General features: G+C 35.4%; 14 protein-coding genes, 2 long non-coding RNA genes and 1 pseudogene across 78 annotated transcripts; 9 read left to right on the top strand and 8 right to left on the bottom strand.

The window, feature by feature from the left end:
* Nucleotides 1-3,349: 3,349 nt before the first annotated feature.
* On the top strand, nt 3,350-4,971 carry LOC112324286 (rust resistance kinase Lr10-like). The gene is made up of 2 exons (XM_052447681.1): nt 3,350-4,509; nt 4,967-4,971. Exons 1-2 carry the CDS (start codon nt 3,477-3,479, stop codon nt 4,969-4,971), a joined length of 1,038 nt encoding a protein of 345 aa, XP_052303641.1. The 5' UTR covers nt 3,350-3,476.
* A 1,832-nt stretch (nt 4,972-6,803) lies between these two features.
* Nucleotides 6,804-8,469, top strand: LOC7481799 (protein EXORDIUM-like 7). The gene has a single exon (XM_002321781.4). The coding sequence runs from the start codon at nt 6,998-7,000 to the stop codon at nt 8,006-8,008; it is 1,011 nt and encodes a 336-aa protein (XP_002321817.2). The 5' UTR covers nt 6,804-6,997; the 3' UTR covers nt 8,009-8,469.
* Nucleotides 8,470-8,637: 168 nt separating this feature from the next.
* Nucleotides 8,638-13,244, bottom strand: LOC18105955 (uncharacterized protein At4g19900). The gene is made up of 5 exons (XM_024586670.2): nt 11,671-13,244; nt 11,446-11,595; nt 10,966-11,100; nt 10,154-10,348; nt 8,638-9,124 (listed from the first exon to the last, which is right to left on the bottom strand). The coding sequence occupies exons 1-5, from the start codon at nt 13,116-13,118 to the stop codon at nt 8,938-8,940; spliced, it is 2,115 nt and encodes a 704-aa protein (XP_024442438.2). The 5' UTR covers nt 13,119-13,244; the 3' UTR covers nt 8,638-8,937.
* A 3,196-nt stretch (nt 13,245-16,440) lies between these two features.
* LOC7476722 (uncharacterized) lies at nt 16,441-21,590 on the bottom strand. 4 transcript variants are annotated; one of them, XM_024586212.2, is made up of 6 exons: nt 21,427-21,590; nt 21,281-21,320; nt 20,672-20,713; nt 20,231-20,530; nt 20,022-20,138; nt 16,441-19,931 (listed from the first exon to the last, which is right to left on the bottom strand). In XM_024586212.2, the coding sequence occupies exons 4-6, from the start codon at nt 20,510-20,512 to the stop codon at nt 16,893-16,895; spliced, it is 3,438 nt and encodes a 1,145-aa protein (XP_024441980.2). In that variant the 5' UTR covers nt 20,513-20,530; nt 20,672-20,713; nt 21,281-21,320; nt 21,427-21,590; the 3' UTR covers nt 16,441-16,892. The 4 variants fall into 4 exon arrangements, with proteins under 4 accessions (XP_024441980.2, XP_002322378.4, XP_052303355.1 ...); XM_002322342.4 differs by lacking the exon at nt 21,281-21,320; XM_052447395.1 differs by lacking the exon at nt 21,281-21,320 and having other exon boundaries at nt 20,231-20,713.
* Nucleotides 21,591-25,615: 4,025 nt separating this feature from the next.
* Nucleotides 25,616-30,362, top strand: LOC7476723 (proteasome subunit alpha type-2-A). Its single transcript, XM_002321782.4, has 10 exons — nt 25,616-25,856; nt 25,969-26,033; nt 26,742-26,788; nt 27,233-27,308; nt 27,709-27,776; nt 27,989-28,058; nt 28,550-28,635; nt 29,066-29,128; nt 29,659-29,724; nt 30,057-30,362. The coding sequence occupies exons 1-10, from the start codon at nt 25,739-25,741 to the stop codon at nt 30,103-30,105; spliced, it is 708 nt and encodes a 235-aa protein (XP_002321818.1). The 5' UTR covers nt 25,616-25,738; the 3' UTR covers nt 30,106-30,362.
* A 2,736-nt stretch (nt 30,363-33,098) lies between these two features.
* LOC7481801 (glycine cleavage system H protein 2, mitochondrial) lies at nt 33,099-35,996 on the top strand. Its single transcript, XM_002321783.4, has 3 exons — nt 33,099-33,356; nt 34,773-35,032; nt 35,547-35,996. The coding sequence occupies exons 1-3, from the start codon at nt 33,278-33,280 to the stop codon at nt 35,673-35,675; spliced, it is 468 nt and encodes a 155-aa protein (XP_002321819.1). The 5' UTR covers nt 33,099-33,277; the 3' UTR covers nt 35,676-35,996.
* Nucleotides 35,997-37,796: 1,800 nt separating this feature from the next.
* LOC7481802 (patatin-like protein 7) lies at nt 37,797-39,825 on the bottom strand. The gene is made up of 3 exons (XM_002322344.4): nt 38,770-39,825; nt 38,615-38,677; nt 37,797-38,413 (listed from the first exon to the last, which is right to left on the bottom strand). The coding sequence occupies exons 1-3, from the start codon at nt 39,715-39,717 to the stop codon at nt 38,108-38,110; spliced, it is 1,317 nt and encodes a 438-aa protein (XP_002322380.4). The 5' UTR covers nt 39,718-39,825; the 3' UTR covers nt 37,797-38,107.
* Nucleotides 39,826-50,967: 11,142 nt separating this feature from the next.
* On the top strand, nt 50,968-109,445 carry LOC18105953 (chaperonin 60 subunit alpha 2, chloroplastic). Of its 21 annotated transcripts, XR_008057473.1 has the most exons (11): nt 50,968-51,127; nt 51,243-51,417; nt 51,688-51,809; nt 51,910-52,117; nt 52,203-52,348; nt 52,694-53,000; nt 53,527-53,777; nt 54,054-54,254; nt 54,650-54,853; nt 72,688-72,805; nt 73,134-73,316. XR_008057473.1 is itself a non-coding variant. In XM_052447545.1 (10 exons), exons 1-10 carry the CDS (start codon nt 51,068-51,070, stop codon nt 108,886-108,888), a joined length of 1,758 nt encoding a protein of 585 aa, XP_052303505.1. In that variant the 5' UTR covers nt 50,968-51,067; the 3' UTR covers nt 108,889-109,445. The 21 variants fall into 21 exon arrangements, 15 of the variants coding, with proteins under 15 accessions (XP_052303505.1, XP_052303510.1, XP_052303509.1 ...); XR_008057470.1 differs by lacking the exons at nt 72,688-72,805; nt 73,134-73,316 and adding an exon at nt 109,047-109,445 and having other exon boundaries at nt 54,650-55,095; XR_008057469.1 differs by lacking the exon at nt 72,688-72,805 and having other exon boundaries at nt 54,650-55,095; nt 72,914-73,316.
* On the bottom strand, nt 58,509-190,887 carry LOC18110403 (MDIS1-interacting receptor like kinase 2). 40 transcript variants are annotated; one of them, XM_052447537.1, is made up of 5 exons: nt 189,749-190,883; nt 152,166-152,270; nt 123,430-124,002; nt 59,128-60,114; nt 58,509-59,007 (listed from the first exon to the last, which is right to left on the bottom strand). In XM_052447537.1, the coding sequence occupies exons 1-5, from the start codon at nt 190,641-190,643 to the stop codon at nt 58,619-58,621; spliced, it is 2,949 nt and encodes a 982-aa protein (XP_052303497.1). In that variant the 5' UTR covers nt 190,644-190,883; the 3' UTR covers nt 58,509-58,618. The 40 variants fall into 40 exon arrangements, with proteins under 40 accessions (XP_052303497.1, XP_052303496.1, XP_052303498.1 ...); XM_052447536.1 differs by having other exon boundaries at nt 59,128-60,424; nt 123,740-124,002; nt 189,749-190,882; XM_052447538.1 differs by lacking the exon at nt 123,430-124,002 and adding an exon at nt 135,719-135,937 and having other exon boundaries at nt 151,812-152,270; nt 189,749-190,873.
* LOC18110404 (chaperonin 60 subunit alpha 2, chloroplastic-like) lies at nt 104,906-109,445 on the top strand (annotated as a pseudogene).
* Nucleotides 160,264-195,972, top strand: LOC127904365 (uncharacterized). Its single transcript, XR_008057474.1, has 2 exons — nt 160,264-160,496; nt 195,840-195,972. It is a non-coding gene; the product is annotated as an uncharacterized LOC127904365 (long non-coding RNA).
* LOC7476731 (protein NAP1) lies at nt 195,356-212,295 on the bottom strand. Its single transcript, XM_052447505.1, has 24 exons — nt 212,121-212,295; nt 211,139-211,595; nt 210,974-211,048; nt 207,942-208,022; nt 207,619-207,699; nt 207,402-207,484; nt 206,013-206,097; nt 205,224-205,349; nt 205,009-205,116; nt 203,961-204,005; nt 203,739-203,881; nt 202,975-203,107; nt 202,521-202,631; nt 202,343-202,421; nt 201,479-201,672; nt 200,714-200,859; nt 199,875-199,956; nt 199,570-199,680; nt 199,193-199,318; nt 198,966-199,105; nt 198,784-198,880; nt 196,968-197,959; nt 196,314-196,529; nt 195,356-196,021 (listed from the first exon to the last, which is right to left on the bottom strand). Exons 2-24 carry the CDS (start codon nt 211,556-211,558, stop codon nt 195,607-195,609), a joined length of 4,089 nt encoding a protein of 1,362 aa, XP_052303465.1. The 5' UTR covers nt 211,559-211,595; nt 212,121-212,295; the 3' UTR covers nt 195,356-195,606.
* A 1,929-nt stretch (nt 212,296-214,224) lies between these two features.
* LOC127904402 (uncharacterized) lies at nt 214,225-216,575 on the bottom strand. Its single transcript, XR_008057541.1, has 3 exons — nt 216,489-216,575; nt 214,556-214,637; nt 214,225-214,458 (listed from the first exon to the last, which is right to left on the bottom strand). It is a non-coding gene; the product is annotated as an uncharacterized LOC127904402 (long non-coding RNA).
* Nucleotides 216,576-217,231: 656 nt separating this feature from the next.
* LOC7476734 (14 kDa zinc-binding protein) lies at nt 217,232-220,478 on the top strand. Its single transcript, XM_052447392.1, has 6 exons — nt 217,232-217,725; nt 217,810-217,914; nt 218,723-218,809; nt 219,347-219,494; nt 219,962-220,079; nt 220,170-220,478. Exons 1-6 carry the CDS (start codon nt 217,694-217,696, stop codon nt 220,235-220,237), a joined length of 558 nt encoding a protein of 185 aa, XP_052303352.1. The 5' UTR covers nt 217,232-217,693; the 3' UTR covers nt 220,238-220,478.
* A 2,132-nt stretch (nt 220,479-222,610) lies between these two features.
* Nucleotides 222,611-226,224, bottom strand: LOC7481804 (probable arabinosyltransferase ARAD1). Its single transcript, XM_002322355.4, has 3 exons — nt 225,235-226,224; nt 224,223-224,588; nt 222,611-223,255 (listed from the first exon to the last, which is right to left on the bottom strand). Exons 1-3 carry the CDS (start codon nt 226,114-226,116, stop codon nt 223,067-223,069), a joined length of 1,437 nt encoding a protein of 478 aa, XP_002322391.4. The 5' UTR covers nt 226,117-226,224; the 3' UTR covers nt 222,611-223,066.
* A 1,977-nt stretch (nt 226,225-228,201) lies between these two features.
* LOC7476735 (protein ACCELERATED CELL DEATH 6) lies at nt 228,202-231,451 on the bottom strand. The gene is made up of 7 exons (XM_024586284.2): nt 230,813-231,451; nt 230,221-230,700; nt 229,991-230,140; nt 229,745-229,822; nt 229,458-229,505; nt 228,938-229,380; nt 228,202-228,845 (listed from the first exon to the last, which is right to left on the bottom strand). The coding sequence occupies exons 1-7, from the start codon at nt 231,354-231,356 to the stop codon at nt 228,231-228,233; spliced, it is 2,358 nt and encodes a 785-aa protein (XP_024442052.2). The 5' UTR covers nt 231,357-231,451; the 3' UTR covers nt 228,202-228,230.
* A 3,496-nt stretch (nt 231,452-234,947) lies between these two features.
* Nucleotides 234,948-236,171, top strand: LOC7476736 (membrane steroid-binding protein 2). Its single transcript, XM_002321785.4, has 2 exons — nt 234,948-235,452; nt 235,712-236,171. The coding sequence occupies exons 1-2, from the start codon at nt 235,109-235,111 to the stop codon at nt 235,959-235,961; spliced, it is 594 nt and encodes a 197-aa protein (XP_002321821.4). The 5' UTR covers nt 234,948-235,108; the 3' UTR covers nt 235,962-236,171.
* The last annotated feature ends 3,651 nt before the right edge of the window (nt 236,172-239,822 follow it).

Consider the following 239,822-nt stretch of genomic DNA (forward strand, 5'->3'; position numbering starts at 1 on the left):
ACTCGGGATCTGTGTCATGAATGTCTGGTAACTAAATAAATAAAAGTGAATATTAACAAACTGAACTAAACAAAAAAAATTAATTAAAAAGAAAAACAAATCTGGGTTAACTCGTCAAACCATGTTAATCTGTTAAACCTAGTATTTGTATCATGAAAGTCTGATAACTAAAAAAAAATTAACATTAACAAACTAAATTAAAAAAATATTTATGAAAATAATAATAATAAAAAATTGACGGGTCAACCCGGAATTAACTGGGTTTACCCGTGAAACCAGGTTAACCCGTGAAACTCGAGATATGTGTCATGAAAGTCTAATAACTAAATAGAAAGAAATTTAACATTAACAAACTAAATTAAACGAAAAAAATTAATTAAAAAAAATAAAGAAAAAAGCAAAAAAAAATCCCAAAAAGCATAAAAAAAAACAGCTAAAAAAACTTAGATAACCTTAAAAAAAAAAACACCTAAGGAAGGAGTCAGTGTTTTAAAAAACCTCTAAGAAGAAAAAAAACTAAATAGAAAGAAATTTAACATCAACAAACTAAACTAAACGAAACAAAAAAAATAATTAAAAAGAAAAAAAAAGCAAAAAATAAAATAAAATTCATGTTAACTCGTCAAACCAAGTTAACCCGTTAAACCCGGGATCTGTGTCATGAATGTCTGGTAACTAAATAAAAAAAAGTGAATATTACCAAACTGAACTAAACAAAAAAAATTAATTAAAAAGAAAAAAAAATCCGGGTTAACTCGTCAAACCATGTTAATCTGTTAAACCCAGTATTTGTGTCATGAAAGTCTGATAACTAAAAAACAAATTAACATTAACAAACTAAATTAAAAAAATATTTATGAAAATAATAATAATAAAAAATTGACGGGTCAACCCGGAATTAACTGGGTTCACCCGTGAAACCAGGTTAACCCGTGAAACTCGAGATATGTGTCATGAAAGTCTAATAACTAAATAGAAAGAAATTTAACATTAACAAACTAAACTAAACAAAAAAAATTAATTAAAAAAAAAAAGCAAAAACAAATCCCAAAAAGCATAAAAAAAACAGCTAAAAAAACTTAAAAAACCTTAAAAAAAAAAAAAAAAAAGCCTAAGGAAGGAGTCAGTGTTTTACTGTGGACTGCACAGTGCAGTCCACAGTTAAACACTGACTCCTTTTAATTATAGTTTAATTAGTCTTGGCTTTTTTGCTTTCCTTCAAAGCCGAACTATTTGTTTTTACAAGACATGATTATTAGGTATTAAAATGAGGTTATTAAATGACATAAAAAAATTGACCATGACATATGCAACAATGCTAATTAGGATTAAGTTAACAAAAGTTAACGAATGTTTAATTATTATTGTTATTATTAATAATATTATTATTTTTATTTTTATCATTATTTTCATAATTAACATTATTATGATTGTTATTGTTGCTGGTAGCCCTTTTTTACCCCCCCCACAACAAAAAGAAGAAAATACAAAAAAATATCATAATACAGAGGACAGTTTGAGAGGAGGAGAGAACGAGATTTGGGGGGACAAATGAACGGACAGAAATCAAAAGGAGAGAAAAAGAATAGAGAAACAGAGAAGAAAAGGAGAGAGAAAGAAACAGGGGAAAACAGAGAGAGAAAGGAAGAAAGGAAAGGGAAGGGGAAACGAAAGAGAAAGGAAAACACAGAGGGGAGCAAGAAAGGAAAGAAAAGGAAACGCAGAAGAAGAACGAGAAAACAGAGGAAAAGAGAAGAAAAAACAGTCTCTCTCCCTTTGTCACTAACAGTAGTACCACCACCGCCACAACGCCACCGCGAGTCACCGTCAACATCAGCAACCACGCCGCTCCAACTCCAGGTAAGCTCAGCTCCTTCCCCTCCTCCGTTCCATCTTCTCACATGTTCCCCTTCCCTGTTTCATTTGCATGCAGAACGTGAGGAATTCACGTTCTGCTGCAAATGAATTATAATTAGCTGGTTACTGTGCTCAGCATAGTAACCAGTTAATGGTTTCCCTGGCTGGACTTTCCAGCCCAGTCCATGCGGCTGGGCTGGGTCCAGCCTTATATAAAGGAGGTTTTTCCGTATGGGCCGGTCTCAGACCATTTTATTTCGGCCTTCACTCTCTGAGTCTTCGCCGTGCCAGGAAGACAGGAAGGACCATATGTCTTTTGATCGTAAGCTTTCTGTAAGCGTTGATCATGACCGAGTGCGTTTCTCCTTACTGTAATTGTTTTGTTTTGCCTTGGAAACTTCAATAGTGAAGGCTCCTTACATTTTGTTTTCCTTTTTTTCTTCTCTATTTTGGATCGTCTGCGTCGCATTTAGAATGGGCTCATGATGTCCGTTGACGAGCTTGACTTATTACTAAGTGGAAGCCATGAATTAGAGGTCTTCCGCTTCTTTTGTGGAACTCTTCATGTAATTTCCTAATGCTTTATCTGTGGGACAGTGACCATGCAATAATTCGAAGACTTTAATTTGTGGCCATTGATTTCCTTTCATATTGATCAAAGATGGTAGTCGTAGTCTGTATATATATCCTATAAACCTCTTCAGCAAAGTTTAACAAACACAATAGTTAATTTCCCTGAAGTTTTTCTCTCTCAATTAATGTTCGGAGGAATATTAAGGCACCTCTTTGGTGGTGCGTATGCAGCCCTTCTTTTGCTAGTGATCCTATCCACCCACCATGGTTGCAGTGCTAGAAAGAACAACAGTTACTGCGCTCCTTCTTCTTGCGGCAATATCCATAATATTAGCTACCCTTTTCGATTAAATACCGATCCCGAAAGCTGCGGCAGCAAAAATTATGAACTTGTTTGTGAAAACAACGTACGTCCAACTTTATACTTGAGCATGGTAAAATATTATGTTCAGGCAATCCATTACAGTGACTTCACAATTCGACTTGTGGAAGCTGGTGTTCAGCAGGATGATTGCTTCTCCATCCCTCGTCATTCTATTATGCCAAAAGGTATTTATTAGAGCTTTGAGAGGGAGTCGGTTTTTAAAATTGAAGAAATAAAATGCAGTTAAACAAATTTAGAAGTTAAAATATTCATATTAAGGACTTTTACTGATGAAAAAAAGTATAAACGCTAATGGATAAAATAAAAAATTTAAAGAAAAACATGGGCCAAATTAGGTGCATGCTCACACACATATACACACCCTAAAATAAATGAAATACAGAAGGTTTTTTTTATAATAAGAATTTGTTTGTTTGAGAAAAATATGCATTCATGGATACACTGTTAAATTGGAAAGGACTCTATAACATAATGAAAGTCACATTTCTATTCAGATAAAAAAAAAAAGTGAAAATCTAATAACAAAAAAATTGTTTGTTTACATCATTGATTGTTCTTGTAATGTGTTTATGCAGTGACATATCATATACTGTTATTTTTGTGCGGGCTTCCATGTTTTATAATCTTGCTGGTTTATAAATGGCGAAGAAGACATTTATCCATGTATGACAACATTGAAAAGTTCTTGCAAAGTCATGATAATGATCTTATGCCAGTAAGATACTCTTACTCGGATATTAAAAAGATAACCAATGGTTTTAAAGATAAGTTGGGTGAAGGAGGTTTTGGCTTAGTGTACAAGGGAAAGCTTCGTAGTGGCGGTTTTGCAGCGGTAAAAATTTTGAGCAAGTCAAAAGCCAATGGACAAGATTTTATCAACGAAGTTGCCACCATTGGAAGAATTTACCATGTCAATGTCGTGCGACTCATAGGCTTCACTGTCGAGGGTTCGAAGCGTGCTCTTATATACGAGTTCATGCCCAATGGGTCTCTTGATAAGTACATTGTTTCTCGACAAGGAAGCATCTCATTGAGCAATGAGAAAATGTACGAGATTTCTCTTGGGGTGGCTCGTGGAATTGAATATCTACATCAAGGTTGTGATATGCAAATTTTGCATTTTGATATCAAGCCTCACAATATTCTTCTTGACGAAAAATTTATTCCAAAACTTTCAGATTTTAGACTAGCAAAATTATACCCGACAGATAATAGTATTGTGCCCCTTACTGCGGCTAGAGGAACGATAGGATATATGGCTCCTGAATTATTTTACAAAAACATTGGAAGCGTTTCTCACAAATCTGATGTTTATAGTTTTGGGATGCTATTAATGGAAATGATTGGAAGAAGGAAGAACTTGAATGCATTGGCAGATCATTCAAGTCAAATTTACTTCCCTTCTTGGATATATGACCAAGTTAGTGAAGGAAAGGATGTTGAACTAGGAGATCATGCCACGGAGCAGGGAAAAGAAACAACAAAGAAGATGATTATAGTGGCATTATGGTGCATACAATTGAGGCCAAATGATCGTCCGTCAATGCATGATGTTGTGAAGATGCTTGAATCAGATGCTGAATCTCTACAAATGCCTCCTAAGCCTTTTTTAACTCCACATCATATGCCAAAAGATGATGATACGGCCAATCCAATAAAGTTATCTGATCCACCCAGTGATTGTATCGACTCCTGCATTTTAAAAAAATATAATTATACTCGATTTTTATTTGAATTTTTCATTTATCAAAATTAATCTCTTCCTCTCTCCATTTTTTATAGAAGAAAAAGGTGCAAATTCTCTAGGTTGGTTTGGTGATTAAAGATGTTCTATTCTTCATATTTTTTTTTAATTTAAACTTGGAGGTAGAAGAATGTCTTAAATTATAAATTCTTTTTAATTTAAATTTTTTTTATGCGACAGGATTAATTAAATGGAAGGTGAGGCTCTACTGTGATTTTTTATTACTTAGTATTTTTCACTTCTCCTTGTGTCGATTTTATTTTTAAATTGAACTCTAAAAAGTAATTACTAAAATCTCATTAATTACTCCTCGTGTATTATAATTTTTTTTTCTTAAATTACAAGATGGATATTGACTAATAAATCTAAGGACTGAAGTGAAATGTGTACAAATTGACTTTTGATAGTGTGATCATATCCACTGTAAGAAAAGCACTTTGCCATGAGTCATAACTATTGCAGTTGAAACAATCAATTAGCAAAATAGACGCCTGATTTCCTGGTGATCATTAATTGCTCCGAAAAGTATCATATTTATAAAATTTAATCTAGAACTTATCTTGATTGGGTTTTATTGGAAACCATTTTTTTATTTATCTAAACAATTTTATTTTAGTTTTAATTTTTTTTAAATCATAACCCAGATCGACCGTTAACCTATGAATCAACCCATTTAATTTATAATATATGTTTTCAACCGGTCATTCTTGAATCAAGTTTTATAGCTAAACAACTATATATTAATAGAAAAACTCATTCCAAGGAGATGACCCGGAGGACAACGATTTGGTGAGGTAAGAAATTTATCAAGGAATCAATTTGCTCCTGCCATTAAGGGCAAAAGGTTGAAAATGCTTCAGCCATCACATGCACCTTCCAGCTTTGCATGATTACAAGAAACTTTTATATATCAGAGCCAACCACTACGATTAATTGTTGCATTCCCCTCTTCTTCTTCTTTTTAACTTATACCATGTTTTTTTTTTAATAAGCTTGGCATACCAAGAACGAAATCTCTACTTGTTCAATCCTTAATCAAATTATTCATTTGATATATAAGATTGATGCATTAACTAGAAACGTTTTTTAATCTTGATTGATGACTGCGTACCCAGCTCATTACTTGCCATCCAAACAAAGCCGGATGGATAAAGAGGGTATTTAGAAGTGTTGTAACGGTTGTTTTTTAAGGTGTTTTTTATTAGAAAATACATCAAAATAATATTTTTTTTATTTAAAAATTATTTTTAATATCAGCACATTAAAATAATTTAAAAATAAAAAAATTTACTTTAAAATAAAAAAAATTAAAATTTATCCAACCCATTTAAAAAGCGATGCCAAACGAGCAAAGACAAGCAAAGACAAGGTCAAGATATCTGTTCCTTCGTTAACGGGTTGTCTGGACGAGGGCTTGCCTGTTTACTTACCATTATTGCAAGTCACATATTCTCTCTTCTTCCACACGTTGCTACTTGACCTATCTTCCAAGGAAATTTTATATAACAATATGCTTATGTAATTATGTTTATGATGAATCTTTTGTGCATGAATTAACATGGATAGTCAAAGATCTTGAAAGAGAAGAATTGTAATCCAAAAGGGAGAAAAATGATGAAAAGGTATCACATGCTTGCTTTTACTGCAGGGAACAACCATCATTTACTTTCACACTTTATTATGATTTCTTTATTTTACTGCCTTTATGCTACAATCCAAGTCAATACTTGGGATCACAACCCAATTGATGCCAAATTGAGTAGATTTGTGGAGGTTTTTTTTTTTATCCAAATGTATTCTAACTCAATTATCAGGAATTAGACCTCTAAAGCTCAATTATCAGGAATCATGGAGCCAATAACGGCAGCAACCTCATCATTCATGTTCTTGATGGTAGAATTATTCTTCTAAAAATATATAAAAATAATAGTTCCTTTAATAACAAGGAAATAAAACAATATTTCATGGGATCAATCTAAGGGTTTGAACTGGGGAGGGGTGGCAGTCAGAAAGAGAAAGATGGAAAAGAACTAGAAAGTAAATTGAACTCTAAGTGATAACTATGCTATGGCAATTAAGAAATGATTCTCTGCCATTACTTCCTTGGGGAAGGAACAAAATACATTATTAAGTCTGTTAACCTAACACTTTTATCTATTATAGCAAAGGAATAAAGGGAAAGAAACAAAAGGAGAAATGTAGTTAGTCATCATCAAAAAGTAGACAAATGGTGAAGGGGAATTATGTACACATGCAAGCCACTGTCCACCACAAGGAAATAATAAGAAATGAAGAATCTCACCAAGTCACCTACCGCTCTTCCTCCTCCTCAATAGACCTTCTGATCTTTTATATAAGAACTTTCTTCAACTGTCAAAACCCACAAAACTAGAGATTAGAGAGCTTCTTTTTTCTTTTTTCTTTTTTCAAAGAACAGAATGCATAAGAAGCTTTGGCAATGGCATGTTCTCTTTCTTTCTCTGTTTTGTTCGTCTTCTTTGGCCTCTTCACGGAGCCAAGATAACCTATTCAACCAAGCCAAGAACTATGAGGGCTCCTCTGATTTAGTAGACCTTCAGTACCACATGGGACCTGTTCTGGCTGGACCTGTCAACTTGTACATTATCTGGTATGGTCGATGGAACCGAAACCACCAAGCTACTATTAGAGATTTCATCTATTCCCTCTCTTATTCATCTCCTTACCCTTCTGTTTCTGATTGGTGGAGGACAGTCCGTCTTTATACAGACCAAACAGGATCGAATGTCACTGGAAACATTGTCCTGTCAGGGGAGTTCTATGACTATAGATACTCTCATGGTCGTTATCTAAGTCGTTTGGCGATGCAATCCATCATCAAATCTGCAGTCACTGCCCATCCAAGAGCTTTACCTCTCAATCCTCACAATGGTCTCTACTTAGTGCTGACTTCTGGTGATGTTCAAGTTCAAGATTTCTGTAGAGCAGTTTGTGGTTTTCACTACTTCACATTTCCGACCATAGTTGGTGTCACTGTGCCTTATGCCTGGGTTGGTTATAGCGGAACTCAATGTCCTGGTATGTGTGCTTATCCATTTGCATGGCCTAAGTATTCAGGGAAGCCACCGCCAAGCACTAACGGAGGCAACAACATAATGAGAGCCCCAAACGGGGATCCTGGTGTAGACGGAATGATCAGTGTGCTTGCTCATGAGTTAGCAGAAGTGTCAAGTAATCCATTTATCAATGCATGGTATGCAGGAGATGACCCTACCTCGCCAACCGAGATAGCAGATTTATGCCTGGGCGTGTATGGGACTGGTGGGGGTGGAGGTTTTGTGGGGAAAGTGAATAAAGATTCTTGGGGAGATGGGTACAATGTGAACGGAGTGAAAGGGAGGAGGTTCCTGGTGCAATGGGTATGGAACCCTGTGAAAAGGAGATGCTTTGGGCCCAATGCCATTGATTAGAAGTGTGCTAAATGTCCATGATTTCCAATAATTTCCAGCTCTTCCCCTTGCTTTTGACATCTGGAAAGGCAGGATAAGGCTTTGAGTGCAGAGCATGCACGGGAATCTGACGAGCAAGCAGGCAAGGTAGGCCTGCTTTGATGATAGATATCCGCTTACCAGAGACACGATACTTCGCTTGTTGGATGCATAGCTACGAAACATATCACTATTTTAACTTTTTAAGGCATTGTTTGGAAAACCTAAAGTTTAAATGAGGCATAACACGTTTTTTTTTCTTTTTGCCTTTAGAATGTTGACCTCGTTTAAAGGCATCATCTAATTATCAAAAGGTCAATCTGCCTCTCAAACAAGTCTGTAATTGTAATGCCTTCTCCACTCATTTGTAATTGTCTTCCTACAAGATCGAGTGATCCCTGGTTGATTTTCAGTGTAATAAAGGGCTCAAATCATGGATTCAATCTGCTTACCAATCAACAACAAAATCTAGTAGAAGCTATCCACTAACTAAATCTATGGAAGGTGCAACCAAAATGTTCTTCATCTCAATTAGGTCACCACTGGAAACAAAACAATTTGATGATATAATAGTATATGTAGCCTGGATCCAACACAGAGCGAGCATCATCAAGAAGCAAGCTAACTAGTAGTTTTATTATGACAGCAAAATTGTGACAAATTGTGTAAATAATACAGAAGATAAAAAATGAATTTCAATGACATACTTCAAACTATCATTTACAAAACTGTGTCTATACTGCAAACATGAATAGGATCATTTCTTGAACCTCAAATCTCTATGATGGCTAAATGCTGGATATCTTTCTCAGCGGTGACAACAATTTGATATGCTATGATAAATCAAAATGCTTTTGTAGTTCATCACTTCATCCTAATCAACAAAGTTGGGGAAAATTGACATGTACAATTCACAATACGTCAAAGCAACGGATACAGGAGTGATCAATAAGCCGAGAGACGAGACTTCCTGGCTCTGGAGTGAGAGTAGATGTCAAGCTATTCCAAAAATGAAATGTCAATGACTCACTGAGAATCTTTTCAAAGAGAGCATCTTGGTGAGCTTTTTCATTCTCATTTGCCGGTGTGGTGAAGTAGCTGTTTGCATTTAGAATTAATTAAGGCACAAATGAGGTAAAGAATTTTTTTATGTGACAGATCTGTTGAAGATTTTGGCTCTTAAAAGGCTAAAATATAAGATATCACGTATATATAAAGCCATCATAAACCAGACAAATAAAGGGTATATGCAAATTGCATTTGCCAAAAAAAAGAGAGAGAGAAAAAAAAAAGGCAGTGCAGGTGAGGAAAAACTTCTCTCGTCAAACTGTAAAATGAACATTGAGAATGCAGCAGACAGAGTACATTTTGGGAGGATGTATTCACTAGGAATTATCTTAAATTTTCAGCCGAAATATTTTCTGCAATATAAGACAAGAATTTCAGCACCAATTTCTCAAACCCCAAACACAAACTTATCCTTATCCACCTGAATTCCAAACCAAAAACCTTCGTTTAAGTTGTCTCAAAGACAAGGCTGAAACACACCAAGTTTTTTTTATCATAATCTGGCTAGACAAATTTGTTCTACTTAAAGCCTCAATTTATCTTGGCGAGAACACATAGTTGCCAGTGGTTGGAGAGAAACATTTGAAAGTTAAACAGCAAGAAACCCTTTGGTTTTGATCTTTCCCTTCCTTTTTTGGGGGAGGGGTGTACTGTTATTACAACTCAACTTTGTTTAAAGCAAAATATAAAGCAGAACATGGGGAACGATCGATCACATAAGATGGGACAAGGTGTTTTAATTTAAATGTAACAGCAAGTCAGCTCACAGACCTGTAACATAGGTTTCTGAACTTTACAGTCATTACATTTTGCAGATTCAACTTCAAGAGTCACTTTTAAGTTTTTCTTTTAGTTTTCCAATATGTATACACGAAGTTGTGGGGCAAAGGGAGTTGGAACCAGAACCCTATGTTTTCCGCAATGCATTCCAATGAACTCATAAAAAGCAACATTTTGAGCAGCTTACTAGTGCACGTGTGATTGCCAAAAAAAAAGCTTATCTGAATGCTAAAAAACGAGTAAGCATGTAAAGAAATGAACTCAAAATTTGGAGAATACCTTGTAATATTCTGTGAACTAATGGGGAAGAAAATGTATGAGGGTTGCACTTTCAACTCCTTTTGATCAATGGACTTATTCTCCTTACTCAAAAAATTTCTTGCGACTCTAGTCAAAAGATCAGCTCCATTCCATCTTAAACGGTTATCATCATACGTCATATAGAACTCATTCAAACACTTGGTTATAAATGGACTGCATGAAGAGAAGTAAATCAGTTCCAGAAGGGAGGTAAATGATATAAAGAAAAGAGAACAAAAAAAAAATTAACGCTGCTGCATTGCTACTTTGTTATGGTTAATGAAACTATAACCAAGACATGCTAACAGTTGGAAATGTTAATGAACCCATTGTAATAGAAAAATCATAGCAAACTGATAATGACACATTCTTATAGTAAGAGGATTTTTTTGGGGGTGTTGGGGGGGGGGGGGGGGATTGGAAAAACTAGGAAAGCCAGCATTGCAGAAAGAATACTGAGAAGAGGACAAATTTGCACCTCAATTTGCTCAAATATATTAAAAAATCCTGATTAGCATATGAAGAATGAGTTTAGCAATTCATGGGAAAGGGAAGCAGATAACAGACAAAAAAACTCAGCAGTTAAATGACATGGGAAAAGGAGGGATTTAGAGAGATAAATGAGAGAGGGAGGAAGAGAGAACTTGGAAGCTAAACCATTCATCTATAAAAGATAATACCCATGAATTTAATGGATTAAATCCAAATAATTTTTTAAGTCCAAACCTAACCCGAAAAAATTTCAACAATAGATATGATTTCTGCCAGTAAAACACAAGAGCCACTAGTACCTGTGCTTTCTAAATGCCATCACAGCCCCATTCAAAGAACTTCCAGCTCGTGGATTCTCCAGGCCAACAGTATTATTAAGTGAAGACAATGAATTCAAAACTATGACATCAGAATCAAGATAGATACCACCATATCTGCACAACCCAACAAAAATACATCACAAAAAAGTTGATTCTATACATAATAACAGTAAGAAATGGTGTGATTCAATCACTACATTACATTGTAGAACCGTCATCTGGAATATAAAATAAAAATACTTCTCAACTCGAGTGAAGAGGATATTAACTAAGGATATTAACTAATACGTGGTTTCCAGGTCAAGAGCCAGCATCAAAATTACAACATTTTGAGATTTAGCACTTGAAGACATAAGCTACTTATTTTCAACGTCTCAAAGTAGTGTCCTGAATGAGATTCACACAGGAACCAGCAAGCTGTTGCATCATTCCAAGGTATTTTTCTAGAAGCGAGCTTACTTGTAGAGAGCAGCAAGGCGGACCAGTTCACTATAATGAGTTGGATAAAACTTTGTCTTTCGCCACTGAAACCAAACTGAAGTGAAAATATGGGTGGGTGTATCCTTCAGCAATTCGTCGAGATTTGGCATGGCAACAGCAACCTTGTAACTATATAGAAAATAGTTGCATTGATTAGATTACAAATCAATGACTGAATTCAACAAGGCCTAATTAAGAGCTTACCCATCTTTCACAAAGCTGTCCTTGAAAAAATCCAGATCAATTGTCTCAGAGAAAATGACAACGCATGCATCTCTATGGTGGGAGAGCAGACTCTCAAGTCCCCTTTGGTGTCTAACACTGTGCATCCATGGTGGCGAATTCCACACCATGAATACCCTCATACCACACTTTCCATTCCTAAAAAATGAAGCCATGAAATCTGAAAATGACAAATGAGGATGCAAACCAGGAAAGTAACCCCATCTTTTCCCATCCGCAAGTATATGACTCGACTCCTCAGGCTTCCTCTGCTGATCCTTGGACCTCTTAGTCTTCATTCCAATCATCTGCCTTGTTTCACCACCAACACCACTACTCTTATCCACTACATTTTCATTTGCACTCAAATTCTTATCTCCCTGATAATCTTTAACTCCCTCCACGTTCGATACATCACTCAAGCTCTTACCTTTCATCAAATTTCTCCCATCATCCCCATTTAACCCATTACTCAATTTCTTATCTTTCATCAAATTTCTTTCATGATCCTCATGCAATACAATCCCATTTCCTTTAAAACTCACATCCTTACCAATATTACCATCACCATCCTTCAAAACTTTTCCATTATCCTCATTCAATACTCTCTTAACCTCACCTCTCTTCCCTCCAACTTCCGCATTGTGGATCATCTCCAAACCACTCAAACTCCTCTTCCCACCAAAAGGGTTCCTCTTAAACTCACTCAAAATCATCTTCTGCATAACCTTATCACCCCTAGTTAACCCAGTAACACCAACCCCATCAGGGTCTTGCAACAAAGGATTAGTCAACGGATTCAAAACTTCCAAATTCGACTTAAACATTTTATCCCTTCTCAAGAAATCACTCTTTTTATCAAACCAATCACCCCAGCCTTCTCTTAAAGGTGACACCTTTTTACCTATTTTCAACAGCAATGCATCTTCAATACTCTTAACTTCACTCAATTTCCTCTTAATTTCCTCATCGACAACTATATCATCACTGCCAAAAGCGGTCTTACTTTTATAATCCTCTACATTCAATCCTAGACTAAAACCATTGGAATTATAATCAGAAAAATCATAATCTTCTATCGATTTCTTATTCAAATACCTTCTAATTGAACCGGTTACATGATCCATGTAATACCCAGAAGATGAAATCGTGGGCCTTTTCGTGTCTTCTTCTTCGGTGTCGTTTTGGTCTTCATTGCTGTCGTTCTGGTGATATCCTTCTTCTTCTTTAATGGTGTCTTGTTCATCGATCTTGTCAATTGCTATTGAGAATTCGTCAGCTTGGGTCTTGAATGAGGAAGGAACCGTGTTCTGTTGGGGAGAGGAAGAGAGGCGAGTGTAGAGGAGAGAGACTGAGAAGAGGAGGAGGAGAGCGGAGATAACAGCGCATATTTGCGGACTGTAACGGGGACGGCGGCGGTTGCGGAGCATTTTTGGGCTGATGCCGTTGAAAGGTGACGGAGGTTAGAGGAGGGAGGAGGTTGATGTCGATGGAGGAGGTTGATGTCGATGGAGAAGGAGGGGAAGTGGAGGGCGGGGATAATAGGCTCATGGGCCGAGTAACGGTTAAAAAAATGAAAAGTATTAGACAGTGAAGTGCTTTTACTAACTTATAATGGGCCATGGGCCATGGGCCATAAGTTTATTTAATCGCAATTGAGACTAAGTTTTTTCATTTTTTTCCGAGTATTAGATTGAATGATAATATAAAGAGTATAGACTATTTTTTTATGATCATATATATGATGAAGAAAAAAAATACCCTAAGCATCTAAAAAAATAATGAAGATTCGCCCTTTTTTTTCTAATTTAGTCCCTTATTTCTTTTCCTTTTTTATTTTAATTTGGTTTTTTTTATTATCTTCAAATTTTTTTAATAGTCATTCGGATTGTCTTCGAATGAGTTAAGTTAACCGGGTCACGTTAAGGTAATTCTCATATAATTTAATTTAAAATCAGAGTTGAGCACATAGGTGAGTCGAGAGATTTTTTTTCTATCAATTTCATTTTTTTTCAATTTTATTCTTAATTTTTTTTTATTAATCGATCAGGTTACTTTAAATCATCCAAATCGATTAAATTCTGTTAGGGCAACACCCATACGATTTAATTTAAATGTGGATTATGCAATAAATTTGATCAAATAAATTTTTATGTCAATCTCATTATTTTTTCTCAATTTTATCTTTAATTTTTTTTTTTTATCATCCGAAATATCTTTAAACTGATCAAGTTGACTAGATCATGTTAAAGCAACTCTTAAAATAATTTAATTTTAAACTCAAATAAGGAGTCTAATTGATCTATTTGATTGAATTTAATAAAAATATTAAATAGTTTTTTACGATCTAGATATTTTTTTTTATGAAGTTTTAATTTAATTTTTTTTATCTAGCTTGTATCGCATTTATACATAAATTTATAAATTTAGGTGAGATTTTGAATTTTCTTTCTCACAACAATTTGACAGAATTATTATAGTAATAAAGTATTTTCTCATTTAGACATTTTAAATTAGCACAATTATTAAACCCCCGTCTAACTATATGGATTAACCGATGCATTGTCTGACCCACTTCTTAGACAAGTCCAAGTGTAAAAAATATTGAACTCATAGTGAACTCAATTGAAACAAATAAAAATCAAGTTGATGTTTTTAAGAAAATTAAAATAATATTTTTTTAATTTTTTAAAAATAAAAATAATATTAATTTAATTGACCTAATTTAACTAAATTAGCTTGCTCAACACTATCATCAGGCATAATTACTACACAAATTAGGATGACTAGCAAAGGAAAGTTGTTTTTCTTATTTTTTTCTCTTTTGAATTTCTTGATTATTTTTCCTCCCTGATGAACTTCTAACTTAAGTGATGGCGTTCTCTTGATATTATTAAAGAGATCGCGAATTCAATTCCTAACAAGTCTATAAGCACTAGACTAAGCACCCCCTCCGCCTCCAACAATAATATCTAACCACTAATTTAAAGTAAATACATCAAGCATGGATCAAATAATATAAAAAAAGAAATTAAAAGAGAAAAGGGTGCAAAGTAGTGTTCTTACTGGTATTAGACTCATTTTACTTTATAATGAATATAATAGTAAAAAATAATTTTGCCTCTTGGCCAGCATGATGGGAGTAATAGGTCCTTTTAGTTTTCTATGAACAACACAAGCACTAAAATATCATTAGAGAAGAAAAAAAAAAAAAAAAAAAAAAAACCATGTTTGGTTCTTAGTGGCAGTTTCGGGTTTTTATTTTTGAATGTATAGTTAAATTACTTAAATGCTTTTAAAGTAAAAAAAATAAATTTGATCAAGGATTATTTTTGTCTTTTCAAGTTGATTTTTTTGTTAGTTATTGTTTTGTTAAAGGGCATTATGGTTTTTTAACCAATATTCAATAATATTAAATTTTAAAAAGTAGATGGATTATGCATTGTATGTACCAAGGTGTATGTGATATCTCTTGGTGGTTAAACCTATTCTTTTGCCGTGTTGTTGGATATGTTGCCGCATTATATTCCTCATGGTAAAATTTATGGTGTAGGTTATGGTTGGGTGATTTTTTGTTGGCAAGCTTTTTTTTCTTTTTTCTTTTTCCTCTCCTTCTTGAAATTGGTCTTCTTTGTTGTTTATGTTTCTACTTTGATCCTTTTATTTTTAATTTCTTATTTTTTTTTCTTGATATTTTTGTAAATGTTTTATTGTTTTTCAATTTAGTTCTTAAATTTCAATTTGTTATATATATTTTTTTTTTCAATTTGATCATTATTCTTTTGATTTCTATTTTTTTCCTAGGTCTTTTATAAAAACATTATTGATTTTTAATTTTAGCCTTCAATCCAAGTTTATGATGTGTTATTTTTTAAAAATTTGGTCCGTATTATTTTAGTTTTTTTTCTTGTTGTTGGAGTTATTTTTCTTTTTCAATTTAACCCTACAATCTAAAAATTATAATTGCCTTCTAATTTATTTTTTATTTTGATTTTCATCATCATTCTTTTAATTATTATTTTTTTAGATCATCTTGTATAGTTATATTTTTTTCAGCATTTAATTTGTTAGGGATTATGTTTCATCATTTTTCATGTATGATACTTCCAACTTAATAACATGGATCACAAGTTTGAAAAGTTAACACGAGTTAATATTTTTTTTTACTTATTTTCTTCTTAATTTCATCGTTCAACATTATTATTATTTTTTTAAGAAAAACTAACTTTGTGATTTTCTTAAAAAAAAAAATCAATTGGGTTGTCTCAATCTCATGGCATAAATTATAGATTTTACAGATTAATTTAAGTTGACTCATCTCTTATTACCTAAGTTACAATACAAGACTATCGCACTACTTATCGAGTTAATTTTTTTATTTATTTATATCCAATTTTATACTTTTATAGATTTTTTTAAGATATCATGTTCTTTTTCTATAAAAAAATATTATGTATTTATTATCATTATTTATTTTTTATCATCTAATTAAAATAAAATCAACTTATTATATTATAAAAAAAATTAACTTATTAAACTCAATAGGTGTTATAATTCAAATTATTGATTTTTCTTATTTCTTTAAAATGCACTTGATAAACATTATTTGAAAAAAAAAAACAAAAAACAGAGTCGCCACGTAACAAGGGATCATGCCTAGTTCATTCTAAACATTCCCTGCAAATCAAATGAAAAACAAATATAGCAAAATATCAATAAACTGCCGAGATCATAAACCTATTGTAACAAAGGCAAAGGCAAAGGCAAAGGCCACATTCCATTTAATTGACAACAGCTCAAAATCATATTCAAGAAACAAATTCGTTCGACCAAAAGAGAGCTAAAAGCTGAATTCAAGAACAAGTTCTATCCACCTAAACAAGTTCAAAACAAAAGATGGTGATATTCACTTGGGAAACCGATCCAATTCAGCCTGGAAAGCAAACGCGAAGGCAAGCAAAATGCTGGTCAAAAGCACCATGCCAGAATATATGGTTATACGAAGTCTTGCTTGGTATTACTGCCTTCTGATTTCAGGAAATTTTACTCACAGCACGTAATGGAGACTAAACCCTCGTCATGCATTTAAGATGGTTCACTGCATTGGATGTTCTTGTCGTTAGCTTCACCTCATTAACCAAAAACAAAAAGCACTTAAGGCAATGTTAAGCTCTTCTTGCTTGAGATCTGTGATTGCCCCAAGGTTAATGGCTGAGACTTTCACGATTTCCATCTCCACTATCTTCTCGCTCAACAACCACTATACAGTCTTTGCCTGCGGCTGCTGCTATCACCTCTCCATGTTTGTCATATTCTTCGCATAATTCTGGAGACTCTTTCATATTGGAGTAACTGACAGTTTCAATAGATGCTTTGCACTGTTCCCCAACAGATTGCAAAAATAGCTTCTGTTTACTCTCTTCAACATTTCCACCTTCTTTGAATGCCTTTTCCGATCCACAGTTATAATCCATTCCGCTGCCCACCGTAATATCTATGGCCCTCTCACCAGTTGTTGGGCAAGATCTATTCTCAACTTCAGCATTTTTTGGTAACTTTTCATTACCTCCATTGTGACAAGATCTATTCTCGGCTTTATCATTATCAGATAAATTTCCATTACCTCCATCATGATCAAGTCCACACTTGACAATCCCATCAATCTCAGAATTCATCAAAGTCAAGCTATTTTCTGTATTACTCTTGTATTCACCAGAAACCAGACCAACATGCTGTAATGCTTCTTTGCTGTCTCCATTAGCATTGCTGGGGGTCACCACACAATTTGCCACGTTCTCGTTTCCTTCACGATCTGAACGGCCTTGAAAACCTATATTCTTGTCTTCAAGGCCAACATGAAATGTCACATCTGGTAACTCAACATTTTGAGTCATCCTACTTGCATCATCCTGACTTCCGACAATAACATTGCCAGATGATCCATTACCACTGAATTTTGGCCTGATCAACTTTCTTCTTTTATGCTGCTGGCCTGATAAGCCAGTGTTTTCTGTACTCCCAGTAATGGCATCGCTTTCAATCTTCTGCACTTTTCTACGACGCTGGAAATCTACAAAAGGTATCACTTCAGGCATTTGGAGACCATCCCCCTTGCCGGCTGAAATATCATCCATGATAATCTCCTTTGAGACCTTTGGCAAGTGATCTGTTAATAACTGGGAATTCACGGTCATCTGTTTCTTATTCTTGAGATTTGTAACCTCATCATGCCTTTTCACCTGCTGCTTAATTTTTTTTTCCTTCACCCATTGGTCGTGACTCTGGTGCAATATGGTCATGACTTCATCAATTGATGAATCAATATCATGTTCATCTTGTTTGCATACTTCTGAAGGCAAAGCTAAGCGGGAAAAGACACTTTTTCTCTCCTGATGATCAGAGTATATTCTCTGAGAGTTTTCATGTGTATCTAGATTTATCAAACCATTTTCATGGCGTTTCAATCTAGGAACACAAGCAGCAAATGCTTCATTGTTTTCATGCTGTGACATTTGATGATCACATTCCTCTTGTGAAGAGACAGGATACCTAACATCAGACACAAAGGAGGAAGACCTGTTAAGGCTACAGGAACAAGAGGAAGTGTCCTCCCTTGTCCTTTCAATCCCAGAGGAGTTTCTTTGCACATTTTCAGGATAAGCAGCACCAGGGAAAAGCATGCTGGTTCTGTTTGCATGGTCATGATGGCCAGGATATGAAAATGGACTGTCACTGGATAACATAGAATTAAGGTTTTGGCATTTGCTTGTACTTTTAGGCTCTATATATGATGGAAATGATTCATTTACAAATGAAGGGAAGATGTTGTGAGGGGGGCATTGAGGAACTGAATTACAGAGCTCAAATGATGATGGGCTCCTATTGTGCCCAGGATTTTCATTCATAGACGAGTTACTAGCCACATGACCAGGATAATCAACACCTGGGAAAAGCATGCCAGACCTGTTCAGGTGCTCAAGTTGGCTGGCATTGGACAACAGAATGTAGTCGGACAAAGAGGCATTGATGTTTAGGCGACTGCTTGTACCTTCAGGCTCCACATGGGGAGGAAATGATTGATCAAATGAAGGAAAGACACTGCTGTGAGATGCTGGGAATTCAGGTACTGAATTAGAAAGGCCACGGGATGACGAGCACCTATTGCCAAGCCTGGGGACATCTGGGTCATAAGGAATATTGCATGCACCAACTCCATCTCCATAAGATGTTGAATATAAAGCATTTGACCTAGGCAATCTATCAACATCCAATGCTGAAAAAGAAAGCTCAGAATTATGTGGCTCCATCAAGTGACGTGCTGTAGGAGATTGTCGAAATTGATCCTTAATTGCTTCCAAGATGGGCCGTCTATAATATTGAGAGTTTTGCAGCTCCACCAAATTTTCTTCTGCGATGGTCTTGCTAAAACAATGAGGTGGATTAGACTGAAACATACCAGTATGCTCAGTTGAGGGTTGCTGAAAACCATTGTCCTCCATCATCTCCTGTCCTAGCCCATAACTTATCGCAAAGTTGACATAATCGGAACTTCTTCTGCTTGTACGAAAAGAATGCCCATGATGATTAGTTAAAGCATCCGTCCTAGATTCATTCCCTAACATACTGCTTGTCACAGCCCGGGCATCCTCAGCCAAGCCTGGATTAGACTGAAACATACCGGTATGCTCAGTTGAGGGCTGCTGAAAACCATTGTCCTCCATCAGTTCCTGTCCTAGCCCATAACTTGTCGCAAAGTTGACATAATCGGAACTTCTTATGCTTGTAGGAAAAGAATGCCCACGATGATTAGTTAAAACATCCGTCCTAGACTCAATATCCACATCATGGTCATTCCCTACCATATTGCTTGTCAAAACCCGGGCATCCCCAGCGAAGCCTCCAACTTCACTCAGAGAGGCCACAAACTGCTCCTTTGAGATAAGCGCTCTGTTAGTTTTATGTTCATTTCTGAAAGGAGGACTTGTGTACCTATCATACTCTCTTCTGTGCTTGTTGATAGAGTCCCCAAAGTACTCAGTGGAGATGGTAGAGCCAAAAGGAGCATCTGCATCTCGCTCATCTTTCTTGCTATCAATCATTACGAAGCTGCCATCATCAGTGGCAGTTCTAGCTTCTTTTGCAGAGCACTCAACTGATCTTACAACCTTGCTTCGGGTAAATTGCCTCTCAAGTGTCCTATCTTTTATCTTTCGTTTACTGAACGATAAAAGAAGATTTTGAACCTGCACAATTTGTGAAGAACAGTCATTAGTTAAAACACCAATTAGAAATTTTCAATCTGTTCAGATTAGACATCGTTAGCGAAGAAAGACCTGTCTTTCAGACAACCCGAAGTTGAACTTGTATGGTGAAAAATAATTTTCTCTGATTGCATCACGAAATTCATTTTCAGAGAGTGGTTCACACTGCCACATTTGGATGAATTTTACCTAGGAACAACACATCAATATAAAAAATCATAATATACATTTTTCCCTCCAACAAAAAGACAAATAAAATGAGCAATAAAGAGGCATAATACCTGCGCAGGGAATTGTTTTCCAGATGAACTGTAAGCGTGGGGTACAATGTTCATTGCGCCATCAGAGCAAGCTTGAAATACACCATGAAGTTCTCTCCTCTCAAATTCAAACAGAAACAAAACCATTCCAGCTTTAACCTGTTTCACAAAGTCAGCCTGTCCTGACGGAAGGCCTAATAATTTCCTTCTAAAACATTCTTTCCTTGTAGCCCTGTTTGACATAAAGATTGCACCAAACTCGGGAAATTTTCCAGGAACATTATTAGGCTCATAAAACTCCATTGGAGCCCTTGATGTTATCTGTCAATTCAGCGATAATACCACAATATAGATACTACATCAGGAGGCACAAAGAGCAGCAATGGAAGTGGAAAAACAAATTTCTGCTATTTCAAAAGAGTTAGTATCCTCGTATGAATAAGGATAGAGCTCCAACTATACCAGTTAAAAGTAACGAGAACAAGGAGACAGCACCCAGAGAAACTGAGATAGACAGAGAAAAAATGAATGAAAAGTTCTGCACGCGCAACATTGGAAACATACATAACAAGCAACTCAAATATATCAGCAAGAATGATGTTTTATCCCTTGATAAATGCACAAGAACTACAGCAAATTATAAGCACACAAAAGAGAGAGAAAAATCTTAATGCCTTACGTTATCCCTTGATAAATGTACAAGAATTTCAGCAAATTACAAGCACAGCATTGACAAGAAAATTAACGCCAAAACAAGCTTAAATTCCCTTTCATTCATAATGAAAATAGAGTTACTTTCAATGTAATTAAAAGAAATAATAGAAACAACCAAACAGTAACAAAAACACCAAACGACAGATAACAAGCAAAACAATCGAGTATCAAATCAGAAAATTAAGACCTGCGCCGCTAGCCAAACAACAGAGAAATAAAGCTACTACATTCTTTAAAAATTAATTAAAAAAACTTAAAAAAGCAGCAAATTAGTTAACATAAAAAAATAAAAATAAATAATAAATAAAAACTACAATCGATGATATTATAATGAGAGAGAGAAAAAATCGAGAAAACCTGACGAAAAGGATTTTTCGTTACTTTGTTAAGTTTTTGGCTTCAAAAACGAAAACGAAAAAAAAAATTCTAAATTCTAAATGGATTGGCGTAATCGTTATCATAAAGCACGAGAGAGAGAGAGAGAAGAAAAATAATTATTATACCAAAAGGAGTTGCAGAGAGGATAGGGAAGGCCGTTTGGTTTGGTTTGGGGAAGGTTGAGGATCCTGTCAGTCAGTGAGACTATCAATCACAGAGAGAGATTGAAGGAGTAGTAGTAATCTGCTTTAAGAGGTAACCACCGCCTCTCCTCTCGTTTTTGTATGAAGGAAGGTGGCGGTTTTTCAATATGGAACGTGTGGATTTAATGTGCGATTTGTCTACTTGCCTTTTCGGCGCGTGATTTTCTCTCGTTTGGTTGGGGACTCGATATTCAAATCAAAGTTATTTTAAAACGATATTATTTTAAGATTATTTTAAAACGATATTGATTTGGTTAAGATTACATTGGCAGAGGTTGCAGGCAAGGAAATAAGAAAATTGAAAAAAAATACCCTCCACATTCTTTATCGCCCAAAAAAAAAAAAAACTGTGTTTGTTCCTGCGGTTTAGTTATATTTTTAAAAAAAATTAATTTTTTTTTATTTTAAATTATTTTTTTATTTTTAAATTATTTTGAGGTATTAATATCAAAAATAAATTTTAAAAAATAAAAATATTATTATGTCATAATCCAATTTTGGATCTCTAAAAATTATTTGCATATTTTTTTAATTCAAAAATCCAGAAAAAATAAAATTTAAAATCCAGAAATATTTTCGGGACACGAAGAAATAAACTTTCGAGCTGCAAAAAACCAAAACACTAGAAGAATAGCTGGATTGAGAGATTTCAACAAGATAAGATGAATAAAGAAAGAAAATTGAGGATTGAGATCCAAACATGACCAAAATTGAAAGAATTAATTAAGTTTAAGGATTCAATTAAACTTCAAACAAGTTTAATTGACTTATTTAAAAACTTAATGGAAACAAAAATAAAGTTTGAAAGTCAATCGAGCAAAAATTAAGAGAATTAATTAAGTTTAAGGATGTAATTAAACTTTGAATGAGTTTTTGTGGATTCAATTAAGGACTTAATTGAAAAAAATCAAGTTTGGAGGCGTAATTTGGATCAATTCGAAAAATTTTTAGAAGATTAAAGACACAATTGAAACTTTAAATTTTAAAATGCTAAATTGATGCAATCAGGGGCTTAATTGAAAGAAGCTTGAAGTATGACATTTAATTGAGAACCACATTGCGGAGGTTTGAAACCAAGAATCACTTTGTAAAAAACATTAAAATTTAAGGATTCAATTGAAGAAGGCTAAAAGTGGAGTTGCAAGGAACACAAAAGATTAGAGTTGATTAAGGTTCATTTGCAAAGTTTCAAAGGTACATGGATCAAATTGAAAGAGACTATAATTTCATTATTTATTGTCTTCTTCCCACTAAATAAAAGAAAAAAAAGATGCCCAAGTGTCACTTTCATACCTTTGATTATTTCCTGTCTCTCTATTAAACAAGACAAACTTCACACCCCATGTACTTTTCACTTATAATTTACTCTAAGCTAAAACCCTAGCTGTATTGCACCAAAAGCCAAAACTATAGCCCTTGTTAGGATAAATCCAGCCAACAACAACCATCATTCAAGTCAATAGTAGCTATCAAAGTTGGACAGTGACATGATCTTTCAAACTTGAAACTTCAACGGAGCAGAGCTCCCTCTACAAGCATTTGTTTTCTACTATGTAAGTGGCAAATTGAAGAGGGAACATATTAATTTCAAACTTGATAGGATTTTTTCCTAGAAGCAGTTGCAAAAATACATAGCAATAGAAGAAAAGGATAGACCTGGATTAAAAAATAAGAAAAAGACTGAAACTTTAATAGAGCAGAGTTCCCTTTACTAACATTCATATTTTGATTTTTAAATGTGGAATCGAAAAGGGAACATATTAGTTTGAGACCTGATACATTTTTTCCCTAGAAACAGCCACAATAATACATAGAAGTCGAAGGAAAAGACATGTAGATTGAAAAACAAGAAGAAGACTTAAACTTCAATGGAGCAAAACTCTCTCTAAAATCATTCATTTTCTGCTTTGCAAGTGGGGAATCAATGAGGGAATAGATTAGTTTTAGAATTGATAAGATTTTTCCCAAGAAGCAATCGCAACAATACACATAAGTAGAAGGAAAAAATAGATCTGGACTGAAAAACAGGAAGAAGATTGAAACTTCAATGGAGTAGAGCTCTCTCTACAAGTGTCTGTTTATTGCATCGTCAATGAGAAATTGAAAAGGAGGTAGAGGAGTTTCAGATCCACCAAGTGCTCCTCCTCTAACAGCTACAACATATGATTCCACATGCCAGAGTGATAGTGCCACACGGTTTCACGAATTGCCAGGATTACCTTGGTTGATTCCTAACCCCCAAACCTTTTTTTGATAAATTGTTAGTTTTTGGACCAAAATATTAATTGAGAGTATGGTTTTGAGATTGTCCGATATATATATATATATATATATATATATATATATATATATATATATATATATATATATGATTGAGTTGTTAAGACAAGAATTATCAATTTGTTTTGTTTTATTTTATCATGGACAAGCCTCAAAAATAAAAAAAAATTATATTTGCATAAATAATAAAAAATTACATGGCATGATTTAGTATATTTAAATACAAAAATTTAAGAAAAATAGTTTTGTTGATATCTTTTCATGCATTTTTGGATTTAATAATTAATTTATTAAAGCATACATTTCAAAAACACCAAAAAATTATTTTGTTTCTTTTAATATATGGGATTATAAACTTATATGTAATATATATTTCCAATATTGAAACAATTTTTTTTATTTTTATGATGTGACTCTAGAATGGCTAGGCACTAATAGTTAGAAAATACAACAGTATTTTAGTTTGTATCAGACAAATAAACAATGTAATTTATCTTAAGTAAGATGTATTAGGGGTGTTATGTCCTCCCTATACACGACCAACCATCTTATACATACTTTTAAACTAGTTAGGATTTCTAATTATCATAATATTAGGCGTCGACTTCATCCTTTTTTTATTGATAAATGACAAGAATTCCTTGTCCATTCCACCTATCACCACAAGAATCCTGGTCAGGAAGGATGTTTACTACAATGTCATACATGTGCAATAATTTTAATATATTTTTAAATAAAAAATATTTTTAAAAAATAACCTTTATCGTAATTTTAAACATTACCAAAATAAAATAAAAAAAAACAAAAAAACTGTCTTCTTTATCTCTTCCAAAACCCACGACCACAGGCCCAAAAAATACCACAAATTCTCCACCACCAACTTCGGTGTTCCTCTGTCTCCAAATCAGCCATGCTTCCTTCCTTTCCACCACCATCTTGCTGCCTCTCCACTTAGCAGTAGCAGCCCTTCATTCAACCCAAAAATAGCTCCATACCTCTCATTGTTTTTCCAACTGCTCAGCTCTCCCTAACAAAACCTTGCAACAGCCACACAAACCATCACAAAACAGCCCCAAAGCTGCCCCGAAACAGCCCCAAATCGCCATCCACTGCAGCGCCTCACTCCTTCATTTTTCACCCTCCAAACCAGACCAATCTCAGCCATTAAAATACCATCCAAACAACCACTTTCCATACCAGAAAAATCCATGGCAACCACCCCTTCATTCCAGTAAAAAAACCCAGGAAAAAGAGAGAAGAACGAGTGAGAAAGGGAAGAAAAACCGAGAACCGAAATCCAATTTCGTGAATGAATGTCCAAAGTTGACCTTTTGCCATCTATACGGGTCCAACAATCGTTTTCAAATTCAATTTAGACAAAATCTTCTACAATTAGCTCCAATTTCGACGAACTAGTTTGCCTTTTCTTTTATGGAACTAACATTTTCTTTAATAAAATTCCTCGACTATTATCAAAAAAGGAAAAAAAAGGATTAACATCATGATTTTATAAAAACTCCAACTTCGACTAATTCTTCAATAATTATGGATTAATGTTAGGATTTTTATAACAAAAAAATTCGACTTCAACAAAATCTCCTACAATTATAGATTAATGTCACTTTTTTATATATAAAAAATACATCATGGATGAAATCTTATATTTCTAGGTATTAAGAGCAAAATCTTTGTTAAACTTGCACTAGAATTACCTAATCACCTGACAAGTTCTAATTAATTCGAAGCCCAATATAAACAGGCCCATGCTCACACCAGTTCACAAGCCCTGGTCCGATAAAAGAAGTCAGAGAAAAGCCCAGGTAGAGAAAAAAAAACCTTCTTCTCCACCAAGAAAAGCAAAATAAAACCCCAAGCAAATCTCTCTCGCACAAGCACACTCGCATTCCCAGTTTTTCCTCTCTGCGTTTTAGTATATTTATTCAATCAATCAACCATGGGTGATAGCCAGTACTCCTTTTCTCTCACTACTTTCAGTCCTACAGGAAAGCTAGTACAGATCGAGCACGCATTGACTGCCGTTGGATCAGGCCAAACTTCTCTCGGAATCAAAGGTTGTTGCAATTCATTTTTTTTCCTTTTCTTGTTGGTTTCGAAGATACTATGTTGTTATTGGGTTCTTAGATACGATGTTGTTGATCGGTTTTTTTTTTTTTTGTGTTGTAGCTGCAAACGGTGTTGTTATTGCAACTGAGAAGAAATTGCCTTCTATTTTAGTCGATGAATCATCTGTAAGTAAATTAAATATGATTTTTTAATCTCTATTATATTCTTTAGTTAAACCCTTTAATTTTTTTCCCTTTTTAATTGTGTTTTCTATATGAAATTTCCGGGTTTGCAGTTTGATCTTTTAGCTGTAACATAAATTTAGAGACTTGGGTATGTGGCATTTTATTTGAAGTGGCTGATGATGGTTTAGGAAGAGTAACAAGTAGTAACATAAGTTTAGTTCTTGCCAATAAGGCGTTGATGTGGCAGTAAATGGGTATATATTTTGACTTTTAGTAGTAATATAAGTTTATTGACATGGGTTGGTTGCAATTTGTTAAAATTCGGTGTAAATTTGAAAAATTTTGATGATTTTTTGGTCAAAAGAAACATGGGTTCTTGACAATGTGGTCTTGGTCTACTGGTTAACGACTCAAAGATTGAGACTTTGGATGCTGGAGTGTGTAGATTTGAATCCTCTGTAATCCCTTGGTCTACTAGTTAAAGATTGAGACTTTGGATTCTGGAGTGTGTAGATTTGAATCCTCTTTAATCCCTCATCATATGGAAAGGTGACCTTGGCTGTTTTAAATCATGCTGTTTTGCAATTAATTGATTGTGGTGTAGATGGTTTGATTTTGGAGCCACCTGATTGGTCTATTATGCTAATCGTTAAGATGGTTCATAACTTGAGTTGGTTATTGATGGTATTCAATTGTTTGTTATTTCAGGTTCAGAAAATACAGAATCTGACACCTAATATTGGAGTTGTCTACAGGTTTGTTTCTGCCTGCTTGTTGGTAACTAGGAAGGTTCATGTTTTTTCTGCAGTTGTTTTAGCGCTGTGATCAGTATGAAATTTGACCCAGAGAGATAGATTGAGATAGAAGCATGCCTACTCATTACCTGAACTTCAGTAGAACTCCTTGTAGTTCAATGTTCTTTATTGGTATGGTTATGGACTTGGCTTTGGCATGTAGCTCACGTACCCACCAATAGCTGTTTCAACGGGAAAAAATAGCTGGGCATATTGTAGCTCTTTAGGAAAAGAAAAATATAGCATGCCTTTGCCCTTGGATCTGTAGATTAGACATCTTGGCTATTTGGTTGCTCAATGAGTCACTTCTTACTAGCTCATGCAACTTATAAGCCTATGTCAAAGGGGGTTGCTTTGTTGTATTTTTGTCTTTACTGTCTCTGAATCACCTGTATTTTGTTGTAGTGGAATGGGTCCTGACTTTCGAGTTTTAGTTCGGAAAAGTAGGAAGCAGGCAGAACAATATCATAGATTGTACAAGGTACTGTTCTTCAATATTTTCTTCATTGTTTTACTTAATGTTTTTTTCTTCAATTTTGTTTTAATGTTACCGATAGCGTGGCTAAATTTCCATGGCTTATCTTATTATGAATGGTATATCTGCATCCTTTTGTTGCCTTTAAACATACATAAATAATTCGTCAAATGCTTGACAATAAGGTCTAGAGAATTTATCTAGAAAGAAGTTATTGGGGTTGTCTAAATCAGAGGACTTAATTAGTTGTCTTATTTCCCTGTAATGCAATTTTAACCCCAAGCCCAGCTGAATTAATTTATCAAATCCAGGGGTTAAGTATCAGATTACTATTTTATATCTATTTTTTTGTCATCTGTTCTTGTTAATCATGATGTTTGTAACTTGTGAATTGTTCTGATTGTAGGAACCAATTCCTGTCACACAACTTGTGAGGGAAACTGCCGCTGTCATGCAAGAGTTTACTCAATCTGGGTACTGGCATCTTTTATACAGTTGAAATGTTTCAGTGGTTTTAGTTGATTTCTTATGTAATTTAGATCTGAATTTCAATTTCCAAATTTCAAAACCTTAGCCCTTATTTTAATAACCCAACAATTCTCATCCTATGTTCCTGCATCAGCATATCAACTCTTCACCCTGTTTCTTGAAGTTTGAAACTACTATTCCTTTGTTTTTCCTCGCAGAGGTGTAAGGCCTTTTGGAGTATCTTTGCTAGTTGCTGGTTTTGATGACAAAGGTCCACAGCTGTACCAGGTATCTGTGTTTCCTCGTAATAATGTTGGAAGTCATTAACTATTTTTTGTTTATACTGGATTATCTGCTGCAGAGTACATGGTAGCCCAGTATTCTAGAAGTTGTATGCCTCTGCAACTATTATACACCCTTCTGCATTGCATAGTTCTTTTGATTTGGTTGTAAAACCACTTGCTCCAGGCAAATAGCCATGTTTATGAGGAAATCTGTAGCTTGTGAAATAGTAATTTTTCATATTGCATTCCTTGAAAAGTTACTTCGATGCTTTTCTCATCGGCTGGTTAGCAGATATGAAAATTGTTATGGCCAGGGTGGTTGATAACTTTTCAACTCCTTGTTTTTCTTGGTTGAGATTTGGATGCATTATTACTCGCTTGTGTTGCCTTTCTGAACATATGTTCACCTCAGGATATACAAGTTAATTTTATGTTACTCTAGCACTCAAATCATAATTATTGTGAAGATGTGATATTTTGTATTTGTTTGGCTAGGTTGATCCCTCAGGTTCCTACTTCTCATGGAAAGCCTCAGCAATGGGAAAAAATGTTTCAAATGCAAAAACATTTCTTGAGAAGAGGTATTTATTTGTTTTTGGTAGCACAAAATGCTTCAATTCTGCAAATACTTCCAAGCATCTTTACGGGTTTTCCTAGCTACAACAATGCATTTCCATCTCCACCCCTAACAACTGCCAAGCATATGCTTCATTCAAAGTTTTAGCTATTTCAATTTTCAACTGCCAGTTTACTTTGTCCTACTTCCCTGTTTCTTTCATCTTATTTATTGTGCTTCATCTTTCTCATCCAAGAAGAATTGGATTTTATTTCGGAAACAAAAAAAAACAGAAAAATAGATGAAGAAGATTGAAATGACAATTTTGCCAATACATCTGTCTTCTTGCTTTTGTTTCATTGGACATGTGCTTGGTAATATTGTGGTTTTACGTCTGCACATCTTCATTTGATTTGAACAATTTCATTCGCCCTAACTTAAAATGTGCTTTGTAGATACACTGATGATATGGAGCTTGATGATGCTGTACACACTGCTATCTTGACACTGAAAGAGGGGTATACTACTTTAAATTTCCTCCACCTTTTTTATTTTTGAATTTATGTGGTGGTGTTGAGGGATGTACGAAGTTTGATATATAGAAAGGAGAAGAAGATTTTTCAGTGGGTTTAACATACCTGCGACATGCATGTCATCATTTTCACCTAGTTGATTACATAATTGAGTGATATACATATAAATTTAGCCATTGAGGTATTGCTATTTTCTGCCACGCATGCTTAAAGTGTTGTAGGTAAAATGAATTCTGGGTAACACCATTCTAGCTGGGGCCTTCAGCCAACTTAAATTGGCTCTCAACACTTTAGTTAGTAGTTCAAGAGATCTAATGACGTGAAATGCTGTTTAAGTGAAAATGAAATGAAGCCGCTTGACCCAGTGTCAATTATAAGTGTATTTACAGGTGCTTACAGGTTCTTTTCTTTCTTCTAGGTTGATTTTAACAAGTTGTTAATTTGTTGAGTCTTGCTTCTATAATCAGAGTGATGGTGGATTAGTCAGCATAACAAGTTTATTTTTGTGTTTGCAGATTTGAAGGACAGATCTCTGGGAAAAATATTGAAATTGGGATAATTGGTGCTGACAAGCAATTCAGGCATGCTCTTTCGTAACCCATTTCCTTTTTAAGCTTTGTGATGGTGTCATGTAATTTTGACTTTAGGATGAGTTCCCTAAGTAAATTGCTCAAAGATGATTTCCATAAGTAAATTGCAGTTTAACACTGTTAAGTACTAGTTAAAAACTGATATCTATAACTTTTTGGATCTACACCAATAAGTCATATATGGCCTTCCACTTCTCGTTTCAGTTTTGAAGTTTAGTTTTGATTTTCACTCACGCATTCTCTAGTTTCTGTCTTCCTTGTAGAAAAAAGTTATATGTGATAGAACCATGGCGTTCTTACCTCTTGTGCTTTCTTTACTGCAGGGTACTAACTCCAGCTGAAATTGATGATTATCTGGCTGAAGTGGAATAGAGACATCGTATTATTTGGCTGAAGTGGAGTGCTTTCCTGTATGACACCAATCGAGATACTCATGTCACTTTCTTTTGGAATCTGCTTGACTCAGTTGCTTTTAGCTTAAGTTTCTATTAATTCCAAATTTGTAGAACTGTGATTTGGAAATGTTATAAGACTTCTCTCCAATCTTAGATGCTTCCAAAGTCGCGCAACGATGTGATTTCCTTTATGATACGTTTGACAGAAAGGCTGGAAATTGGTCTTTTCAATGATACTCATCTCACTCCAATGCTTGAGCTGATTATTTAATTCCAACTGAGAACTCTGTGGAGGGAAAGAGCGGTGGCAGCCATGGATCAATCCATGAAAATGCAAAGAGCTACTTAAAAAAAATAATAATTCGGTGGTCCTTGTTCCGCTTGCAACAGTTTTTCAGTTTACATCACACCTATATCTTTAATATATCTTTCATTTGATGTGATGCAAGATGTTTTTAATTAAAAATATATTAAAATACATTTTTTTATATAATTTTTAACACCAGCCAGCTTTCAAACAAAATTTGTACTGGAATTTTCGGTAAATTATATTAATATTAACACTAATAATTAGCATATTGTGTTTAGACAAAATAATCTCAGTGTTATTTAAACTTGAGTATCCTTCTCTACCCACAGTCAGGGGGCACCACGAGGTGACGGAAACCTAATTTTTTAGTAGCTGAGATATTTTGAGGTTCACTTGTCCCTTCAGTAAACAGAAAAGGAACAGAAGCTATTCTTCACTCATGTAGTACATTATCCCAGAAAACAATCTTCCATGTCCTCTTGCTTTCCTTTGCATGCTGGATGCTCAAGGATACTCAACTGTAGATACTCCTTTTATGCGTTCATGGAAGTCTAATCCTTCCTCTCTTAATTCTTATGCAATGCCATTGCTCATACTGCTCATGTTGCCTTGCTAATTTCTGTATATATTAACTTCAGTTGTGGTTGTTCTTTCTTTTCTTTTCCCGGCCGCAACTTGCCACTTGATAGCATTCCAAGACTGCAGTTCGATTTGGACTCATTTGCTAGTATATAAGAAAACGATTCCAAAACCATTCTCTGTTCGGTCTAAATCTGCTTGTAAGCTGTGTTCAACACTACTCGAAGCAATTTTTGCTTTGAAGTTGTGTTCAACACTACTCCAGAACGATTCTACTAATGCCGACAAAGCAATCCTGCCCAAGCTGGATTTTTAATCGACGTTGTTGGCAGCGAAATAAAATCTGTCTGCCGGAAGCTTGATAGAGTTTGAAGTGGATTTGCTTTGTCAACCTTTTCAAGACTGCCCAAGATCAGAGCCACATTCACCATAACCTCAACAAAACTCAATGGAACAACGAATGCTAAAAAACAGAGACATGATTCGCAAGGATCTCCAACACAATGGGAGACGATTTTTCAAGCGCCCTTGACTGAGGGCTCGATTGATAAGCTACAGCTCGCAATTTACCTGTTACGACCAACACAACAAAAGGTCGAATCGGAGGTGCGGAAAAAGCAACAACTCCGTTCTTGCAATTTTAGAGGTGCATTGAAAATCTCTTGCATAACAAGAATCTCAGGCATGGCAGTTCGGAAAGGCTCTACAAATGCCGACAAAGCTATCTTGTCCAAGCTCGATTTTTAACCGTCGTTGTTGGCAACAAAATAATATCTCGCTGGAAACTGGATGGAGTTTGAGGATTGCTCTGCCAGTTTTCCTAAAACTGTTCTGACTTGCACAGCTCAAGGTTGGATGCGTGTCCAATAGATCTTCGATATCACTCGACGATGGCCGGAATGGAGACATGATTGACAAGGACAGTGATGACCAATTTCGCATTTGCCTTTAAGTCAGGACTTGCTCGATCGACCGGGTAGAATTTGCAAAAAGAAGATATGGTCTCATTTAAAAAGAAAAATAATATAAATTATATTTTAAAATTTATTTAATAGGTTAAATTATTAAATTAAATTAGGTTTTTTTAATATGATATTAAAACCTTACTAACTAAACATTTATAAATTTAAAAAATTAAACATAAATTAATATAAATTTGTATAATTTCCAAATTTAAAAAGTTTTTACTTAAAAAATATATTAAAACATGATATAAATCATGCTTCATCTAATAATATTTTCTATATTAATTACTAAGTGTGTTTATTTTTTTAAATAAATCTTAATTTATACATGAAATAGCTCTATAATACTCATAACCATAAACCATAGTAAAGTTAAATGAAAATGAAGAAGTTTACACTTTAAAATTATTTAGTAATTTTGTTTTTTGAAAAATAGTTATTTTTAATTAATTTTATTATTTTATTATGTATTATTATGTGTTTTTAGTTTTTTTTGTTCGAAAAGAAAAATTTTCCTAGTTTATTTTTTTTATTTAGTAGTGTTTTTTAAATGAATAAAAATGAAATATTTTTAAATATTTCTTTCATAGTATTTCTAATCTTTAAAGATTCTAATTTATAATAAACTGCCCTCATGTGAGGGCTGCCAGTCACTCGCAACTCGCAAGTGGCAACAACAAGGATAGTCGGCACTCACCAACTTTCTGAAACGGGTTGGTGACACAGTGACCCACCACCATATCCTCTCTTTTATTTTTAAGTAGGCCAAATAGCATATTGGTCCTCCAACCATTATAAAATCCCTAACTCGGTCACAAACAAAGATATATTTCCAGTCAGATCCATATTCTATCAAACATTACCCAATTTACCTTAATTGTTTTTTTTTTTAAAATGGAATTTTCAAATAAAAATAGACCCTTTTTTTCACGATCTAAAAGCAAGATCTTAACTAGAGGATTAATTGGGTAATATCTAATAGATGGGATATCTAACTAAATTTCTTATTGACGGGTACCTAATTGAAAACTGGGTCAGAGTTTGAGGATAGACATGTTCTTTGCACTTTTATGTATTCCCTCTTTCTTTCTTGGGTGAAACATTTTTGGATCGTTGCTATTTTGTCCCACTGTTTTTTTACCAACAATTAATATAAAAATAAAAAACCCTCACCAGCCCCCAGTACATAAAAACTCACATGGCTTTAGTACGAGAAAAGGGAAACTAGAGAGAGTGGTGTGTTTTGAAAGAGAAGCAGAGTTTGTCTTAGATTCATCACCTTTTCTATTATTATTATGGCTTCAAGATTGTTATGGGCTTCAAGGGCTGCTTCTTACCTCAGGATCTCTGTTTCTCATAGAGGGTTTGCTTCTGGTAAATGATACTACTACCATATTGGTTTCATGATTTCTTGATCTGTTCTTTAATTTTTTTTGATGATGTATTTGATCATGAGAGAGTAATGATTGCTGATGTAGATATGGATCTTATGTATGCGCTTTGCTGGAATGCTTGATCTTCGATTGTTTTTTGGCTAAAGAATTGATTTTGGCATCTGGGGTGTGCTTGGATTTGGTGTTGGTCTGAATATATTATTAAAGGTTGGATTTTTTCTTGAGTGAAGAGATTAGATGGACTAGTCAAGGAAGGGATTGAGACATTGATTCTGATCTTTCTGATTTTTTCTTGAGTGAAGAGATTAGATGGACTAGTCAAGGAAGGGATTGAGACATTGATTCTGATCTTTCTGTTTGTATTATGCTTACCATTGAGTTAGATTGATGACCGTGCTGCAAAGCATGGATACTATTTTTGTTCATTGATTTAGTTTCTTGTGTTAAAGAGACATGAAATCAAAGCTGTTGTCTGATAATAATGACAGTTATCTATATAGTAAAAAATGGAAAAAACGGGGCTTTTTTGTTTTTCTGTTTTCGGAATTTTGAAAACTGAAAATCTGTTTTCTTTTTAAAGCTTGTAAGTATGATGGTGACGGTGAGGATGGAAAATGACATGGAGGTTTGTGAAGTAAAATTGTTACACAGTTTGGTTGTGGTATTCTAATGCAGCTGTGATGGCAATTCTTGTCTTTGACTCTTCGTTAGTGGCAGCACTCTTTACTTTCATTCTATTTCTGAGACAAATATTTCTTTTTTATTTTGATTGGGATTTATGGATGCTGAAGAGGCAGTGTTTTGCAAACTTAGCTTAGGATCTCTTGCACACAATCAAGATCAAATATTGAGGAAATAGGATTTAGTAATTCTACCAATTTTAAATTTTGTTACAATAAAATCCAAAATAACTGGAACGGCAATTCCATCCAGTTGATCTTATATGATCCATCTCCTTGAGTTAGAGCTTCCTGATTATACATGGACATCAATAATTGACATCATTTACGACATGGATAAGGGAAGACAGGGATTTTTGGAAATTATTATCCAAATTGTTTACCGAGATTCCCTGAATTAGGCGATGCCTCTACTCTGGAACCATTCATTTCAAGATTTGTGTCGGAACTCATAGGACCTGTGATTTTCTGCTGACTATAATTGGTTTCTCTCATGTCATATGTCTATTGTAAAATCATATGATCCTAGAACTTTCATAACTGCACCACAAAATGTTCTAAATTGATCTAGCATTCAGTTTCCATTTAGACTTGTTTTTCTAGAGACAGTGCTGCTTTGAACTGTTTCTCACTTTGTAGGGTTTTCGAGGTTCATTGTTGGATCTCCTACACCTTAAGCTTCCTGACATATTCGTTTTCTCAAAATTCACCTGCAGTTATAAAGGACTTGAAGTATGCTGAAAGTCATGAATGGGTGAAGGTTGATGGTAATACTGCTACTGTTGGTATAACGGATCATGCTCAGGATCATTTAGGTGATGTAGTGTATGTTGAATTACCAGAAGTGGGTGCTGCTGTAAATCAGGGTTCTGGATTTGGTGCAGTTGAAAGTGTCAAGGCTACCAGTGATGTTTATTCTCCTGTTTCGGGAAATGTGGTTGAAGTTAATGAAGAACTGAGCAGCTCTCCTGGTTTGGTTAGTCTGCTTACATGGTGTCATAGTCTTTTTCTTGAGATTTCTTTATGAATCAAAATTTATGGTCGGATGTTTTTCATTTGTAGTTTGTTCCTCTAGATAACTGAAACTTCATATCTTTGTAATTCTTTTCAACCGATTACAAATCTTGGATTGCATAGGATCAGGTTTCTTAATTTATTAATGGAAATGGACTTGCTAAATAAAACAGCTCTCTCAAGCCATTTATTTAGTTTTCTAAAATCTCCTTAAAACTGAATGTTAAGCACCACATCTTCCTTAACAAGTGAATTTCATTTTTATTCCTTTACTCTTCCCTGAAACACGATGCAATATTGCTGCTGTATTTATCTATTGGTAACCAGAATTAGTCAGATAATCGTTGATAAACATGTCCTTTAAATACAAAACCTCAGAACAATGTGTAATTAAATAGAACTGTTCAAAAGCTGGAACCAAGCTTAAGGAAGTGCTTTGATTTTCTCTTTCTGCATTTTCTTCTACCATTTTGCAGGTCAATTCAAGCCCCTACGAAAAGGGATGGATTATGAAGGTTGAAATTAAAGATGCCAGTGAACTAGAGACCTTGAAGAACTCAGATGACTATGCTAAGTTCTGTGAAGAAGAAGATGCAAAGCATTGAGTCGACTGTTGCCGAAGTAGAACTGGAGGCACTTCTTACAATGGATATTTCCTCTTATTGCTTAACCGGATGATGCCTCATGAAGGAGCTAAAAGTTGCACATTTCTATCTTGAGATATTCTTTTTCCAACGTGTTTTCTGATTTTTCTTTTTTCGTGAGTGACAAAATTGGTAGAAACTACTCCTCAATAGCACAAATAATCACTCCAGGTTTTCGTCCATGACGTGGCCTGTTAGGTAGTTGGAAACTTTTCTGATTAAGTTTTGAATTATTTGATAAATCCTGCTTGCTTAAAAGTTCCGCAGTTAAAATTTTCGCAATTATTTTCGTGGATCAAATTTAAGTATTCCATAGTGATTATTGCATGGAGGGAAAAAGGAAATGAGGAAGTGCATGTTTTTTGAATCATTAAGGAAAAATTTATGTATCCTGTAAGATTTCCCTCGTGCTGTTGATAAACGTTGCTGCATGTTCTGTAATGGTTTATCATGTTGATATGGGCGCAGCATGATGGATATGGATAGTGAATTGGATCTGCTCACTGCTGAAACCAGCAGATGGTAGGTTGTCTCAGTCAGAATCGCGGTTTCCTTTTACATCCTGTTTTCCCAAGAGGTGGTGGATTATCTCACAAGATTCTTTGTGCCAAGAGTTTTAAGAACATTTATCAATCCTTGTTCAAAATATTCTGTTTGCTTTGGAGGTTTATTGAGCTTTTGGACTGTACAATGGGGGTGCTCATTTCTTATTCTTTAAAGTTCACGAACTCGATCACTTTGTTATCTGCACGTTAGGCATTTGATCCTGCAATTTATTTTATCTTATTTTTCATTAATTTTTTATTTGAGAGACTGGCTAGGCTTTGATCCACATGACGAGGACTGTTTTGTTTTTTCTTGGAAAATTCGTGGTATGATCCAGTAGTATGATCCACTCAAAGATCAAAGGATTTTTCCAAGTTGGATTTAACATTATGGATTTCCCCCCATGATTTATGTTTTTGTTTCATGTCCGACCAGTATGATCCAATCAAAGATCAAAGGTAGACAGGGCTATCTACATTAAGACGAGGAATTCATGAGAATTTTTCTAAACTAAAAAGTGGACAAATCAAAACAGCTGGAAAACGAAAGAAAATATAGATGGTTACGAAGATCTGAGGGTGGCCATGGGATCTGAGAACAGCATAGGAAATGATGTCTGATAGAAATATCCTGTCTATGGTCCCAGATCAGGTTGGTATGGTGGGTTCCTTCATTGATAGAAGCTACCGATCTTATGGACCACACCGGAAAGCTTGCTGGAGGCAGGTAAATCAAACAAAGCCATTTCACACTTTAATTTGAGCTATTTTTGCTTTTCAGTCTCTCAAAGCACAACCAGTTTTTTTATTTAACCATAAAGCTCCTCATATTCCATTATCTTAAGAATGTGTAGAACACTTGTTAAGAATCATTCAAAAAGCATTTGGAATCAATACTGTAATTAAATTCAATTAATAAATAAGTTGAATTCACTTATTTAAAAATTATATAATTCAATTTTTTTTTATATTACCTGTCACTTTCATTTCATTCTTTCAAAGATCTCTAAAAAAAAATAATAAATAACTATTTTGAGGAAATTAGTTTTAACATTAATTTATTTTTTTTAGTGTAGTAAATCATAAAGGTTTATCTTTGATTTATTTTTGTATAATTTTTAGAGATTGAACTCTATTTAAAATTCCATTATTGACACTCAAAATGTTTTCAAACCTAAAATTTTATTAAAATCTCTTGATTGAATTAAATTCAAAGGATTTCAAACATGCTGTAAATGATTTAAATCAATATTCACTTTCTTTATTATCGACATTTAAAAATATTACCATATAAAATAAAACTTACTCTATAATCTATATGTACCATTTATTTATTTTTATCAAAATAATTGAATTCTATTCTTTTTAGCATACATATCTTTTTTTTTATTGTTGTTCTTCTTACTTTGAAAATGTGATAGAAAGGTGAAAAAATCACCATAGAAGAAGAACAAATGTGGGCCTCAACAAAGAAAGCAGTCATAATTTGCTAATTAGCAAAATCTCAATATACTAAAAAATGAAATCACACCAGGACTTACAAGATCATATAACAATTAAATCCAAGAAGTGATTTAAATCCATCAAAAGGTACATAAAATTGGCAAGCTAACAACTCTAATCGCATTCATCCTTGTGATTTCGCAAGGAAGAATCTCACAATTCCATAATATACACAAAACCCTCTAAATTATAGTATAAAATCTATACTTGCTAAAAAAAATAATTTGCAATTGCACTCAGCAACTCAGCTAAGCTCAGTCTCGGATGTCTTCAATCATCACGAGGAGCAGAGAAAACATTTAATTTTTTTTCTCAAGCTAAAATCTAATTTAATTGGCCAACTAATTAATATGAAGATGATGTTGAAAGAGATGTGGCTGATGATGTTCTTGGCGAGGGTGAATTTTGCTTCAACACCACAGGTGGTAAAATGCTTGTTTTTCTCCTCTCTTGCTCCTTTATTAACTCTCCAGAAAATGTCTCCAATTTGTCGTAGTTTGTGCTCTCGACTATCTTCTTCCCTTCAAATAACACAGACTCCACATTTTTCTGTGCCAACATCTCTGCTGTCATAGCCAATAAATCTGCCTTCTTGTTGGATTTCTTTGATTTTTCCACAATTCCATGCCTTCTGGCTATAATGCCATTTGCCTGGAGAAAAAAAAAACAATATTTAATAATTTTACTACAATGCTCTGTTTAACTATTTTATCGTTGATGTTCATATCTTGACCGAGTTTTACTAAGTTAATTAAATTTATTAGATAAAAAGTGCTAGTAAAATTAAATTTCATTTTTAATTTTAGAGATTTGGTGTTGTTTTACTTTTAATAAATTGGTAGAATCTAATACCTGAATACGAACATAATTGCAGGCCCGACAGGGACCAAACGCCATGGAAACAGCTTGATCAACCTAATTAAAAGAGACAAAATCAATTAGCTTACCTACCCCCTCAAAAAAAAAAGTCTCAAGAAATAAATAAAAAGTAAAAAATAATTTAGTACCGTATCAGATGCTCCTTCTCCGGCAATCCTGACAAATCTTGCCGGTGTAGAACTCTGATTCTGAACACCGAAATCTGACTCTCCATTTCCAAGTGACACCACCAAAAGATTCTCCACCCCATTACAGAGTGGAAACTCTTGCTTATTGTTCAGCACATGAGTGATTGCTGCAGCTGTGGGATTATTCATTGCGATCCCACCATCAATAGCCACAATTTTAGTCCTCTTGTCGACCGATCGCATGTCCACGGCCCCAACCATTGCTGGATCAGCCGAGGTTGCGAGGCAGACATCGCTCATTTTAAAATCATAGCCATCCATTTCCAATGCATCAGCACGAGAAAATAAGAATGGGGCATGTGTTGAAAGATCGTAACAAGTTATCAGAGCAGATTTGATGGTATCTTTCAAAGTTAGTTCTCCGAAAGTTTTTGCGAAAACTTTCTCGGCTTTTGCAGAACCCAATATTTTGCCTAAAAAACCTTGTGCTCTGTTCATCTTTTTATTGATTCTCACAAGAAAATTCAGAGCTTCTTCAGCTGTAAACATAGGACGACCATTTTTGCCACGAGTAAAAAGCAAGGCAGCTAAAATACCTCCAGAACCAGAGCCAGCAACAACATCGAAGTAATCAGAAATAGAGGCATTAGGATTGCCTGATTTTCGACGAAGGCAGGACTCAAGATGTGTCAAGGACTTAGCAGCAAGAATGCCATCAGTGGCACCTCCTCCATCAATGGAGAGGATCCTGACCTTACCACCATTAAACTGTTTGGTGGGCTTAAGTTGTTCTTGAATTGAAACCTGGTGAGTGTCTTTGGAGAGCTTAGGATCATCATATCCACCAAAAAGAAACTTGTTTTCCAGGATGGAAAAGATTTCATAAGTGAGTTTGTCTACATCAAAAGAAGAGTCATCGAGCATGGTAGATGTGTGTACTTCTGCCATTGGATTGAACTTCTTGATGGTCTTTTTGTTGGTTTTGGTGATGTTGAGGTTTGACTGATAAGCTTTTTGAAAGAGAAAAGGAGTGAAAGTGGTGATGGAGGTGAAGAGGATCATAAGGAGTGTTTATATAGTGAGGACCTGAACTTCTGATGTAGCCATCGAGGAACCATCCTGTCTAGGCGATTAATCGGCACGTCGAGTACCTTGAGTTTTGTAGATTTATTTATTTATTTGTATTTTTTTTAGATTCTTGATCTTAATTTTGTCCTTTACTTTTGTTTATTTATTTTGATTTTGAATGGGGTAGATGGTTTTTGGAGTGGAGTGATTAATAAAAAAGAGAGAAAAAGTTGTATTAATTTATTTTAAATTGGAGTAGTGAATGTAGATTCCTTTTCATCATTTAAGGTAGAAGAAAAGGTATTGTGCATTCTTTTTGTGTGCATAAATAATAGTAAGACTAAAGGAGGATGCTAATTAATTTAATAAAATTTTGTTAGAACTTAGGAGATGGTCAATTTTATCACTTGATAGTGATGGTTGAATTTTCTCAATGAACAATTTAATAAAATATTTCTCCTAATTCTTTAAGGATGTGAAACTTAATTTTTATTATCCTATATGTGACATATTATGAAGATAAAAGCAATTTGTATTATTAAAAATTGGATACTTTAACTCTTAAATTCTAGATTTTTTTTATTAAAAGTATTAATTTTTGGATTAATTCTACATATTGAAATTAAATTCAGTATGGTATGAGAATTCGATGGCTAAAAAGATTTATTGGCTAAAAGATGCCTATTTGAAGTAAAATCAAGCAATTATAGTTACAAATTGTAATGTAATGTTTAATTATTTAAAAAAATATTTTATTTTTGATATGATATTTGATTTTATTTTCTCCATAATTGTGATATTGTTTAGTACTTGCATCAATCCAAAATATATTTTCTTGATTTATTTGCTCAACATACCTATGAAAAGTTTAAAATATTCATGAGTTTAATATTTATATTAAAGATAATATTGTTATCTTGACCATCTTAAAAAATACCCTTAATAGATCAAAGCTATTTAAGCCATTAACAACTAACAATTAACAAAGCGGAACTCCTCCAATCCCTAGATATTAGAATAACTCAAAATATATTTGTTGTTACCCTTATGATCAATTTGCTATTTTTAAGTTTCAACATCTCAAAGGACTGCAAAAAAAGCATCCATAGCCGTTTGTGAAGGTATTTGAGACTGTAGACAAGGGCGGAGGCTGTGGGCTCTAGTTCAGGCTAAGATTTTATTAATATTTGACTAATTTTATGTAAAAAAATTTATAATTCTCGATTGAGTTATCAAAAAATTCTAAACATTTACGTAGAGCCTTCTAATATGATGTTTTAGCTTGGTTTAAAATTTTATAATTTTTGAAGAAATTCAGAAATTTGATAAAAAAATCACAATTTGGCCAGTTTTACGTTATTGAGAGTAATTTTCAATCCGACCATCAGATTGAGCTGAAATTTTACGAGGGATCTTAAAATTTATTGAATAAAATCTGGTTAAAATTTTAGGATGAACAGAGTTTGGTAGTGCTAGCAAAAAAAAAAAGACCATCAAATAAAAACAAAACGACTTATTAAGTGTAAAATGGTTATTTGCTATTAAAAAATAAAACAAATTAATTCTTCCTTCCTTTTATATGTTGCCTGACTGGGCAGAAGCATAATAGAAAAGAAAAGAAAAGAAAAGGCGAGAGAGAAAGAGAGAAAAATAAGGAAAAAACATAAAAAAAATCCAAGGACAAAAAATAAGAAAAGTGAAAGAATAATCTTATAAACTTACAAAGTCCAACTTATAAAACACTAACCTAAGGAAGAATCAAGTGAAGAAAGGAGGAATTGAGAGAGGGAAAAAAATTAATTACTTTGTTTTTCAGTTGATATAAGATTGTTATTTTATCCCGGTTGAGGGGTTGTTACAATATCGATTCGAATTCGATTATAGATGAATTATATTCCACAAAACATCGAAGGATATAACTTTAATAGTAAGTTTATTTTTACTTTCACTTTAATTTTATATACTTTCAAATTTATTTTTTAATATTTTGGATAGTGTATTTGAATTAAAACTTTACTGTCAACTTTAAAAATTCATGTACATAAATTAATAAATTTATCTTAAAAAACATTTATATATTTATTTAATAGTCAAGGTAGGAAAAATTCCTGTCTCCGCCTTGACTGTAGAGACTTTGCCTAACGCTCATTGTTCCTGCATCCAAGTGCAAAACTGAGCTCTGATGATAATTGAAAGAGAGTGATATTGAAGGAAGAAAAAGCAAGGAACGTCATGCATGGCCACCTTGGAACAACAAATCCAACCACAAAGAATAGAATATGCAGTGGCCAGAAAATAAAAAAAGAAAGAAACACTTGCGAGCAGTGAACTATGGAGGATAAAGATGACATGAATAAAGAACAATAGGAGCAAAGATAAACATGAAGGGCAAAAGCGCAGGCAGCCGAGAAGGCAACGCTGATTCTATCTTGAAGCAAAAGTGAAGCAACAAATAGCGCAAATGACAGAAAACAAATGCATAGATGGGACGAGTGAGCAATGTGGTGGATTGCTGCATGCTGAAAGCAAAGGAGAAGAACAATGGAAATTGTTTTGTATAAATCAGTATAATTTGATATTTGCATGTAGCTAATGAGAAAATCATTCACGAATGGAAGGCCCCACACAAATAGGGCTATCGCAGAAACGAAACAGACCCTGGCATGCGCAATGACAGTTCACAGAGCCTGAAACCAAAAAATGAAGGCAAAAACAGAAAATCATTAGCATATGAGCAATCATGCTCCCATACAACCCATTATGGAAATCAATATAATTCACTTTATTTTAGGAACGGGTTTATTTTGTTGAATATAAACCAAGGAATTTGTACGTAGTAAATTGTTCCAAGGATATATATTGGATTAAATAAATAAATGAGGCATTAAGATCAACAAAAAGCTTATGTTATAGTGATGGAATGCTTGATATTATTGTTTTTAAAGGTTAAGATGAGAGTCTCAAAATCGATATCAAATATTGGATTATTTTCAAAGAATAATGTTGAAATTTCATATAAAGGGGGCCGGCAACATTGTAAGCTTGAAACTTAAAAAAAAAAGTGAGAGTGCATTTAACAAAAATGAGTGTGGAAATAGCAGTATCCTTATCCAGAACAAAAAACATCAATAATTATATTTATAAAAATTCACTAAAATTTATCAAATTATTAATAAAACAAAGTTCTATAAAACTATTATGAAAGATTGGTATAACTTAATAATTTCGATCCTCCCCCAAAAATAAAAACAAAATTAATTAAATCAAATTCAACATACCAAACAAACAATAAAGAGATCTTTCTAATCTTGAGAGTTGTAGCTCAACTAGTCAGTTCTTGAGTTTGTTTTAAGAGGTTACTAGTTCGAGTCTCACAAATCTTAGAGCTACTGAAGAAACTTCAGAACCCATAAAATTAATCGAGATATATACAAACTTATCCGAACATCCATATTAAACTATAAAAAATAAAAAAATCTTTCTCTTGATTGACTTGATACCAACATAAAAGTTGTGTACCTGTGATAGTAAGCGAGAAAATCCGAGTAGGGCCTCAGAAGATGTGGTGGTTGTTTGTACCAAGGACTCGAAACCCTTTCTTCAATTCTCAAAAAATATTTCTTGAGAGGGACACCATTACAACCGACAATTGTTGCCAAATATCTTCTTATTTATGACTCTCTTTTTTACTACTACTTCTATTAGTACTTCATTTTGATTGTTAAAGGAATTTTCAAAATTAATGGTTTTGGTAATTCGAGCTTAATTCTTTCTTAATCCAGTCTTAAATAAAGTTATATACATGCTCGGATTTTATGTCAGCGAAAATTAATGCTTGTAATCTCTTTTAGAAAACAAATTTAAAGTAGTAACGAGAGAAGAGTAAACTCATTCATAAGTTATAATTAATCTATTTATGTTTGAGTAAATGATATTTTAATTATTCTTGTACTTCTATGATTTTGTAAGTTTGTTTTTTAATTTCTTGTTTTGAAAATCACAAGTTAATCGTGTAATCAAAGTTGATTGTGCAATCTTTTTTAAACATCAAAATTTTCTTTCATATAAAAGTTTGGTTAGAAATGGAGCTAAATTACAAATGAAAGTTTTATAAACTCTAAAATTATAATTAAATGGTGAAAAAAACTTTAGATTTGATAAATTCTAAACGTTTTAATTATTCTAAAAAATAACATACAATATCGTTAAAAAATAAAAGAACTGACCTCGTTTTTTTTTTATGATCATTGAGAATATATTGAAAAAGCTATTAAACTAATAGTCAAAATAACATACATGGACAAGAAAAAAAAAATTGATCTATTACAACATAAAACAAAAAAACTACCTAAATTTTTTTATTACACCTAAAATTACCTTTAGAACTGACCTCGTTTAATTATTGAATTCTAAATTAAATAAGATTCTAAATCATAATTAAAAAAGAGATTTAAAATAACAATGAAAATAAAGAAAAGCTCAAAAGAAGAACTTTCTAACCTAATTTGAATATGAAAACAATTCCATTTGGTTTTAACTTACTGATCCATTGAGGAAAAAAGATTTTATTTCCTCTTCTGTAGATTAATCACAGATGTGATTCATGAAAAGGTCAACTGCTTACAGTACTTTTTTCCTCTTCGGTAGTGAGAACAAGATATTATGCCATTAGTCACAGCTGAGTGCCATAAATGTTGCTATCTTTTTTTCAGATTTTTGGACATATAGACATCACATATTTAATGTAGCCTAGTTTCGATGTTATCAAACACAGTTGTCCGTTGCTCCGTACCAAATAGACACATGTGCCAACTTGTTCTCGTGTGACAGAAGCAGACTTTGGATATATCAATCTCATTGTACAACTTTTTTTAACCTGTTTTTTTTATTAAAAAATTGATTTTTTTATTTTTGTTTATAGTTTTGATGTGCTTATATCAAAAATAATTGTAATAAAAAATATTATTTTAATATATATTTTTAAAAAAAATATTTTGAAAAGAAACGGTTATCACATTTCTAAATATTTTTGACATTGATGAATTGCAAATTAGCTTTTACTATTCGAACTTGAAAAAAATTATAAACTTAATATTTCAAAATAATTTTTTATTTCTTGACATTAACACATCAAAAGCATTAACAAGGACTAAATTAATTTAATATTTTTTTAAGTGAAATATATTTTTAAAATGCATCAAAATACAAAAACTACTACACCTTCAGACACTACACATGACATAGCCTAAATGATGATATTTCACGGAGGAAAGTTCAAGCACACGTGATGATGAAGCTAAAGAAGGCAGTCAGTGAGTCCATTTGTTTTTGAATTTGAATTCAATTCTTTGTTTTCCTCTTTAATTTGTTCAGAAGCTGATAACAACTTTGCAAGTAAAAGAATGAAAGTGTGACTGAAACTTTTCCAGATCCCTTTAGAAGCATGAGTTTTTTGAGGTCCCCGGCCGGCCCTGAGAAGCATGCATGACATTTTGTCGTCGTCCAAAATTTATGTTAGAACAGTGCAGGTCACTTTTGTATAATCCAGTAGTAATCGAGTAGAGAAGACGTAAAGTTACTTGTTGAAATGTGAATGTAGCTATCAACTAACTTAGAATGTTGAATGCCTTTTTCTTGAAATTTTCTAGCTGTTTTCCTAAAGCAAATTGGCTGTTTTTTTCTTCACTTAACATGATTGAGGGAATACTTTTACCTTCACTCAAACTTCCACCACTCTCGTGCATGATTAGAAATCACTAATCATTTTAGATAGAAGAGGTTCTATTTAAGTGTAGATTAGTTGACCATGAGGAGATGATCCTATCATCTTTGTTGGGATTGAACAAGAAGTTAAAGAGATTAATTATGTATCTTTATAGAAAATGTTGTTGATTTCCTTTTGAGTATAGATGTTTTATAGGGTTCTGTCTTGATGATGAGATTGAGGAGCTGTGGGAAAAAAATTAGCTCGATAACAAAATGCGAGACTGACTGTTCACTAATTATTCATGTGGAGATTTTATCGTCTTTATTGGTATTCAACATCAAGGATAAAGATGTTTTCTTGTTTTCAAATGTCCTCTTGCTATAGAAGTTCTAGGTACTACTAAATTTCATGGGATGGAGGAGCTCTGAAAAAATATATATTTAATGTGCTTACAAGATTTGAGACTGATTTTTCATGATTTTAAGATATGTTAGATTAAATGTAAGTTTATTGCATGATTTAATATAAAATAAGTTTTGATATGTGAAAAATATGGTATATACTATAAAATAATTTTTATGTATCTAAGTTTAATCAAGTCAACCAAATTAGAGTCGGTGACTTATCAAATTATTTAAATTTAATTAATATGATTTTCAGTGTAGTTCAAAAACAATTTAGAATTGAGTTAGATTTAAAGTCATGATCAGGTTTTCGAATTAGACCGAGCTTGATAAATATGATGTATTTTATCTCAAAATTCTATTGTATCAATATCACTCCATTGAAAGAAATCATAACCGGATAACCAGCTTTTTCAATTTATTATATTTTTCCGCATAAAAATTAATGAGGAAAAAAACCTGCTGAAAGCCCGAAGGAACATACTGAGTGATTGCAACAAAATTTGTTTCTTTGTATCACTGCTTTGTCATACGATGATGTTAGAAATCACTAAAGCCCTCATGCTAACAAACACTACAAAAACATTATTATTGATCATAAGCTAAGAGATAATTAATGGAAGCAAGTCAAACTTAAAATAAACAATCAACCCTCTCAACCTCCTGTAATCTAAAATGATGCAGTGGTTGCACTCTCATTCTCCAGTGATGTGAAATAGTGTCAAATCCTTACTTTATAATTGAAGCCCACAATTCATGGCTAGCTAGCTGGTCCTCCCATGGCGATCAAATCATCCCTTGTTTATTACATATTCTAGCTAGCTAGCTATTTACATTTTCAATTATATCTCCTCCCGCACGAGCTTCTCTCCTTTTGGGTCCCAAAATTATATATTCTCTTGTCAACAAGATTATAGCAAGTCGCCGATTTAAGGAGCAAAACAAAACTCTCACTTTCCTTGCCATTTCCTCGTAGATCACCGACGCCAATGTTCATGTTCCAAGATTTAACAGCCCCCAAAAAAATATTGCTCAGACGAATCATCAGCTGATATTTGTCGCCAGAGAGTGTTGGGCCAAGTAGGGACACCGCCAAAAGTAAGTGGCAGGTGAAGAAAGGAAGATTAACAGGAACATATATATTAGAATCATTGTTATTAAACTCCTCTTGCTCAGCAGGTCGACTTCGAAGAATCCGGTGTAACTTTTATTTTTATGGTCTTAAATGCACATCAATCAACATCAACTTAAGATTCATAAAAAAAAAAAAAAATTATTTTTTAAAAAAACAATATATTTTTTTATTTTCTTAACAATAAAATTAAGTAGGATTAACGCACTAGCCTGGGACTTGGGCCTTATACTAGCTAGGTTAATATCTTGTTATTTTCGGACCATGTTCAATGGTTATTATTAAAAAAAGTACAAAGAAACTTGGAATTAGAGAGACATTGATAGTGCTGTGGGGATCAATAAAACAACAAGCTCATAGTTTATGATGATTAATGTTAATGACGTGTTTGATTATTTATTAATCGTGATTTACGGTTTGACATTCTCTTGGTGTTTTTTCACCATCCGACAACAGAATGGTTTTATAATTATGTGTTTAGGGCTTTAATCATTAAGTTAGTTAAATATGTTTTGTGTGTTGTGTTTTTAAACGGAGCATGGTATGATTTTAATAGTTGAAATTAAATTAATTGGTTTGGTAGATGTGTCACTTTCGGATAAAGGAGAATAATCTCAAAGCTAAGTTTCTATTTGTTAATTTGGAGTGTGTCCCACCAACATAATTACTACAATTTCTTCCCTCTCTTTTAGAACACGTAATCGCAAGACTGATGTCTCAAATAAGATATTGGGTAAAAATTCTTGTTCTTTAGAATTAAATTTATTTCTAATCAGGTTTTAATTGAATTAATTATATCTAATTTAATGCATTTAAGAGAAATTTCTTTTTTTTATAGGATTTATATTAGATAACCAAGTTTAAGACAAACCATCTACATATTATTTGTATTTGATATTGTGGTGTATGATGTGTTTTTTTAAAAAATATTTCATTTTAAAATACATTACAATAATGTTTTTTTATTTTTTTTATTTTATATATGCACCAGCACATTATCAAAATATACTAAAAAAATAAATTTAATATTTTTTCAAATGAAACATATATATTTTTAAAATACACTAAAAAAAACAAAAGTTATTATATTCTCTAACACTCACTTCATCTTTTTTTTTATATATAAAGAATTTTAATTCAAGATAATTACGACACAAAACTAAACTTGCTTACATCTAAATTCTAAACTGTCCAAATTCGATTGGGTTTTCAATCATGCTTGCTTGATTGATTGAAATGTTTTCATACGATATTTTCTTAAGTTTGAATCCAAATTAATTAATAAAACTCAACAAGTAATTAAACAAGATAATCTCATCTGAATCAGTATTTATTTGTGTTGATCTACACTATATGCCCTTTCTACAACCACTATAATTCTTTTAAGAAAAACAATTGGAGCATGTCCACATTGTATGTATGGTGGTTTAGGGCTAACACATATAAATTATTTTGTTAATGTATAAAGAAGAGAGCAACACGTGTGGGAAATGGACAGGAAATCAGAACGAAACTACAAAGACAAGAATGGTGCTTTAGACAAGGTCAACATGGAGCTGAGAGGCCAACCATGGAGGACCAACACCCGGAAACAGTGTAATATACTAGCATGTATGGTTTGAAGCTTCTAGCCGGCAGGGCTACAAGATGATCTGTGATGATTGTATTAATTTGCCGTCTGATTCTTCCGTTTGGTGCATGGAATTTGTACATTCTTGCATTAATCTATAGCTTATGTAATTATATTTGCTGGATTTGGACACATTCTGTACATGCTGGTGAACAGGAACACATGAGCCACTAACGTTTGAGTACCAAATATACATAGTTAATAATGCTATTTTTTATATATATAAATTATCCATCCGTTTTTAGATTTAATTATTAATAGAATGAACCTAATTTCTTAATATATTATTAATCGATAAACTAATTCCAAATAAACACATATTTATTAAATTCAAAAATCAATCGAGAGCGAGTTAGTATATTAACTTGATTTGGCTTCAAAAATTACTTTTTAAAAAAAAAATCAAAATAATATTATTTTAAAGTTTTTACTTTTTAAAAAAAAGTTAACAGGATTTTGACGGTTTATGTTAAATTTATATATATATATATATATATATATATATATATATATATATATATATATATATATATATAAAATCTAGACTTGCTAGGTTTTGGGCCGAAGAACATGCTATTGCAAAGTCTGAGAGAAGCAAAGGGTTCCGTTTTGGAGGCCTAGTTTTGAAAATGGCTAAGCTTCTCGGCCTAAGATTTCCTTTTTTTCCAAGTGGGCCTTCCCTGTCTTGGCTTTACCTTTGTGAAATTCCAAGTGGGTCTAAGTTATGGCACTCACCATCAGATTTGTGAGTGCCATATAGGAATACTAAAAATTCATGAAATTCCAAATTTAATGTAAATAGCTTTTAATTGCATCAATTGTTTTAAATTAAATCTAAAATAGATTTTTTTATGAATACATCTAAATTCTAATGGATGGATTTCTTAAAATTAAATCCAGAAAGTAGTTTATCTTGGATTTCAAAACTAGTTGGAAAATATTATAACAGGAAAGAATAAGAAAAATCAATTCACCTAAAAAAATTGATTATATATAACATTAAATTCAGCTAAAAATAAGAAACTCGAGCTCAAGTTTTTTTTGGATATATTATTATTTGAAAAACTAATTTGGAATAAATATAATATTTATGTAAACATTTAAGAGCTTGAACTTATTAAATTTCATTCAAAGAAGTTAACTTATTTTTTTAAAAGGATATAGATTTGATTTTAAAAATATTTTTGAAATACAAAAAATAAATAGATTGTACCTTTTCTTTTGTAAGAGCAAGCCTTAACTTAAAAATTCTAAAACTTCCTCTCGAATAGAATCCCAAAAAATCACTCACTATAAGAATTGTGAGTGCCATGGATAGTAAAATTTCATGACACTCCAAGTCTAATGTAAATGCTTTTAATTGCATCGTTTGAAAATTTACCCTAGAGTTATCATTTTAGCTTGAAAATTAAAATAAAAAAAGTTTTTTTCATGAGTTCTAAAGTTATATTTGTTAGTGGGCTATATAGTAATTTTATTTAAAATCTTGATTTGTTTTAAATTTAATTTAAAATAGAGTTTTTATTTGAATGCCCAAACTTCTAAAAACTAAAAGTTTGAGTATTTGGATGAGGATGTAATACTACTGGATATATTATATGAATAATATAATATATGCTTTTATGATAAAAACATGTTCAGATTCAAGATCATGTCTGATCACGTCAAACTAAATTAGTATTTTAAAATTGAAATAACAAAAGATTTAACTGTTGAATCAAATTCAGATTTTCTCAGATGATTTTATAAGAAGTTTTTATAAAAAATGTTATTTTATCGCTCATTGGTTATTATATCTTTTAAAATTAGGTTTAAAGTTACTTTTCGAGTCAATTTTGTTATTTTTCTATTATTTCTTTGAATTTATTATTATTATTTTTAATTTTGTATTAATTTTCTTAATGTTTTGTACTATAGATTATTTTCTCTATAATATTATTTTCTAAAAATATTATTAATCTCTTGAGAACACAACTACTACTTAAATTTTAAAAAATAAAATTACAAATTTGAATTCACATGTACTATCCTTTATATTCATTAAAATTTATGTGTTTTTTATATTATTGCTGTAGTATTAACTTCCACATGCATGAATACATCTATTTGAATATTGACGGATTTCTTAAAATTAATTTCAGAAAGCATTTTGTATTGGCTTTTAAAATTTGTTAGAAAATTTTATAACACGAAAGAAAAAACGTTAGATATATATAAACGACTAGTAGTCTGAAGGGTCGCCGTGACATGTCTCCTAAATCCACATGTCCGAACAGAGCCGGTCGGCCCGATGCGCTCTAAAGCCCCTCTAAATTCTCAAAGCCAACACCGTGCCCAATCAACAAACGAGCAGAAAAATGTCCTTCTCCTTCTCTATCTCCGAACCTCTTGCCTTCCCTCAACAACCCCTATTCTCTGTAAGTATCTCGCTCTCACCATCTATCTCTATGTCTGTATTTGTGTCTGTGTTCGTGGACATGTGGGTGTCTGAGTGTTTTGATTTTGATCCGTAAACATGGAATATTGTTGCAGAGTCTTGGTGGGAACAAAAGGGCAAGTGGGATATGGAGAAACCATCAAGTAGTGAATAAATTAGTGGTAAGAGCAGGTCCAAAGAAGATATCTTTTGGTAAAGATTGTAGAGAAGCCTTGCAGGCAGGAATTGATAAGCTTGCTGATGCTGTTTCTCTCACTTTAGGGCCTCAAGGTAAACTGAGTTCTGCTTCTTTTCCATGTTTTGTATGGATTTTTTTCTTTGTTTTTTAAATTTTGGTTCTTCAAGCTTAAGTTTTACAAGACGACACATTTGTAATTGTTGTTGTTCAAATAATAAAACTACTACTTAAATAATTCCTTGTGCAACCATAAGAGGGACTAATTCTGAGAGAAAAAGATCATTTTTGTTTTATTGTATAGTAAATTGTCAGTCTTTATTGATGGTGACGGTGTTAAGTCAGTAAGATGTGAAACTATGCAGGTCGTAATGTTGTTCTTTCGGATTCAAAGACGCTAAAAGTAGTAAATGATGGTGTTACAATAGCTCGTGCAATAGAGCTTCCGGATTCAATGGAGAATATTGGAGCAATTTTAATCCAAGAGGTCATTCATGGTTGCTACATTATCCTCTCCTTAATATTTTGTTGATGTGTTATTTGATGCTGATCGATTATAAATGTGATATTGAAGTGACTTATTGCAGGTTGCTAGTAAAATGAATGATATGGCTGGAGATGGCACTACTACTGCTATTATTTTGGCTCGTGAAATGATCAAAACAGGGATGTTGGCAGTCACTTTTGGGGCTAACCCTGTTTTTGTAAAGAAAGGAATGGATATGGCTGTCAAAGAGTTGGTCAAAGTGTTGAAGAAGAATAGTTTTCCAGTAAAAGGGAAGGATGATATAAAAGGTCTCTATGCCATCTTTATTTAAACTTTGTTCAAAACCATCATTTTGACTTGGAAACTACAATCTAGAATTTCTTCTCCTTGCAGCGGTCGCTTCAATTTCTGCTGGAAATGATGAATTTGTTGGGAACCTAATTGCTGAAACTATAGAGAAGATTGGCTCTGATGGAGTTATCTCTCTTGAATCATCTTCAACCTCTGATACATTTGTGATAATAGAAGAAGGAATGAAGGTGATTAAGCTGCTAGTTCTCAATATGGTTTGAAAAATCCTGTCAGATAAATCACTGGAAAATTGGCATTACATCAAAGTTTATGTTAGAAGTTTATGATTTTATGTTATATCATTAGTCATAGTCTGAATGGTTAAACCATTCATTAACTGTAAATATTTAGGTTGGTTGAGCTTCTGCTCTTTGTACTTTCCAGGTGAACTATTTTGTTTTTTCAGTAACAGGGTAGCAATACTTGTGTAAACACTCTGCCTCCTATGAGTGGATAAATTTTTCAACTTTTTCTCTGTTTATGAAGAATGTATGTTTTCATTTCCAGTTAAGTTTGGTGTTCTTTCTCTGCAGTTTGACAAGGGTTATATGTCACCCCAATTCATCACAAACCAGGAAAAATCTTTGGTGGAGTTTGACAAGGCCAAAGTCCTTGTAACGGATCAGAAGATTGCAAATGTCCAAGAAATAGTTCCTGTGTTGGAGAAGACTACCCAACTCAGTGTCCCATTGTTAATCATTGCTGAGGATATCTCAAAGCCAGTTTTGGAAACACTAGTGTTGAACAAAATGAAAGGTTTGCTCAATGTTGCTGTTGTCAAATGCCCTGGATTTGGAGATCGAAAGAAAGCATTGTTGCAAGACATTGCTCTTATGACAGGTGAACTTGCATCTTTCTTTCCAACTTAAATTGGTTATTCTAAGTTGTGCTATATTGAAATATATTGACATATCAGTTAATGAATTATTTATCTTCCCCGTGAGTTGGGTTCGTGTTACATATGCGAGCCTTCCTATGTGTGCACTGGATGTTCTTATATGTTTGTGTATGACCCTTGCAGGAGCATAAACTTTTGAGTATATCATGTTAATTAAGATATCCTTTGATAATTACCTAGGTCTCAAATATAAGAATCGTTACTCTCCTCAATTATGAGAACTATTACTCTTTTTCATGCACTAGAAACAATAAATGTTTTACTTGGATGCTTTGTTAAGATTGTAAAATCCTTTGATGATTACCGAGGCCTCAATTAAAAAAATTATAAATACTTTTTATGCACTACAAATAATAAATTCTTTACTTGGATGCTTGCGCAAGATTGTATTCTGTTCTCATATGACTATCATAGGAAGGTCATTGCATCTGATATGCTGTGTAATTCATGCCATACCAAAACCATCAGGTGCTGATTTTCTCTCTGGTGATTTTGGGCTGACACTCGGAAGTGTAACCTCGGATCAACTTGGCATTGCACGAAAAGTTACCATAACAAGTAATTCAACAACCATAGTTGCTGACTCAGCTACCAAAGCTGAAATTCAGGCAAGAATTCTTCAGATAAAAAAGGACCTCGCTGAAACAGATAATGCTGCTCTTTCAAGAAAGCTCTCAGAGAGAATTGCTAAATTATCTGGTGGTGTGGCTGTAATCAAGGTTTGTGATCAAGCTCTCAGAAAGAATTGCTAAACTTGTATACAATATATTTCGGAAAAATAGATGGGCATCTTGACAAATCTGGCTATAAGTGTGAAGAATTACTGCTAAGGACATGGGCTCCTTGAGTGGCGTTAGCTCAGTAGCAGAGATGAATTTTCTGCCCTGTTTTCCTTAAGAAATACTAAGACAAACGACAGGACTCTAATATTTTGTTTGGTGGTGTTTTATTTTAAAGTTATCTTTAGATTTAACTTGTTTAGCATGCAAATTTAGGTAGGAGCACACACGGAGACAGAACTTGAAGATAGGAAACTCAGAATTGAAGATGCAAAGAATGCTACATTTGCTGCCATGGATGAAGGGATAGTACCTGGTGGTGGTGCAACATATGTACATCTCTCGGAGCAGATCTCCTCAATAAAAAATTCCATGAAAGATGAAAATGAGAAGATTGGTGCTGATATTGTTGCAAAGGTCTGTTCTCGGTTCCTTTCTTTTTTCAAAAGTTATTTTCTTCACACTTTCGCCTCACTAGGATTTGATCTAAGGTGATTTTCTTTTCTTTTGTGAGATGTGCCTTTTATGCTCATTTCTTTATTTGGATTGGTGAATGTTGCGTCTCAAATAGAAATAAGCAGCGTTTGTGAATGAGTTACCATGCAGCGTTTGTGCTAAAGCAGATTATTTCACAAGACTTGTAAAACGGACCAAGGTTCCTTTCATAGTTAGTGATAAAGTTGGACATCCTTATGAAATGGTTATAAATGCAGGGCGTAGCATGGAGAAACCCTACAAGTAGTGGTTTCTAAATGACTATAAAGGGAAATTTCTTCTCCCACGTAGTAACACATACCAATGATGCATTACAGGCACTTCTTGCACCTGCAAAAACAATTGCAACTAATGCAGGGGTTGATGGAGCAGTTGTGGTGGAGAATATTCGATCTTGTGACTGGAGAACCGGTTACAATGCAATGACTGGTAGATATGAAGATCTTCTCAATGCAGGGGTGGTAGATCCTTGTAGAGTTTCTAGGTGTGCACTTCAAAGTGCTGTCTCAATTGCTGGGATAGTTCTAACAACTCAAGCTGTGCTGGTTGAAAAAATAAAGAAGCCCAAGCCCGCTGTCCCTTATGTTCCTGGAATTACACCTTGAGAAAAATGGAAAAGAGCTGTTAAAATTGTAGAAAGAAGCTGAAGAAATTTTATTGCTCTGATGACTCTCATCAACAGTTTTGAGTTGGCTGGTCAGAATGAAACTTGAAGGTGAAGCAAGTCTCTTCAACAAGCCTTTACAACTTCTGGGATCACCAGGTGGATCATGCTTGAGACCTCAAAAGCATCAAATGCCATAATGAAAGACTTTGCATTTGTCTGGAAATGCTTGGTTCTCCCTGCTGATACATCGACGACTATTCCCCTAAATTTTGTGTTTGGTCTCTGTTATATTTGATTTTCCTGCTGGTTTCCTGTCAAGAAACTCACTAGTATTCCAGTAACTCAGCAAGTAGCCATATTGGAAGAGTAATCCCCATATCCAGATGCCCTCTTTAAAATCTTCAACTGAAGTTAGTCACTGACACAATTCAAGCAGAAAATCACCTTTATTTTATCAATTATATTTTCCCCTGACTGCTATATGATTCATCTGTCAATTTTATTTGAACGAGGTTTTGGTCTTTTGCCATGAAATTTAATTGATTTTTGTATGCTATTGGATGATTGCCTTGTAGTGTTATAAAACATGTTCTGCTGTTTGAGAAGCAGCCTGCTCCATCTTTTGTGAGTTTTCAAATGTTCGATTTTTCAACATATTTTCTTTTTGTTTTGAATTAGAAGCGCACGCGTACATGGAAATGGACTTAGCCCCGGTGCTCGAAAACTAATGAAATATTTCAGTTTGGGCATGTGCTTATGTGGCTGCGTTGAAGTGCAGGAGTAAATCTCATGTAGATTATTATCAATGATGTCAAGAGTATAGAGAACAGATTTCCCTTCTCAATCCCTACTCTAAATATGAAAATCATTTTCTTCTTCTTGCTTACTTTCTCTCCTTTCTCGACATCCATGTCATTACCATCCCCCTTTCTCCTCAGTCGTACCCAATGCACCTTCTAATATAAGCTCATGAATACCATATGAACGCTCTTCCTTTTGACACACTTCCCATCATTCTTACTTTCATTTCTTTTCTCATCTTCCTCTTCCTCTGCCTCCTTTTCCTCATTCCGTTTAACTATTTCAAAGTTCCCCTCCCAATCAGTCTTTGCTTGAAAAATCAGCAACGCATTGAATCCACTAACTTTAAGTGGAAATTAGAGGCTGCAACCCTGTCCACTTCCTGGGAATCTCCGCAACACCATTTAGTGCTCCCATCACGTTCTCCAATATCTCCTCTCTCGCCATCCAAATCACCCCGACCTTAACCACACCACCTGGATTCATATCAAGTATCATTGCTTTTCAGACATTATGAATTTTGATCCTTCCAATTCCTATGTTTCAAATCAACTGCCACAACGTTCCTATTCGTCTTGACAAATGCTTTCTACGGAAACAGCCTTTTTATCCACAACAGACGCATCATAAGTGTCTCATAACTTCTGCTTTGCTTCAAGTAGTCCATTATTAGACTTCATTTTTTGAATCGCAAGCACTTCACTGGGATGTTTTCAGCTGTTATATTCAATTAGGGTTCTGTTGGAGTTTGCAAAGGGTTTTGGATGTTCTTTGTTTTGGAGTTTCATGATCTTGGAAAGATACTAATGGATTTTTGCAGGGAAGCACGGATCGTCAACGAGGATGTTCTAGTGTTGTTGTAGATTTTTATCCAAGACTTGTATCATTTGATGATGTCATGTGAATTGCTAGAAATATATAAAGTGTATGGCTAGCCCAATAATAAAAGTTTCGTAAGGGAACTGAAGCAGCCTACCATAAGACAAGATCTATTAGATTTTTTGAAGCCCAGAGGAAAGATACAGAGACGCTCTGTTTTTGTTTGGTAAATAAAGACTTTTTCTGGCTGTAGGTTTGGTCTTGTCTCAATTCAGGAAATCTCACTTATAATTCAGCATAATCGCGTAAACCCTTGAAAACTGTTGAAAATTACAAAATGTTTTGATGCCAAGGCCCGTTGGCCTTCCAGGTACAAAATTAACCTGAACCTTGAGAGAAAATTATGCCTACAATTCTACAACAGAGTTTTTGAACAGAAGCAACATTCCTTATCACAGGGCTGGGAAGAATAGGGGGACGATCCATTCAAGAGTTAAGACCTTGCAGTTTTGAATTTTTAATACGAGGTTTTTTAGATTCAAATCCTGGAAAAGTTCGAGGGGGTAGAGATTTGAGATTAGAGGATGGCTATCTCCTATTTTTAATACGAGGTTTTTGCAACTCTAAATTGTGTTAGGTATTACTTATTTGTTTCTTTCTAAGAGGGAAGCTGAGACAGTGTCAAATGTGCATGGGATGCACGCTTCGGCAGGCTGGCCAAAATAGGCCCTGAGGGTGCTGGCAGCCATGCCAACAGGGGCAGAAATCGGCAGCGCAGATTGTTGACGAACATTGGCTTGACGATGGACTGTCCAGGCCACGCAGGAAAACTCGTCAGGGGGATAGGCTGACGAGAACTGGGGCTGTCGAGGAATTCGGTAGCGAAGACATTGGCAGCCTGCACGCAGATGCGAATTCGGCAGCGCAGGAATTGGCAGCCTGCACGTAGATGCGAATTCGGCAGTGCGCAGCAGCTTGTGCAAGTCAGGGGCTTGACTTGGCACGATGTAAAACTTGGACGAAAGACTGTCCAAGGCATGTGAATGACTCACCAGATGACGCAGCAAGAGCTGGCAATTGGGGCTGCCAAGTGGGCATGCAGAACGTGGGTAGTGGCAGTTATGGATATCCAAGATCATGGGATCATGGGGGCTGAACATGGGGGCTGACCAGGGGTTACTCTCAACCCACTAAAGATCATGGGGGATCATGGGAGGAAAACCTCCCACTACTTGGTAGATAATGGGGCCACTATGTTCATGGGTGAACATGGGTGAGATAGTGTCCCACTACTTCCTTGAAAGTAGGAATGGGGGTTGTGCCTTGTAAATGCTTGTCTATAAATACTTGTTGTAGCTTTTGGTTGAGGGGGCGGCATGTATGGGCATGCAGCAGCATGCGTTGGGAATGTTCAGCATGTAGGGGCATGCAAGAACATGTAGAGCACTAGTTAGAGGTAGCTTGGTGTAGCATGCAATCTTTGTGCATAGCACACATACGGAATTGTGTATAGTTTCCTTTGTTAACGAGATCAATAAAGGTTGGGAAAGAGTTCCTATAAAGCTTGTTGTGCACTTTGATTCTTATTCTTGCTTGTGTATTCCGCTTGCTTAGTTACTAGGCAAACATGAGTGAGATTGGCGAGGGAAGGCTGAGTCTAGCGAGGGACTAGGCTGCTGCACGGGTCTATTCGCGGAGCGAAAAATTACCCCGTGACAGAAGCCCTCTTTAGACCCGGAGGAATAAATATGGAATTTCAACGTGACAAATGACGTTATTTGATCTTTCAGGACGAGTTTGGTTTGATTGTGGAAATTTTGTTCATCATTATTGTACGGTCTTTGTGTTGGATTTGGATTGTTTATTACTCTCCAAAAAAAAATATGTAGTAGGAAGGCAATTGATACAAATGAAGGGAATAAATTACATGATTCATGACATTCACCAAGTTCATCTAAAATGATGCTTTGGACGGAATATCTAACATAGACTTGATTATTGAATATTACATTTTGCCAAACAAGTTGCTTTTCACAAACGCTCAATATACTGTAAAAATTCAGCCAATAACATTTCTGTGAACCATTATATCTTCCAATTCCATCGTGGAGAATAGCTTTGGCAATGGAGGCCATCGAGTTGTAAGCTCTGTAGAAACCTGTCGCATTGTTGGCCGATAGTGAGGATCGGTCTGCAAGCAAGCAAACGCCAGTTTTGCAACATGTGCCACACCGTCCGCAAGCTCGTTTTCAGGAGGTGGGAGGCGCTGGTCTAAGACATCCTTCAAGACTGTATTGTGACCAATTGGTGATGATGAGGAGGTGGAGGCAGATAATATCAGAGATGAGATGAAATCGCCAGGATGCTTTCCCATCATTACTTCCAATGTTAATACTCCAAAGCTATACACATCACATTTTTCATCCACTTTCATTGTGTATGCCAACTCTGCAAAAGCGGTTGGTCATGCTATATTTTGCCAAAATAATTTACTGCACCTATTTTGTTTTCAAGTGATTTTGTAAACTAACCTACTGTAGAAGGTGATATTGAAACTTAACTACATACCTGGAGCTGTGTACCCAAAGGTGCCAGCAAATGATGTCCAATTGGACGAGTCAGGCATTAAGAGCCTGGCTGTGCCGAAGTCAGAGACACGAGCCTCATATTCTGAATCCAAAAGAACATTGTTGCTGGAAATGTCTCTATGAATAATCGGAGGGGAGCAGTCATGGTGCATGTAGGATAAAGCATTGGCTACGCCTTTGATAAGATTCATCCTTTTATCCCAATCCATCTTTCCTGCTTGTTCCTCGTCGTTCAGTACCTTTCTTAAACTTCCCCTTTCCACAAATTCATATACCAAAAATGAGTGTTTGGCATGCGAGCAGAAACCATACAGCTTCACAATATTTCGATGCCGTATACCCATTAAGACATCAATCTCGCTTCTAAAAGCTTTCAAGCTGCTCATCTCAACTTCTGGTGTTTGGTGGAATTTCTTCACGGCAAGGACTTGTTCTGATGGAAGTACAGCTTTGTATACAACTCCATACCCTCCAGTACCAATGCAATATTTGGAGTCGAATTCCTCAGTAGCCTCAATGATGTCCTCGTAGCGCAGATCCCCACCAGGGCACCATCTCGCGGTAACATCTCTTTGTGGTGTTTCCACTAACCTTTTCTTTCTTCTGCTTTGGAAAAAGATAAGAAAACCTACAATCAGGCCCAACAAACTACCCAGCAGAGAAAATACTGTCAAAAAGACAACTTTGGGGCCCTTCTTGTGCACAGTTTTGTTTTTCACGAGATCAGAACAAGCCTCCAAACCAGTTGCATTGCCACACAGGTTGGTGTTGTTGCAAATTGCTTCAAATGGTGCCTCGCGAAAGGCTTTGATGTCAGGAATGGGACCCTCTAGCTTGTTATAGGATACATCCACTTTAGTGAGGGCTTGCAGTCTACTAAAACTGGTTGGAATTAGACCAGACAGCATATTATGGGAGAGGTTTAATACCTCTAGCTGCTGCATCTGTCCAAGCTCCGGTGCTATACCTCCCATGAGGGAATTCCAACTGAGATCAAGACTTTGAAGAGACTGTAAATACCCCATCTCAGCAGGAATACTCCCTGCGAATCTATTCTTGCTCATATTCAATAATATCAGTTTTGAGCACTTGCCAAGCTGTTTAAGAATTGTTGCACTAAAATTGTTCGCGGCCAGGCCAAGCCTTTGGAGATCAGATAGCGATGCGACATCGAAAGGAATATCACCTGAAAGTCTGTTATCGTTGAGTGCAAGTTCAATCAACTTCAAATTTCCCAATTCCTTTGGAATTCTCCCAACTAGTTGATTTGACGAGAGGTCAAGAGCTTGTAGATGAGCTGCCTTTCCAAGCGCAGCTGGTATTTCTCCAGATATTTTGTTTCCAGAAATTCTGAAGGCTGTCAGATTGTTAAACTGCTCCCAATTCAATGAAAGTTCACCATGCAATTCATTATCACTCAAATCCATGTAGTTCAAATGAGGATGTGTGCCAAAAGCTTCAGATATGTTTCCGCTAAGTTGGTTTCTCTCAAGTCTGAGTCTCAACAAGCTGCTGCAGTTTCTCAAGCTTTTCGGGATAGGTCCCGTGAAATAATTTTCAGATGCAGAAAAATATAAAAGTGATCCACCAAGGCACACATCTCGTGGTAGATTACCAGACAATCTATTAGAAAATATTTGTAACGCAAACAAATGTGTAAGGTTGTTCATTTCTGGAGGAATGGGACCAGAAAGATTGTTATTCCCAACGATAAATGCAGATAATCTTTTTAAATTGCCTAGAGATGCAGGTATTGTACCAGTTAGATTATTAAATGCCAAATTTAAAATAGTGAGAGAACTGGTCAGGTTTTCAATAAAAATAATGGAACCAAAAAGATTATTATTCCAAAGTTTAAGTACAGATAAGTTTTTTAAATTTTCTAAAGATGTTGGTATTGTACCAATTAGATTATTAGAGGACAAATTTAAACTAGTGAGAGATACCAAATTTCCAACTTCTGGTGGAATGTTGCAAGAAATGTTATTGAAAGACAAGTCAAGGATGTTGAGGTTAGAAAGGTTACCTATATGTGAAGGTACATAACCATAAAGGGAGTTGTAGCTAAGGGTAAGCTCAATCAAGTTAGGAAAGGAAGAGAATCTGAGACTATTAAGCGTACCTCTCAAACTAGAATTGGACAGACTTATGTTGGTGACACTACCAGACTGGTCGCAACTGATTCCGAACCAGTTGCAAGGGCTGTCTCCAGCCCAAGAAGACAGGAGAGACTGGCTTTGGTTGTCAAGACTGACTTTCCATTCCAGAAGAGCTTCCGCTTCCTTCCTTCCATTTGCTACTTCAGCAGCTCCAGTACTAGCCGAGTAAGCAAAAGAAGCAAAGAAGGAAGCATAAGCAAGCAAGGAAAAAACCAAAAAAGGTGTGGAAAAGAGAAAGATGTGGGAAGCCATGGCCTTGGTGGTTTAATTTCTTAAAAAGGATGTATAAAATGATTTGCCCTGCACACGTATATATATGGAAAAGAAATGATAGATTATAAATTCATGAGTAAGATTGAAAGAAAGGTGCAGCTGGACAGGGTAACAACATTCAATCTTGACCGGAAATAAAGTCTTTTGATTTTTAATTTTGATTTATTTATCAAATTTTAATTTGTTTTTAATTTTATTTTTGGATCCTGATTTTTTTTAAAAAAAATTTGATCTTTGATCTCTTAAAATTTTTTTGTTTTGGATTTTTTTGTTAATTTGATTTTTTTTTTAATTTTACCCCTTAATTAAATTAAATTGAATAATAACTTCCCACAAAGTTCATTTTGAAAAATGAAGTTCATTATTTTATTCAGTTTCCTTCCATTCAAATTATCCATATCTCATGATTTAGACAGTTCAGCTTTATTCTTCAAAATTTAGTTCTTTTTAAAATTAAGTCTTTTTTTTTTCTATTAGATTATTTTGTTTACAGGTTTTGAAATCTCAACCCAATAGCTTAAGCTATTAAGTAAGGTCTTAAGATATAATTTATATTATTCTCTAACACACTTCCTTAAGTAAAAGCCCTTTGGACTTGAAACTTGCACAGGCCCACAACACCTTGTGCCTATTTTTTATTAAATAAATGGGGATAGTGAGATTCGAACTCGTGACCGCTTGGTCATCAAGACTCTGATATCATATCAAAGAACCATCTCAACCTAATATCTTAAACTGTTAGATAAGATTCCAAAATATAATTTATATTATTTTCTAACACCTCACTTAAATTTAAAAGTTAATTTGTTTTAATTCACATTTAGATTTCTGGGGCCATTGTTATTTTTTATGTTATAAAAAAGTCAGTTCACCATGTGAAGAAACTCGCGCCACCTATCGAGGAAGATAGATCAATTAAAGGTGGAGGGCTGGAGGCAGAGGAAGCCACCCAGCCAGTCAGCATCTTCGTTAGAAATGAATTAAATTGCCGAAGGACATATTTGGGTAGGCATGTAAGGTAAGTAAGATATTGAGAAGTAATCCTGAAAAATCAGAGTATTCATGACTTCAAATGAAAAAACCCGGGGAGACTAGCAGGAAATTTCTTTAGACCGATCAGTAATTTATTTTATTTCCTGAAATTTTATTCTTTAATATAAACCACTCATTCTAAAAATCTATGACGTGAGACCCTGGTGTTGTGTGTTGGTATTTGGTTCTGTATACCCTAATAAAAAAAATAATTTAGGCCTCATTAGCTGGTTTTAAAAGTGATTTTATTGAAAATTAAATTATAAAAAAATAGTTTCTATTATTTGGCTAATATCATAAAAAAATATAAAATTTTTTTATCATGCATAAATGTTAAATTTTAATGTCATACCAATACATTATATTTAAAAAAGAAGCTTTACTTTTTTTGAATTAAGTTCCCTGACAATGATTTTCCCTGCATACATTTATACAAGGGACTCACAAGGTGGAAACTTCCTTGAGCAGGATTTTGTTTTGTCTATGATGTGAAATCCGAACTTTACAATTAATAAAAAATATTTTAAATTAAAAACAACAACTACCACAACACTAACTACACTAAACTGTATGGTTTCTTTTAGCATCATGACTAGAAATTTTATACAAAGCAAGAAAATAGAATATTTCAGCAAAATGTCTAACCTTTTATTCTATTTATTTAAGTGTCTAAAATTTATTTGACTTTATTTTTGCAAATCTTGTACTATTAAAAATCCTATGAAAAATTTTATATGCTTATAATATTTCATGTGTTGATATTTTCTTTTCTTCGTATATTCAACCTTTAGTCGTTCAACCTCAAAGCATCACCATCTTCACTAGCCAAGGAATCCGATCACACCAGCCCGAAACCAACTGCCCCTTTCAATGGATTGGCTTGTTTGATGCTCATGTTGAATCTGGCTTTAAATATGAAAAGAACAGCTCATCATCTAACAAAATATATCTTTCTAAATCGTAGCTTTTTGTAAGAATATCTATTTTAATTTTAAAAGAACCATATAAAAATAGATTTTTAAAATTCACTTACATATATCTAATAATTATATTTTTTCCAAGAAAAAAAAACAAGGCATTCTTGTTTCGAATAAGAAACAAGAATTTATTATTTAATAGATTTTTCCGTTTTAATATCTTAGAAGAGCTTCTGCTTGTTTCCTTCCATTTGCTACTTCAGCTCCAGTAGCTGAGTAAGCAAAAGAAGTAAAGAAGGAAGCATAAGCAAGTAAGGAAATAAACAACAAAGGTATGGATGCGAGCATAAGCAAGTAAAGAAAGATTTATTTATTATTATTAGGCTTTTCTAGTTTTCATGTCTCAAGAAATATAGTTTTCTTCTCTCATGTTATGATGTTTTTATTTTTGAAGGTTTTGACTAATTACAAATATAGTTATTTTTCATTTAAAGATTTATTTATTTTATTTATTATTATTTTCTAGTTTTCATGTCTCAAAAAAAAAAATAGTTTTCTTCTCTCATGTTATGACTATTATTATTGGATGGTCAAAAAGAAGCTTTACTTTTTTTCAATTAAGTTCCCTGCATACATTTATACATGCCTTTGGAGTCACAAGGTGGAAACTTTCCTTGAGCCGGAAAGGAATTTGTTTGTCTTGGTCAATAGACAGTTGCGTCTGAAGAGGTGTAGAATACTTTGGTCTTCCATTCATGATTGGAACTACATTCATGTGAAATCTCAAAAGCTTAGAACGTTAAGTCAACCAATGGATGTTTTTCACGAATTCTGAAATCTACAGCTTTCTCGTGTTTCACATTTTCGGACGCGGCTTCATTCGTATTCACATGTAATTACCATAATTGTGAGACCCATGTTTTGTCCCATCAGATCCAAGGCAAAAATTTAGCACAAATCCAACCTAATTAATCTAGGTATTTAAAGAAAAGGTTGTCGGAACATTGTTGTCTCTCTTTTCTCTTTTTCTTCTCTTACCGTGACTATCCTATCAAAATATCAAAGGATTCAGCTATCTTTAAACTTAAGCTTATTTTATAAAGGGTCGAAGAAATAAGTAAGTATTACGTCGACCTTACCTATTGTTTTTTTTTTTTGTTGTTTTTCATTGGGGATTTGATAGTTGATGGATTAAAAAAATATTTTAGGGATTCAAAATGTTTAATATATTGTTTTGATATATGAATGATTTAAGAGTTTTTAGTTGATTTTTTAGGGTGTTAGTTGGACTAAAACGAACTGGGTTGATATCTGGATTATGGATTTATTAAAGAACAAAATATTTGTTATTTTTGGGTTATGTAAATTTTTTACTAGTAGGTCGGGATTCTAGAAATCTCCATCAACTAGTCACCCGGTTCAATTGTTGATACCAGCTAACCAAGTAGTCTAAACTCGTCAACCGGTTGGTTTGTATAGTGGTTGACCCGTTGGTCAATTCGATTGACCCGTTGACCCGACAATAGAGTTTTATCCGGTGAGTTAGGTTCGATTAGTTTGAGTTATGTTCAAATTCGATCAAGTGAAACAGTTCGGTGTTATATTTAACTCTTGTATTAAGATAATTAAATTATATTATGAAATTAATTTTGTTATTAATATTGCTAATAACTCTAATTAAATGATGAGTTCGTACATAAATTTAGATTCATATAAATATAAAACCCTGAAAAAACCAACCCTATTTATACATTAGTTATGAATCCAAAAATCAGTTAGCGATCAATCAAGATGAAATATTCAATTCTATCCTAGAAGGAGTACTTGTAGACTAATTTAAATTGCAATTCTAGAAGGGAAATGAAGTATTTGTCACAATTATTAGAATACTTGTGTTGGGGTTTCAGCTACGGACCTATTCTGACAACTTTTTTTTTAATAAAATATGAGAGATATATTATTTTGCACCATTATGTGCTTAATAAAATTATTATATTCCATGATTAAAAAAAAAAATACGAGACTCTGCATTGAGTGATCATCCTTCAACCATTTTTATAATATTTTCTTGTTTTTTCTCCTAGTTATTCATTGCTTGTGTTAAGCAACAAATCTAACTCTATCTCTCCCTTAATTACCCTTTGTGCAGGAATTCATTTGTCTTGGTCATGATCGAAAATTTCTTAAGAAGATAGACAGTTGCGTCTTAATTGGATGTCTTCCATTCTTGATTGGATGTTTCCCATGAAATTTCAAAAGTGGAACAACATTAATTCACGTGGTTAATGTTTTTGCTATATAGACAGTTGCGTCTGAAAAGAGGTGTAGAATACTATGGTCTTCCATTCATGATTGGATATCTTTGGGTTTCAGCATTGGTGATGTTTCCCATGAAATTCATGTCGTTTGCTGGTGGTTAGAAAGGAGATTAGGAGCATTCGATCTTGGCACTTCTTTGAACTGATTTTATTTTGTTTGTAGAAATTCATCTCTCTCTATTAACTAGCCTCTGTTTAACATGATCCGTGGAAAATAGTCGTAATTCTAAAATTATTTTTTATAATTGACGTTCATGCAAAGTCAGGCCACCAGAGAAGATCAAGGACTGAGTACTGGACTCATCTATTAATTGACTCCTTTAGTGATAACATTTTCATTGACTTTACTTTGACTCAAGATGGAATAATTGTTTGCGTGATAGCAGGAGCATGCATGTGTAGACTAATTTAAATGAAGTATTTATCACGATTATTAGAATATTTATGTTGGAATTAGATAGAATGTGAATATCTGTTCACTTTATCTCTAAGGTCAGAGAGTAAATCATATATATATATTGTTTCTAGAAAACGGTTTTTAAAATTAAAGAACCATATAAAAATAGATTTTTAAAATTAACTTACATATATCTAATAATTATATTTTTTTAAGAGATAAATATTCCAATAAACAAGCCGTTTTTCTAATAATGCAATTCATTTGGACCCTTTACATCCACTATTTTTCTTATTCAAAGATCAACCCCTTGTCTCATGGAGGTTTTTTCCGTTCTTGTTTCGAATAAGGCGTTCAGAGCCGCATTTTAAACCCTGCCTTGTTTTTTTCCAAAGAACAAGGCGTTCTTGTTCGAATAAGAAACATGAATTTATTATCTAATAAATTTTTCCCTTTTTAATACTCTTATGGAGGTTTCAGAGGAATCCTGAACAAGGCGTTCTTGAATTTATTATCTCATGGAGGATTTTTTTTTTTTTTTTTAACTAGGGGTACGAGTGTTACTCTTGCATAAAAGTTTGTACCGTGTGGTAAGTTTCTTTTGGACAGGTACAAGTAAGAAGATTGAATATTCAGCTGCGTCCTAAGAGGGGTTGAACAGTACTACAGTTTGCTATTTTTTATTTATTTATTTTTTGTAATAATCGAATTTTATTAAAAAGAAACTAGAGCCAAAATTGGAGGCTAAATAGCGAAAAGGAATACAAGGAGAAAGAAACTGAAAATACAGGAAGGGATACAAGAAAGAAATACCCAAACAAGCCTTATGAGCCTATGAATATAACTCTATGAGGAAGACCATAAAGGGATTCCCTCCAGAAAGACCTCTAAACAAATCAAATCCTATGTATAATTAAGAAGTTTTTATCAATTAAATTCAATCATAAAGCGAGGCGATGAAGAACGATGTATCCCAATCACAAATCTTTTTCTAACCATCCAAATTTCCCATACTATGCCAAAGGCTTAATAGCATTATTATTGCATTGCATTGCTCTGAAATTTCCCTTTAACAAGTGAAAACCATGTAAGTAATAATAGTTCATCCATACTTTTTTAATATTTCATGATTAAAAAAAATGCGAGACTCTGCATTGGGTGATCATCCTTCAAGCATTTTTATATTATTTTCTTGTTTTTTCTCCTAGCTATTCATTTCTTGTGTTAAATAACAAATCCAACTCTCTCTCTCTCCCCCTTAATTACCCTAATTATTTTAGGTTCTATCTATGATGTGAAATCCGAACTTTACGATTAATTAATAATAGCTAGCTTGTACCCCACCATTCCATGACTCCTGATTATTAAGAGATGAAGACTATTTGTATAATGACAATCATTGACTTGATGTTAATGGTGTGTTTATTTTTATTTTTTAAATTTTTTTTTTAAATTTTTTTTTTTATTTTTTTTTTGTGTTTTTAGATCGATTTGATGTATTAACATAAAAAATAAAATTTAAAATATAAAAAAATATTATTTTAATATATTTCAAAATAAAAAACACTTTGAACAATAATTATTACCACAATCACTACAACATTTAATATTTTTTCCGGCGGAATTTTTCCGTCGATGTGAAATTACTATTCCGTCTATGAAAATTTTACCAACTAATTTATCAATGGGATCCGTCCGTCGAAATAATATTTGTCGATAGTTTCATTATCTGTCGCTAATTTCTAATGGTAAAAAAAAACTGATAGTTTTACAGACAGTAAATGCGAGCTCTTTTTTTTTTTTTTTTTTGCTTCATTTCATCGTAATTCCCTCAGAAAAATTGTTATATAACAAAAAAGAAAAATTGGAATGACAATATTTACATGGTTAGCCTTCAGACGATAGCCATGGATGAAAACTTGTAGAAAGAAAATTAGGAGCATTGGCCACCAGTACTGAGCTGTAGATATTCAAGTCAATCACAAGTCATCCCACTAGAAGACTTTAGGATAGGGCCAATAATTTAAAACAATAAAGGTGCAATTACGAGAGAAAAAAAATGCAAAAGTGCGAAACCATGGCTAATAATTTATTCGGTATGATTGAAGTTTTCTATTTTTTTTATAGTAATAACCTTTTAATTAAAACAAAACTTTGATAAATAAAATTTAAACATTTTATGTGTCTCCCACTAGAATAATCCAACAAACTTACAGCTCAGAGCGTGATTTGTGACTATTAGTCTGGCTGCCATTCTACAGCCATGGGCGAAACAATCAGGCAGAAAATAGACTGCTCTGGCGCCCTTTTCTTCTTCTTTTTATTTTATTATTATTTCTTTCTTCTTCTTCTTCTTCTTTTACATTAGGGCAATTTTCTTAGAATCTCTGACAATTATGTTTCCGGAACAGTTTGTAGGATATGAACCTAACCCCACAAATAGAGGTGACTGTCAAATAACATCCATATGCTTTGCGTAAGGATCATTCAGTAAAGATGCAATACTTTTCATCGGTTTTCCTTTGGGTGTATATTCATTTCCATCTTGTATAGGAGATCTCTAACTGATAAATTGGTGTGTAGGTATTTTCAATACTCAACTTGTCAAGTGACTTGTTGAAGATTTTACTTGAGGTTTTTCTGTTAGTTTATCTGCTAAACAGTCTTCAAATATTACTGAAGGGAGTGAATCATCACATCTACCATGGAAAAAGATGCATGGTTAGTTATAACAAGGAGCCCGTATGGAAAAGAGTAACGCATCTGCAATTGAAAGAGATTCCTGTCTGTAGATTTCAACAACATTCAATTTGCACAAAATAATTTGGATTTTCCATGTGAACAAGGTAACCTCCTGAATACAGTACAGCAGACAATGAAATTGAGATGCTGTATGGAGAAAAGAGGGAACCTATGCCCATAGGCTTCATAAGAACCTCAGAATCATGATTGTCCATACTATTTTCCCATTGTTTCCTGTGAAAAGAGGGAACCTATGTCCATAGGCTTCATTTTTTACTCAGATCTTGTTTCCTGTGAAAAGAGGGAACCTATGCCCATAGGCTTCATTTTTTACTCAGATCATGAAACAGTCATCTAACATTAACTATTGGTCTAGCACATGGTTCAAAGTCTCAAAGGAAAACCAGACAACATTAAGTGGTATAATGTGCCTAACTCCCATACCATGGTAGAGCATTTGCCATTTAGCTCAAAGTTTAAGCTTCTCGGTACAAGGCCACTTCATAAAGCCACACCAAACACAAGCACAATCAAAGTGGATTTTCTATGCTACCACAACAAACTTCACTCTCGCAAACTGGTGCCTCTGTGAGTCATGTAGTACTCTGCCAGGCAAAACGTTGTGGTATGAATTTCTAGTAAGACTAATTGTTGTTTAATTTAAGTTTTTTGAAACATTGCTCAACGGCACATCAGTAATTTTCCATATTACATTAAATTTTTTCCAAGTAATTTCAATAAAATAAATAAGCTTTTCATCTTGACTTTCTGGGCAGTGGTTTGATTCTGAGGGAGATCAATTCTCCAACAAATAATTCAGTCAGTTTTTAACTTTTATACAGATATAATGTTGATAATTATAGTTTATATGGTGTTAGATAATTGTATCACTCAAATCATAGTATAAATCTCAAACTAGAGGGGTTAGACTATGTGGATCGGCTTCGTGAAGTCAGTCCAGTAATGGGCTAACTTTTCAGCAACCTAGCAGGAGCACTAGTTATAAGGCGAGCAAGAGTCGGGGAATACCTGGACCAATTGTATGCAGCATTTCCTTCTGACAGTAAGCCTTCCTTTCCAGTAGAGACAGTAGCTTTCTCCAAGTGTCTTATGTTTATAGATGACCTAGCCGATGTGACAATCATCAATATTGACAACCAATCCTTGCGAGACTCCTGCTTAGAAAAGACATACCATGATATTGTTATTGGTGCTCTTATGAAGAAGCCAATTCTGGAAAACAATGGTAGAAGAAAATGGCAACAACAGAAAAAATTGTTCAAGGAATTCACAGAACCCATGATAAGAAGGAAACATACTTACAAGCCAAGCATAAATGCAAGAGTAATGATTTGTAAAATGAATATGTAACGAATAGAAACATAAAATAAACAGCCATAAAGTTTACTAAATTACCACTGCTGCCATTGTTTCCATTCTTTATAAATTTGTTAAAAGTTTTTCCTTAAACATAGCATTACTCTGAATGCAATACCGCTGACTTCACCATGGTTTCTTTCAAGTCAGAGCTAAGAGGACCAACAGAGATTATCATTCTGTTGGATTACCTTCTTTCAACTGTCCCAATCATATATGTCTTTTAAATACAAATGAGAAATCCTTGTGTGATGGAGAAATTTCTTGACATTATAGCGATAAGCACTTGAAAAATCACAAGTGCATAAAATCTTATCATACTCAGTGATACTAATTTAATGCATTTAAGAGAAATTTCTTTTTCATAGGATTTGAGTTAGATAAATGAAATATATTTTTAAAATAGATTAAAAAAACAAAAGTTACTATATTCTCGAACACCCATTCCGTCCTAATTTTTTTCCTTTTTATAATGGATTAAATTGAGATATTGACACAAAAACAAAACTTGCTTACATCTAAACTGTCCAAAATGCATCGTGTTTTCAATTATATTTGATTGATTGAAATGTTATCTCACAATATTTATAATTTTTTTAAGTCTGAATCCAAATTAATTAATAAAATTCAACAAGTAAACAAGATAATCTCATTATTTATGTTGATCTACATGGTGTGCCTTTTCTCCAACCGCTATAATTCTTTTGGAAAAAGAATTGGAGTATGTCGACATTGGATGTATGGTGGTTTAGGGCTAACACATAGAAATTGTTTTGTTAATATATATAAAGAGAAGAGCAACACGTGTGGGAAATGGACAGAAAATCAAAAGGAAACTACAAAGACAAGAATGGTGCTTTAGAGAAGGTTAACATTGAGCTGAGAGGCCATCCGTGGAGGACGAAGACCTGTGATGATTGTATTTGCCGTCTGATTCTTCTGTTTCGTGCATGGAATGTGTACATTCTTGCATTAATCTATCGCTTATGTAATTATATTTTTTGGGTTTTGCTGGTTTTAAACACGTTCTGTACATGCTCAAGACGGAAAAATAAAAAAAACTATTGGTGAACAGGAACACATGAACTACTCTGGTTAACGTTTGGGTACAAAATAAACATAGTTAATAATGCTATTTTTTATATAAAAAATCCATCTGTTTTTAGATTTAATTATTAATAGAATGAAACTAATTTATTAATATATTATTAATGATAAACTAATTTCAATTAAACACATTTTTACGGAGTCACATTAATTTAATTGTTTTTTATTTTCTTATAAAATCTAGACTTGCTAGGTTATGGGCCGAGGAGCATGCTATGGCAATGTCTGAAAGAAGCAAAGGGTTCCGTTTTAAAGGCTCCTTGAGTGGCATTAGCTCAGTAGCAGGGATGAATTTTCTGCCCTGTTTTCCTTAAGAAATACAAAGACAAACGACAGGACTCTAATATTTTGTTTGGTGGTTTTTTATTTTGAAGTTATCTTTAAATTTAACTTGTTTAGCATGCAAATTTAGGTAGGAGCACACACGGAGACAGAACTGGAAGATAGGAAACTCAGAATTGAAGATGCAAAGAATGCTACATTTGCTGCCATGGATGAAGGGATAGTACCTGGTGGTGGTGCAACAAATGTACATCTCTCGGAGCAGATCTCCTCAATAAAAAATTCCATGAAAGATGAAGATGAGAAGATTGGTGCTGATATTGTTGCAAAGGTCAGTTCTCGGTTCCTTTCTTTTTTCAAAAGTTATTTTCTTCACACTTTCGCCTCACTAGGATTTGATCTAAGGTGATTTTCTTTTCTTTTGTGAGATGTCCCTTTTATGCTCATTTCTTTATTTGGATTGGTGAATTTTGCGTCTCAAATAGAAATAAGCAGCGTTTGTGAATGAGTTACCATGCACAAGTGCTATATGGGCTGGTGCTAAAGCAGATTATTGCACAAGACTTGTAAAACGGACCAAGGTTCCTTTCATAATTAGTGATAAAGTTGGACATCCTTGTGAAATGGTTATAAATGCAGGGCGTAGTGGTTTCTAAATGACTATAATGGGAAATTTCTTCTCCGATTTAGTAACACATACCAATGATGCATTACAGGCACTTCTTGCACCTGCAAAAACAATTGCAACTAATGCAGGGGTTGATGGAGCAGTTGTGGTGGATAATATTCGATCTTGTGACTGGAGAACTGGTTACAATGCAATGACTGGTAGATATGAAGATCTTCTCAATGCAGGGGTGGTAGATCCTTGTAGAGTTTCTAGGTGTGCACTTCAAAGTGCTGTCTCAATTGCTGGGATAGTTCTAACAACTCAAGCTGTGCTGGTTGAAAAAATAAAGAAGCCCAAGCCCGCTGTCCCTTGTGTTCCTGGAATTACACCTTGAGAAAAATGGAAAAGAGCTGATAAAATTGTAGAAAGAAGCTGAAGAAATTTTATTGCTCTGATGGCTCACATCAACAGTTTTGAGTTGGCTGGTCAGAATGCAACTTGAAGGTGAAGCAAGTCTCTTCAACAAGCCTTTACAACTTCTGGGATCACCAGGTGGATCATGCTTGAGACCACAAAAGCATCAAATGCCATAATGAAAGACTTTGCATTTGTCTGGAAATGCTTGGTTCTCCCTGCTGAAACATCGACGACTTCTCCCCTAAATTTTGTGTTTGGTCTCTGTTATATTTGATTTTCTGGCTGGTTTCCTGTCAAGAAACTCACTACTATTCCAGTAACTCAGCAAGTAGCCATATAGGAAGAGTAATCCCCATATCCAGATGCCCTCTTTAAAATCTTCAACTGAAGTTAGTCACTGACACAATTCAAGCAGAAAATCACCTTTATTTTATCAATTATATTTTCCCTTGACTGCTATATGATTCATCTGTCAATTTTATTTGAACGAGGTTTTGGTCTTTTGCCATGAAATTTAATTGATTTTTGTATGCTATTGGATGATTGCCTTGTAGTGTTATAAAACATGTTCTGCTGTTTGAGAAGCAGCCTGCTCCATCTTTTGTGAGTTTTCAAATGTTTGATTTTTCAACATATTTTCTTTTTGTTTTGAATGAGAAGCGCACACGTACATCCTCTATCATTTTCATGGAAATGGACTTAGCCCCGGTGCTCGAAAACTAAATGAAATATTTCAGTTTGGGCATGTGCTTATGTGGCTGCGTTGAAGTGCAGGAGTAAATCTCATGTAGATTATTATCAATGATGTCAAGAGTATAGAGAACAGATTTCCCTTCTCAATCCCTACTCTAAATATGAAAATCATTTTCTTCTTCTTGCTTACTTTCTCTCCTTTCTCGACATCCATGTCATTACCATCCCCCTTTCTCCTCAGTCGTACCCAATGCACCTTCTAATATAAGCTCATGAATATTACTAGTACTCATGAACGCTCTTCCTTTTGACACACTTCCCATCTTTCTTACTTTCATCTCTTTTCTCATCTTCCTCTTCCTCTTCCTTTTGACACAATTCCGTTTAACGATTTCAAAGTTCCCCTCCCAATCAGTCTTTGCTTGAAAAATCAGCTACGCATTGAATCCACTAACTTTAAGTGGAAATTAGAGGCTGCAACCCTGTCCACTTCCTGGGAATCTCCACAACCTTGAAAAATCAGCAACGCATTTAGTGCTCCCATCACATTCTCCAATATCTCCCCTCTCGCCATCCAAATCACCCTGACCTTAACCACACCACCTGGATTCATATCAAGTATCATTGCTTTTCAGACATTCTGAATTTTGATCCTTCCAATTCCTATGTTTCAAATCAACTGCCACAACGTTCCTATTCGTCTTGAAAAATGCTTTCTACGGAAACAGCCTTTTTATCCACAACAGACGCATCATAAGTGTCTCATAACTTCTGCTTTGCTTCAAGTAGTCCATTATTAGACTTCATTTTTTGAATCGCAAGCACTTCACTGGGATGTTTTCAGCTGTTATATTCAATTAGGGTTCTGTTGGAGTTTGCAAAGGGTTTTGGATGTTCTTTGTTTTGGAGTTTCATGATCTTGGAAAGATACTAATGGATTTTTGCAGGGAAGCACGGATCGTCAACGAGGATGTTCTAGTGTTGTTGTAGATTCTTATCCAAGACTTGTATCATTTGATGATGTAATGTGAATTGCTAGAAATATATAAAGTGTATGGCTAGCCCAATAATAAAAGTTTCGTAAGGGAACTGAAGCAGCCTACCATAAGACAAGATCTATTAGATTTTTTGAAGCCCAGAGGAAAGATACAGAGACGCTCTGTTTTTGTTTGGTAAATAAAGACTTTTTCTGGCTGTAGGTTTGGTCTTGTCTCAATTCAGGAAATCTCACTTATAATTCAGCATAATCGCGTAAACCCTTGAAAACTGTTGAAAATTACAAAATGTTTTGATGCCAAGGCCCGTTGGTCTTCCAGGTACAAAATTAACCTGAACCTTGAGAGAAAATTATGCCTACAATTCTACAACAGAGTTTTTGAACAGAAGCAGCATTCCTTATCACAGGGCTGGGAAGAATAGGGGGACGATCCATTCAAGAGTTAAGACCTTGCAGTTTTGAATTTTTAATACGAGGTTTTTTAGATTCAAATCCTGGAAAAGTTCGAGGGGGTAGAGATTTGAGATTAGAGGATGGCTATCTCCTATTTTTAATACGAGGTTTTTGCAACTCTAAATTGTGTTAGGTATTACTTATTTGTTTCTTTCTAAGAGGGAAGCTGTAACAGTGTCAAATGTGCATGGGATGCACGCTTCGGCAGGCTGGCCAAAACAGGCCCTAAGGGTGCTGGTAGCCATGCCAACAGGGGCAGAAATCAGCAGCGCAGATTTATGCGGCTGTAGGTTCGTCCAAGGAAAATCGGCAGCGCAGATTGTTGACGAACATTGACTTGACGATGGACTGTCCAGGCCACGCAGGAAAACTCGTCAGGGGGATAGGCTGACGAGAACTGGGGCTGTCGAGGAATTCGGCAGCGAAGACAGTGGCAGCCTGCACGCAGATGCGAATTCGGCAGCGCGCAGCAGCTTGTGCAAGTCAGGGGCTTGACTTGGCACGATGTAAAACTTGGACGAAGGACTGTCCAAGGCATGTGAATGACTCACCAGATGACGCAGCAAGAGCTGGCAGTTGGGGCTGCCAAATGGGCATGCAGAACGTGGGTAGTGGCAGTTATGGATATCCAAGATCATGGGATCATGGGGGCTGAACATGGGGGCTGACCAGGGGTTACTCTCAACCCACTAAAGATCATGGGGGATCATGGGGGGAAAACCTCCCACTACTTGGTAGATAATGGGGCCACTATGTTCATGGGTGAACATGGGTGAGATAGTGTCCCACTAATTCCTTAAAAGTAGGAATGGGGGGTGTGCCTTGTAAATGCTTGTCTATAAATACTTGTTGTAGCTTTTGGTTGAGGGGGCGGCATGTATGGGCATGCAGCAGCATGCGTTGGGAATGTTCATCATGTAGGGCATGCAAGAACATGTAGAGCACTAGTTAGAGGTAGCTTGGTGTAGCATGCAATCTTTGTGCATAGCACACATACGGAATTGTGTATAGTTTCCTTTGTTAATGAGATCAATAAAGGTTGGGAAAGAGTTCTTATAAAGCTTGTTGTGCACTTTGATTCTTATTCTTGCTTGTGTATTCCGCTTGCTTAGTTACTAGGCAAACACGAGTGGGATTGACGAGGGAAGGGTGAGTCTAGCGAGGGACTAGGCTGCCGCACGGGTCTATTCGCGGAGCGAAAAATTACCCCGTGACAGAAGCCCTCTTTAGACCCGGAGGAATAAATATGGAATTTCAACGTGACAAATGACGTTATTTGATCTTTCAGGACGAGTTTGGTTTGATTGTGGAAATTTCATTATTGTACGGTCTTTGTGTTGGATTTGGATTGTTTATTACTCTCCAAAAAAAATATGTAGTAGGAAGGCAATTGATACAAATGAAGGCAATAAATTACATGATTCATGACATTCACCAAGTTCATCTAAAATGATGCTTTGGACGGAATATCTAACATAGACTTGATTATTGAATATTACATTTTGCCAAACAAGTTGCTCTTCACAAACGCCCAAGTATACTGTAAAAATTCAGCCAATAACATTTCTGTGAACCATTATATCTTCCAATTCCATCGTGGAGAATAGCTTTGGCAATGGAGGCCATCGAGTTGTAAGCTCTGTAGAAACCTGTCGCATTGTTGGCTGATAGTGAGGATCGGTCTGCAAGCAAGCAAACGCCAGTTTTGCAACATGTGCCACACCGTCCGCAAGCTCGTTTTCAGGAGGTGGGAGGCGCTGGTCTAAGACATCCTTCAAGACTGTATTGTGACCAATGGGTGATGATGAGGAGGTGGAGGCAGATACCATCAGAGATGAGATGAAATCGCCAGGATGCTTTCCCATCATTACTTCCAATGTTAATACTCCAAAGCTATACACATCACACTGCTCATCCACTTTCATTGTGTATGCCAACTCTGCAAAAGCGGTTGGTCATGCTATATTTTGCCAAAATAATTTACTGCACCTATTTTGTTTTCAAGTGATTTTGTAAACTAACATACTGTAGAAGGTGATATTGAAACTTAACTACATACCTGGAGCTGTGTACCCAAAGGTGCCAGCAAATGATGTCCAATTGGACGAGTCAGGCATTAAGAGCCTGGCTGTGCCGAAGTCAGAGACATGAGCCTCATATTCTGAATCCAAAAGAACATTGTTGCTGGAAATGTCTCTATGAATAATCGGAGGGGAGCAGTCATGGTGCATGTAGGATAAAGCATTGGCTACGCCTTTGATAAGATTCATCCTTTTATCCCAATCCATCTTTCCTGCTTGTTCCTCGTCGTTCAGTACCTTTCTTAAACTTCCCCTTTCAACAAATTCATAGACCAAAAATGAGTGTTTGGCATGCGAGCAGAAACCATACAGCTTCACAATATTTCGATGCCGTATACCCATTAAGACATCAATCTCGCTTCTAAAAGCTTTCAAGCTGCTCATCTCAACTTCTGGTGTTTGGTGGAATTTCTTCACGGCAAGGACTTGTTCTGATGGAAGTACAGCTTTGTATACAACTCCATACCCTCCAGTACCAATGCAATATTTGGATTCGAATTCCTCAGTAGCCTCAATGATGTCCTCGTAGCGCAGATCCCCACCAGGGCACCATCTCGCGGTAACATCTCTTTGTGGTGTTTCCACTAACCTTTTCTTTCTTCTGCTTTGGAAAAAGATAAGAAAACCTACAATCAGGCCCAACAAACTACCCAGCAGAGAAAATACTGTCAAAAAGACAACTTTGGGGCCCTTCTTGTGCACAGTTTTGTTTTTCACGAGATCAGAACAAGCCTCCAAACCAGTTGCATTGCCACACAGGTTGGTGTTGTTGCAAATTGCTTCAAATGGTGCCTCGCGAAAGGCTTTGATGTCAGGAATGGGACCCTCTAGCTTGTTATAGGATACATCCACTTTAGTGAGGGCTTGCAGTCTACTAAAACTGGTTGGAATTAGACCAGACAGCATATTATGGGAGAGGTTTAATACCTCTAGCTGCTGCATCTGTCCAAGCTCCGGTGCTATACCTCCCATGAGGGAATTCCAACTGAGATCAAGACTTTGAAGAGACTGTAAATACCCCATCTCAGCAGGAATACTCCCTGCGAATCTATTCTTGCTCATATTCAATAATATCAGTTTTGAGCACTTGCCAAGCTGTTTAAGAATTGTTGCACTAAAATTGTTCGCGGCCAGGCCAAGCCTTTGGAGATCAGATAGCGATGCGACATCGAAAGGAATATCACCTGAAAGTCTGTTATCGTTGAGTGCAAGTTCAATCAACTTCAAATTTCCCAATTCCTTTGGAATTCTCCCAACTAGTTGATTTGACGAGAGGTCAAGAGCTTGTAGATGAGCTGCCTTTCCAAGCGCAGCTGGTATTTCTCCAGATATTTTGTTTCCAGAAATTCTGAAGGCTGTCAGATTGTTAAACTGCTCCCAATTCAATGAAAGTTCACCATGCAATTCATTATCACTCAAATCCATGTAGTTCAAATGAGGATGTGTGCCAAAAGCTTCAGATATGTTTCCGCTAAGTTGGTTTCTCTCAAGTCTGAGTCTCAACAAGCTGCTGCAGTTTCTCAAGCTTTTCGGGATAGGTCCCGTGAAATAATTTTCAGATGCAGAAAAATATAAAAGTGATCCACCAAGGCACACATCTCGTGGTAGATTACCAGACAATCTATTAGAAAATATTTGTAACGCAAACAAATGTGTAAGGTTGTTCATTTCTGGAGGAATGGGACCAGAAAGATTGTTATTCCCAACGATAAATGCAGATAATCTTTTTAAATTGCCTAGAGATGCAGGTATTGTACCAGTTAGATTATTAAATGCTAAATTTAAAATAGTGAGAGAACTGGTCAGGTTTTCAATAAAAATAATGGAACCAAAAAGATTATTATTCCAAAGTTTAAGTACAGATAAGTTTTTTAAATTTTCTAAAGATGTTGGTATTGTACCACTTAGATTATTAGAGGACAAATTTAAACTAGTGAGAGATACCAAATTTCCAACTTCTGGTGGAATGTTGCAAGAAATGTTATTGAAAGACAAGTCAAGGATGTTGAGGTTAGAAAGGTTACCTATATGTGAAGGTACATAACCATAAAGGGAGTTGTAGCTAAGGGTAAGCTCAATCAAGTTAGGAAAGGAAGAGAATCTGAGACTATTAAGCGTACCTCTCAAACTAGAATTGGACAGACTTATGTTGGTGACACTACCAGACTGGTCGCAACTGATTCCGAACCAGTTGCAAGGGCTGTCTCCAGCCCAAGAAGACAGGAGAGACTGGCTTTGGTTGTCAAGACTGACTTTCCATTCCAGAAGAGCTTCCGCTTCCTTCCTTCCATTTGCTGCTTCAGCAGCTCCAGTACTAGCCGAGTAAGCAAAAGAAGCAAAGAAGGAAGCATAAGCAAGTAAGGAAAAAACCATAAAAGGTGTGGAAAAGAGAAAGATGTGGGAAGCCATGGCCTTGGTGGTTTAATTTCTTAAAAAGGATGTATAAAATGATTTGCCCTGCACACGTATATATATGGAAAAGAAATGATAGATTATAAATTCATGAGTAAGATTGAAAGAAAGGTGCAGCTGGACAGGGTAACAACATTCAATCTTGACCGGAAATAAAGTCTTTTGATTTTTAATTTTGATTTATTTATCAAATTTTAATTTGTTTTTAATTTTATTTTTGGATCCTGATTTTTTTAAAAAAAATTTGATCTTTGATCTCTTAAAATTTTTTTGTTTTGGATTTTTTTGTTAATTTTATTTTTTTTAATTTTACCCCTTAATTAAATTAAATTGAATAATAACTTCCTACAAAGTTCATTTAGAAAAATGAAGTTTATTATTTTATCCTTCAAAATTTAGTTCTTTTTAAAATTAAGTCTTTTTTTTTTCTATTAGATTATTTTGTTTACAGGTTTTAAAATCTCAACCCAATAGCTTAAGCTATTAAGTAAGGTCTTAAGATATGATTTATATTATTCTCTAACACACTTCCTGAAGTAAAAGCCTTTTGGACTTGAAACTTGCACAAGTCCACAACACCTTGTGCCTATTTTTTATTAAATAAATGAGGATGGTGAGATTCGAACTCGTGACCGCTTGAGAGTCACAATGATTTTCCCTGCATACATTTATACAAGGGACTCACAAGGTGGAAACTTCCTTGAGCAGGATTTTGTTTTGTCTATGATGTGAAATCCGAACTTTACAATTAATAATAGCTACCTTGTACCTTCCATGACTCCTGATTATTATTAAGAGATGAAGACTATTTGTATACTCCCAATCCTTGACTTGCATGTTAACAGTGTTTTTGAAAAAAAATAAAATAATTTTTTTTATTTTTAAATCATTGATATTAAAAATAAATTTAAAAAATAAAAAATTATTTCTAAATATTTTAAAATAAAAAATATTTTAAATTAAAAACAACAACTGCTACAACACTGACTACACTAAACTTTATGGTTTCTTTTAGCATCATGACTAGAAATTTTATACAAAGCAAGAAAATAGAATATTTCAGCAAAATGTCTAACCTTTTATTCTATTTATTTAAGTGTCTAAAATTTATTTGACTTTATTTTTGCAAATCTTGTACTATTAAAAATCCTATGAAAAATTTTATATGCTTATAATATTTCATGTGTTGATATTTTCTTTTCTTCGTATATTCAACCTTTAGTCGTTCAACCTCAAAGCATCACCATCTTCACTAGCCAAGGAATCCGATCACACCAGCCCGAAACCAACTGCCCCTTTCAATGGATTGGCTTGTTTGATGCTCATGTTGAATCGATCTGGCTTTAAATATGAAAAGAACAGCTCGTCATTTAACAAAATATATCTTTCTAAATCGTAGCTTTTTGTAAAAATATCTATTTTAATTATAATAGAACCATATAAAAATAGATTTTTAAAATTAACTTACATATATCTAATAATTATATTTTTTTAAGAGATAAATATTCCAATAAACAAGCCGTTTTACATCCACTATTTTTCTTATTCAAAGATCAACCCCTTGTCCCTTGTCTCATGGAGGTTTTAATTTTCCGTTCTTGTTTCGAATAAGGCGTTCCAGAGGCGCAATTTAAACCCTGCCTTGGTTTTTTCCAAAGAACAAGGCGTTCTTGTTCGAATAAGAAACTAATTTATTATCTAATAAATTTTTCCCTTTTTAATACTCTTATGGACGTTGATGGCTTGTCTCTTGGTAAGCCAGGCCCCTCTGGAATAGGTGGTGTACTGCGAAATCATCATGGACATCTTCTCGGTGTGTTCTCTGTTCCAGTTGGTATTTTAGACTCCAATATTGCTGAGTTAAGGGCTATTGTCAAAGCCATTGAACTTTCAGCATCTAATTGTCTCTTCCACCATCAACATCTCATCATAGAATCTGACTCTGTCAATGCTATTAGCTGGATGAATAAGCCTCACAGCCATCCCTGGAAGCATCATAATCTGTTCTCCTCTGTTAATAGGCTGAAAGTATATTTTGGTTCAATCACCTTCTCCCATATCTTTCGTGAAAGTAATTGCATGGCAGACTGCATGGCTAAACAAGGAGTGCAGAGATCAAGTGAATTTGTTGCCTGGCTTTGACTCCACCTTTTTTCTGTGGCCTTGCTCTTGTGTCTTCTCCCACTATGTCTTTGAGTTATTTTCGTTTTTGTTTTGTAGAGGAATGTTTATCTTTGAGCTCATTCGGATGGCTATTCTAAGTTTTTCTTTGCTTTTGTTTTTCTTATACTGCGCTTTATTCTATTTATGGCTTTTTGTCATAGTAAGATATTGTGTAGTTTCTGTACTACTCCCGCCAGGCTTTGGCGTTTAAATAATATACACATCTTTCAAAAAAAAAAATGGAGGTTTCAGAGGAATCCTGAACAAGGCGTTCTTGAATTTATTATCTCATGGAGGATTTTTGTTTTTGTTTTTGTTTTTTGTTTACTAGGGGTATGAGTGTTACTCTTGCATAAAAGTCTGTACCGTGTGGTAAGTTTCTTTTGGACAGGTACATGTAAGAAGATTGAATATTCAGCTGCGTCCTAAGAGGGGTTGAACAGTACTACAGTTTGCTATTTTTTATTTATTTATTTTTTGTAATAATCGAATTTTATTAAAAAGAAACTAGAGCCAAAATTGGAGGCTAAATAGCAAAAAGGAATACAAGGAGAAAGAAACTGAAAATACAGGAAGGGATACAGGAAAGAAATACCCAAACAAGCCTTATGAGCCTATGAATATAACTCTATGAGGAATTACCATAGAGGGATTCCCTCCGGATCTCTAAACAAATCAAATCCTATGTATAATTAAGAAGTTTTTATCAATTAAATTCAATCAGAAAGCGAGGCGATGAAGAATGAGCTCGAACGATGTATCCCAATCACAAATCTTTTTCTAACCATCCAAATTTCCCATACTATGCCAAAGGCTTAATAGCATTATTATTGCATTGCATTGCTCTGAAATTTCCCTTTAACAAGTGAAAACCATGTAAGTAATAATAGTTCATCCACAGTTCATGAAAAGATGATCCACAGTTTCTATAGCTTCATCACTAAAAGGTTACATAGACATACCAAGACAGAACAAACACCAGTTCTTTCTTGCTTCCACCGCTTAGAATCCGTAACATTTTGTTTCAAATGAGTACCTTTAATTTGGTCTAGAAGGCAATGCAGTTGGCCCATCTCTGTATGCCTCAAACCTCTCTTCCAAAATAATTTCCAATGCCAACCTTCATTAAAATAATCACCGGCCATATCTGAAATCATAGCTTGTGGTGATGTAGATAAGGCAAACAATCGCGGATATTGAAGCTTTAGAGGTCCATGATCTAGCCATGAATCTATCAAAAAATGCGTCCTCATTCCGTTTCCAACTGAAAAATGACAACAATTTTTCAATCATGCTGAAATGTCACCTTCATCATGTATAATGGAATATATACCAGACCATATACCTGGAAGAGAGTACTGAGAAAAATAAAGGAGACCATTTTCAAAACTAGTCTAATACTTCCTGTTAATAACATCATGCCATCCTCTATCGTGTTGGTCACTCAGCCTCCATAACCATTTGAAAAGAAGAGCTTTGTTTTTTCCCTCAATGGAACCCACTCCTAGACGGCCTCTTTTCTTATCTCGTACTACAACGTGCCAGGATACCTTGCTAATCTTTCTGGCCTCAATAAACCCACACCATAAAAATCTTCTCCGAATTGAGGTAATGGCTATAATCACCCCTATAGGCATTAGGAATATGGAGAAGTAGTAAAGATTGAGAGAATTCAACACCCTTTTCAACGAACATATACGCCCTGCTATACTTAAAAGCTTGCCTTTCCAATTTCCTAACCTTGATATGATCCGAGAGATAATTGGTTTCTAGGTTGATAACCTTTTTGGGGTTTGCACCAGTGGAAGGCCTATTCCTATTCCTCTACTGTAACCCGATGTGCAAGCTCTTTGAAACGATACTGACAATCCTTCCACTGCTATATCAAATTTTAACCAGAATCAACCTTAAACTTTGATATTTCTCTAATTAACCCCTTGATTTCATTAATTAAACTAATTCTAAGTTCAAATAAATCCCCAAACTTATCAATTCTTCAATTGAGCTCTTGATTTGATTAATTAAACTAATGCAAAGTTTAATTAAGTCCCTAAACTTCCAATTTATATCATCTTAACTCAAATTTCAATTTATTCTTTTTTCATTTCACTTTTTTCATCATCATTTTTATTATTTTTATATAAAGTAAGAAAATTTTAAAAAAAATTAAGATAAAATCAAAAATTCAAAAATTAAGTTATAACAACCACAGATATCATGATTCCAGGTTCGAAATTTATGTGCCAACAAACTCAATTTCTTAACCAGTGCGAAACTTCATCAAGCAGGTCATTATCCAAAGCAGGAGGTACAACGAACGCCAGCACCAAGTCCTTCAATCAAATGTGCGCCTGTGACAAATAAGAAAGCAATGCATCCATTCAGGATGTGATCAAATCACGAGAACTTTGCAGGTTTCAGACAGGCTTACATGATTCGATCAAAATTGATTGATTAACATTATTTGTGATAATAGAAGAAGGAATGAAGGTGACTAAGCTGATTCTAGTTCTCAATATGGTTTGAAAAATCGTGTCAGATAAATCACTGGAAAATTGGCATTACATCAAAGTTTATGTTAGAAGTTTATGATTTTATGTTATATCATTAGTCATAGTCTGAATGGTTAAACCATTCATTATCTGTAAATATTTAGGTTGGTTGAGCTTCTGCTCTTTGTACTTTCCAGGTTAACTATTTTGTTTTTTCAGTGACAGGGTAGCAATACTTGTGTAAACACTCTGCCTCCTATGTGTGGATAAATTTTTCAACTTTTTCTTTGTTTATGAAGTATGTATATTTTCATTTCCAGTGAAGTTTGGTGTTCTTTCTCTGCAGTTTGACAAGGGTTATATGTCGCCCCAATTCATCACAAACCAGGAAAAATCTTTGGTGGAGTTTGACAAGGCCAAAGTCCTAGTAACGGATCAGAAGATTGCAAATGTCCAAGAAATAGTTCCTGTGTTGGAGAAGACTACCCAACTCAGTGTCCCATTGTTAATCATTGCTGAGGATATCTCAAAGCTGGTTTTGGAAACACTAGTGGTGAACAAAATGAAAGGTTTGCTCAATGTTGCTGTTGTCAAATGCCCTGGATTTGGAGATCGAAAGAAAGCATTGTTGCAAGACATTGCTCTTATGACAGGTGAACTTGCATCTTTCTTTCCAACTTAAATTGGTTATTGTAAGTTGTGCTATATTGAAATATATTGACATATCAGTTAATGAATTATTTATCTTCCTCGTGAGTTGGGTTCGTGTTAGATATGTGAGCCTTCCTATGTGTGCACTGGCTGTTCTTATATGTTTGTGTATGACCCTTGCAGGTGCATAAACTTTTGAGTATATCATGTTAATTAAGATATCCTTTGATAATTACCTAGGTCTCATTTATAAGAATCGTTACTCTCCTCAATTATAAGAACTATTACTCTCTTTCATGCACTAGAAACAATAAATGTTTTACTTGGATGCTTTGTTAAGAATGTAAAATCCTTTGATGATTACCCAGGCCTCAATAAAAAAAATTATAACTACTTTTTACGCACTACAAATAATAAATTCTTTACTTGGATGCTTGCGCAAGATTGTATTCTGTTCTCATATTACTATCATAGGAAGGTCATTGCATCTGATATGCTGTGTAATTCATGCCATACCAAAACCATCAGGTGCTGATTTTCTCTCTGGTGATTTTGGGCTGACACTCGGAAGTGTAACCTCGGATCAACTTGGCATTGCACGAAAAGTTACCATAACAAGTAATTCAACAACCATAGTTGCTGACTCAGCTACCAAAGCTGAAATTCAGGCAAGAATTCTTCAGATAACAAAGGACCTCGCTGAAACAGATAATGCTGCCCTTTCAAGAAAGCTCTCAGAGAGAATTGCTAAATTATCTGGTGGTGTGGCTGTAATCAAGGTTTGTGATCAAGCGCTCAGAAAGAATTGCTAAACTTGTATACAATATATTTCGGAAAAATAGATGGGCATCTTGACAAATCTGGCTATAAGTGTGAAGAATTACTGCTAAGGACATAGGCTCCTTGAGTGGCATTAGCTCAGTAGCAGGGATGAATTTTCTGCCCTGTTTTCCTTAAGAAATACTAAGACAAACGACAGGACTCTAATATTTTGTTTGGTGGTGTTTTATTTTAAAGTTATCTTTAGATTTAACTTGTTTAGCATGCAAATTTTGGTAGGAGCACACACGGAGACAGAACTTGAAGATAGGAAACTCAGAATTGAAGATGCAAAGAATGCTACATTTGCTGCCATGGATGAAGGGATAGTACCTGGTGGTGGTGCAACATATGTACATCTCTCGGAGCAGATCTCCTCAATAAAAAATTCCATGAAAGATGAAATTGAGAAGATTGGTGCTGATATTGTTGCAAAGGTCTGTTCTCGGTTCCTTTCTTTTTTCAAAAGTTATTTTCTTCACACTTTCGCCTCACTAGGATTTGATCTAAGGTTATTTTCTTTTCTTTAGTGAGATGTGCCTTTTATGCTTATTTCTTTATTTGGATTGGTGAATTTTGCGTCTCAAATAGAAATAAGCAGCGTTTGTGAATGAGTTACGATGCACAAGTTGTAATGTTGTGAATATAAAGAGTTAGGAAAATACAACAAAGCCCTTGGTGGCTTAAAGAGTGGGCATAATTAAATGAGGGGTATTGTAGTAATTGTATAAAGAGATGATATATATAAATAGAAGGAAAAAAAAAAAAACAAAAGAAGAGATCTGAATATTTGAGAAAGCAAACGGTGAGAGAGAAGGGAGAAGGGAGAAAGAAGAAGAAGAAGAGAAAAGAGGGAAATTAAAAAGGAAATAGAAAGGAGTTGGAGAAAATAAGTAAAAAGGTAAGATTATGTATAAATATATGTTAATTAAGCTTTAATTTCGATTTTGATAAATGTTAGGGTTTTGAAAATTTGTGTTTTGGGTTTAATTGATGAATTAATTAGAATGTTATAGAGTTAATTGTTGTGGGTATTTGATTATTTGGATGATTTTGAGAGATTGAATTGAAAGATGATGATTTTGAGTTATGAATTGTGTAAATGGTGAATGTTGAGTTAGAAATTTGGCAAGAACAGTAGGTTTCTGTTAAAAATTCTGGGTTGGAGGTTGAAGATGACAAAATTTCGGTTTGGTCCCTCAATTTTGGAAAATTACAGTTTAGTCCCCAAACTTTGGAAAATTTGCAGATTGGTCCCTGCAGCCTATTCCGAGATTCTGAACAGAATAACATATGAATTATGGACAGAATTACTGTATAGATAAGAGAATTTAACACTTTCAATTTGGTCCTCCAATTTGACAAAAATTACAATTTGACCCTAAAAATTTGGTAAAATTCCAGAATGGTCCTTGGAGTATAATGAGATGATCTGGACAGAAATGAGGACTAATTATGGTCAGAATTTCAGTATATTCATGGATTTATGATAAATTTCAGTTTGGTCCTCCAATTACACAAAAGTTGCAATTTGACCCTTAAAAATAGGATAAATTACAGATTAGTCCCTAGCTGTAATACTAGCTTTTTCAGATTGGTTTGATGAATAATTGAGGGTTATTTAGTGAATTATTACCAATTTTATTAGTTGTTTTATTATGGATTAGATTTCGGGAAAACCATTAAATTTTGGGTTTTTAGGAAAAATAATTAGTTAGTTCAAAAACATATAGGGTTATGGAATGCACCCTTAGATAAGTGTATTAAATGGGTTATATATTCCTTTGAGTTATTCTTGAATATGCCTTCTTTGTATTCAGATAATCCTGATATTCTACTGGCGGGACGTCAGTAGGATTTTCTTCAGTATTTGCTTTTGACTTCTGTTTGCTTTCGAGTCAGGTGAGTGGATAATTTTCCATATGCATGAGAAATATTATAAATATTTGATTTGTTAATATGAATTGGATCATGCTTCTTGATAATATATATGTTGATTATTATCCTTGTTATGATAAGCATGATCAATTGTTGAATCCGAATTATTGATATGAACCAGTATATATATTCTGAATTGACTTCTGAATTGATAGCTCCTCATTTGATTGATGTCATGAGTTGAGCCTTGAGATATGAATATGTCTGTTTGATTATGATTATGAACTTATGGTATGTCAGTCAGAATACCCATGCTAACAGGGTAGTGTTAGTCTTTGTGCACATCGTATCTGAACCCTAGTTGGTCGGGGGAGTCACCAACCTGTGTGGACTGATCATCCCACAGTACGGAGCCTCATGCTCATTGCATTTTGATTTTCTGACGAGTTTTACCATATGATCTTCTTGTTATGGCCAATTTGAGAACACTTCCATAAGAACCTATAGCCATACTTGTATATATATTTCTCATTGTTGTATTACCTCGTGTGTGTGTATTGAACGTTATCTACTCACTGAGTTGTTGAACTCACCATCTCATTATTTACCTTTTCAGGCTTATAGCTTGATAGCAGGTCATTTTGTTGAACCTTCCGAACCTGCTTTTTGGTAGTAATTTGTACCTTCCTTTTATGTCAAGTTAGTGCTCCAAAACTATGAATTATATTAACTCTTGTATTAAGACAATTCAATTATATTATGAAGTTGATTTTGTTATTAATGCTGCGTTGAACTCTGATTGAGTTAAGATAAGTTTGTGTGTAAGTTTGGGTTCGCATAGGTATGGAACCTTGGAGGGGAACCTTGCCTATGTGCCGGTCATGGATCCGGGATTTGGGTCATGACACAAGTGCTATAGGGCTGGTGCTAAAGCAGATTATTGCACAAGACTTGTAAAACGGACCAAGGTTCCTTTCATAATTAGTGATAAAGTTGGACATCCTTGTGAAATGGTTATAAATGCAGGGCGTAGCATGGAGAAACCGTACAAGTAGTGGTTTCTAAATGACTATAAAGGGAAATTTCTTCTCCCATGTAGTAACACATACCAATGATGCATTACAGGCACTTCTTGCACCTGCAAAAACAATTGCAACTAATGCAGGGGTTGATGGAGCAGTTGTGGTGGAGAATATTCGATCTTGTGACTGGAGAACTGGTTACAATGCAATGACTGGTAGATATGAAGATCTTCTCAATGCAGGGGTGGTAGATCCTTGTAGAGTTTCTAGGTGTGCACTTCACAGTGCTGTCTCAATTGCTGGGATAGTTCTAACAACTCAAGCTGTGCTGGTTGAAAAAATAAAGAAGCCCAAGCCCGCTGTCCCTTGTGTTCCTGGAATTACACCTTGAGAAAAATGGAAAAGAGCTGTTAAAATTGTAGAAAGAAGCTGAAGAAATTTTATTGCTCTGATGGCTCACATCAACAGTTTTGAGTTGGCTGGTCAGAATGAAACTTGAAGGTGAAGCAAATCTCTCAACAAGCCTTTACAAGTTCTGGGATCACCAGGTGGATCATGGTTGAGACCACAAAAGCAGTAAATGCCATAATGAAAGACGTTGCATTTGTCTGGAAATGCTTGGTTCTCCCTGCTGATACATCGACGACTATTCCCCTAAATTTTTGTGTTTGGTCTCTGTTATATTTGATTTTCTGGCTGGTTTCCTGTCAAGAAACTCATTACTATTCCAGTAACTCAGCAAGTAGCCATATAGGAAGAGTAATCCCCATATCCAGACGCCCTCTTTAAAATCTTCAACTGAAGTTAGTCACTGACACAATTTAAGCAGAAAATCACCTTTATTTTATGAATTATATTTTTCCTTGACTACTATATGATTCATCTGTCAATTTTATTTGAACGAGGTTCTGGTCTATTGTCATCAAATTTAATTGATTTTTGTTTGCTATTTGATGATTGCCTTGGTGTTATAAAACATGTTCTGCTGTTTGATGTCAAGAGTAGAGGGAACAGATTTCCCAGTCCACTTCCTGGGAAGATTCTCCACAACGCCATTTAGTGCTCCCATCACATTCTCCACTATCTCCCCTCTCGCCATCCAAATCACCCCGACCTTAACCACACCACCTGGATTCATATCAAGTATCATTGCTTTTCAGACATTCTGAATTTTGATCCTTCCAATTCCTATGTTTCAAATCAACTGCCACAACGTTCCTATTCGTCTTGAAATATGCTTTCTACGGAAACAGCCTTTTTATCCACATCAGACGCATCATAAGTGTCTCATAACTTCTGCTTTGCTTCAAGTAGTCCATTATTAGACTTCATTTTTTGAATCGCAAGCACTTCACTGGGATGTTTTCAGCTGTTATATTCAATTAGGGTTCTGTTGGAGTTTGCAAAGGGTTTTGGATGTTCTTTGTTTTGGAGTTTCATGATCTTGGAAAGATACTAATGGATTTTTGCAGGGAAGCACGGATCGTCAACGAGGATGTTCTAGTGTTGTTGTAGATTCTTATCCAAGACTTGTATCATTTGATGATGTCATGTGAATTGCTAGAAATATATAAAGTGTATGGCTAGCCCAATAATAAAAGTTTCGTAAGGGAACTGAAGCAGCCTACCATAAGACAAGATCTATTAGATTTTTTGAAGCCCAGAGAAAAGATACAGAGACGCTCTGTTTTTGTTTGGTAAATAAAGACTTTTTCTGGCTGTAGGTTTGGTCTTGTCTCAATTCAGGAAATCCCACTTATAATTCAGCATAATCGCGTAAACCCTTGAAAACTGTTGAAAATTACAAAGTGTTTTGATGCCAAGGCCCGTTGGCCTTCCAGGTACAAAATTAACCTGAACCTTGAGAGAAAATTATGCCTACAATTCTACAACAGAGTTTTTGAACAGAAGCAGCATTCCTTATCACAGGGCTGGGAAGAATAGGGGGACGATCCATTCAAGAGTTAAGACCTTGCAGTTTTGAATTTTTAATACGAGGTTTTTTAGATTCAAATCCTGGAAACGTTCGAGGGGGTAGAGATTTGAGATTAGAGGATGGCTATCTCCTATTTTTAATACGAAGTTTTTGCAACGTGTGATTTAAAGATTTGTGTTAGGTATTCCTTATTTGTTTCTTTCTAAGAGGGAAGCCCTCTTTAGACCCAGAGGAACGACGTTATTTGATCTTTCAGGACGAGTTTGGTTTGATTGTGGAAATTTTGTTCATCATTATTGTACGGTCTTGTGTTGGATTTGGATTGTTTATTACTCTCCAAAAAAAATATGTAGTAGGAAGGCAATTGATACAAATGCAGGCAATAAATTACACGATTCATGACATTCACTAAGTTCATCTAAAATGATGCTTTGGACGGAATATCTAACATAGACTTGATTATTGAATATTACATTTTGCCAAACAAGTTGCTTTTCACAAACGCCCAAGTATACTGTAAAAATTCAGCCAATATCATTTCTGTGAACCATTATATCTTCCAATTCCATCGTGGAGAATAGCTTTGGCAATGGAGGCCATCGAGTTGTAAGCTCTGTAGAAACCTGTCGCATTGTTGGCCGATAGTGAGGATCGGTCTGCAAGCAAGCAAACGCCAGTTTTGCAACATGTGCCACACCGTCCGCAAGCTCGTTTTCAGGAGGTGGGAGGCGCTGGTCTAAGACATCCTTCAAGACTGTATTGTGACCAATTGGTGATGATGAGGAGGTGGAGGCAGATAACATCAGAGATGAGATGAAATCGCCAGGATGCTTTCCCATCATTACTTCCAATGTTAATACTCCAAAGCTATACACATCACACTTCTCATCCACTTTCATTGTGTATGCCAACTCTGCAAAAGCGGTTGGTCATGCTATATTTTGCCAAAATAATTTACTGCACCTATTTTGTTTTCAAGTGATTTTGTAAACTAACATACTGTAGAAGGTGATATTGAAACTTAACTACATACCTGGAGCTGTGTACCCAAAGGTGCCAGCAAATGATGTCCAATTGGACGAGTCAGGCATTAAGAGCCTGGCTGTGCCGAAGTCAGAGACATGAGCCTCATATTCTGAATCCAAAAGAACATTGTTGCTGGAAATGTCTCTATGAATAATCGGAGGGGAGCAGTCATGGTGCATGTAGGATAAAGCATTGGCTACGCCTTTGATAAGATTCATCCTTTTATCCCAATCCATCTTTGCTGATTGTTCCTCCTCGTTCAGTACCTTTCTTAAACTTCCCCTTTCCACAAATTCATATACCAAAAATGAGTGTTTGGCATGGGAGCAGAAACCATACAGCTTCACAATATTTCGATGCCGTATACCCATTAAGACATCAATCTCGCTTCTAAAAGCTTTCAAGCTGCTCATCTCAACTTCTGGTGTTTGGTGGAATTTCTTCACGGCAAGGACTTGTTCTGATGGAAGCACAGCTTTGTATACAACTCCATACCCTCCAGTACCAATGCAATATTTGGAGTCGAATTCCTCAGTAGCCTCAATGATGTCCTCGTAGCGCAGATCCCCACCAGGGCACCATCTCGCGGTAACATCTCTTTGTGGTGTTTCCACTAACCTTTTCTTTCTTCTGCTTTGGAAAAAGATAAGAAAACCTACAATCAGGCCCAACAAACTACCCAGCAGAGAAAATACTGTCAAAAAGACAACTTTGGGGCCCTTCTTGTGCACAGTTTTGTTTTTCATGAGAGCAGAACAAGCCTCCAAACCAGTTGCATTGCCACACAGGTTGGTGTTGTTGCGAATTGCTTCAAATGGTGCCTCGCGAAAGGCTTTGATGTCAGAAATGGGACCCTCTAGCTTGTTATAGGATACATCCACTTTAGTGAGGCCTTGCAGTCTACTAAAACTGGCTGGAATGAGACCAGACAGCATATTATGGGAGAGGTTCAGAAACTCTAGCTGCTGCAGCTGTCCAAGCTCCGGTGCTATACCTCCCATGAGGGAATTCCAACTGAGATCAAGATTTTGAAGAGACTGTAAAGACCCCATCTCAGCAGGAATAATCCCTGTGAATCTATTCTTGCTCATATTCAAGAATACCAGTTTTGAGCACTTGCCAAGCTGCGTAAGAATTGAGGCACTAAAATTGTTCGCGGCCAGGCCAAGCCTTTCCAGATCAGATAGCGATGCCACATCGAAAGGAATATCACCTGAAAGCTTGTTATCGTTTAGTGCAAGTTCAATCAACTTCAAATTTCGCAATTCTTTGGGAATTCTCCCAACTAGTTGATTTGACGACAGGTCAAGAGCTTGTAGATGAGTTGCCTTTCCAAGAGCTGCGGGTATCTCTCCAGAAATCTTGTTTCCAGAAATCTTGAAGGCTGCCAGATTGTTAAACTGCTCCCATTTCAATGAAAGTTCACCATGCAATTCATTATCACTCAAACCCATGTAGTACAGATGGGGATGTGTGCCAAAAGCTTCAGATATGTTTCCGCTAAGTTGGTTTCTCTCAAGTCTGAGTCTCAACAAGCTGCTGCAATTTCTCAAGCTTTTTGGGATAGGTCCAGTGAAATAATTTTCAGACGCAGAAAAATATGAAAGTAATCCACCAAGGCACACATCTCGTGGTAGATTACCAGACAATCTATTAGAATATATTTCTAACGAATACAAATGTGTAAGATTGTTCATTTCTGGAGGAATCGGACCAAAAAGACTGTTATCTTGGAAGTAAAGTTGAGATAAGCTTCTTAAATTGCCTAGAGATGCAGGTATTGTACCAGTTAAATTATTAAATGACAAATCTAAAATAGTGAGAGATCTCGTCAGGTTTTGGATAAAAATAATGGGACCAAAAAAATTGTTATGTTGAAGGTCAAGTTGATATAAGCTTCTTAAATTTTCTAAAGATGCTGGTATTGTACCAGTTAATTTATTGAATGATAAATCTAAATTGGTGAGAGATCTCGTTATGTTTTCAATAAAAGTAATGGAACCAGAAAGATTATTATTACAAAGGTTAAGTTTAGATAAGCTTTTTAAATTTTGTAAAGATGCTGGTATTGTACCAGTTAGTTTATTAAATGACAAAACTAAAATGGTGAGAGATCTCGTCAGGTTTCCAATAAAAGTAATGGAACCAAAAAGATTATTATTCCAAAGGTAAAGTTTAGATAAGTTTTTTAAATTTTCTAAAGATGCTGGTATTGTACCCGTTAGTTTATTAGATGACAAAGCTAAAATTGTGAGAGATACTAAATTTCCAATTTCTGGTGGAATGTTGCCAGAAATGCTATTGAAAGCCAAGTTAAGGATGGAGAGGTTAGAAAGGTTACCTATATGTGAAGGAACATAACCATAAAGGGAGTTGTTGGGAAGGTTAAGCACAGTCAAGTTAGGAAAGGAAGAGAATCTGAGTCTATTAAGCGTACCTCTCAAACTAGAATCGGGCAGACTTATGTTGATGACACTACCAGACTGGTCGCAACTGATTCCGAACCAGTTGCAAGGGCTGTCTCCAGCCCATGAAGACAGGAGAGACTGGCTTTGGTTGTCAAGACTGACTTTCCATTCTAGAAGAGCTTCCGCTTCCGTCCTTCCATTTGCTACTTCAGCAGCTCCAGTACTAGCCGAGTAAGCAAAAGAAGCAAAGAAGGAAGCACAAGCAAGAAAGGAAAAAACCAAAAAAGGTGTGGAAAAGAGGGAGATGTGGGAAGCCATGGCCTTGGTGGTTTACTTTCTTAATTATGGAGGATGTGTAAAATGATGAGCCCTGCATAAGTATATATATGCAGGAATTCATTTGTCTTGGTCATGATCGAAGATTTCTTAATTGGACGTCTGCGTCTTCCATTCTTGATTGGATGTTTCCCATGAAATTTCAAGTGTGGAAAAACATTCCTTCTTCCTTTCTTTGGTCACTTATCAATCAAATGAATCCACTAATTTTTTTTATAGAAACAATTAGCGCAAACAATAAAGGTGGGTGGAATGACATTTACATTGGCCACCAGTGAGCCGTAGATATTCAAGTCAATCACAACTCATCCCACTAGAAGACTTTGGGATAGGGCCAATAATTTAAAACAATAAAGGTGCAATTACAAGAGAAAAAATGCAGAAGTGCAAAACCATGGCTAATAATTTATTCTGTATTATTGACGTTTTCTATTTTTATAGTAATAACCTTTTAATAAAAACAAAACTTTCATAAATAAAAATTAAACATTTTATATATGTCTCCCACTAGATCAAATGGAGGGATAGAACTCAGACAAATGCATCCAATAAACATTTGGAAAGCTATTTACACATTTGGCCTCAGGTCCAAGCACAGTGACATTATATAATGCATCCATTATAGAGGCTGAATACATTTTCTTTGATATTTTGCCATTGTTGACGAGAGTTGACGTTTTGGTCTCCTTGGCTTGGAATTCAAGCACAGTGACATTAATTTTCTTTGATTTTTCAGATTTGGAATTTGCATTCTTCCATTACTGTGCTTTATATTTCTAAATGGCATACCATAAAAGTAAGGTTGTGTATAAGGAATATATAATATAACCTTGAATTGTAAATTTAAATCATAAAATTGTAAGGAAAATATTTTAATTAATTATATATTAACAATTTCAGTAAAGTAGTAATTAATAATATAACACAATTAAAATAAAAATAAAATAAACAATAAAAAAGTTCAAACACTTTATTTTTTTTTCACATTGATTCCTCTATTTTTTGAACAAATTGACTGACTTACTTCATCATTTACAAAAAAAAACGAGTCACTTCAAATTTTGATAGGTCATTTAACATTAATTACTCTAAGAGTCAAGCATGCCAATTTACAACTTTTATTCTATATATTTGACAACTAAAACAAAGGAATCTGCCTATTGATATGTTAACAGTTTTTTTATTTTACGAAAATAAAATCCACAGATAACTCGTATCGTTAAAAAAATTATAATAATTATAGTCAATGTTGCGGGGGGCGCGACGTCGTCTGGCGACGGCGGAGGCTCGTGCCATGCCTCCTGATGAGGGGTGTTGTGTGTTGGGAAGGGTTTTTGGATTTAATCATAAAATTATGATTAATGTTTAGGAGTCGCCACCTAGTATTATGGTCACTAGGAACCTATGCTCTGCGAGAGTCTGGGTAAGGGACTGGTTGTGCAAGGAGAAGACGCATCACCCCCAGTGCACCTTACCTAAGGTAAGCTGCATTGTTGTTTGATTGTTTTTCTAAGTTGGGTTTCTATTCGTTGGTCTTTTCTAAGGCTCAAGGCAGATTTCTCTTCATGAGAGAGTCTCTACCTTATCGGGTTAAATCCTAACCGTTCTAAAGTCTGAATTTTAGCATCACATTTTTACACTTATATCTTTAATACTTGAAGGTGTACTTTATCATGTAATTTTACACCCCACAAATATTAAAGTCTACAACCTAAAAAAAAAGATTGGAAAAAGATTTTTGACATGTTGGCCAAATCCTAATGGATAATCATAAACTGGTTACGATATCCATTTTTTGATTTTTTTAAACATGAAAAAGATGCAATTTTTGTTTTTTTTGTTTATGAAAAATATGCTTGAAATTTTTTAGAATTTGGTCGTATGCAACAAAATATATATTTTTTTATCTTTTTAAAAAAAGAGCTTCTTTTTTTTTATAAATTTTTTTGAAGAAAACCGGGTATTTTAATACCGGATTTGGATTTTACAGTGTAAATATACAACCCGATATTATGGAAAATTGGTAGAAAAATATTTGAGAAAATCACAACTTTTTTGAAAGTATTTTTGAAATTTTTTTTTTATTTTTATATGTATTAATTAATTAAATATTATTTAAATAGGTGGGCTGGGCCAAACACAGACCCAAAAACAGGTGGGCTGGCATGGGCTCAAAAAGGTTGGGCCGAACTCGGCCCAACATGTTGCTTTTTATTTTGGGGACGGGCTGGACCCGGCCCAGCCAACTGGGCTGGGCTAGAACAGGTCCAGCCCAAAGCAACTTAGTCACTGGCAGCCCAGTGACTAAGTTGCACGAAACAGTGCAACGTGAATTATAATTCACGTTGCACTGTTCATGTGCAGCGATAACAGACAGAGAAGGGAGGGAGAAGAAGAAAGGAGGAGGGAGGCTTACCTGGCGTTGAGGGAGCTGGCGTCCTGACCGGTGGTGCACGGTGTGGCTGCGATGGTGAGGCTGGTGGCTGGCTCTGGTCACCGCTGGAAGAGGAAGAAAACAGAGGCCTGCGAAGGAGAAGGGAAGCTCACGGTTGGAGCTGTCGGAGTGGTTGAGGAGAGAGCTGCTACCCTAGCTGTCTTTGGGAAGGAAAAGAGCTTCTGGGCAAGGTGGTGGCCGCTGCTTCTGCCGCTGCTGCCGAGGTCACAGTGGCAGAGAAGGAAATTTTTACAGAGGAGAGAGAGAGAGAGAAGTGGTGCAACCACCACGTGAGATGGTTTGATGGCTACTGGAGGTGGGGATGATGGAGAGGAGACGGGTGATGAAGATGGCGGTGGCTGAAAGCCACAGTGGAGAGAGAAGAGAAGAGGTCGGTTGCAGGAAAAATGGGCAGTGAAGGCTGGTTTTCGGCCAACTTTGAGTTCGATTTTCTTCTCCCTTAGAACGTGAAATCTGCTCCTATTTATAGGGGTGGAAGAGGGTAATCTTGTCTTCACAGGGGAATAAATTACAGCCCTTGATTCGATTGAGAAGGATCCCAACCGTTGGCTCAAAGTCAATTTGCAGCTGCAGGCTGCCTGAGGTGGCCTCTTTGGAGTGGTGCCACGTCCGTTTATGTGCCAGTGAGCTGGTGATGACCATACCCAGACGTAGAGGGATGTCTGGTGATCAGTTTCGTGCACGGTTTGGTAAATATGGTGGACGTTAAGTGCATTAAATGCACCTGCAAAGGAGGTGACCGGACCAGATTTTCCGGAAAAATAAGGAAGATAATGAATAGTGACTAGACAACGCGTCGTCTGGTCCCCTTTTTTTTTTAAGGAAAACGGTGCCGTTTTGGCCTGAATTAGGGATTTTAACAGATTTTCAATTTAGTTCTCCAGCTTTCAATTTCTTGCAATTGAACCCCTAATTGTCCCTAAACTTTTGATTTAATGCAATTAAGTCCCTGATGAACTTCAATTGGAACCCCAAAGTTACGCGCCTATTGCAATATGGTCCTTGGTCTCGGATCTTGTCAATTTAACCCCTAATTGACCATTAAACTTTCAATTTCTTCAATTTGGTCCCCGGTTTTTGTCAATTAGGCCCCTATAATCCGGCACCTTTTGCAAATTGGTCCCTGGCTGCGAATTTCTTCAATTTAACCCCTAATTGACCCTAAAACTTTAATTTTCTTGCAATTTGGCCCCTAATTTCAATCAAATAACTTGGTAAAAATTAAATTTGGTCTCTTAAAATTCCAATCTTCTCAATTAAGTCCAAATTAGGCTCCTAAACTTAATATTTCACCAATTAAGCCCTCAAATTAATTTGACCTACTTAAAGTATAATTAAGTCCTTGCACTTAATTAAATCCTTCAATTGGACCTAAATTAATTCTTAAACATAATTAAAATTTAATTTGGCCCATGATTAAATCAAATTGGCCTATTAAAAATTTAATTATGTCATTGGACTTAATTTTTATGCAAATTCGTCCAATAACCATTTAATTTGACCTTGAATTTGCATTTTTTTCTTCACTTTTGGGCATAATGAGGTACAATTAGGCCTTGAATTTCCTCCAAAAATTGCAGCTTGATTTCCCGGCCTACTTTCTCCACGTTGCCAGCTTTTATTTTATTTTTTTATTTTTATTTTGAAATAAATAAATAGATAAATAAAATAAATAAATAAATAATTAATTTTTTGGGGAATAACTCAAAATTGGGTTATGACAGTCAAAATCAAACCCTTGATTATCAGATTGTATAAATTTTGTAAGATATAAATTTGGAACAATGAAAATACTAAGATACAAATTACCAGATAACATAATTTTATACGTCTTTCAAACTCGTAAAATCGGTTCGAGTTTATAAATTTGATCGAGTTTAAATGAGTTTCATATATTTTAAATGAATTTAATCAATTTTACTAATGTTTAAATTATAGTTTAATTTTACATATTAGATATATATTAATTGTATAATTTTACGAGAGTCACATCATGATTTTAACAACCATTAATTTTTTTGCTAACAAAATTAATGGTTGTTAAAATCATGAAAGGCAAAGAAACAGCTCTTAAAGAAAAAAAGCAAATCAAGGACGTCATAAATGATAATAGGCAGATGAAGTCAAGATAAGGTTCTGTTGGCAAAAGAAAAGGCAAAGCAAAGCAGAACAATCCAACAAACTTACAGTTACAGCTCAGCGAGTGATTTGTGACTATTAGTCTGGCTGCTATTCTACAGTCATGGGTGAAACAATCAGGCAGAAAATAGACTGCTCTGGCGACCTTTTCTTCTTCTTTTTATTTTCTTCTTCTTTCTTTCTTCTTCTTCTTCTTTTTTTACTTTAGAGCAATTTTATTAATTTCAGACTAAGGTTCTGTTGGCAAAAGAGAAGGCAAAGCAAAGCAGAACAATCCAACAATCTTCATTCTTCTTCTTCTTCTTCTTCTTCTTCTTCTTCTTTTACATTAGGGCAATTTTCTTAGAATCTCTGACAATTATGCTCAAAATAAAAAGGAAATAAAAAAAAGAAAATGAAATAGGAGAGACGTCAATGTATTGGCCAATGACATTCTGCTGAACATCATATGATAATTATTCTGCAAAATTAATATGTTTCATATATATTCAGCTTTGCATAAGGATCAGTGAGTAAAGATGCAATACTTTTCATCGATTTTCCTTTGGGTGTATATTCATCTCCATCTTGTATAGGAGATCTGTTACTGATAAATTGGTGTGTAGGTATTTTCAACACTCAACTTGTCAAGGACTTGTTGAAGATTTTACTTGAGGTTTTTCTGTTAGTATATCTGCTAAACAGTCTTCAAATATTACTGAAGGGAGTGAATCATCACATCTTTCAATCCTGCCATGGAAAATGGCTTTGACAATGGAAGCCATTGAATTATGAAGCCATTATGTTAAATAATATTCGTCACCAATATATCTTAATAGATTTACTTGACATCTACCTCCAGAGTCGTGTCACAAGACGTGATGAAGATAAATTCAACATAGCTAAAAAAGCTGTATTTTTTTAGAAATAAAATATATTATGATACCTTTTTATCCTTAATTTAAATCATTGAATTTTTTTATACATTTATTCTTTTTTTTTGTTTTATTGAATAAATAATGTCAAAATATATTAATAAAAAATAAGAAATTATATTGTAGATTTATTTATAAATAATTTTATCTCCATATAACTAAATAGAAAAATCTAAAATGCAAAATTATATATATTCATATATGCATTTGTCTTTCAACTTCGTGATTTACTATTTAGCTATCGTTATTAGCTTTTTATAATATTTTTCAGTAAGTTTATTTGTTTTTCCTCGTAGTTTCCTGCACACTTAATTTCAAAGACAAACCTCAAATTTATCATTCTAGAATACTCTCGATTATGCATTTAAAATACATTTTGTATAAATTATATAATTAAAGAATTTTTATTTTTCAATTGTACCATTCAATTTAATATATAATTAACGAAAAAGTTAAGTATTTGGGTGCTCCTCACATAATCTTCACCAGAGAAGGAAATTAAAAGGGAATTTTTCTTCAATGTCTTAACAAGACAAGTCACAAGCTTCACATGAGATCAAAATATAAAATTCCAAGTCTTTTAAATAGTATTCATAATTATTCGTTCACATGTCATTCTGTCATAAGTATTAAGAGATAAGACACATATCGAGACTATTTGATCTAGAATAACCAATAATAAGGAATTGTGCTAGGACTAAGATGGACTTGATCAGGACAGGAGATACGGAAGACAAAAAGAAGAAGACAAAACTAGGGTTAAGTGAGAAAATCTCTATACCATGATAAATTTAAAAAACCTCGAGTAAAAAAAGACATGGTTAAGAACACATATAGGCTCCTTATCTTTCAGAACTGAAAACAAGTTGGTCAACCTTTGCATCGCAGCTTCCAACCTACCATCAACACAAACTCAAGAATCAAGACATGTTGTATCATTGCAGATTATCCATGAAAAGCAGCACAAGTTAAATTCCACACATTTTTATAGCACTATTATTTTCAGGGTAGCTCTCATGGCCAGGCAAAGGAAAGCCAACTGCTCCCCCTCCCTTGGTAGATTTTGATGTAGGAATTGAAACTCTGGATGTGTCATTCAAATAAAAAGCAGCCTGCTCTGGAAGAAGCTGAAATTTCCAAAACATTAGCTTTCTAATATTGCTACTCAAACATTTCCTTATCTGCTACAGTATATCACAGTTCAAAGTAAAAACCTGAGCCTCTAAGGCACCAAATCCTCCTTCAGAATCAAGAATATTGATTAATCCCTCCAATCCTCCAATGATAGATTTAATAAGAGACTCAACATATAGGACTGCATCTCGCCCAATTTTCGTTACCTATTTACAGAAAAGTACAAAGTAAATTTCATGACATTTCCATTACATGATATGCAAGATGGAAAGCACAGTTGGGGTGGATCAACGCAATGTGCAAACTGTTCAACCATGCCCTTAACGAGTATGGATCAACGCAATGTGCAGCAGATTAAATAAAATAAAATCCAAGTCTTCCCATTTCAATTTCTCTTAGCAAAAAATCATCAATTATAGCCCCTCTCCCCAACTGAAATAGCAAGTTGATGGATCACCTCTTCTGGAACAATTGGAGAAGCACACTCTGGAAAGCTACTAGCAACACCAAGCCATGCACAGCAATGCTGAGGACGTCCTTCTGGTCCAAACATGGTGTTCCGAAAGACCTACCATGGAAAAAGATGCATGGTTAGTTATAACAAGGAGCCCGTTAAGGAAAAGAGTAACCCCAAGCAAAATAATTGTGGAAACGAAAAGCAACAGAGAATGCTGCCTAGAAAGTCCAACAATACCCAATTGAGTATTTTGAAGAGCCCAGCCTTCATGACTTGAAATTATAAACTAAATAAGCCAGGAACTCACTACTGTAAGGTGCTGATGGTAAAAATACAGCTTTTTTAGAGTTCCATGCTTTGATAATTGCGACTCTAATTCATCAACGCATCTGCAATTGAAAGAGATTCCTGTCTGTAGATTTCAACACCATTCAATTTGAACAAAATGATTTGGATTTTCCATGTGAACAAGGTAACCTCCTGAATACAGTACAGCAGACAATGAAATTGAGATGCTGTATGGAGAAAAGAGGGAACCTATGCCCATAGGCTTCATAGCAACCTCAGAATCATGATTGTCCATACTATTTTCCCATTGTTTCCTGTGAAAAGAGGGAACCTATGCCCATAGGCTTCATTTTTTACTCAGATCATGAAACAGTCATCTAACATTAACTATTGGTCTAGCACATGGTTCAAAGTCTCAAAGGAAAACCAGACAACATTAAGTGGTATAATGTGCCTAACTCCCATACCATGGTAGAGCATTTGCCATTTAGCTCAAAGTTTAAGCTTCTCGGTACACGGCCACTTCATAAAGGCACACCAAACACAAGCACAATCAAAGTGGATTTTCTATGCTACCACAACAAACTTCACTCTCGCAAACTGGTGCCTCTGTGAGTCATGGAGTACTCTGCCAGGCAAAACGTTGTGGTATGAATTTCTAGTAAGACTAATTGTTGTTTAATTTAAGTTTTTTGAAACATTGCTCAACGGCACATCAGTACTTTTCCATATTACATTAAATTTTTTCCAAGTAATTTCAATAAAATAAATAAGCTTTTCATCTTGACTTTCTGGGCAGTGGTTTGATTCTGAGTGAGATCAATTCACCAACAAATAATTCAGTCAGTTTTTAACTTTTATACAGATATAATGTTGATAATTATAGTTTATATGGTGTTAGATAATTGTATCACTCAAATCATAGTGTCAATCTCAAACTAGAGGGGTTAGACTATGTGGATCGGCTTCGTGAAGTCAGTCCAGTAATGGGCTAACTTTTCAGCAACCTACCAGTACCACTAGTTGTAAGGCGAGCAAGAGTCGGGGAATTCCTGGACCAATTGTATGCAGCATTTCCTTCTGACAGTAAGCCTTCCTTTCCAGTAGAGACAGTAGCTTTCTCCAAGTGTCTTATGTTTATAGATGACATAGCCTATGTGACAATCATCAATATTGACAACCAATCCTTGCGAAACTCCTGCTTAGAAAAGACATACCATGATATTGTTATTGGTGCTCTTATGAAGAAGCCAATTCTGGAAAACAATGGTAGAAAAAAATGGCATCAACAGAAAAAATTGTTCAAGGAATTCACAGAACCCATGATAAGAAGGAAACATACTTACAAGCCAAGCATAAATGCAAGAGTAATGATTTGTAAAATGAATATGTAACGAATAGAAACATAAAATAAGCAGCCATAAAGTTTACTAAATTACCACTACTGCCATTGTTTCCATTCTTTATACATTTGTTAAAAGTTTTTCCTTAAACATAGCATTACTCTGAATGCAATACCTCTGACTTCACCATGGTTTCTTTCAAGTCAGAGCTAAGAGGACCAACAGAGATTATCATTCTGTTGGATTACCTTCTTTCAACTGTCCCAATCATATATGTCTTTTAAATACAAATGAGAAATCCTTGTGTGATGGTGAAATTTCTTGACATTATAGCGATAAGCACTTGAAAAATCACAAGTGCATAAAATCTTATCATACTCAGTGATACTAATTTAATGCATTTAAGAGAAATTTCTTTTTCATAGGATTTGAGTTACATAATCAATTTTAAGAGTAATCATCTAAGTTTGTGTTTGATATTATGATGATATTTTTTTAAAAAATTATTTAAAAATACATTACAATAATATTTTTTCCTGATTTTTTTATTTTGTACACTAGCATATTAAAATTATCAAAAAACACTAAAAAAAACATAAATTTAATATTTTTTCAAATGAAATATATTTTTAAAATAAACTAAAAAAACAAAAATTACTATATTCCCGACACAAAAACAAGACTTGCTTACATCTAAACTGTACAAATTCTATCGTGTTTTCAATTATATTTGATTGATTGAAATGTTATCTCACAATATTTATAATTTTTTTAAGTTTGAATCCAAATTAATTAATAAAATTCAACAAGTAAACAAGATAATCTCATCTGAATCTATTTATTTGTGTTGATCTACATGATATGTCTTTTCTCCAACCGCTATAATTCTTTTGGAAAAAGAATTGGAGTATGTCGACATTATATGTATGGTGGTTTAGGGCTAACACATAGAAATTGTTTTGTTAATATATATAAAGAGAAGAGCAACACGTGTGGGAAATGGACAGAAAATCAAAAAGAAACTACAAAGACAAGAATGGTGCTTTAGACAAGGTTAACATTGAGCTGAGAGGCCAACCGTGGAGGACGAAGACCTGTGATGATTGTATTTGTCGTCCGATTCTTCTGTTTCGTGCATGGAATTTGTACATTCTTGCATTAATCTATCTCTTATGTAATTATATTTGTTGGGTTTTGCTGGTTTTGAACACGTTCTGTACATACTCAAGACGGAAAAAAAAAACAAACTATTAGTGAACAGGAACACATGAACTACTCTGTCTGGTTAACGTTTGGGTACAAAATAAACATAGTTAATAATGCTATTTTTTATATAAAAAATCCATCTGTTTTTAGATTTAATTATTAATAGAATGAAACTAATTTCTTAATATATTATTAATGATAAACTACTTTCAATTAAACACATTTTTACGTAGTCACATTAATTTAATTGTTTTTTATTTTCTTATAAAATCTAGACTTGCTAGGTTATGGGCGGAGGAGCATGCTATGGCAATGTATGAAAGAAGCAAAGGGTTCCGTTTTAGAGGTCTAGTTTTGAAAATGGCTCAGCTCCTCAGCCTAAAATTTCCTTATATGAATACTAAAAATTCATGAAATTTCAAATTTAATGTAAATAGCTTTTAATTGAAATTTATTTGATAGGGGTTATCATTTTAGCTTGAAAATTTAAATTTTAAAGAACTTTTGTTGGGAGTTATGAAAGTTATATTTTTTTAATGAATTCGTGATTTGTTTTAAATTAAATCTAAAATAGATTTTTTTTTTTTGTGAATACATCTATGGATGGATTTATTAAAATTAAATCCAGAAATTAGTTTATCTTGGATTTCATAACAAGTTGGAAACTATTATAACAGGAAAGAATAAGAAAAAAGAATTCAACTAAAAACATTAATTATATATGAAAAGAAGCTCGAGCTCAAGTTTTTTGGATATATTATTATTTGAAAATATAATTTGGAATAAATATAATATTTAGGAGACACCGTGACATGTCTCCTAAATCCACATGTCCGAACAGAGCCGGTCGTCCCGATGCGCTCTAAAGCCCCTCTAGATTCTCAAAGCCAACACCGTGGCCAATCAACAAACGAGCAGAAAAATGTCCTTCTCCTTCTCTATCTCCAAACCTCTTGCCTTCCCTCAACAACCCCTATTCTCTGTAAGTATCTCGCTCTCACCATCTATCTCTATGTCTGTATTTGTGTCTGTGTTCGTGGACATGTCGGTGTCTGAGTGTTTTGATTTTGATGCGTAAACATGGAATATTGTTGCAGAGTCTTGGTGGGAACAAAAGGGCAAGTGGGATATGGAGAAACCATCAAGTAGTGAATAAATTAGTGGCAAGAGCAGGTCCAAAGAAGATATCTTTTGGTAAAGATTGTAGAGAAGCCTTGCAGGCAGGAATTGATAAGCTTGCTGATGCTGTTTCTCTCACTTTAGGACCTAACGGTAAACTGAGTTCTTGCTTCTTTTCCATGTTTTGTATGGATATTTTTCTTTGTTTTTTAAATTTTGGTCCTTCAAGCTTAAGTTTTACAAGACGGCACCTTTGTAATTGTTGTTGTTCAAATAATAAAACCACTACTTAAATAATTCCTTGTGCAACCATAAGAGGGTCTAATTCTGAGAGAAAAAGATCATTTTTGTTTTATTGTATATTAAATTGTCGGTCTTTATTGATGGTGACGGTGTTAAGTCAGTAAGATGTGAAACTATGCAGGGCGTAATGTTGTTCTTTCGGATTCAAAGACGCTAAAAGTAGTAAATGATGGTGTTACAATAGCTCGTGCTATAGAGCTTCCGGATTCAATGGAGAATATTGGAGCAATTTTAATCCAAGAGGTCATTCATGGTTGCTACATTATCCTCTCCTTAATATTTTGTTGATGTGTTATTTGATGTTGATCGATGATAAATGTGATATTGAAGTGACTTATTGCAGGTTGCTAGTAAAATGAATGATATGGCTGGAGATGGCACTACTACTGCTATTATTTTGGCTCGTGAAATGATCAAAACAGGGATGGTGGCAGTCAGTTTTGGGGCTAACCCTGTTTTTGTATAGAAAGGAATGGATATGGCTGTCAAAGAGTTGGTCAAAGTGTTGAAGAAGAATAGTTTTCCAGTAAAAGGGAAGGATGATATAAAAGGTCTCTATGTCATCTTTATTTAAACTTTGTTCAAAACCATCATTTTGACTTGGAAACTACAATCTAGAGTTTCTTCTCCTTGCAGTGGTCGCTTCAATTTCTGCTGGAAATGATGAATTTGTCGGGAACCTAATTGCTGAAACTATAGAGAAGATTGGCTCTGATGGAGTAATCTCTCTTGAATCATCTTCAACCTCTGATACATTTGTGATAATAGAAGAAGGAATGAAGGTGACTAAGCTGATTCTAGTTCTCAATATGGTTTGAAAAATCGTGTCAGATAAATCACTGGAAAATTGGCATTACATCAAAGTTTATGTTAGAAGTTTATGATTTTATGTTATATCATTAGTCATAGTCTGAATGGTTAAACCATTCATTATCTGTAAATATTTAGGTTGGTTGAGCTTCTGCTCTTTGTACTTTCCAGGTTAACTATTTTGTTTTTTCAGTGACAGGGTAGCAATACTTGTGTAAACACTCTGCCTCCTATGTGTGGATAAATTTTTCAACTTTTTCTCTGTTTATGAAGTATGTATATTTTCATTTCCAGTGAAGTTTGGTGTTCTTTCTCTGCAGTTTGACAAGGGTTATATGTCGCCCCAATTCATCACAAACCAGGAAAAATCTTTGGTGGAGTTTGACAAGGCCAAAGTCCTAGTAACGGATCAGAAGATTGCAAATGTCCAAGAAATAGTTCCTGTGTTGGAGAAGACTACCCAACTCAGTGTCCCACTGTTAATCATTGCTGAGGATATCTCAAAGCCGGTTTTGGAAACACTAGTGGTGAACAAAATGAAAGGTTTGCTCAATGTTGCTGCTGTCAAATGCCCTGGATTTGGAGATCGAAAGAAAGCATTGTTGCAAGACATTGCTCTTATGACAGGTGAACTTGCATCTTTCTTTCCAAATTAAATTGGTTATTCTAAGTTGTGCTATATTGAAATATATTGACATTTCAGTTAATGAATTATTTATCTTCCTCGTGAGTTGGGTTCGTGTTAGATATGCGAGCCTTCCTATGTGTGCACTGGCTGTTCTTATATGTTTGTGTATGACCCTTGCAGGTGCATAAACTTTTGAGTATATTATGTTAATTAAGATATCCTTTGATAATTACCTAGGTCTCAATTATAAGAATCGTTACTCTCCTCAATTATAAGAACTATTAATCTCTTTCATGCACTAGAAACAATAAATGTTTTACTTGGATGCTTTGTTAAGATTGTAAAATCCTTTGAGGATTACCGAGGCCTCAATTAAAAAAATTATAACTACTTTTTATGCACTACAAATAATAAATTCTTTACTTGGATGCTTGCACAAGATTGTATTCTGTTCTCATATGACTATCATAGGAAGGTCATTGCATCTGATATGCTGTGTAATTCATGCCATACCAAAACCATCAGGTGCTGATTTTCTCTCTGGTGATTTTGGGCTGACACTTGGAAGTGTAACCTCGGATCAACTTGGCATTGCACGAAAAGTTACCATAACAAGTAATTCAACAACCATAGTTGCTGACTCAGCTACCAAAGCTGAAATTCAGGCAAGAATCCTTCAGATAAAAAAGGACCTCGCTGAAACAGATAATGCTGCCCTTTCAAGAAAGCTCTCAGAGAGAATTGCTAAATTATCTGGTGGTGTGGCTGTAATCAAGGTTTGTGATCAAGCTCTCAGAAAGAATTGCTAAACTTGTATACAATATATTTCGGAAAAATAGATGGGCATCTTGACAAATCTGGCTATAAGTGTGAAGAATTACTACTGATGACATAGGCTCCTTGAGTGGCATTAGCTCAGTAGCAGGGATGAATTTTCTGCCCTGTTTTCCTTAAGAAATACAAAGACAAACGACAGGACTCTAATATTTTGTTTGGTGGTGTTTTATTTTAAAGTTATCTTTAGATTTAACTTGTTTAGCATGCAAATTTAGGTAGGAGCACACACGGAGACAGAACTTGAAGATAGGAAACTCAGAATTGAAGATGCAAAGAATGCTACATTTGCTGCCATGGATGAAGGGATAGTACCTGGTGGTGGTGCAACATATGTACATCTCTCGGAGCAGATCTCCTCAATAAAAAATTCCATGAAAGATGAAAATGAGAAGATTGGTGCTGATATTGTTGCAAAGGTCGGTTCTCGGTTCCTTTCTTTTTTCAAAAGTTATTTTCTTCACAATTTCGCCTTACTAGGATTTGATCTAAGGTGATTTTCTTTTCTTTTGTGAGATGTGCCTTTTATGCTTATTTCTTTATTTGGATTGGTGAATTTTGCGTCTCAAATAGAAATAAGCAGCGTTTGTGAATGAGTTACTATGCACAAGTGCTATAGGGCTGGTGCTAAAGCAGATTATTGCACAAGACTTGTAAAACGGACCAAGGTTCCTTTCATAATTAATGATAAAGTTGGACATCCTTGTGAAATGGTTATAAATGCAGGGCGTAGCATGGAGAAACCCTACAAGTAGTGGTTTCCAAATGACTATAAAGGGAAATTTCTTCTCCCATGTAGTAACACATACCAATGATGCATTACAGGCACTTCTTGCACCTGCAAAAACAATTGCAACTAATGCAGGGGTTGATGGAGCAGTTGTGGTGGAGAATATTCGATCTTGTGACTGGAGAACTGGTTACAATGCAATGACTGGTAGATATGAAGATCTTCTCAATGCAGGGGTGGTAGATCCTTGTAGAGTTTCTAGGTGTGCACTTCAAAGTGCTGTCTCAATTGCTGGGATAATTCTAACAACTCAAGCTGTGCTGGTTGAAAAAATAAAGAAGCCCAAGCCCGCTGTCCCTTATGTTCCTGGAATTACACCTTGAGAAAAATGGAAAAGAGCTGTTAAAATTGTAGAAAGAAGCTGAAGAAATTTTATTGCTCTGATGGCTCACATCAACAGTTTTGAGTTGGCTGGTCAGAATGAAACTTGAAGGTGAAGCAAGTCTCTTCAACAAGCCTTTACAAGTTCTGGGATCACCAGATGGATCATGCTTGAGACCACAAAAGCATCAAATGCCATAATGAAAGACTTTGCATTTGTCTGGAAATGCTTGGTTCTCCCTGCTGATACATGGACGACTATTCCCCTAAATTTTTGTGTTTGGTCTCTGTTATATTTGATTTTCTGGCTGGTTTCCTGTCAAGAAACTCACTACCATTCCAGTAACTCGGCAACTAGCCATATAGGAAGAGTAATCCCCATACCCAGACGCCCTCTTTAAAATCTTCAACTGAAGTTAGTCACTGACACAATTTAAGCAGAAAATCACCTTTATTTTATGAATTGTATTTTTCCTTGACTACTATATGATTCATCTGTAAATTTTTTTGAACGAGGTTCTGGTCTATTGCCATCAAATTTAATTGATTTTGTTTGCTATTTGATGATTGCCTTGGTGTTATAAAACATGTTCTGCTGTTTGATGACAAGAGTAGAGGGAACAGATTTCCCAGTCCACTTCCTGGGAAGATTCTCCACAACGCCATTTATTGCTCTCATCACATTCTCCAATATCTCCTCTCTCGTCATCCAAATCACCCTGACCTTAACCACACCACCTGGATTCATATCAAGTATCATTGCTTTTCAGACATTCTGAATTTTGATACTTCCAATTCCTATGTTTCAAATCAACTGCCAGTGTTCCTATTCGTCTTGAAAATTTCTTTCTACGGAAACAGCCTTTTTGTCCACAAAAGACGCATCATAAGTGTCTCATAACTTCTGCTTTGCTTCAAGTAGTCCATTACTAGACTTCAGTTTCTGAATCCCAAGCACTTCACTGGGATGTTTTCAGCTGTTATATTCAATTAGGGTTTGATAAAATGAGTTTCACTCTACGAATTTTATTCATAATATTTGTATACTGATTTCAAGTTGATTAATTCATGAATACATCTGCCTTTATATAGCAGTAAGCAGTAGAAACTATTCCTTGACTTCTACGGAAAGACCCCTGTAATTGCGGTTTGTTACAAACAAATTCCTAACTGATATAACCATATTCTGCATGAGTAACAGTAAGGTGAAATTAACATAATGTTAACACCCCCTCTCAAATTGGTGCATAGATATCATTCATGCCCAATTTGTCAAGACTGGTATGAAAAACTTGGCTGGATACTGCCTTCATCAGCACATCTGCAAGCTGATCTTGCGATCGAATATGAGGAGCTTCGATAATTTTTGCTTCCAATTTTTCCTTGATAAAATGTCTATCAACTTCAACATGCTTAGTTCTATCATGTTGGACAGGGTTATGAGCAATGTCGCATGCTGCCTTGCTATCACAATACAATCTCATAGGACTTGTCTGCTCAACCTGTAATTCCTGCATCAAATTTTTTATCCATAATAATTCACATATCGCTTTGGCCATTCCCCTGTATTCAGCTTCGGCTGAGGATCTAGCTACTACTTCTTGTTTCTTACTTCGCCAGGTGACCAAGTTTCCACCCACAAATGTGAAATATCCCGATGTAGATCTTCGATCCTGTATTGACCCTGCCCAATCAGCATCGGTATATCCATCAATCTTCAAGTTGTCCCCCTTTTTAAATAGAATTCCTTTACCTGGAGATGATTTCAAGTAGCGCAAGATACGAGTGACAGCTTTCATATGTTCTTCACTAAGGGAGTGCATAAACTGACTGATTACACTTAAAGCATAAGCTAAATCAGGTCTGGTATGTGCAAGATACATTAATCTTCCCACTAGTCTCTGATAACGTTCTTTATTAGTGTGGATTTGTTGTGGATGTATACTCAGTTTCAGGTTTTCTTCTATAGGAGTGCTGACAGGACTACAAGCTGTCATACCTGTTTCTTTTAACAAATCTAGGGCATACTTTCGTTGAGACAAAAAAATTCCTTCTTTCGATCTTGATACTTCAATACCAAGAAAGTATTTTAAGTGACCTAGAGATTTCATTTCAAATTCCTGGGCAAGACGATTCTGTAATGCTTTCTGCTCTCCAGGATTATTTCCGGTTACTATCATATCATCCACGTATACGATTAGAGCTGTGACTTCTCCCCCTTTTGTTTTCAGGAATAACGTATGGTCTGAGTTGCTTTGCTTGTATCCAATGGATTTCATGAAATTAGTGAACCTCCCAAACCATGCTCTTGGAGATTGCTTTAACCCGTATAGGGATTTCTTTAACCTGCATACCTTTGTGCTTCCTTTGATTTCCATAATACATCCAGGAGGTAATTCCATATATACTTCTTCTTGGAGATCCCCATGTAAAAATGCGTTTTTTACGTCAAGTTGATATAGGGGCCAGTCAAGGTTCACGGCCAGGGATAGTAGGATACGAACAGTATTTATCTTGGCCACTGGTGCAAATGTTTCCATATAATCAATCCCATAAGTTTGAGTGTACCCTTTGGCGACAAGCCTTGCTTTAAACCTTTCAAAGGTGCCATTCGCTTTGTGTTTAATGGTAAACACCCACCGGCATCCAACCGGTACCTTTCCTGCAGGAAGTTCAACCACTTCCCATGTACAATTTTTTTGAAGGGATCTCATTTCTTCATTCATGGCCTCTTTCCATCTTGAATCTGTTATGGCTTCCTGCACACTGTTAGGAATAGATATAGCAGATATTTGATTCATAAAAGTTTCATTTTCCTTTGATAATCTATGGTAGGACACAAAATTACTCATAGGATAATGAGGTTTAGAGGTGAGAAGTGGTTCATACGCAATTTTGGGTTTTCCTCTTGTGGTTCTGTGGGGTAGAATCTTGAGTTGAGTTTCAGAACTTACTTGAGGTTCAGTTACAGATTCAAACTCAGGACATAATTGAAGTGGGGAAGCTGGCAACTGAGGTACCTGAGTTTCTTGTTGCAGTACCTCTATTTGGTTTTCTTCACTGCCAGTGGTTTGTTGTGGTTCTGCTTCTATATATTCTTCACTATTTCCATCTTGCATGGTATGTGAAGATGTATCACTAGAATGCTTATCTCTTGTAACATATAGGTCATCATAACATGTCTGCCAGTTACCCTTATTGTGCTCCTGACTTGAGGATTCAGGGGCAGAGTAATACATTATATTTTCATGGAATACAACATCAAGCGTGACGTAGAGTTTCTGAGTTGGTGGATGATAGCAGCGATAACCTTTCTGATGCTGGGCATAACCAACAAATATGCACTTGAGTGCTCGTGGTTCCAGCTTATTCCTTAATGGTTTGTGAAGGTGAACAAAAACTGTACATCCAAAAACTCTTAGTTGCAAATGTGACACAGCAGGAGAACATATTGTTTTATGAAGAACACTCAATGGAGTCTGAAATCCTAATGTGCTTGAGGGTATCCGGTTAATAAGATATGTTGCCGCTGTGATAGCTTCACCCCAATATTTAGTTGACATATGAGCTTCAAATAAAGAGGCTCGAACAACTTCAAGAAGCTGGCGGTTCTTACGTTCCGCAACCCCATTTTGTTGAGGGGTGTAAGGGCAAGTGGTTTGGTGAACAATTCCATGATTAATCAGATATTGTTTCAACTCCTGATTAATGAATTCTCCACCATTGTCGCTACGGAGAACCTGTATTGCAGAACTATATTGTGTGGCTACCATGTTATGAAATTGTTTGAATAATGAACTTACTTCACTTTTGCATTTCATTAGGCAAATCCATGTCATACGTGTGTGATCATCAATAAAGGAAATAAACCATCGTTTACCATTAAGAGAGCAGGTATTTGCTGGACCCCATACATCTGAATGTACAACCATAAACGGTGCTGGGCTTTTATTCATGCTGTTTTGAAATGGAACCCGATGGCTTTTAGCCAATTCACACACATCACATTTAAACTCTGTGTCAGGTAGCTGCACAAAGAGTTTCGGCATTAATTTCTTCAAATATCCAAAGGATGAGTGACCTAAACGTTTATGCCATAACCAAATTTCAGAGTTTGCAGCAGATTCAGAGTTTGCAGTAGATTTATTCATGGAGAATGCTTGAGCTAACTGGTGACAACTTGCTGGTGTTAAATCCAGATAATAGAGCTTTCCCCTTCTAGTACCATAACCAATTGTTTTCCGAGTTTGAATATCCTTGAAAACACAAAGGTTAGGCCAAAAAATAACAATGCATTGCAGAGCAAGAGTTATTTGAGCAACTGAAAGTAAATTATAATTAAGAGTTGGAACAACTAATACGGAGTCAAGACTTATATTTTCAGTAAGGATGACAGAACCTTCTCCATTAACAGACGATGAGGTACCATTTGCTGAGGATATAATATATTGTTCTGATGGTTTAAAAGATTGAAGCCACAATTTGTCAAAGGTCATATGGTCAGTAGCTCCGGAATCAATTATCCATTCATTTTTACTGCTAAGAGTGGAGGTATGAAAGACTTTACCAGATTCTTCCTTTGTGAGTGTTGAAGGAAGTTGATGTTCTGCCACAGATTCTTCCTTAGTCGTGAGACTGGTCATTGTTTTGATTGAAGGATGTTCTGCCACTGCAACTAAAGCATGAGTATTTGGTTTTGAGTTTCGTTTACGAGGTGCTTTAGCAGGATCCCACCATTCTGGATACCCAATTAGTTCATAGCATTTCATCTTTGTATGTCCAGTCTCACCACAGTGTGTGCAAACATATTCTGATTTTGCCTTTCCAATTTCATAGCTACTGTTCTGGGTTTCTGATGTCCGAATTTTTTCAATGGTAGGGCCATTTGATCGGTATATTCTTGGCTTACCTCGTCGTGCCATCATTGCAGATGATTCAGCATGACCAGCTCCAGTTTCATTGTTTAAAGTAGCTCTGCGAACAGCATCACGGCGTACATAAGCATGAGCTTCTTCAAGATCCAGTATCGGATCTTTTCTAAGAATTTCCCCTTGGATTTGTTCAAATTCTGCATCCAATCCATTTAAGAAAATATATACCCGTAATCTTTCAACAGATCTTCTGTAAGTAATAACATCATCCAGGTCTTTCATTTCAGTTCTATCGCGATGATCCAGTTCTTGGAAGATTTCCATAAGATCACAATAATATGTTGACAGTGGTCGTCCCATTTGTTTTGTGGAAAAGGCTTTCTGGTTAAGTGAAAAAAGTTGTGATTCGTCAGATCCATCGTAGAAGGCTTTAGACAAGGCATTCCAAATTTCTCGTGCAGTGCGTAGTCGGATGTATCTTTTCATGATGTCTGGTGACATAGACGTTAGCAACCATCCTTTAACTTTTTGATTTTCTGCATACCATCTTGAATAACCAGCATCAGTATCTTGTGGTGGTTGTGTTTTGCCCATAATATATTCAAGCTTTTCTCTTCCTGCAATCTGCATTTCCATGATCTGAGACCATACATCGTAATTAGTTTCAGTGAGAATAACATTGGTTGTGAATCCAGAGTTTTCAGTTTGTACATGGATAATGGGTGTCGATTCTGTTGTTTTATCATTCATCATGAAAAATCAAGAATGATAGAAAAGAAAGTGATCTCAGGATGCAAGAAAAGGAAATATTCAAGAATAGATTTCAAGATCAGAATGCAGAAAATATTGAAGAACAGATTGCAAGATTTAGAGTGCAGAAGAACAGGTGAATGATTGTATAGGCAAACGTTTATTTTGTTTTCCTTTTTTTTTTCTTTAGAAGAGAGAAAGGTGATAAGGATACAAGATTTGACAGAGATAATGCAGGATTTACGAATAGAAGAGAGAACAGGTGCTGATTGGATGGTGAAGGAAACTGAGAAAGATACACAAACAGAGAAAGAGACGATACAGGTACAGGAAAGCTTTATCAAGAAGGAGATTTCAGGGGAAAGATATATCAGAAGTGCATTTCCATGCTCTGATACCATGATAAAATGAGTTTCACTCTACGAATTTTATTCATAATATTTGTATACTGATTTCAAGTTAATTAATTCATGAATACATCTGCCTTTATATAGCAGTAAGCAGTAGAAACTATTCCTTGACTTCTACGGAAAGACCCCTGTAATTGCGGTTTGTTACAAACAAATTCCTAACTGATATAACCATATTCTGCATGAGTAACAGTAAGGTGAAATTAACATAATGTTAACAGGGTTCTGTTGGAGTTTGCTTGAGGGCTAAGGTAAGGTTTACGAAAACATCTTTCTTTAGTTGTTGCAAAGGGTTTTGGATGTTCTTTGTTTTGGAGTTTCTTGATCCTAGAAGGATACTAATGGATTTTGTCAGAGAAGCAGGGATAGTCAACAAGGATGTTCTAGTGTGTTGTAGATTCTTATCGAGGACTTGTATCATTTGATGATGTCATGTGTGTTAATTATTGGAGACAAGCAAGCCCCACCATGTGCAAGTGGGATTACCTAATCTCCCACTTAGCACATGGTGGAGGACTCCCCCTCACTCCCATTAATTGTATATTAATGTACCCCTCCTGTGATGTGTTTGTGTGCGTATGAAGAACACAGAGAGCAGCGTGAGAAACACAGAGAGAAGAGAGAACAGAGAAGAATAGAGAGAGCTTGAGAGAGTAGAGTTGAGTTGAGAGAGTTTTATCTCCTCCTCCTTTGTTTGTATTGTTTGTAAGCTTCATTAATACAAACCAGTAGCTCCGTGGAGTAGGCAAGTTGCCGAACCACGTAAATTGTGTGTGTTTGAGTTCTGGAAATAGCCCAACAACTGGTATCAGAGCTTGTTCTTGACAAAGAGGGTGTTTGATCCAAACTCAAAAATCAAAGTTCTCCAAACGTGTTTTTGAACATACCATCGTGTAGAGGACAACCGGCCGAATCCACTGTTGAAACTCCGGCGAATAACCGACGTCCTGCATGCCAGCACGCGCCCACACGCTCCTACGTCCAGACTGCCCACGCGCACCAACGCGCCGTACGCGCGCCACGCTCCATCTTCGCCCGGCTTCTGCAAAAACGGGTCGGGCTGACCCGCCACGTCAGCACATCCGCACGGTCAGCGACCATGTCACCTACCACGTCACCTGACACGTCACCTGACACGTCACCTGACACGTCATCAGACTGAGTTTTGTTCCGATGTGTCGCAGAAGCTGATATTCTGACACGTGGCTACATCATCACCGTTGAGGGGTTTTGATCCAGTACGACGCAGGATCCAATCAGTTGACACGTGGTTAAATCAAGACCACTCTTAAGTATTGATCCAGTGCGACTCAGGCCATAATCTGCTGACACGTGGCTTCATCAGAACCGCTACTGAGGTTTTGATCCGGTGCGACGCAGGCGGTACTCTGGCTGACACGCGGCTGCATCTGCACCGTCCGTTAATCCAAAACTTTGATTGCTAAAATCTGAGCCATCCGAAGTCCGATTGGGGTGATCTCAGTGTCATTACCAAGGTTTTCGGCTGTTCCGGACACATCTGTAAGGTCAGATTTGGGAAATTCGAATCGGAGAAGTAGTAAAAATGGCAGATGAAATAAAAGCAGCTGGAATTGAAAAATTTGACGGGACAGATTTTGGATACTGGAAAATGCAAATTGAGGATTATCTATATGGGAAGAAACTTCATCTTCCCTTGTTGGGGAGTAAACCAGAAAATATGCAAGAAGAAGATTGGTTACTTCTTGATAGACAAGTTCTGGGCATTGTCCGGTTATCCTTATCAAGAAGAGTTGCTCACAATGTTACGAAAGAAAGATCCACTGCAAGATTGATGGAAGCCTTGTCTGGGATGTATGAGAAGCCATCAACAAATAATAAAGTGCACCTGATGAAAAAGTTGTTCAACTTGAAGATGGTCGAAAACACTTCTGTGACACAACACCTCAACAACTTTAATACCATCACAAATCAATTATCATCTGTTGAGATTGAGTTTGATGATGAGATTCGTGCACTCATCTTGCTAGCTTCACTTCCAAGCAGTTGGGAAGGCATGAGGACAGCCGTGAGCAATTCAGCTGGAAAATCCAAACTGAAGTATGATGACATTCGAGACTTGATTTTGGCTGAAGAAGTGCGAAGGAAAGACTCGGGTGAAAGTTCAAGCTCAGGATCAGCTCTCAACATCAACACTCGAGGGAGGAGACATGATAGAGGCTTTATCCAGAGGCAGATCAAAATCAAGATATAGAAGTAAAAGCAAGTTTGGACCCAGAAAGCAGGTTGAATGTTGGAATTGTGGCAAACCCGGTCATTTCATGAGGAATTGCACAAAACCGAAAAAACCTGAAGCTGACTCTGCAAACGCTACCACAGATGAGGTACATGATGCTTTGATTCTTGCTGTACAAAGTCCAATTGATGATTGGATTCTTGATTCTGGTGCTTCATTTCACTGTACACCTAACCATGACATGATGCTAAACTATGTTGCTGGAGATTATGGTGTGGTCTATCTGGCCGATGGACAACCAATGGCTGTTGTGGGTGTAGGAGATGTACAAATCAAGACAATGAATGGATCTACATGGAACTTGCAGAATGTCAGGCATGTTCCTGGATTAATGAAGAAGTTGATCTCTGTTGGACAACTTGACGATAGTGGTCATGAAATACGTTTTGCTGGAGGTATGTGGAAAGTATCAAAGGGTGCAATGGTTTTTAGCTCGTGGAAAGAAAACCGGCACCCTGTATATGACCACAAGAGTTGCAGACACCATTGCCACTACAGAAGCAGAAAATCAGGCACAACTATGGCACTGTAGACTTGGCCATATGAGTCAAAAGGGGATGAAGATACTTCAGTCGAAGGGAAAGCTGGCAGAATTAAAAAATGTCGATCTAGACATTTGTGAAAGCTGTGTTCTTGGAAAACAGAAGAAGCTCAGTTTCTTGAAGGTTGGCAGGACCTTAAGACCAAGAAAGCTAGAGCTGGTACACACAGATTTATGGGGACCGTCTCCAGTAGCATCTCTTGGAGGTTCTCGGTATTACGTGACTTTCATTGATGATTTCAGCAGGAAGGTATGGGTTTACTTTCTGAAAAATAAATCTGATGTGTTTGAAACATTCAAGAAATGGAAGGCTATGGTTGAGACTGAATCAGGTCTAAAGTTGAAATGCTTAAGATCTGATAATGGAGGAGAATACATTGATGGAGGTTTCAAGGAGTATTGTGCTGTCAATGGTATCAGAATGGAAAAGACCGTTCCAGGCACACCGCAACAGAATGGCGTTGCTGAACGGATGAACAGGACCATCAATGAACGAGCTAGAAGCATGAGGTTGCATTCAGGGTTACCTCAAACATTCTGGGCCGACGCAGTTCATACCGCGGTTTACTTGATCAACCGTGGACCATCAGTTCCTTTGGAGTTCAGACTGCCCGAGGAAGTATGGAGAGGAAAAGAGGTACAACTCTCTCATTTAAAGGTCTTTGGGTGTGTTTCCTATGTTCATATAGATTCTGATGCTCGCAACAAGTTGGATGCCAAATCCAAGAAATGTTTCTTCATCGGCTATGGAGATGAAGAATTTGGATTTCGGTTCTGGGATGATCAGAACAGAAAGATTATCAGAAGCAGGAACGTGATCTTCAATGAGAAAGTTTTGTACAAAGACAGATCAAGTGCAGAAACAGATATGACTGATTCAGATACAAGTCCACAAAGATCTGAATTCATAAGATTAGAAGGCCTTCCCGATGTTACTGAGCAGAACAACAATCAAGAGCCTTTACAAGAAGACTCAAGCATATCTGTACCCGCTACTACACAAGAAGAAGCGGAGCAAATTGAACCAGCTGTTCGCAGGTCTTCGAGGACGATAAAGCCCCCGCAACGGTTCACACTTTTACTAAATTACATTTTGTTGACAGATGGTGGTGAACCGCTAACTTATGAAGAATCCTTACAAGATGGAAACTCAAGCAAGTGGGAGTTAGCCATGAAGGATGAGATGAGTTCGTTGCTGAAGAACAAGACTTGGGAGCTAACCACACTGCCTGAAGGAAAGAAGGCTTTACAAAACAAGTGGGTTTACAGAGTGAAGACTGAGCATGACGGAAGTAAACGGTTCAAGGCAAGACTTGTTGTCAAAGGGTTTCAACAAAAAAAAGGCATTGACTACTCTGAGATATTTTCTCCAGTTGTGAAGCTCACAACAATCAGAGTTGTTCTGGGGATAGTAGCTGCAGAAAATTTACATCTTGAACAGTTAGATGTAAAAACAGCATTCCTTCATGGTGACTTGGAGGAAGATATTTACATGCAACAGCCAGAGGGGTTTGCAATGCAAGGAAAGGAGAATCAAGTCTGCAAGCTACAGAAAAGCCTATACGGTTTGAAGCAAGCTCCAAGACAGTGGTACAAGAAGTTTGACAACTTCATGTGCAGTTCCGGGTATACAAGATGCCAAGCTGATCATTGTTGCTATGTCAAACATTTTGACAACTCCTACATCATTCTACTATTATATGTAGATGATATGTTGATTGCAGGATCCAGCATTGAGGAGATTGATAAGCTGAAACAGCAGTTGTCAAAACAGTTTGAAATGAAGGATCTGGGAGCTGCTAAACAAATACTTGGCATGAGAATCTTCAGAGATAAAGACAAAGGCGTACTAAAGCTTTCACAAACAGAGTATGTCAAGAAGGTTCTCAGCAGGTTTAGTATGGATAATACTAAACCAGTAAGTACACCACTGGGGAATCATTTCAAGCTCAGCAAAGATCAGTCACCAAAAACTGAGCAAGAATGTGGATACATGGATAAGATTCCATACGCCTCAGCTATCGGCTCTTTGATGTATGCTATGGTCTGTACCAGACCAGACATTGCCCATGCAGTGGGAGTTGTAAGCCGATATATGAGCAATCCTGGAAAGCAGCATTGGGAGGCGGTCAAATGGATCATGAGGTACTTAAAAGGTTCCTCGGAAACTTGTCTCAGTTTCACAGCTGGTGGTTTGAAACTTGAAGGTTTTGTAGATGCTGATCTAGCAGGAGATGTTGATAGCAGAAAGAGCACTACAGGATATGTTTATACTCTAGGAGGTACTGCTGTTTCCTGGAGTTCTACCTTGCAAAAGATCGTTGCTCTTTCAACAACAGAAGCTGAATATGTTGCAGTCTCAGAATCTGCAAAAGAGATAGTATGGTTGCAGAGTTTCCTGAAGGAATTGGGCAAGTTGAATGGAAAAGGTAATTTGTATAGCGACAGTCAGAGTGCAATCTTCCTTGCCAAGAATCCAGCATTTCACTCCAGGACGAAGCATATTCAGATCAAATATCACTTCATCCGACAACTGCTGGATGACGAGCAACTAATGCTAGAAAAGGTCTGTGGAAGCAAGAATCCAGCTGACATGTTAACCAAAGGAGTTACACTTGATAAACTGAAGTTGTGCAAAACTTCAGTTGGCCTTCAAGGATAAAAGATAATTTCATTGTTTGTCTCCAAGTGGGAGATTGTTAATTATTGGAGACAAGCAAGCCCCACCATGTGCAAGTGGGATTACCTAATCTCCCACTTAGCACATGGTGGAGGACTCCCCCTCACTCCCATTAATTGTATATTAATGTACCCCTCCTGTGATGTGTTTGTGTGCGTATGAAGAACACAGAGAGCAGCGTGAGAAACACAGAGAGAAGAGAGAACAGAGAAGAATAGAGAGAGCTTGAGAGAGTAGAGTTGAGTTGAGAGAGTTTTATCTCCTCCTCCTTTGTTTGTATTGTTTGTAAGCTTCATTAATACAAACCAGTAGCTCCGTGGAGTAGGCAAGTTGCCGAACCACGTAAATTGTGTGTGTTTGAGTTCTGGAAATAGCCCAACAATGTGAATTGCTAGAAATATGTAAAGTGTATGGCTAATCCAATAATGAAAGTTTGGTAAGGAACTGAAGCAGGCTACCATAAGGCAAGATATATTAGATTTTTTGAAGCCCTGAGGGAAAGATACAGAGACGCTCTGTTTTTGTTTGATAAACATAGACTTTTTTTGGCTGTAGGTTTGGTCGTCTCAATTCAGGAAATCCCATTTATAATTCAGCATAATCGCGTAAACCCTTGAAAACTGTTGAAAATTACAAAATGTTTTGATGCCAAGGCTGTTGGCCTTCCAGGTACAAAATTAACCTGAACCTTGAGAGAAAATTATGCCTACAATTCTACAAGAGAGTTTTTGAACAGAAGCAGCATTCCTTATCACAGGGCTGGGAAGTACACCACGGATAGGGGGGCGATCCATTCAAGAGTTAAGACCTTGTAGTTTTGAATTTTTAATACGAGGTTTTTTAGATTCAAATCCTGGAAAAGGTCGAGGGGGTAGAGATTTGAGATTAGAGGATGGCTATCTCCTATTATATGGATTAAATCTCATTGAAACTCTAGCATATTTATTACACAAACCAAGTTAGCCTGAAAAATAATAAGATAAAAGTGTGGAAAATATTTGTTTTTATTAAAATTATGTGTGGGTACACCGTAAATTCTTTACAAAATAATACTTGAAGACTTGAATCTTCATGAGTAAGAGATTTGGTGCTTTGCAAGAACATGTAGGTGAAGACCTGACATGTTTTTGCAACGTGTGATTTAAAGATTTGTGTTAGGTATTACTTATTTGCAAAATAAATATGGAATTTCAACGTGACAAAGGACGTTATTTGATTTTCCAGCACGGGTTTGGTTTGATTGTGGAAATTTTGTTCATCAATATTGTACGGTCTTTGTGTTGGCATTTGGTTTGTTTATTACTCTCCAAAAAAAATATGTAGTAGGAAGGCAATTGATACAAATGAAGGCAATAAATTACATGATTCTTTGGACGGAATATCTAACACAGACAATAACACCTCTTGAAGGGAGGGGGACGCTATTGCTACCTGAGCCACGAGTTTATTGGCGATGACTTGATTATTGAATATTACATTTTGTCAAACAAGTTGTTTTTCACAAGACGCCCAAGTACACTATAAAAATTCAGCCAATAACATTTTTGTGAACCAGTATATCTTCCAATTCCATCGTGGAGAATAGCTTTGGCAATAGAGGCCAACGAGTTGTAAGCTCTTTAGAAACTTGTCGCATTGTTGGCCGATAATGGGGATCGGTCTGCAAGCAAGCAAACGCCAGTTTTGCAACATGTGCCACACCGTCCGCAAGTTCGTTTTCAGGAGGTGGGAGGCGCTGGTCTAAGACATCCTTCAAGATTGTATTGTGACCGCTTGGTGATGATGAGGAGGTGGAAGCAGATAACATCAGAGATGAGATGAAATCGCCAGGATGCTTTCCCATCATTACTTCCAATGTTACTACTCCAAAGCTATACACATCACATTTTTCATCCACTTTCATTGTGTATGCCAACTCTGCAAAAGAGGCTGGTCATGCTATATTTTGCCAAAATAATTTACTGCACCTATTTTGTTTTCAAGTGATTTTGTAAACTAACCTACTGTATACTGAAACTTAACTACATACCTGGAGCTGTGTACCCAAAGGTGCCAGCAAATGATGTCCAATTGGATGAGTCAGGCATTAAGAGCCTGGCTGTGCCGAAGTCAGAGACATGAGCCTCATATTCTGAATCCAAAAGAACATTGTTGCTGGAAATGTCTCTATGAATAATCGGAGGAGAGCAGTCATGGTGCATGTAGGATAAAGCATTTGCTACGCCTTTGATAAGATTCATCCTTTTATCCCAATCCATCTTTACTGCTTGTTCCTCGTCGTTCAGTACCTTTCTTAAACTTCCCCTTTCCACAAATTCATATACCAAAAATGAGTGTTTGGCATGCGAGCAGAAACCATACAGCTTCACAATATTTCGATGCCGTATACCCATTAAGACATCAATCTCGCTTCTAAAAGCTTTCAAGCTGCTCATCTCAACTTCTGGTGTTTGGTGAAACTTCTTCACGGCAAGGACTTGTTCTGATGGAAGTACAGCTTTGTATACAGCTCCATACCCTCCAGTACCAATGCAATATTTGGAGTCGAATTCCTCAGTAGCCTCAATGATGTCCTCGTAGCGCAGTTCCCCATCAGGGCACCATCTCGCGGGAACATCTTTTTGTGGTGTTTCCACTAACCTTTTCTTTCTTCTGCTTTGGGAAAAGATAATAAAACCTACAATCAGGCCCAACAAACTACCCAGCAGAGAAAATACAGTAAAAAAGACAACTTTGGGGCCCTTCTTGTGCTCAGTTTTGTTTTTCATGAGAGCTGAACAAGCCTCCAAACCAGTAGCATTGCCACACAGGTTGGTGTTGTTGCTAATTGCTTCAAATGGTGCCTCGTGAAAGGCTTTGATGTCAGGAATGGGACCCTCTAACTTGTTATAGGATACATCCACTTTAGTGAGGCCTTGCAGTCTACTAAAACTGGTTGGAATGAGACCAGACAGCATATTATGGGAGAGGTTCAGAAACTCTAGCCGCTGCAGCTGTCCAAGCTCCGGTGCTATACCTCCCATCAGGGAATTCCAACTGAGATCAAGACTTTCAAGAGACTGTAAAGACCCCATCTCAGCTGGAATACTCCCTGAGAATCTATTCTTGCTCATATTCAAGAATATCAGTTTTGAGCAGTTGCCAAGCTGTTTAAGAATTGTTTCCCTAAAATTGTTCGCGGCCAGGCCAAGCCTTTCGAGATCAGATAGCGATGCGACATCGAAAGGAATATCACCTGAAAGCTTGTTATCGTTGAGTGCAAGTTCAATGAACTTTAAATTTCCCAATTCCTTTGGAATTCTCCCAACTATTTGATTTGACGAGAGGTCAAGAGCTTGTAGATGAGTTGCCTTTCCAAGAGCTGCTGGTATTTCTCCAGAAATCTTGTTTCCAGAAATCTTGAAGGTTGTCAGATTGTTAAACTGCTCCCATTTCAATGAAAGTTCACCATGCAATTCATTATCACTTAAATCCATGTAGTACAAATGAGGATGTGTGCCAAAAGCTTCAGATATGTTTCCACTAAGTTGGTTTCTCTCAAGTCTGAGTCTCAACAAGCTGCTGCAATTTCTCAAGCTTTTTGGGATAGGTCCCGTGATATAATTATAATCTGCAGCAAAATATGAAAGTAATCCACCAAGGCACACATCTCGTGGAAGATTACCAGACAATCTATTAGAATATATTTGTAACGAATACAAATGTGTAAGATTGTTCATTTCTGGAGGAATAGGACCAAAAAGATTGTTATTCCCAAGGCTAAGTACAGATAAGCTTCTTAAATTGCCTAGAGATGCTGGTATTGTACCAGTTAGATTATTAAATGACAACACAAGGGTATTCAGGTTTCCTAAGTTTCCTAAAGATGCTGGTATTGTACCATTTAGATGATTAGATGACAAAGCTAAAGTAGTCAGGTTTCCTAAGTTTCCTAAAGATGCTGGTATTGCACCAGTTAGATAATTAGATGACAAAAGTAAACTGGTGAGAGATTTCATGTTTCCTATGGAAGCAGGGATTGGACCTTCAAAATTATTTCCGAGCAACTGAAGGGCAGATAGATGTTCAAGCATTCCTACTTCCCTAGGTATGAAACCAGAGAGTTCGTTGCCGTAAAGGTAAAGGAAAGACAAGTTGCTTAAGTTTCCTATGGACGTAGGAAGACCACCACTAAGGTTGTTATTTGACAAATCAAGCAAATAAAGAGATACCAATTTTCCAACCTCTGGTGGTATGTTGCCAGAAATGCTATTTAAAGACAAGTCAAGTCTGATAAGGTTACCTATATGTGGAGGAATGGACCCATAGAGCGAGTTGTTGTGAAGGATAAGATAAATCAAGTTAGGAAAGGAAGGGAATCTGAGACTATTTAGGGTACCTCTCAAACTAGAATTAGGCAGGCTTATGTTGGTAACACTACCAGACTTGTCGCAACTGATTCCGACCCAGTTGCAAGGGCTGTCTCCAGCCCATGAAGACAGGAGAGATTGGCTTCGGTTGTCAAGACTGACTTTCCATTCTAGAAGAGCTTCCGCTTCCTTCCTTCCATTTGCTACTTCAGCTCCGACAGCCGAGTAAGCAAAAGAAGTAAAGAGGGAAGCGTAAGCAAGTAAGGAAAAAAACAACAAAGGTATGGATAAGAGCAAGATTTGGGAAGCCATGGCCTTGGTGGTTTACTTTCTTAAGGAGGATGTATAAAATGATTAGCCCTGCATGGGTATATATATGCAGGAATTCATTTGTCTTGGTCATGATCGAAGATTTCTTAAGAAGATAGACAGCTGCGTCTTAATTGGACGTCTTCCATTCTTGATTGGATATCTTCGGGTTTCAGCTATGGACCTACGGTGATGTTTCCCATGAAATTTCAAGTGTGGAACAACATTCACGTGGTTAATGCTTTTGTTATATCAATCAAATGAATCCACTTTGAAAAGTTTCTGCAAAAGTGCAAGTCATCCCACTCGAAGACTTCAGGATAGGGCCAATAATTTAAAACAATAAAGGTGCAATTAGGGGGCCATGCAAAAGTGCAAAACCATGGCTAATACTTTATTCGGTATTATTAAAGTTTTCTATTTTTTTTATAGTAATAACCTTTTAATAAAAACAAAACTTTCATAAATAAAAATTTAAACATTTTATGTGTCTCCACATAGTTATGATGTTTTTATTTTTGAAGGTTCTGACTAATTACAAATATAGTTATTTTTCATTTAAAGATTTATTTATTTTATTTATTATTATTTTCTAGTTTTCATGTCTCAAAAAAAAAAATAGTTTTCTTCTCATGTTATGACTATTATTATTGGATGGTCAAAAAGAAGCTTTACTTTTTTTCAATTAAGTTCCCTGCATACATTTATACATGCCTTTGGAGTCACAAGGTGGAAACTTTCCTTGAGCCGGAAAGGAATTTGTTTGTCTTGGTCAATAGACAGTTGCGTCTGAAGAGGTGTAGAATACTTTGGTCTTCCATTCATGATTGCATGTCTTTGGGTTTGAGCTGTGGTGACGTTTCCCATGAAATTCATGTCGTTTGCTGATGGTTAGAAAGGAGATTAGGAGCGTTATTAATTGGCACTTCTTCGAACTGATTTTAATTTGTTTGTAGAATTCATCTCTCTCTATTAACTAGCCTCTGTTTAACATGATCCGCGAAAAATAGTCGTAATCCTAAAATTATTTTTTATAATTGACTTGTATGCAAAGTCAGGCCACCACAGAAGATTAGGGACTGACTAGACTCGTCTATGATTCAAAGAGTTGGGAAAAAGCGGCATCATCGGATTCTAACAGGAAATAAATTAGAAGTGTGTACTTTAGAAGTTGACTTTTTATTAAATTAAAACTCGACTCCTTTAGTGATAACGTTTTGATTGAAGCCATAAAATTGTTTCTAACTAACAATATTTATAACTTTACTTTGACTCAAAAGTTCAAAAAAATAAATTAAATCAATTTATAAATTCCATGCCAAAAAGAATTATAATCTTTGTGTTGGGATTTGCCATGAGTAATTTTGCAACGGGTTACAAACACAGGATTATTGTATAAATTTTCATTTTTATTTCCTGAATATTTTGTGTTACGATGAACATTAATTAATCAAGATGGAATATTTAATTGCGTGATAGATGAAGTATTAATTTGTCATAATTATTAGAATATTTATGTTGGGGTTTCAGCTATGGATCCATTAATTCTCGGATGATTTTTTTATATATGAAATACAAGAGATATATTATTTTGCACCATTATGTGCTTATATAATAAGATTACTATATTCCATGATTAAAAAAAATACGAAACTCTGCATTGGGTGATCATCCTTCAAGGATTTTTTTTATATATTTTTTTCTTGTTTTTTCTCGTAGATCGATATTCATTTCTTGTGTTAAACAACAAATCTAACTCTCTCTCTCTCTCTCCCTAACTACCCTAATTATTTTAGGTTTTATCTATGATGTGAAATCCGAACTTTACAATTAATAATAGCTAGGTTGTACCCCATCATTCCATGACTCCTGATTATTAGGAGATGAAGACTATTTGTGTACTGTCGGTCCTTGACTTGGATGTGAATAGCGTGTTTATTTTTCTTCATGTTTTTGAAAAAAATATTTTTTCCAAGAAAAAAAAACAAGGCATTCTTGTTTCGAATAAGAAACAAGAATTTATTATTTAATAGATTTTTCCGTTTTAATATCTTAGAAGAGCTTCTGCTTGTTTCCTTCCATTTGCTACTTCAGCTCCAGTAGCTGAGTAAGCAAAAGAAGTAAAGAAGGAAGCATAAGCAAGTAAAGAAATAAACAACAAAGGTATGGATGAGAGCATAAGCAAGTAAAGAAAGATTTATTTATTTTATTTATTATTATTAGGCTTTTCTAGTTTTCATCTCTCAAGAAAAATAGTTTTCTTCTCATGTTATGACTATATATTATTATTGGATGGTCAAAAAGAAGCTTTACTTTTTTTCAATTAAGTTCCCTAACAATGATTTTCCCTGCATACATTTATACATGGGAGCCACAAGGTGGAAACTTCCATTCATGGTTATTGCAGGAATTTGTTTGTCTTGGTCATGATCGAGAATTTCTTATGTGGGCACGTAAAAAGAAGATAGACAGTTGCGTCTGAAGAGGTGTAGAATACTTTGGTCTTCCATTCATGATTGGAACTACATTCATGTGAAATCTCAAAAGCTTAGAACGTTAAGTCAACCAACGGATGTTTTTCACGAATTCTGAAATCTACAGCTTTCTCGTGTTTCACATTTTCGGACGCGGCTTCATTCGTATTCACATGTAATTACCATAATTCTGAGACCCATGTTTTGTCCCATCACATCCAAGGCAAATATTTAGCACAAATCCAACCTAATTAATCTAGGTATTTAAAGAAAAGGTTGTCGGAACATTGTTGTCTCTCTTTTCTCTTTTTCTTATCTCACCGTGACTATCCTATCAAAATATCAAAGGATTCAGCTATCTTTAAACTTAAGCTTATTTTATAAAGGGTTGATGAAATAAGTAAGTTTTACGACGACCTTACCTGTTGTTTTTTATTGGGAATTTGATAATTGATGGATTAAAAAAATGTTTTAGGGTTCTAAAATGTTTAATATATTAATTTGATATACGAATGATTTAAGAGTTTTTAATTAATATTTTAGGGTGTTAGTTGGACTAAAATGAACTGGGTTGATATCTGAATTATGAGTTTATTAAAGAACAAAATGGTTGTTATTTTTGGGTTATGTAGATTTTTTACTAGCAGGTCGGGATTCTAGAAATCTCCATCAACTAGTCATCCGGTTCAATTGTTGATACTAGCTAACTAAATGGTCTAAATTGGCTGACTGGTTGGTTTGCATAGTAGTTGACTAGTTGGTCAATTCAGTTGACCCGTTGACCCGACAATAGAGTTTTATCAGGTGAATTGGGTTCGATTAGTTTAGGTTATGTTCAAATTCCATCAGGTGAAATAATTCGGCGTTATATTTAACTTTTGTATTAAGACAATCAAATTATATTATAAAATTAATTTTATATTAGTATTGTGAATAATTCTAATTGAATTATTTAAAAGATAAGTTCGTATTTAAATTTGGATTCATATAAATATAAAACCTTAAAAAAACCACCCTTATTTATGTGTTGATCATTAATCAAAAATCAGTTCGCGATAGATCAACATGAAATATTCAATCGTATCCTAGAAAGAGTACGTGTAGACTAATTTAAATTGCAATTCTAGAAGGGAAATGAAGTATTTGTCACAATTATTAGAATACTTGTGTTGGGGTTAATTTCAGCTACGGACCCATTTTAACAATTTTTTTTTTTAATAAAATATGAGAGATACATTATTTTGCACCATTATGTGCTTAATAAAATTATTATATTCCATGATTAAAAAAAATACGAGACTCTGCATTGGGTGATCATCCTTCAACCATTTTTATAATATTTTCTTGTTTTTTCTCCTAGTTATTCATTGCTTGTGTTAAACAACAAATCTAACTCTCTCTCTCCCTTAATTACCCTAATTATTTCAGGTTCTATCTATGATGTGAAATCCGAACTTTACAATTAACAATAGCTAGCTTGTACCCCACCATTCCATGACTCCTGATTAGTAAGAGATGAAGACTATTTGTATAATGCCAATCATTGACTTGGATGTTAAGAGCCTTTTTGGAAAAAAAAATATTAAATTTTATTTTTTATATTTTTAAATGATTTTGATGTATTGATATTAAAAATAATTTTTTTTTAAAAATATTTTAATGTATTTCTAAACAAAAAAATAATTTTAAAAACAATTACTATCACAATATCTAACTGGCTCTAAATCTCGTGAGGTTTTTTTTTAGCCTCGTAACTATAAATTTTGTTAATATTTGCTTTTGTACAGGTACAAAGAAGATGGAATATTGTAGAAAATTCTTTAACCTTTTATTCTATTTATTTAAGTGTTTAAAATTTGATTTTATTTTATTTTATTGAGGATTGAGATTGAAAAATATTCAAGTGATCAAGATGCATTGACATGTGGAGAAAATGAATCCCATAAATAAATTAAAAAAAATCAATATTTATTTATAAAAAATAGCTACCAAGAATAATAATAATAGTAAAAAAAAGTAAACTAATCATACCAAAGTTTTGTTGATCCCATGACTTTATTTTTGCAAATCTTGTACTATTAAAAATCCTATGAAAAATTTTATGGTGCTTGATAAAATTTTATATGCATGTAAAATTTTATGTGTTGATATTTCCTTTTCTTTGTATAATCTTGAGACTTCAAGGTGCTTGATAAAATCTTATATTAATTGAATTAGAGACTAATTTGATTAAGATTTAAATTTGTACTATAAAAATTTCAAAAAAATCCTTTTAAAATTTTTGATTTTCTCGCGTATTTTTCTATCATTTTTGCTTAATATTGGTTTGTAGTTTTATATTATAAAGTTACAAATCCGGTATTAAAATATCCAGTTTTCTCTGAAATATTAAAAAAATTATGTATAAAAAAATATTTTATTTTCATACATTCGATTAAAGGCTTTCAAGCTTACAAGAAATTTTCATATCATATTTTCATACAAAAAAAAAATATATATATATTAGCATGCATTTTGAGTTTTAATAACCAGTTTATTAAAGTTAAGAAAATTAAACTAATATTTAAAAATATTTAAAAATCATTTTATTTTTTAATATCTAAGATTACAAATGTATATGCAATATATATTTTTAATATTAAATAAAAGTTAGTTTATATATATATATATATATATATATATATATATATATATATATATATTTCTAGCATCGTGGCTCAAGAGAAAAACATGTCATTGTGACGTAACTCATCGGATAAGTTGCGGATGATGCCTTTCTAAAAATCCACCTCTTGCTAGAGGTAAGAAAAATCAACTTACAAGATACAGACCCCAAAAAAAAAGAAAAAAAAGAAGAAGAAGAAGCCATTATCTTACACGCGCCTAAGATGACGAGCAGTTGCGCAACTTATCAGATGAGTAACGTGACAATGACATGTTTTCCTCTGGGGCCACTCAGCCAAAATGCTAGAAATATAAATAGAAATAATAATAATAATAATAAAAAGTCCAACTAACTCATTGGTTCACATCCAATCATTTTTTACCTTCGTATTCCAATTCCAAAAACAAAATAATTTGCATCAAAATATTTTATACACAAAAGTTGATTAGATTTTTAAAAGAAAGACAGTTGTCCCAAAATAAAATAAAAATAAAAATAAAAACACAATTAAGGATTAAATAAGACAAATAATGAATTCTTTTTTTTTTTTTGATTATCGTGGGTGTCCGGGCCAGCTTGCGCGCACCTCGACTAATCCCACGGGCCCTGAAGTTAACGACCATGTAAGCCTCCAGTGGCCATCATATGAGCGACCACAGGGTTCGAACCTGAGACCTAAGAGGAAGCAAACCCCTTAGTTCCAAGCTCTTACCACTAGGCCACCACCTAGATGGTTGACAAATAATGAATTCTTAAAAAGCCAGGAATGGGCAGAGCAGTGACAAAAGGTTAGGGATAATTTTGAGGAACAATGAGGATTCTAACAAAGGAATTAAATTAGAAGTGTGTTTGGTAATAATTCGCTCAAATCAATTTGTTTTGATGATGAAAGTATTATAATAAGTTAGTATAATTTAGAAGTTGACTTTTTATTAAATTAAAACTCGACTCCTTCAGTAATAGCTAGCGTTTTGATTGAAGCCAAAAGAATTATAATCTTTGTGCTGGGATTTGCCATGAGTAATTTTGTAACAGGTTACAAATACAGGATTATTGTATAAATTTTCATTTTTATTTCCTGAATATTTTGTGTGACAACCAACATGAATCAAGATGGAATTTTCAGTTGGATATGCTCATGTTGAATCTGGCTTTCAATTTGGAAAGAACAGCTCATCATTTAACAAAATTTTAATTTCGTTTCGTTATAAAACTGAACTAGCTGCACAGACTCCCACTATGGCACAAGCAAAATCTAAAGAAGAATGAACACCAAAGATAGCAATCCACTGTCCCCCATATTCTATGGAGTTAACTCTGAAGTTGTTATCATTCCGTAAGACTAAAACACCACCGGATTTCCCAACAGCATCTATAGAAGTCCATCTAATATATATTCTGTTTATTCCAACGAAAGTACTTGACAAATTTATCTGTGCTGGCTGCCCGCTTAATCTCAAGCAGTAAACAAACATCTATCTCATGGTGAATAAGCACCTTTTAAATAGCTTGACGTTTAGCTATTTTCATGTTAAACAGTTTCAAATTCCTTGTTCACAGTTTCCCAGATCGATTCAGCAAAAACATTCAGTTCCTGTATGTCACCCAGACCCAATCTTACCCCATCATTCAACATATTCTGAACCTCTTCATCTCTCTCCATAGTATATGCACCCTGCGGCTGTTTCTGCTTAGTAAATCTGGAATTCCCCTGTTTAATACCTGATTCCATTGATTCTGAAGAGCTATCTTCCAGGTGCTCCACTGTTTCTTGAATGCTGCCGCTTTGGGATTGAAGTTTAACTTTTCTTCTATTCCTTCCAAGTACCATGTGGTGAGTAGGATTTGTCTGATCAATTGATGCCCCTGTTATGTCAAAATTTTGTGCTTCACAATTCTTTTCCAATGCATTACACGCTGTTACCAATGGAAGGGCTGTCTGCTGACGTGAGAAGACCATATTTGATTTCTGGGAACAACAACTCCACTGGTAGATCCAAAATCCATGCTGCACAATTTTTTTCCCATACATCACACTCTGAACTGATGCTATTGACGTCAATGGAGAAATTGTCTGATAGCATGTGAAGGTCATCTTTGATTTCTGGGAACATAAATTCAACTTGTAGATGCAGTAGATGAGGTTTTGAGGTCTGGTGGTCGTTACACATCATCTCAAATTCTGGATAATACAGCGGGTCTATCTCCTGTATTTTGAACATATAATCTCTATCCTCCAAACATAAACAGATATCTTCATTAATGTGCTTTGTGTGCTGAGTTCCAATAAGGAATTTCAAAGTGTTTAAAGTACTAACGTGCAGACTAAGTTTATCAAAACCAATTGGCCATAATAGGCAGATCGGTGACAGTGACCCAGGCAAGTTCTGGAAACTTTACTAGTCTGTCTACAGGACCTTCATAGGCAAGTCTGTCATGGAAAATGGAAGTAAACATTTGTCATTGTTATTATAAGAAAACTTGTCTTTGGGTTTCGGGCTCAGTTTACCCTTTTGTCGGTTCATTTTGATCAATCAAATCAATTTAGCTAGCTCGTAATGTAAGATTAGGTAACAGTGGCCAGGGGAAGAGTTCCTCCGAGCTACCATTTCTTTAATATAAAAATTATGATATTGTGTGCTGGTATCTGGTTTGTATATCATAATAAAAAGTTTTAAATTTATTGTAAAATAATTATTCAATTTAAAAATTTAAACTCTAACGTCAATTTAAACAACCATTCAACCTAAAAATACCCCGTAAACTACATGTAAAAGCAGAAACAAATAAATAAATAAATTATCTCTCGAATTAAATCAATTAATATCAAGATACTTCAAATTGTCAAAACATTATGATATTATAGAAGTTAAATTATGTATTATTTGCACCCTTATTAATTTTAAGAAAATATTTTTTTAATAAATTTAAGTGATAAAATAGTATTTTTTTTCAAAAATAAATAATAAATAATAATTTAAATTCAATATATACCGAGAAAATAGATACAGTATTTTTTTATTACTTTTTTATTTTAGTTTTATAATAAACAATTTTAATCAATAAAAATTTTTAAGCACCGGTTATCAAGTTGAAAAGCTATTAAAATTTATAAAATTTGTGTTAGGTATTTTTAATGAGTGTAAAAGTTATTACTGTTTCTGTTTAAAAATAATAAAGATAATATAAATAAATAGTTATAATAAATATTAAAATATTTTAAAAAATATGATATATAATTAAATTATTAAATAATTTATTGTACATGAATAGTAGATAATTAAATTTTGTTTTGCCACCTGCTTGCAAAAAGAATCTGATTAGCAGGGACTAGTTTCTTAGGTAATGTTGCTATGGTTTCGTTGTCTTTTTCAGTCAACAAGAGTGCATATAAATAGTTACGTAATTTCCCTTTGAATAGTTACATAACAGAAGGTATATTCAATTGCTTATAGCTGGAAGTGTAGTTTGCCGTTCTTGAAGTGAAGTTTCTTTTGGAAAAAAAACAATATATAAAAAAAAACTTTGTCAATAATTTAAGAAAATAGAAAGCAGTGGCCACTTCTTTTAGGACAAGTTTGTTTTAATTGTGGAAATTAAAGGGAGTGGTTTTTATTATATCATCAAGATTTTTAGTTGTATTATTGCTGATTTGGCAATATTGAAAGAAGCTTATTATCATTACCAATTAAAAAATAAAATCAAGAGCTTATTATAATTCATTTTCGTTTATTGGAAAACAAAAAAAGGAGAAAATATGTTGATTTCTTCCATTGTTGCTAAAGAAAACAAAAAAATGTGAAATATTTCACCTGGCGAATTTACGCTCGAAATGGGAAAACTCTGTTTCTTGTTTCTGCATTTAATATACACAAGCAGTAGGCGAAAAAATAGACGAAATGTAAGACTTTGGACTGAATATCTAAGACAGACAATAACACCTCTTGAGAGGAGTGGGACTCTATTACCACCTGATCTCCTGGCTTCTTGACAGGAAAGTAGAAAGTAAAATTCAACCATTAACATTTCTGTGAACCAGTTCATCTTCCAATTCTATCGTGGAGAATAGCTTTGGCAATGGTGGCCAACGAGTTGTAAGCTCTGTAGAAACTTGTCGCATTGTTGGCCGATGATGGGGATCGGTCTGCAAGCAAGCAAACGCTAGTTTTGCAACAAGTGCCACACCGTCCGCAAGTTCGTTTTCAGGAGGTGGGAGGCGCTGGTCTAAAACATCATTCAAGAGTGTATTGCAACCGGTTGGTGATGATGAGGAGGTGGAAGCAGAAAACATCAGAGATGAGATGAAATCGCCAGGATGCTTTCCCATCATTACTTCCAATGTTAATACTCCAAAGCTAAACACATCACATTTTTCATGCACTTTCATTGTGTAAGCCAACTCTGCAAAAGAGGCTGGTCATGCTATATTTTGCCAAAATAATTTTGTGCACCTATTTTGTTTTCAAGTAATTTTGTAAACTAACCTACTGTAGAAGGTGATATTGAAACTTAACTACATACCTGGAGCTGTGTACCCAAAGGTGCCAGCAAATGATGTCCAATTGGATGAGTCAGGCATTAAGAGCCTGGCTGTGCCGAAGTCAGAGACATGAGCCTCATATTCTGAATCCAAAAGAACATTGTTGCTGGAAATGTCTCTATGAATAATCGGAGGAGAGCAGTCATGGTGCATGTAGGATAAAGCATTGGCTACGCCTTCGATAAGATTCATCCTTTTATCCCAATCCATATTTGCTGCTTGTTCCTCGTCGTTCAATACCTTTCTTAAACTTCCCCTTTCCACAAATTCATATACCAAAAATGAGTGTTTGGCATGCGAGCAGAAACCATACAGGTTCACAATATTTCGATGCCGTATACCCATTAAGACATCAATCTCGCTTCTAAAAGCTTTCAAGATGGTCATCTCAACTTCTGGTGTTTGGTGGAATTTCTTCACGGCAAGGACTTGTTCTGATGGAAGTACAGCTTTGTAAACAGCTCCATACCCTCCTGTACCAATGCAATATTTGGAGTTGAATTCCTCAGTAGCCTCAATGATGTCCTCGTAGAGCAGTTCCCCATCAGGGCACCATCTCGCGGCAACATCTCTCTGTGGTGTTTCCATTAACCTTTTCTTTCTTCTGCTTTGGGAAAAGATAAGAAATCCTACAATCAGGCCCAACAAACTACCCAGCAGAGAAAATATAGTCAAAAAGACAACTTTGGGGCCCTTCTTGTGCACAGTTTTGTTTTTCATGAGAACAGAACAAGCCTCCAAACCAGTAGCATTGCCACACAGGTTGGTGTTGTTGCTAATTGCTTCAAATGGTGCTTCGCGAAAGGCTTTGATGTCAGGAATGGGACCCTCTAACTTGTTATAGGATACATCCACTTTAGTGAGGCTTTGCAGTCTACTAAAACTGGTTGGAATGAGACCAGACAGCATATTATGGGAGAGGTTCAGAAACTCTAGCCGCTGCAGCTGTCCAAGCTCCGGTGCTATACCTCCCACGAGGGAATTCCAACTGAGATCAAGACTTTGAAGAGACTGTAAAGACCCCATCTCAGCAGGAATATTCCCTGTGAATCTATTCTTGCTCATATTCAAGAATATCAGTTTTGAGCAGTTGCCAAGCTGTTTAAGAATTGTTGCACTAAAATTGTTCGCTGCCAGGCCAAGCCTTTCGAGATCAGATAGCGATGCGACATCGAAAGGAATATCACCTGAAAGTTTGTTATCGTTGAGTGCAAGTTCAATTAACTTCAAATTTCCCAATTCTTTTGGAATTCTCCCAACTAGTTGATTTGACGAGAGGTCAAGAACTTGTAGATGAGTTGCCTTTCCAAGAGCAGCTGGTATTATTCCAGAGATTTTGTTTCCAGAAATTTTGAAGACTGTCAGATTGTTAAACTGATCCCATTTCCATGAAAGTTCACCATGCAATAAATTATCACTCAAACCCATGTAGTACAAATAGGGATGTGTGCCAAAAGCTTCAGATATGTTTCCACTAAGCTGGTTTCTCTCAAGTCTGAGTCTCAACAAGCTGCTGCAATTTCTCAAGCTTTTTGGGATAGGTCCCGTGAAATAATTGTCCAACGCACTAAAATATGAAAGTAATCCACCAAGGCACACATCTCGTGGTAGATTACCAGACAATCTATTAGAATATATTTGTAACGAATATAAATGGGTAAGATTGTTCATTTCTGGAGGAATGGGACCAAAAAGACTGTTATTCGCAAGGAGAAGTTGAGATAAGATTATTAAATTTCCTAAAGATGCTGGTATTGTACCATTTAGATTATTATATGACAAATCTAAAGAAGTGAGAGATCCTGTGAGGTTTCCAAAAGACGCAGGTATTTTACCAGTGAGAAAATTTTGTTTTAGTTGAAGGAAATTGAGAGATTTCATATTTCCTATGGAAGTAGGGATTGGACCTTCAAAATTATTATCGGACAACTGAAGGGTTAATAGGTCTTCAAGCATTCCTACTTCTCTAGGTAAGAAACCAGAGAGTTTGTTTTCGTAAAGGTAAAGAAAAGACAAGTTGCTTAAGTTTCCTATGGACGTAGGAAGAACACCACTAAGGTTGTTATTCGACAAATCAAGCAAATCAAGAGATCTCAATTTTCCAACTTCTTGTGGTATGCCACCAGAAAGTTGATTTCCATTGAGATAAAGATCAGTTAAGTGGCTCAAATTGCTTATAGACGCAGGGACTAATCCTCCGAGATCATTTTCATGCCAAATTATTTGAGAAAGTGAACTCAACATTCCTATTTCATTAGGGATGGAGCCACCGATATGGTTTTCAGACAGGGTAAACACTCTAATGCTTTTCATTGTGCTTATTTCTGATGGAATGTTGCCAGAAATGCTATTGAAAGACAAGTCAAGGATGGAGAGGTTAGAAAGGTTACCTATATGTGAAGGAACGGACCCATAGAGGGAGTTGTTGCGAAGGATAAGCACAATCAAGTTAGGAAAGGAAGAGAATCTGAGAGTATTAAGCCTGCCTCTCAAACTAGAATTAGGCAGGCTTATGTTGGTAACACTACCAGACTTGTCGCAACTGATTCCGACCCAGTTGCAAGGGCTGTCTCCAGCCCATGAAGACAGGAGAGACTGGCTTCGGTTGTCAAGACTGACTTTCCATTTTAGAAGAGCTTCTGCTTCCTTCCTTCCATTTGCTATTTCAGCTCCGGCAGCCGAGTAAGCAAAAGAAGTAAAGAAGGAAGCATAAGCAAGTAAGGAAAAAAACAAGGAAGGTATGGATAAGAGCAAGATTTGGGAAGCCATGGCCTTGGTGGTTTACTTTCTTAAGGAGGATGTATAAAATGATTAGCCCTGCATACGTATATAATGGGAGCCATAAGGTTGGAATACCCTTTGTGCAGGAATTCATTTGTCTTGGTCATGATCGAAAATTTCTTAAGAAGATAGACAGTGGCGTCTTAATTGGATGTCTTCCATTCTTTTTTTTTATTATTATTATTATTATTATTAATGTTGGTGTTCGGGTCGGCTTGCGTGTAATTTGATTAATTTTATAAATTCTAAAGTTAATAATTATTTAAATCTCTAGTAATTTTTAAAAAATTTAAACTCGTAATTATTAAAAAATAAATTTTAAATCTGATAAGTTAAATTAACCTAAATTATCCAATTAAATGTTTTCCATTCTTGATTGGATGTCTTCGGGTGTCAGCTATGGACCTACGGTGATGTCTTCCATTGACGTGGTTAATGTTTTTGTTTTATCCTTCTTCCTTTCTTCGGTCTCTTATCAATCAAATGAATCCACTTTGAAAAGTTTCTTTGGAAGATTTCTTTATTTTGTTATTTATTTTGTTAATTTTTTGTATAGAAACAATTAGCGCAAACAATATTGGAATGACAATATTTACATGGTTAGCCTTCAGACGATAGCCATGGATGAAAACTTGTAGAAAGAAAATTAGGAGCATTTACAATTAGATATTCAAGTTAATCACAAGTCATCCCACTCGAACACTTTGGGATAGGGCCAATAATTTAAACCAATAAAGGTACAATTACGAGAGAAAAAAATGCAAAAGTGCAAAACCATGGCTAATAATTTATTCGGTATTATTAAAGTTTTCTATTTTTTTTTGTAGTAATAACCTTTTAATAAATACATGTTGGGAAAACTAGGACAACTAACCGGATCAATTCAGCGGAATACAATTCACAATTCGCAAGTCCCAATCCTTTTTCCCTCTTTGTGCAGTAAAAACAGAATCAAACAATGAACAAATATAATGCAACAATCACACAAATCAACACCAAGATTTTTTACGTGGAAAACCCGATGCGGGAAAAACCACGGGACCGAAGTCCACCTAAAAACTTCCACTATCACAAATAATGGGTTCACAATTGTTCTTCCTCAGATTCAACTAAGGGCTACAACATATATATCATCAAGAACAACTTATTCTCGGATTCCAACAAGATTAAAGAGAGTAATGTTAGAGAAAAGCTCACAACACTGACAACCTCGTTTTCTGTCAAAACGACCAGCTTCCACACCAACAATCTTCAATCCAACCGTTCAGAATGAAGAGTAACGTGTCTAGAAGCTGCTGTCCAAATCTCAGCCCGATTCAACGGTGAACGAACTGGAAATCGAAGAAAGAAGACAGACTGCTCTGCTGCCTCCTCTTCTTTCTTTCTCTCGGTTTTTCTCTGCTCTCTTGTTCAAATTTTGCTACTGCCTCTACAGTGACAGTTTCATTTTAAATCAAAGAGGCTGCCAGCTGCCTCCTTAATTAATGTGGTGGTCCCCCCATCACATGGTGCGGGACCACACAACAATACAAAACTTTCATAAATAAAATCTAAACATTTTATGTGTCTCCAGATAGTTATGTTGTTTTTATTTTTGAAGGTTTTGACTAATAACAAATATAATTAATTTTCATTTAAAGATTTATTTATTTTATTTATTATTATTAGGCTTTTCTAGTTTTCATGTCTCAAAAAAATAGTTTTTCTATTTTATTTTTCTATTCAATATTATTAGACTTTTTAGTTTTTTTTAATTTTTGTTTTTTATTCGGTATTATTAAAGTTTTCTAATTTTTCTTTTATATATATAAAGGTTTGTAATAATATTTTATTAAAATATACGTTGATAAATAAAAATTAAACATTTTATATATCTCCCACTAGATCAAATGTTGGGATAGAACTCAGACAAGTGCATCCAATAAACATTTGGCCTCAGGTCCAAGCACAGTGACATTATATAATGCATCCATTATAGAGGCTGAATACATTTTCTTTGATATTTTGCCATTGTTGACGAGAGTTGACGTTTTGGTCTCCTTGGCTTGGAATTCAAGCACAGTGACATTAATTTTCTTTGATTTTTCAGATTTGGAATTTGCTTTCTTCCATTATTGTGCTTTATATTTCTAAATGGCATACACAAAAGTAAGGTTGTGATGAAGGTTGTAAAAAATATTTTTTTAACACGATATAAAATATATAATATAAATTCAAATTATAAATTCAAATCGTAAAATTAAAAGTAAAATATTTTAACTGATTATATATTAATAATTTCAGTTAAGTATTAATTAACAATATAACACAATTAAAATGAAAATAAAATAAATAATAAAAAAGTCTAAACACTTTATTTTTTTTCACATTGATTGCTTTATTTTTTGGACAAATCGACTCACTCACTTCGTCATTTACAAAAAAAAACGAGTCATTTCAAATTTTGATAAGTTATTTAACATTAATTACTTCAAGAGTCAAGCATGCTAATTTACAACTTTTATTTTATATATTTGACAACTAAAACAAAGAAATATATCTATTGATATATTAGTAGTTTACATAAAGAACAGTTAAAAATAAAGAGGTATTTAATTTCATTTTATAAAAATAAAATCCGCAAATAACTTATATCATTAAAAAAAATTATAATAATTATAGTCAAAATTAAACTCTTGATTATCAGATTGTATAAGTTTTGTAAGATATAAATTTGGACAATAAAAATGCTAAGATGCAAATTACTAAATTGTATAATTTTATGTTTCTTTTAAACTTGTAAAATCGATCAAGTTTACCGATTTTAAAAAGATTAAATGAGTTTAACTAATTTTATTGATTTTCAAATTTTAATCTGATTTTACAAATTAAATATAGGTTGATGAGTTTGATCTATTTTAAATGAGTTTTATCAATTTTACTAATGTTTAAATTTTAATTTAATTTTACATATTAGATATATATTAATTGTATAATTTTACAAGAGTCGCATCATGATTTTAACAACCATTAATTTTGTTAGCAAAAGAAAAGGCCAAGAAATAGCTCTTAAAGAAAAAAAGCAAATCAAGGACGTCATAAATGATAATAGGCAGATGAAGTCAAGATAAGGTTCTGTTGGCAAAAGAAAAGGCAAAGCAAAGCAGAACAATCCAACAAACTTACAGCTCAGAGAGTGATTTGTGACTATTAGTCTGGCTGCCATTCTACAGTCATGGGCGAAACAATCAGGCAGAAAATAGACTACTCTGGCAATTTTCTTAGAATCTCTGACAATTATGTTTCCGGAACAGTTTGTAGGATGTGAACCTAACCCCACAAATTGAGGTGACTATCAAATAACATTCATATGCTCAAAATAAATAAATAAATAAAAGAAATAGGAGAGATGTCAATATATTGGCCAATGACATGCTGCTGAACATCATATGATAATTATTCTGCAAAATTAATATGTTTCATATATATTCAGCTTTGCGTAAGGGTCAGTGAGTAACGATGCAATACTTTTCATCGATTTTCCTTTGTGTGTATATTCATTTCCATCTTGTATAGGAGATCTGTAACTGATAAATTGGTGTGTAGGTACTTTCAACACTCAACTTGTCAGTGACTTGTTGAAGATTTTACTTGAGGTTTTTCTGTTAGTATATCTGCTAAACAGTCTTCAAATATTACTGAAGGGAGTGAATCATCACATCTTTCAATTCTGCCATGGAAAATGGCTTTGACAATGGAAGCCATTGAATTATGAAGCCATTATGTTAAATAATATTCGTTACAATATATCTTAATAGATTTACTGGACATCTACCTCCAGAGTCGTGTCACGAGAAGTGATGAAGATAAATTCAACATAGCTAAAAAAGCTGTATTTTTAATTAGAAATAAAATATACCAAATGGTAAATTTAAGGTTTGTCCTAATTTCAAATTTGACACCTCTGCTTATTAGAACCACAAACTTTTGGTCCCTACCATATCTCATACGAATCTAATCCTTTTTTTTCTTCAGAAAATGATGGCATAGAAATTGATGCAGCAAGTGACAATTATCAAATATCTTACCATTGCTATATATTTTGCTAGGGTACCACTTGAGCTGTAAGCTCAGGCGTAGCATGGACTTGTAATTAGGGTTACCTGGATTATGACATCAAGTGAAAATAGTGGGGCTACTGTGGTGGCCATGGATCTGATTCACCTAATAAAATTCTATCTGCATGTGTATCATAAATGGCACAAGTGGAGGAGTGCTGATTCTACAGGCTGAGCAACCATATTCACAACATCTTGCTCTCGCAAAGGGCATTAATTTATATGATTAGGTGCAGCGCGACGAGGAACATAAGAACAAATAATTATGACATTTATAGGATGCAAAACTTGTCTGATTGACGAGGAGCTGATAATTTATCAACACTCCTGACCCTGCCATTTTCACCGTTTTCTACTTGTACATTAAAGGCCCGGATCTTGAGACTGCAAACCGTGGTAGTGGACTACGACCTGTGCTCCCAGAAGTTGAGCCTTCGACAAGTTTAACTTTTCTGCTTGAACTATAATCCAAAGGCCCAGAGCGGGGAACATTTCGATGTTTATTATCCGTGCTGCGAAGGCTTCCACTATCCATATCGTAAAAATGGTTCACTGCAGGAGATGTGTGAGACAGTGATACAGCAGGTGAATGGCGGGGTGAGACACTTAGTAGTGCCAGAGGCATGGATGGAGAATTTGAGTAGTACTGGCTATAAATTGAACGGAGAATTGCGTACGGAACATAGGCTTCGAGGGAGCTTCTTGGAAGATACGGTGAGATCTCACAAAGTTGGTCCAAGAAAATCAGCTTTGCTACAAGATTAGATCTGCACAGAAAGGGGAGATGAGATTGAGATGCATGAAATGATGAGAAAGGAAACAAAGGTCATAAAGATAATCAAATAGACTATTCAGATCAACATTCCTTTCTCAGTATTTGAGCTGAAAGAATTATTGATGGAGCCACCCTAGAGATTTAACACGAGTTTTTAAGGAATGATGCTTGTGGTTTAAAATAATTACCATGAGATTTTATGCAAACAAAAATCGATGAAAATATGCAACTTGTGTGCATGTCGAGTATTTATGTGAGGGGCATGACAGGCATTGCACGTTTACCTATTGGCTTCACTCCAAGAATCTAGCACAATACCAGTTGCAAATTTGACAAAAAGCTGCATTGCAGACTTTATACTTGCTTCAGCAGACAAACGGCTATGTATTTCAGGATCCAAAGCCTCATCAAGATGGCCATTAGAGAGAGACTGTTGTCTCTGCTGATGTTCGCGTTCCAATCTCACTAACTCACTACCGGCAATCACAGCATTCATGCACCTGCAAAGAATATTCAATAGTAAGGAAAAAAAAATTAATAATGGATGATAGAAACCATTTCATTTACTAGTAGTACAAAAATGGCAAATGCATGACCCTACTAAATTAACTGTGAATAAAGTTGCCTGGCGGGTGAGACAGAGAGAAGGCAAGAAGAGTTAAATACTTCCTCGTAAGACCTCATAACAGAATATACCATGATTAGTAGCAAATGCAGTACACCTCTGTTCAGTTCAGAATTTAAATATGATAGTTAAATGGGAGATGGCCAGTCACCCAATCAAAAAACAATTGGATAGAAATGCCAGTTATGGGCCACTGACTTTAGATCAATAGCTCGTATGCAATACATGTTCGAAGAAGCATTGAACTTCTTGTGTTCAGGAGTATATCCAGACCCGTCAATTCAACAATATGGCGGGACAAGAAAAACCAACCTTGCCAGACAATGGATATTGTTTTTGAAGCCCCCTGTATCAACATTGAAGCCAGTAGTATTCCATATCTTTGATGTCATGAAGGTGGCAAATAAATAAGGCAACAATGTCCAAGAACCATCATTTGCACCCCCAACATCCTCTAGAATTGATCTGATCCATTCTGAATCATGATCTCCAACTATATTAAGACTGTTTGCCACCCCTCTTATTCTTCTGATTTCCTTCTTTTCCGATATTTCTTCGGGTATATGCTTAACCACCCCAGACAGTAGTGAATATATCAAGGGTGCACCCTCATCAAGCACGACCCCAGCTGCTTCAGCAAGAAGCTGATCAAAAGCAAGTGCTTGTCCTCCCTCAATGCAAAATCCAATTACTGTGTCCAAGTCCACATTCTGCCTGGAACATGCCTCTCTTTCTATTCTGTCACCAGAATGCATGCTGCCAGCAACTGCCTCTAACACTTCATGGTTTGACCGTAATGATGTGTCAATGCAATTCAAGAGTGCTGCTGTGTGCTCTCTCATCATTCTGTCTAGCCTGTCAACGCCATAGCCACCAAATACACGAACAAAGGCCTGCAATTCTCTGAGATCGGTGACCAACTCTGCAAAATATCCACCAACAGGCCTCGTGCTTTTAAAGCATTTGTGGATTGGTGTAAAAAGGATTCCAGCACCTGATACATCCTTGACAATGTTTTCTATGTACCAGTTGCAGACAACTTCAGTGGCCGACCCAGTAAGCTGCTCTGCTGGTTTTTCAAACAAGTGAAGAGAAGACACAGGTCCTGAGAAGGCCTCAATTAGTAGAACTTCTTGAATACCATGAGTAAGATCCATGCTGATATGTTGCTCTGCTAGATAGACAATGTTCAAGTGCCTGTGAATCAAGGACTCTAGGACAGAAGGCCGTTGAAGATCATTGTCAGCTTTTAATACTGCAAGCAATCTCCTCCTGAAGTTGCCAAGTATGCCCTCTCTCATGTACTGCACAGAAGACTACAATGTCATCATACCAGAATCCCAACATTTTGATATTGTTTGAGTTGACACACTGACCATGCTATTGCACAGCATATGGATTAAAAAGAAGTAAATCACACCCCTTCTTGTTCAGCGAAAAAAGCACTACATTTCTTGATAGTTTTATATGGCTTGATGCATCCCTTCCTAATTAAGTAAGATTTTTTTACACATAAAAATTAAATAAAAATGAAGAAAATAACAAAATAATTAAAATTACTGAAAAGACATATTTTTAGGATTTTTCTAATTTTGAAACATGTACAAAAATAGAGGTAAGAAATTGAGTTACAACAAGATCATTATTATTTATCAGGTTTATCTATATTGATTAAGGATATCCTATTAGACTTTGAATTCTTTATAGTATAAATATTCTTTCGTAGAAACTTTTTGAGGTTAGATTATTTTAATAAAGAAATTGACATTCTTGCTATCTTTAAGAAGAGACTATAGGGGATGTTTAAGAGGTGATAGTAGTTGTTTTTCAAAGTACTTTTCACTTGGAATGCATTAAAATAATATTTTTTTTTATTTTTAAAAAATTATTTTTGACATCAATATATTCAAACGATCAAAAAACATGAAAAATAAATAAATTTTAAACAAAAATAAATTTTAAATTTTGCCCAACCTCCGTTTGGAACGCAATACCAAACGGGAGCTACAATAGCAAACTCATAGTACTTTAGTCAACTATAAGACACCTATATCAGAGTCTGCTATCATATACCCATCCAAAGAAGTTAAACACAAACTCAGCAGCCTCACCTCCCTCAGAACAAAGACATGGTTTAGAACACATATAGGCTCCATATCATTCAGAACTGAAAACAAGTTGGTCAACCTTTGCATCGCAGCTTCCAACCTGCCATCAACACAAACTCAAGAATCAAGACATGTTGTATCATTGCAGATTATCCATGAAAAGCAGCACAAGTTAAATTCCATACATTTTTATAGCACTATTATTTTCAGGGTAGCTCTCATGGCCAGGCAAAGGAAAGCCAACTGCTCCCTTGGTAGATTTTGATGTAGGAATTGAAACTCTGGATGTGTCATTCAAATAAAAAGCAGCCTGCTCTGGAAGAAGCTGAAATTTCCAAAACATTAGCTTTCTAATATTGCTACTCAAGCATTTCCTTATCTGCTACAGTATATCACAGTTCAAAGTAAAAACCTGAGCCTCTAAGGCACCAAATCCACCTTCAGAATCAAGAATATTGATTAATCCCTCCAATCCTCCAATGATAGATTCAATAAGAGACTCAACATATAGGACTGCATCTCGCCCAATTTTCGTTACCTATTTACAGAAAAGTACAAAGTAAATTTCATGACATTTCCATTACATGATATGCACGATGGAAGGCACAGTTGGGGGTGGGGGGTTAAGCAGTTGTTGGAGTCATCCTCTTTGCAAACTGTTCAACCATGCCCTTAACGAGTATGGATCAACGCAATGTGCAGCAGATTAAATAAAATAAAATCCAAGTCTTCCCATTTCAATTTCTCTTAGCAAAAAATCATCAATTATAGCCCCTCTCCCCAACTGAAATAGCAAGTTGATGGATCACCTCTTTGTTGGTGGGAGAAACCACTAGTGGTGGCTCTGATACCAATTGTTGGGGATTTCTGCTCCCCCTGCGGAACGGTGGTGTTCATGATCATTGCTCAAAGGAGACTAAGCACACTGACACAATATTTAACGTGGTTCGGCAAATCGCCTACATCCACGGGAGAGATCAATATTATTAGAGATAGAGAAAGAATACAACACACGGAGGAGGATCACATCCACTCAACTCTCATCTCTCATTGCTACATAGGGCAGCAGCTGAGGGCTGCTGGTGGCAGCCCTTCTCTTTCTTTCTCTCTTCTTCTCTCTTTTGTAGCTCTACTACAAGACTCTCTCTCTCATTTTGTGCTGCACTCTTGGTGTCTATTTATAGGCTTCAATGACAACTCCTCTTGCTCCTTTGTCAACAATGGTGGTTGTCAAACTTACCAAACTTTGACATTAGACAATGGTTGTTGGCTGCCACCAACAACCCACCATTGTAGCCTCCTTCTTTGACAATGTCAAGGGGCTGCAAATGCTGCACCAGCAGCTCTCTTTGACTCTCACATGGCAGCCATCTTCTTTGACAATGGCAGCCACATAATTGGCAATATTCCAACACTCTTCTGGAACAATTGGAGAAGCACACTCTGGAAAGCTACTAGCAACACCAAGCCATGCACAGCAATGCTGAGGACGTCCTTCTGGTCCAAACATGGTGTTCCGAAAGACCTACCATGGAAAAAGATGCATGGTTAGTTATAACAAGGAGCCCGTAAGGAAAAGAGTAACCCCAAGCAAAATAATTGTGGAAACGAAAAGCAACAGAGCTGCTGCCTAGAAAGTCCAACAATACCCAATTGAGTATTTTGAGGAGCCCAGCCTTCATGACTTGAAATTATAAACTGAATAAGCCAGGAACTCACTACTGTAAGGTGCTGATTGTAAAAATACAGCTTTTTTAGAGTTCCATGCTTGGATAATTGCGACTCTAATTCATCAACGCATCTGCAATTGAAAGAGATTCCTGTCTGTAGATTTCAACAACATTCAATTTGAACAAAATAATTTGGATTTTCCATGTGAACAAGGTAACCTCCTGAATACAGTACAGCAGATAATGAAATTGAGATGCTGTTTGGAGAAAAGAGGGAACCTATGCCCATAGGCTTCATTTTTTACTCAGATCATGAAACAGTCATCTAACATCAACTATTGGTCTACCACATGGTTCAAAGTCTCAAAGGAAAACCAGACAACATTAATAAGTGGTATAACGTGCCTAACTCCCATACCATGGTAGAGCATTTGCCATTTAGCTCAAAGTTTAAGCTACTCGGTACAAGACGACTTCAAATGTTGTGGTATGAATTTCTAGTGAGACTAATTGTTGTTTGAGTTTTTTGACACATTGCTCAAGGGCACAACAGTAATTGTCCATATTACATTAAATTTTTCCCAAATAATTTCAATAAAATAAATAAGCTTTTCATCTTGACTTTCTGGGCAGTGGTTTGATTCTGAGTGAGATCAATTCACCAACAAATAATTCAGTCAGTTTTTAACTTTTATACAGATATAATGTTGATAATTATAGTTTATATATTGTGTTAGATAATTGTATCACTCAAATCATAGTGTCAATCTCAAACTAGAGGGGTTAGACTATGTGGATCGGCTTCGTGAAGTCAGTCCAGTAATGGGCTAACTTTTCAGCAACCTAGCAGTAGCACTAGTTATAAGGCGAGCAAGAGTCGGGGAATACCTGGACCAATTGTATGCAGCATTTCCTTCTGACAGCAAGCCTTCCTTTCCAGTAGAGACAGTAGCTTTCTCCAAGTGTCTTAAGTTTATAGATGACCTAGCCGATGTGACAATCATCAATATTGACAACCAATCCTTGCGAAACTCCTGCTTAGAAAAGACATACCATGATATTGTTATTGGTGCTCTTATGAAGAAGCCAATTCTGGAAAACAATGGTAGAAAAAATGACAACAACAAAAAAAATTGTTAAAGGAATTAACAGAACCCATGATAAGAAGGAAACATACTTCAAAGCCAAGCATAAATGCAAGAGTAATGATTTGTAAAATGAATATGTAACGAATAGAAACATAAAATAAACAACCATAAAGTTTGCTAAATTACCACTACTGCCATTGTGTCCATTCTTTATAAATTTGTTAAAAGTTTTTCCTTAAACATAGCATTACTCTGAATGCAATACCGCTGACTTCACCATGGTTTCTTTCAAGTCAAAGTTAAGAGGACCAACAGAGATTATCATTTTGTTGGTTTCCTTCAAACAATACCTTCTTTCAACTATCCCAATCATATATGTCTTTTAAATACAAATGAGAAATCCTTGTGTGATGGAGGTGTCTAATTCTTGACATTATAGCGATAAGCACTTGAAAAATCACAAGTGCATAAATTCTTATCATACCCAGTGATACTTCAAAGCAGTGTCAATTCAAATTCAGAAAACTTCACCATAACAAATTGAACTTGATTTACACAGATTTCTTACAGATAAATCACACATGATGGCGGAAATATTTTCACCCTGCAGTTTTGGTAGGCTTTCCAAATGCTGAACAATCTGTTGGAAAAGCCCTTTTAAACTAGCATCAAGATCAAGAGCCACCATTCCAGGAGTTCCCAGCAAAAACCGGATTCTACCAGCACATGAAGACAGGTATGATAATGCATAGCCTCGGATAGCTGCATTAAATATGAGAGTGTTTAAAGACTTGTTTGTCCATACTTGAGACCTGTGGAGTAAGATAACTGCATGCCATAAAACTAGTTGCTCCACACTGAGGTATAAAGGCATTTCAGGTAATATGAATGATCACAATGCCTCATGGTTGAATAAGAACCTGTCTTCATAAAATTGACCCTTGCCTAGCACTACAATATCTGTTCAGCATTTCATGGTTTCTCACATTGGAACTACAAACTGAGTGAGTTCTCTGCTAATTTATATAAAAGCCACCAAAAAACAATCTGTATAATAAATGCAGATGGATTAACAACAATAAGAAAACATAAGACAACAACACCAGGTTCTAAAGTCATGATAGAACCTCTGAAAACCTAACCTTTCAGTTTTAAAAGGTTAAAAGGTCCATCTGCTATTTTAAATAATTATCAAACTTCACACTCATTCAATTTTAAACATTTTTTTCGCATACTAGCTTTGTAAGACATTTTTACCATCTTAGTCACAACAAAGTAGCTTGTAAGATCATTTATATCACTATGGGGTTGGGATGGTTTGCTTCTTTACTCCACTAATGAGAAAGAATCAAAACACTAACCAGCTTTAAGTGCAATATCAACATAAATTGTATGATTTGTGAGGGGAAAAAATTTACATCAAACCCTAACCTGCAATATACTTACGGCACAAGCAAAATCTGAAGAAAAATGAACACCAAAGATAGCAATCCACTGTCCCCCATATTCTATAGAGTCAACTTTGAAGTTGTTATCATTCCATAAAACTAAAACACCACCGGATTTCCCACAGCATCTATAGAAGTCCATCTAATATTCTGTTCATTCCAAAGAAAGTTGACAAATTTATCTGTGCAGACTGTCCGCTTAGTCTCAAGCAGAAAATGGACAAATCTCATGGTGAATAAACATCTTTTTAATAGCTTAACCGTTTAGGGCTGTTTATTTTTATGTTTTTAAAGTATTTTAAAAAAAATTGAATTTTTTTTTATTTTTTTGTTTTAAATTAATATTTTTTTTATGTTTTTAGATCATTTTAATGTACTGATATCAAAAATAATTTTTAAAAAATAAAAAAAATATATTATTTTGATATATTTTTATAATAAAAATTATTTTAAAAAATAACCACAATCAAACTCTAAAACACAATTTTAATTCAAAAATAGATTTTCAAGTTAAACAGATATGAGAAAAAACGATACCCGAAAAATGATATAAATAAATATAGTTATAACAATATTTAAAAATATATGATAAATATAATTAAATAATTTATTATTTATGAATAGTAGATAATTAAATTTTGTTTTGCCACCTGCTTGCGAGAAGAATCTGATTAGCAGGGACAAGTTTCTTAGGTAATGATGCTATGGTTCTAGTTGTCTTTTTCAGTCCAAAATTTCCTTCTGAATAGTAATGACACGACAACTGTAGTTTGTCATTCTTGAAGGGAAGTTTCCTTTGAGAAAAAAAAAATTAAAACCTTGTCTTTGGGCATCACCTATCAATGGTGACATCTGCTATGAAATCTCAAATTTGGAAATTTTGTCAATTATTTAAGAAAATAGAAAGCATTGGCCACTTCTTTTAGGACAAGTTTTGTTTGATTGTGGAAATTTGTTTGATTGTGGAAATTAATGGGAGTCGTTTTTATTAAATCGTCAAGATTTTTAGTTGTATTACTAATATGACAATATTGAAAGAAGCTTATTATCATTACCAATTAAAAATAAATAAAATCAACAGCTTATTATAATTCATTTTCGTTTATTAGAAACAAAAACTAAAAATATGTGAAATATTTCACCTGGCGAATTTACGCTCGAAATGGGAAAACTCTTTTTCTTGTTTCTGCATATAATATACACAAGCAGTAGGCGAAAAAATAGACGAAATGTATGACTTTGGACTGAATATCTAAGACAGACAATAACACCTCTTGAGAGGATTGGGACACTATTACCACCTGAGCTACTGGCTTCTTGACAGGAAAGTATACTGTAAAAATTCAACCATTAACATTTCTGTGAACCAGTTCATCTTCCAATTCTATCGTGGAGAATAGCTTTGGCAATGGAGGCCAACGAGTTGTAAGCTCTGTAGAAACTTTTCGCATTGTTGGCCGATAATGGGGATCGGTCTGCAAGCAAGCAAACGCTAGTTTTGCAACATGTGCCACACCGTCCGCAAGCTCGTTTTCAGGAGGTGGGAGGCGCTGGTCTAAAACATCCTTCAAGAGTGTATTGTGACCGGTTGGTGATGATGAGGAGGTGGAAGCAGAAAACATCAAAGATGAGATCAAATCGCCAGGATGCTTTCCCATCATTACTTCCAATGTTAATACTCCAAAGCTATAAACATCACATTTTTCATCCACTTTCATTGTGTATGCCAACTCTGCAAAAGAGGCTGGTCGTGCTATATTTTGCCAATATAATTTACTGCACCTATTTTGTTTTCAAGAGGTTTTGTAAACTAACCTACTGTAGAAAGTGATATTGAAACTTAACTACATACCTGGAGCTGTGTAACCAAAGGTGCCAGCAAATGATGTCCAGTTGGAGGAGTCAGGCATTAGGAGCCTTGCTGTGCCGAAGTCAGAGACATGAGCCTCATATTCTGAATCCAAAAGAACATTGTTGCTGGAAATGTCTCTATGAATAATCGGAGGAGAGCAGTCATGGTGCATGTAGGATAAAGCATTGGCTACGCCTTTGATAAGATTTATCCTTTTTTCCCAATCCATCTTTGCTGCTAGTTTCTCGTCGTTCAGTACCTTTCTTAAACTTCCCCTTTCCACATATTCATATACCAAAAATGAATGTTTGACATGCGAGCAGAAACCATACAGCTTCACAATGTTTCGATGCCGTATACCCATTAAGACATCAATCTCGCTTCTAAAAGCTTTCAAGCTGCTCATCTGATCAACTTCTGGTGTTTGGTGGAATTTCTTCACGGCAAGGATTTGTTCTGATGGAAGTACAGCTTTGTAAATCTATTCTTGCTGATATTCAAGAATATCAGTTTTGAGCACTTGCTAAGCTGTTTAAGAATCGTTGCGCTAAAATTGTTCGCAGCTAGGCCAAGCCTTTCAAGATGACGTAACGATGTGACATCGAAAGGAATATCACCTGAAAGTCTGTTATCGTTGAGTGCAAGTTCAATCAACTTTAAATTTCCCAATTCTTTTGGAATTCTCCCAACTAGTTGATTTGACGAGAGGTCAAGAACTTGTAATTGAGTTGCCTTTCCAAGAACTGCTGGTATTTCTCCAGAAATCTTGTTTCCAGAAATCTTGAAGGCTGTCAGATTGTTAAACTGCTCCCATTTCAATGAAAGTTCACCATGCAGTTCATTATCACTCAAATCCATGTAGTTCAAATGAGGATGAGTGCCAAAAGCTTCAGATATGTTTCCACTAAGTTGGTTTCTCTCAAGTCTGAGTCTCACCAAACTGCTGCAATTTTTCAAGCTTTTCGGGATAGGTCCCGTAAAATAATTTTCAAACGCAGCAAAATATGAAAGTAATCCACCAAGGCACACATCTCGTGGTAGATTACCAGACAATCTATTAGAAAATAGATGTAACGAATACAAATGTGTAACTGTTATTCCAAAGGTAAAGTTCAGATAAGCTTTTTAAATTTCCTAAAGATGCCGGTATTGTACCAGTTAGTTTATTAGACGATAAAGATAAAATAGTGAGAGATCTAGTCAGGTTTCCAATAAAAGTAATGGGACCAAAAAGATTGTTATTATGAAGGTAAAGTTCAGATAAACTTCTTAAATTTCCTAAAGATGCTGGTATTGTACCAGTTAGTTTATTAGCCAACAAAGATAAAATAGTGAGAGATCTCGTCAGGTTTCCGATAAAAGTAATCGGACCAAAAAAATTGTTTTCCGCAAGGTGAAGTACAGATAAGCTTCTTAAATTTTCTAAAGATGCAACTGGTATTGTACCAGTTAGTTTATTATATGACAAAGATAAAATGGTGAGAGATCTCGTCAGGTTCCGATAAAAGTAATCAGACCAAAAAAATTGTTAGCCCCAAGGTAAAGTTCAGATAAGCTTCTTAAATTTCCTAAAGACACTGGTATTGTACCGGTTAGTTTATTATATGATAAAGCTAAAATAGTGAGTGATCTCGTCAGGTTTCCGATAAAAGTAGTGGGACCAAAAAAACTGTTATTCCAAAGATAAAGTACAGATAAGCTTTTAAAATTTTCTAAAGATGACGGTATTGTACCTGTTAGTTTATTAGATGACAAATCTAAAATGATGAGAGATCTCGTCAAGTTTTCGATAAAAGTAATCGGACCAAAAAGATGATTATTCCCAAGGTAAAGTTCAGATAAGCTTTTTAAATTTCCTAAAGATACCGGTATTGTACCGGTTAGTTTATTATACGACAAAGATAAAATAGTGAGTGATCTCGTCAAGTTTTCAATAAAAGTAATGGGACCAAAAAAACTATTATTTCAAAGATAAAGTACGGATAAACTTCTTAAATTTTCTAAAGATACCGGTATTGTACCGGTTAGTTTATTAGATGACAAAGCTAAATGAGTGAGAGATACCAAATTTCCAATTTCTGACGGAATGTTGCCAGAAATGTTATTGAAAGACAAGTCAAGGATGTTGAGGTTAGAAAGGTTACCTATATGTGAAGGAACATAACCATAAAGGGAGTTGTAGCTAAGGGTAAGCTCAATCAAGTTAGGAAAGGAAGAGAATCGGAGACTATTAAGCGTACCTCTCAAACTAGAATTGGGCAGACTTATGTTGATGACACTGCCAGACTTGTCGCAGCTGATTCCGAACCAGTTGCAAGGGCTCTCTCCAGCCCAAGAAGACAGGAGAGACTGGCTTTGGTTGTCAAGACTAACTTTCCATTCTAGAAGAGCTTCCGCTTCCTTCCTTCCATTTGCTACTTCAGCTCCAGTAGCCGAGTAAGCAAAAGAAGCAAGGAAGGAAGCATAAGCAAGTAAGGAAAAAACCAAAAAAGGTGTGGATAAGAGAAAGATGTGGGAAGCCATGGCCTTGGTGGTTTAATTTCTTAAAAAGGATGTATAAAATGATTTGCCCTGCATACGTATATATATCGGAGTTAATTATAAGGTGGAAATTTCCTTTATGCAGGGGCAAAACTACAGGGAGGTCAGCTTGATCATAAATAGGCAGAACAGTCAAGAGAAGAAAAATACATGCTGATATCTTAATAGATTTACTACTGGACAACTACCTGCAGAGTCGTGTCACGAGAAGTGATGAAGATAAATTCAACGTAGCTCAAAAAGCTATGTTTTTTAGAAATAAAATATATTATGATACTTTTTTTATCCTTAATTTAAATCATTTAATTTTTCTTATATATTTATTCTAGTTTTTATTTTGTTTTTATTGAATAAATAACGTAAAATCATATTAATAAAAAATAAGGAATTATATTGAAAATTTATTTTGTTTTAATGAAATTCAAATTATTACTTAATATGTATTTATCTCTTAATTTCCTGACCTAGTATTCAGATAGTGTTAATATCTTTTATAATATTTTTTTTATATGTTTTTGTTTTACCTTTTAGTTTCCTGTGCCCACTTAATTTCAAAGAGAAACCTCAAATTTATCATTCAAGAATAGTCTCAATTATACATTTAAAATACATTTTGTATAAATTATATAATTAAAGAATTTTTATTTTTCAATTGTACCATTATATTAAATATAATTAACGAAAAAGTTAAGTATTTGCGTGCTCCTCACATAATCATCACCAGAGAAGGAAATTAAAAGGGAATTTTTCTTCAATTTCTTAACAAGATAAGTCACAAGCTTCACATGAGATCAAAAAATAAAACTCCAAGTCTTTTAATAGTATTCCTAAACAGTATTAAAAGATAAATTCCTTTCAATTTTATCTTATAAAAGGGATCATGTGAGAAATGCATAGATAATTAACAATTTCATTAACTATATTTAACGGGATGCTTCAATTGAGAAATAAAAATTGTTTAATAGTGCAATTGATACCAAAAAAAAAAAAAAACTTTTGGTCCCTACCATACCTTCATATCTCAAGCGAATCTCATCCTTCTTTTTCTTCAGAAAAAGATCGCATAGAAATTGATGCAGCAAGTGACAATTATCAAATAACTTACCGTTGCTATATATTTTGCTAGGATACGACTTGAGGTGTAAGCTCAGGATTCACCTAATAAAATTCTATCTGCATGTGTATCATAAATGGCACAAGGTCGAGGAGTGCTGATTCTATAGCCTCATAGTTGAGAATAATTAGGAGGTTTAACCTAATGGTTAACCAACCCTTTCTATATATATGTGTAGGGCAATATACAATAACAATGATGGAGGTTACCACACAAGAGTATGTCTACAATATTTCCTGTATACAATATATATTTTCTATATAAATACATTCTATAATATGCCACCTCAAGCTGAGAGTGGAGGATCAACTCGAAACTTGAAACGAAAAGCAGTAAACGAAGAAGTAGGAAGTGGCTTAGTGAAGACATTGGCAAGTTGATCCTGAGAGGAAATAAAATGAATCCGAATCTCCTTTGCAACTCTATCTCGGACAAAATGATAATCGACCTTAACATGTTTTGTGCAAGCATGAAAAACAGGATTCACAGACAAATAAGTGGCATCAAGGTTGTCACACCAGATAATAGGAGCAGAAGCAGATAGAATCTGGAGATCTATTAATAAGTACTTAAGCCAGATAACCTTAGTAGTGCCATCGGCTAAGGCTTTGTACTCAGCTTCAGTAGAAGAGCGAGCAACTGTGCGTTGCTTACCGGATTTCCACAAAATCGGCGTCTAACCAAAGAACACAAGGTAACCACCCGTAGATTTTATATCCTCAACACTGCCTGCCCAATCTGCATTTGTAAAACCATGTAAGGCAAAAGAAGAACTTCGAGTAATATGTAAGCCATGTGATGTCGTACCTCGAAGATCACGCAAGATGCGTTTCATGGCAGCCTAATGAGAATCTGTAGGAGCATGCATAAATTGACAGACTCTATTAACAGCAAAGCAAATATCTGGGCGTGTAAAAGTGAGATATTGAAGAACACCCATAATTTGATGAAATCGTGTAGCATCAGAAAACAATGGATCGGGCAGAATGGTAGCTTTGGATGTAGAGATAGGAGTATCAACAGGTTTGTAAGACAACATACCAACCCGAGTGAGGATGTCAAGTGTATATTTATGCTGGCGGAGCATAAGACCCATACTAGTAGACTGAACCTCAATACCAAAAAAATAATAAACAGAACCCAAGTCGCGAAGCTTAAATTCTGAGCTCAGTAGCTGAATAAGGCATTGGAGCAGAAGAGAATTACTACCCGTAAGCAGAATATCATCAACGTAGACCAGAAGATAACAAATATCAGCACAATTAGAGAAGATAAACAATGAGGTATCCACCTTAGAGGCACGGAAACCAATAGATAACAGGAAATCGTTCAGACGAGTGTACCAAGCTCGCAGAGCCTGTTTTAAACCATATAGAGATTTATGCAATCGACACACATGAGAGGGGAGAGCAGAATCAACAAAACCTGGAGGTTGTTTCATGTAGACCTCCTCGTCAAGAACACCATTAAGGAAGGCATTATGGATATCAAGCTGATGAATTTTCCAACCACATGAAACAGCAATGAAGAAGACTAATCTGACGGTCGCCTGTTTGATGACAGGACTAAAGGTTTCAGAGTAATCAAGCCCTTCTTGCTTAGTGAAACCTCTAGTAACTAGATGCGCCTTATACCTCTCGATGCTACCATCAGATCTACGTTTAATCTTGTACACCCACCGACTACCAACAACATTCATGAAGGGGTGAAACGACACTAAGGTCCAAGTTCTGTTTGCATGTAAGGCCTGAATTTCCTCACGCATATCACTATGCCACGCCTCATATTTGTTAGCATCATTAAAAACAAGTGGCTCATGAGAGGGAGGAGAAACTACCTGGCTGAAGGAGGCAGCAGAGGTTGCGGCAGTGGCAGTGGACTGCGCTGTCTTGGGCTATCTTGGACGAAGGACCATGGGATGTTGACGAGCAGCTGGGCATGGAAAAGTGTGGCCTGTACCTGGAAGGTGCTGAAGAGGATATGAGGAGAGGTCTACACAGAGCTGCAGACCAGTTGGAGAAGCAGTGGAGGGACTGGTTGGCACTGTAGACACTGGTGAGGCTGCGGCAGAACTAGGATGTTCTGCTGCAGAACCGGGCTGTTATGCTGTAACAGATTTGAGAACATGCACATCCGGTGATGGAGAACCTGTTCCTGCACAATGATCATTGGAAAAACAAGTATATGGTGACAATATGACAGTGTGGGATGGTGATGAAGGGGTGGCAAAATCTATGGGCAAAGGGGTAGTCTGGTGGGGTGTGGTAGAGGGCAGAATTGGGTTGTTGTTGGGGCTGGTTTGGTAAGTAGAAGGCTGAAAACATGGAGGAGGGTTTAAGGATGGAAGATAGGTAGGTTGGGTGGGAGGTACCAGTAAGGATGTTACCTGTTCAGACTTCGCAAAAGGAAAGACATTTTCATGAAAACAAACATGACGGGAGACATAAATACGATGAGATTCTAAATCAAGACAACGATAACCAAGATGGGATGAGCTATAGCCTAAAAACACACAAGGAGAAGACCAGAAATCTAATTTATGAGCATGATATGGACGCAAAAAGAGGAAGCAAAGACACCCAAAAGTACGTAGGAAGTTATAATCAGGAGTGCAATGAAACAGACACTCAAACGGAGATGTATTTTGGAGAATAAGAGTAGGCATGTGATTAATAACGTATACCGATAATTCAAAAGCATAGTTCCAAAATCGCAATGGGGCACTGCATTGGCCTAAAAGAGTTAGGCCATTTTCAACAATATGTCGATGACGACGTTCAACAGTGTCATTTTGTTCATGAGTATGAGGACAAATTAACCGATGATGAATACCAATGGTCTGAAAAAATTTATTTAATTTATGATATTCACCGCCCCAATCAGTTTGAACAGATTTAATTTTAAGTGAAAACTGACGCTCAACAAGTGTTTGAAAACGTTGAAAAGTGAAAAGGACATCAAATTTCGCAGCAAGCGGATAATACCATATATGTTTGGTATGCGCATCGACAAAAATAACAAAATAGCGAAAACCATCAGAAGAAAACATAGGAGCAGGACCCCAAACATCACTAAAAATTAAATCAAGTGGGGCAGAAGTTTTGTGACTTGTAGGTCGCAATGACAAACGGGACGACTTGCCTAAAGGACAAGCTTGACACTGGGTAAGAGAACGTCTAGAAGTACATAAGATTTTATTGCTGGAAACTAACAAATTTAAAATGCGAGGGGTTGGATGACCCAAACGACAATGCCACAAGTCGGCAGTCGCGGAGATGCAAGGAGACCAAAAGGCTTGAGGAATTGACGTGGCAGAAGACTCGGAGAGGACATAAAGACCATCATGACTCTGACCGGAAAGGAGAACTTCCTTGGTGGCGAGATACTTCACATAAAACATAGAAGCGTGAAATTCAAAATAAACATGATTATCACGATAGAATTTTTGAATAGATAACAATGGTTTGGTAATGTGAGGCACATGGAGAACATTAAATAATGTAAACATGCGTTTTGGGGAATGTAATGTAGTATGTCCAATATGGGATATGTCAAGGCCCTTACCGTCACCAACATGCAAAAAATCATTACCAAGATAGGGTGCAAAATCGGTCAGAGTTCAAGATCAGGTGTGACGTGTTGATTTATGCCGGTGTCAGGGAATCGAGTCGCAGCAGAAACATTCCCAACAACAAGGTGAGCAGAGGGCTGCTGAGTGCTGTTGCAAAACTGGGAACAATGAGGAGCTGTGTGACCGAACTGGAGCACAAATGGTAGCGTACATGCTGTTGTCCAGACCACTGCCCAGCGCTAGAGTTGTGCCTGGTCTGCTACCAGTGGTTTGGCCGCCAATCTGTAGCAAATTAGCCCCTGTTCTGGGGAGTGTAACGGTTACTGTTGGGACGTCAATTACCTCTAGAGCGACCCCTGTTGTGGCTGAAGTTGGGGCTGTGATGAGACATAGCATGGTGAGCAGAAAACTATGGTGTTGGCAGCAGTGGTGGCTGCTGCGGCAGAGAAGAAGAAGACAGTAGAGAGGGAGTGGTAGCCATGGAATGGAAAGAGTTATTGTGCAGAAATTCATGGGTAAGAAGGTGGTTGTGAAGATCAGCATATGATAGCGGTTCTGCCTTGGTTATGAGACTCGTTACCAAGTCTTTGATCTCGCCACAGAGGCCATGAAACACATAGAGATTGAAGTCTTTAAGAGACATTGGGCGACCAGCTGCAGCCAATTTGTCAAATAACGATTTGGCTTGCTGCATGTATATACTAACCGATGAGTCATCTTGCCGAAGGTTTTGAAAGGAGCCATGGAGTTGCATGATGCGAGAATTAGATGGAGAGGCAAGCGCTTTCTTAAGAGTGCGCCAAACACAATGCGAGGTAGAACAATCTATCACGAGATGCAACACATCCACGGAGAGAGAGAAGAGTAAAGCACTCAAAATAAGTTGATCATGTTGCTTCCAACGAAGAAAAGAAGGGTTGATGGTAGAGGAAGAACCAGCAGAACTGTCAAAAATATGAGATGGAGGACACGACACTGAGCCGTCAACGAAGTGAAAAACACCTTGACCAAGGAGATATGGCTTCATCTGCATTCACCAATAGAGATAATTTGTGTTCGTAAGTTTCAACGAAACAACTTGGGTAGGTGTTTGATAAAGGAACGATAGCTGGAGTGTGTGTTCCCATGAGAGGCAAAGGAATGGCAGAGACTTGTGAGGAAGAATCAGAGACATGCTCTGTAAGTGGAGGCTGCTGTTGGGGAGAAAAGACACCACCAGCAGCAGCTTGGGGATGGCTGGCCGGCTGTGCTGCACCACCGGTGGAGAGAGAGAAGTCGGCGGCAGCAGTAGAATCCATGTAGGAAAAATAGAGAGAAGGTCGGCTGCAAAAGGAGGGAGGGAGAAAAGATTTCTGACGGCAGAAAGCTCTGATACCAAGTTGAGAATAATTAGGAAGCTTAACCTAATGGTTAGCCAACCCTTTCTATATACATGTGTAGGGCAATATACAATAGCAATGGTGGAGGTTACCACACAAGAGTATGTCTACAATATTTCCTGTATATAATATTTTCTATATAAGTACATTCTATAATACTGAGCAACCAAATTCACAACATCTTCCTCTCGCAAAGGGCATTAATTTATATGATTAGGTGCAGCGCAATGAGGAACATAAGAACAAAGAATTATGACATTTACAGGATGCAAAACTTGTCTGCTAGCTTTACAATCATGTATGCTAAATATATATCACTGATGATTGATGAGGAGTTGATAATTTATCAACACTCTTAACCCTGCCATTTTCACCATTTTCTACTTGTACATTAAAGGTCCGGATCTTGAGACTGCAAACCGTGGTAGTGGACTACAACCTGTGCTCCCAAAAGTTGAGCCTTCGACAACAAGTTTAACTTTTCTGCTTGAACTATAATCCAAAGGCCCAGAGCGGTGAACATTTCGATGTTTATTATCCGTGCTGCGAAGGCTTCCTCTATCTATATCGTACAAATGGTTCTGGCTATGGGATGATGACCCCTTAAAATAACCTGAATCATTAACACCATGCTGTTGTGTTGAGTCTCCACGAGGCTGCTTCACTACAGGAGATGTGTGAGATAGTGATACAGCAGGTGAATGGCGGGGTGAGACACTTAGTAGTGCTAGAGGCATGGATGGAGAATTTGAGTAGTATTGGCTATAAATTGAGTGGATGGTCATGCCGTTTGGGCTGTCTAATGCCCCAAACACATTCATGCGGGTGATGAATCAAGCCCTGTAGCCCTATATCGGTAAGAGCGTGGTGGTATAGTTTGATGACATTTCAATTTACAACATTGATCCTAGGGTGCACCTACAACATCTTCGGGAAGTTTTGACCGTGTTACGTAGGGAGTAGTTCTTCGCAGCAAAAACAAAGTGTGTGTTCTTAACTGACCGGGTCTTGTTCTTGGGTTACATCATTTCTTCTGAGGGGCTTTCAGTAGACGATTCAAAAATTAAAGCCATCAAACAGTGGCCACAATCGCAAACTATGACTGATGTCTGAAGCTTCCACGGGTTGACCTCGTTCTATCACCGTTTCATTCCCCACTTCAGTGGCATAATGACCCCAGTGACTGATTGTATGAGAAGCAATGGCAAGTTTGCGTGGACACCTGAGGCCGAGATAGCCTTCCAAGAAATCAAGAAACGATTGACCACCGCCCCAGTACTTGTCCTACCATACTTTTCAAATCCATTTGAGCTACACTATGACGCCTCAAAGCTAGGAATCGGGGCGGTTCTAATCCAAAATGGCAGGCCTATCGCCTTCTTCAGTGAGAAACTTTCAAGGGCAAAATTACGGTACAACACCTATGACGTTGAATTTTATGTAGTGGTTCAAGTGGTAAGGCATTGGCGACATTATCTATTTCTTCAACAGTTCGTCTTTTTCACTAATCATGATGCCCTCAAACATATGGGGAGTCAAGATAAGATTTCATCTTGACGTGCATCTTGGGCTGCATACTTGCAACAATTCACTTTTGTCATTAAACACAAGACGGGTACACTGACTCGAGTGGTTGATGCCCTCAGTCATTGAAAAAATTTGCTGGTTGACATGCGTGTCAAGGTATTGGGTTTCGACTCCTTTCAAAAGTTGTATGCATTTTAAATTTTCTAAAAATGCTGGTATTATACCAGTTAGATTATTATTTGCCCTGCATACGTATGTGTAAGGGAAAGAAATGATAGATTTGGTTTGATGATTGAGAGGAAGGTGAAGGACAGGGTAAAATTAGTGATCAGAACATTCAACTACTCGTAATTAAGAGCTGCGAACTATTGGTATACATTTATGAAATGATTATAAATGCTGAAAACTTAGTTGAGGTTGAATGGGACCAAAAAGACTGTTATTTCCAAGGTAAAGTTTAGATAAACTTCTTAAATTTTCTAAAAATGCTTGTATTATACCAGTTAGATTATTATTTGCCCTGCACACGTATGTATAAGGGAAAGAAATGATAGATTTGGTTTGATGATTGAGAGGAAGGTGAAGGACAGGGTAAAATTAGTGATCAGAACATTCAACTACTCGTAATTAAGAGCTGCGAACTATTGGTAAACATTTATGAAATGATTATAAATGCTGAAAACTTAGTTGAGGTTTAGGTTTTGACATTGAAATTAAATTCTACATGGTTCTTATTTGATACTGAAGGACGTGACACATCTGTACAACAAAAGGATGGTCTATTATAGCTCTTGTATCATATATATATATATATATATATATAGCACTCAGTCACTCATCATACTCCTGACCTCTCTTACAAGATGAGTAAAAACTTTTCCATGACGACGAGCAAAATAGTATGTTCCACACTATGGTGGAAAAAGACATAAAAAGGCAAGATATCTTGGGTAATCATTGAGGAGCTGTAAAATAAAATGCATAGATCAAATGAAATTCGAGGTTGATTGATTAAAATGAGTATAAAGATGAAGATTCCTTCTTCTGTAGTGCATCCATTCCTTAGTTAATGACAGATTTGGCTTGAAGGATTAAAGAAAGGTGCAGGACAGGGGCAAGTTTAGTGATTAATTAGAACATTCAATTACTCATAATTAGGAGCTGTGGACTATTTGCGATGCCGATCTTGACTGGAAATGAAGCCTTCATTATAAATGCATGAATTAAAAACTTAGTTCCAGTTTGTCAGTGTTAGGTGGATGTCGAATTCTGGTGGGGTTTCTCTTAGCATCTTCGCTATAAAGTATCATGGAAAATTAAGAAATTGTGACTTTGATATTTTCCTTCTTCGTTGGTATGTCTATTCCATATTTAATGCATTGGTACGTTGCATCAGAATCTCAGTTATGATGAGTGGGTGTAGAAGAAGTCAACAAAAAAATTTCCAGTAGCAATGAAAAAATCAGATGAGATTAGTGGTACAAGGGTGCTTCAGTGAAGCCACTTTGACGATCAAGTCAGCATTTGTAATATGAAAGTTATGCAAGTAGAGTTTGTATGTAAAATATGTAGAGAATGAGAGACAAGGACAGGGAGAGAGGGCATCCTACAGGTTTATTTTTGTTCTGTAGGACTTCTTGGAGTGGGTTTAGTCCGTACCTTCAGCGCGTTGGGCCAAGTAGCCATAAAACCATAAGAAAGAGAGCCTATAGTTATGAAAAGATCTAATATGTGAATTTTTTAAGAGAGCGCAAATTGCATACCATATTAGTTGCTCCCCATCACAAAATAAATAAGGTTCACTCGGTCTGAGACAAAATAATTTTCTTATATGATATAATTTGAGCAGATCAGTTCTTGTTCGATGAATTGCCCGAATGGACTTTGAAGATGCAACTCCTTAGATGCAACTCATATTTAATTGCCCGAGCCATCTTGTTTGATGAGTTGCCTAGACGTTCAGAGGCTTTAGAGAGTGACATGCAGTTTCTTCATGTGTGAATCAAACCAGCAAAGACGGATACTAGAGATTCCTAGCTGGATGACCAGCCAATGTGCTTTCTAGGATAGCTGAGGAGCTATCTAGGATGACTTCAGAGTTTTTTTTTTTTTGCATGGTTATCCATATCAGATAAAGTGTGCCTTTATAGTTGGACATGGTTGAACTAGCATTGATTTCAATAATAACGAGATTCTTGGATAACTATAAGAAAACACCAAAAATATTTAATTTTATTCATCCAAGTTTCTACTAAATTACAAATTACACAACCTTATTTATACTAGTATTAAGCTTAATCAAACAAGAAAAAAAAATCTAAATTGAATAAGCAAGATTAATAACTAAAACTAAATAAGATTAAATAAAATTCCTAAATGAGAAAAAAAATAAGTAAATGCTCATGCATCAATTTTTCCTGGGATAGAAAAAACTCGTTCTTAAATTTAAATTATTCTTACTTTCATCTTGTAGATATCCAATCAAGACCTTTCAACCTATTTTCTTTATTCACCTCATGTGTATTACAATCTTAAATATGAGTTTCATCCCTTATTTTACATGGGAACATCAATATATTGGAACATTACTTCTCTTTCATGGTTTCTAGAATCTTAAATTGAAAATCTCAACGTGCTTCATCAATATACATTGCATCCTTATAATTCTTAAATAACTAAACTTTTATGATAATAGTAAACTTGTAATTAAAAGTATCAACATTACCTAAATCAATAATTTTTTTTCATTGAATACATTCCATATTTTTTGTACACTCAATCTTTAGCCTGGTAATGAAAAAACCATTGAGGACATCATCATTTTCATTACTGTTATTGTTTATGTTATAATTAATGTCATAACTTAATTTTTTACTGTTTTTATTTTTATCTTATTTCATTTTATAAAATAAAAAAAATAATAATGAAAAAAATGAAAAAATGAATTGAAATGAATGAAGAATAAATTTAAATTTGGGTCAAGACAACATAAATTGAAAGTTTAGGGACTTACTTAAACTTTGAATTAGTTTAATTAACCAAATCAAGAGCTTAATTGAAGAAATGATATATAAATTTGGGGACTTAATTGAACTTGGAATTAGTTGAATTAATGAAATCATGGACTTAATTGAATAAATACCAAAGTTTGGAGCTGATTCAGGTTAAAATTGCAGGAAATTAAAATACAAGAACCATGTTGTAAATGGTGCTAATTACAATTTACCCAGGGTCTTGATTACAAAATTTGGTCTCTAAATTTAGATTTTTTAAATCTTTTATATTATTTTATTTTGAGATGTTTTTAAATATTTTCCGTATTCATTATAAATTCCGCAATAAAAACTGTCTTATTAGAACTAATAATCCAAGGAATAACTTTTTTCAACCTGGATGATAGAACTTTAGAAACAATTTTGTATAAAACATGCACATACTAATTGGTTTATATTGTGAAAATCCGGTGGGTAGCTTGGGTTTCGGTAAAAGAGCAATATAAGAAGTGTTGACAGTACCCATTGGAAGCTTAGCATGCCTGAAGAATTCAATATTCACCATCTGAAAAATTTATTTTTCTAGATAGTTACATGAGAAAGTAAAAGTAAATCCATCTGGTCTTGAAACCTTTGACCCATCTGTCGATACACGACGTCGGGCGACGGCTCCCGCTTTTTTGTTTATTTAACAAAAAGGGTTTTTTTCTCGATTGGGGGAAACAAAGATTTTATTGGAGTCGCCATCTAGTAATTTGAGGGAACTAGAAATCCCAAATTAGACATTGGTCCCAGAGATTCGGGTACGGGGTTAGTTATGATTAAGGGAAGGTAGACACCACCCTTAAAACATCCTTTCAATAGAAAGGTTACCCTTACTTGTGTGTTTTTTGTTTGATTCAAATGCGATTATATTTTGGGCTTATTTGTAATTCTTTTTTAAATGATTAACGTCGGTCCCTAAAAATAGGAGACACGTTAAAAATGACATCAGTCCCTAAAAATTAGGAGACTCGTCTAAAATATTGACGTTTGTCCCTAAAAAGGAGAGTTACGTCTGGATTACCAAAAGAAATAATGGATATAATCCATTTATATTTTGGGTTTATTGGTAATTTGTTTTTTTTCAAATGGTTAACGTCGGTCCCTAAAAATAGGAGACGCGTTAAAAATGACATCAGTCCCTAAAAATTAGGAGACTTGTCTAAAATGTGACGTTTCAACCCTAAAAAGGAGAATTACGTCTGGGTTACCAAAAAAATAATGGACATAAGCCATATTTGGTATTTACATTTTTGACATCGGTCCTTTTAAAAAAAAGAGACGTGTCGACTTTGGTTTTTGAATTTTTTACAACATGCAAGAAAATTTACAAGCATTTGTATATAAAAAATATCAAAAATACCAGTAGAAACCCCGAAAAATTACCTGAGTGCCACTGTATAGGCAAAATAATGAAATACCCTTGGATTTCTCCAAAATTCACAAAAATGTCACTGGCGGCGCGTGTGGCCCACGCACGGTTACTGTTGGAGGCGGTGAACTTTTTTGGCGAGATTTCCGGCCAAAAAATGGTTGCTTCTGGTAGATCTGAGGGCGAGGATTCTGATGGCGGTGGTCTCGACGGTCGTTGATGGCTGATGAGTGAGAATCGATGACTTGAAGCTTCGGTGGCCGCCGACAATCGCGGCCCTTTTCCGGCCAAATGGGGCAGAGAAAACGCTGAAACCGGCCGGATGTTTGCTTTATATGAGGATAGAGACCTTTATGTGGTGGTTTGGAAGCTTGAGACGATCGGATATGGGAGATCGGAGGAGAGAGAGGGAGTCGCCGGCGAGGGGAGAGAGAGGCTCTGGGTTATGCTACGGTGCGAACGCTAGCACGGTACACCGGTGCAGCTGAGGCCTGTGATCCGTTGGATCTCTGATGGAAAGATCGTGCGGCTGTGATTGGCCCGATCTGCAGGTTGATCGGACGGTCCGGATGAACGGAGGTTTGATCGGGTGTGACGCGGTGCACCGAAAGCTCGGTACACCGGATGACGTGGCGCAACGGGATCAAATCTTGGAATATTTCAAGGGCTGAGATGTGTCTGGGTTTTAATCTGGTGTGATAAGCCCTATTGTATTTATTAAATCAACGGTTCAGATCTAAACACTATTAGATCTAACGGTTAGGATATATTTGGTATTTTTAATATTGTTTTTAATAAAAATCAATATCCTACTCTCGTGAAGAAATAGTAAAAAAACCTGAATAGTATGTATGTAATCTCTCTTCTCTTTTTTTTCTTTCTTCCTTCTTCTTCCGTCCTCCCTTTCACTGGCGCACTGTCACTGGCTATTTATAGCCAATGACAGGGACGTCCAAATCACCACCGATTTGCTTTGAAGAAAAAATGGATCACCTGCTTTCGGTGCACCTGCTCTTGACAAATTTTTTTATTTTATTTTATTTTTATTTTTTATTATGTATAATAATATATATTTATATAGGTAAAATTAAAAACTCAATTCAGTATTAGAAAAAGCCCGTCTCAACCGCTAAAAATCAATTTTAATGACCGAAAATAACAGTTTTGACCCAAAATGACCTGAAACTCATTTTTTACCCTAGTCGACATGGTTTGACCCGTATTGACCTGGTGAACTCGGTTTTGACCAGAAATGACGGTTTTGACCCGAAAACGGCCTGAAACTCATTTTTTACCCTGGTCGACATGGTTTGACCCGTATTGACTCGGTGGACTCGGTTTTGACCCGAAAATGACGGTTTTGACCCGAAACGGCTTGAAACTCATTTTTTACCCTGGTCGACATGTTTTGACCCGTATTGACTCGGTGGACTCGGTTTTGACCCGAAAACTCATTTTTTACTTGGCCGACATGGTTTGACCTGTATTGACCCGGTGGAATCGGTTCTTATGGAAAGATGCGGTTGACTCGAGAAAAATATATTTTTGAATTTTCCTTTTTTTTAATTTTTTTGGATTTTTATAAATAATAATAGAAATAAAATAACATTTGAGAAAATCTTGGTGGATCCAAAATTGGGTTACAACAGTTGCCCCCTCTTTACAATGCTTACGGTGCAAAGGCATTGGAAAATTCATTTTCTTTTGACTTTGCATAGTAAGTTTTGTAAAGAAAAACGATGGAAGTGTTGAAAAATACACAGATTTTTCAGTTGGTCTAATTCTTATGGGCGACCTGCCCAAATGAAAAACATGAAAGTGTTTTCAATATTGATCTTGTGAAATACATGAAAGTGATTTCAGATTGATGTTGTGAAATACATGAAAGTGATTTCAACATTGGTTTTTTTTTTTTTTGTGAAATACATGAAAGTGATTTCAACAATGGTTTTGTGAAATACATGAAAGTGATTTCAACCTTAGTCTTGTGAAATACATGAAAGTGATTTCAACATTTGTTTTATGAAACACATGAAAGTGATTTCAGATTAGCATTGTGAAATACATGAAAGTGATTTCAACAATGGTTTTGTGAAATACATGAAAGTGATTTCAACATTGGTTTTTTTTTTTTTTTGTGAAATACATGAAAGTGATTTCAACAATGTTTTTGTGAAATACATGAAAGTGATTTCAGCAATGGTTTTGTGAAATACATGAAAGTGATTTCAACCTTAGTCTTGTGAAATACATGAAAGTGATTTCAACATTTGTTTTATGAAACACATGAAAGTGATTTCAACATTTGTTTTATGAAACACATGAAAGTGATTTCAGATTAGCATTGTGAAATACATGAAAGTGATTTCAACAATGGTTTTGTGAAATACATGAAAGTGATTTCAACATTGGTTTTTTTTTTGTGAAATACATGAAAGTGATTTCAACAATGTTTTTGTGAAATACATGAAAGTGATTTCAGCAATGGTTTTGTGAACCGACCCGTCTGTGAAATACATGAAAGTGATTTCAACATTTTTGTGAAATACATGAAAGTGATTTCAACAATGAGCTTCAGGGTTGATGAAAAATTCTAAAGGAAGTCATACCTGTATGGTTGAGATTTGATTTGTAAATCGATCTCAGAGATGATGAAATCTTCTCAAGAAAGTCTTGTATGTACGGCTGGGATTTGATTTGTAATTGGATCCCAAAGATGAGGAAAGCTTTTCAAGAAAGTCTTGTATGTACGGTTGGGATTCGATTTGTGGATCCCAAAAATGAGGAAAGCTTCTCAAGAAAGTCTTGTATGTACGGTTGAGATCTGATTTGTAAATCCCAAAAATGAGGAAAGCTTCTCAAGGAAGTACTGTATGTACAGTTGAGATTTGAGCTGCCGTTCAAAACGATGGTAGGAGTAAATTCCTTATAAATCACGCAGTATTTGGCAAAAGACATCATCAACTTCTTGCATTTTCAATACTCTCAAAGTTCTCAACTTTTGAAGCTTTAACCATGTCTTCCTCTTCTTCCAATGCTAACCCAAACCCTGTTCCTGCAGTAGAGCCTGCAGTTTGGCGTACTACCTTTGAAGTGAATGGTCGTCCAGTTACAATAGAGGATACTGTAATGGACAATGAAGATATTGCTGTAGCTGTGGCTAGAGACATGATCCTTCCTCGTGATGAAATAATGTTGGCAACCAGGACCGATATTGAAGCAGTGAATCAGTCACTTGCTCTCAGTATCAGAGCTACCTCGTCTTTGGTGAACGTTGCAGAGCGTCTTCATGCCAGAAGACTTGAGTTGAATACTCAGGTTCTTGATCTCAATCATCAGATTGAGAATCTAAGGAATAGACTCCGTGATGAGAGACGTCACAGAAACAACTTGGAGAGGAGAAACCAAGAGTTAAATACACGTGTTGACTTTTGGAGGGACTATGTTAACACACGACACCTCGAGTTCGAGGAAGAGATGGAGCGCATGCATAAACAATTTGAGGAATTCCGAGGCATGATTAACCATCAAGATGAAAATATCCCTGATCGTCCTCGCACTGTTTAGCATTTGTACTTGTAAACCCCTTTTTCCATGAATAAAAATCCATCTTTCTTGTCTTCATTTATGAATTTTGCTTTTGTGGAATTGCCATCTTTGATGTGATTTACAAGAACTTCAATTCATGTGAGTCTCGTTGGATCCCAGTGGGAATTTTGTTTCTTGAAATATCTGCAAAACAAATATGCAATGCCCGTGAAGTTAGATGATATGCAATGCATCTTACCTGTTTTTGAAATATAGGTTCCCCCCTCTTTGATGCTTCATCGTCATGGGGTGGCTTTGTTTGCATTCCAAAGCCTTCTTTGTTCTTTCGATGCATTGGCTCATTCATGTGCTAGCCATCCACTCAGCTGTAAATGCAGTGCCCATCTTGGGCTGTCCGCGATGATTACTACTCTCGCTGTTTATCAAGCTTGACAATGCCCCCAAGTGTAGTGTTGCTTGATTTATCATGAAGAAGCTTAACAAATCGTTCATCTCCTGGATTCTTTCAAGAATTGTTCTCTGATTGATTGTGCGCATCGTGCCAACACCCATCAAGATTGTCAATCAGTTATGAACTCGACTTTAGTTGAAACATACCCTTCAAGTATATGCAGTCATCCACTTTCATGGAACTGTCATGTCATTCAGACCTGCATTTCATACTTTGCAGTAAAAGCTCATCGTTGTATGCTCAGTTTCTTTCTCAATAAGTTCTTCTCAACTCATCTAACCAGATTGTGAAAAGAAGTGTCTCGGCCTCATCAATGATGTTGCTTTTATCACCCATACTCATGTGGTGCAGTGTGCATTTGAGCTTCAAATCAGATGGTCCCACGGTCAGTCTAGGTCGGTGCGATGCATCCTTCCAACATTCATTCAAAAGCAATCATGTGATAACATCTTTCAATAGTCATAGCCATATTGGAGATGATAAACCAAGATGAAGATATGAAAATGTCCTTCAAGTACATCTTTGCTCTCAATTGTTGTCGGGGTTTACTGGATCATAAACTGTTCTTGAACATCATTGCCCTTAATTGATATGAATGTGCTTGTCGCGGGTGCGCGACGTCGCGGCGGGTTTTCCACTTTTAAAATCTAGGAAGTGTGTATGGTATCTATCTGGCAAATATGGGGAGACAATGAATTCTTGTCTTTTATTGGTGGAAAATGGAATGGGAGTCGCCACCTAGTATTTTGGTCACTAGGAACCCTAACTGGTCTTAGAGATTGGGTACGGGGACTGGTTGCGTAAAGGGAAGGTATTAACACCCCAAATACGCCTTACCTAAGGTAAGCTGCATTGTTTATTTGTCTGATAAAATTCAAGGTCTCGTTGTGTTTCCTAGTTGTTGGTCTGTCTATGGTTCAAGAAAAGTCCTCCTCAATAAGGAGGTCCTTATCTTATCGGGTAAAACCTAACCGTTCTAACATCTATATAAAAACTATATTTTTAACATCAGGAATATGTTTTACGTATAAATTCATAATCCCAGATACTAAAAGAAGACAAAAAGATTTTTTTGAATTTTTGAAATATTGGCCTAGTTCTCATGGCTCGAATAAACTGGTTATTAAAGCCAAAATGCATGCTAATACATATATTGATTTTTGAAATTTCCTTTGTTGTGTGAAAATATGATGTTATAATATTTATATATATATGTTGGAGAGACTAGGCCGTATGCATGAAAACAAAACATTTTTTTTGTAATTATGTATTTTTTGATGTTTTGACGAAAATCGGGTTTTTTAATACCGGATTTGTATCATTACAGTATAAAAATACGAATCGGTATTGATCAAAATACAGAAATAAAATTACAACAAAATCACATATTTTTTGAAATAATTTTTTTGAAGAATTTTTGTTCGAGCGGGCCAGACCCGGCCCAAAAGGAAACTGGGCCAAAATCGGCCCGAAATAAATTGGGGCCTGGTTTCTACAAGGCTGGACTCAGCCCAGCCCAAAACCACATGACTGGTTACTGTTCACTGTACATGTGAACAGTAACCCGTTAATTAATTAGCCGGTTACTGTGCACACAGTAACCGGGTAATTATTTTCTGCATGCAAGACGATGAACAGTAAACGGAGATAAGGGTCAGAGGGCTGACCTGTGGTGGCTCTGAAGGCGGTGCTGCTGGCGGTTGCTGACCGGAGGATGGCCTGGACGGTGTAGAAGCTGGAAGGCGGAGGCTTGCTCCTGTGGAGGCTGGCGTGGAGGAGGCAGTGCCGCGGTGGAGGTTGGTGGCTTCACTGGCGTGCACTGGTCCCGGCTGGAAGAAGAAGGAGCAGATTCCTGCAGAGGAGAAGGAAAGGTCTCGGCTGGAGCTGTTGGTGTGACTGAGGAAGGAGCTGCTACTCCGGTTGCTGCTGGGCGTCGCTGGGAGAAGGAGGACTGCTGTTGGCAGGTGCAGAAGCTGGAAGGCGGAGGCTTGCTCCTGTGGAGGCTGTCGCTGCGGTGAAGATCTGTTGCTGGCGTTGTGTTGATGGGAGGGAGAGGGGGCAGTGTTTCTTTGGGACTGCTGGAAGAGAATGAGAGGAAAGGGGGGGCTGCCCCGGTTTGGCTTTGCAGGAGAGGGGGTTGTCCCTTGTTGCTGGCTGCCGGAAGGGAAATGGGGCTGCTGTGATGAGGTGGTTCCGCCGGAGGTTGCAGCGGTGGAGTTGGAGGAAGACGGTGTCGGTTTCCTGTGGCAGAGGAAGAAAGAAGAAGAAGAAAAATCTGCAGAAATTGGGTGAAGATGCTGGTTTTTTTGCTGACTTTGGACCCGAATTTCTCCCCCCTCAGGTCTTCAACAGAGATTCTATTTATAGGCGGTGTAAGAGGGCCATATTGTCTATATTGGGAAACATTTTCAGCCCTTGATTCGACTCGAGGAATCCAAACCGTTGGTTCAAAGTGTGCACCTCGAGCTGCCAAATTTGGCAGCTCAAGGCCGTGAACTGCCCGAGGTGGCCACTTAGAGCCACTCAACGGAGCCGTTTCTAAATTTTTCGACCCGACCGGACCATTCTCCGGGATAAAGGGGTTTCAGGTGGACATGTTGGTGCATGTGTTGTCGGATTTGGGGGCCAAACGAGGCCGAAAACACGCCTAGAAGTCGGCCACTCGGGCAGCTTGGTGGGGAAGAAAATGAACAGTACCAGGTTCCTGCCCCCCCTTTTTTTAAAAAAATGCAAAACGGCGCCGTTTTTGATAAAAATAGGGATTTCTTTGCCAATTTTCAATTTAGTCCTCCGACTTTCAGTTTCGTTCAATATTATTCCCTAATTGACCATTAAACTTTTAATTTCTTCAATCTGACCCCCGGATCAAATCCAATACAGCCCCTCTGATTTATGCGCCTTTTCCAAATTGGTCCCTGGTTTTGGATTTTCTCAATTAAGTCCCTAATTGGCCATTAAACTTCAATATTTATGCAATTAAGCCCCTGATTTAACCAAATCAACTCTCAAAAATTATAATTTGCCCCCAGAACTTTAATTTCTTCCAATTAAAGCCTAAATTGACTTAAAACTCATTTTTCCTTGCAATCAAAAACCTCTATAAACTCAAATAAACCTTCAATAAAATCCAATTGAGTCCATAAACATCCAATTTTGGCCCTTTTCTCTTCAAATTAATTTTCTCTTCCAACAGGGCTCTCCTCCTTCAAGAATATACTGTCAAAAATCCAATCTTTGTATTTTTAACCTCATTGACCAATTTTCCGACCATTTTCTGAACGCTTCTACCTCCTGTTATTTTTCTAACCTCCTTTGGCTAGATATATATTTTATATATATATATTTTGTGGGGACCCAAAAATGGGTTACAACAGTGCTCATTCACTGATTATCTTTCTTTGAACCATATTGTCCTCAGTTCATTGATTCATCATTTGATCATCTCTATCCCCCAGTTGATTTAAACACTGTTTGTTTTCCTTCTCGAAGGTCCATTGTATTGCCCCCAGGAGTGTCGAGGAGAATTGATGTCATTTCTGTCAGGAATTTGCAAACTTGGTCGATGTTTTTCTTGTTTGAAAATCTTTCTTATTTTGGAATCAAATCTCACATTTCAAAGGTCATGTCTATTCAAGTCTGATTGTTGAAATGAAATCAGAGAGATGTCAATTTTTGAAAGTATTTTTGAAAATTAAGCTTTATTGGTCAAAGATCCAACACACGCTATTCAATATAGTCCTTTGATTGTCTTGTATTTTGAGAGAAAAGAAATTGACTCGTTGTAAGATTAAAATGGTTTTTCCATGGTTCTTTGTATCCATTTTAAACTCTAATTTTGGGTATATCTTTTGATTGTCTGTGATGAGGTGACCTTTTATGAATTTGTGGAAAAACAAGGTACCCGAGTCAAAACTTGAGGCTTTATCAAGAAAGATTGTTTCTTTTTCTTAGCAACAATTTTATCAGCATGCATAATAATCAGTAGCTTGATTCATGAAGTCACGACCTGTATGAAACAACTCTTCAAGTTTTGAGATCGCCATTTATCGGTTCAGATTGCTTACTTGATTAAAAAGGACTTTCTAAAGCACGTAATGTAGGCTATGGTTCATGGCTATGAAAGGAAGGAATTTCACAAGCTCAAAAGGTGTTTGAGGGTTTCAAGAACCTAGGATCACCATCAATTACTCATCAATCTTTTTTCCTCACGTTGTCTTTGTAGAGACAGTGACATATAACCTTGTTAATCTCAAAAATCAAAATTTGTTTAACATAGGTCATAACGCAAATCCAACTTTTCTTTGATGAATAGCCAATCTAATCTTTTGAAGATCGTAAAGGCTTTATCATAGACACACCAAAAGACATCACACTTGATTTTTCGGGTTAACTTTTGGCATTTGTTGTGTCTTTATCAATCTTTGGCTTTCTTCTTCTAGCCCTTTCTCAATCATTGGACTTTTGTTCTAAGCCTTCCCTTTATCCATTGACTCTAACATTGTCTTTGTCTTTTCTAGGAAAAGATTCTCATTGCCCCCAGTGTGGGGTGTGATCCTAGTCAGGGTTTTTTATGAAAGAAATATTCTATCAGCTCAAAATGGGACTGCAAGGGATATATATTTCAAGAATTGTGAAAGGATGAAACAAAAATGGCCTTTTCTCATTTCAAGCAAGGTCGGTTAGAACCGATAAATTTTGACCTCATCCAATGTAATGATTTAGACTTGTACGAATCATAATTCATGAGTCCATAACTAATGAATCCACTACGTGTCATTATGCATACTGCTAAAACGTAGCTACATGGTGTGTGGTTCAATTTCATGTGTGAGCTCAAAAGTTTCTTGGTCACCTCATGTCATTTCAACAAGCATCGAGTCATTCAAGCAAAATAATTTTAATCTTCAGGATTGACTAATCTTAAACGCATGTTGGAGCTTGATCAAAATATTTTGTCAAAATAACCTTTGAAAGAAACATCTCATGCTTTCAGAACAACAAAGGGACAAAGAAAAGACATGTTTCGTTAAAAGATGAGATGTGATCCCAAAATAAAATGCAGAATGACAAAACTCATAACAAAAAGGATCGACAGTTTAACACTCTTCTTGGATCAGCTTTTCTGGCGATATCTGTGTTTTGCCAAGCATTTCGATCACTTGTCAATCTGAGGATGTTGAGGTGACAATATGGCCGATGACGTCATTTTGCACAAACTCAACTTGATTCTTGAAATTCTTGCAACCGTTCAACTGAATGGCACAAAATCCCCCAATGATATTCATGTATCTTTTACTAAGGGATGAGGGCTCAAAGGCGCACTCAAAAGGAGTTAAGGGCTCAAAGGCGCACTCAAAATGGAGGTAGGGTTAGAAAACACACTACCTAAGGGATGAGGGCTCAAAGGCGTACTCAAAAGGAGTTGAGGGCTCAAAGGCGCACTCAAAAGGAGGTAGGGTTAGAAAACACACTACCAAAAGGATGAGGGCTCAAAGGCACACTCAAAATGGAGGTGAGGGCTTAAAGGCGCACTCAAAAGGAGGTAGGGTTAGAAAACACACTACCAAAGGGATGAGGGCTCAAAAGCGCACCCAAAATGGAGTTGAGGTCTCAAAGGCGCACTCAAAAGGAGTTGAGGGCTCAAAGGCGCACTCAAAAGGAGGTAGGGTTAGAAAACGCACTACCAAAAGGATGAGGGCTCAAAGGCGCACCCAAAATGGAGTTGAGGGCTCAAAGGCGCACTCAAAAGGAGTTGAGGGCTCAAAGGCGCACTCAAAAGGAGGTAGGGTTAGAAAACGCACTACCTAAGGGATGAGGGCTCAAAGGCGCACTCAAAATGGAGGTGAGGGCTCAAAGGCGCACTCAAAAGGAGGTAGGGTTAGAAAACGCACCACCAAAAGGATGAGGGCTCAAAGGCGCACTCAAAAGGAGTTGAGGGCTCAAAGGCGCACTCAAAATGAGGTAAGGCGGAGTCAGGGCAATAAGTCCAGAGTCTAACAGATGCTGGTAGACAAACTCGAGTGGTTGAGGTATGTCAATATGGCAAAGACATTTGAGCAATTGATGTTACAGTAAGACCTGGTTGGACCACATAATTAAGGCTTCCCATCGTCAGAGTCATCCTTTGATTCATCTCTCATTATTGTTCTAGAATCCTTGGCAGAATCTTCAATCGTTCCCCTCTTTGTAGCTTGTTCAATTCTTTCGACAATCCTCACAACATCATGTCAATCTTCCCATGTTGTTGTGGTTATTTGTGGATTGGTAGAAACTTTCCAACAGCCAGGTAATCTTGGTAGCGCACAGAAACATGCAGCACCACCATTGCTGATGTGTGGAATCACGCATTGTCTCAACTGGGAGAGAAAATGACGAATCTGAAACCCTTTTATCTCCTCTTTGATTCCTCACTGGCAGTACAGCAAACAAACACCTATAGTGGGAATTCTGCTTTGTTAAAGTTGCAATGTCTGCTCTTGTTTTTTCTCAGAGCAGCATCCGATACTACTGGACCGGAATGGTGTTCACAATAGAGATGTCTGGAAAGAAGGCCAATACACCAGGAACAAAAAGCTAGCAGCTATTATGTGCTCTTGGAATATGTGAAGGCTTTGAACGACTATCAGTGCAGTTGAACGAGAACAAGGGTTATCATTAATTGATGACTGAAGGCATTGCTGTCATTGTTCATGACTAAAAAGGAGATGTGCAACTTCAATGGAACGTGGACAAGTAGTGTTCCCAGCAAGAGACTGTGCAAACGTTCCCTTTCCATTCTTGAAGCTCAACACTTATTCAAACAGATTTATGAGTCGAGTAGACCTCAGCAGGTGGGGGAACTTATGTTTCAACCCTTCAAGTAAATGCAAAAATGGATACAAAATGTCATATGTTTTATGCATGCTTGTTATTTGTTGCAAGGTTTCCTTATGACGAGGAATAGACCAGATCAGATTCTCTTAAGAAAGTTCTCACTGAGGACTCCAAACCTACAGGAACTTGAACTGATTTGGGGGAGAAATTTGATTTTTATTGGATATCCTTCAGTTGTTTTTCCTTCTACTCTCTTAGCAGAAGTAACCCTACCATGATGTTTTCATGCCTTCTTCACTGACTCCCATAATTTCTTTGAGGTCTTGAAATCTTCATAAAATGTTGCCAGTTCGGTAGTCCTTGGAATAAACTGCTCATGTTAGATCCCACATCGGAAGCGAACGTCAAGAGCTAGGGCCTTATAAGTGCATGCTCATCTTGACTAGTAAGACGCGTTTAAAACCCTGAGGGGGACCTGGGTGGAAGCCTTAGGAATGGGTGGACCGGGGGCCTAGAAGGGACAGTATCTGACAGGGTGAGTGTGCTGCAATACTCTGAAAGACGCGTTTTGAGGTCATGCGTGCCTGCCAAGAACAAACCCGTCAGGGGGACCTAGGTGGAAGCCCTGGACATGGGTGGATTGGGAGGCCCAAAACGGACAATTTTTTTGCTAGTGAGGTGGGGTGTTACAGCTCAAATCAAAATTGTCGTAAAACCATGATAGGACAATAGTTAATACAGCAGCAGGCTCCTATCAACGGGACCCATGGATACTCACCACAATATGCCAGATAAGATTTGAAGTAAGAGTATCGACTCCTCCAATGAAATTGAGATTTATTTAGACTTAGAAATATTGATTCCCATGTGGTTCTTCCTACTTCATGCAAGTGTTTTTCAGCAAAATTCTCCAACTGAGAATAAAGATGCTATGGGGTGCCAACCAAACCTGAAATCTTCTCCTCAATCATATGACTCACAGTCCAGACAAACAATAACTATAAGCAACATCTTAAACGACCCTTTCCAGCTTTTCTACAATAATTCAAGGATGAGAAAGTTTCTGCCAATATTGTTGTAGCCGGGTTAATTTTAAGGGTCACCACATTTTTTAATACATTAACAGCCTCAAAATCGATCATTCCCTCAGCAGATGGGAAAAGAATCAAACCATATATGCCTAAGGCCAAAATTCTCAATCGAATTTCATTGCTTTCATCATGTAATCTCTTCTTGAATATGGCTTCTAGTTCATTCCAAAACCAACCTTGGCTATTTCCTCGTTTAGTTGCATGTGATTTTGCTAGTTGACAGTCTATCTGGGTAATCCAAGCAAAGTTAGAAAGTGCATGCTCTATAGGTGTGTAAAAGTACACCTTTTCTGACTTGGGACAATTTAGCAGGGATTCATACTCCTTGATAGTAGGAGTCATATCCACAGTATCAAATGTGAAGCACCGATATTCTGGATCCCAAAACCCTATCATGGCCTGAAAACAAGCATGTTGGACCCTAATTTTCAGTAAATGTGATAGATCCCCATATTGTTTCTGAAAAGTGATTTGATCATGAGAGGATAACTTTTCCCAGCAGTCTAGCAGTTGTCCTGTACCAAGTGGTCTGTCATCTAATTTAACATGCTCTGGCAACTGAGACTCAAATTCTGATGGCAAACAATCCCCTTCATCATGTTGGCTCAATTCTGATCTGGTCAAAAATTCCTCAATAGTAATGGGTTTTTCCATCTCACACTTCCTGTAAGGATCGGTGGAGATTTAATGAGCACATGAAATGTATATGAACATGTATGTTCATGCATTGACATTTGTTCGTGTCCTAATGGGTATATCCTACTTGATAGGATCTAGCTCATAAGGTTTGGCTCAGTTTAGTCTATCCTTAAAGATATTCTCCGGTTCTTAGATTGCCTGAATTACTCGTGAAGTAATCGGCCTCTTAACCTTATTCAACATGAGTAGGGGAGAAAGACTCCACAGTACTAGTTGCATAGGGTGAGTTACAATCCAAGCAAAAGTCCAAATGAGCATCAGTGGACATAAGTCACACTTGCCACTTGAATCTCTCTTTTCTAATCTTAAAAAGGACGAGCTCGGGTCCAGAGCTTTTATGGGTTCACAGTGAAGTGTGTGAATACACAAATAAATAATATGTTTGTATGTGATGAAATGAAAAATTGAAAAGAATCACAGTAGATATTGCATAAAATAAATAATGCAAATAAAATAAATGCCCAAAAATAAATAGCGATAAGAAAGAGCAAATGAAAAGCAAACACAAGCAGTTGGCTCAACCCTAAGTCCCCAGTGGAGTCGCCATTCTGTCGATACACGACGTCGGGCGACGGCTCCCGCTTTTTTGTTTATTTAACAAAAAGGGTTTTTTTCTCGATTGGGGGAAACAAAGATTTTATTGGAGTCGCCATCTAGTAATTTGAGGGAACTAGAAATCCCAAATTAGACATTGGTCCCAGAGATTCGGGTACGGGGTTAGTTATGATTAAGGGAAGGTAGACACCACCCTTAAAACATCCTTTCAATAGAAAGGTTACCCTTACTTGTGTGTTTTTTGTTTGATTCAAATGCGATTATATTTTGGGCTTATTTGTAATTCTTTTTTAAATGATTAACGTCGGTCCCTAAAAATAGGAGACACGTTAAAAATGACATCAGTCCCTAAAAATTAGGAGACTCGTCTAAAATATTGACGTTTGTCCCTAAAAAGGAGAGTTACGTCTGGATTACCAAAAGAAATAATGGATATAATCCATTTATATTTTGGGTTTATTGGTAATTTGTTTTTTTTCAAATGGTTAACGTCGGTCCCTAAAAATAGGAGACGCGTTAAAAATGACATCAGTCCCTAAAAATTAGGAGACTTGTCTAAAATGTGACGTTTCAACCCTAAAAAGGAGAATTACGTCTGGGTTACCAAAAAAATAATGGACATAAGCCATATTTGGTATTTACATTTTTGACATCGGTCCTTTTAAAAAAAAGAGACGTGTCGACTTTGGTTTTTGTATTTTTTACAACATGCAAGAAAATTTACAAGCATTTGTATATAAAAAATATCAAAAATACCAGTAGAAACCCTGAAAAATTACCTGAGTGCCACTGTATAGGCAAAATAATGAAATACCCTTGGATTTCTCCAAAATTCACAAAAATGTCACTGGCGGCGCGTGTGGCCCACGCGCGGTTACTGTTGGAGGCGGTGAACTTTTTTGGCGAGATTTCCGGCCAAAAAATGGTTGCTTCTGGTAGATCTGAGGGCGAGGATTCTGATGGCGGTGGTCTCGACGGTCGTTGATGGCTGATGAGTGAGAATCGATGACTTGAAGCTTCGGTGGCCGCCGACAATCGCGGCCCTTTTCCGGCCAAATGGGGCAGAGAAAACGCTGAAACCGGCCGGATGTTTGCTTTATATGAGGATAGAGACCTTTATGTGGTGGTTTGGAAGCTTGAGACGACCGGATATGGGAGATCGGAGGAGAGAGAGGGAGTCGCCGGCGAGGGGAGAGAGAGGCTCTGGGTTATGCTACGGTGCGAACGCTAGCACGGTACACCGGTGCAGCTGAGGCCTGTGATCCGTTGGATCTCTGATGGAAAGATCGTGCGGCTGTGATTGGCCCGATCTGCAGGTTGATCGGACGGTCCGGATGAACAGAGGTTTGATCGGGTGTGACGCGGTGCACCGAAAGCTCGGTACACCGGATGACGTGGCGCAACGGGATCAAATCTTGGAATATTTCAAGGGCTGAGATGTGTCTGGGTTTTAATCTGGTGTGATAAGCCCTATTGTATTTATTAAATCAACGGTTCAGATCTAAACACTATTAGATCTAACGGTTAGGATATATTTGGTATTTTTCATATTGTTTTTAATAAAAATCAATATCCTACTCTCGTGAAGAAATAGTAAAAAAACCTGAATAGTATGTATGTAATCTCTCTTCTCTTTTTTTTCTTTCTTCCTTCTTCTTCCGTCCTCCCTTTCACTGGCGCACTGTCACTGGCTATTTATAGCCAATGACAGGGACGTCCAAATCACCACCGATTTGCTTTGAAGAAAAAATGGATCACCTGCTTTCGGTGCACCTGCTCCTTTGACAAATTTTTTTATTTTATTTTATTTTTATTTTTTATTATGTATAATAATATATATTTATATAGGTAAAATTAAAAACTCAATTCAGTATTAGAAAAAGCCCGTCTCAACCGCTAAAAATCAATTTTAATGACCGAAAATAACAGTTTTGACCCAAAATGACCTGAAACTCATTTTTTACCCTAGTCGACATGGTTTGACCCGTATTGACCTGGTGAACTCGGTTTTGACCAGAAATGACGGTTTTGACCCGAAAACGGCCTGAAACTCATTTTTTACCCTGGTCGACATGGTTTGACCCGTATTGACTCGGTGGACTCGGTTTTGACCCGAAAATGACGGTTTTGACCCGAAACGGCTTGAAACTCATTTTTTACCCTGGTCGACATGTTTTGACCCGTATTGACTCGGTGGACTCGGTTTTGACCCGAAAACTCATTTTTTACTTGGCCGACATGGTTTGACCTGTATTGACCCGGTGGAATCGGTTCTTATGGAAAGATGCGGTTGACTCGAGAAAAATATATTTTTGAATTTTCCTTTTTTTTAATTTTTTTGGATTTTTATAAATAATAATAGAAATAAAATAACATTTGAGAAAATCTTGGTGGATCCAAAATTGGGTTACAACACCATCATAGTCCCAAACAGCTTGCTTTACTTCCTCTGTAGTTGCATCCTTCTCAAGCCAATTGGATTGCTCTATAGATAGTTTCTTAACCCATGGCTCCCATTGAAACCCTTGTTGTCTTGGGTTTAGAGAATAACATAGAAAAGAATGAAACAACAGCATTTTTAATTCCTTGCGGGGGTGATCCCATCGTGAGTTATCTTCGTAATATAATCACGAGATGTCCTCACTTTTGCAGCTAGATGGAAGAACTTTGTATTTCTGTCTCCTAATTTACACCAGCTTTGTCTTGATTTTTGCCTCCAAATAGCTTCAACATGTTTGCTTACATCCCATTGTTGTGTGTTTAAGGTATATAATTCAATCCTCTCAGTTTCTAATAGGTCACGTGTTAGGATTGTTGTTATTAATGTGCAGCAACTATCAATAAACTGCACTGTCCATTGACAATAAAGCATATGTGGCCTATTGCAATTGTCAAAGCCTATAATGGTGGGCTGTTGGTGGCAACTGGATATTGTCAAAAGAAGTTGTACCAACCATTAGTAAAGAGTGCTCACCATTTTTGACAAGTGCAGGAAGAGCTGCTATTGAAGCCTATAAATAAAGGAATTATTTGTAGCAAATTGTCAACATTTGCAAATTATCAACATTTTTCTCAACCACCCTCTCCACCATCAACCATAATATTTATGCTTCCTGTAAATAGAGACAGAGACGAGAGAGTGAATAGAGAGTGGAGTGTGTGTGCAAGTGTGCATAGAGAGAGGAAGTGTGTGAGAGTGAAAGAGTGCATAGAGAGTGCAGTGTGTGTGCAAGTGTGCACAGAGAGAGGAAGTGTGTGAGAGTGAAAGAGTGCAGATTTGAGAGAGTGAGTGAGTGTAAGAGTGAAACCCTGGGTTTTCTGGGATTGTACTGGGTTGAGTTGAGTGTTTGTATCATTCCTTCAATAATATATAATCTGCTGCCTCCAAGGACGAACCCGGTTTTGGGGAACCACGTAAATCTGCTTGTTTGTGTTTTTATTTGTGTTTGCTTTCGGTTCAGTATGCACAACAAATTGGTATCAGAGCATTAGGGAAGCTTGAACACTGAAAAACACGTTTTTCAGCTCTCTGTTCAAAGTTGTAGAATTTTTAAAGTTCTCGGATCTTGATTTTGACCACCTGTGGAGATTCCTCTCGTCGATACGAGTCCGGCGATATAAAGATCATTGAAATCGAAGTTGAAACGAGCCCTGTAGAGCACGTCGAAGTTTCGCTGGAAATCTGCCGAAAAAACCAGAAAGTGCCGGAATTCTAGCTTGAGAAGACAGCCACGTCATCCGACACGTTGGCGCTGAGTTATCATCCATGTCATCAATAGAGGGTCCACATTTCCATGTCATCAGACACGTCATCTAACAGTGACAGAATATTCTCTTGACAGAATAAGCATATTCCGTTAACAGTAAGAGAATATTCCCATGACAGAATATTCTTTATCAGAGACAGAATATTCCTTCCCTGAGTCAACTCGATCAGATTGGTTTTTTGGCCAACTCAGTGATTTTTTGACCCGTTTTAGGCCAAGTCAAGCTTGTTCCTAGCATTTTCAACCATTCTGGACGCAACCGTGGTGTCCATTTTGTGAAACAGCAAGCCAAAGTTACTGTTTTGGCTCTTTTGAGCATAAAAGTGTGTGTTTTAACAATTTTAGCACTCCATTTGTAATCCAAAGACGTCCTAATGGCTGATATTCTAGAAGAAAGATCAACGGGGAATGCTAGTATACCTCCACAATACATCCCGGTATCGAGTACCAAATTTGAGGTGGAGAAGTTTGATGGGAAAGGTAATTATGGCATGTGGAAATGTGAAGTCATGGATATGCTTGTCCAAATGAATTTGAATTTCACTCTAGAAGATAAACCAGAGGATTTGGATGATAAAAGCTAGGAAAGGATAAATCAGTTGGCCTGCAGTTCCATCCGACTTTGTCTTGTAAAGGATCAGAAGTATGCCTTTTCAGAACAAAACTCTGCAAAGGAATTATGGCAAGCACTGGAGGACAAGTTTATGAAGAAGAGTATAGAGAATCGTCTCTACTTGAAGAAAAGGATCTTCCGTTTTCAACACAAGAAAGGTACTTCCATGAATGAGCATCTGAATGATTTCAATAAAATGATAGCTGATTTGAAGAATTTAAATGTGGAAATCGATGATGAAGATAAAGCTCTGTTGTTATTGAATTCACTGCCTGACACATATGAACATCTCGTCACCACTTTACTGTATGGTAAAGAAAAGATTAAATTCATTGATGTGTCTAATGCTTTGGTGAACAATGAGTACCGGAAGAAGGACCAGATTGTTCACAAGGAGTCAACGTCAGAAGCATTGACAGTTAGAGGCAGAACAAACCTCAGAAGATTTCGAGGGTGAGGGAGATCTCGCTCAAAATCCAGAGGAGAATCATCAAATAGACGATATCTTGCAAAAGATGAGTGTGCCTTTTGTCACAAAAAAGGGCACTGGATGAAAGATTGTCCAATCAAGGGCAACAAAGAAAAAGATGAACCAACTGTGAACGTTGCATGAGATGAAGATGAACGAGACTCTGCATTCATGGTCTCATCACTAGAAAACCATTCTGGTGAATGGATTCTTGATTCTGCATGTTCCTATCACATGTGCCCTAACAAGCACTTATTCTCGAGACTCGAGGAGTTCGATGGAGGAGTTGTGTTGATGGGTAATGATGATGTTTGTGAGATCAAATGGATTGGGACTATCCATCTGAAGATGTATAATGGGTAGTCAAGACACTAACAGAGGTACGGTATGTACCTAACTTGAAGAAAAATCTCTTCTCACTTGGAGTCCTAGAATCCAATGGTTATAAGATTATCATGCATGGTGGAGTCCTGAGAGCAATCCGTGGTGCATTAGTTGTCTTAAGAGGCACGAGGATAGGAAACTTATATTTCCTGGATGGATCTACAATTACTAGTACAACAGTTGTTTCCAAAAGCTTAGAAGATGATAAAGCAGATAATTCCAGACTTTGGCACATGCGTTTAGGGCATGCTGGTGAAAAGGCTTTGCAAGGATTAGTCAAGCAAGGTCTATTAAAAGGCATCAAGACTGGGAAGCATGGGTTCTATGAGCATTGCTTTTTTGGAAAATAGATAAGGGTCAAGTTTGGCACTGCGGTACAGAACACAAAAGGGATTCTAGATTATGTTCACACTGATTCTCGGCCCAGCTAGCCTAAACTTTTTTTTTTTTTTTTGAGCTGTATCTCATTCAACCTGTTCGGGCTGATCTGAACCTAACCAACATAGCCCGGTCACTGGTGTAATACAATGATCTGCTTGGCTGAGACACGCATGCGTGAACATACTGTGCACAGTGCAAAGTTAATTAAAATTACCTTTGCACGGTACCAGACTTATTTGAATTTTGCAAAGGGAAAGGAAGCTTACCTGTTTCAGGGGGTTGCTGAAGATGGAAGCTTGTTCTTTCTGGCTGATGTTACTCTCCCTTCTGCTTCTGTTAGTCTCCCCTCTTCATGCTTTTCTTTTGCTTTCTTTGTTCTTTATTTCCTGGTTTCTTTCTGTTCGTTCGCCTCTCTTTGCATTTCCAGGTCTCCCCTGTGCTGTTCGTCCCCTCGAGTTGTGTCCTCCTGTTCTGGTCTTTCTCTCTGGCCTTTATTCCCTTTCTTTTGTTTTCGTCTGTCCTCTGTTTACATCCTTGTTCTCTGGTTTTTTTCCTCCTCTGTTTGTGTTCTCTCTGTTTTTTGTGATTTTTCTCAGCTTCCGAAAAAAACCCCCTTGTTCGTTCTCTCCTCCTCTGGTTTTTTCGTTTTTTTCTCCCGTCTCTCCCCCGTCCAGTGCGGTCGTCACCCCCTTTTTTTGGTCTTTTCTCTGAATGTGCTCTCTTACACAATGCATATTTGGAGATGCATTGTGTAGGAGACGTGGTACACGATTGCAACCGGTTTGAGGCAGTTTCCTTTCTGCTGAATTAATCCATGAAGAAGGTGACGAATAGTAGAAACGAAACGGCGTCGTTTTCTCCAGAAATGGTTATTTCTAATTGGACCTCTGATATTCTGACATTTAGCACTGGTAGATCCAAAATCCTTGCTGCACAAAATTTTTTCCCATACATTACACTCTGAACTGATGCTATTGACGTCAATGGAGAAATTGTCTGATTTTGAACATCTACTCTCTTAAATCGGTTCAATTATATGTTAGCATAAACAGTTATCTTCATCAATGTGCTTTGTGTGCTGAGTTGCAATATGGAATGTCAAAGTGTTTAAAGTGCTAAAGTGCAGACTAAGTTTATCAAAACCAATGACCCTTCCGAACCTCAACATGATTTTTTTGATGCAAGATACGCTCCAGGCCATAATAGGCAGATCGGTGACAGTGACCCAGGCAAGTTCTGGAAACTTTTCTAGTCTGTCTATAGGACCTTCATAGGCAAGTCTGTCATGGAAAATGGAAGAAAACATTTGTCATTGTTATTATAAGAAAACTCGTCTTTGGGTTTCGGGCTCAGTTATATCCTTTACACTTCTTTTGTGAGTTCATTTTGATCAATCAAATCAATTCAGCTAGCTCATAATGTAAGATTAGATAACCGTGGCCAGGGGAAGAGTTCCTCCGAGCTACCACTTCTTTAGACCAATCCGTTTGTTTTATTTCCAGAAATTTTATTCTTCAATATAAATATTATGATATTGTGTGTTGGCATCTGGCTTTGTATATCCTAATAAAAAAATTTAATTTATTGTAAAATAATTATTCAATTTAAAAATTTAAACTCTAACATCAATTTAAACAACCATTCAACCTAGCTAAATATATCCCTTAAACTACATGTAAAAGCAGAAACAAACAAGAAAAATTCTCTCGAATTAAATCAATTAATATCAAGATACTTCAAATTGTCAAAACATTATGATATTATAGAAGTTAAATTATGTATTATTTTCACCCTTATTAATTTTAAGCAAATATTTTTTATAAAAAATTAAGTGATCATAAAATAGTTTGTTTTTCAAAAATAAATAATAATTAAGAATTTAAATTTAATAAATACTGAGAAAATAAATACAGTATTTATTTTTTATTACTTTTTTATTTTGGTTTTATAATAAACAATTTTAAATTCAATTTTAATCAATAAAAAATTTTAAGCACCGGTTATCTAGTTGAAAAACTAATAAAATTTATAAAATTTGAGTTAGGTATTTTTAATGAGTGTAAGGGATATTACAATTTCTGTTTGAAAATAATTAATAAAGAAAATAAAATAAATATAGTAATAATAGATATCACAATATTTTAAATTAAAACATGATAAATATAATTAAATTATTAAATAATTTATTATATATGAATAATAGATAATTAAATTTTGTTTTGCCACCTGCTTGCGAGAAGAATCTGATTAGCAGGGACAAGTTTCTTAGGTAATGATGCTATGGTTCTAGTTGTCTTTTTCAGTCAACAAGAGTGCATATATATATATATATATATATATATATATATATATATATGAATAGTTACGTGATACGTTGTCTAAAATTTCCTTTTGAATAGTTACAGAGAAGAAGGAATATTCAATTGCTTGTAGCTAGACAACTGTAGTTTGCCATTCTTGAAGTGAAGTTTCTTTTGAAAAAAAAAAAAACTATCCAAAAAAAAAAAAAAAAACCTTGTCTTTGGGCTTCACCTATCAATGGTGACATCCGCTATGAAATCTCAAATTTGGAAATTTTGTCAATTATTTAAGAAAATAGAAAGTATTGGCTAATTCTTTTAGGACAAGTTTTGTTTGATTGTGGAAATTAATGGGAGTGGTTTTTTATTAAATCGTCAAGATTTTTAGTTGTATTACTAATATGACAATATTGAAAGAAGCTTATTATCATTACCAATTAAAAATAAATAAAATCAAGAGCTTATTATAATTCATTTTCGTTTATTGGAAAACAAAAAAAAAAGGAGAAAATATGTTGATTTCTTCCATTGTTGCTCACGAAAACTAAAAATATGTGAAATATTTCATCTGGCGAATTTAAGTTCGAAATGGGAAAACTCTGTTTCTTGTTTCTGCATTTAATATACACAAGCAGCAGGCGAAGAAATAGAGGAAATGTAAGACTTTGGACTGAATCTCCAAGACAGATAATAACACCTCTTGAAAAGCGTGGGACTCTATTACCAGCTGAGCTACTGGCTCCTTGACAAGAAAGTATACTGTAAAAATTCAACCATTAACATTTCTGTGAACCAGTTCATCTTCCAATTCTATCGTGGAGAATAGTTTTGGAAATGGTGGCCAACGAGTTGAAAGCTCTGTAGAAACTTGTCGCATTGTTGGCCGATAATGGGGATCGGTCTGCAAGCAAGCAAACGCTAGTTTTGCAACAAGTGCCACACCGTCCGCAAGCTCGTTTTCAGGAGGTGGCAGGCGCTGGTCTAAAACATCCTTCAAGAGTGTATTGTGACCGCTTGGTGATGATGAGGAGGTGGAAGCAGAAAACATCAGAGATGAGATGAAATCGCCAGGATGCTTTCCCATCATTACTTCCAATGTTAATACTCCAAAGCTATACACATCACAATTTTCATCCACTTTCATTGTGTATGCCAACTCTGCAAAAGAGGCTGGTCATGCTATATTTTGCAAAAATAATTTACTGCACCTATTCTGTTTTCAAGTGATTTTGTAAACTAACCTACTGTAGAAGGTGATATTGAAACTTAACTACATACCTGGAGCTGTGTACCCAAAGGTGCCAGCAAATGATGTCCAATTGGATGAGTCAGGCATTAAGAGCCTTGCTGTGCCGAAGTCAGAGACATGAGCCTCATATTCTGAATCCAAAAGAACATTGTTGCTGGAAATGTCTCTATGAATAATCGGAGGAGAGCAGTCATGGTGCATGTAGGATAAAGCATTGGCAACGCCTTTGATAAGATTTATCCTTTTATCCCAATCCATCTTTGTTGCTTGTTCCTCGTCGTTCAGTAACTTTCTTAAACTTCCCCTTTCCACAAATTCATATACCAAAAACGAGTGTTTGGCATGCGAGCAGAAACCATACAGCTTCACAATATTTCGATGCCGTATACCCATTAAGACATCAATCTCGCTTCTAAAAGCTTTCAAGCTGCTCATCTCAACTTCTGGTGTTTGGTGAAACTTCTTCACGGCAAGGACTTGTTCTGATGGAAGTACAGCTTTGTAAACAACTCCATACCCTCCTGTACCAATGCAATATTCGGAGTTGAATTCCTCAGTAGCCTCAATGATGTCCTCGTAGCGCAGTTCCCCACCAGTGCACCATCTCGCGGGAACATCTCTTTGAGGTGTTTCCATTAACCTTTTCTTTCTTCCGCTTTGGAAAAAGATAAGGAAACCTACAATCAGGCCCAACAAACTACCCAGCAGAGAAAATACAGTCAAAATGATAACTGTGGGGCCCTTCTTGTGCACAGTTTTGTTTTTCATGAGATCAGAACAAGCCTCCAAACCAGTAGCATTGCCACAGAGGTTGGTGTTGTTGCGAATTGCTTCAAATGGTGCCTCGCGAAAGGCTTTGATGTCAGGAATGGGACCCTCTAACTTGTTAAAGGATACATCCACTTTAGTGAGGCCTTGCAGTCTACTAAAACTGGCTGGAATGAGACCAGACAGCATATTATGGGAGAGGTTTAATTCCTCTAGCCGCTGCAGCTGTCCAAGCTCCGGTGCTATACCTCCCATCAGGGAATTCCAACTGAGATCAAGACTTTGAAGAGACTGTAAAGACCCCATCTCAGCAGGAATAATCCCTGCGAAGCTATTCTTGCTCATATTCAAGAATATCAGTTTTGAGCACTTGCCAAGCTGTTTAAGAATTGTTGCGCTAAAATTGTTCGCGGCCAGGCCAAGCCTTTCGAGATCAGATAGCGATGCGACATCGAAAGGAATATCACCTGATAGTTTGTTATCGTTGAGTTCAAGTTCAATCAACTTTAAATTTCCCAATTCTTTTGGAATTCTCCCAACTAGTTGATTTGACGAGAGGTCAAGAGCTTGTAAATGAGTTGCCTTTCCAAGAGCTGCTGGTATTTCTCCAGAAATCTTGTTTCCAGAAATCTTGAAGGTTGTCAGATTGTTAAACTGCTCCCATTTCAATGAAAGTTCACCATGCAATTCATTATCACTCAAATCCATGTAGTACACATGAGGATGTGTGCCAAAAGCTTCAGAAATGTTTCCACTAAGTTGGTTTCTCTCAAGTCTGAGTCTCAACAAGCTGCTGCAATTTCTCAAGCTTTTTGGGATAGCTCCCGTGAAATAATTGTCCAACGCCGCAAAATGTGAAAGTAATCCACCAAGGCACACATCTCGTGGTAGATTTCCAGACAATCTATTAGAATATATATGTAACCAATACAAATGTGTAAGGTTGTTCATTTCTGGAGGAATAGGACCAAAAAGACTGTTTTTCGCAAGGTGAAGTTCAGATAAGCTTCTTAAATTGCCTAGAGATGCTGGTATTGTACCAGTTAGATTATTAGATGACAAATTTAAAGTAGTCAGGTTTCCTAAGTTTCCTAAAGATGCTGGTATTGCACCAGTTAGATTATTAGATGACAAAAGTAAACTGGTGAGAGATCTCATGTTTCCTATGGAAGCAGGGATTGGACCTTCAAAATTATTTCCGGACAAGTGAAGGGCAGATAGATGTTCAAGCATTCCTACTTCCCTAGGTATGAAACCAGAGAGTTCGTTGCCATGAAGGTAAAGATACGACAAGTTGCTTAAGTTTCCTATGGACGTAGGAAGACCACCACTAAGGTTGTTTTTTGACAAATCAAGCAAATCAAGAGATACCAATTTTCCAACTTCTGGTGGTATGTTGCCAGAAATGCTATTTGAAGACAAATCAAGTTTGATAAGGTTACCTATACGTGAAGGAATGGACCCATAGAGCGAGTTGTTGCGAAGGATAAGCACAGTCAAGTTAGGAAAGGAAGGGAATCTGAGACTATTTAGGGTACCTCTCAAACTAGAATTAGGAAGACTTATGTTGGTGACGCTACCAGACTTGTCGCAACTGATTCCGACCCAGTTGCAAGGGCTGTCTCCAGCCCAAGAAGACAGGAGAGACTGGCTTCGGTTGTCAAGACTGACTTTCCATTCTAGAAGAGCTTCTGCTTCCTTCCTTCCATTTGCTACTTCAGCTCCAGTAGCCGAGTAAGCAAAAGAAGTAAAGAAGGTAGCATAAGCAAGTAAGGAACAAAACAACGAAGGTATGGATAAGAGCAAGATATGGGAAGCCATGGCCTTGGTGGTTTACTTTCTTAAGGAGGATGTATAAAATGATTAGCCCTGCATACGTGTATATCTATGGGAGCCATAAGATGAAATACCGGCCCTTTGCGCAGGAATTCATTTGTCTTGGTCATGATCGAAAATTTCTGAAGAAGATAGACAGTTGCGTCTTAATTGGATGTCTTCGGGTTTCCCGTGAAATTTCGAGTGTGGAACAACATTGGAATGACATATTGAAATTTCGAGTGTGGTTTATGTTTTCGTTATTTCCTTGTTCCTTTCATTGGTCTCTTACCAATCAAATGAATCCACTTTGAAAAGTTACCGCTAGTAGAAAGAATATTGGAATGACATTTACATGGTTAGCCTTCAGACGATAGCCATATTTCGAAGGCAGTAAACTTGATCATAGACAAGGAAAGTAGTTCTTAAGAAAATAAATATTTTTCTTTATTTTTTATTCTATTTAAGAATTTATTTATTTGTTGTTGTTATTATTAGACTTTTCTAGTTTTCATATTTGATTTGTTTATATATTCAATATTATTAGACTTTTTAATTTTTATTAGTTTTGTTTTTTTATTCTGTATTATTAAATTTTTATATTTTTTATAGTAATAACCTTTTAATAAAAACAAAACTTTGATAAATAAAATTTAAACATTTTATGTCTCTCCACATAGTTATGATGTTTTTATTTTTTAAGGTTTTGACTAATAACAAATATAGTTATTTTTCATTTAAAAAATTATTTATTTTATTTATTATTATTAGGCTTTTCTACTTTCATGTCTCAAAAAAATACTTTTTTCTATTTTCTATTCAATATTATTAAACTTTTTAAATTTTTAATTTTTAATTTTTATTCGATATTATTAAAGTTTTCTAATTTTTCTTTTATATATATAAAGATTTTTAATAATCTTGTAATTAAAAAATACGTTGATAAAAAAAATTAAACATTTTATATGTCTCCCCTATATCAAATGGAGGGATAGAACTCACACAAATGCATCTAATAAACAAGGCATTTATTATAAAACTAGGGTGGGCAGTGGCGAGCCACACAGGGACAAAAGAAGACAATTGCTCCCTTAATTTTATTAAGTTTTTATTTAATTTTTGTTATTAAATATATCCGGACAAAGGGTACTTAGAGGAAAGTATATCCGGACAAAGGATTGCATTCCTTAAGTGCAAGATAAAGGTAAAGATCCTTCTTCTGGAAAGTGATGAGCCAATTTTATTAAGTTTTTATTTAATTTTTGTTTGGTTTTTTAAAACATATGGGTTTGACGCACATGCTAGACCTAAAATATTTAAACTTGTTATTTTATCAAGTCCAAGTCGCTTAGGCTTAACAGTGCGCCAAACCCAAGATAGTGTGAGTCTAAAACGCATGTCAAACCTAAGATGCTGGGACTTGGAAATACACCAAGCCCAAGATAGCGTGGGTCTGGCACGCCTGTCAGATCCAAGATAGAGTGGGTCTGGCAGGCTTACCACACCCAAGACGCTTGGACTTGACAATCAATCAAGTTCAAGACAGATTCAAGGTGCTTCGACTTGGTAATGCGTCAAGCCCAAGATAGCGTGGGTATGGCATGCATTGCACACTCAAGACGCTTGGACTTGACAGAGCGCCAAGCTTAAAGTAATGTGTGTCTAGCACATATGGCAGACTCGAGATGCTTGGACTTGGCAGTGCATCAAGCCCAAGGTAGCGTCGGTCTGACACGCATACTAAACCCAAGGAACTTAGACTTTGTAACAAGCCAAACCTAAAGCATTTGGACTTGGTAGTGTGCCAAGCCCAAGGAAGTATGGGTATGGCACTCATGCCAGACCCAAGACGCTTGGACTTGGCACTCATCCAAGTCCAAAGCGCTTGGTCTTGGCAGTATGTCAAGCCCAAGATAATACCGGTCTAACACGCATGTCAGACTCAAGCACAACTTGACAGACAACCAAGTCTAAGATAATGGTCATCCTCCCTTGGGATGTCCAGGGGAATGACCGACCTTCCTTGAGTGTAACCTCATGGAAGAACTTAGTCTTTGTAGGCTTAGCTACACTTGATGTCTTAAAATTTAATTTTTTAATATCTTTTTAAGTGTATAAAAGTCTCTTAAGGACCTACCATATTCTTATCAGGTAATGGATATTTATCTCATATTAAAAGTTATTCGGGTAATTACACTGCATGCCCTTCTTTTACACAAGAAAAAGATTTATGAGCTATAAATATACCATGAAAGTTGTTGTCACCTATTTTTAGTGATCCCTACACAAAAAAATAGAGAGAAAATACAAAAAAAATCAAAATTTTTTTTTTTGAAAAATGGCTAAAGATTGGTTGACGAGGTTCAAAAATACAAAGATTGAAATTTGACAATATATTTTCGACTAATGAAAGCCTTGTTGACAAAGAAATTCAATTTGAGGAAAATAAATTCAAAATTAGATGTTTAAGGACCTAACTAGATTTTGTTAAAGGTCTAATTGAATTTATAGAGGGTTTAATTGCAATAAAATTTAAATTTAATTAAGTCCATAAACATTTGATTTTGAACTTTTCTTCCTCAAATTGAATTTTTTTTTGTTAACAAGGCTCTCATCAATCAAAAATATACTGTGAAATTTCAATCTTTGTATTTTTTAGCATTCTCCAATTTTGGTTATTTTCTAGACAGTTTGGAATTCTCTTCTCATTGCTATTTTTTTTTTCTGAATATATTTTTTGATTTTTTTTTGTATTTGTTTTTTGAGGACCCAAAAATAAATAATAAAAAAATTAGTGATTTGATGTATATCCTCCAACTAAGCTAAGAAAGAACTTTATTATCCTATTATTTGAATTAGTGGAAGAGTTTGAGTGGACTACCTTCTCGTAGTTTTCCCTGTATTAGGGTTTTTCACTTAAAAATTCTTTGTGCTGCGTGTTTATTTAGTTTTTGTATTTTATTTTTGTTGATTGACTGACCCCTATTTTTAATTGCACAAAAAGAGAAAAGAATTGAGATATGCGGATTGTGAATTCGGATATATTGGTGTCTTTTTCCAACATAGAATCGTGTCTGCAACGGAAGTGATGAAGATAAAATCACTTGGGGATATAGCTGCATTTATAGAACGGTAGTATCAAGTTGGAAAGGAAATTGAATTGATCTTTCCATTCCATTTTGGACAATAATTTCCTACTACTTTAGCTGTAAGAAATCTTCTACCACTTGCCCCAAGTGGTGGGACTGTCTTAAGCTCTTGTTACAATAATTTCCTTTTCAAAGGTAAATAGACTGTTGAATATCCCATCTCTTTAAGAGCTCTTTTGTAAGTAAAATAGAATGTTGAATACTTAACAGTTACAGTGACTTTTTCTTCGATATTTTGCCATTGTTGACGAGAGTTGACGTTTTGGTCTACTTGGCTTGGAATTCAAGCACAGAGACATTTTCTTTGATGTTTCAGATTTGGAATTTGCATTCTTCCATTATTGTGATTTATATTTCTAAATGGTATACCACAAAAGTAAGGTTGTGTTGGCAAAAGGAAAGACAGAAACAGCTCTTAAAGAAAGAGCAAATCACGTACTTCATAAGTGATACTAGGTAGATGAAGTCAAGATAAGGTTCTGTTGGCAAAAGAAAAGTGCAAAGCAAAGCAGAATAATCCAACAAACTTACAGCTCAGAGAGTGATTTGTGACTATTAGTCTGGCTGCCATTCTACAGCCATGGGTGAAACAATCAGGGAGAAAATAGACTAGTCTGGCAATTTTCTTAGAATCTCTGACAATTATGTTTCCGGAACAGTTTGTAGGATATGAACCTAACCCCACAAATTGAGGTGACCGTCAAATAACATTCATATGCTCAAAATAAATAAATAAAAAAAGAAATATGAGAGATGTCAATATATTGGCCAATGACATGCTGCTGAACATCATATGATAATTATTCTGCAAAATTAATATGTTTCATATACATTCAGCTTTGCGTAAGGATCAGTGAGTAACGATGCAATACTTTTCATCGATTTTCCTTTGTGTGTATATTCATTTCCATCTTGTATAGGAGATCTCTAACTGATAAATTGGCGTGTAGGTATTTTCAATACTCAACTTGTCAAGTGACTTGTTGAAGATTTTACTTGAGGTTTTTCTGTTAGTATATCTGCTAAACAGTCTTCAAATATTACTAAAGGGAGGAGTGAATCATCACATCTTTCAATTCTGCCATGGAAAATGGCTTTGACAATGGAAGCCATTGAATTATGAAGATAATTGAACTGTTAAGTAATATTCGTTACCAAAATATCTTAATAGATTTACTGGACATCTACCTCCAGAGTCGTGTCACAAGAAGTGATGAAGATAAATTCAACATAGCAAAAAAAGCTGTATTTTTTAGAAATAAAATATACCAAATGGTAAATTTAAGGTTTGTCCTAATTTCAAATTTGACACCTCTGCTTATTAGAACCACAAACTTTTGGTCCCTACCATATCTCATACGAATCTAATCCTTTTTTTTCTTCAGAAAATGATGGCATAGAAATTGATGCAGCAAGTGACAATTATCAAATACCTTACCATTGCTATATATTTTGCTAGGGTACCACTTGAGCTGTAAGCTCAGGCGTAGCATGGACTTGTAATTAGGGTTACCTGGATTATGACATCAAGTGAAAATAGTGGGGCTACTGTGGTGGCCATGGATCTGATTCACCTAATAAAATTCTATCTGCATGTGTATCATAAATGGCACAAGTCGAGGAGTGCTGATTCTACAGGCTGAGCAACCAAATTCACAACATCTTGCTCTCGTAAAGGGCATTAATTTATATGATTAGGTGTAGCGCGACGATGAACATAAGAACAAAGAATTATGACATTTACAGCATGCAAAACTTGTCTGATTGACGAGGAGCTGATAATTTATCAACACTCCTGACCCTGCCATTTTCACCGTTTTCTACTTGTACATTAAAGGCCCGGATCTTGAGACTGCAAACCGTGGTAGTGGACTACGACCTGTGCTCCCAGAAGTTGAGCCTTCGACAAGTTTAACTTTTCTGCTTGAACTATAATCCAAAGGCCCAGAGCGGCGAACATTTCGATGTTTATTATCCGTGCTGCGAAGGCTTCCACTATCCATATCGTAAAAATGGTTCACTGCAGGAGATGTGTGAGACAGTGATACAGCAGGTGAATGGCGGGGTGAGACACTTAGTAGTGCCAGAGGCATGGATGGAGAATTTGAGTAGTACTGGCTATAAATTGAACGGAGAATTGCGTACGGAACATAGGCTTCGAGGGAGCTTCTTGGAAGATACGGTGAGATCTCACAAAGTTGGTCCAAGAAAATCAGCTTTGCTACAAGATTAGATCTGCACAGAAAGGGGAGATGAGATTGAGATGCATGAAATGATGAGAAAGGAAACAAAGGTCATAAAGATAATCAAATAGACTATTCAGATCAACATTCCTTTCTCAGTATTTGAGCTGAAAGAATTATTGATGGAGCCACCCTAGAGATTTAACACGAGTTTTTAAGGAATGATGCTTGTGGTTTAAAATAATTACCATGAGATTTTATGCAAACAAAAATCGATGAAAATATGCAACTTGTGTGCATGTCGTGTATTTATGTGAGGGGCATGACAGGCATTGCACGTTTACCTATTGGCTTCACTCCAAGAATCTAGCACAATACCAGTTGCAAATTTGACAAAAAGCTGCATTGCAGACTTTATACTTGCTTCAGCAGACAAACGGCTATGTATTTCAGGATCCAAAGCCTCATCAAGATGGCCATTAGAGAGAGACTGTTGTCTCTGCTGATGTTCGCGTTCCAATCTCACTAACTCACTACCGGCAATCACAGCACTCATGCACCTGCAAAGAATATTCAATTGTAAGGAAAAAAAAATTAATAATGGATGATAGAAACCATTTCATTTACTAGTAGTACAAAAATGGCAAATGCATGACCCTACTAAATTAACTGTGAATAAAGTTGCCTGGCGGGTGAGACAGAGAGAAGGCAAGAAGAGTTAAATACTTCCTCGTAAGACCTCATAACAGAATATACCATGATTAGTAGCAAATGCAGTAGACCTCGGTTCAGTTCAGAATTTAAATATGATAGTTAAATGGGAGATGGCCAGTCACCCAATCAAAAAAAAAATTGGATAGAAATGCCAGTTATGGGCCACTGACTTTAGATCAATAGCTCGTATGCAATACATGTTCGAAGAAGCATTGAACTTCTTGTGTTCAGGAGTATATCCAGACCCGTCAATTCAACAATATGGCGGGACAAGAAAAACCAACCTTGCCAGACAATGGATATTGTTGTTGAAGCCCCCTGTATCAACATTGAAGCCAGTACTATTCCATATCTTTGATGTCATGAAGGTGGCAAATAAATAAGGCAACAATGTCCAAGAACCATCATTTGCACCCCCAACATCTTCTAGAATTGATCTGATCCATTCTGAATCATGATCTCCAACTATATTAAGACTGTTAGCCACCCCTCTTATTCTTCTGATTTCCTTCTTTTCCGATATTTCTTCGGGTATATGCTTAACCACCCCAGACAGTAGTGAATATATCAAGGGTGCACCCTCATCAAGCACGACCCCAGCTGCTTCAGCAAGAAGCTGATCAAAAGCAAGTGCTTGCCCTCCCTCAATGCAAAATCCAATTACTGTGTCCAAGTCCACAATCTGCCTGGAACATGCCTCTCTTTCTATTCTGTCACCAGAATGCATGCTGCCAGCAACTGCCTCTAACACTTCATGGTTTGACCGTAATGATGTGTCAATGCAATTCAAGAGTGCTGCTGTGTGCTCTTTCATCATTCTGTCTAGCCTGTCAACGCCATAGCCACCAAATACACGAACAAAGGCCTGCAATTCTCTGAGATCGGTGACCAACTCTGCAAAATATCCACCAACAGGCCTCGTGCTTTTAAAGCATTTGTGGATTGGTGTAAAAAGGATTCCAGCACCTGATACATCCTTGACAATGTTTTCTATGTACCAGTTGCAGACAACTTCAGTGGCCGACCCAGTAAGCTGATCTGCTGGTTTTTCAAACAAGTGAAGAGAAGACACAGGTCCTGAGAAGGCCTCAATTAGTAGAACTTCTTGAATACCATGAGTAAGGTCCATGCTGATATGTTGCTCTGCTAGATAGACAATGTTCAAGTGCCTGTGAATCAAGGACTCTAGGACAGAAGGCCGTTGAAGATCATTGTCAGCTTTTAATACTGCAAGCAATCTCCTCCTGAAGTTGCCAAGTATGCCCTCTCTCATGTACTGCACAGAAGACTACAATGTCAGACCAGAATCCCAACATTTTGATATTGTTTGAGTTGACACACTGACCATGCTATTGCACAGCATATGGATTAAAAAGAAGTAAATCACACCCCTTCTTGTTCAGCGAAAAAAGCACTACATTTCTTGATAGTTTATATGGCTTGATGCATCCCTTCCTAATTAAGTAAGATTTTTTTACACATAAAAATTAAATAAAAATGAAGAAAATAACAAAATAATTAAAATTAACTAAAATTACTGAAAAGACATTTTTAGGATTTTTCTAATTTTGAAACATGTACAAAAATAGGGGTAAGAAATTAAGTTACAACAAGATCATTATTATTTATCAGCTTTATCTATATTGATAAGGATATCCTATTAGACTTTGAATTCTTTACAGTATAAATACTCTTTCGTAGAAACTTTTTGATGTTAGACTATTTTAATAAAGAAATTGGCATTCTTGCTATCTTTAAGAAGAGACTATAGGGGATGTTTAAGAGGTCGTAGTGGTTGCTTTTCAAAGTACTTTTCACTTGGAATGTATTAAAATAATATTTTTTTCATTTTTTAAAAATTATTTTTGACATCAGCATATCAAAACGATCCAAAAACATGAAAAAATTAAATTTTAAGCAAAAATAAATTTCAAATTTTGCCCAACCTCCGTTTGGAATGCAATACCAAACGGAGGCTACAAGGAGTTAAGAAGAAAAATAGCAAACTCATAGTACTTTAGTCAACTATAAGACACCTATATCAGAGTCTGCTATCATATACCCATCCAAAGAAGTTAAACACAAACTCAGCAGCCTCACCTCCCTCAGAACAAAGACATGGTTTAGAACACATATAGGCTCCATATCATTCAGAACTGAAAACAAGTTGGTCAACCTTTGCATCGCAGCTTCCAACCTGCCATCAACACAAACTCAAGAATCAAGACATGTTGTATCATTGCAGATTATCCATGAAAAGCAGCACAAGTTAAATTCCATACATTTTTATAGCACTATTATTTTCAGGGTAGCTCTCATGGCCAGGCAAAGGAAACCCAACTGCTCCCTTGGTAGATTTTGATGTAGGAATTGAAACTCTGGATGTGTCATTCAAATAAAAAGCAGCCTGCTCTGGAAGAAGCTGAAATTTCCAAAACATTAGCTTTCTAATATTGCTACTCAAGCATTTCCTTATCTGCTACAGTATATCACAGTTCAAAGTAAAAACCTGAGCCTCTAAGGCACCAAATCCTCCTTCAGAATCAAGAATATTGATTAATCCCTCCAATCCTCCAATGATAGATTCAATAAGAGACTCAACATATAGGACTGCATCTCGCCCAATTTTCGTTACCTATTTACAGAAAAGTACAAAGTAAATTTCATGACATTTCCATTACATGATATGCAAGATGGAAAGCACAGTTGGGGTGGATCAACGCAATGTGCAAACTGTTCAACCATGCCCTTAACGAGTATGGATCAACGCAATGTGCAGCAGATTAAATAAAATAAAATCCAAGTCTTCCCATTTCAATTTCTCTTAGAAAAAAATCATCAATAATAGCCCCTCTCCCCAACTGAAATAGCAAGTTGATGGATCACCTCTTCTGGAACAATTGGAGAAGCACACTCTGGAAAGCTACTAGCAACACCAAGCCATGCACAGCAATGCTGAGGACGTCCTTCTGGTCCAAACATGGTGTTCCGAAAGACCTACCATGGAAAAAGATGCATAGTTAGTTATAACAAGGAGCCCGTAAGGAAAAGAGTAACCCCAAGCAAAATAATTGTGGAAACGAAAAGCAACAGAGCTGCTGCCTAGAAAGTCCAACAATACCCAATTGAGTATTTTGAGGAGCCCAGCCTTCATGACTTGAAATTATAAACTGAATAAGCCAGGAACTCACTACTGTAAGGTGCTGATGGTAAAAATACAGCTTTTTTAGAGTTCCATGCTTTGATAATTGCGACTCTAAGTCATCAACGCATCTGCAATTGAAAGAGATTCCTGTCTGTAGATTTCAACAACATTCAATTTGAACAAAATAATTTGGATTTTCCATGTGAACAAGGTAACCTCCTGAATACAGTACAGCAGATAATGAAATTGAGATGCTGTTTGGAGAAAAGAGGGAACCTATGCCCATAGGCTTCATTTTTTACTCAGATCATGAAACAGTCATCTAACATTAACTATTGGTCTAGCACATGGTTCAAAGTCTCAAAGGAAAACTAGACAACATTAATAAGTGGTATAACGTGCCTAACTCCCATAACATGGTAGAGCATTTGCCATTTAGCTCAAAGTTTAAGCTACTCGGTACAAGGCCACTTCAAATGTTGTGGTATGAATTTCTAGTGAGACTAATTGTTGTTTAAGTTTTTTGAAACATTGCTCAAGGGCACAACAGTAATTGTCCATAGTACATTAAATTTTTTCCAAATAATTTCAATAAAATAAATAAGCTTTTCATCTTGACTTTCTGGGCAGTGGTTTGATTCTGAGTGAGATCAATTCACCAACAAATAATTCAGTCAGTTTTTAACTTTTATACAGATATAATGTTGATAATTATAGTTTATATATTGTGTTAGATAATTGTATCACTCAAATCATAGTGTCAATCTCAAACTAGAGGGGTTAGACTATGTGGATCGGCTTCGTGAAGTCAGTCCAGTAATGGGCTAACTTTTCAGCAACCTAGCAGTAGCACTAGTTATAAGGCGAACAAGAGTCGGGGAATACCTGGACCAATTGTATGCAGCATTTCCTTCTGACAGTAAGCCTTCCTTTCCAGTAGAGACAGTAGCTTTCTCCAAGTGTCTTATGTTTATAGATGACCTAGCCGATGTGACAATCATCAATATTGACAACCAATCCTTGCGAAACTCCTGCTTAGAAAAGACATACCATGATATTGTTATTGGTGCTCTTATGAAGAAGCCAATTCTGGAAAACAATGGTAGAAAAAATGGCAACAACAAAAAAAATTGTTAAAGGAATTAACAGAATCCATGATAAGAAGGAAACATACTTCAAAGCCAAGCATAAATGCAAGAGTAATGATTTGTAAAATGAATATGTAACGAATAGAAACATAAAATAAACAACCATAAAGTTTGCTAAATTACCACTACTGCCATTGTGTCCATTCTTTATATATTTGTTAAAAGTTTTTCCTTAAACATAGCATTACTCTGAATGCAATACCGCTGACTTCACCATGGTTTCTTTCAAGTCAAAGTTAAGAGGACCAACAGAGATAATCATTTTGTTGGTTTCCTTCAAACAATACCTTCTTTCAACTATCCCAATCATATGTCTTTTAAATACAAATGAGAAATCCTTGTGTGATGGAGGTGTCTAATTCTTGACATTATAGCGATAAGCACTTGAAAAATCACAAGTGCATAAAATCTTATCATACCCAGTGATACTTCAAAGCAGTGTCAATTAAATTCAGAAAACTTCACCATAACAAATTGAACTTGATTTACACAGATTTCTTACAGATAAATCACACATGATGGCGGAAATATTTTCACCCTGCAGTTTTGGTATGCTTTCCAAATGCTGAACAATCTGTTGGAAAAGCCCTTTTAAACTAGCATCAAGATCAAGAGCCACCATTCCTGGAGTTCCCAGCAAAAACCGGATTCTACCAGCACATGAAGACAGGTATGATAATGCATAGCCTCGGATAGCTGCATTAAATATGAGAGTGTTTAAAGACTTGTTTGTCCATACTTGAGACCTGTGGAGTAAGATAACTGCATGCCATAAAACTAGTTGCTCCACACTGAGGTATATAGGCATTTCAGGTAATATGAATGATCACAATGCCTCATGGTTGAATAAGAACCTGTTTTCATAAAATTGACCCTTGCCTAGCACTACAATAACTGTTCAGCATTTCATGGTTTCTCACATTGGAACTACAAACTGAGTGACTTCTCTGCTAATTTATATAATAGCCACCAAAAAACAATCTGTATAATAAATGCAGATGGATTAACAACAATAAGAAAACATAAGACAACAACACCAGGCTCTAAAGTCATGATAGAACCTCTGAAAACCTAACCTTTCAGTTTTAAAAGGTTAAAAGGTCCATCTGCTATTTGAAATAATTATCAAACTTCACACTCAGTTCAATTTTAAACATTTTTTTCGCATACTAGCTTTGTAAGACATTTTTACCATCATAGTCACAACAAAGTAGCTTGTAAGATCATTTATATCACTCTGGGGTTGGGATGGTTTGCTTCTTTACTCCACTAATGAGAAAGAATCAAAACACTAACCAGTTTTAAGTGCAATATCAACATAAGTTGTATGATTTGTGAGGGGGGGAAATTTACATCAAACCCTAACCTGCAATATACTTGCGCACAAGACAGCATAGATGATCCATTCCATCTAGTAAAAAGCCAATAGTTGGATCATTTGGATCCTACCACCAAAAATAACACCAAATTAAGTTAAAAACCAGAGTCACCTTTTTACAGAATTATAATGACAACATCGGATTTAAGCAAAGAACTTGACGTACTATGTCAACAGGTATTGCTCGAGCAGCTTTAGATTTTGATGATGCAATTCCTACATGTTGGAAATACCAGATAACCTCAGACTGTGCCAATGCCAGGGCAGAGAATACCATCTGTAAGAAACACCATAACATTAGAGAATGATTGTTCCGGGAATAATTTGCGGGTAAATAAGCATACTTGGTACCATGGCAAGTAAAATAGATTCAAAGAGAAGTCAATTGCTCCCCCACCCCCACCCCTACCCCACTTCATTGTTTTCTTTTCCCATCAGCCCAGAAATCAAATTTCAATTAACATCAATTATCTATTTAAAATACTGCATACATATTGAGACTGAACAAAAGGATTCCTAACATAGCCAGAGTTGGTCAACCATATGCTTAAATTTAGAGCTTTGAAAAGAAGCAGAATGATGGGATGACAAAAGGAGATGTACCATCACTTCAAATTTACCTGAATGTTTGGAGCCAATAAACTTGGCTGATCAGTGAAAAACAGTACCATTCTTCCTATTTCTTGTTTTAATAACACTCTCCTCTCATGGTGAATGGCATCACAAGATAGAAGAGATTGCTCGTGCACTTCGCTGCAACATTCACAACATATCCAAATCACATTAGATGCTGAAACATTGGGTATATTGATTTTTCTTTTTGTTCTTATTAGAATAATAGAACCACAAGAAATTAAAGCTAACTATCAAATATTAGTGGAATATTAGAAGAAATTTTAACATTGACACAAGCAAACAAGAGACCGTGCACTTTTTGTCATTGTCCATGCACCAAGCAAAATCCCAGCATCTGAACATGTGGTATCATTAACATAAATGACAAGATTTCCAAGTACAAAGTCTATCATTTTTCACCACATTGTCAGGATTCTTCAACATTTCTATTTTGCTAGAATCACAGCTCAATCATTTTTATAACCAGGCCAATAATGGCTGTTACACGCCACTTGCTTTCTGATGATAGAACTGTGGCTGAAACATTTTCCCTCCTTTCTGTATATCTACAAACTTTGGTAGCTACTTCAGAATGTGACAAGTTGACATCCCTAGATTAATCCTTGACAATTTCACCAGTAAAGTACATAAAATATTGAGCATATTGATTATTTTTAAGGTTAATGTTTATAAGTCTAAAGAAAAAAACCAGAGGGCAGTGATGGTTTCATTCCTTCCATCAATACCAAGAATCAAAACTAAGTTTTACCTTATCATTTTCTCAACGTGCTTTGCCACACTATACTCGAGATCTGCTTCTTTTTGCTTAGTACGCCCAGACTTGGCCATCTTCTTCGATTCTAATATCCGAGGCAAAACGTATAGCTGATAATCCTCATGCAAAAGTGCATACTGCATGTTCAAGATTTCAACAAAAAATCAGCCATTGTAAACAGAGAGCATGGTCTGGACAATTGACAGTGCTACTAACCTCATCCCGGAATACAGTAAGTATCAAATTTTCCTTCAGTACGACCTGAGAACCATTTTGAAAATTTTAAAAAACAGGAAATCATAGTGAAAAAGAAGTATCAGTGAACAAATGTATGAAGCATCCAGATAATTCTTGCTAAACCCTCGCAGTAGTTAAAGAGAGAGAATTTTTGTCTTTGAATGTGCCAGAGAAAAGATACCAGAAATAGAGAGAAAAGCATCTGGTCCAAAAAAACACTGCTCATGTTATCAGCTAAGTACATAAATATTACCAGAAATCTGATAAGGAAATGATAAAGGTGCAGTGAAATCAGCAAACTGAATCAAAGAGAATTTAAAACAATACAACTTTCCACCAGTTGCTCCAAACCCCATGAGGTAAGCTTTGCCACATAAACCAAGCCAGAAAGGCACTCTATATTAATATTTACCAACTATGTAGAATGAATTCAGTATTGACTCTTTTCTCCAACAATCCTCAATAGATGAGAGCTAGATTTCACAAGTTTTGAAAGCGCAAGGATTCAGTTAATCCATTATTGACTTTCATATGCTTTGATACAAAGTCATCAGAAACTGTTTTACTTCTAAACCAGGTTCTCATGTCATAAATGAGGGAGAAAGCCACTATCCACACAAAAAGTGGAATTTTAAGAGAAAGATTGATCTCATTCACGGGATGGTAATATTGATACACTTATGAGTTATAATATTTGGTCACCTGCACTTGAGAAATATGGGCTTGGAAGAAGTTGGGCTGGTTTCATACATGCTAGTCAGAAACCAACAATGCTAATAATGACATTTAATTCAGCCTGGCTTTTCATGACAGTAAAATCCAACATTAGTATGTTCTTCGGAACTGTAGAATTTCATGAGCAACATTTTGTAAGATGTAGTTTAACTTATTTAATTGAAAGTGTCATTCACACGGTATGTATTCAATTGAGTATCTAATTTCAACAACAAGCTTCTTCCTTGCAGTGCGTATCTGATTTTTAATGAAAACCCTATTGAATAACATGAATGAATGATGTGAGGCATACCAGAGCGATATCAATGCTAGTGACACGAAGCAGCTCATCTGGACAAACAAGATATCCAAGTAGAACCCATTCCCTGTAAGAAGTAACATTTGCTAGATCTTGGGCTCTCTGAAATGTGAAAATGACGCAACAACGAAGTTTAGCAGTAACTATGTCTTTCAGAACTTAAAAGTCAATTTAACCCAAATATCAAGATCTTTCAAAACAGCATGTACCACAGGGTGAGCAGAATTCGTCAGTATATCTGGATACCGAGGGTGATATGGACTTAGGAATCCCTCATTTCTAAGCTTCCTTGTATCTGTAGATAGGAAAATGACAGGGCCCACAGCCTCTAAAACCTGGAGATAAATATTGAAACTTAAGTTCGACATTATTTAAGCAATCCATCTAAAAACAAACATAAGTATGATTTTGGAATTTGTTAAAATTCAAACTCCTTTCCGATATATGTAAAAAGGACTACTTGCTGTAGCTCCATTTAATGATCATTTTACAACAACATAACCGTTATAAACACACTTCCAAGTGAGCACCACACTAACCAAATTCTGAGGAAAAGAAAAAACTCTTCTCATTTTTCATAAGATATCATCCAACAAACTTCCTTTCCTTCGGATGGGAGCTTGACAAATATGACCATTAAAGATGTCTTAAATTCTATTATTCAATTTCCTCTTCTTTTTATTTTATTCAAAGACAGAATTTGTGGAAGTATTATTGATAGGAGAAGAAAAGAACACGGAGGAGAAGATCCCCTCGCCATACTAATACTAGAAAGCTACACAATACATTTTTTAAGTTTACGGTCCAACCCCCTACTATTACGGAAGAATCATCACACTATGAAGATTTAGAGAGAAAAATGAGCGATGAAGGCTAGATACCAATGTCTTATAACATAAAATTACAAAATAAAAAGGACACATGCACACACAGAGAAATAGAAATATGATCAGCATTATCACTATCACTTTTTTGGATAGAGAAGGAACGTAGATGACCTCTCCAATACGTGGACTGACAAATTTTAGATCTTCTTGTAACCCTTTCAATGGTGGATCATAAGAATCTATAAATTGAACCAACCTGCAATTCAAAAGGAGAGAGATCTCAAACAAGTAAAGTCTATAAGATTAAAAAAAAAAAAGCGCCTCTAACATAAACTGAAGTATCATGCTAAACTGAGCATTACTGCTCAAGAATTATGTTGCATAAGCCTGTCAAACTAGATATTTAGGCAGTAATATGTAGAGCAGAACTACCCTTTCTGGTTAATGGAGAGCACCAAGCTTAAAGAATTTCTAAAATATGTGAAATATATATATATAGCCCTCCCGGGGGTGTAAAATTCTAGTTCCACCTCTTAGTGTACTGATCATTACTGGACAATCAAGCATTTGAATTTTAACATGTAAAGGCAAAGCACTATAAATAAGAGGTGGTAAACCATTTGGCATTACTTTTTAATGTGCTCATGGTGGCTCTGCAAACAAAGTCTAAAACAAAGAGTGAGTAATGCAATTACAGCAAGTCTACTCTAAAAGGAGTAAGTAGGGCGCAAAACTCTAGAAATGAAACTCAAAATCAATTTTGAACCACTTTGACCAATCATATTGTAGCCTTGTTAGTATTGCAATTGACTTAGTAGGTTTATTGAACTCATCATTTTCAATATCACAGGTAGCTTTTGAATTCAAGATTCAAAGTAAATATTGCTAGTCATGAGTTCCTTTCTTTTATTAGAATATCCAGGTTGTCTTATTGACCTCCAACATCTTAAGCAAATCCAGGAGTGATTATACCGGCCAAACTTATAAATTATATTCCTTATTACTTGCAGAATCCCTACTCAATCAAACTAGACATTTTGAGTTCAACACGGATAACCTTCACAATTATTGACATAGAAACTCTAAATCCACTAGAAGCAAACAGAACATATTACAAAACGTTAGTATCTAAATTTGGATGTCATAAAGTTTCTTCAGCAGATAGAAAATCGCAAATATGCATGATCAATGTACTTTCAACTTTCAAGAAACTGGAGAAGTTGTTAAAACTCATTCACTGATCAAGATTATCAAATTTCCTTTGCAGTTCTAGCATAAACAGAGAAGATATCCCCATTTCCATTCCCATCCAAGCATAGCATGCTCATACAAAAGTCAAGTTTTATTATGTGAGATCCTAATTTACAAATTGCATGTTGAGAAACAGAAAAAAAGGTCTCATCCCTTATGGTCATTATCTTCTATCACTAACTGCCTAAATTGTGTTGCTACCCAAGGATACTGAGAATATAAAAGAGAAGCATCAGCCCCCGTTTTCATTATAATTGGCCTAATAGCAGGACAGGCAAAGATAATTGCACTAGTCAATGTATTCTATACCGATGATAGAAATCACAGTCACTATCTTTTCTTGACATGGCATGCAGAAGGTTATACATTTGCAGCATCATTTTCCTCGGTATCTGTACAAGGCATTAAAGTTCAATGTTGTCAGCCAGATAAGAAGAATGCATAAATGCACATAAGTTCTTAAATAAAAGGAATGTACAAAAGAGAAGGAAGATATAGAAGAGCACAAAATACAAAGTCCACCCACCTTCTCAGAAAAAAGATTGACACGGATAAAGGAACAAAAGAGATCCATAAATGCATGCAGAATAAGCGAGTTCTGATGGGGCTGCAAAATACTGCACCAAGTTATCAGAGATTCCATAAACAAATCAAGCCACTATGTTTCTTATTTTCTAAATGAAGAGGAAAAGAAAACGAAAAGGGTCAGTTCAACATCTTCAAATCAAGCAGTGCATGATACATATTGATAGACCAAAGTTCTATGAATCTTTCAGCTATTGAGGTTGATAGATTGCACTTCATATCAAACTAAAAACACAAGATAAACGAGAAGATTTTGATACTCACCAACAAGGTAATAACAGTACTACTTAGATCCAATATGAGTCGCAGAGCTTGTTCTCGGAATGCCATCAGGTCAAGAAGTAGCTGGCCACACAAAAGCAAGCCATTAAGTAGCCATAAATCTTGATTTACAATCTCTAATGATAAGAAAGTACGCAATTTCATGTAACTTGTTATACATACTTTTTTTAATCAAAAACTTGGGTTACAAACCTAATAACTACTGAAAGTCATTCATAACAAGTACCATTGAAACTAGCAACAGTATAGAAAGAATAATAAAAGATGATGCAAACAAGCCCCACACATCCTATAATATGGTTACTAAGAGAAATAGCAGTACTGATCATTTAAATTCTAAGATAAACTAAATAAGTGTGCAACTTTCATCTCCCTTTTGGGTGTGAAGTGATAGGATATTTGAGTTTCATGTCCTATTACATTCATTCTAGTTTTATTACTGGTGTTCTCTCATTTTCTGTCTTTATGTTACCGCAGAAGTACTGAAGTGGGCAAACATTTTGCCAGGCAACCACAGAAAAAACAAATCCCCCTTTTGTCGTTGATTGTCAATCACACCCATACCCTGCCTATCCCATGCCACTGCATGTAATTGGAAGACTTTCGATCCTCATTTTGTTCCAGTCACCATACTCTTTTCCATCATGCTATCATCTGCTCATACTTAGGATAATGATTAGTTATAGAATATACATCTATCAAACCTTTGGATACATGATGCTGTTTATGCGAATCCACATGCAATTTAACCTTTTAACTTGCCAAAGTCACCAGTGACCAATCCAATGATCAGTAGTGAAATTATACTTGCAAAGAGATTTGTACCACCTTAAGTGTAATAGATGACCACCATTTGTCTACCACAAACATCTTTATTGATGGCTACTTTCTTAATTGTCTGCTTCTCAAGGAGTGTTTTGGAAACTAGAAGCGTGGATGAGTTCTGGTATAATAGAAATAGGTGACCTTAAGCTTATTAATTTTTAAGTGACAAAAGGTAGATAGTTCCAAGTTTATTTTTTCTTAAACCTTCTCTGGAAAAAAGTACTATCTTCTTTTTCTTGAGAAGTAAAGAGGATTAAAATAAACTGATGAACACTAGACTAAGTTAACAAATTCAATTTTTCATAATGTTTATATTTAGGCCATGGTAATTAGAAATTAAAACAAAACAAAGCTGTAGCTGAGCAATTACGAGCATGCTAAAGCTGCCTCCCTTATCAGCCTTTTAGGATATTAAGGCTTGAGCAAGCATGCAGAGATGGAAAGTTATATTTTCAGTTTTAAGCCTGACCACTGTTTCGGCTAGCATTTGCACAAGTAATTTGAAATATAAATTATATATCAATAATTCAATTTCCATTATCATTTCTTCTTCCCCTTCCTAAAGACTATTTTCCTGATTTAGAACCAAAAAAAATATATATCAAGTTAGCTTCTTCATTACTTCATATTGGTTAGAATGCGATGTTAGATGACTTGAATAGTAAATAATCCCAACAGTATCATTACATTTTTTTCCTTGAATGGTCAGTTATATAGTAAACTAAGAAAAATATTGAGGGTAAAACAGTCTTTAAAACGCATCAACTGTGTCTCATTGTCCACAAATGAAAACAAAAGGGCATCAAATTTCCTACGAGAGGCATGATATGATCATGGAGATAGTTCTAAGTGATGCAGGATCTTTCCAACTACAGCAACTAAATACTAAGGTTTACAAGTTAGAGCAGATTTGATGGATTGAGGTGAGGGTTGAGAGGTTTTTAAGATAAGTTGACCAGACTAGATAAAAGGATGAAGGATATGTGAGTTATAAACTGAATTAAACTAAATACAAAAGCTACTAGTCACGCTAGTAGGGTTTCTAAGAATCACACCTAGAAGATAGAAAACCATCACACCTAGAGATCTTAGGAGTCACACCTATGATAGATTGCATCACACAATCTCAAACACACATACGCGCGTGCGCGCACATAGAGGGAGAGCGAGTAAGGAGGTGCACTAAGGATTTGTACTAAGGAGGAGCACCATAGCTGGTGCTAGTTGGCAAGTCACTTCCTTGATGCTGAAAAGTTAAATGATCAACTTTCAAAAAATACGAAATTACCCTGACAAAGGCAAATTACAGAACTGACCCTGGCGTTGGCCACTGGAATTCTACAAAAATCACATAAAGATACATTAATTCCAATTGTTTTGTTTCTGTATCACTAAAGTTTTACCTCAATAGAACAGCAATTCATTATGAAAGCAAGTATCATTATTCTAAAGCATATCAAGGATTCTTGGGCCTAATACAGAATTTAGCTGAATGAGCACCATCAAATTATTTCCATATAATAGCAACTCAGCAAGGTTCTCACTTTTAGGTGGCAAGCATGATAAATCTGCAACAGCTGAGCCATGCCAGCTGATATATCTCACAGCACTTGGTTGCCCAGTCTGTAGAGACTTTATGAACTCAAGCTCAGTCAGGATGCTAGGACAAGATTCAAGAAGTCAAGCTACAGTAATATTTAGGCTCCAGCCAAACTTCAAACTGGGCTTAACTTCCTGGTAATCTGTACCGAGGCAGGCCTGAGCAAGTAATTGCCAGAAACCATATTTCTTAATTACCTTGAGTTTGAATCTTATAAGACTTCATATATGATACTACAACCTGATGAATTTATGAACCAGATTGTAAATATGGTTGTCAACACCTATTGAAATTGACTTTCAGACATCAAAACATAAACATGTTGCCTCTGACATGTTCATCCTTAACCAATCAAGATTAAAAAAAAGCACTTGAATACTCAGCCATTGAGACAAACACAAATCTTTATAGAGTTGAATGCTTTCATACATTAACCAACACATATTTAATTATGACAGAGGCTTAATCAGCCACAAAGGCCTAGTCCTAAATCTCCAACAGTATTCACTAAAAGTAATGATCATCAGGGATCTTGAGCATTGGACATGCACATTATAGAAAAGGGTGTGGTAGAAAACAAACTCCGTACCTGGAACCAAGGCTCCAAACTCTGCAAATGAACTTCAGTGCCATCATTCAAAGCATCCAAAGCAACCTTATCAACCTGAACCACTTTTCCGTATGTTAAATAACTCATCTATCAGCCAACAAGACAAAACAAGATTTCTTCTAACAGAATACTGAAAATTCTTACTCGTTCAAGCTGCAATTTACTGAAATGCTCAGGAAAGTTTTTCGAGAGCAATAAGCAAATCCTCGGATAATTTGGGAGCACACCCGCTTTCCAAAATGCTTCAGAAAACACTTGACCAACTGGATCCGGACAATCCAATATTTGATTCAATCTATACATTTTCGCCATAAGACCTTCAGCTACTTCAGTAAGTTGAACTACCCACCCCAAATTCAAACCCTTATGATACCCACCACATGAACTCTGAACCTGTCCATCTGAACCACCCTTTTTCCTAGACACCCTCGATGTCATTGGCGAACTCATATCAGGACCCAAATACTCAGTCCAACTCGACGGACCCTCCCATTCCCTCGATCTTACACCAGCAGGCGATAGAGATGGATCGTAGGTCGAATAATGTTGCCACGAGTTTGCCATTAATTAATTATATCAACTTCAACTCCACCTCACAATCCTGCAAGTTAGGATTAAAAACCCATTACCTTACCATCTAAACGAGTACTGAATTCTGAATTATTTTTCCTAACAATTTTTAGCTTCCAAATTAAGCAATCACCCTTTTTTACAAAATTTTGTATATTAATCCATTCATCATTTAATTCCCAGTTCAAAAAATAAAATCTTTAGAGGTATTCTTCACTCTTTTTTAAACAGAAATCAAGTAGAGGGCAAATAAATATAAAAATTGTAACTCCTATATCACTAGAAACCAAACCTGAGCTGACCTATCAAAAATTAGTGACAACAGCAAATATCTTAACAAAAAAAAAGGTGAGTTTGGTATCTAAGAAATCCTAATGACATTCAAGAAACACAAATTAATGCATTTTCTCTTACTGTAAATAATCGAAGCCACCAAACAGAGCACACAAAGAATGCAGCCATTTAAACTAGAAATCAAGCAAAAATCAGTAACTCTCAAAATGCAAACCACAGTTAACATCTTTAGCAAAGCCGAAAAGAGAGAGAGAGAGCGTACAGAAATGGAGCTGTGGAGGTTGAAAATTTGGCAGTGGAATTTGTTAGTGAGCAATGGCGTAAGCTTCAGATCTGAGTCTTTTGAAGAGGAAGAGGAGTTTTAGAGAGAGAGAGAGAGAGTGAGTGAGTGCGGTTAGTTAGTTGTTTTTCCTTTTTCCAGTAGCCGGAGGATAACTGTATTGTTTTTGTTTTTTAATGGAGAACGAAAGTGGAAAGCAGTTTTTTTTTTTTAAAAAAAAAAAAGTAAATTACATTCTTTATATCAATCACACGTTAACTAAATTAAATCTATATATATATATATATATATATATATATATATATAAATAATTTTTGGTAACTATATTGAGAGAAAAGATAGAGATAATAAGGATAAAGAATATTTTTTTTATTTAAAAAATATATATAAATAAATATTTTAAAATTATTCCAAAATTATATTTATTTTATGTTTTTAAAAAAAATAGAAATAACATGTCTATATATTATATGTTATAAGTATAAAAAAATCACTTCAAAATTATTCAACTTTACCTAAACTATTTTTTGTTATTATTGTTTTTTGGTTTTTATGTTTCAATATGTTAATCAAATACTATATATTTGTTTTTTTTGTCACAACCAAATATAATTTTAAATCTATAATTTTCACATCTACTACTACATTTACAAAATTTAAAAAAAAAATTAAAATTAAAATTAAAAAAAAAACAAACAAACTTCCTCAACTATAGAAAAACTTCTTCTTCTTCTTCTTCTTCTTATTATTATTATTATTATTACTATTATTATTATTACAACTACTACTACTATTACATGTATATAAATAATGATTTAATTATTACTTCAGAATAAAAATAAAAGAGAGAGAAAGGGGGTGCTCGTATATAATAAAAATACAGTATAAATGTGTAGAGTTGATTATGAGGGGAGCGGAGAGAAAATTACTGTTATTCACTTGTGATATATATGGTATGGGTAATGAAAATTAATTACTGTTACATGATATGTTATAAGTATAAAAAAAATCACTTCAAAAATACAATAAAAATAGCTAGTTTTTAAGTATATATCGACACTAAATTAATTAATCCTTTTTAGATCTTATACAAACCATTTACGACCATCTTAATTAACAGACTCATTCAGTATTAGAGCGATTACAAATCAGAATTTGATTTTTCTTCACTTTACTATGATTTGCATGCAGGGGCAACGGTATCTTTTACTATCACAATAGTCACATGCAAAGTTGCAAACCCTAATTTATGTGCTCTGGATTTCTTGATGGCATGTGACTACGTACCTTATAAAAAAAAAAAAAACCTAACCCTAATTGTTTAATTTATTGATAATTAATTGTAAAACTACCTAATCCGGTCCCGAAACGTTTGAGTGTAGGCGACAGGATACCATATACAAGAGGATCGATCGACTTCTTTATGATGATTGGGGCCTTGTAGGGTTTTCATGCTGGGCGTGCAAGAGAAGAAGAATTCAGTAAGTTTTTGGATTATGAATTGAGAACATGCTTAACGTAGACATTAAGCCAGCATGATTGGATCTATAGTGTTTAAAAATGAGTGTAAAAGTAAGGGTTATGATAGATAAAAAGACACAAAATCAGATAGTGTATCCACCTATTAATTCTTTATATGTGGGCTATATATTTACCAATATCTTTTTTTTATTAATTTAGAGTGTTTTTAAGATGGTGATAGTGATAGTAGTTGTGATTTAAAGTGTTTTTTTTTAGAAATATATCAAAATAAAAAAAATATTTTTTTAAAATTATTTTTGATATCAGTACATCAAAACATTCTAAAAACATAAAAAAATAATTTTAAACAAAAAAAATTAAAATTTGAAGGAACGCAGTTTGCTCCACGTTTCCAAACAAATCCTTAACACAGAGCCAACTTAAACTAAAAGTGAATTTTTTAATGGTTTCTTGTTTAACAGAAAAAAAAAATCCTTTAATAATAAGTAGAGTAAATTTATTAATTATACTTTATAAAATATATAAAGATTGCTCTCATTTAACAAAAAAAAATCAAGAATATAATGAAAATTGCATGAGTCTATCCCTTGTTAGGCATATATAAAAAAATAAAAATAAAATAGTTTTACTCAAATCCTCCATTAACCTTGAACCTTCGCATCAAGAATCGTATTGAAACCCTTGAAACTGTTTAGGACATCCAAGAAATTGACAAGACATGAAGCCAGTTTTCTCACATTATAGCTATCAACAGTAAAGGATAATAGCGATATCCAAACTAAGTTACAGATTAGTCTCTTTGACAAGACAACATACCAAGACTCAGAGGAGGTGATGCCTGCAAAATAAAATGGAAAAGGCAAGATAGGTAAATTACTTATTATCATTAGAGTGTGATGAAGATCAGTAAGAATTAACAGGAGATCGAAGCAAACCTTAGAGGTCGAATTTTGCAACGAATCGTGGGGGCCCCAAGGCGCTGGTGAGTTTCATAACGATGGCAACCCGCCGGGAATCCTGCGACAAATTGAGAACAAGTGATGATGTGAGATGGTGAAGAGAAACATAATATTATCGTCCGAGCATAGGACAAGAAACACTAATGAACACATGCCATAGTGAACTCCATCGATCAACCTCAAGCACATCAATATTCTGCAGTAATCACCAAGGTCGATCGATGATGACAAACAACGCATTTGAAATTAAGGAAACAATTCTTCTTTAGAACACACATGCCATTCGAATTGAGAACATGTCCAGATTCAGTTTATGAATTTCTGAAACTATCACAAATGGTCAGAATTAAAAGTTGAGGGAAGAGAAGTGAGATTTAAGGAAGCAGGTCCATTGTTTTAGCACTGAATAGAGGAGAGGACTAGAGGGCACTTCCATATGACCCATTTCTCACTTTTCCTCGAGGATCAATCGAGAAGTGAGATATCCAATGAAGCATAAATAGGATGCAACTCATTATCCTCGTCTTCAAAGGAAAGACACAGCTGTAGCAAGAACATATCCCTAGGCCGCCATTTTTGTACTCTTATCTACCTCAAAATTCATTTTAATGCCCCAAAAAACATGTACTCTGTGATTTGGCACTACATGGTCTTAAGCATGCAAGGGATGAACAATCAAGATCTCCCAAGTCTCATTCTGTGAATTGAGTTTCTAGTTTTGACAAAGTCAGCGATTTGATGGTACAGAAAAGTCAGAGTTCAAGAGCATTTGTTACTGTTTAAACATAACTGGAAGTAGTCTTTTAAGAGCTTCCCGGGCACAATCATTTCATATCCAGTTCACCATTATTAAAATACAATATCAAATAATCATTTCAATTTAAAAACATCTTAATTTAAAAACCTAAATTATTAATTAAAATTTTAAAATATAATTTATATAATTATATTTCATATTCTCTCAAATAAATATCATTTGAACTTAAAATTTATACAACTCCGCTTAATTTTTATAGTGTAGAATGAGGTAAACAAAACTATAATATCATGTTTATAGTGTAGAATGAGGTAAACAAAACTATAATATCATGTTAAAAAACTATCTCAACTAAAATTTTAAGTTATTAGATAAGGTTTCAAAAACAATCCTTTCATACCTAGTTCAATATTTTTAGAAAAAAATGTCAAATAATCATTTCAACCTAAAAGTTTAAGCTATTAGGTGAGGTCTCAATATATGATTTATATAATTCTTTAACATATTGCTTCAAGTGAAAGCCTTTTGAGCTTGAAACTTAGACATGTTTATACTATTTTATACTTAATTTTTTTTCAAATAAAATGATGCCAACAAGACTTTGATACCATATCAAAAAATCATTTCAGTTCAAAAACTTAAATTATTAAGTGATATCTCAATAATAGTTTTATATATATTACTCTCAAACGCAACCCTTCAAGTGAAAATTCTTTAAATTTAAAATTTGCATAAACTTACATTGTATTGTGCTTAATTTTTATTAATTAAAATGAAAGTGATAAAATTTAACCGCTTGATTAACAAAATACTGATAATATATTAAAGAACTATTTCAACCCAAAATTTTAAATTATTAAATAAAAACTCAAAATATAGTCCAAAATTTTAAATTATTAAATAAAAACTCAAAATATAGTCTATATAATTTTAACCTAACCAAAATAATAATAATAATAATCTTTGAAGTCTAAATTCAGTCTTTTACTTCACCTAAATGTCACAAAATTCCCACCACTTGGTATTCATTCCAAACAAACAAAAAAACTAAGACAGGCAATTAAATACAAAAGATTAAGAATTCAAGTAGTAGCAACCCAGAAAACAAATTAAAACAACAAGTGTAAATTACAAAAGACATAAGATTCTTACGGGTACTTGAAGATCAATTTCTTTCATACAACCCATGAGTTATTTCACCTAATTTGGGTCATTAGCTCTGGTTCTCATCAATGGCCTCTATAAACAAGCAGTAGTTCTTTTATATATATATATATATATATATATATATATATAGAGAGAGAGAGAGAGAGAGAGAGTTATAAAGACAGAAAGGGTATTCTTTGATACTGAAATAGAGAAGCTTCTCAAGCTGGTTGATGGCAGTCTCAAACGAAATTTGCCATTTTTTTTCAGGACCGATCCCCTCCCCACTCCCCACCTGTCTCTGTTATAATTAACCAAGTAAAATTGGCAGCTTCGGTTAATGATGCATTTAGTCCCTTTACTGTCATTTCCGTGTTTGGTTGCTTACCTTAGTCCTCTTATTTGTACTAATATCATCTACGTGAATAATGATTTTAAATCCCATTGAAAAGCGCAACATATGATGCCATATGGAATAAAAAAAATAATATTTTTTTTACATTTTAAAAGGATTTTTGAAAAAAATTAAAAAATATTATTTTTTTCTTTATTTTAAATTATTTTTTAGTATTTTCAGATCGTTTTAATATATTGATGTTAAAAATAAATTTTAAAAAATAAAAAAAATATTTTAATATATTTTTAAATAAAAAATATTTTAAAAAATAATTATTATTATAATATAATATAAGACTTTTAAAAAAGTGTTGCACCTTGATGGCATTAGGTGTATGATATAAGATGATGGGATACATACAAGACAATAGCATAAAAAACAAATAAAGAATTTACTATTGGTTCTCTATCAACAAATCATCAATAACTTCTTCCAATATTGATATTTGATTTGTGGTTGATATAAACATAGATCAAATCTCAAATATATACTTTTAAGTGGGATTTTATAACATTAAAGAAAGGGTTGAATAATTGTAAAATAGAGAATAATAAATGATAAGAGATGATATTAGAATGAATAGAAGTTAGAGGACCAAATTAATAAACAATTGAGAATAGAAGGAGTAAAAACACCATTAACTTTGGTGGCTTTACGCGTCAAGTTTCCAACTTTATAACAACCGTTGGTCAAAATATCAATTGGGTTGGCCCACGAACTTTTGGCGGTCCAGATTATACTGTCAGGTAAGTGAAAATGTACTTCTTTGCCTGCATTAGCTAATCCCTCAAGGACTCAGCACTTACAGTTAACCATGGCTGCAATTGGGTCTTTCAGCCTGCTCAGGTACTCTCCCTCTACATGCACCCTTTTTGTACTTTTCATTACCATGGAATTTGTGGGTTGTGTTTAATATTTGTATATAAACAGGAATTGTGCAGTAACTACAAGGGCATTCTCAAATGTGAGAGTCTCACCAAGGGCAACCTCTAGTTTCAATTCAATTAAGTTCCTTCATCCTCACCATTCTCAAAGGTATTTTGAATGACCTTTTGCTTTTCTTTTTGTATTCTGTAGGATAAATATTACTGCTTGCTTTCTATGATCTATGTATTGATGATATATGTCAATTCATGGCCTCAAAAGTATTGATGTTTTTAGCTATTCATGTCAAACACTGGAATGGGTCGTAATTATTATGTTTTGGTTTGGATTTTATGTTGCCTTGTTGTTTGAATTTGAGGGATGATACACCCATTATTAAAAATTGGGCAGAAAGGCTCTTCTTTTTCATTGCATGATTGTGGAAGTTGTTTAAGGGTTTCGTCGATATGTTTGTTGCTTCACTTGCAGTTATGTCGTCATGGTCCCTAATGTTCAAATTTGGTTTCAATCCAGATTGTGGTTATTGAATGTGAAAATGTACAGCTTGCAATATATGAGACAAGTATGACCCCTTAGTCAGGGAAAAGATTAATATTTGAAAGTGGCAGTTCAGTGAAAGCCTAAATATTGGGATGATTGACTGCTTTATTTATAGAACTCGAATCAGCTGAAGCTTGCATCATATCTAGATTATGAAAAGAAATTTATTCAAAGCAAGCAGTTTTGTAGGTCGTAGCTCAGTATCCTTGGGTCATACTTTCAGTTAGGATGGATGGTAATCTCCCTCACTCATTTGAATGATGCTGCAAAGATCCTCTAGCTGTTTTAGTCAGTTTATTCTTGATTGGGCTTTATGATGTTTTAGTTATTGTTCATTCCATCAGATTTTCAAAGAAAAGTTTAGCTGTTACTTTGAATCTTTTGCTGATTTTTTGATTTCTTATGATTCTATTTTTAGATCTCTGTTTTGCACTAATGCTATACATGATGAAGAGGCTTCTGCAAAAGCAGCTGCAGCCAGTGCCGACAGTGGAGCTCCAACCATGTATCATCACTTGTGACATAGCTGGTTTGATCACATGTTTTTAAAAATAGTCTGAGAACCTCTTGCATTGAATGCTTTAGATATTCCCTATCAGATGTCCAGCAACCCTATTTTTTATCGCAAGGTTTCAAAAACTCTTAAGAGTGTTCGATAATAATAGCTGATACTTGCTAGTTCTTTATAGAGACTCATTATCAAAATAAAATGAGGAAAAGAAGCATACAATTACTTCAAAATTGGCATTTTAAAAATAGGGAAGTTTTATTGGGAAAGAATCTTTGTTTGAGGTGCTGAGAAATGAATGATAATCTTCACTTACGTAGATTCAGGAAACAAGTGAGGATACCTGAAACTTGAAGCTTGTATCTGTCTATAGGGGAGGGGAGCCTGGGAGATTTATGTTGTGTTTGGATGAGAGGAAGACAGTTTATGTAGAATATGAACTGAGAGTCATCTTTCCTGTGACATGTTGGAGTGATTTGTAGAAGATTATTGCACTGCTTTCATGCTGATAAGAGTTTTACCTTTCCTGTCCAGTTTTGACAAGATCATAGCAAAGGAAATTCCTTCATCCATTGTATACGAGGATGAAAAGGTCCTAGCTTTCAGGGACATCAACCCTCAGGCTCCTGTTCATGTTTTGGTCATTCCAAAGGCCAGGGATGGATTGACAACGCTTGGGAAGGTTAGTAATGGCCATGTATCTTTCATTGAATGCACGCACACATGCTCATACACATTACATTGATGCAAAGCTTTGAATCTTCACTGAGCATACTTAACCAAATGGATGGACATGAGAACAGATATAAAAAAATTAACATGGTATATAACTATATATTTCAAAATGTTTATTTATGCTTGCTCTCCTTCGTGTGGAATACCATTGACTTGACTTGTAGATGTTCCTTCTGCATGCTGTATTTTGCACCAAAATGCACCCCTTATTCCTTCTCTTTTTTATACTGTAAGGCGTCCATAAGACTGTAACCTGCAAAAATATTATAAACCTATGGAATAGAAATAATTCCTCAACGTATAAACTGTATCTTCTTAAATGAGTGCGTTGTAAATCAGTATTTAATTGAAATGACTTGATCCAGCTTTGTAATTTAAAATGGTAGTTTACCTTGTGTATTTCCTTTTTATCAGGCAGAAGCCAGACATGGAGAGGTGTTGGGGCAACTTCTCTACGCTGCAAGAATAGTGGCTGAAAAGGAAGGCATCCTCGATGGATTTCGTGTTGTTATCAACAATGGTCCTGGTGCCTGTAAGCTCTCACCTCATTTCTGTAACTTCTAGTCTGTGTTAGTGCTGTTTCCATCCATTATTGTGCTGATGGCCTGGTCTCTCTGTCCAGGTCAATCTGTCTATCATCTCCACTTGCATGTCCTGGGTGGAAGACAAATGAAATGGCCGCCCGGTTAAAGATTTGAATAAACTCCTCTTGAAGCTTGATTGCACCGTCTTGTTCCCCATACCCTCACTTTCTTGACTTATTTTTATATTTGATCTGAATATTTGTTATAGTTGTCACCTGGGACTTATGAACACCTTACAAATGGAGATTTTTTTCCATCCTCTGTAATCTCTAAGACTTCACCTAGGAATCATCATGTTTTTGCTTTCTATTTGCCAGCCAAAGTGCTAAACAAAACCGATTAGTTTACTTCTGTTTTCTTAGAAATCCAAATGAGGATTGTATTTTTCACCCCTAACTCACTGCCTTAAAATTAATATGGGCGAAATGAGACCCGGTAATAGCCTCCGAATAAACCAGCAATACGCCCCGTTGTGGCTGGTAAATATTGGCATGTTTGTTAATGTTTCAGGTAAATAAATATATATTATTATTTAAAAAACATATACGTGAAATAAATATATTATTACTCATGAAAAAAAAACATTTTTGAGATGTCTGGCATAAATCAAACTTTTACACAGCTTGACTTTTTAAAGAAAGGTGGAACATAGGTTAGATTTGATTGGTTTTAACTTAAGAAAAATAAAAATTAATTAAAAGTTTGACAATATAATAAAAATCTTTAAAAACATTCAAAAAATTGTATTAATTTAAATCTAGTTTTTATTTATTTATTTCAATTTGTTTTTAATTCATCTTGGCAAAAATGTTTTTACTTTATTTTTAAAGGAAAAAAATGATTTTTTCTAGTTTTTTTATTTTCTAACTATTTATTTTAGTTTATTTTAAAAATCTAAGAAAAATTGCTAGGAAAGAAATAGATTTTATATGAAAAATGAAATATCTCAAACACATAAATTCAAAAGTTTCATGAAAAATCAAATTAATAAACTCATACTAATGAAAAATTACTCCTTTTATCACCATTAAAGTTCTCTTATCAATATATCTATATATCTACTTATCTTTCAAAACATTTTCTACAATATTAGCCAATCATATGTTGATAACAAAATTAAAATTAACAAAAAAAATTAATCAATCCTTTTTTTTAACTTCTTAAGAAAACATATGAGTTAGTTTTATAATTATAAAACAATTACTTCAATGGTGGGTGTCAAATTCAGGACCATACAAAGATGTTCTTCAGAGGTACATTTGAGTTTAAATAGATCGTAACTATCTTATATATTTTAATTTCCTCCAAATTTTCAGAATTTGTATGTGATAATATACCAAAAAAAATGCAATTACTGTGAAAGAATAGAGAAAATGCGTATGGCATGGAACCATATGAGAAATTTGTATATCTTGATACAAGCTGTTTGTGACTTGGGTGTGAGAGAAAGGTGTCACATGTGAAATCATAAAGCCCCCAAAAAAAACCAGTTTTACAATTTTTTACCATTAGTAGTTTATTACATGCGCTTTCAGTGTGGGTTCAATCAAAACTTGTTGGATTGTTAAAAAAAATATATATATTATATCTAGAGCTACGCCTAACAGCCAGTAAATTAATATTTTTTTAATGTTTTTAGATTATTTTAATTCGTTAATATCAAAAATAATTTTTAAAAAATAAAATAAAATTATTTTAATATATTTTCAAATAAAAAATATTATAAATCATTTCTTCATTTAAATAACTAGAATCCTAATATTTTTATGTCCTGAACCCAACACCCTTTGTCCAATAATATCTCCACATACACTTGTATGTATTTTTTTCTTCCACTGACTTTACATGCATATAGTTTTTCTGCGCATATTTTTTCTTCCACTAATTTTATTTTTTTTTTCAATTTCATCCTTATTATTTAATCATTGAACTTTAATTTCCCTCCCAACACTTTCATTCCCTTCCCTTCCCATCCCATCCCATTTCAATTTTAAAGTTTGCCTTCTAAATTAAAATATTGGCTTCCTCACCTCTAAGCAACTAGATTGTCATTTACCATCCTGCCCGTTGCATCTGCAGCTAAATTTTTAAATTCTGAAACTATTTTCCATTTATAGCTAAAAATTAAATATTTATTATCTATTGAGAATGGAATAATTATCATAAACAACTTTTTTTTCTTCAAGATCTCTAGCATAAACAATTAGGGCATGTCTAATCTTCATTTATCTAAATAAATACATTTTTAATCTAAGAAATTACAAAATGTTATGGCATTGTATAAAATATTTGCATCCATATAAACAGATGAAAAAAAACCCATAAGCAACAAACCAACAATATCTTTGTTATCTTTTCTCTTTTTTTCCTATCAAACAAATTTTTGTTCTCATTATTTCCGAACTCCAGTATTTTGCGAACAGTATCACTAATTTACCAACAGATGATGAGAAAGCAAGCAACAAGGGTAAAGCTGATATGAAAAAATCAAACAAAATCATGGTAATTTTATTTTCTACATGTACACAACAATTACAATCACAACTGGGAGTCCAATATCGAGGCTGATCAAATGCTACATAGCATGAGTTGTGAGCTTATGAAAAATTATATAAAAAAATAGGAAAAATAAATCTACAACCATGATTGCTGAGAAAACACTTTCGGAAGACAATTTCACGATTCATCACCTTGGTGCATAGTTACAACCAACCTATCCAAGGAGCAATTCTCTCTAACAAGATGGTTTCCTCACCTTTGTGCACTGTTAAAACAAACGTGTTCAAGGAGCAGGGGGCTCCTTCCTTCTACTTCAGACAATAAGAGCTATGCGTTAACATTTGTCATTCTTCTGGACCTAAGAAAGAGCCTTTCCCCGAGGACATCTGGATACATCTGAACTAAGCTTTTGCATCTGTTTCAAGAGAACTTGGTATCACAAGGAAGTGATATGTGCACTCTGGTTTGTGCATAGACAAGAACAGTCTGGTTCAGTAGAATCCTTCTTAACAAGCCGTTTGTCACGATTAATCATCAGTTGAATAAGAGGCAGTTTTTGTGCTACTTCACGCCATATTTCATTCACGGTTCCATTTGAATCACTGTATACAAAATATCGCTTCACCTGAATCATACAATTCAAAACAGCAACCATTAAAATATAAGCAACTGATGTTACAACAAGTTTTGATCACTAAAGAAATGACTTCAACATGTCAGATAAAAGATGGAGGAATGAATGGAATGTAAGTATATAACTGCAAATACTTTTAAAGCTATTTTTTTTATTCCATCTTCATTCAGCATGCAAGTAATGATACTTATTATGGTCATCCCTATAAAAAAAATATGTTTAAGATCATGCTTTTTAATTAGTTAAATACGTTTAAAGCTATTTTTTTATTCCATCTTTGTTAAGCATGCAAGTAATGATACTTATTATTGTCGTCCATATAAAAATATGTTTAGAATCATGCCTTTTAATTAGCTTTCTCGATGCTTACGGAAACAACAAAAACAATAAGCACAAAGCAACACAGAATTTTGCCGAATAGGTTCGCCAGACAAAAATCCTAATTTGAAATTTTATTGCTCAATATTTTCTCTTCTAATAGTCTTTTTTCTCAGGTTTACAACTCCTTAAATAAACCCGAAAACAAATCTACACAAACTAGGAAACCTGAAAATAAAGGAAAAGGAATAAAAGTCCTAAACAAAATAGAAAAAATAAAATTATTAGGCATAATATTTAATTTCCTAAACCAAATAGTAAAAAATAAAAATAACTAGGAAAAATAATTTTCCTTAAAACCTCTTGCATCATTTCTTCAGCCAAGAAAAAGAAACTTCAGTTTTTACTAGTATAATGCTCCCTCGTCCCACTTCTATCTATTTAATATAGACAGGAATTCCAAATCCCTACTTCTAACAAAAGATTCATCATTTCTTTCCAAGAATACCCAAAATCAATAACTGTGACAGCTACAGAACAACAACAATACAATGAAAGATTAAGACGAGAGCAACAAAGACTGGCAACACCTTCAGCAATATAGAAGGTTGGATTATAAGTAAATGCAAGTAGAATTTACCTCTCTCATCTGTTTCTGATATTCCAGAATTTTCTCAGTAGATACTGCTCTCAGCATTCTAACTAAATATCCTGGCTTTAGAGAAGACTCAGTGTCCACAAAAATTGCAATCTTTCTGTAGTCTATGACATCTTCAAAAGGTAACTCAATGCTATCACTGACTATCAATGGAACACACAAACTAACAATCGAATCAAATAGTCGGCAAGCTGAAGGAGTATCACCAGCAGGATTCAAGCAGAACTTTGAAGTATGCATGCCACGCGTAGCTGTGCGTCGATTCTCCCTAGATTGTGTGCCATGCCTTATTACAACATCCTCTTCTTTCTCAAGCATTTGAAAAAGCAGATCACGAATTTTTCCACCCTGTAAACACAAAGCATTCAAAGAAAACATGAGATCATGAAAAATAGTGACCTAAATATCAGTAAAAGTGATATTTTTCTTTCAATAAAACATCTTCATATGCCATGCTATATATCACCTTTATCCATTCGGGGCAGTACTAAGGATGGTCACTTCAAACAAAACTATGTAATAGTATCTCTACTTAGCATGACAAGTAATTCTTAAGGGAACTGACCACTAGTGACATATAAGCACCTATTTCTGTCTATGGAACTACAATGCATTAATCTCACTACTGGTTTGGAGATCCTTAAAGCAACTACCCCTAGTGCTACATCATAATACACCCATAACAATGTTATCTTTCAATTTCTCAAAATCATAATTAACATTTCTCCAACAAGTTTCTATAATCTTTAAAAACAATCATCTTTCCTATACACTCAGGAATAACGAAAACGTTTTAACAATTCTCCACACCTATACCCTTCTCTCAACCAAACAAGGGCATAAACACGTCAATTCTCAAATTTATAACACGAATAATGCTAAGAACAATAGTTCTTAATGAAACTACCATCAATAATTTTATCTTTCAATTTCTCACACACAATAAATATTTTCTTTCAGCAACTTCACATAGACTTTAAGAAAATAAACTTACATCTTTCCGGTACCGATTGCCCATGAAAAACAAGAGCGTTTTCCTCTCCTCCACGCCAATATCGCCATTATAGACATTAATCCTATGCGAGTAAGGCACGATGACATCCTTAATCAAGGACCCTTGATCACTTCTAACCCGCCCGAAATCTGACAATAACAAAACCACATTCTTGACCCGGTCCAAGACCCGATAGAGTGCATTCGGATCCCCAGCAAAAACCACATGATCCCTCCCATTATTCCTCCTCCAATACTCCTGCTCCTCTAACCACTCCACCAGCTCTTCTTGCATCTTCTCATCACTATAAACCGGATCCGACCCGGGTACTGTTCCGGCCCGAGCTGGATTCACTATCAAACTGAGAGAAGAAAACACCGGAACATAAAACAAGTCAGCCTCCTCCGGGTCATTGACTTTCACCACAGGTGACCCAACCCGGTCCAAATCGGGTCGGGAAAGATCCAAATACATGTACCATTCACCCATGTGTTGGTGACCCGGGTAACTCACCTTAGACAAGTCAGAAGAGCCACGCGCCAACGCGTGATTCTCGATGATTCCAGTTGTGAACTTCTTGGGCAGATCATACATGAAAACTCTAACTTTCTTCTCATTTTCCGTCGCTTTCTCGGGAAATTCTAGGAGATTTTCTCGAGAAATTTGCTCGGCGAAGAGAGATGAAGTTGTGGCGGAGATACCGGTAGTGGCGGCGGCGGTGGATGAGCTGAGGAAGGTGTTGAAGAAAGCGTAGATGATGAGGATTGTGCATGCAGAGAAAATAAGGGTTTGTTTTAATAGAGAGGATTTTCGCGCCATTATGCGGGGAAGTTTGCTGGAATTTGGGGATTTAGGGGTTCTGATCTTTAATCTCTCACTCATAATTTTTGCTAGTGGTGGTGGAGGAGGGCTAGCTGAGTGCCGGAGCACGGTTATAATGTGCAGCTGATGCGTCAGAAGATGCCACGTCTTTTGATGCTTTTAAGTAACTTAACGTGATTTTGGGAAGGCGAATCAGGGTATCTAGTAGTAGTCTAATCGCTTTCTAAATTCTTGTTATCTTTTAAATCAAGAAAATGATATGAAGATTTGTCTTCATCAAGATGTCCAAAATAATCATTACTTTTTTTTAATGAATATGCTTTAGAATTATGATCAGTATTTTTCGATCTAATTTTCTTGTAATAATATCAAGTTAGATTTATCAAAATTATATTTATTCTAACATAAAATTATATATTTTTTATTTTTAAAATTTATTCTTAATTCCAACATATACCATAGGAAAAATATAAAAAAATAATAATTTAAAATTTAAAAATTTTAAAAAATATGATTAGATCACAATGTCAATCACTATTTAAATATGTATTTGATATTGTGATGTAGATTATTTTTTAAAAGTGATTATCACATTAAAATTTATTAAAATATTTTTTTATTTTTTGATATCATCACATTAAAACCATTAAAAAATACTTAAAAAACATTAATTTAATATTTTTTTCATACTAAATATATTTTTAAAACACATCATAAACAAATTAAAACAAAATATCAAATAACCTTTAAAATCGGTTCAATTATATGTTAACTTAAAGAGCTTGTGACTTATAGTTTAACCTAGATTAAATTTCAAATAAAATAAAAAATATATATCAATATAATTAATTATATGTTTGACAATGAGTTACCAAACATGTTCTAAATTTAAATGATTTTATTGAATTTTTAGTGATATATTTGAATCCACATCTAATTCTTTTTTAAAAAATAATGAAATAATATTATTTTTCAATACTATTAGAATCACGAGAGTTTTATTGACCCTGTGTTGAACTTGAGATGAAATTGAATTAAATATATTAGTTTATTTTTAATACAATGTATGGTAATAAATATTACTATAGTGGATAAATATTATCGAGGAATAATGATTAAAAAAGGTTTTAAATTTTAAAGGGAATGGACCGTGCATGGGGTCGATGATTGAAAGTTTTGATGGAAATATTTAGAGTATTTTCTCGCATAAGATAATGATATCAGGAGAATTTAGTTACGTTGCTTAACGATTTGATCAAAGAAAATAGCATCGCTACATCAAGAGGTGTTCATGACGTTCTTGAAATAACATAAATCAAATCAGCTCTTGATTAGGGTTTTTTTTTTTTTTTTTTTTTTTGCAAAATGTAATAATGTGTCCAACAAGTTTAATAATAATTTTATTTTTTCTACATTCAAGAAAAGTATATGAACTGAAGTGCAAGATAAGGTTACAAAGTGACTTGTTCATCACATTTTCAGGTTTTTCCAGTAGAGAATCCTACTTGAGATATTAGTTAGGTAATTCATCAATTCAAATCATTATTCATTTCATTTGATGTAAGCCAAGAACTTGTAATAATAGTTTCTAAACCAACCTGAGGTAAGTCCGCTCTTCGATAGGTTTATCAGTATAAATTTAGATCAATCTAATTTTTTTTTATTTTATAAAAAAATATATTATCTTTTTATAAAAAAATCAAGAAATTTTGATCGGACAGGCTAGGTCGCGAATGAACTTAATTTTTTTATTAAAACACAATGAGTCAAATGTTTTTTTAACTCGGCCGGCTTAAATCTCGATGAAGGTCAATCCACCATCATGAAATCTTGAAATTTGAACCATATAGAAATACTTAACCACCAATCTAATAATTTCCCTGTCTCCCTCACTTACTGAACTGATATACCATTTAATTGCTTAATCATCAAGAGGAAATGGTAAAAGGAACAACCTTGACAGTAAAATTCATGCTCAGAAATCCTGTATGGTTTAGATGAAGTGCTTGACGGGAAGAAGGCCTTTAAGCGATACTTGGAAGCCAAAAGAAAGTTGAATTGGCTTCTGAAATTCAACTTCTCTTCATTCCTTTGCACATAATTCACAAGGTCTATATAAATCGAGGGCTCATGATGCTAATCAGATGTCACAAGAATGTTTTGTTAAACTATTATCAGTATAGCATATCTGTGCTTTTTCGGGCGAAAATGCCAGCCCCATATGAAGAATGGATCATATCAACAAAAAGTGGAAATTGTAAAAATGCAAATAAAGTTACAGGGACAGAGGAACCTAGAGAAATAGGGACAACAATCCATGCCAATCGATGGTCAAGCACGATGCAAAAGGTTGCAGCAAATGCTACAAGCATGGCTGCTATAGAGCAAAAGAGTGTTGCAAGACCTACTACCAATCTTTTCGGCAGGGACTCTACGAAATCTTCTTCTGCGTAACGAGAAGTAAGTATGGAAAGGAACATTAATATAGAAGTGACTGAAGAGAATAGTGCAAATGCATCTGCCACGGCAAAGACTATGAAAGATGTAGACGCCAAAACAAGTGGAGTGCCCTTGCTGTTGTCATTGCCTCCTGGAACTGTGAAAATTGCAGCAAACATCACTGTAGTAATTAGTGTAGCAAGAAGCATGCATGATGAAGCAGTATTCTTCATCCATTTCTCTCCTTCTTTAACCAGCCCTCTATGTTCTTCGGTAAATAACATTCGAGGTGTTCTACCATTCTTGTCTCTCATCTCCTTTAATGAAGGCTGCACATTCTTCTCAACTTCCTAAAGATATTGCATAGAAAACCAAAGGAAGAAATAAATAATCCTGTAGCTTCAAAATAGAAGTATGACAAAGTTGTGGGTTCAGTAAGAACCTTGAACCACAATAATTCTCTCTGCATCTGAAGGGCTGCACCGGAAATAACATTAAGTTTATCCCGGGGTGCAATCATTCCAGCCAAATGCAATATGTTGGCATTGTTAATATCTTTATAAGCAGTAATCATGTCCTTGTGTGCTCCAATATCATTAATGAGGCTAAAGATCTTTTCCTGGCGATGCGCTACGGCGATGTGAAAAATGCTTCTACTTTGCTCATTAACTTTCCATATTAAATCAGGATAAGAGCGTATAAGTGCAGTTATAAACTCAACAATTCCGAACTCTGCCGCAACGAAGAGTGGCTGTGAAGGGCTTGCAAGCAACTCTGCAATTTGGCAGTCATCCAATAACAGAACTTGTTCCCACGACAGCTTAACCAGCTCAAGAACTTGTGTGTGCATCAACTTCTTGTCATAAACTGCCTTGATTCCTGGGACTATAAAAGAAAATAACTCAGAAAATGAACTTATTAATGTGAACTCAATGAACTCATTACTATATATTTCAGCATACCATTCATTTGTATTGCACGGAAAAGTTGTCCCACCAAGCTGAGAGATTCTGTCATGATTCAAGAACCCAAATTGCTAAGTAATTCCAAGTCAAATTTCAGTACTATGAAAGTATTAGTTTTATCATTAATGTGACTGACAAAATCTCTACCAATATAAACTGATAAGATTGAGACTCGAAAAGTTTCTCTTATAAACAGACAAGATTAAGATCCATATGCCTGTATGTTGATGAAAGCTTTTGACTAAAATGCATTGGAAAAGTGATCATGAGTTTAATCAACAAACCTTGATTACTCAAGTGCCTATGGATTTGGAAGATGCTAGATGGGCAGCTACATTTGGTAGGTACTTCCACAAAGATCCCTAAGAAGTATTTAAACTGCAACAGTTAATCATCACAGACCAGAAAATAACAACAATTGAAGTCTGAAGATTCAAGATATAAGAAATATATGTGGGTTATTACAAACCAGTGGAAAGAATCCCTTCATGATTTGATGTTAATTTAAGGGGGCAACAGAAAATACTCACATGGATAAATAAATCTATGCCAGAATCCAAGCCCACTTTTGCTGGCAAATGCTGATGACTTTCGAGCTAAAACATGAAGTGCTGTCTCCCCATTTAGATCTCGCTGAATTGCTAATTCTGGTTGGTGTTGAATGATGCTCAAGGCTACATCTATGAATACAAAAAAAGGTTTAGTTAGGCCAGGCCCTGATCAATATGCTATTCATTGAGTAACAGGAGCTATTTCTTACCAAACAAATCGGTGCTGATGGTAGCAATAAGCAGACCGATGTAGTCGTCTCGCGTTAAATATTCGTCTGAAGTGACAGAGTAGAGATACCAGACCATGTCTTTGTGTCCGAATAACGCAGCTATATAAAGAGGCGTCACTCCTCTGTTGTTCCTCATCATTGGCAAGTTTCTATTCTTGCTCACCATCATTTCTGCTATTTTGGTGACTCCTGAGGCAGCTGCATAACATAGAGCAGTATTATTGTACTTGTTCCGTAAAGTTAAATCGGTTCCCGTCATCGACTTGACCACCTCCTCAACAAACTTGGTATGTTTAGCCCCTGCTGCGATATGGAGAACCGTATCCATCTCCTTGGTGATCCTAACATTTATAGCACCTGGATGGGATTTAAAGAACTCATCAGCCTTTTCCCAGTCACCCTTCATTGCAGCTTGGTATAAAGGTGCGTATAACGTAAGCCCAGTGGTGCTTCTATTTCCTGTCATGAAATAAATCAATCATTAATTCTCATATGTTTACCTCAACTCCTCAGGATGCATAAGACAAAAACTGGCAACAAATTATACAATCTATGCTTACTGTCTACTGACCTTTCACAAGACCATGTGAAATCGTCGGAGGAGCTGGGAGAGGTGCAGCTGCAGATTTGCTATAAAGGTCGATGCTAGCAGGTGCCGAAACAGATTGTTGCCTGGTTAAGTCAATTGTCACAGTCCGCTCCGAGTAAAGAGTTGCAGGTGCTGAATTGGGGAATGTGTTGAAAAGTGATTGCATCCGCTGAAGAGACCCAATTGCATTTTCTTTTTGAAGCTGAGCGGCAGCCGGTGATGGAACAGAACTCTCATGATCAGTTATGTCAATTGAAACAGAATGTTGTGAGTTCAGGGATGCAACTGCAGGGGCTGCTGAACCGGGAAGAACCTTAAGCAACTCCTGCTTTTCCTCGACAAGATGCTTATCAACTGCAGTTTCTGGAAGAGAAGGCATGAACCGAGGGACTTGATGTGAATACGAAGAAGTTGTTGTATAGCCTCTCCCAGATGTTGAAGTACTAATTTCCATACTCGGACCAGAAAACCTTTCTGGGAAGCATGAAGAGATTGAAGGAGATCTTTCCAACTTGATTCGACTCATAATTTCTCACAAATCTTCAAATTGCAAAATGTGCAAGAGAAGTACGCCACAACAAACAATCGATGCACGTATATATATATATATATATATATCATCATCATCACAAAGATTCAAGTGTGAAAGCACATCAACAAACAAACAAACAAAACAAAGCAAGTAAAGAAAAGTAAACACAGTACACATAGGATAGGCAAATGCAAGTAATAATTCCAAAAAGGGAAGCTTCTTTACTCTGCAAGAAGGACCCCCATATCCCCATCTGCCTTTTGAAATTGTGGTTTCGACAGGTATTGCAGACTTTCCTGGAATCATACTATTGACCTTCAAAGTTGCCCCACATGGAGAAAATCTTCCATTGATGTGGCCCAGCAGTGCCAAGTAGTTTCTGACAACATAATTTGAAATTATCTTATCACTTCTAGAATTCTGATAAGTCTACTACAAATTGACCAATCTTACTTGATGGTAAATGTCAATAGCATTCACACGGAAAAAATTCAAACCATGCTCACAGATCATCTCATGTCTGATGTCCTATGGTGTCTAAACGGTATGGATAAGCACAACAGATACAAATACTGAAACGATTTCAGAGATCAAAATTCCATGTGGGGCACCTGGTACTGATCAATTCCGCCTTAAATTTCCTACCTCGTGCCAGACTTTGTAGCTCACATCATTGACTTAGATCATCCATTAAACAATTTCAGTCTCTAAATAATCAAGCCAGTGTTGTCAAATAGCCAACCCGATTCATTCGATAGCTTCACTGGCACGCATACAAAAAATCATATAGCTAGATAGAGCAAAATTTCCAGCGTTCATCTGGTCAACTTGTTAAATAATCCAATAAAACCAAAATCTACATGATACATGCAAGATAATAAAAAAATTATTTTGTTGACATTTTAATAGTGAAATTAATTAAATTAAATTAAATTAAAAACCAACTAAAACTGATGGGAGAATCACTATGATCCTCTCCTATCTATTATAGATTTCACATTTCATTATACAAGTTAATAAATATACCGTAGTTTTATAAACTAATAAAGGGGTGTTTGAGATTAAGATATAGGATATTTTTTAAAATAATTTATTTTTAAAAAATACATTAAAATAAAAAAAATTAGATTTTTCTTATTTTTAACAATAACATATAAAAAAAACTAAAAAAACACTAAAACAGAAGTTATGCCAAATACATTTAAAGTGTTTGAGAATGTAATAATTATTTTTTAAAAGTGTTTTTCATAGAAAAATATATTAAAATAATATTTTTTTTATTTTTAAAAAATTATCAACACATTAAAATATCTAAAAATATAAAATAAATAAATTTTTAAAAACAACATTCCACTTCTAATTATCCCTCGTGTCTCTCTATTATTCGAAAGTGGATGATGCCGACGGGGTCCTACCCGATTTTTCTTTTATATAAAAAGGAAAAAAATTGTATTGTAGTTTGAAAAAAGAAAAGACTTGTGAAAGTCAATAATAACGTAGACTTCATTTAGTAAGTCAATGCAAAAAGAGACAGACATCGGCAAGGGAAGTAGCGAGGAGAAATTTCTTGGTAAAAATGGAATGAAATTGACAGCTGAAAGGGTTCTTCTCCCTGATCCCATCTTGTATGACCTTTTGAGGAGGCAAAAACGCGTCCTCTTTGTGGAAGGAAATCAAGCAAGGATATATGAGAGAAGAAACAACGAGGAAAGTCGAGCACAGGAAAACGAAGAGCCCACGGCCTCAGTATGGCGGGTGTTTCACATGAGGAAAACCCTAATCTAGTCCTCGATATATGTCAAAAGTTTCAGTTTGGTTCCTACTAAATTAAAAAATTCAATTTCATCCTAAACCTATATTTGCTGGACTAAATCATGCAGAAATCATCACCGAAATCCCAAAAGTTCCCAATATCTAAATTTGTTTGTACACATAAAGTGTCCGACAATGATTTGTTTAAGGCTGATTTTTCAGTATTTGGGTAGATTTAGAACTAGCGTTAATTCACATTAACAAATAACAATGGTGTGATGAAAGGGTCATATTGTAAAGTAGATGATAGATATGGAATGAAATTTAAATTATTTTTGTCCATGCACAAAATTGAGAAAACCATGGTTTTGGATCTACTTTGGCTTCACAGGTTCACTCGCTAACTCACTTACGTGAGTTTCACTAAGACCGTACATTAAGTTGAATCGGTAATAATTTTTTTAATTTTTAAATCCAAATTATTTTTGTGTTTTTTTAATTATCCAAAACAATATTATTTTTAAAAAATAAAATAAAATAAAAAATAAAAAACAAAATCTATGGAATTATATGTTAACCTGGTGTGTTTTAGAATGTATTTATGGTTGCTTTTCAAAATGTTTTTCATTCGAAAATACATCTAATATTATTTTTTTTATTTTTTAAAAATTATTTTTGATATCAGCGTATCAAAATAATTTAAAAATATAAAAAAATATTAACTTAAAGTAAATAAAAATTAAAAAAAAATCAAATTTATTTAAAAACATTTTTAAAATAAAAAATAAACAGGAAAGAGAAAATGTCCTGACATGGGATTATAAAATGATGTTTTCTCTTCATTAGAGTTCAGGGTTTTCGTGGACAGGCTGGGCAGGGTTTGGACCTTAATTAACGCTTCTAAGACTCTAAATTCTAATGAAGTCCAATCCTAAGCCTGTTTTTGAAGACTGGCCTTCATTCTTGAAACTCGCTGGACTGAGCATAAGACTTCTTTATAAACCAAGTTCTTACAATCTTGTCTGGCCCAACTCTATCCAATTCAATCTTTTTTACCCTTATGATACTTGGATTGAGAATCCATGTTTTGCACATCTGAAATGAAATATAACCACACTTTTTATATATATATATATTACCCCGCAGGGTTGATATCAATTTTTTTAAAATATAAAAAATTATTAAAAATATAAAAAATATTTTAATAGTGTTATTAAACCTAATTAAATAGGTTAATTTTTAAACCTCTACTTAATTCTTTATCAAACCCATAATACTTGGATCTAGAAGCCAAGTCATACCCACGATATTTGAATTTGATAACTATATCAGACCTAAGTTAGAGAAGCTTGATTTGCCATGCCAAGCCTAATGGTACTGAGCTTGGTTTGCTGTCATGTCAAGTGATTTGGGTTTGACAGCAACGCTAGAACCAAACACCTTAAGTCTGACAACAACTAATTTTCTTGGAAAGACAAAAAAAAATCAAAGATACGTGGTGAAAAGATAAAAAATTAAAAATAAAACTATTATTATAATATACAGTGAAATATCTACAATGATTTTCCCAGACCATTTAGCTTTTATATATATATATAAAACATTCAAGTATCAAAATATACTCACTCTAAAATATAATTGTTTATCAATTTGGATTAATTTTTTTTATTTAAATAATGTTTTATTCTCTTAAAAAAAATTTAGTATTCATTTGACTTAGATTTAATCGGGCTAATTGAGTGTGATTAATCAAATGTAATCGGATGAAGTTTTTATATCCAATTACAAATTCTTGTATTGCAAGAATTTTTTTATGCTTTCTATTTCTTCCGTGAGGAAGAAATAAATCAATAAGAAAGTTTTGAACAGAGGTTGGTGGAAAAGGGTCAACTCGTGTGGCAGTAGGTAAGCTTAGATAACGAAGAGGAAGCATTAGGTAAGCCAATACCCGTTAACAAAAGGAAGAAAAAAAAATATTGAGAGGAATTCAAGAAATGGGCCTCTACGCAACTGCAATGGAAACCATGGAAGCATACACAGGCCTATCACCGGCAGCGTTTTTCACGATTGCCGCCGTTATGGTAGTGGTTTACAAGATAGTTTGCAGCATGTTTGTGGACCCAGAAGAGTTTGACAAGAAGCCCATCAACGCGAGTGGTAGCATCGCCACCAACCAACCACCACCACCACAACCACAACCACAACCACCAACAATTCAGGAGCCAGTTCAGTTGGGAGATGTTACCGAAGAAGAATTGAGAGCTTATGATGGTTCAGATCCTAATAAGCCTCTTCTCATGGCTATCAAAGGCAAGATCTATGATGTCTCTCGCTCCAGGTAATTCCTCTCTTTCTCTCTGTTGCTGCTGCTGTTCTTGTTTTGTAAAATAAACATTTCCGGTCGGATTAGCTGAGAAACTTCGAATTAGCACCGAATGTATTGTACAATTTTCAATTGGGTCCCAAAATAATAATTTTATCAATTACGTCCTAAATGGCTTAAACATTTCTCAATTGGGTCCTTCTATCAATTCTTATAACATTACTTATCATGCCTGAAAACAATTCTGAAACTTAACTTGGTGTGCACTGTGCAGGATGTTTTATGGTCCTGGTGGTCCATATGCATTGTTTGCTGGAAGGGAAGCTAGCAGGGCCTTAGCACTCATGTCTTTTGACCCCCGAGATCTTAATGGGAACCTTGAAGGCTTAAGTGAACCTGAGCTTGAAGTTTTACAGGACTGGGAATATAAATTCATGGAAAAATATGTGAAGGTCGGGCAGCTTGTGGGCACTGATCAAGCTGTTAATGGAGGTGATGTCCAAGAGAGTGAGAAACATGACTGAAATCAGGAGCAATGAAAGCTGAGTTTAAGCATGGTTTTTTATGGTTACCAAGTATTTAGAAGTGTATGCAATACATTATTGTAGCAGAGGCATGCATTACATAGATGGAGAGCTACTTGCTGAACATAGATGGTAAGTTTAAACTGAAAGTAGCTTTTAATTTGAACCTGCTGGTCATGAAAACATAATTGATGATTTGGCTTTGCCTAATTCACGTAGTTTCTTTATCTGTTTCATTTTCTTACAACCAAGAGTGATTCAAACGAGTAGTTTGTGGACCTAGAAGTGGAATGGTTAAAATCTTAAGAACTGTGTTTGGTCCTTATTGGATTCCCAGATTCTGACTGCATAGGAAAATTCCAAGTAGCTTTTCTGTTAGCAGGTTTGAAAACAAGTGTTCCTTGTCCTTCTCATGATCTTATTATTCATTAATCAAGGGAAGTTTCAGCACAAACATATGATATCTTGATTGGAAGTGGAACTGACAAGACTGGTTCAATTCAGTTCGTTAGTTTGTTTAGGTTAGAATAGTAAGTAGCATAAATCTTGTTCATCGTTAAGTAGCATCAAGTACATCTGATTTCATCTTGCCAAATATTTGGCTGCCCTCGGAGAGATGAAGCCAGAAGTCAGTCGTATCTCCATTATCTTTGGCGATTCATTTCGAGTGTGGTAGAAATTGATTTTTAAAGTGTTTTTTATTTAAAAATATATTAAAATAATTTTTTTTTAATTTTTAAAACAATTTAAAAACACGAAATTAATTTAAAGTTAAAAAAGAAAATTAAATTTTCTTCAAATACTACCTTTCACCTATCAGCCTAGTACTCCTTTTCCTACAAGCATTGGTTTAGATTGTGAGGCTAAAAGAGGGTCGAGTTGTCGCAATGTTGGCTGAGACCTGCAGGCTGAAAATGTTGGTTCTGGTTTTGCCATGGAGTCTCTGCTTACATTTGAATATCGTGGAGGTAGGAGATGAGACAAGACTCAAGGCAGTATAATGTGCTAGTGTTTGGTACGTGGTCTTGACTGTACAAAGAATGATAGCTGACTGAAATGGTGTAGACCGTAAGAGTTTTATGGCTAGAGTAGAGACTGACTGGCTCACCAGAGTACCGGAAGGGCAACTTGATGTCTGTCTCAGGACTGAAATCAATTGATAAGATCGGAATTCATTATCAATCTCCTTGACTTGGCCCATTCCTTTTAAGTTATGAGGGAAAATGACTATGACTAAACATAAACATGGCAGGCATCACTTTTCACTGCAAATTAACACAGCAAAATAACATCTATAAATGTTTTTTTAATATATTTAAAAAATATTTTTTTTATTTTTTAAAACATACTAAAATAATTAAAAAACAATTAATTTGTAAAATTGTTTTTTTTTAAAATAGAGTTATCGTGAAATACTTAATGTGAAAGATTTTAATAGTGGTTATTTTTTAATTTTTTTAAAAAAATTATTTTTAATATTTGTGTTTAAAATGATCTAAAAACATTAAAAAATAATTAATTTAATATAAAATAATAAAAAATATTTTTTAAAAAAATATTTTTAAAACATAAAAATAAAAAATAAACAGTAACTTAAATCTTTACCCAAAGTATCTCTCAAATGACAACAACACGAAGATCGAAGTCACATACGAAACGTAGCTAATTGCTTTCACAAGGCATTACATGCACCAGCAGAACACTGATTGAAATTTATACGAGAGTTGCATAATGATAAGATTGAGAGGGGAAAACAATACAAAAATTGACAGTAAAAAAAATATTCATATGAATTTTTTTTTATGAAAACTTGTATATATTTGTATAATATATAATTATTAAAGAGCAGATATTACTGTAAAAAGCTTCAATCTTATTTAAAAAAGCATGGTATAATTGATTTTTTTCTTTAAAAAATATTATTGTAATTATTTATCTAAATAGATTTTTATATTAAGATTTTTTTAAAAAAAAAAAGGCTCAAGAGAATCAAGTCGAGGCTTGCACTTCTAATATTTAAAAATAAAAGCTAGGCGAGTTTAGGTGTTAGAGTTCAGGTCGTGGGACTTTTTTAAAAATATGCCAAATGATGGATCTTTAACCCTAACAAATGATGTGTTGTTTATTGCAATAAATTCTATGCGTTTTAAATGATAAAAAAAAATCAAGATCTGAGTTTTGGAACCCTAAAAACTCAAGTTTTAATATATTTTCACCTAAAATACACTAATAAATAAATAAAAATCCTAAAGAGCTATAAAACTCTCATTTCAATCACAAAATACATTTTAATAAGCTTGAGTTGCAAAATCAAATTAATTGAAACAAAATTTTTGTACCTTGATATACTTTTTTTTCAGCATCATTAATAGTAAAATCATATTCATTGAGTTGTTTTCATTAATACAAATCCACCTACACTAATATCAGAATTATTAGAGCTTTCTCTCTCTTTTTTTATTTTGACAACTTTCTCTCTTCTCTCTCAACTCAACTATCAAGGACCGAAATAAAAAAACAAATGAAGTTCTATGAATAAAATGTAAATTTTGAAAACAACAAGGATCAAAGTGTATAAAAACATGCTTCTAGAACAATACAAATGAAAAAAAAAAACCTTGTTATTTTCTTTGTTAATCTCGATCCATGCTCTTTCCTTGTTTTTTTTTAAACTTAATCCATACATTTGTCATGCAAGAACATGCATGCATAATGAAACAAATCCCGACACATAAAACTACACAACATAACTTATAAGGATGACCTAAACACAAAGAACAGAAAACTTTAGAAAACTAAAAGAAAAAAGAAGAAGGGAGTGGATAGGGAAGTTAATAGTATATCTTCTTGAGTGGGTTGAGAGTAATAAACAAAGACTACTATTATAATACTTGTTTGAGTATCTCTCTCATGGATTACAGTTTAATTGTTTTTGCAGGAGCGACTTCGTCATGCCTGATCAACAAGAACATATATACTGCCGTTATTTTCAACTTTCATCATTATATCCGAATTGCAAATGCTGTGGATAGAACAGTACTACTGCATATTGTAGTTGAACTAGACATTTATATTATCCCACTTTGTCACTGGATTGGCTGTTACAATCATATCGTTTTTCCAGGGTGTTAAAGGGCAACTTATGCCTGATGATCCTCACAATGAAGTTTCAGAAGAAAGGGATTCCGATGCGAGCCTGGTATCTCATCAAGTTGACGAGAAGGAAGTAAAAGGAATTGATGAGGACGATATGTAGCAATAGCATTGAAATTAAGATGAGGAAATAGAGCGTCTCAAAGACCAGCTATCTCAAGTTGAGAAGGAAATGATCAGCGGCCTTAAGAACCAGGTAGCTTCACAAGATTATTTGGTAGCACAAATCCTGAACCAACAGCTATCTCGAGGCGAGAACGAAATGAATATACTTAAGCACCAGATAGCTGAGGGGGGCAAGAGGAGATTCAGAGGCTTAAGGGGATCATTGAGTCTATGTGTGGCGCCGATTTAAAAAGGGCTTTTACAACTGCTAGCTGAAGATGCTTTTCCACTTGAATTCACTCATGGATTTGCAAAAAGGTTATGGAGAAGAAAACATTATGTGGTGCAATGGCGTCCAATGAAGATTCGACAGGGCGGTGAGATATATCAAAAGCATATGAATGTTGGCGTGACAATTTTCACATAAATACAAATTAGTTGATGTAATCTTGATTTAAGGAAAATTAATTACTATTCTAAAATAAAAATTAAAAAAACAGAGATAACAATGTTTAATTAAAAATATATAAATTAAATAAAACATAAAATAAATTTATTATGAAATAATTTTTAAATGAATTTCTATATTTTAAAAACTCTTAG

This window comes from Populus trichocarpa, chromosome 15, assembly GCF_000002775.5.
Source record: "Populus trichocarpa isolate Nisqually-1 chromosome 15, P.trichocarpa_v4.1, whole genome shotgun sequence".
Lineage (NCBI taxonomy): Eukaryota > Viridiplantae > Streptophyta > Magnoliopsida > Malpighiales > Salicaceae > Populus > Populus trichocarpa.

Coding starts and splice junctions, on each gene's coding strand:
- LOC112324286 (XM_052447681.1), top strand. CDS start 3,477: ATGTATGACAACATTGAAAAGTTCTTGCAAAGTCATGATAATGATCTT.
- LOC7481799 (XM_002321781.4), top strand. CDS start 6,998: ATGCATAAGAAGCTTTGGCAATGGCATGTTCTCTTTCTTTCTCTGTTT.
- LOC18105955 (XM_024586670.2), bottom strand. CDS start 13,118: ATGCTCCGCAACCGCCGCCGTCCCCGTTACAGTCCGCAAATATGCGCT. Junction 10,349..10,965: donor ATGGCATTTAGAAAGCACAG/GTACTAGTGGCT, acceptor CTCTTCATGCAG/TCCATTTATAACCAAGTGTT. Junction 9,125..10,153: donor AGTTCACAGAATATTACAAG/GTATTCTCCAAA, acceptor AAATGCAAACAG/CTACTTCACCACACCGGCAA.
- LOC7476722 (XM_002322342.4), bottom strand. CDS start 20,512: ATGGAGTTTTATGAGCCTAATAATGTTCCTGGAAAATTTCCCGAGTTT. Junction 20,139..20,230: donor GAAAACAATTCCCTGCGCAG/GTATTATGCCTC, acceptor TGTTGTTCCTAG/GTAAAATTCATCCAAATGTG. Junction 19,932..20,021: donor TCGGGTTGTCTGAAAGACAG/GTCTTTCTTCGC, acceptor CAAATTGTGCAG/GTTCAAAATCTTCTTTTATC.
- LOC7476723 (XM_002321782.4), top strand. CDS start 25,739: ATGGGTGATAGCCAGTACTCCTTTTCTCTCACTACTTTCAGTCCTACA. Junction 25,857..25,968: donor AACTTCTCTCGGAATCAAAG/GTTGTTGCAATT, acceptor TTTGTGTTGTAG/CTGCAAACGGTGTTGTTATT. Junction 28,059..28,549: donor AAGGTCCACAGCTGTACCAG/GTATCTGTGTTT, acceptor TTGTTTGGCTAG/GTTGATCCCTCAGGTTCCTA.
- LOC7481801 (XM_002321783.4), top strand. CDS start 33,278: ATGGCTTCAAGATTGTTATGGGCTTCAAGGGCTGCTTCTTACCTCAGG. Junction 33,357..34,772: donor TCATAGAGGGTTTGCTTCTG/GTAAATGATACT, acceptor ATTCACCTGCAG/TTATAAAGGACTTGAAGTAT. Junction 35,033..35,546: donor TGAGCAGCTCTCCTGGTTTG/GTTAGTCTGCTT, acceptor ACCATTTTGCAG/GTCAATTCAAGCCCCTACGA.
- LOC7481802 (XM_002322344.4), bottom strand. CDS start 39,717: ATGGCAGAAGTACACACATCTACCATGCTCGATGACTCTTCTTTTGAT. Junction 38,678..38,769: donor GAGAAGGAGCATCTGATACG/GTACTAAATTAT, acceptor TCTTTTAATTAG/GTTGATCAAGCTGTTTCCAT. Junction 38,414..38,614: donor GCAATTATGTTCGTATTCAG/GTATTAGATTCT, acceptor TTTTTTCTCCAG/GCAAATGGCATTATAGCCAG.
- LOC18105953 (XM_052447545.1), top strand. CDS start 51,068: ATGTCCTTCTCCTTCTCTATCTCCGAACCTCTTGCCTTCCCTCAACAA. Junction 51,418..51,687: donor TCTCACTTTAGGGCCTCAAG/GTAAACTGAGTT, acceptor GAAACTATGCAG/GTCGTAATGTTGTTCTTTCG. Junction 53,778..54,053: donor GTGGTGTGGCTGTAATCAAG/GTTTGTGATCAA, acceptor ATGCAAATTTAG/GTAGGAGCACACACGGAGAC.
- LOC18110403 (XM_052447535.1), bottom strand. CDS start 190,643: ATGGCTTCCCATATCTTGCTCTTATCCATACCTTCGTTGTTTTGTTCC. Junction 123,040..188,680: donor GAAAAGGTTAATGGAAACAC/CTCAAAGAGATG, acceptor TAGTGGAAACAC/CACAAAAAGATGTTCCCGCG. Junction 77,240..122,701: donor AAAGGGGAAGTTTAAGAAAG/GTACTGAACGAC, acceptor AGTTTAAGAAAG/GTACTGAACGACGAGGAACA.
- LOC7476731 (XM_052447505.1), bottom strand. CDS start 211,558: ATGGCAAACTCGTGGCAACATTATTCGACCTACGATCCATCTCTATCG. Junction 203,108..203,738: donor CACGTTGAGAAAATGATAAG/GTAAAACTTAGT, acceptor TGAATGTTGCAG/CGAAGTGCACGAGCAATCTC. Junction 199,681..199,874: donor ACCATCAGCACCTTACAGTA/GTGAGTTCCTGG, acceptor TTTCCATGGTAG/GTCTTTCGGAACACCATGTT.
- LOC7476734 (XM_052447392.1), top strand. CDS start 217,694: ATGGCTGCAATTGGGTCTTTCAGCCTGCTCAG. Junction 217,726..217,809: donor GGGTCTTTCAGCCTGCTCAG/GTACTCTCCCTC, acceptor GTATATAAACAG/GAATTGTGCAGTAACTACAA. Junction 219,495..219,961: donor GATTGACAACGCTTGGGAAG/GTTAGTAATGGC, acceptor CCTTTTTATCAG/GCAGAAGCCAGACATGGAGA.
- LOC7481804 (XM_002322355.4), bottom strand. CDS start 226,116: ATGAGTGAGAGATTAAAGATCAGAACCCCTAAATCCCCAAATTCCAGC. Junction 224,589..225,234: donor GCAATCGGTACCGGAAAGAT/GTAAGTTTATTT, acceptor TTGTGTTTACAG/GGTGGAAAAATTCGTGATCT. Junction 223,256..224,222: donor ATCAGAAACAGATGAGAGAG/GTAAATTCTACT, acceptor TGTATGATTCAG/GTGAAGCGATATTTTGTATA.
- LOC7476735 (XM_024586284.2), bottom strand. CDS start 231,356: ATGAGTCGAATCAAGTTGGAAAGATCTCCTTCAATCTCTTCATGCTTC. Junction 230,701..230,812: donor TTCACATGGTCTTGTGAAAG/GTCAGTAGACAG, acceptor ATTTCATGACAG/GAAATAGAAGCACCACTGGG. Junction 229,506..229,744: donor TAGGCACTTGAGTAATCAAG/GTTTGTTGATTA, acceptor GAATCATGACAG/AATCTCTCAGCTTGGTGGGA.
- LOC7476736 (XM_002321785.4), top strand. CDS start 235,109: ATGGGCCTCTACGCAACTGCAATGGAAACCATGGAAGCATACACAGGC. Junction 235,453..235,711: donor TATGATGTCTCTCGCTCCAG/GTAATTCCTCTC, acceptor TGCACTGTGCAG/GATGTTTTATGGTCCTGGTG.